This window comes from Eurosta solidaginis, chromosome 3 (genome assembly GCF_040869045.1).
Source record: "Eurosta solidaginis isolate ZX-2024a chromosome 3, ASM4086904v1, whole genome shotgun sequence".
NCBI classification, from domain to species: domain Eukaryota; kingdom Metazoa; phylum Arthropoda; class Insecta; order Diptera; family Tephritidae; genus Eurosta; species Eurosta solidaginis.
Window position 1 is genome coordinate 246622699 of NC_090321.1, and position 275324 is coordinate 246898022.

General features: G+C 38.0%; 1 protein-coding gene and 1 long non-coding RNA gene across 4 annotated transcripts; both read left to right on the forward strand.

Moving 5' to 3' along the window:
• Positions 1 to 2202: 2202 nt before the first annotated feature.
• LOC137245328 (uncharacterized) lies at positions 2203 to 158788 on the forward strand. Of its 3 annotated transcripts, none has more exons than XM_067775824.1 (2): positions 2203 to 7635; positions 158712 to 158788. In XM_067775824.1, exon 1 carries the CDS (start codon positions 4397 to 4399, stop codon positions 5702 to 5704), a length of 1308 nt encoding a protein of 435 aa, XP_067631925.1. In that variant the 5' UTR covers positions 2203 to 4396; the 3' UTR covers positions 5705 to 7635; positions 158712 to 158788. The 3 variants fall into 3 exon arrangements, with proteins under 3 accessions (XP_067631925.1, XP_067631924.1, XP_067631926.1); XM_067775823.1 differs by lacking the exon at positions 158712 to 158788 and adding an exon at positions 13905 to 15276; XM_067775825.1 differs by lacking the exon at positions 158712 to 158788 and adding an exon at positions 13905 to 15276 and having other exon boundaries at positions 2203 to 7542.
• Positions 158789 to 210319: 51531 nt separating this feature from the next.
• On the forward strand, positions 210320 to 211164 carry LOC137247063 (uncharacterized). Its single transcript, XR_010951768.1, has 3 exons — positions 210320 to 210725; positions 210782 to 210926; positions 210985 to 211164. It is a non-coding gene; the product is annotated as an uncharacterized lncRNA (long non-coding RNA).
• Positions 211165 to 275324: the final 64160 nt, after the last annotated feature.

Below are 275324 nucleotides of genomic sequence, written 5' to 3' on the forward strand. Positions count from 1 at the left end.
AGAGTTCTTCATATGTCTGCTTCGCCTTCTCCCATAGCGATTTCAACTCCTCCTTTTGGACTAAAAGGGTGTGTTTTGTATGGTCTGAAGGGGATATATCATAATAGTCATTTTCAAACTCAGTTACTGCCTCTGCTTGGCGTATATAGCGTACAATTTATTGAAATATTAATTAATTAAAGGCCTTTACAGAGAGTATTGAGTGAGAATGAACTGGAATGAAGGACTGTATTCGAGAGAGATTTCTCGGTGAAGTGGCCTCGAAGCTTGCGATAAAGCTAGTAGTTTAAAGGAATGTCCAATTGTGTCGTGGCAACGGCGCGCACCCACGTAATTGTTAAAAGAAAGTGCTAATGCAGATGTGCTAATGAATTGTGTAAGCCAATAAGTAATGGCTAGTGAAAAGTGGTGTTAATAAAGAAAATTGCGAAACACTCGCTATGGACTTTTTGTGAGCCTAACCAAGGACTGTATTAAGACTTTTTTTATTGATTTAGTGAACTTTGTATCACAAAAATTAGATCAGTGAAAACTGATTTGTGCAAGTGAAAAATAAAAATTTTTCGATTTGAAAATTGGACAAGAAATGAGCATACTGGCCACCCAAAACAACAACAACAACAATATGTGTGTATGAAACTAAGTGCACTTTGTGCTATAGCACAAACTAAATTGCAAACGTATTGCCCGTGTAAAATAAGTGCAAGTGATTTGTGTGTGAGATAAAATTTTATGTAATTAAATGTGCGCGTAAATTAAAATTACAGGTTTCTAAATAAATAACCTTAACAAATCGAATTTTTGTGCTGTGATTAAAATGAATTTTTTGATATAAGTCCTGCAAAGGTGAAAGTAGAAAAGTGGCGCAAAGCGGTGTTTGAGATTAAATTAACCTTTATAGCAGTGTTGTGCTACCTTGAGTTGTATCCGGACAATCTTACCGCGGGTGGGGGATTGTTCCAGATAGTCACAAGGCGTGCTGCACAAACTTTAAATAACTACCTGATGCTTTTCTACTTTCGCACGAAATATTAATTTGCCACTTCACACAATCACTTGCACGGTTTTAATCAAAGGGAACATTTTTCTACGCTATATAATTTTATTTTTATTATTTTTTGAAATTTTTATTAAAATTGTAAAGGAAAACCCTACCTAGCACGGAATATTTGTAAACCACGTACCTTTTAACAAGTTGTAAATCCGGAGTAAGGTAAGTGTCCCTAATTTCGTGGTACTAAGGATTTTTCTGATTTTCTACCTTTCTTGCGTTAAAACAAATGAAGGAAAACTAAAAAAGTAGTTTTTTCCCATTTAGATGATCAATTAAGATAAGTTTCCACTTACTTTCAAAGAAATGTACCTAATTTCGTGGCAAAAATTTTCTGATGTACCTAATTCCGTGGTAAATAGTTAAACTCTAATTTTATGGAAAAAATAGTTATAATTGATTTCAAAGGCAAATTCCTAAAGATACACAAATTGATTTACTGAAATTCATATTTACAAATTTAAAATTTAAAAGTATTTTTTTTATTGTTATTTTATTTATGAAAAGAAAGAGTTTCATGACCAAAATAAATAAGTAAAAAAATTAGTTTAATGTACGTACTTTTCAAAAACTTTTTATTTTTATTTTTTTGTTGTTGTTTTCTTTTTGATTTTTTGTTGGTTGTTTTTTTTTTATTTTTTATTTTTTTTGTATTTTTTCATAAAATCTAAGATTTCTTAGAACTTTAGACATTATTGTTACGAAATACGTAACATTAAATGAAAAATGTTTCAAACAAAAATAAACAATAAAAAAAATTTATTCAATTGATGTAACTTGTTACTTTTCTAAAAATTACTTTTATTTATTATTACTAAAAAATTTCTTTTTTATTTTTGTTTTTTATTTTTTTCATTAGTGACACCATTAAGCGCTTCTGTAAAATCTTCTTTTGTGTAACGAGCTTTTGTCATTTTTTCTATAAAATTAAGTTATTAACCCAAAAATCAGCGAATAGAGATCGAATTAAGTTTGAGGCAGTTTTCTTAAATTTAGTTGAAAAAATACGCGCATAAATAACTCCACTCCAAAAATTCGTCCTTTCTTGCTGAAATGTAACTTCGCAGTATACCACGAAATTAGGGGCATTCACAAAATTTGGTGTACATAAATTCGTGGTATCGCTTTAAGCGGTAATTTGAGGTTTATATTCAATGTTTTTTTTTTCTATTATCAATATTCATTCGAAACAATAGCAATGAAGTTGAAATCTTGATACATTTTTTTTTTTAAATTAAATGAAAAATTATTGAATAAACAAAAGTTCTATAATGCCATTATTTCGTTAAAATGTTGTGCTTCGCAGAGCTTTTTGATTAAAATATTCACAAATAGATTAATAAAAGTGTACCAGGAAATTACATCAAAATCTTCCTCGGGGGATTATTTAATAATTAAAATAATAACAATAGAAACGTTTAAGAAATGTTCACTAAATACCAAAAAATTATCATCATAAAAATATTTACCGATACAATTTTTACAGGCTTAACAAAATACACTGGACTCCTTAACACTTTACTTAAGAGGACTCCTTACAAAAGGCTCATTTTCCGAGCTTCCAACTTTATATTGCTTGATATTTAATATTAGGTTTAATATCAAAAATTAGTAAAATATCAATTATTATACCGTAAAAACCAATCTTTATTATGAAATTTTCACTTTAAGAAACACTCCCCCAATTCCTTGTTTGGAAGAAAAAATCGAAATGCCACGAAATAACGTACTACCATGAAATTAGGGACATTTACCTTAATGGAATGTTATTTAAATGTTGTTGTTGGATGTTTCAAAGGTATCACCAAAAAAGTGTATCACTTTCTGCGACCTAAGCATTATATCTAAGTTGCCGTGGTCTTTAACCGATCGCGTCCATTTTTACTAGAAATATTTTCTGCTATAAGGAAAATATGTGTACACAATTTCATTACGATGTGTTAATTTTTCTGAAGAGTTATGGCTCCCGAAACATAGAAAATTGCTGAGTCATAAAAAGGGCGGTGCCACACCCATTTTCAAAAATTTTAGTGTTTTCCAATTTAATGTTATAATTCAATTTAGAAAGTAAAATTCTATTGATACAAAGCTCTTTTTCGCTTTTTAGCTTATTATTTTCGTCTACGACCCTTTCAAAATATTTTTATATAAAAGTGGGCGTGGTCTTTAATCGATCTCGTCCATTTTTTCTAGAAATATTTCCTGCTATAGGGAAAATTCGTGTACCCAATTTTATTACGATCCGTTAATTTTTCTTCGAGTTATGGCTCCCGAAACATAGAAAATTGCTTTGTCATAAAAGGGGCGGTGCCACGCCCATTTTTTTAAATTTAAATTTTTTCCTATTTATTGTTCTAAATCCACTTGGAAAATGAAACATCATTGATATAAAGCTCTTTTTTGTAAAGATATAGCTTATTTATTCGTCCACGACCCTTTTAAAAATCTTATATATAAAAGTGGGCGTGGTCCTTAACCGATTTCGTTAATTTTTCTTCAAAACATTCCTTATAGCAAAGGCAACCTCTCTGCCGAACTTCGTTACTATAGTTTTAACGATTTTTGATGTATGATTAATAATATTTGCAAAATTGATTTTATCACAAGTGGGCGATTCCACGACCATTTTAAAAAATGTTTTCAAATTTTTATCAGGAGTCTTAATACCAGTCCACACGTCAAATTTCAACATTCTAGGTGTATTATTTACTAAATAATCACGTTTTTTGTGTTTTCCAAAATGTTAAATATATAAAAAGTGGGCGAGGTTATCATCCGATTTCGCTCATTTCCGATACAAATTTATTCTGGGTTTAGATAAGCTCGTGTACCAAATCTGGTGAAGATATCTCGATATTTACTCAAGTTATCGTGTTAACGGTCGGACGGTCGGACGGACATGGCTCAATCAATTTTTTTTTTTCGATACTGATGATGTTGATATATCTATATCTATCTCGATTCCTTTATACCTGTACAACCAACCGTTATCCAATCAAGGTTAATATACTTTGTGTGCAAAGCACGCTGAGTATAAAAATACTAATAAACTAATTCTAATCGTAGGTTCTTTTTTTTCTCTTTGCACGTACTTTTTCTATTTTGGATTTATTTGCGGAACTTTATTCATTCAAGTATATTATATTAATAACAATAATAACAATAATAATAAACCCAGCAGCTTACTACCCTCCAGCTCGCGTTCAACCGACACTAGGGGCGCATGGATGATAGGTGGAGGTTTGCAAAACTTTGAGGTCTAAGCCCGCGTAGCTACAGAAAAAGTTCATCAGCTGAGTACTTTAAATAACTGTTAGTTAGTATATTATACTACATTGCTAAATAATGGAAAAGTTTAGTACGCAAAGAATATGCGTAACAGAATCTTGGTTCAAGGTTGGTATGAAAGACTTATTGTATACGTTGTGTGATTACTCATTGATAAGAAATGACCGATCCACTGGTAACAGAGGTGGCGGCATAGCCATCTATTTTAAACCTTACTTGCAATGTAAAGTTATACATGTATCAGGCTGTACAGATCTAGTTGATAGTATTTTTGTAGAATTTTATGATAATGTTCAAAAATGTTTAGTTGTTTGCATCTACAACCCCCATAACAGCAATGACTTTACCATAGTTTTCAATAAAACATCCGAATTGTCAATGCACTATGTACATGTCCTAATCTGTGGTGATTTTACTATAGATATATTATCTGATAGTAATAGATCCAGGAACTTGCTATGTAAATTTAACTCTGTTGGTATTACCATTGCTAACAAATACGCTACACGTTTCGCGCCTCAATGCAGACCAATTATGCTGGATCTCTTTGGTGCAAGTGACACTAGAAATATAATGCATATTGACCAATTTCCTTTAGCTGGAATTTCTGACCATGAGTTAATTTTGTTATCTTACGATGTTGAGTTCAGCAAAACTAAAAATGCTGTGAAACTTATGTATAGGGATTTTAAAAAAATAAATATGAATGGTCTACAGTATGAAAGTTTGGCAATGGACTGGAATTACTGCTATCTTCTTCCGCACATTGATGATAAGTTATCTTATTTCCTAATGCTGGTAAATTATTTATATGAAAAGTATGTTCCTATTTCCACTACCAATGCAATTGACAACAAAAAGCTTTGGTTCAATAATAGAATCTTACAGCTTATCAAAAAACGTAATAATGCTTATAAATATTGGAAGCGTAACCCTTCTACTGAGCGGTGGAGAGAATACAAAAAATTAAGAAACAAATTAACAACTGATTTGCGTCAAGCCAAAATAAATTATCTCAAAACCAAATTTAATGATAACGTTCCTTCAAAAATTCTGTGGAAAAATTTAAAATCGTTAGGAGTTCGTCCGAAGGCTGATAAAGCTTGCGTTATTGATGCAAATTTAATGAACTCGTATTTCATAGGAATAAATAGACGGCATGACCTTGTTTCAAAATTTGTTGTGAATCAGAGCTTAGAATACAACCACTCTAATAAATTAGCATTTGTTTCAGGCACTGAAGATGAGATCGCCAAGTGTGTATACAACATCAAGTCGAATGCTGTGGGTGTGGATGGACTTAGTCTACGCTTTTTATACTCAGTTGAGCAGAGCTCACAGAGTATATTAACTTTGATTGGATAACGGTTGGTTGTACAGGTATAAAGGAATCGAGATAGATATAGACTTCCATATATCAAAATCATCAGGATCGAAAAAAAATTTGATTTAGCCATGTCCGTTCGTCCGTTAACACGATAACTTGAGTAAATTTTGAGGTATCTTGATGAAATTTGGTACGTAGGTTCCTGAGCACTCATCTCAGATCGCTATTTAAAATGAACGATATCGGAACATAACCACGCCCACTTTTTCGGTATCGAAAATTTCGAAAAACCGAAAAAGTACGATAATTCATCACCAAAGACGGATGAAGCGATGAAATTTGGTAGATGAGTTGAACTTATAATGCAGAATAGAAAATGAGTAAAATTTTGGACAATGGGCGTGGCACCGCCCACTTTTAAAAGAAGGTAATTTAAAAGTGTTGGAGACATGAACTCCAATTTGATTGAATTTTAAAAAATTTCCCTAATTATTCAATTATAATAATAATGAACTTAATATGAAAGAAACGAATTTACAATGAATTTAAACTTATATATGCATATCCTTACCTTAGAATAACTCACCTTGTAAAATTTAACTAAAACATTCACTTCTTAAAACCATATATGTACTTACCTTAAATTCCTTAAATCTACTTAAATCATTTTTCTAAAATACTTACCTGTGCTAAGATACACACCCTTTGTTAAAATACCTAGATTTACTTAAATTAACTTACTTAACTCACCTTTTTCAAGCACCCTGAAAAATAAGAATTTACTTACTGTTTTCTGCATTTTTTATACTCTTTGTACATTTTCATATTAACATACATAAATACATACATACTTACCGTTTTCCTGCTGCGCAGGAGACTTAGGAAATTTGCCAAATCAGTTCGTTATCAACTACCGTCCGCTCATGTACATCATTTTTAGTTGACTTCTTTTGACTGAAGTGATTCAAGTTTAATAAAGTAATTTTTTGAAGTTTAAAGTGAAGTGCCGTGATTTTCATTTGGAAGGGAGAGCAGTGGAAACCCCATCCCATTTATACCCCTAGCTAATACATGGTCCATTGCGGCCATCAGTGAATCAGTGACCTATAAGAAAAAATAGAAAAACTTAAAACCTTAAATGCGAAAAAAATTATAAGAGGTTGAATAAAAATAATAAGTGGAAAAAACACCTAAGATAAAAATATTTTAAAATATAAAAATTTATAAAATACTTACTTGCGAAAAAAGACCAAATAGTTCTTACTTACCTTAATACAAGTGTATACTTATGTACCTATACCAGTGCAAAAAACATAAAAAAAATAAAATTCAAAAAACTAAAAGTAAAGTTAAATACTTACCCGGTACGTGCGCGCTAAAACAAACTGCAAATAAATTTAAACAAACAAAAAAGTGCAAATTGTAGAAAAAATTTACATTTACTTACTTAAAAATTACAAAGTGCTGAAAATAAAACAGGTTTAAAGTAAATTAAAATCGGGAAAATTACCCAAAGAACTAAAAATTTTGGAAAGCAAGGTGCTGAAAAGAAAAGAAAATCATACAAAGTGCGGAAAGTCATACAAGTGCTAAGAAATAGAAATAAAACAAATTTATATTGAAAATTAAACAAAAGGAATTACCTAAAAAGAAAAGAAAATTAATATTATAAAAAACGGTACACATACAATAAAAAAAAAGGCACTCATTAAACCATTCAAAAAAAAAAATTTTTTGTGCGACAGCGCCTTTAATTTTGTAGCAATATTTGCTATTTTTTACTATACCACGAGCAGTAGACCTGCACAAGCGGTACCCCACCAAAAGCAAGCAATCACAGCAAATAAGCATACATCCAACCAACAGGTCAAAACAGGTGATAAATAAAGAATAATGCCAAAATCGGTAGTTTGAACCGTTCATTTACCCAACAACACCGCATACTCTGGTTAAATAAAACCCATAAAAGGTACAGTCGAACCTTAACCCAATAGTTCGTACACATGTACATAATATAAATTGCAATCGAAGCACAATTTTCTCATCTCATAGCGGCTTTTATCTTTGGAAAAAATCTGTACTTGTCCCCTCATATATACATATATATATATATATATATATATATATATATACATACTCAAAACCCTCATATATAAATACTGTACTCATACACTCTTGTATACATATAATTGGTTCTCATCATTAGCATACTCTCACCCAAAATTAGTTGCTACCCAAATATAAATAACCCGTTGCATACATTTTTTGCAACATAAAAAAAATCTCCAAAAAACTCAATTTTGCACTTAACCCATTTGCATAAATAAACTCAGCCCATTACTCCAATAAAAAACCCCCCACCCCTATATAATAAAATTGATTTTATTGGACCAAAGAAAACTAAAAAGTTAAACACCCTAATACGCACTTCTTTTAAATTAAGACTTCACTCAATACGCAACTTAGAACTCAACTTAGTAAAATAAGTGCAACTCAAAGCAATTATAGCTCCACCCACTCTCTTTTTTATTTCTCCACGCCATATGTACATACATATTTAAATACATAACCACATACTTGTACTTAGAGGCGCTAAGACAAGTAATTTTCCACCCTCAACACAAAAGCCGCTCATATCCACTTATTTGTGCAAATTCCGCTACTCATAATTGCACAGTGGGACTAGGCATCTCAAAAACTGAGTAAAATTACAGTGGTAAGAAACACTTAAATTCTCAGTAAATTTTAGAATCAAGTTTAAATTGTAATATGGCGGACGAGAAAAAGGAGCAACCCAAAACCCTAAAGCCACAGTCAGGACCCTTTACCCGATCTAAATCCCAGTCGGAAGATGAATACGGAGTTTTGGACAAGAAATTTTTCTTCGAGATAAACAAATTAGAAAAATTCTGCGAAAAATGGTGGAACTTAGCGGAAACGGACCACTCTGAGACCAGTCTCAAGCTGTACTTGGAGGAACTCAACAAGCGAGTCGACGCAGTGGAACCTACATACGAAGCAGCACAGCTAGGCAGAACGGAGGAAAAATTCAGGGCGACATGCGAGGATGCATACAACACATCTCTCGACACAGCGATGAGCACAAAACTCAGGATCAGCGAGCTGATTAGCACCCTCCAAACTAGTCAACTGAGCAACATGCCCATACAGGTAAACTATACCCCCTCTCAACACGAACCCTATCTCAAAGTCCCCGCATGCGACACGGAGGTCTTCCATAGCGGTTATGAAGACTGGCCGTCATTCCGGGACATGTTCACTGCGGTCTACATAAATCACCCAAAATTATCTCAGGCCCAAAAACTCTATCACCTGAGAGCAAAAACACGAGGAAAAGCCGCTCTGATTATTAAAAAATATCAGCTAAATGATCAAAACTTCGAGCTGGCCTGGGGAGCACTCAAATCCCGATACGAGAATCGGAGAATTCTCGTAGATAACCAATTAAAGACCCTATTTAATATGCCCACAGTTTATTCTGAAAATGGTGAAAGAATTCAAGAAATTCAAACCACCATAAATAACTGTATCTCGACCCTAAATGCGAGCGATGTCTCAACTGATAACTGGGACCCCATCGTCGTATTCTTATGCTCATCAAAACTACCTGATGAAACCCTAGCTCTTTGGGAGCAATCACTCGACTCTAGAAAGGAGTTACCACTTTGGTCGGAGATGGACAAATTTCTCACGACTAGGTACGAAGTGGTAGAACGGCTCGGCACATATAGACCCAATAAACCCCGAAACACTAACTCTAGTTTCAACCACAGATCTTCTACGCCTCAAAACCAGTCGAATTTCAGGAATAAGACCCAAACATTCCATGTGGACTCAAAGAGGCAACCCTCATGCAAACTCTGCAATCTGAATCACTCATTAATGAGCTGTATAAAATTCAGAGATCTCTCAACCCAAGAGCGAAGCAAATTCGTAAAAGAAAACAATTATTGCACAAATTGTTTAGCTTGCTCTCACTTGGAAAGAGATTGTGGTAGCAATTTCACATGCGTGTATTGCCAAAAATGACATCAGTCGCTACTCCACTTCCAAGGAAAATCCCACCCAGACAGCAGACCCAGACAGCAGAGGAACAGGACGCACACAACCCCTCAAGGTCTGCCACCTCCAGCTGAAGACCCGAACAGGGCGTCAACCTCAAAAGAGGCCAGCCAAACCCAAGCCACTCAAAACCCTTTTAAGAAAAACTCAACCTCAACTCACTTCGCGAGTAGTAGCGAAACTACTCTTTTACCAACAGCTTTAGTCACGGTGAAAGCAAATGGCGAACACCACAAGATCCGTGCACTAATAGATCAGGGTTCGGAAAAGACATTTGTAGCGTCTCGAATCCAGAAGCTCTTGAAACTACCAACCAAGAAAACCCATTATAAGATCTCGGGAATGGGCGGATCGGTAGTTCAAAACTCAGACCAGATCTGCGAGATAACACTCTGCTCGTCGGATATCAAAACAAAAATAAACACCCAAGCGATATTATTGCCTAAACTGACCCATTTCTTACCCAGCATTAAAGTGTCAAAAATAGATTTGCAAGAAATTGCCACATGGCCACTCGCGGACCCTAACTGTTTTACCCCTTCGAGAATCGACATGGTTATAGGTAGCGATCTCACACCCCAAATAATAATCCAGGGGCTACAAGCCAACGTAAGTGGTTCCTTGTTAGCCCAAAATACAATATTTGGGTGGATACTCAGCGGGCCTATTAAAGAACAAGTGAACGCATTCTCCACCCAAGTTATTGAAAACCCAGACGACACCCTTAGCACATTATTGCAGAAGTTCTGGCAACAGGAAGAAATACCTGACACCCAAGCCCTTTCGGAAGAGGACCAATTTTGCGAGGAACTCTACCGAGAAACCACTCACCGCCAGGAAGATGGCCGATATGTGGTAAAACTTCCATTTAAAAAGGAATTCCCCAGTACCCTTGCCCTTGGACCCTCGAGAATTGCAGCACAGCAGCAATGCATCAGCGTCGAGCGATCCTAGGAGAAAAGACCAGAATTGAGAGAAAAATACTCAGAAGTTTTGGAGGAATACCTCACCATGGGCCACATGGAGGCAACTTCATCACGCGAAGTCATCGAGAACGGAAAGTACTCGTCGTTCTACCTCCCCCACCACGCTGTCTTAAAACCCGACAGCAAAACAACAAAGGTACGCGTTGTTTTCAACGCGTCTAGAACTACCCACTCTGGCAACTCGTTAAACGATGTGTTGCACACAGGCCCCATACTCCAAAACGACTTAATGCTCGTCCTACTCAAATGGAGATTTTTTAAGTACGTATTTAACGGCGACATCGAAAAGATGTACCGCCAAATACTCGTTCATAAAGAAGATCAGAATTTTCAAAGAATTCTCTTCCGAAGATCTCCACAGCTACCGATGGAGGACTTCAAATTAAAGACAGTGACGTTCGGCGTCAACTGTGCCCCATATCTCGCGATACGGACTCTGCACCAACTCGCAGAAGACACAAAGCCCACCCACCCACTCGCCTATGATATATTGCTACACGAAACCTACGTAGACGATATACTTTCGGGCGAACATAGTATACAGTCCGCTCACGACTCTCTACACCAGGTCATCGAAGCGTTGAAATCAGCCGGTTTTCCACTCAAGAAAATAACGGCAAATCACCCAAAATTGTTGGAATCCATCCCAGAATCTGATCTCCTAGATGCAGATTTCCTCAAATTTCACGATGCCAGCTCAACAAAGACCCTCGGCATAAAATGGAATGCTATAAACGACTCTTTCTCATACTCTTACGACCCTATACCCGCAGAGAACTCGAACACAAAGAGGCAAATTTTATCGGTGGTTGCGAAATTGTTTGACCCGGCAGGATGGCTATCGCCAATAATGATACTAGCCAAGACTCTCCTCAAGCAACTCTGGTTAGAAGGAACTGACTGGGATGAACAAGTCAAACCCAGCGCTTTCCACAAATGGAACATATTTCGCGAAAATCTCTCCGCGATAAATGAAATTAAAATACCTCGATGGGTTCAATTTTCACCCAATAAACCCTTTCAGATGCATGGATTCTCAGATGCATCTGAAAAAGCATTCTGCGCTTGTGTGTACCTGCGAGTACAGAATAGCAAGGACACGTTTTCTACTCACCTACTCGTGGCAAAGAGCAAAGTGGCTCCCGTGAAAACCGTGAGCCTCCCTCGTCTAGAACTCTGTGGAGCAGTACTACTCACAAAATTAATAAAACAAATTCGCTACACCTAACTCTGACTCCACATGACCTGTTTCTCTGGTCGGACTCCGCTATCGTACTAGCATGGCTAGAAAAACCCCCACACACCTGGAAGACCTACGTGGCGAATAGAACCTCACAAATTCTGGAAAACGTGAGTAACGCCCCTTGGAAACACGTACCCAGTGGAGATAATCCAGCAGATCTTGGTACCCGTGGATGTACACCCAAGGATCTAGCCGAATGCTCCCTTTGGTGGAAGGGGCCAGAGTGGTTGGCCAAATCCCCAACGTCCTGGCCGAAACCAGTGACACAAACCCCTACTCCACCGGAACAAAAGCGCACCCATGCATTTCATGCTATAGATGTGCCTGATCTACTCGAACGCTTTTCTTCCTACTCAAGAGCTCTACGAGTCGTTGCTTATATGTACCGATTTATACACAGAGCACAAGGTCTTGGTACTTTGAAAACGATCACGCTAACCCAAGAGGAAGTTCATCAAGCGAAAGTTCGTTTGATCCTGTTGACGCAGCATAAATACTTCTCTGCCGAAATTGCAGATCTACAGTCCAACAAACCACTCCACAAAAAGAGTTCATTGTTACCTCTAAATCCTATGCTCGACGAATCAGGCATAATGCGGGTGAATGGTCGGCTCGCAAAAGCCAATCTTAGTTACAACGAGCGTTATCCCATTATAATTCCCGATAACTCTCGGTTTTGCTGTTTACTCTTAGAATTTAGTCACTCTACCTTGTTGAATGCCGAAAAACAACTGATGATCCGCATGATACAACAGGAATACTACATCCCTCGACTCAAACAAAAGGTGAAGAAGTGCATATTCCATTGTAAGATATACACGATCTACAAACAACAGGCTAAATCCCAAATAATGGCCGCACTCCCTCCGGAAAGGTCCACATACTCTCTCCCATTTCACACGACCGGTATCGACTTTGCTGGACCTTTTCTCGTTAAAACATCAATCTTACGGAAGGCCCCTTACTCAAAGGCATACGTTTGTGTATTCGTATGTTTCTCAACAAAAGCAGTCCATCTGGAAGTCTGCTCAGATCTGACGACCGCTGCTTTTAAAGCAGCATTTGCTCGTTTTGTTAGTCGTCGTGGACTCCCACACAAAATAATGTCAGACAATGGCAAAACCTTTATTGGAGCAAGTCGTGCCATTCAAAACGAGCTTTCTTCTTTTCTCAAGGAAGCCGAAACTGACATAGCTCAAAAATATGCTACTCGTGGACTGTCCTGGCAATTCATCCCACCATATACTCCTCACATGGGCGGATTATGGGAAGCGGCAGTTAAAAGCTTTAAAACCCATTTCCTTAAAGTTGCAGGCAGTCAAAAATTCACATTTGAAGAATTTACTACCCTACTCACTCGAATCGAAGCGGTTCTCAACTCTAGACCGCTAGCTCCGATGTCGCAAGATCCAAATGATTTACTCGCTCTAACTCCCGGACATTTCCTCCGTGGTGCTCCACTACTCGCGTTACCCGAACCCAACTCCGAGAACCTCTCGCTCATCAACAAATGGCAAAAACTACAAGTTCTACACCATCAATTTAGCACGCGCTGGAAAAATGAATATCTCAAAGAAATTCATAAGCGTACTAAATGGAAAACTCAGCAGACAAACATCAAAGAAGGTGATCTAGTCGTCGTGAAAGATGACCTTTTCCCCCCGAACGAGTGGCGACTCGGACGTGTCACTCGTCTTCATCCCGGATCGGACGAAAATGTTCGAGTTGTAGATGTCCGCACTCAAAGCGGAATATATACACGACCCATTGCAAAACTTTGCGCACTTCCCCCAGCAGAATAATATCTCTACCCTCACTCTAGCGATCTCACCGTGGCATATAAAATCTAGGATATCCATAAAACCCTATCGTTAGCCCCCTACACACCTCACAAAATATTTCTCTCTCTTTTTATTCTCATTACAGACGCTACGAGAGTTACAGCACTTGTCGGCTCTGTTGCCAAAAGCACTCTTTGCGCTATTGCAACGCCTTCATGGCTATGACCCCTGAAGAACGCTATGAGTCGGTGCGGGCTCATAAATATTGTATCAATTGTTTGGCAACATCCCATGTTACGGGCGCATGCGACTCCCTGGACCGTTGCCGCAAATGCGGCCTTGCACACCACACGCTGCTACATCGGCAGCAAGATAAACCTCCCAAGAAGCAGAAGAACCGACGCAATGTACCGAAACCGAAGGAGAAACCCACTATTCGACGAGTGGTCATTGCAAAGCCGAAAAGGAAGAGGGAAGGACGCAAGGACACTCAGCGGCGCTTGAAAACCCTGTTCTCCACAGCAGTATCCACCTTGGCAGAGATGCAGGAGTTGCTGCTTCCTTCATCGGAGCAGGCCGGCCGCCATGTTGGAGACATGAACTCCAATTTGATTGAATTTTAAAAAATTTCCCTAATTATTCAATTATAATAATAATGAACTTAATATGAAAGAAACGAATTTACAATGAATTTAAACTTATATATGCATATCCTTACCTTAGAATAACTCACCTTGTAAAATTTAACTAAAACATTCACTTCTTAAAACCACATATGTACTTACCTTAAATTCCTTAAATCTACTTAAATCATTTTTCTAAAATACTTACCTGTGCTAAGATACACACCCTTTGTTAAAATACCTAGATTTACTTAAATTAACTTACTTAACTCACCTTTTTCAAGCACCCTGAAAAATAAGAATTTACTTACTGTTTTCTGCATTTTTTATACTCTTTGTACATTTTCATATTAACATACATACATACATACATACTTATCGTTTTCCTGCTGCGCAGGAGACTTAGGAAATTTGCCAAATCAGTTCGTTATCAACTACCGTCCGCTCATGTACATCATTTTTAGTTGACTTCTTTTGACTGAAGTGATTCAAGTTTAATAAAGTAATTTTTTGAAGTTTAAAGTGAAGTGCCGTGATTTTCATTTGGAAGGGAGAGTAGTGGAAACCCCATCCCATTTATACCCCTAGCTAATACAAAAAGTTTTGCAAGCTGTAATTTGGCAGTCGTTGAAGATATCATGATGAAATTTGGCAGGAACGTTACTACTATTACTATATATGTGCTAAATAAAAATTAGCAATATCGGATGAATAACACGCCCACTTTTTAAAAAAAAAATTTTTTTAAAGTCAAATTTTAACAAAAAATGTAATATCTCTGCTGTATATAAGTAAATTAAGGCAACATTCAACTCCATTAATGATATGATGCAACAAAGTACAAAAATAAAAGAAAATTTCAAAATGGGCGTGGCTCCGCCCATTTTCATTTAGTTTGTCTAGAATACTTTTAATGCCATAAGTCGAACAAAAATTTACCAATCCTTCTTAAATTTGGTAGGGGCATAAATTCTATGACGGTAAATGTTTTCTGTGAAAATGGGCGAAATCGGTTATAGCCGCACCCAGTTTTTATACACAGTCGACCGCCTGTCCTTCCGATTGGCCGCTAATACGATAACTTGAGCAAAAATCGATATATCTTTACTAAACTTAGTTCACATACTTATCTCAACTCACTTTATCTTGGTATAAGGAATGACCGAAATCGGACTATGACCACGCCCACTTTTTCGATATCGAAAATTACGAAAAATTAAAAAAATGCCATAATTCTATACCAAATATGAAAAAATGGGTGAAACATGGTAATTGGATTGGTTTGTGGACGCAAAATATAACTTTAGAAAAAAACTTTGTAAAATGGGTGTGATACCTAACATATTAAGTATAAGTAAATGAAAAAGTTCTACAGGGCGAAATAAAAAACCCTTGTAATTTTGGCAGGAATACTGTTAGTGGTATTACATATATAAATAAATTAGCGGTACCCGACAGATGATGTTCTGGGTCACCCTGGTCCAATATCTCGAAAACGCCTTCACATATACAAACAAGATTCATTCCCTTTTAAAACCCTCATTAATACCTTTAATTTGATACCAACATCATACAAACACATTCAATAGTTTCCCTAGGTTCATTTTCCCACATGGTGGTTTTCCCTTATTTTATCGTCAAAGCTCTCAGCTGAGTGTGTAATGTTCTGTTACACCCGAACTTAGCCTTCCTTACTTGTTTAGGTTTATTTCATGTTGCTCTTTCAACTAGGGTGGAATCTGATGGCAAAAGTCTAGGAAAAAGTATCGACTTTCTCTAAAATTTTTTGATAATTACCCATAATAGAAGCGATAAATTCATTCAAGAAAGCTAGTCATTTAATTACCGATCAGGAGTTAAGAATGAAAATGAAGATAATTCAGGAATATGTAAACTTGGTCTTAATTCTTGTTCGGAGAGAATACATACATTTTGAAAAGTTGTCATAGAAGCTTAAAGACTGAGAACACTTGCGGATCTATACCTAAACATCCTACCATTTCAATAACTAATTCATTGCTATCCCGACTTGAGCAGTTAATGCATGAAATCACAGTTACATTTTCACATTTTTTGGCTGACTACGCCCATGCTTTTTTTATTAAAGCATTGTATTTTCATGCTGCCATATTTTAAATAGTTACAAATGAATTATAGTACTTCAGAATGATCGTTTTTTTCGCCATTCATGCGTATAATTTTTTGATATTGGATAAACATTGGAAAGCAACCAACTCTTACAGGCTATTCCATAGTCCTATTTCAGAGGCTTCCATATATAAAAATAATACATCGGAGCTCTTCTGGTATTTAGGTCGAGTATCTGCTCCAAATCTTATATGCTATTATTATATTTTATCTATTCGGAAGAAACCACAAAAGAAAAGCTTTTCTCTTTCTTTTAGCTATTTTTGTCTCACTCAAGGACAAACATTTTTATAACAGCTTCCTGGAACTTAAATGTATACATTTTGCTATTTGCACATGCTCAATTAATTTTTTAATTTTCTTATCTTTTGATAAGTTGGAAAAAATATATCAATAAAATTTCTATATTAAAACTTTCATACTGGTAACTATATTTTGAGAAAGAAGTTATAACTGAAGGAAATTCCAAATGTTACCAATAACCAAATATGCTTTAAAAAATTGTCATATCCACTAACTAGAAATTTTGTGCTCCTGATACATATAAATGGAAATTTGAGTATATTCACTCCTTATATTTTGACCGTGTTTCTGTTGTTGTTGTTGTAGCGATAGGGACACTCTCCGAAGGCCTTGGGGAGTGTTATCGAGTTGATGGTCCTTTGCCGGATGCAGATCCAGTACGTTCCGTTACCAAGCCCGACTATCTCGGGAACGATTTGTTATATCCCCATGCTACCTTTTAGGCTATATCGCCCTCCCACTCCCTAGAACCGTGACGAACTTGTGTTAGTCAGAGCCTCGGCTGTTAAAGTAAGAGGATTCACCACGGGTAAGTGAGGTTGAACATTGAGTTGGATAAGATCTATTTTGCGCTGTCTACGCTTTGAGAGGGTTGCCGCTTGAAACAATTTAGTATTTTAGTCCCTCTCGCGAGAGGCGTACCAGCCGCGGGTATATTCTAAGCGCCCTGTCCCGCTGGGGACAGCTATCACAGCGGTTCTCTAGTGTTCTATTATAATTTTTTCATTTAAGAAAAAATGTATCATAACAATAATAAGATAAAATAATTATCCCCCCCAGCGGGTTAGGGCAAGGTTCGAAAAATTTAACTTATAAATACCAAGAGTTATCGGACTGTTACAACTATTGCATTGTTATCGCAATTTTTAGGTTTTTCATCACTTTTATCAAAATAATTTCGATTTGTCATCAAACAAATATCGAAAAGCTAACAATTTGTTATCGAAGCAATACCGATTTGTTATAGGAGCTATAATAGAAAATATATCAATCTGTTGTTGAAAATTATTGAGCTGTTATCGAAAAGTTATCGAATTGTGCGATAATTTGCGATGACATATGGGCTCGGTGACTGGGTTATGTAGACTGGCCGTGGAAAAACGGTGGTGGTTATTTTATGAGAAAATACAATATCCCCACTTTTTGAACAACTTCGATAGGACGAATACCATTGATACATGCTAATAGGGATAAGTATATGCGGCTACATTGCACAGGAAACTAAACTGGAGAGCATATGTGGAGGAAAGGGGTAGGAAGGCCTCAAAATGCCTTTGTACTGCAGAAGGAGGGCCACCGGATAAAATTGATGACATCCGCCTAGGTACTATGAAATGGCTTTATAAAATTCATCAATCCGTTCTTGCTGTTGGGCGTCTTGGTCTGATAAAGTTTCAAGTTTGGTGTTTATGCTCCCTTTCTCACTATTCTACATATGTATAGGTACTGATATACATTGTTAGTTTTATTTTACAATTTTCTATTGAGTGTGGTCTACACATAGATACAATAATAACAAAACGCTTATTTTATTATCATTTAAAATACCAACAACAAAAAGAAATAAAATGAAAATAAAAAAATGTTAAGCACTTCCTTTATATAAATGGACAAAAATCAGCGAAAAATATGTCCTTATACAAAGACATATTTTTGCTGAATTTTGGTTTTCTATTTTTCCACATTTATGCTTTTATCTCTCATAAATATTTTTGCAATTTCTATGCCAAAGTTTTAAAATCAAAGTTCAGCAAAAATATGTCTTTGTATAAGGGCATATTTTTCGCTGATTTTTGTCCATTTATATAAAGGAAGTGCTTAAATATATTTTAATTTCCTTTTATTTAAGAACCCCACTATATTTTTCCTTCTTTTTATCACAGTTTGCTTATCTCCGCGACTGCGAATATTTCACGATTTTTTAAGACTATTTAAAGATTATTTTCTGGACGATCTCTGTACTTTTTTCAGCATCATATATTGGTATATTGTGCAGACGGGGCCGCGGTTATAGGCTAGTTTTGTGAATATGTTAAATATGAACAGACTTTTAAAAGCCATACCAAATTAACGTTTCATTAACACAAGATCCTGATTATGCCAGCCCATTTAAGTTCGAGTGGTGTTGTTGCTCAGAATTTAGTGCACTGCTCCCAACTATGGTTTTGTGGCAGTACACTCAGAGAAAAAAATCATTCTAAAACGAACGAAACAAGTTCAAAATTAAGAACATTCGTTGACAAAAGTCTGTTAAGTACGTTTTTTCTTAACTTGTGACCGATGGGCTTGTTTTAAGAACAGTTTTTCCAAGCACACCGTTCGTATTTTATGACCACTTTGGTATTGATGTGTGAACCTTCTGTGCTCATTTCAAGCATTACTTGATTTAGGATTTTTCGTTCTCACGCTTCGAGAACGATTTGGGGCCGATTTAACATTTTTCGTTCTCAATTTAAGAACGGTTCGTGCTTGATCTTTGGTGGGAGGGAAAGTATTTTTTAAATATATTTATTTAATTTTTATTAATAATAATATTTTTGTCATAAATAAAGAATATTTACAACAAAAAAATTGTTATTAAAATTCAAAAGTTTAAGAAAAAATGCATAATAAGCATTTTCTCATACATTTCTCTTATTGAGAAATTATTCTTATTTAAAGATGTAATCTGCATATATACTTAAAACATTTCATAACAAGTTTGAGAAATACCTGTGGATATGTGAATGTAACTGAACGAAAAATAAGAGTTAAAAAAATAGAACAAAAAAAAATTGTTTTAAAAAATTCAGAGTTTGGCGGTGATCGAACTCGCGCAACGCGATCGCAAGCGCAACATCATAGCCGCTGGGCCACTACAACTGCTTGATAGCTGGTGCCAAATGGTGTATTTAACATTGTAGTGCACACGAATTGTACCGTTTTTTTTTCTTGGGCTTGATTTAAGAACATCGTTCTCATTAATAGAACATTTGTTCATATTTTAAGACCGGCCGTTCTTTTTTCAAGAAAATGGTGTCAGTTCAAGAACAAGGTTGTAGTTTTAAGAACAGGTCGTTCGTTTTTCAAGAACAAAAAATTAAGAACATGAAAAGCTTGAGTTGAGTCCGGTGGTGCTGGATTTTAGAACGGCGTTTTTCTCTGAGTGTATACAATAGACCATGTTAGCAGTTTGGAAAACAGATACAACTAATTAAGTGTACCCTCTTGTACTTTGTTGTATTTATTCAATAAATAATTTGGTCGTTGTACACGTATGTATAACCGAACAATTACGTGGAAGTTTTGTCAAAGCCGCGTTAATTTCATTCCGCTGTATCAAGCATAAACACCTTGACTTTCTTATATTAGAATAAATTTTTTTTGTTTAACTAATTAAAAATAATACGGAAATGTCAATACAAACGCTTAATAAGCTTTTTGTACCGAAAATTTCCACAAGTTATAATTGATCGAAGTGCCCGTCGTGGTCTTATGGTAGCATGGTTCGCCTACCACACCGAGGGTCCTGTGTTCAACTCCTGGGCAGAGTAACATCAAAAATTAAGAAAAAAGTATTTTCAATTAGAAAGTGAAAACTCGTCTGCCGTGCAGGTCTCGTTCGGAGTCGGCATAAAAACATGTAGGTCTCGCCCCGCCAATTTGTAAGGAAAGTGAAAAGAAGCACGACCCAAATTGGAAGATAAGCTCGGCCTAAAATTTCTTCGGAGGTTATCGCGCCTTGCATATATTTATCTAAGATCTGCGCGAGTGCAAACAAACAAGATTTCTTATTGTATAGCTTTAATTAAGTTTTTTTTTTTTTGTTACTTAGAATTGCTGAAATTTTGTATATTTGCTTACCTTTTTGTCACATGACTCAATTATGTAAGTATAAATAGCGGTCACAAAATTAATCTGGGTGTTTTTATATTTAAAAGTAGTGCAAAAGTTCTAAAACTACAATGAACTCACGCAGTAATTTCGCGATCCTGTGTGTTGTTCTTAGGTGCCTTGTGTCCTATACGAATGGGCAATTTCGCATTATAAATGGCGAAGCTATTAGAATAGAGCAGAGCGCACATTCAGTGGCAATATTTCGTAATTCCGATTGTATTTGCGCTGGCTCCATAGTCACTGTGTACTCGGTGGTTACAGCTGCACATTGCGTATTTGAAATACCAAAAACCGAATTAATCGTTCTAGCTGGTGAACCCGATATAAGTAAATTCAGCGAATTTACTGGGCAACGACGCCATGTGCAGGATATTAAGTATGATCCTGGTTATACTCTAGACTCAACATATATGGATATAGCTGTAGTTAAAGTGAATATGTTTATAAAGAATGCGGAAGTAAAATCTGTAGACCTTTACAATTCCCAGTTAGCACCGGGCATGGAAATGCGATTTAGTGGATGGGGTTCGGTAACTGCAAGAGATACGGGTCCTAATCCTCTTCTCCTATCTACTAAAATGCGTATAATAGAAAAGTGCGATTGCGAAAATTATTATGCAAAGCTACAAAAACCGATGATTGTAGCAAACACAATTATTTGTGCTGTAAGTAGTAGTGGAAGTGCTGACAGTGCTGGAGATTCTGGAGCAGGGGCCGTTTGGAATAACCTGCTTTATGCGGTGGTACAAGGTAGTTGTAGGGTACCCGGGACTCCGACTTTATTTACAGATGTAACAAATACACAAGTTCGAGCATTTTTAAACTTAAATATACAATGGCGAGTGTTATAATAAATTGACTGTTGAGTGGAATATCACCCTTACTCGACGGAACTCTGAATTTCCGAAACATTTCGTGATAGTTCGTTTTCGAAGCAGCAGTTGAGATATGGTGACATTCCACAGTCGCAGTCGAAATGCCGACGTTTTTACTTGTTTCATGTACAAATATGTAAATTGTTATGATTGAGAATAAATAAATAAATGTTTGATTGTATGCAATGAAAATGGTACGCATTTAAATGCCTTAATTTGTGAGACGAAACTTTGGCCACGACTCTAAAGTTCCCTCGTGTATGAGATAAATTATGAGATAAAACGAAAACTGCGGAATAATTACTTTGAGGCCCTGGTAAATTCCGTGTAAAACATGTGATCCAACCAACTCTATGGAAGTGAACGTAGTCGGTTACTGAAATCATAGAGCAATGCCTGGTTGGTTTTCCCCCATACACATAATATATGCATTTTTGCTTTGGCGAATTTATTCACATGTTGGAGATTATATTTTTATACTCAGTTGAGCAGAGCTCACAGAGTATATTAACTTTGATTGGATAACGGTTGGTTGTACAGGTATAAAGGAATCGAGATGGATATAGACTTCCATATATTAAAATCATCAGTATCGAAAAAAAATTCGATTGAGCCATGTCCGTCCGTCCGTCCGTCCGTCTGTCCGTTAACACGATAACTTGAGTAAATTTTGAGGTATCTTGATGAAATTTGGTATGTAGGTTCCTGGGCACTCATCTCAGATCGCTATCTAAAATGAACGATATCGGACAATAACCACGCCCACTTTTTCGATATCGAAAATTTCGAAAAATCGAAAAAGTGCGATAATTCATTACCAAATACGGATTTAGCAATCAAACTTGGTACGTGAGTTGAACTTGTGACGCAGAATAGAAAACTAGTAAAATTTTGGACAATGGGCGTGGCACCGCCCACTTTTAAAAGAAGGTAATTTAGAAGTTTATCAAGCTGTAATTTGGCAGTCGTTGAAGATATCATGATGAAATTTGGCAGGAACGTTACTCTTATTACTATATGTCCGCTTAATAAAAATTTGCAAAATCGGAGAACGATCACGCCCACTTTTTAAAAAAAAATTTTTAAATTCAAATTTTAAAAGAAAAGTTATAAGTAAATTATGTCAACATTCAACTCCAGTAATGATATGTTGCAACAAAATACAAAAATAAAAGAAAATTTCAAAATGGCGTGGCTCCGCCCTTTTTCATTTAATTTGTCTAGGATACTTTTAATGCCATAAGTCGAACAAAAATTTACCAATCCTTGTGAAATTTGGTAGAGGCTTAGATTCTAGGACGATAACTGTTTTCTGTGAAAAAGGGCGAAATCGGTTGAAGCCACCCCCAGTTTTTATACACAGTCTACCGTCTGTCCTTCCGCTCGGCCATTAACACGATAACTTGAGCAAAAATCGATATATCTTTACTAAACTCAGTTCGCGTAGTTATCTGAACTCACTTTGTATTGGTGTAAAAAATGGCCGAAATCCGACTATGACCACGCCCACTTTTTCGATATCGAAAATTACGAAAAGGGGTTGTGTAGCGCAATATATAGTTTCTCCAACCCAATTGTCAACCTCACCTTCGAGCGGCGAATCCCGTTTCAATAACAGACGAGGCTCTGGCGACCCCCAGCTCCTCATGGAACTTGGGGGTGGGGAGGGAGGGATGGACTGAAGGTTTAATGTGGCCATATAAATCGTTCCCGAGATGGTCGGGCCAGCACCTTGATGGTTCTGTGATACCGGAGCGTATCGGATCTGTATCCGACAAAGGACCATCACATCGATAACACTCCCCAAAGCCTTCGGGGAGTAACCTAATCGCTACAACAACACGAAAAATGAAAAAAATGCCATAATTATATACCAACTACGAAAAAAGGGATGAAACATGGTAACTGTATTGGTTTATTGACGCAAAATATAACTTTAGAAAAAAAGTTGGTAAAATGGGTGTGACACCTACCATATTATGTAGAAGAAAATGAAAAAGTTTTGCAGGGCGAAATCAAAAGCCCTTGGAATCTTGGAAGGAATACTGTTCGTGGTATTACATATATAAATAAATTAGCAGTACCCGACAGATGATGTTCTGGATCACCCTGATCCACATTTTGGTCGATATTTCGAAAACGCCTTCACATATACATCTAAGGGCCACTCGCTTTTAAAACCCCCATTAATACCTTTAATTTGATACCCATATCGTACAAACAAATTCTAGAGTCACCCCTAGTCCACCTTTATGGCGATATCTTGAAAAGGCGTCCACCTATAGAACTAAGGTCCACGCGCTTTTAAAATAATCATTAACACCTTTCATTTGATACCCATATTGTACAAACGCATTCTAGAATCACTCCTGGTCCACATTTATGGCGATATCCCGAAAAAGCGTCCACCCATAGAACTAAGGCCCACTCCCTTTTAAAATACTCATTAACACCTTTCATTTGATACCCATATTGTACAAACGCATTCTAGAGTCACCCCTGGTCCACATTTATGGCGATATCCCGAAAAAGCGTCCACCCATAGAACTAAGGCCCACTCCCTTTTAAAATACTCATTAACACCTTTCATTTGATACCCATATTGTACAAACGCATTCTAGAGTCACCCCTCACGTTTATGGCGATATCCCGAAAAGGCATCCACCTATAGAACTAAGGCCCACGCCCTTTTAAAATACTCATTAACACCTTTCATTTGATACCCATATCGTACAAACAAATTCTAGAGTCACCCCTGGTCCACCTTTATGGCGATATCTTGAAAAGGTGTCCACCTATAGAACTAAGGCTCACTCCCTTTTAAAACACTCATTAACACCTTCCATTTGATACCCATATTGTATAAACGCATTCCAGAGTCACCCCTCACGTTTATGGCGATATCCCGAAAAGGCATCCACCTATAGAACTAAGGCCCACTCCCTTTTAAAATACTCATTAACACCTTTCGTTTGATACCCATATCGTACAAACAAATTCTAGAGTCACCCCTGGTCCACCTTTATGGCGATATCTTGAAAAGGCGTCCACCTATAGAACTAAGGTCCACGCCCTTTTAAAATACTCATTAACACCTTTCATTTGATACCCATATTGTACAAACGCATTCTAGAGTCACCCCTGGTCCACATTTATGGCGATATCCCGAAAAAGCGTCCACCCATAGAACTAAGGCCCACTCCCTTTTAAAATACTCATTAACACCTTTCATTCGATACCCATATTGTGCAAACGCATTCTAGAGTCACCCCTGGTCGACGTTTATGGCGATATCCCGAAAAGGCATCCACCTATAGAACTAAGGCCCACTCCCTTTTAAAATACTCATTAACACCTTTCGTTTGATACCCATATCGTACAAACAAATTCTAGAGTCACCCCTCACCTTTATGGCGATATCTCTAAAAGGCGTCCACCTATAGAACTAAGGCCCACGCCCTTTTAAAATACTCATTAACACCTTTCATTTAATACCCATTGTTGAGCTACTAAGCCTTTTTAGCAGCTATACAAAATCAAGTAAAAGACGCGATTCCGATTTGCACTACTTTATTTCAGAAAAGTTATACAACGAATGACTTAAGAACTATTTTGCGTTTATATTTCCTAATTTACGATGATTCCAATTACAAAAAAATGTGTCCCAAAACTGTTTTTATATATTCTTAAACAATTGTTTTTTTTGGAGCTCTAAGTAAATGCATTCCATCCCATATATTGCTTGTGTGGATATACACACATTACGCACATAAATATTTATGCGCCTAATTGGTTTACATTTAACGTGCCTATGTTCATATGTTTCTACAATAGGTTTGTGTGTTACTAATGAGGGAATAGGAAAATATGCAAAAAGGTTATCGCACGTATGTACATAAGTTTAAATTGTAATAGTTAGATTAGGGTGGTTCTAAAATTTTGGACTTCAGTATGTGAATATATTCTATTGATTTTCAATGTCGGCTGCTGCTCCGAACATTCTCCTCCCCGTTGAAAGGTTAGGGCTTTCAACAGAATCATTTACTGGAAGGACGCACAACTTATGCACTGCTCGACGAGTAGTACCAGTAGATGTACGCAGGACTGCCACTCGCACTACCCCATCTTCTCCAGATATTACTTCGATTACGCGTGCTAAGGGCCACCTTAAGGGTGGCGAGTTTTCCTCCTTTAGACAAACGATGTCACCGACTTTAATGTTGGCCTGAGGTGTACGCCATTTGGAGCGTTGTTGAAGAAGAGTTAGATACTCACGAGACCAGCGCTTCCAAAAAACTTGTTGTATGTATGTTGCGCGCTGCCATCGGCCAAGTCGATTATAGTTTAAACTTGTAATGTCTGGTTCAGGAAGAGCTGTCATCGGACCGCCGATTAAAAAATGGCCTGGTGTTAACACATCTAGATCTTCTGGATTTTCTGAAAGAGGTACTAGAGGACGCGAATTAATTATAGCGGATAGTTGACATACCAATGTACGCAATTCATCGAAGTCAAGCATGAATGAGCCAATGGAACGGTAAAAATGCTGTTTTGCTGTTTTTGCGGCCGCTTCCCACAAACCGCCGAAGTGTGGAGAGCGAGGTGGAATGAAGCGCCAATCGAAACCATGCTCAAGAAAAAAATTGTGGACTTCTCTGCTGAAATTATCGCTGAGGACTAAGTTTCGCAGCTCGCGGAGCTCATTCTTGTCACCTACGAAGTTTGTGGCGTTATCCGACCAGATACAGCTTGGGATGCCCCGGGTAGCGATAAATCGTTTTAGTGCATCAATGAATGCACCAGTTGACAGGTCTCTTACCAACTCCATCCAGACAGCCTTTGTGGCGAAACATATAAATACGTTAACATAACATTTTTGAGGTGGCTTTTTGCGTACTTCAGACTTGTAATAAAACGGGCCGCAGTAGTCTACACCAGTAACTATGAAAGGACGTGAAGCCTGAATGCGCTCTTTAGGTAGGTCACCCATTATGTGCTGGACGAGTCGTGGCCTAGACCTGCAGCAAATGATGCATTCCTGAAGAACTCGTGAGACGGTTTTGCGTCCACCTATTGGCCAGAACTGCATACGAATGAAGGCAAGCAAGGCTTGCGGGCCTGCGTGATGATGTTTTCGATGAAAGTATGTGATTATTGCATTTGTAAGTGGATGGTCTTTTGGTAGAATACATGGGTGGCGCGATTCAAAACTGAGCAACGAATTTTTCAATCTACCGCCTACGCGAATCACTCCGAAGTCATCAAGAAATGGTGATAGCGAAATAATATTGCTGGAAGTCGGGACGCATTTATTGGCTTGCAATGCGGTGTACTCGGGCCAAAGTTGCGCTCTTTGCACTATGCGAACGAGCAATTGTGTACCCTTTCGAATATCCGCAGCCGTGAGCTGGGATGACTTTGGCGCTTGTTTAATATTTAGGAATTTGCTGACATATCCGAAAATCCGCTGCATTGTCGTGAACGAAGTGATGTATTTGAAGGAGAGCGTAATGTCAATGCGATTATTTTCGACAAGCAATACCTTTTTCCGAACCTCAGGAAGTTTTGGTTGGGAAGCGCACATGCGTGGCCAGCTCTACTCTGTTTCTTGTAAAAATGGTGGGCCGTGCATCCAAAGTTTTGAAATGAGAAGTTCCTTCGGCGTAGCTCCTTTGGATAAAATATCAGCGGGGTTCATTGCTGAAGGAACATAGTGCCACTGCATGCCTTCTGTCAATTGCTGTATGGTGGAAATTCGGTTCGCCACAAAGACATTGAACTTCGATGGTTCTTCTTGCAGCCACGATAGCACGGTTGAAGAATCTGACCAACAATGAAAAGAACAGTTAAAAATCTTCATTTTTGTAAACTCACCCACAAGCTGTGAGAGCAATGTAGCAGCGCAGAGTTCCAACTTGGGTACGGTAATGGTTTTCAGAGGTGAGACCAGGGCCTTTGAACACAAAAGGTGCACTTGGAAACTGTCATCCTTGATTGATCGAATGTAAGTACAGGCACCGTAGGCTTCAAGGCTTGCATCGCAAAATGCATGAATTTCGGTGATGGCCTCAGGCCGCAAAATATAACGAGGAAATGATAAATGTTGCATTTCTGCAAACCCGTTGCAGAAATCGGACCAGGTAGTATCTAACGATTGTGGTAAACTCTCGTCCCATACAAGCTTGTCTCTCCACATACGTTGAAGAAGAATCTTTGCCCTGGTTAGGGTTGGGCCCATTAGTCCAAGTGGGTCGTAGCACCGAGCTAGAGTAGACAAAGCAGAGCGCTTGGAGTTTTTTCCTAAATCTTGTTGCGGTGTGAAAGAGAATAGTAGGCTGTCCTTAATCGGGTTTCAAATCAAACCCAATGTTTTGGTGATGTTGCTGCCATCATCGAACTTGAGAAAACTTTCTTTGTCTTCATCTGGAATTTCACAAAGAATGTCGGTATTATTCGAACACCACTTACGCAGCTTGAAACTTCCTTGCGCAAGGAGACTGGCTGTCTGTAACTTGATATTGCGGACCTCTTCCACGGAATCACCACCAGATATCATGTCATCTACGTAGAAATCTCGAAGCAAAGTTTTTGCACCAATAGGATAAGTCGAGGATTCGTCAGTTGCGAGTTGATGCATCGCTCTTATTGCCAGAAATGCAGCAGGTTTGGTTCCGTAAGTTACGGTATCCAGCTTATAAATCTGGAATTCTTCAAGCGGAGATTCCCGCCATAATATGCACTGGAGCATGTTATCCGGAGGGGTGACGCGGACACACCGATACATTTTGCAAATGTCACCAGTAAGTGCTATAGAAAATGTGCGAAATCTGATTAAAATGTTAAATAATTTTTCTTGAATGGTTGGACCTGCCATGAGCAAGTCGTTCAATGAGAAACCAGAAGTAGTAGCCGCTGAGCCATCAAAGACCACTCTGAGTTTTGTGGTGCTACTGCTATCTTTGATGACGCAGTGATGCGGTAAGAAATATTTGCATTTGTGAAAACTATCGTTAGAGACTAAAGACATGTGATTAAGGTCAATATATTCCTTAATGAACTTACTATATTCTGTCTTAAGGTCAGGGTTTCGAGCGAATTTCCTTTCAAGACCTTCGAAGCGTTGACGCGATCTCAAATAAGAATTTCCAAGTACCTCCGGATTCTGTTTGAGGGGCAGACGAACCGAGTATTCGCCTGATGGTAAACGCGAATAATTCTGTTGAAAGTGTGCTTCACAAACGATGTCTTCCTGAGTGGCTTTGGATATGGGTTCGAAGTTTGTCTCAACTTCCCAAAATCGTCGCACTAGATCATCAAGTTTTGAGTCAAGGATGGTGTTGTTTGAAGATTTCTGCTTTCCAATAAAGGATGATAGTTTTGGAGCGCGTTGCCCTCCACCAGACAACACCCATCCGAAGAGAGTCTTTTGGAGCAGAGGTAAGCCGGATGCCAAGCGTATCTTCCCCACACAGAGTAAGTCGAAGAATAGGCCTGCTCCGATGAGCAGATCAATGCGTTCTGATAAGTGGAACCCCGGATCAGCTAGTTGAATGTTAGATGGAATTTTCCACTCACTGGTGCTTACGAAGCACCCAGGCTGATTGTCGGTGATGGTGCGCACCACAACTGCTGTGATATTTGTTGAGAACTCTGATATTCGCAACCTTAGTAGGAGCTCCACTGAATAGCCTTCCGTTGAGAAGTTGGCATCCCCGATGCCGGAGGCTGTAACCAAAGATTTTGTCTTCAGCAGTTGAAGTTGGTTTACGAAGCGAGATGTGATAAAATGTAGTTGGGAGCCAGAATCCAAAAGCGCACGGCAGGGCACGAAAGATCCAGCGCGATTTTTTATGAGAACGACGGCAGTAGCAAGAAGCACAGAATCAGACGGAGAAACCGAGGCACGGGGCAAGGCAGATAACGACGCAGTCATAGCATTGGATTGGCGTGTAACTGGCGACGAAGACTCGATTTGACCATCAGTTGACGACACTGTTGAGCGGTTCAGGTGCAAGAGAGTATGGTGTTTGCACTGGTAATTGCGGCAGGTACCGGATTTGCAGTCCCGCAGTTGATGACCGCGCTTCAGACAGTTTATACAAAGAGCGAGCTTTTTAACTTCTTTAAGTCGTAAGTTCGGAGATAAATTTCCGAAGCGTTGGCAGCTGTAAATTGCGTGATCGACCGACTCACAAAACACACAAGAACTTGTTGAGCCCTTTGACGCAACGAAGGATTTCTTTTGGTTTGTACTTACACCTTTGTTCGGTTTCACGACCTGACCAGTCTGTACCTGAGTGGCATGCTCAACATTCTCGAGTGTTCTACAGCGCTTTTCCAAAAATGCAGCCAGTTGTTCCCATGAAGGTAATTCGCTAACAGAAGAGTTCTCCTCCCATTTAGCTTGTGTTGTTTTGTCGAGCTTCTGAAGTATCAAGTGAATGACGATGCAATCTGATATTTGCCCGTTGGTTGCCAGTGACTGCAATGCTCGTAAATGTGCAGTTTCGAAGTTTGATTGCGTTGGAATCTGCCTTGTCCCGCCCGAATATCTCCCTGATGTGTGCCTGAAAGATAAGACGTTTGTTATCGAAACGCTTGTGTAAGAGCTCTAAAGCGATTTTGTAATTGGAATCACTTATCTCTAGTGAGCGCACGGTGTCGAGGGCAGCGCCGCTCAAACACGACCGCAGATGCTGCAATTTGTCGATGTTGGTGAGGTCACTATCTTTGTCGATGATTGAGGTGAACATAGATTTGAAATTTGTCCACTCAGTATAAGCGCCGCTAAATTTTGGTAGTGTTAACAGTGGTAAGCGGGAACTATTGGCATTAACAATGATAGATTGCCCCCCGCTGGAGTTCATTTTAAGCGTGGAACAATGTTGCGGGACACTACGTTTGCCAATCTCCCTCTGTATAGTTGCTCTTATGTTGATTAAGACGGTGTCGAAATTGGCTGGCAAGTCACTGCTGATAGATTCGGAATCCAATTCTTCCAAGCTTGTATGGGCGACTGCGAAACTGGATTTTACGTCGGTTATAGACTCCACAGTTGCAGAAAGGCTGTACTCATCCATGCTGCGAAGCTTCTCGGAATTCAATTCGATGGTTATTTGGCCGAGTCTCTCGAATAGAGCTCTTGTTTTCTTCTTTAAGAAAGCTACACGATCGAGGCTTTCTTCCGGCATGATTAGGCCCTTTGTTGAAATAGCAAAAATATGCGTTGCAGATTGAAAGAGAAATACTGTACGCGATTACAAAAGGCGGGCCCGATATGTAAAAATGGTATGCAACCTTAAACTGCAAAGTTTTATGAACCTTTGTTCAGCTCAAAGAAACGGGAAGAAAGTACTGATAAATTACGTGATGTTATCACGTCGGGGTCACCAAATGTTGAGCTACTAAGCCTTTTTAGCAGCTATACAAAATCAAGTAAAAGACGCGATTCCGATTTGCACTACTTTATTTCAGAAAAGTTATACAACGAATGACTTAAGAACTATTTTGCGTTTATATTTCCTAATTTACGATGATTCCAATTACAAAAAAATGTGTCCCAAAACTGTTTTTATATATTCTTAAACAATTGTTTTTTTTGGAGCTCTAAGTAAATGCATTCCATCCCATATATTGCTTGTGTGGATATACACACATTACGCACATAAATATTTATGCGCCTAATTGGTTTACATTTAACGCACCTATGTTCATATGTTTCTACAATAGGTTTGTGTGTTACTAATGAGGGAATAGGAAAATATGCAAAAAGGATATCGCACGTATGTACATAAGTTTAAATTGTAATAGTTAGATTAGGGTGGTTCTAAAATTTTGGACTTCAGTATGTGAATATATTCTATTGATTTTCAATGTCGGCTGCTGCTCCGAACACCCATATTGTACAAACAAATTCTAGAGTCACCCCTGGTCCACGTTTATGGCGATATCCGGAAAAGGCATCCACCTATAGAACTAAGGCCCACGCCCTATTAAAATACTCATTAACACCTTTCATTTGATACCCATATTGTACAAACGCATTCTAGAGTCACCCCTGGTCCACGTTTATGGCGATATCCCTAAAAGGCATCCACCTATAGAACTAAGGTCCACGCCCTTTTAAAATACTCATTAACACCTTTCATTTGATACCCATATCGTACAAACAAATTCTAGAGTCACCCCTGGTCCACGTTTATGGCGATATCCGGAAAAGGCATCCACCTATAGAACTAAGGCCCACGCCCTATTAAAATACTCATTAACACCTTTCGTTTGATACCCATATTGTACAAACGCATTCTAGAGTCACCCCTAGTCCACGTTTATGGCGATATCCCGAAAAGGCATCCACCTATAGAACTAAGGCCCACGCCCTATTAAAATACTCATTAACACCTTTCATTTGATACCCATATTGTACAAACGCATTCTAGAGTCACCCCTGGTCCACGTTTATGGCGATATCCCTAAAAGGCATCCACCTATAGAACTAAGGTCCACGCCCTTTTAAAATACTCATTAACACCTTTCATTTGATACCCATATCGTACAAACAAATTCTAGAGTCACCCCTGGTCCACGTTTATGGCGATATCCGGAAAAGGCATCCACCTATAGAACTAAGGCCCACGCCCTATTAAAATACTCATTAACACCTTTCATTTGATACCCATATTGTACAAACGCATTCTAGAGTCACCCCTAGTCCACGTTTATGGCGATATCCCGAAAAGGCATCCACCTGTAGAACTAAGGCCCACGCCCTATTAAAATACTCATTAACACCTTTCATTTGATACCCATATTGTACAAACGCATTCTAGAGTCACCCCTGGTCCACGTTTATGGCGATATCCGGAAAAGGCATCCACCTATAGAACTAAGGCCCACGCCCTATTAAAATACTCATTAACACCTTTCATTTGATACCCATATTGTACAAACGCATTCTAGAGTCACCCCTAGTCCACGTTTATGGCGATATCCCGAAAAGGCATCCACCTGTAGAACTAAGCCCCACGCCCTATTAAAATACTCATTAACACCTTTCATTTGATACCCATATTGTACAAACGCATTCTAGAGTCACCCCTGGTCCACGTTTATGGCGATATCCCGAAAAGGCATCCACCTATAGAACTAAGGCCCACTCCCTTTTAAAATACTCATTAACACCTTTCATTTGATACCCATATAGTACAAACAAATTCTAGAGTCACCCCTGGTCCACGTTTATGGCGATATACCGAAAAGGCATCCACCTATAGAACTAAGGCCCACGCCCTTTTAAAATACTCATTAACACATTTCATTTGATACCCATATTGTACATACGCATTCTGGAGTCACCCCTGGTCCACGTTTATGGCGATATCCCGAAAAGGCATCCACCTATAGAACTAAGGCCCACGCCCTTTTAAAATACTCATTAACACCTTTCATTTGATACCCATATAGTACAAACAAATTCTAGAGTCACCCCTGGTCCACGTTTATGACGATATCCAGAAAAGGCATCCACCTATAGAACTAAGGTCCACGCCCTTTTAAAATACTCATTAACACCTTTCATTTGATACCCATATTGTACAAACGCATTCTAGAGTCACCCCTGGTCCACGTTTATGGCGATATCCCGAAAAGGCATCCACCTATAGAACTAAGGCCCACTCCCTTTTAAAATACTCATTAACACCTTTCATTTGATACCCATATAGTACAAACAAATTCTAGAGTCACCCCTGGTCCACGTTTATGGCGATATCCCGAAAAGGCATCCACCTATAGAACTAAGACCCACGCCCTTTTAAAATACTCATTAACACCTTTCATTTGATACCCATATTGTACAAACGCATTCTAGAGTCACCCCTGGTCCACGTTTATGGCGATATCCCGAAAAGGCATCCACCTATAGAACTAAGGCCCACTCCCTTTTAAAATACTCATTAACACCTTTCATTTGATACCCATATAGTACAAACAAATTCTAGATTCACCCCTGGTCCACGTTTATGGCGATATACCGAAAAGGCATCCACCTATAGAACTAAGGCCCACGCCCTTTTAAAATACTCATTAACACATTTCATTTGATACCCATATTGTACATACGCATTCTAGAGTCACCCCTGGTCCACGTTTATGGCGATATCCCGAAAAGGCATCCACCTATAGAACTAAGGCCAACGCCCTTTTAAAGTACTCATTAACACCTTTCATTTGATACCCATATTGTACAAACGCATTCTAGAGTCACCCCTGGTCCACGTTTATGGCGATATCCCGAAAAGGCATCCACCTATAGAACTAAGGCCCACGCCCTTTTAAAATACTCATTAACACCTTTCATTTGATACCCATATAGTACAAACAAATTCTAGAGTCACCCCTGGTCCACGTTTATGGCGATATACCGAAAAGGCATCCACCAATAGAACTAAGGCCCACGCCCTTTTAAAATACTCTTTAACACCTTTCATTTGATACCCATATTGTAAAAACGCATTCTAGAGTCACCCCTGGTCCACGTTTATGGCGATATCCCGAAAAGGCATCCACCTATAAAACTGAGGCCCACGCCCTATTAAAATACTCATTAACACCTTTCATTTGATACCCATATTGTACAAACGCATTCTAGAGTCACCCCTAGTCCACGTTTATGGCGATATACCGAAAAGGCATCCACCAATAGAACTAAGGCCCACGCCCTTTTAAAATACTCATTAACACCTTTCATTTGATACCCATATTGTAAAAACGCATTCTAGAGTCACCCCTGGTCCACGTTTATGGCGATATCCAGAAAAGGCATCCACCTATAGAACTAAGGCCAACGCCCTTTTAAAGTACTCATTAACACCTTTCATTTGATACCCATATTGTACAAACGCATTCTAGAGTCACCCCTGGTCCACGTTTATGGCGATATCCCGAAAAGGCATCCACCTATAGAACTAAGGCCCACTCCCTTTTAAAATACTCATTAACACCTTTCATTTGATACCCATATAGTACAAACAAATTCTAGAGTCACCCCTGGTCCACGTTTATGGCGATATACCGAAAAGGCATCCACCTATAGAACTAAGGCCCACGCCCTTTTAAAATACTCATTAACACATTTCATTTGATACCCATATTGTACATACGCATTCTATAGTCACCCCTGGTCCACGTTTATGGCGATATCCCGAAAAGGCATCCACCTATAGAACTAAGGCCAACGCCCTTTTAAAGTACTCATTAACACCTTTCATTTGATACCCATATTGTACAAACGCATTCTAGAGTCACCCCTAGTCCACGTTTATGGCGATATACCGAAAAGGCATCCACCAATAGAACTAAGGCCCACGCCCTTTTAAAATACTCATTAACACCTTTCATTTGATACCCATATTGTAAAAACGCATTCTAGAGTCACCCCTGGTCCACGTTTATGGCGATATCCAGAAAAGGCATCCACCTATAGAACTAAGGCCAACGCCCTTTTAAAGTACTCATTAACACCTTTCATTTGATACCCATATTGTACAAACGCATTCTAGAGTCACCCCTGGTCCACGTTTATGGCGATATCCCTAAAAGGCATCCACCTATAGAACTAAGGTCCACGCCCTTTTAAAATACTCATTAACACCTTTCATTTGATACCCATATCGTACAAACAAATTCTAGAGTCACCCCTGGTCCACGTTTATGGCGATATCCGGAAAAGGCATCCACCTATAGAACTAAGGCCCACGCCCTTTTAAAATACTCATTAACACCTTTCATTTGATACCCATATCGTACAAACAAATTCTAGAGTCACCCCTGGTCCACGTTTATGGCGATATCCGGAAAAGGCATCCACCTATAGAACTAAGGCCCACGCCCTTTTAAAATACTCATTAACACCTTTCATTTGATACCCATATCGTACAAACAAATTCTAGAGTCACCCCTGGTCCACGTTTATGGCGATATCCGGAAAAGGCATCCACCTATAGAACTAAGGCCCACGCCCTATTAAAATACTCATTAACACCTTTCATTTGATACCCATATTGTACAAACGCATTCTAGAGTCACCCCTAGTCCACGTTTATGGCGATATCCCGAAAAGGCATCCACCTATAGAACTAAGGCCCACGCCCTATTAAAATACTCATTAACACCTTTCATTTGATACCCATATTGTACAAACGCATTCTAGAGTCACCCCTGGTCCACGTTTATGGCGATATCCCTAAAAGGCATCCACCTATAGAACTAAGGTCCACGCCCTTTTAAAATACTCATTAACACCTTTCATTTGATACCCATATCGTACAAACAAATTCTAGAGTCACCCCTGGTCCACGTTTATGGCGATATCCGGAAAAGGCATCCACCTATAGAACTAAGGCCCACGCCCTATTAAAATACTCATTAACACCTTTCATTTGATACCCATATTGTACAAACGCTTTCTAGAGTCACCCCTGGTCCACGTTTATGGCGATATCCCTAAAAGGCATCCACCTATAGAACTAAGGTCCACGCCCTTTTAAAATACTCATTAACACCTTTCATTTGATACCCATATCGTACAAACAAATTCTAGAGTCACCCCTGGTCCACGTTTATGGCGATATCCGGAAAAGGCATCCACCTATAGAACTAAGGCCCACGCCCTTTTAAAATACTCATTAACACCTTTCATTTGATACCCATATCGTACAAACAAATTCTAGAGTCACCCCTGGTCCACGTTTATGGCGATATCCGGAAAAGGCATCCACCTATAGAACTAAGGCCCACGCCCTATTAAAATACTCATTAACACCTTTCATTTGATACCCATATTGTACAAACGCATTCTAGAGTCACCCCTAGTCCACGTTTATGGCGATATCCCGAAAAGGCATCCACCTATAGAACTAAGGCCCACGCCCTATTAAAATACTCATTAACACCTTTCATTTGATACCCATATTGTACAAACGCATTCTAGAGTCACCCCTGGTCCACGTTTATGGCGATATCCCTAAAAGGCATCCACCTATAGAACTAAGGTCCACGCCCTTTTAAAATACTCATTAACACCTTTCATTTGATACCCATATCGTACAAACAAATTCTAGAGTCACCCCTGGTCCACGTTTATGGCGATATCCGGAAAAGGCATCCACCTATAGAACTAAGGCCCACGCCCTATTAAAATACTCATTAACACCTTTCATTTGATACCCATATTGTACAAACGCATTCTAGAGTCACCCCTGGTCCACGTTTATGGCGATATCCCTAAAAGGCATCCACCTATAGAACTAAGGTCCACGCCCTTTTAAAATACTCATTAACACCTTTCATTTGATACCCATATCGTACAAACAAATTCTAGAGTCACCCCTGGTCCACGTTTATGGCGATATCCGGAAAAGGCATCCACCTATAGAACTAAGGCCCACGCCCTATTAAAATACTCATTAACACCTTTCATTTGATACCCATATTGTACAAACGCATTCTAGAGTCACCCCTAGTCCACGTTTATGGCGATATCCCGAAAAGGCATCCACCTATAGAACTAAGGCCCACGCCCTATTAAAATACTCATTAACACCTTTCATTTGATACCCATATTGTACAAACGCATTCTAGAGTCACCCCTGGTCCACGTTTATGGCGATATCCCTAAAAGGCATCCACCTATAGAACTAAGGTCCACGCCCTTTTAAAATACTCATTAACACCTTTCATTTGATACCCATATCGTACAAACAAATTCTAGAGTCACCCCTGGTCCACGTTTATGGCGATATCCGGAAAAGGCATCCACCTATAGAACTAAGGCCCACGCCCTATTAAAATACTCATTAACACCTTTCATTTGATACCCATATTGTACAAACGCATTCTAGAGTCACCCCTAGTCCACGTTTATGGCGATATCCCGAAAAGGCATCCACCTGTAGAACTAAGGCCCACGCCCTATTAAAATACTCATTAACACCTTTCATTTGATACCCATATTGTACAAACGCATTCTAGAGTCACCCCTAGTCCACGTTTATGGCGATATCCCGAAAAGGCATCCACCTGTAGAACTAAGGCCCACGCCCTATTAAAATACTCATTAACACCTTTCATTTGATACCCATATTGTACAAACGCATTCTAGAGTCACCCCTGGTCCACGTTTATGGCGATATCCGGAAAAGGCATCCACCTATAGAACTAAGGCCCACGCCCTATTAAAATACTCATTAACACCTTTCATTTGATACCCATATTGTACAAACGCATTCTAGAGTCACCCCTAGTCCACGTTTATGGCGATATCCCGAAAAGGCATCCACCTGTAGAACTAAGGCCCACGCCCTATTAAAATACTCATTAACACCTTTCATTTGATACCCATATTGTACAAACGCATTCTAGAGTCACCTCTGGTCCACGTTTATGGCGATATCCGGAAAAGGCATCCACCTATAGAACTAAGGCCCACGCCCTATTAAAATACTCATTAACACCTTTCATTTGATACCCATATTGTACAAACGCATTCTAGAGTCACCCCTAGTCCACGTTTATGGCGATATCCCGAAAAGGCATCCACCTATAGAACTAAGGCCCACGCCCTATTAAAATACTCATTAACACCTTTCATTTGATACCCATATCGTACAAACAAATTCTAGAGTCACCCCTGGTCCACGTTTATGGCGATATCCCGAAAAGGCATCCACCTGTAGAACTAAGGCCCACGCCCTATTAAAATACTCATTAACACCTTTCATTTGATACCCATATTGTACAAACGCATTCTAGAGTCACCCCTAGTCCACGTTTATGGCGATATCCCGAAAAGGCATCCACCTATAGAACTAAGGCCCACGCCCTATTAAAATACTCATTAACACCTTTCATTTGATACCCATATTGTACAAACGCATTCTAGAGTCACCCCTGGTCCACGTTTATGGCGATATCCCTAAAAGGCATCCACCTATAGAACTAAGGTCCACGCCCTTTTAAAATACTCATTAACACCTTTCATTTGATACCCATATCGTACAAACAAATTCTAGAGTCACCCCTGGTCCACGTTTATGGCGATATCCGGAAAAGGCATCCACCTATAGAACTAAGGCCCACGCCCTATTAAAATACTCATTAACACCTTTCATTTGATACCCATATTGTACAAACGCATTCTAGAGTCACCCCTAGTCCACGTTTATGGCGATATCCCGAAAAGGCATCCACCTGTAGAACTAAGGCCCACGCCCTATTAAAATACTCATTAACACCTTTCATTTGATACCCATATTGTACAAACGCATTCTAGAGTCACCCCTGGTCCACGTTTATGGCGATATCCCGAAAAGGCATCCACCTATAGAACTAAGGTCCACGCCCTTTTAAAATACTCATTAACACCTTTCATTTGATACCCATATCGTACAAACAAATTCTAGAGTCACCCCTGGTCCACGTTTATGGCGATATCCGGAAAAGGCATCCACCTATAGAACTAAGGCCCACGCCCTATTAAAATACTCATTAACACCTTTCATTAGATACCCATATTGTACAAACGCATTCTAGAGTCACCCCTAGTCCACGTTTATGGCGATATCCCGAAAAGGCATCCACCTATAGAACTAAGGCCCACGCCCTATTAAAATACTCATTAACACCTTTCATTTGATACCCATATTGTACAAACGCATTCTAGAGTCGCCCCTAGTCCACGTTTATGGCGATATCCCGAAAAGGCATCCACCTGTAGAACTAAGGCCCACGCCCTATTAAAATACTCATTAACACCTTTCATTTGATACCCATATTGTACAAACGCATTCTAGAATCACCCCTGGTCCACGTTTATGGCGATATCCGGAAAAGGCATCCACCTATAGAACTAAGGCCCACGCCCTATTAAAATACTCATTAACACCTTTCATTTGATACCCATATTGTACAAACGCATTCTAGAGTCACCCCTGGTCCACGTTTATGGCGATATCCCTAAAAGGCATCCACCTATAGAACTAAGGTCCACGCCCTTTTAAAATACTCATTAACACCTTTCATTTGATACCCATATCGTACAAACAAATTCTAGAGTCACCCCTGGTCCACGTTTATGGCGATATCCGGAAAAGGCATCCACCTATAGAACTAAGGCCCACGCCCTATTAAAATACTCATTAACACCTTTCATTTGATACCCATATTGTACAAACGCATTCTAGAGTCACCCCTAGTCCACGTTTATGGCGATATCCCGAAAAGGCATCCACCTGTAGAACTAAGGCCCACGCCCTATTAAAATACTCATTAACAGCTTTCATTTGATACCCATATTGTACAAACGCATTCTAGAGTCACCCCTGGTCCACGTTTATGGCGATATCCGGAAAAGGCATCCACCTATAGAACTAAGGCCCACGCCCTATTAAAATACTCATTAACACCTTTCATTTGATACCCATATTGTACAAACGCATTCTAGAGTCACCCCTAGTCCACGTTTATGGCGATATCCCGAAAAGGCATCCACCTGTAGAACTAAGGCCCACGCCCTATTAAAATACTCATTAACACCTTTCATTTGATACCCATATTGTACAAACGCATTCTAGAGTCACCCCTAGTCCACGTTTATGGCGATATCCCGAAAAGGCATCCACCTGTAGAACTAAGGCCCACGCCCTATTAAAATACTCATTAACACCTTTCATTTGATACCCATATTGTACAAACGCATTCTAGAGTCACCCCTGGTCCACGTTTATGGCGATATCCGGAAAAGGCATCCACCTATAGAACTAAGGTCCACGCCCTTTTAAAATACTCATTAACACATTTCATTTGATACCCATATTGTACATACGCATTCTAGAGTCACCCCTGGTCCACGTTTATGGCGATATCCCGAAAAGGCATCCACCAATAGAACTAAGGCCCACGCCCTTTTAAAATACTCATTAACACCTTTCATTTGATACCCATATTGTAAAAACGCATTCTAGAGTCACCCCTGGTCCACGTTTATGGCGATATCCCGAAAAGGCATCCACCTATAGAACTAAGGCCCACGCCCTTTTAAAATACTCATTAACACCTTTCATTTGATACCCATATTGTAAAAACGCATTCTAGAGTCACCCCTGGTCCACGTTTATGGCGATATCCCGAAAAGGCATCCACCTATAGAACTAAGGCCCACGACCTTTTAAAATACTCATTAACACCTTCCATTTAATACCCATATTGTTCAAACGCATTCTAGAGTCACCCCTGGTCCACGTTTATGGCGATACCCCGAAAAGGCGTCCACCCATAGAACTAAGGCCCACACCCTTTTAAAATACTCATTAACACCTTTCGTTTGATACTCATATTGTACAAACGCATTCTAGAGTCACCCCTGGTCCACGTTTATGGCGATATCCCGAAAAGGCATCCACCTATAGAACTAAGGCCCACGCCCTTTTAAAATACTAATTAACACATTTCATTTGATACCCATATTGTACATACGCATTCTAGAGTCACCCCTGGTCCACGTTTATGGCGATATCCCGAAAAGGCATCCACCTATAGAACTAAGGCCCACGCCCTTTTAAAATACTCATTAACACCTTTCATTTGATACCCATATAGTACAAACAAATTCTAGAGTCACCCCTGGTCCACGTTTATGGCGATATACCGAAAAGGCATCCACCAATAGAACTAAGGCCCACGCCCTTTTAAAATACTCATTAACACCTTTCATTTGATACCCATATTGTAAAAACGCATTCTAGAGTCACCCCTGGTCCACGTTTATGGCGATATCCCGAAAAGGCGTCCACCCATAGAACTAAGGCCCACACCCTTTTAAAATACTCATTAGCACATTTCATTTGATACCCATATTGTACATACGCATTCTAGAGTCACCCCTGGTCCACGTTTATGGCGATATACCGAAAAGGCATCCACCTATAGAACTAAGGCCCACGCCCTTTTAAAATACTCATTAACACATTTCATTTGATACCCATATTGTACATACGCATTCTAGAGTCACCCCTGGTCCACGTTTATGGCGATATCCCGAAAAGGCATCCACCTATAGAACTAAGGCCCACGCCCTTTTAAAATACTCATTAACACCTTTCATTTGATACCCATATAGTACAAACAAATTCTAGAGTCACCCCTGGTCCACGTTTATGGCGATATACCGAAAAGGCATCCACCAATAGAACTAAGGCCCACGCCCTTTTAAAATACTCATTAACACCTTTCATTTGATACCCATATTGTAAAAACGCATTCTAGAGTCACCCCTGGTCCACGTTTATGGCGATATCCCGAAAAGGCATCCACCTATAGAACTAAGGCCCACGCCCTTTTAAAATACTCATTAACACATTTCATTTGATACCCATATTGTACATACGCATTCTAGAGTCACCCCTGGTCCACGTTTATGGCGATATCCCGAAAAGGCATCCACCTATAGAACTAAGGCCCACGCCCTTTTAAAATACTCATTAACACCTTTCATTTGATACCCATATAGTACAAACAAATTCTAGAGTCACCCCTGGTCCACGTTTATGGCGATATACCGAAAAGGCATCCACCAATAGAACTAAGGCCCACGCCCTTTTAAAATACTCATTAACACATTTCATTTGATACCCATATTGTACAAACGCATTCTAGAGTCACCCCTGGTCCACGTTTATGGCGATATCCCGAAAAGGCATCCACCTATAGAACTAAGGCCCACGCCCTTTTAAAATACTCATTAACACATTTCATTTGATACCCATATTGTACATACGCATTCTAGAGTCACCCCTGGTCCACGTTTATGGCGATATCCCGAAAAGGCATCCACCTATAGAACTAAGGCCCACGCCCTTTTAAAATACTCATTAACACCTTTCATTTGATACCCATATAGTACAAACAAATTCTAGAGTCACCCCTGGTCCACGTTTATGGCGATATACCGAAAAGGCATCCACCAATAGAACTAAGGCCCACGCCCTTTTAAAATACTCATTAACACCTTTCATTTGATACCCATATTGTAAAAACGCATTCTAGAGTCACCCCTGGTCCACGTTTATGGCGATATCCCGAAAAGGCATCCACCTATAGAACTAAGGCCCACGCCCTTTTAAAATACTCATTAACACATTTCATTTGATACCCATATTGTACATACGCATTCTAGAGTCACCCCTGGTCCACGTTTATGGCGATATACCGAAAAGGCATCCACCTATAGAACTAAGGCCCACGCCCTTTTAAAATACTCATTAACACCTTTCATTTGATACCCATATTGTACAAACGCATTCTAGAGTCACCCTTGGTCCACGTTTATGGCGATATCCCGAAAAGGCATCCACCTATAGATCTAAGGCCCACTCCCTTTTAAAATACTCATTAACACCTTTCATTTGATACCCATATAGTACAAATAAATTCTAGAGTCACCCCTGGTCCACGTTTATGGCGATATCCCGAAAAGGCGTCCACCCATAGAACTAAGGCCCACACCCTTTTAAAATACTCATTAACACCTTTCGTTTGATACTCATATTGTACAAACGCATTCTAGAGTCACCCCTGGTCCACGTTTATGGCGATATCCCGAAAAGGCATCCACCTATAGAACTAAGGCCCACGCCCTTTTAAAATACTCATTAACACCTTTCGTTTGATACTCATATTGTACAAACGCATTCTAGAGTCACCCCTGGTCCACGTTTATGGCGATATACCGAAAAGGCATCCACCAATAGAACTAAGGCCCACGCCCTTTTAAAATACTCATTAACACCTTTCATTTGATACCCATATTGTAAAAACGCATTCTAGAGTCACCCCTGGTCCACGTTTATGGCGATATCCCGAAAAGGCATCCACCTATAGAACTAAGGCCCACGCCCTTTTAAAATACTCATTAACACCTTTCGTTTGATACTCATATTGTACAAACGCATTCTAGAGTCACCCCTGGTCCACGTTTATGGCGATATACCGAAAAGGCATCCACCAATAGAACTAAGGCCCACGCCCTTTTAAAATACTCATTAACACCTTTCATTTGATACCCATATTGTAAAAACGCATTCTAGAGTCACCCCTGGTCCACGTTTATGGCGATATCCCGAAAAGGCATCCACCTATAGAACTAAGGCCCACGCCCTTTTAAAATACTCATTAACACATTTCATTTGATACCCATATTGTACAAACGCATTCTAGAGTCACCCCTAGTCCACGTTTATGGCGATATCCCGAAAAGGCATCCACCTATAGAACTAAGGCCCACACCCTTTTAAAATACTCATTAACACCTTTCGTTTGATACTCATATTGTACAAACGCATTCTAGAGTCACCCCTGGTCCACGTTTATGGCGATATACCGAAAAGGCATCCACCAATAGAACTAAGGCCCACGCCCTTTTAAAATACTCATTAACACCTTTCATTTGATACCCATATTGTAAAAACGCATTCTAGAGTCACCCCTGGTCCACGTTTATGGCGATATCCCGAAAAGGCATCCACCTATAGAACTAAGGCCCACGCCCTTTTAAAATACTCATTAACACATTTCATTTGATACCCATATTGTACAAACGCATTCTAGAGTCACCCCTAGTCCACGTTTATGGCGATATCCCGAAAAGGCATCCACCTATAGAACTAAGGCCCACACCCTTTTAAAATACTCATTAACACCTTTCGTTTGATACTCATATTGTACAAACGCATTCTAGAGTCACCCCTGGTCCACGTTTATGGCGATATCCCGAAAAGGCATCCACCTATAGAACTAAGGCCAACGCCCTTTTAAAGTACTCATTAACACCTTTCATTTGATACCCATATTGTACAAACGCATTCTAGAGTCACCCCTAGTCCACGTTTATGGCGATATCCCGAAAAGGCATCCACCTATAGAACTAAGGCCCACACCCTTTTAAAATACTCATTAACACCTTTCGTTTGATACTCATATTGTACAAACGCATTCTAGAGTCACCCCTGGTCCACGTTTATGGCGATATACCGAAAAGGCATCCACCAATAGAACTAAGGCCCACGCCCTTTTAAAATACTCATTAACACCTTTCATTTGATACCCATATTGTAAAAACGCATTCTAGAGTCACCCCTGGTCCACGTTTATGGCGATATCCCGAAAAGGCATCCACCTATAGAACTAAGGCCCACGCCCTTTTAAAATACTCATTAACACATTTCATTTGATACCCATATTGTACATACGCATTCTAGAGTCACCCCTGGTCCACGTTTATGGCGATATACCGAAAAGGCATCCACCTATAGAACTAAGGCCCACGCCCTTTTAAAATACTCATTAACACCTTTCATTTGATACCCATATTGTACAAACGCATTCTAGAGTCACCCTTGGTCCACGTTTATGGCGATATCCCGAAAAGGCATCCACCTATAGATCTAAGGCCCACTCCCTTTTAAAATACTCATTAACACCTTTCATTTGATACCCATATAGTACAAATAAATTCTAGAGTCACCCCTGGTCCACGTTTATGGCGATATCCCGAAAAGGCGTCCACCCATAGAACTAAGGCCCACACCCTTTTAAAATACTCATTAACACCTTTCGTTTGATACTCATATTGTACAAACGCATTCTAGAGTCACCCCTGGTCCACGTTTATGGCGATATACCGAAAAGGCATCCACCAATAGAACTAAGGCCCACGCCCTTTTAAAATACTCATTAACACCTTTCATTTGATACCCATATTGTAAAAACGCATTCTAGAGTCACCCCTGGTCCACGTTTATGGCGATATCCCGAAAAGGCATCCACCTATAGAACTAAGGCCCACGCCCTTTTAAAATACTAATTAACACATTTCATTTGATACCCATATTGTACATACGCATTCTAGAGTCACCCCTGGTCCACGTTTATGGCGATATCCCGAAAAGGCATCCACCTATAGAACTAAGACCCACGCCGTTTTAAAATACTCATTGAACGCGCTCAAAGCAGTGTGCAGTGTGAAAAATGTAAAAAAGTTTATCACCTGCAATGTGTTGTTGGTACCTTAGCTGCCGATTTGGATCATTTTAAAAATTCGGATGAGATGTATATTTGTGGCCATTGTGCTGTTGATGACAATGCTATTGCTGTACAAAAACAACAGCAACAACATGTAAATGATAATTATCTAAATTTTATGTTATCGTCTATTCTTGCCGAAGTGAAAAGTTTGCGAGCACAGCAAGCAAGCGCGGTTGCCGGTATACACTCTCTGCAAGCGGACAAAAACCGGTTATTAGGCGAATTGGAAATTTTACGTTCTGAGCTCAGTAATTTACATAAGCTCTATGATGAAGCGGTGGGTGGCGTACTGCGGGGTAGTGCTGGCAAAAAAAAGAAACGAAACAAAGACAAAGGCACAATCATGGGTAACAATTCTGCCGACGCTAACATTGAAAAGAGTTCTGGCCCCGTTTTTGCTGCTAATGTCCAAAGCAGTTTCAATGTTGCTGTTAGCTCTGCCGAAGTGCCTTGCGCTACTAACACTGCTAATGCCGGCGCTAACATTTCTATGAACACTGCCTCTTCTCATGCTGTTAATAATCAAAATATTGTAGATGATAGCAACACTGCGCGTACTTTAAATGGTAATGACGCTGTATCGAATGACGATAACATTGTTGATGTTGCTGGAAATTTGGGTGACACTAATTTAGATCCGGCTGGTCCTAGGTTGGTTACTGCCGTGCCGCCCCGACGGGCAATTTTCGTATCAAGATTGCATCCATCTCTGACGGAGTCTGATGTCGTTAATTATATCTTAGCTAAGATTAATAGTACAGGTTCTATTAACATTAGTGCACATAAATTTGTTTTTAAGTATGTGAGGGATTTTTCTTCATTTAAAATATCAGTTCCAGATGTATATTTTGATATGGTTCTTGATAAATTTTTTTGGCCTATACATTCGGTGGTACATTTGTACACCACAAAGTCGAAGGTTGAGCCTCGCGCACGTATAGTTTCAAAAAACTTGATTACCAGCCCTGCAAATACGATTCAAAAGTAACTATTCACTATCAGAATGTTCGTGGTTTACGTTCTAAATTAAATGCATTTTACCTTAACAGTTTTACTTTTACTGCGGAAGTGATTGCTTTCACAGAGACTTGGCTAAAACCTGATAATTTAAATTCGGAGTTATTTTCAAATGACTACGTTGTTTTTCGGTGTGATCGTCAATCGAGAGCAGGCGGTGTCCTGATAGCTGTATTGTCCAGTATTTCTACTGAATTGTTGAGCTTTGAGGACGCGCTTGACATTGAATTCATAGCTGTAAAGCTCTTTTTCCCGAATTTTTTCTTATATATTTCTTGTTCCTACATACCGCCTCGGTCAGATATGTACGTTTATGATTGCCATAAAGCAGTTATCCACAGCCTTCATTCTCGTTTGCGTGATAACGATCGCCTAGTGGTTCTTGGGGACTTTAATTTACCATACGTTAGTTGGATTGGCAACGATGATTCAAACTTTTTGACTCCTGTTACTCAGCATGATTTCATTGGTTCGCTTATGGAATTGCCGCTAGTTCAGATTAATAACGTGGTGAACTCTAAAAATAAGTTGTTAGATTTAGTTTTTGGTGATAGTTCAATAGGTACTGGTCTCAGTCGAATCCCTGCCTTATCCCTGCCTGAAGATCCCTTGCACCCTACACTTGAGGTTACACTGGACAATCTACTGCCTACGATTAATTGCATGGAAGTGTTATGTCGTTCTCGTTCGAGATGTTTTAAAAAGGCTAACTTTGATTTGCTTAATCAACTGTTAGCTTCCCACGATTGGTCTGACCTTTATACTTGTACTGATGTTGAGACTGCCACGTCTATTTTTTATAGTTACCTTAGTGACTTTATTAATCGTTGCGTTCCGGTTCATTTTGTTAAGGCTAAGAGTAGTAAACCACCTTGGTTCTCGAGGCAACTTGCTAACCTGAACAATATTAAATCGAGGCTCTATAAGCGCTTTAAAAGATCTGGTTCTTCTGAAGATTTTTCTAAATATTTAGTTGCCCGTTCCAATTTCCAACGCCTGAATCAAAACTGCTACAAGTCGTATTTAACAAGATGCAAAATTGAGTTTTTTAAAAATCCTAAAAAATTTTACGGGTTTGTTAATTCAAAGCGCAGATCTTCGGGATTTCCATCATCTTTGTCTTTGGGTGGCGAGAATGCTAGCCTTGACCATGATATTGCCGATTTATTCGCAGACTTTTTCAAATCGACCTATTCTTCAACCTGTACCCAAACCGGTAGTTATCCGTTCGAGATAGTTAGTTCTAACTGTATTCTCAATCCAGTCATTGATAGTGCCACTGTACTTCAGAGTTTTTTAGCTCTGAAACCGATTTTTTCTCCAGGGCCCGATGGTATTCCTGGCTGTATGCTTAAGTTCTGTGCTGTGAACTTAACAGAACCGATCGTAAAATTGTTCAATTTATCTTTGCAATCAGCGTCATTTCCATCAATTTGGAAACAGTCGTTTATCATACCTCTGCACAAGAAGGGTAGTAGATCTAATATTGAGAATTATAGGGGAATTGCTAAGCTTTCAGCTATTCCTAAAACCTTTGAACAAATAATTACCTGTCAGCTTCAACATTCGTGTATTTCCATATTATCACCCTTTCAGCATGGGTTTGTGAGATGTAGGTCAACCACCACAAACCTACTTGAGTTTACCTCTTTAGTTCGGGATGGTTTTTTGGCTTGCAAGCAAACTGATGTGATTTATACGGATTTTAGTAAAGCTTTTGATTCAGTGAATCACGAACTTCTGATTCTGAAGCTTGATTTACTGGGCTTTCCGAAGAGTCTGACTTCATGGCTCTCAAGCTATCTTTCTAAAAGAACCCAAAAGGTGCTTTATAAAAATATTATTTCAAAATCAATTCATGTTACCTCTGGTGTACCTCAGGGCAGTCATTTAGGCCCATTGCTTTTTACTCTTTTTATAAATGATCTGCCACAGATTTTGAATCATTCACGAGCTCTAATGTATGCCGATGATGTAAAAATTTGCTATACATGCTTGCCTTCGGAGTTAACTCGCTCAAATCTACTTCAGGTTGATTTGGACTCATTTCAACGCTGGTGTACAATTAATGCATTAGTTCTAAACTGTTCCAAATGTAAGTTCATGACATTTCATCGCGTGAAGCCTGTCCTGTCGTCTTATGCACTTTATGGCACTCTTATGGAGCGTATATCTTCGATTAACGATTTAGGGGTTCTGTTTGACTCGAAACTGAGCTTCAACTCACATATTTCTGCTATTACTAATAAAGCAATGGGTACCCTTGGTTTTGTGAAACGCTGGGCTAAGGAGTTCAAGGATCCGTATCTGACCAAAGTCCTCTACACTTCGCTGGTCCGCCCAATACTTGAGTATTGCTCGTGTGTTTGGTGTCCATTATATACTACTCATATAAAGCGTATTGAGTCTGTGCAGAAACAATTTTTAATTTTTGCTCTACGGGCCTTTAACTGGGACTCAAATCTTCATCTTCCGTCTTATAGAAGTAGACTTCTTCTCATTAATTTGCCAACTCTGGAAAATCGAAGAATATTACTCGGGGTAATGTTCCTGCATAAGCTAATTCTAGGTGAGGTTGACTCCTCTGAGCTGCTAAGTCGATTGAGCTTTGCAGTTCCTGCTAGGACGTCCAGACACTACGTGCCCTTCCATTTACCCCTGTGTCGTAGAAATTTTGACAAAAATGATCCTATACGTGTTTGGTGCTCGTACTATAACGACTTGTATAATTGCATTAGTATCGAATGTTCGTTTGTTGCCTTACGCAATGGTATACTTTTCAGTCTCAACTGATATCTTAAAGTTTATTTGTTTAATTTGTAATGATAGTTTAATTTAAGTTCTTGTTCAATGTTAAAATAAATTGTAAATTTTTAATTTATTCCATTTTTAATTCTATACTTGTATATATTTTTACGCTATCTTTTTTTTTATGTTACTTTCCTTTGTATTTTGTTAGTCGACCACTCTTGTTAGTTGACTTTAAATAATTAAATAAATAAATAAATAAATAAAATAAATAAACACCTTTCATTTGATACCCATATTGTACAAACGCATTCTAGAGTCACCCCTGGTCCACGTTTATGGCGATATCCCGAAAAGGCATCCACCTATAGAACTAAGGCCCACTCCCTTTTAAAATACTCATTAACACCTTTCATTTGATACCCATATAGTACAAACAAATTCTAGAGTCACCCCTGGTCCACGTTTATGGCGATATACCGAAAAGGCATCCACCTATAGAACTAAGGCCCACGCCCTTTTAAAATACTCATTAACACATTTCATTTGATACCCATATTGTACATACGCATTCTGGAGTCACCCCTGGTCCACGTTTATGGCGATATCCCGAAAAGGCATCCACCTATAGAACTAAGGCCCACGCCCTTTTAAAATACTCATTAACACCTTTCATTTGATACCCATATAGTACAAACAAATTCTAGAGTCACCCCTGGTCCACGTTTATGACGATATCCAGAAAAGGCATCCACCTATAGAACTAAGGTCCACGCCCTTTTCAAATACTCATTAACACCTTTCATTTGATACCCATATTGTACAAACGCATTCTAGAGTCACCCCTGGTCCACGTTTATGGCGATATCCCGAAAAGGCATCCACCTATAGAACTAAGGCCCACTCCCTTTTAAAATACTCATTAACACCTTTCATTTGATACCCATATAGTACAAACAAATTCTAGAGTCACCCCTGGTCCACGTTTATGGCGATATCCCGAAAAGGCATCCACCTATAGAACTAAGACCCACGCCCTTTTAAAATACTCATTAAAACCTTTCATTTGATACCCATATTGTACAAACGCATTCTAGAGTCACCCCTGGTCCACGTTTATGGCGATATCCCGAAAAGGCATCCACCTATAGAACTAAGGCCCACTCCCTTTTAAAATACTCATTAACACCTTTCATTTGATACCCATATAGTACAAACAAATTCTAGAGTCACCCCTGGTCCACGTTTATGGCGATATACCGAAAAGGCATCCACCTATAGAACTAAGGCCCACGCCCTTTTAAAATACTCATTAACACATTTCATTTGATACCCATATTGTACATACGCATTCTAGAGTCACCCCTGGTCCACGTTTATGGCGATATCCCGAAAAGGCATCCACCTATAGAACTAAGGCCAACGCCCTTTTAAAGTACTCATTAACACCTTTCATTTGATACCCATATTGTACAAACGCATTCTAGAGTCACCCCTGGTCCACGTTTATGGCGATATCCCGAAAAGGCATCCACCTATAGAACTAAGGTCCACGCCCTTTTAAAATACTCATTAACACCTTTCATTTGATACCCATATTGTACAAACGCATTCTAGAGTCACCCCTGGTCCACATTTATGGCGATATCCCGAAAAAGCGTCCACCCATAGAACTAAGGCCCACTCCCTTTTAAAATACTCATTAACACCTTTCATTTGATACCCATATTGTACAAACGCATTCTAGAGTCACCCCTCACGTTTATGGCGATATCCCGAAAAGGCATCCACCTATAGAACTAAGGCCCACGCCCTTTTAAAATACTCATTAACACCTTTCATTTGATACCCATATAGTACAAACAAATTCTAGAGTCACCCCTGGTCCACGTTTATGACGATATCCAGAAAAGGCATCCACCTATAGAACTAAGGCCAACGCCCTTTTAAAGTACTCATTAACACCTTTCATTTGATACCCATATTGTACAAACGCATTCTAGAGTCACCCCTGGTCCACGTTTATGGCCATATCCCGAAAAGGCATCCACCTATAGAACTAAGGTCCACGCCCTTTTAAAATACTCATTAACACCTTTCATTTGATACCCATATAGTACAAACAAATTCTAGAGTCACCCCTGGTCCACGTTTATGGCGATATCCCGAAAAGGCATCCACCTATAGAACTAAGGCCCACGCCCTATTAAAATACTCATTAACACCTTTCATTTGATACCCATATTGTACAAACGCATTCTAGAGTCACCCCTAGTCCACGTTTATGGCGATATCCCGAAAAGGCATCCACCTATAGAACTAAGGTCAACGCCCTTTTAAAATACTCATTAACACCTTTCATTTGATACCCATATCGTACAAACAAATTCTAGAGTCACCCCTGGTCCACGTTTATGGCGATATCCGGAAAAGGCATCCACCTATAGAACTAAGGCCCACGCCCTTTTAAAATACTCATTAACACCTTTCATTTGATACCCATATCGTACAAACAAATTCTAGAGTCACCCCTGGTCCACGTTTATGGCGATATCCGGAAAAGGCATCCACCTATAGAACTAAGGCCCACGCCCTATTAAAATACTCATTAACACCTTTCATTTGATACCCATATTGTACAAACGCATTCTAGAGTCACCCCTAGTCCACGTTTATGGCGATATCCCGAAAAGGCATCCACCTATAGAACTAAGGCCCACGCCCTATTAAAATACTCATTAACACCTTTCATTTGATACCCATATTGTACAAACGCATTCTAGAGTCACCCCTGGTCCACGTTTATGGCGATATCCCGAAAAGGCATCCACCTATAGAACTAAGGTCCACGCCCTTTTAAAATACTCATTAACACCTTTCATTTGATACCCATATCGTACAAACAAATTCTAGAGTCACCCCTGGTCCACGTTTATGGCGATATCCGGAAAAGGCATCCACCTATAGAACTAAGGCCCACGCCCTATTAAAATACTCATTAACACCTTTCATTTGATACCCATATTGTACAAACGCATTCTAGAGTCACCCCTAGTCCACGTTTATGGCGATATCCCGAAAAGGCATCCACCTATAGAACTAAGGCCCACGCCCTATTAAAATACTCATTAACACCTTTCATTTGATACCCATATTGTACAAACGCATTCTAGAGTCACCCCTGGTCCACGTTTATGGCGATATCCCTAAAAGGCATCCACCTATAGAACTAAGGTCCACGCCCTTTTAAAATACTCATTAACACCTTTCATTTGATACCCATATCGTACAAACAAATTCTAGAGTCACCCCTGGTCCACGTTTATGGCGATATCCGGAAAAGGCATCCACCTATAGAACTAAGGCCCACGCCCTATTAAAATACTCATTAACACCTTTCATTTGATACCCATATTGTACAAACGCATTCTAGAGTCACCCCTAGTCCACGTTTATGGCGATATCCCGAAAAGGCATCCACCTGTAGAACTAAGGCCCACGCCCTATTAAAATACTCATTAACACCTTTCATTTGATACCCATATTGTAAAAACGCATTCTAGAGTCACCCCTGGTCCACGTTTATGGCGATATCCGGAAAAGGCATCCACCTATAGAACTAAGGCCCACGCCCTATTAAAATACTCATTAACACCTTTCATTTGATACCCATATTGTACAAACGCATTCTAGAGTCACCCCTGGTCCACGTTTATGGCGATATCCCTAAAAGGCATCCACCTATAGAACTAAGGTCCACGCCCTTTTAAAATACTCATTAACACCTTTCATTTGATACCCATATCGTACAAACAAATTCTAGAGTCACCCCTGGTCCACGTTTATGGCGATATCCGGAAAAGGCATCCACCTATAGAACTAAGGCCCACGCCCTATTAAAATACTCATTAACACCTTTCATTTGATACCCATATTGTACAAACGCATTCTAGAGTCATCCCTAGTCCACGTTTATGGCGATATCCCGAAAAGGCATCCACCTATAGAACTAAGGCCCACGCCCTATTAAAATACTCATTAACACCTTTCATTTGATACCCATATTGTACAAACGCATTCTAGAGTCACCCCTGGTCCACGTTTATGGCGATATCCCTAAAAGGCATCCACCTATAGAACTAAGGTCCACGCCCTTTTAAAATACTCATTAACACCTTTCATTTGATACCCATATCGTACAAACAAATTCTAGAGTCACCCCTGGTCCACGTTTATGGCGATATCCGGAAAAGGCATCCACCTATAGAACTAAGGCCCACGCCCTATTAAAATACTCATTAACACCTTTCATTTGATACCCATATTGTACAAACGCATTCTAGAGTCACCCCTAGTCCACGTTTATGGCGATATCCCGAAAAGGCATCCACCTGTAGAACTAAGGCCCACGCCCTATTAAAATACTCATTAACACCTTTCATTTGATACCCATATTGTACAAACGCATTCTAGAGTCACCCCTGGTCCACGTTTATGGCGATATCCGGAAAAGGCATCCACCTATAGAACTAAGGCCCACGCCCTATTAAAATACTCATTAACACCTTTCATTTGATACCCATATTGTACAAACGCATTCTAGAGTCACCCCTAGTCCACGTTTATGGCGATATCCCGAAAAGGCATCCACCTGTAGAACTAAGGCCCACGCCCTATTAAAATACTCATTAACACCTTTCATTTGATACCCATATTGCACAAACGCATTCTAGAGTCACCCCTAGTCCACGTTTATGGCGATATCCCGAAAAGGCATCCACCTGTAGAACTAAGGCCCACGCCCTATTAAAATACTCATTAACACCTTTCATTTGATACCCATATTGTACAAACGCATTCTAGAGTCACCCCTGGTCCACGTTTATGGCGATATCCCGAAAAGGCATCCACCTATAGAACTAAGGCCCACGCCCTTTTAAAATACTCATTAACACCTTTCATTTGATACCCATATCGTACAAACAAATTCTAGAGTCACCCCTGGTCCACGTTTATGGCGATATCCGGAAAAGGCATCCACCTATAGAACTAAGGCCCACGCCCTATTAAAATACTCATTAACACCTTTCATTTGATACCCATATTGTACAAACGCATTCTAGAGTCACCCCTAGTCCACGTTTATGGCGATATCCCGAAAAGGCATCCACCTATAGAGCTAAGGCCCACGCCCTATTAAAATACTCATTAACACCTTTCATTTGATACCCATATTGTACAAACGCATTCTAGAGTCACCCCTGGTCCACGTTTATGGCGATATCCGGAAAAGGCATCCACCTATAGAACTAAGGCACACGCCCTATTAAAATACTCATTAACACCTTTCATTTGATACCCATATTGTACAAACGCATTCTAGAGTCACCCCTGGTCCACGTTTATGGCGATATCCCGAAAAGGCATCCACCTATAGAACTAAGGTCCACGCCCTTTTAAAATACTCATTAACACCTTTCATTTGATACCCATATAGTACAAACAAATTCTAGAGTCACCCCTGGTCCACGTTTATGGCGATATCCTGAAAAGGCATCCACCTATAGAACTAAGGCCCACGCCCTATTAAAATACTCATTAACAACTTTCTTTTGATACCCATATTGTACAAACGCATTCTAGAGTCACCCCTAGTCCACGTTTATGGCGATATCCAGAAAAGGCAGCCACCTATAGAACTAAGGCCAACGCCCTTTTAAAATACTCATTAACACCTTTCATTTGATACCCATATTGTACAAACGCATTCTAGAGTCACCCCTGGTCCACGTTTATGGCGATATCCGGAAAAGGCATCCACCTATAGAACTAAGGTCCACGCCCTTTTAAAATACTCATTAACACCTTTTATTTGATACCCATATAGTACAAACAAATTCTAGAGTCACCCCTGGTCCACCTCTATGGCGATATCTCGAAAAGGCGTCCACATATAGAACTAAGGCCCACGCCCTCTTAAAATACTCATTAACACCTTTCGTTTGATACCCATATCGTACAAATAAATTCTAGAGTCAGGCCTGGTCCACCTTTATGGCGATATCCCTAAATGGCGTCCATCTATAGAACTATGGCCCACTTCCTCTTAAAATACTCTTTAATACCTTTACCCTAGGTTCTTTTTACAACATGGTGATTTTCCCTTACTTTGTCTATACAGCTCTCAACTGAGTATGTAATGTTCGGTTACACCCGAACTTAGCCTTCCTTACTTGTTCGTATTGAAATTTTTTACTATTTTATGAGGTTATAAAATTTTTTAGGTTATGGCACCAATTACCGATGCAAGTGTACATGTATCTATTGGTAAGTAAAAATATGTTTACGAATTGGGCGTTATGAATATGGCAACTTTTTCATGGCTTTAAAGAGCTGATATTTTACCAAAATAGGATTTACTTGGCAAAAGGTGTCGCTGGATGTCGCACTGATCCAACTGTTTTGAAAAGCAAAGTCACAATTAAAAAAAAAATACTTGGTGCGTGTTTCCTCCGAGGGGATGTGAGGCTTAACTTCGCACTTTGCAATTCGATGTGCAGAACATTTGCACATCTTACACGTAGGTTTGGCTAGGTGCAGTGTTATAATGCCATAGGCAATAAAGCCATATTGCCTTATATCTCAATGAAATGAGAAATTAAACCATATGGCTTTATTGCATACACCCAAGTGCAATATCACCATAATCGTTGAGGGACCAAAGTGGAAATAACGCCATAACAGTGTAATTGTTACGGTTACAAATAGCCAAAAGAAGAAAATGATACAAGTCCCAATATTTAACACATGCACAGTAATTCTGCGTAGAACACCTTTCTGCAGAAGGACATTACCGTGGTAGCCACGGTTATACCACACACCCGGACTTGGCATGGCGTAGCCCAGGGTTATTTTTTATAAGCGCGGCCGAAGGTGGCCTATGCAGAAAGGGAAAGGCAAATACTGGTTGATCCATGCAAACATTTCAAACTTTGTCAACCATGTTACCATCAACTAAAAGAAAGTGCTGAGAAAAAAGGAACACAATCATTGTGCCTAATTTGTCGTGCCATTATCAAGAATGCCACTTTTATATATTGTCACGGATATTAACATCACTAAGTTATACCATCACTAAGGCGATGCCAAGGCCACGATAAGCAGTATTTACGTCAATAATCAAATCATGTATACACATATATAAGGCAGCCGAAATATGTCACACACAGATGCATTTACTTATACGCCTATGTATGCGCGAGAGACTGTAAACTACAAACATTCACATAAATAATTCAATCATTATGTATCTACATAAAGGAATAAATAATTGCGTCTACACATATGCACGTATACGAGCAGCGGAGCGGCAATGCACAAACACATGCATATATCAAGAGAGAGCAATAATTTGTGCACGTAGTTGTGGCTGGCGATTTTGTAGCCGAACTAACTAGTAACTTCTGGAAATCGAAGAGCCTAGAAGTATGCAGCGTAAACTATAAAAGCGGAACAGGCGAGTAAGAAGTAATTCAGTTTGATTTGAGTTGATCAGCAATTACGACTAAGAAGATATCTAGCGAGCAATACCAGTATTATTTTGATTAGTGGAGTTTCATTTGAGCTATCAGTTTGGTTATTAAGCTATTCGTTGCACAGTTTGAGTGTTATTGTGAAGCATTTTAATAAAGGCCATTTTTCCATTATTCAATATTGGAGTTATTTATTCAACAGTTTAGCGATACGAACCTAGCGAAAGGGGCAAATAAGAGGATTTGCAGCAAATTCGTTACAATTGGTGTCAGAAGAGGAATTGTTGAATAAATTCCGGAGGACAACAAGGACATGGCAAAGTTCAGTGAATTGAAGATCCAGCAACTAAAGAAGGAGTTGGAGAGCCGTGGATTGAATACAAGCGGCGTTAAACTTGAACTTCAGGCACGGCTACGAGAGGCAATGGAAGCGGAAGGAATTGATGTGGAAGAGTATGACTTTTATCTTGATGGCGAGGAAGTAACAAAAATTGAAGAGAAAAACGAAACATCGCAGACGGTTACCAGCACAGACTTGAACATGATATTGGCTGCAATATCTGCACAAACATCGACTGTAGCATCAATGTCGTCACAAATGTCATCACAACTGGAAGAGCAAAAAACGTATATGTCATCTCAACTGGAAGAACAGAAAACGTATATGTCATCTCAACTGGAATCGCAGGAGAACCGTATAACATCGAAGATTGAAGCACAAGAGGCACGAATATCCGAAATGTCGGCACAAATATCAGCGCAGATCTCTGCTCAACTGGAAGAGCAAGAAGGACGTATTTCCTCGAAGTTGGAGGCGCAAGATACAAAAATTTTACAGTTTGAAGAAAAAATCGAGGCCGAGGTGGATGCCTTGAGAGGACGTATCGAGCAGTTGCAACTAAATCGCCCAGCAGTTTCAACGAGTAATCCAAAAGTAAAAACACCTTCCTTTGACGGTTCTGTTCCTTTTCAGGTCTTTAAGCTACAGTTTGAGAAGACCGCAGCAGTGCACCAATGGAATGCTGAAGATAAAGTTGCAGCTCTGTTCGTGGCACTGAAAGGGCCTGCCGCGGAAATCTTACAGACTATCCCAGAGTATGAGCGGAACCACTACGAAACATTGATGAGCGCTTTAGAGAGACGTTAGGGAAGCGAGCATAGAAAACAGATATTCCAAATTGAGTTGCAAAACCGCTACCAAAAAGCAAATTAGACATTGCAGGAGTTTGCTTCAGATATTGAAAGATTGGCTCATCTTGCAAATGCCGACGCACCCGTGGAATACACTGAAAGGGTAAAAATCCAGAGTTTCATAAATGGCATACGGGACGTGGAAACGAAGCGAGCTACATACGCAAACCCAAAGCTGACATTTGCTGAAACGATATCACATGCATTGACTCAGGAAACGGCCTCACTATTGAGTAAACCAGCATACAAAGCTCATCGTGTGGAAGTGGACAGACCAGAATGGGTAGACAAAATTTTGGAAGCACTGAAGGGATCACAACAGAAAAATGCCGGAGTTATTAAATGTTTCAAGTGCGGCAACCCAGGTCATATTGCACGGCATTGCAGCACCGGTCCCAATAGCTCCAACAATGTGGGTGGCCGTAAACGCAGAGCTGAAGGAGATGAGCAAATCTCCAAGTCCACTCAATCGTTAAACTAAAGCGAGTCAGCCGCAAGGGGCGACAGCTGGCTCCCTCAATTGAATGCCCCATAATCCCTATCTCACAAATTGGAAGAAGGTCAAACAATCTTACTGTCGGAGGACATGTGGATGGAAAGGAACGTTTACTGACTGTAGATACGGGTGCATCTCATTCCATCATTCGAGCGGATTTAGCTAACAAGAAGATAACACCATTGCATGGAGCAAGATTGCGTACAGCCACTGGAGAAGACACCCAGGTAATTGGAGAAGTAGAATGTGAAGTAGCAATTGGGAACGTCACGGTACTTCACAATTTTATAGTGGCAGGTATTGTTGATGAAATCATAATTGGAGTGGACTTCTTAATCAACCAAAGCATCAAAATCGATATGCAAAGCAAGACGATGCGATATAAGAACATAGATGTGCCACTTAATTTCGGCTACGAGAGAGGCTACAGTAGTAAACGAGTGCTGGTGGAAGAGAGTCAGCAAATACCACCAAAATAAGAAGCAGTCATCTGGGCAAAGGTTGATGGAGATTGTGGGACAAACAAATTGTGGGTTGTCGAAGCAGCAAACAAATCAGCACTAAACATACTTGTAGGAAAAACCCTAGCTATGACAAAACAAGATGGACGTATTCCGGTAAGAGTACTCAATGAGTTCAAGTCACCACTCAAACTGACTAAAGGAGCTATTTTGGGAAGATGCCAAGAGGCTGAAGTAGTTATTAACTGTGAACAGTTCCAGGAACACGTTTCAGCTAGTAATACTGATCTTTCAAATGACATCACGGCATGGATGCAGGGGCTAGAGGAAGCATATCAGAGTAAGGCAAAACAACTGTTCCTAAAGTACGCGAACATATTTGACCAGGATGATTCTAAACCAGGCCGCACCAACGTTGTGAAACATCAAATTGACACTGGAGATGCGAGGCCGATCCGTCAAGCTCCACGTAGTGTTCCACTGGCGAAGCGGGAAGTTGTGAGTCAAATCATTCAAGAAATGAGCGACAGCGGCGTCATCGAACCATCAGCTAGTCCATGGAGCTCACCGGTAGTACTTGTAAAAAAGAAGGATGGAAAAATGAGGTTTTGCGTGGACTACCGGAAGTTGAATGACTTAACGAAAAAGGATAGCTACCCATTGCCAAGAATTGACGACACTCTGGACTCGCTTTCTGGTACGAAATGGTTTTCCACGCTGGACTTGAAAAGCGGCTACTGGCAAGTGGAAGTGAAGGAGGAAGATAAAGAGAAAACAGCCTTCAGTGTCGGTGATGGTCTTTGGCAATTTACAGTGATGCCTTTTGGACTTTGTAATGCACCAGCTACTTTTGAGAGACTCATGGACCAGGTACTGAAAGGACTACATTGGAAAACATGCTTGGTGTACCTGGACGACATCATCGTATTGGGCAAGAACTTTGATGAACATCTTAAGAACTTGGAGGAAGTTTTCCAGAGAATAGCTGGCGCTGGCCTGAAGTTAAGTCCCAAAAAGTGTGCGCTGTTTAAAAAGGAAGTCAATTATTTGGGTCACAAGGTAACGACAGAGGGCATCTGCACTGCGAACGAAAAAATAGAGGCTGTAAAGGATTGGCCAAGACCACAGAACCTACATGAATTGAGAAGTTTTCTTGGGCTGTGCACATATTACCGCCGATTTGTACCAAATTTTTCCAGCGTAGCCCATAGCCTCCATGAGCTTACAAGAAAAAACAAAGCTTTTGAATGGAAGAAGGAGCAAGAAGTGGCTTTCCAAACATTGAAGGAGCGTTTGTGCACTGCCCCAATGTTAGCATATCCGATTCCAGGAGCAACATTTATTCTAGATACAGATGCGAGTGGATATGCTATAGGAGGCGTTTTATCACAACTGGTCGATGGACAGGAGAAGGTAGTTGCATATTACAACCGTTCGATTGGAAAACCAGAGAGGAACTACTGTGTTACGCGGAGAGAGCTGTTGGCATTGGTAGAGTGCATTAAACATTTTCACAAATACCTCTACGGCCAGCGATTCCGTGTCAGGACAGATCACGCAGCGTTGAAATGGCTTCTGCAGTTCCGTAATCCGGAAGGACAATTGGCACGGTGGATCGAGCGACTACAAAGCTACGACTTTTCCATTGAGCATCGAAAAGGTAGTACCCATGGAAATGCTGATGCAATGTCACGAAGACCATGTAGTCTGGAATGCAAGCACTGCTCAAAGGCCGAGGCTAAAGAAGACATTATAGATGTCCGGCTAATTACTATAACGTGTACGGATGAATGGGACAAGGAACAACTAAGAAAGTGTCAGCTAGAAGATACAGATCTGTCACATGTTATGCAAGGGCTCGAACGAAACGAAAGACCAAGTAGAGAGGAGATGTCAGCAGAGAGTCCCATTGCGAAGTCATACTGGGCACAGTGGAAGAGTTTAGAATTGATATCCGGTTGCTTGCATCGAGTATGGGAGAGTGAGGATGGTCAATGCAAGAAGAAACTGATAGTTGTTCCCAGGAAGTGGATTCCTGACGTGCTCAGCGAGCTGCACAATGGGCCAAGTGGAGGTCATCTGGGAATCACGAAGACACTCGAAAAAATTAAGCAGAGATTCTATTGGGTTGGTTGCCGTCACCGAGTGGATTGCCAACTGCGAGGTATGCAACATAGCGAAAGGGCCAAAAACCCGAAGTCATGGCCAGATGAAGCAGTATATTTCAGGTGCACCATTTGAAAGGATCGCCATGGATGTCGCAGGTCCATTTCCTACTAGCAACCGCGGAAACAAATACGTACTGGTGGTTATGGATTATTTCAGTAAATGGCCAGAGGTATACCCAATCCCAAACCAAGAAGCAGAAACAGTAGCAGAAGTGGTAAAAAACGAATGGGTTGCAAGGTATGGTGTACCAATGGAGTTACATTCTGACCAAGGCAGGAATTTTGAATCAGCTGTGTTCCAAGAAATGTGCAAGAAGTTGGGCATTCGAAAAACACGGACAACTGCATTGCATCCTCAGTCCGATGGTATGGTGGAACGCTTCAATAGAACATTGCAGGAGCATTTAAGGAAAGTTGTAGACAAGTACCATAAGGACTGGGATACACACATATCATTATTCTTGATGGCCTACCGATCGGCAGTACATGACACAACGGGCCAAACTCCCGCAAAGGTAATTTTTGGCAATGACCTTCGACTGCCAGCTGATTTGAAGTATGGGATAGATGCCGATGCGGAGAGGAATGTCAAGAAATCCACTGGTGTCTTGGAAGAAGAGCTGAGAGAGATACACGATCTGGTAAGGCAACGAGCAAAGATTATGAGTGACAAGATGAAAGCGAGGTACGATAAAGCAATTAATTCGGAAGGGTTTCAGGAAGGAGATTTGGTGCTGCTATACAACCCACAACGAAAAAAAGGTTTGTCCCCGAAATTGCAGTGTAACTGGGAAGGCCCATACAAAGTTGCAAAACGGATCAACGATGTAGTGTACCGCATACAAACCACTACCAAACACGAACCAAACTGAAAGTGGTTCATTTGGAGAGATTAGCAGCGTTTAGATCGAGAGATTTGTCTGACCGGGACGATCAGACTTAGGTGGAGGGCAGTGTCACGGATATTAACATCACTAAGTTATACCATCACTAAGGCGATGCCAAGGCCACGATAAGCAGTATTTACGTCAATAATCAAATCATTTATACACATATATAAGGCAGCCGAAATATGTCACACACAGATGCATTTACTTATACGCCTATGTATGCGCGAGAGACTGTAAACTACAAACATTCACATAAATAATTCAATCATTATGTATCTACATAAACGAATAAATAATTGCGTCTACACATATGTACGTATACGAGCAGCGGAGCGGCAATGCACATACACATGCATATATCAAGAGAGAGCAATAATTTGTGCACGTAGTTGTGGCTGGCGATTTTGTAGCCGAACTAACTAGTAACTTCTGGAAATCGAAGAGCCTAGAAGTATGCAGCGTAAACTATAAAAGCGGAACAGGCGAGTAAGAAGTAATTCAGTTTGATTTGAGTTGATCAGCAATTACGACTAAGAAGATATCTAGCGAGCAATACCAGTATTATTTTGATTAGTGGAGTTTCATTTGAGCTATCAGTTTTGTTATTAAGCTATTCGTTGCACAGTTTGAGTGTTATTGTGAAGCATTTTAATAAAGGCCATTTTTCCATTATTCAATATTGGAGTTATTTATTCAACAGTTTAGCGATACGAACCTAGCAAAAGGGGCAAATAAGAGGATTTGCAGCAAATTCGTTACAATATTGTTAATTATTAAAACTGAACTAAACTTAAAAATTGCAAATAAAAGAAATCAAATAAATATGAATTATTTCAAAAAAAAATTTAATGTGAAATAACACCATAGTGGCCTTATTTCACTCCTTACAGGAAATAAAACCATATGGCCTTAATTCACACTACATTGAGAGATAAGGCCATAGGGCTTTATTGCCTATGGCTTTATAACACTGCACCATAAATATGAATTATTTCAAAAAAAAATTGTATGTGAAATAACACCATAATGGCTTTATTTCACTCCTTACATGGAAATAAAACCATATGGCCTTATTTCACACTACATTGAGAGATAAGGCCATATGGCTTTATTGCCTATGGCTTTATAACACTGCACCGTTTGGTTACACTTGCCTGATAGGAATATAATTTTTTAGCAGCTGTATATGTTGTCGAACGAAATACTTGTGGCTTTGAGGGTTTGGAAACTGTGTCCCCTCTCAAACCACTCACAGTTTCTAGGGTTGGGAAACGATTGGATAGGAATTTATCCATATCAGCCCATTTTGAAATTTCTGTTTTGTTTTCGATTGTTTGCTCCCAGAGTGCCAACGCGGTTTCTGGCAATTTTCTTGAACAGAGATACGTTATAATTGCATCCCAGTTTGACATGTCTATATGATGACATTGGAGCGCCTAGGTGCAATTATTTTTATCACGCTGCAGTTTCTTGATGGAGCTACCGCATTCACTCCCAACTGCGTTCAAATTAAACAGAATTTTGAATTGGGTATTTACTAGAATACGTTTCTTTTCGTATCGGTCACATAGATTTTTCCATGCTGTTTCCATGAACCGATTGTTCAGATAAGAAACTTTGCGCAATTTCTGTCCCGTTTTAACAGCTAGAAGCTTCAAATTTCACCAAGTGCTTACGTATATAGCATATATTGTTGTCTGAAAAAATTATAGAGGTCGGTGGTATATATATTATATACTTCATATAAACTGTAATTTTTGCCCTTTTTTACGGATAGAAGCTTCAAAATTCATCAAATTTCATCAAATAGTTACGTTTACTTCATATATTTTTGAAATACGTGATTCGTAGTCATAGTTTTTAGATGCAGACCACAAAAAACGTGAAGCGTTGCATCCTCACACAAAGTACCTACCTATTTTTATACCTTTCATGAAAATGAAATGGTATATTAATTTCGTCACGAAACCTAAAATTGTAAGTCCTTAAAGGAAAATAGATAGACCCACCATTAAATATACCGAAATAATCAGGTTTAAGAGCTGAGTTGATTTAGCCATGTCCGTCTGTCCGTCTGTCCTTCTGTCTGTTTGTATGTAAACTAGTCCCTCAATTTTTGAGATATCTTGATAAAATTTGGTGAGCCGATGTATTTGGGTGTCCGATTAGACATTTTTCGGAACCGGCCGGATCGGACCACTATAGCATATATCCTCCATTCAACCGATTTTTCAGAAAAAGAGGATTTTTGTAATATCTTACTCAATTTAACAGATTGAAGCTTCAAACTTCACCATATACTTTCGTATATTGCACATATTGTTGCCTGAAAAAATTGATGAGATCGGTCGTATATATAGTATATATCCCCCACAGCCTATTGTTCAGATAAGAAACTTTTAGTAATTGCTGCCCTATTTTAAGAGCTAGAGGCTTCAAATTGCAACGAATGCTTACGTATATAGCATATATTGTTGTCTGAAAAAATCATAGAGATCGGTTGTATATATAGCATATATCCCATACAACCGATTGTTCAGATAAGAAACTTTTCGCAATTTCTACCCCATTTTAACAGCTATAAGCTTCAAATTTCACCGATTGCTTACGTATATGGTATATATTGTTGTGTCAAAAAATCATAGAGATCGGTGATATATATAATATATATATGATGGTATATATAGTATATATATATAATATTGTAACGTAGCGTTACAATAACGTAACCCCCCTGTATTTCCTTATTCACTTAAACCTGAACCTCCCTGTACTTATTTTTCTATAGCATAGCCACCTGAACCACCCATATAAACAGCGAATTTGCATTTTTGCAATTCAGTCCTCGCAGTTTCTTCCCCAGGTGACCGACCGGCCTACTATCGATTCTGCCGAAGACTGCCGATCCCGCCGATACCGAACCGACCCCGCCCGGAACAAGCCGCCGCTGTCCAGGTAAACCCCATCGCCAGCCTACTTCCCCTCTCACCACGGCCCTGGTACGCGCTTCGTAGCCCCCCGCCGCTGCCGTCGCATCGTCTCCCCTCTGGTGCCATCGCTGCTACGCCGACCGTTAGCCGTCCGCCATACTGCCGCCGTACCCATCCCGCCTTGCTGGTGCCGCCGCTGCCACACTAACCACTGGCCGTTCGCCATCCTATCGCCATTCAGCCGCCGCTGCGACGACGACCGTTGGCCGTTCGCCATCCTACCGCCGTTAAGCCGCTGCATCCGTCACGCCGCTGCTACGACGACCTTTGGCCGTTTGCCATCCTACCGCCGTTAAGCCGCTGCATCCGTCACGCCGCTGCTACGACGACCGTTGGCCGTTTGCCATCCTACCGCCGTTCAGCTGCCGCATCCGTCACGCCGCTGCCACGACGACCGTTGGCCGCTTGCCATCCTACCGCCGTTAAGCCGCTGCTTCTATCCCTCCGCTGCTTCCATATCGCCGTACGAGTCCGTCCGTTACCCGTCCGTTACCCGACCGTTCAACCGCCCTACCGAACCCCCTCTACTCCATCGACCGTTAGCCGCCGCTCCGCCCCCTCGCCATCTTGCGACGGAAAGATGCTGTCCGCCTAATATCGCAAGCCGTGTGTGCGTGTGTTCGCAACACATAAATATTGTGTATTTATTCAGTAGGGGTTTGTGGGACCTTTACTCAACTCTGGATTGACTGAGCGTTACCCCAGCCTTAGACAAAACCCACCTCATAAATGGCGCCCGAGCAGGGACCCTCCTCCGCAGGTGAACGTGGAAAAACAACTACAACCACCACCAACACTGCCGGGGCGGGTTCAACGAACACACCGCTAGAAACAACAAACGCACCGGCCCCGAAGCTACGATGATGAATACCGACTCACTCAATTGGATCTACTTACTGAAAAGGGAGAGGCTGATAGAGGAGTGTAAGAAGCATAGCATTCCCGCGGAAGGCCAAACTGTAGCCGATCTACGCCGCGCACTGAGCACATACGTGCAAGCAAAACGCACGAGGAAATCAAGTGAAGACCTACTGAAGGAGTTGCAGAAGGAGGTAGAAGAGGACGAAGGGAAACCAGTTAAACTACCAACGCCGACACTAAACATCACCCCAACACAACCGACCAAGTCAATAACCGCCATCCAGGTACAAAATTCCCTCTCGTATGCGCATGAGAGAGAACGCGCGCAACCGAAACAAGACACCAATGAGCTAATGAATACCGTCCGCCCCTGGAATCTGCATTTTTCGGGAGAGGAGTCGCTGCACGAATTTCTGGAGAGAATAGAGGAGCTCGCCGAATGTTACCGCATCCCCGTCGACCGGCTCCTCCTAACGCTGCCGGAACTGCTGCGTGGCAAAGCACTCCAATGGTACCGCATCCGTAAGCAACAAATCAACCTCTGGAGCGATTTTCGAAGGGAGGTGAAAATTTTTTTTTCTGCCTAAGCGTCATCTTCAACATTTAGAAGAGGCCATCCAAAAACGCAGGCAGCAAGGCCGAGAAAAAGCCAAGGACTACGTCCTCGCATTGGAAACGCTGATCCGCCAGCATCCGACAATGTGCTAGGAAAGTCACCTTGAGCGAATATACGATGGCCTACGCGTTGAATACCGCCTCTTCGTCAAGAGCAGCGAGTTTAAGATGATCGATGAGCTCCTGGAAATAACGGAGGAATATGAGCTGCTAAAAAGCGAGGAAGCGAAACAGGACAAAGAGGCGATCCACAGCCAGCATCATCTTCAAAAGGAGTACGATAGCAAGGAGTGCTGTTGGCGCTGCAAGGAACGTGGACACCGCCGCTTCCAATGCAGGGGCCGCTGGAGAATGTTCTGCTCCAGGTGTAGACAAGACATCATCCTCTCCAGGGACTGCCTATGCCCTTCGACCAACCAATCCACCGACAACAACACATCCAGAATGCCGTCAAGTTATGTGAGAGGAAGTCGCCAAGCATTATTTGTGCGGCCACAGAAGTCTATTGAACCACCAGCCTGCGATCTCGCTGCCGAAATGCAATTAGATGACCGTTTCTATATACCGATAACCATCGAGGGCTTGAGCGTGCGCGCGCTAGTGGACACCGGCTCCACCCTTTCATACGTCGATGAGTCAATACGAAATCACCTGGAGAGAAGCAACATCAAACCACGTCTTAACAGGCGGAGCGTCCAATTGGCAGACCAGACGTGTGTCTATAGTTCGAATTCCTACACAGCAAGGACTACGTACCAAGGACGAACGACCAACACGATGATGTCCGTCATGCCGAACCTGGCAGAACGGGTGATCTTAGGAATGGACTTTTTACGGGAAAGGGAATCACCTTGACCAGAAGATCAACCGAGTTAGACACACTATGTACAATGACCAGCTGGGAACACGCGAACAATGGCCAAACTTCGGAGCAGGAAACTTTTTCAGCGCACCACCAGAAGCGATTAAGTAAAACCGTTAGTCCAATTACCGCAGCCGAACATTCGACCATCCGTAAACAAAACCGACCGCTGAAGCAACGCTTCTACCCCCGTTACCCGGCTATACAAAAATACAACTTCAATAAAGAGTACCGATAAGGAGCGCCGTACGGGATATGCGATGCACTCTCCCGCCGCCTGTTACAAAACACCAAACCAGACATATTTTACACAATGAAAAGCGACAGATAAGATCTCGGTGAGATTATTGGCAACCATGCAATATCCGCAGTCATGGGAAATAGTAAACATCGACTTCGTGCCACCACTACCACGTTCCAAGCAAATGATCTACAAGTTCTACAAGTGGGTGGAGTTAATCCCAGCGTGCCAAGCAAAAACGGCAAGCATGCTCAAAGTGCTACAAGAAAAGGTCATATACTTACTTGATTGTCCGAAAACCTTCCTCACCGACAATGGGAAGCAGTTCGGCGGAAGGGCGTTAGCACCGTTCCTGAGCGACCACCGCACATGGGATTAGGAGATTCCACAAATGGCACTTGCAATAAACATGGTCAGAAAAGAGGTTACAAAAGCATCTGCAGCAGGCATAAGCTTCGGCGAAATAAAACGACGTCAGAGCGGGTGCACACGGAGGGAGCAGTACCAGTGGCCAGCCAACCGAACAAAAACACAAAGGGGACCAATTTTTTTCGGCCCACATTTTACCGAATACCTGATAGCCATGATGAAATCACAACCCGAGGAAGATGGAAACGAAGAACAAGAATAATATGTATTATAATGAACTGTATGAAATATACTCTGTTAGTTTTAAGAACAATGAAATGTAATTATTCTTACGTTATACAAATTAATTAAAAACATAAACTCTGTTAGATATAAGTGGAATGACTCTGTATCTTTTTGAGAAAAAAATAAAAAAAAATTAATAAAGTGATTCTCCCACATGCACACCGGCATAAGACCTAGGCCATGCCTGGAGATCCATCTTTCCCCACCGCAGCTTTCCGTCAACCGAAGTGGGAGGGGGACTGTAAGCGTTACAATAACGTAACCCCCCTGTATTTTCTTATTCACTTAAACCTGAACCTCCCTGTACTTATTTTTCTATAGCATAGCCACCTGAACCTCCCTGTACTTATTCTTCTATAGCATAGTCAACAACCACGTGTACTTATTCTTCTATAGCATACTCAACAATCACTGCTAGCAAACCAATGAAAATCACAATAATGGTGTTTTGATTTCTCAACCAGTTTGCGGTACCACACATATAAACAGCGAATTTGCATTTTTGCAATTCAGTCCTCGCAGTTTCTTCCCCAGGTGACCGACCGGCCTACTATCGATTCTGCCGAAGACTGCCGATCCCGCCGATACCGTCAACCGACCCCGCCCGGAACGAGCCGCCGCTGTCCAGGTAAACCCCATCGCGAGCCTACTTCCCCTCTCACCCCGGCCCTGGTACGCGCTCCGTAGCCCACCGCCGCTGCCGTCGCATCGTCACCCCTCTGGTGCCGCCGCGGCTTCCATCCTTGCCATCCTACCGCCGTTCAGCTGCTGCATCCGTCACGCTGCTGCCACGACGACCGTTGGCCGCTTGCCATCCTACCGCCGTTAAGCCGCTGCTTCTATCCCGCCGCTGCTTCCGTACCGTCGTACGAGTCCGTCCGTTACCCGACCGTTCAACCGCCCTACCGAACCCCCTCTACTCCAACGACCGTTAGCCGCCGCTCCGTCCCCTCGCCATCTTGCGACGGAAAGCTGTTGTCCGCCTAATATCGCCAGCCGTATGTGCGTGTGTTCGTAACACATAAATATTGTGTATTTATTCAGTAGGGGTTTGTGGGACCTCTACTCGACTCTGGATTGACTGAGCGTTACCCCAGCCTTAGACAAAACCCACCTCATAGTATATATAAATTTTTTTTTGCGATTTCGGCCCCATTTTAACAGTTAGAAGCTTCAAATTTCACAAAATGCTTACGTGTATAGCATATATTGATGTCTGAAAAAATCATTGAGATCGGTGATATATATACATAGTCCCGTTTTAACAGCTAGAAGCTTCAAAATTCACCAAGTGCTTACGTATATAGCATATATTATTGTCTGAAAAAATCACAGAGACCGGTGGTATATATATTATATACCCCATATAAACTGTATTTTTTTGCCCCTTTTTTACGGCTAGAAGCTTCAAAATTCATCAAATTTCATCAAATAGTTACGTTTACGTAATATATTTTTGAAATACGTGATTCGTAGTCATAGTTTTTACACGCAGACCACAAAAACCTGAAACTTTGCATCCTCACACAAAGTACCTACCTATTTTTTATTTTATATTTATCTTAAAAATCGTTTAGATATGTAGATCTGTTCACTAGATATTTCTTATCTTATACATCCGATTATTCGAAGATTACGAACGGGATAAGATTATTGTTCAGACCCATTCATGAAAGGTATGAAGTCTTCGGCATAGCCGAAGACAGTCCCGTCCATACTTGTTTTTTTTTGTTTGTATTTTTTCATTAAATCAAAGTTTTCTTAGAACTTTAAACATTATTGATACGAAATAAGTAACATTAAATGAAAAAGGTTTCAAACAAAAATAAACAATAAAAAAAATTTATTCAATTGATGTAACTTGTTACTTTTCTAAAAATTACTTTTATTTATTATTACTAAAAAATTTATTTTTTATTCTTGTTTTTTATTTTTCATTAGTGACACCATTAAGCGCTTCTGTAAAATCTTCTTTTGTGTAACGAGCTTTTGTCATTTTTTCTATAAAATTAAGTTATTAACCCAAAAATCAGCGAATAGAGATCGAATTAAGTTTGAGGCAGTTTTCTTAAATTTAGTTGAAAAAATACGCGCATAAAGAACTCCACTCCAAAAATTCGTCCCTCCTTGCTGAAATGTAACTGCGCAGTATACCACGAAATTAGGGGCATTCACAAAATTTGGTGTACATAAATTCGTGGTATCGCTTTAAGCGGTAATTTGAAGTTTATATTCAATGTTTTTTTCTATTATCAATATTCATTCGAAACAACAGTAAAGAAGTTGAAATCTTGATACATTTTTTTTTTAATTTGATTGAAAAATTATTGAATAAACAAAAGTTCTATAATGCCATTATTTCGTTAAAATGTTGTGCTTCGCAGAACTTTTTGATTAAAATATTCACGAATAGATTAATAAAAGAGTACCACGAAATTACATCAAAATCTTCCTCTGGGGTTTATTTAATATTTAAAATAACGGACATAGAAACGTTTAAGAAATGTTCACTAAATACCAAAAAATTATCATCATAAAAAAAATTTACCGATACAATTTTTACAGGCTTAACAAAATACACTGGACTCCTTAACACTTTACTTAAGAGGCCTCCTTGCTTAATATTTAATATTAGGTTTAATATTAAAAATTAGTAAAATATTAATTATTATACCGTAAAACCCAATCTTTATTATGAAATTTTCACTTTAAAGAAACACTCCCCAATTCCTTGTTTGGAAGAAAAAATCGAAATGCCACGAAATAACGTACTACCACGAAATTGGGGACACTTACCTTAATGGAATGTTATTTAAATGTTGTTGTTGGATGTTTCAAAGGTATCACCAAAAAAGTGTATCACTTTCTGTGACCTAAACATTATATCTAAGTTGCCGTGGTCTTTAACCGATCGCGTCCATTTTTACTAGAAATATTTTCTGCTATAAGGAAAATATGTGTACACAATTTCATTACGATGTGTTAATTTTTCTAAAGAGTTATGGCTCCCGAAACATAGAAAATTGCTTTGTTATAAAAGGGGCGGTGCCACGCCCATTTTTTTAAATTTGAATTTTTTCCTATTTATTGTTCTAAATCCACTTGGAAAATGAAACACCATTGATATAAAGCTCTTTTTAGCAAAGATATAGCTTATTTATTCGTCCACGACCCCTTTAAAAATCGCATATATAAAAGTTGGCGTGGTTCTTAACCGATTTCGTTAATTTTTCTTCAAAACATTCCTTACAGTAAAGGCAACCTATCTGCCGAACTTCGCTGCTATAGTTGTAACGATTTTTGATGTATAATTAATAATAATTGTAAAATTGATTTTATCACAAGTGGGAGGTACCACGCCCATTTTAAAAAATGTTTTAAAATTTTTATCAGGAGTCTTAATACCAGTCCACACGTCAAATTTCAACATTCTAGGTGTATTATTTACTAAATAATCACGTTTTTTATGTTTTCCAAAATGTTAAATATATAAAAAGTGGGCGAGGTTATCTTCCGATTTCGCTCATTTCCAATAAAAATTTATTCTGGGTCTAGATAAGCTCGTGTACCAAATCTGGTGTAGATATCTCAATATTTACTCAAGTTATCGTGTTAACGGTCGGACGGCCGGGCGGACATGGCTCAATCAATTTTTTTTTTCGACACTGATGATGTTGATATATGGAAGTCTATATCTATCTCGATTCCTTTATACCTGTACAACCAACCGTTATCCAATCAAAGTTAATATACTTTGTGTGCAAAGCACGCTGAGTATAAAAATACTAATAAACTAATTCTAATCGTAGCTTCTTTTTTCTCTTTGCACGTAATTTTTATACTCAGTTGAGCAGAGCTCACAGAGATTATTAACTTTGATTGGATAACGGTTGGTTGTACAGGTATAAAGGAATCGAGATAGATATAGACTTCCATATATCAAAATCATCAGTATCGAAAAAAAATTTGATTGAGCCATGTCTGTCCGTCCGTCCGTCTGTCCATCCGTCCATCCGTACGTCCGTTAACACGATAACTTGAGTAAATTTTGAGGTATCTTGATGAAATTTGATATGTAGATTCCTGGGCACTCATCTCAGATCGCTATTTAAAATGAACGATATCGGACTATAACCACGCCCACTTTTTCGATATCGAAAATTTCGAAAAACCGAAAAAATGCGATAATTCATTGCCAAAGGCGGTTAAAGCGATGAAGCTTGGTAGATGGGTTGACGTTATGACGCAAAATAGAAAATTAGTAAGATTTTGGACAATAGGCGTGGCACCGCCCACTTTTACAAGAAGGTAATTTAAAAGTTTTGCAGCTGTAATTTGGCAGTCGTTGAAGATATCATGATGAAATTTGACAGGAACGTCACTACTATTACTATATATGTGCTAAATAAAAATTAGCAAAATTGGATGAAGAACACGCCCACTTTTTAAAAAAAATTTTTTTTTAAATTCAAATTTTAACAAAAAATTTAATATCTTTACTGTATATAAGTAAATTAAGTCAAAATTCAACTCCAGTAATGATATGATGCAACAAAATACAAAAATAAAAGAAAATTTCAAAATGGGCGTGGCTCCGCCCATTTTCATTTAGTTTGTCTAGAATACTTTTAATGCCATAAGTCGAACAAAAATTTACCAATCCTTCTCAAATTTGGTAGGGGCATAGATTCTATGACGGTAACTGTTCTCTGTGAAAATGGGCAAAATCCGTGGAAGCCACGCCCAGTTTTTATACACAGTCCACCGTCTGTCCTTCCGCTCCGCCCTTAACACGGTAACTTGCGCAAAAAACGACATATCTTAACTAAACTTAGTTCACGTACTTATCTGAAGTCACTTTATCTTGGTATAAAATACGGTCGAAATCCGACTTTGACGCCCACTTTTCCGATATCGAAAATTACGAAAAATAATTCTGTACGAAATATGAAAAAAGAGGTGAAACATGGTAATTGGATTGGTTTATTGACGCAAAATATAACTTTAGAAAAAACTTTGTAAAATGGGTGTGACACCTACCATATTAAGTAGAAGAAAATGAAAAAGTTCTACAAGGCGAAATCAACAGCCCTTGGAATCTTGGCAGGAATACTGTTAGTGGTATTGCATATATAAATAAATTAGCAGTACCCGATAGATGATTTTCTGGATCACCTGGTCCACATTTTGGTCGATATCGCGAGAACGCCTTCACATATACATCTAAGGGCCACTCGCTTTTAAAACCCTCATTAATACCTTTAATTTGATATCCATATCGTACAAACACATTCTAGAGTTACCCCTGGCCCACCCTAATGGCGATATCTCGAAAAGGCGTCCACCTATAGACCTCATGCCCACTCCCTCTTAAAATGCTCAGTAACACCTTTCGTTTGATACCCATATCGTACAAACATTCTAGAGTCACCCTTGGTCCACCTTTATGGCGATATCTCGAAAAGGCGTCCACCTATAGAACTAAGGATTACTCCCTTTTAAAATACTCATTACCATCTTTCATTGGATACCCATATCATACAAACACATTCTAGAGTCACCCCTGGCCCACCCTAATGGCGACATTTCGAAAAGGCGTCCACCTATAGACCTAATGCCCACTCCCTCTTAAAATGCTCAGTAACACTTTTCGTTTGATACCCATATCGTACAAGCATTCTAGAGTCACCCCTGGCCCACCCTAATGGCGATATCTCGAAAAGGCGTCCACCTATAGACCTAATGCCCACTCCCTCTTAAAATGCTCAGTAACACCTTTCATTTGATTACCATATCGTACAAACACATTCTAGAGACACCCCTGGTCCACCTTTATGGCGATATCTCGAAACGGCGTCCACATATAGAACTAAAGCCCATTCCATTTTAAAATACTCATTACCATCTTTCATTGGATACCCATATCATACAAACACATTCTAGAGTCACCCCTGGCCCACCCTAATGGCGACATTTCGAAAAGGCGTCCACCTATAGACCTAATGCCCACTCCCTCTTAAAATGCTCAGTAACACCTTTCATTTGATACCCATATCGTACAAACAAATTCTAGAGTCAGCCCTGGTCCACCTTTATGGCGATATCCCTAAATGGCGTCCATCCATAGAACTATGGCCTACTCTCTCTTAAAATACTCTTTAATACCTTCAATTTGATACACATGTCATACAACCATATTCCAGGGTTACCCTAGGTTCATTTTCCTACATGGTGATTTTCCTTATTTTGTCGCCATAGCTCTCAACTGAGTATGTAATGTTCGGTTACACCCGAACTTAGCCTTCCTTACTTGTTCTATTTTGGATTTATTTGCAGAACTTTAGTCATTCAAGTATATTATATTAATAATAATAATAACAATAATAATAAACCCAGCGGCTAATTACCCTCCAGATCGCGTCCAACCGAAACGAGAGGCGCATTGATGATAGGCGGAGGTTTGCAAAACGTCGAGGTCTAAGCCCGCGTAGCTACAGAAAAAAAATCTTCAGCTGAGAACTTTAAATAACTGTTAGTTAGTATATTATACCACATTGTTAAATAATGGAAAAGTTTAATACGCAAAGAATTATTATTTTTTTATATTCAGCTGAGCAGAGCTCACAGAGTATATTAATTTTGTTCGCACAACCGTAATCCGTAACGGCATAAACTAGTCGAGATAGATATAGACTTCTATATATATTAAAATGATCTGGGCGAAAAAAGAAATTCATTTAGCCATGTCCGTCCGTCCGTCTGTCCGTTATCACGAAAACTTAAGTAAATTTCGAGGTATCTTGATGAAATTTGGTATGTAGGTTCCTGGGCACTCATACCAGATCGCTATTTAAAATGGACGAAATCGGACTATAACCACGCGCACTTTTTCGATATCGAAAATTTCGAAAACCCGAAAAAGTGTTATAATTCATTACAAAAGACGAATAAAGCGACGAAGCTTGGTGGGTGGGTTGATCTTATGACGCAGAATAGAAAATTAGTAAAATTTTGGACAATGGATGTGGCACCGCCTACTTTTAAAGGAAGGTAATTTAAAAGTTTTGCAAGCTGTAATGTGGCAGTAGTTGAAGATAACATGATGAAATTTGGCAGACACGTTACTCATATTACTATAAATAAACAAAAATAAAAATAAGCAAAATCGGATAACGATCACGCCCACTTTTAAAAAAAGAATTTTTTTTAAGTCAAATTTTAACAAAAAATTTAATATTTTACAGTATATAAGTAAATTATGCCAACATTCAACTCCATTAATGATATGGTGCACCAAAATGTAAAAATAAAAGAAAATTTCAAAATGGGCGTGGCTCCGCCCTTTTTCATTTAATTTGTCTAGAATACTTTTAATGCCATATGTCGAATAAAAATGTACCAATCCTTGTGAAATTTGGTAGGGGCATATATCCCATGACGATAACTGTTTTCTGTGAAAATGGACAAAATCGGTTTATGCCACGCCCAGTTTTTATACACAGTCGACCGTCTATCCTTCCTCTCGGTCGTTAACATGATAACTTGAGCAAAAATCGACACATCCGTACTAAACTTTGTTCACGTACTTTTACTTTACCTTGGCATTGAAAATGGGTGAAATCCGACTATGATCGCGCTCACTTTTTCGGTATCGAAACTTTCGAAAAATGCAATAATTTTACACGAATTACGAAAAAGGGATGAAACTTGGTGATTGGATTGGTTTTTTGACGCAAAATATAACTTTAGAAAAAACTTTGTAAAATGGGTGTGACATCTACCATATTAAGTAGAAGAAAATGAAAAAGATTTTCAGGGCGAAATCCAAATCCCTTGGAATCATGACAGGAATACTGTTCGTGGAATTACATATATAAATAAATTAGCGGTACCCGACAGATGATGTTTTGGGTCACCCTTGTCCGATATCTCGAAAACGTCTTCACATATACAACTAAGTTTCATTCCCTTTTAAAACCCACATTCATACCTTTAATTTGATACCGATATCGTACAAACACATTATAGAGTCACCCTTGGTCCACATTTATGGCGATATCTCGAAAAGGCGTCCACCTATGGAACTAGGGATCACTCCCTTTTAAAATTCTTTTTAATACCTTCCATTTGATACCCATGTCATACAAACACATTCCAGAGTTCCCCTAAATTCATTTTCCTACATGGTGATTTTCCCTTATTTTATCGCCTTAGCCTTCCTTACTTGTTTACGTTTCTTTCATGTTGCTCTTTTAACTAGTGTAGAATCTGATTGCCAAAGTCTAGGAAAAAGTATCGACTTTCTCTAAAAATTTTTGATAATTACCCATAATAGAAGCGATAAATTCATTCAAGAAAGCTAGCCATTTAATTACCGACCAGGAGTTAAGAATGAAAATGAAGATAATTCAGGAATATGTAAACTTGGTCTAAATTCTTGTTCGGAGAGAATGCATACATTTTGAAAAGTTGTCATAGAAGCTTAAAGACTGAAAACACTTGCGGATCTATACCTAAACATGCTACGATTTCAATAACTAAATTCTTTGCTATCCCGACTTGAGCAGTTAATGCATGAAATCACAGTTACATTATCACATTTTTTGGCTGACTACGCCCATGCTTTTTTTATTAAAGCATTGTATTTTCATGCTGCCATATTTTAAATAGTTACAAATGAATTATAGTACTTCAGAATGATCGTTTTTTTCACCATTCATGCGTATAATTTTTTGTTATTTGATAAACATTGGAAAGCAACCAACTCTTACAGGCTATTCCATAGTCCTATTTCAGAGGCTTCCATATATAAAAATAATACATCGGATCTCTTCAGGTATTTAGGTCAAGTATCTGCTCCAAATCTTATATGCTATTATTATATTTTATCTATTCGGAAGAAACCACAAAAGAAAAGCTTTTCTTTTTTATCTATCTTTTAGCTATTTTTGTCTCACTCAAGGAGAAACATCCATCGTATATTGGCATGTCGTGCAGACGGCAAAGCGGCTATAGGTTAGTTTTACGAATATGTTAAAGATGAACAGACGTTTAAATCCATACCAAATGACTTACTTACTTACTTACTTGGCGCTTAACCGTCTAAACGGTTATGGCCGTCCAACAAGGCACGCCAGTCGCTCCTTCGCTCCGCGAACCGGCGCCAATTGGTCACACCAAGGGAGTTTAAATCGTTTTCCACCTGGTCCTTCCAACGGAGGGGGGCCCGCCCTCTACCTCTGCTTCCATAGGCAGGTTCCGATAGAAACACTTTCTTGGCCGGATCATCATCTTTCTTTTGCATAACATGGCCTAGCCAGCGCAGCCGCTGCATTTTAATTCGCTCGACTATGTTGATGTCTGCATATAGCTCGTACAGCTCATCATTAAATCTTCGGTACTCGCCATCGCCAACGCATAAAGGTCCATAAATCTTTTGAAGAGCTTTTCTCTCGAACACTCCCAAAGCCGCTTCATCTGCTGTTGTCATGGTCCATGCTTCTGCCCCATATAGCAGGACGGGTACGATAAGTGACTTGTAGAGTATGATTTTCGTTCGCCGAGAGAGGACTTTACTTTTCAATTGCCTACCTAGTCCAAAGTAGCATTTATTGGCAAGATTGATTCTTCGCTGGATTTTAGTGCTGATGTTGTTGCTAGTGTTGATACCAAATTAACGTCTCATTAACACAAGACCCTGATTATGCGAGCCCATTTAAGTTCAAGCATTATTGTTAATTAGAATTTACTGCACTGCTCCCAACTATGGTTTTGTGGCAGTATACAATAGACCATATAAGCAGTTTGGAAAACAGATGCAATTAATTAATTATTTATTTATTTATTTAAGTTTGGTCTTTGAATTTATAGATTCTTACAGAATATATTATGCAAGCTTTTACATTAACTTAATCCTAAGAAAAATTAGATCTTTAACTGTCAATTAAGGCAGCGTAAGGAAAAGTGTAGTCAGCACCTGAGGAGTTAAAAAACGTATTCATATCAGCACAATCCCTAGAAATAGGAGCATTTACACTATAAATAGTTCTAGCAAACCCAATTTTTAAGGGTAAAACTGTCGGAGGTTTCTGCGTAGTACAATAAACTGAATTTTATCAAGAAGTGATGGACAATCAACGGTCCCTGAATTTATGCCAATGACAAATGAGCAAGATAGAATGGAACGTCTATTTTCAACTGTGTTTAGTGCAATTAAAAGGCATCGTGATTCATACTAAGGCATTGGTTCAGAAAAGTTTAAAGATCGAAGAGCAAATCTTAAAAAAACTTTCTGAACACGCTCAAGCCGATTAGAGAGGCCAATTTGGTAGGATCTCGAAATGACAGCCACATACTCCAACCTCGATCTGACAAAGGCACAATATAGTGAATTCATAGAGTAGGGGCTAGTGAATGCGGAACAGTTACGACATATGGACGCAAGCATTGCGTAAGAACGAGATGTGACATAGTTTACAGTTGTAGAGAAATTAAGTTTATTGTCAAAATACACCCCTAGGTCTTTGATTTCTTCAACAGATTGCAATGTATAGCCAGCGATACTATAGCAAGTACGAAGGGTATTAATTGATTTTGAAAAGGTAACATGAAAGCATTTTTTAATAATTAACGATAAACGATTTAAACTACACCAGTTTTCGATATTAATATTAATGTCTGATTGCAGACGTTCAGAGTCGTCAGAACTATTTATAACAGCAAACACTTTTAGATCATCCGCATACAGTAGATATTCCGTAAACGAGAAGCATGAAACAATGTCATTTATAAAAAGTATAAAGAAGAGAGGTCCTAAAATGCTACCTTGTGGTACTCATGAGGATGCAATGAAGGGACGGGATGTGGTATTATAAACGTCTACGACACAACGCCTGTTGCATAATTAAGACTCAATTCACATCAAAAAAGTATATTGAAAACCCATAGCAGCCAGCTTCAGTAAGTGTACCCTATTGTACTTTTTTGTGTTGATTCATTAAAAAATAGGTCATTGTATAACCGAGCAAGCACGTGGACATTTTTTCAAAGCCGCGTTAATTTCATTCCGCTGTATCAAGCATAAACACCTTGAATTTCTTAAATTAGAGCAAATTTGTTTGTTTAACTAATTGAAACTACGGAAATGTCAATATAAACGCTTAATAAGCTTTTTGTATCGAAAACTTCCACAAGCTGTAATGGTTCGAAGCGGCTACCATGGTGTTATGGTTGGCCTACCACACCGAGGATCCTGGGTTCAACTCCCGGGCAGAGCAACATAAAATTAAGAAAAACATTTTTTCAATTAGAAAGTGAAACTCGTCTGCCGTGCAGATGCCGTTCGGAGTCGGCGTAAAAACATGTAGGTCCCGTGCCGCCAATTTGTAGGAAAAATTTAAAGAAGCACGGCCCAAGTTGGAAGATATGCTCGACCTAAAATCTTTTCGGAGGTTATCGCGCCTTGCATATATTTAACTCAAATCTGCGCGAGTGCAAACAAACAAGATTTCTTATTGTACAGCTTTAATTAATTTTTTTTGTTACTAAGGATTCCAGAAATTTTGACTGAAAAATATTTGCTTACCGTTTAGTCACATGACTCAATTATGTAGGTATAAATAGCGGCCACAAACTTAATCTGGGTGTATTTTATAATTAAAAAGTGGTGCAAAAGTTCTAAAACTACAATGAATTCACGCAGTAATTTCGTGAACCTGTGTGCCTTTCTTAGCTGCCTTGTGTCCTATACGAATGGGCAAATTCGCATTATAAATGGCGAAGCTACTAGAATAGAGCAGAGCGCACATTCAGTGGCAATATTTCGTAATTCCGATTGTATTTGCGCTGGCTCCATAGTCACTGTGTACTCGGTGGTTACAGCTGCACATTGCGTATTTGAAATACCAAAAACCGAATTAATCGTTCTAGCTGGTGAACCCGATATAAGTAAATTCAGCGAATTTACTGGGCAACGACGCCATGTGCAGGATATTAAGTATGATCCTGGTTATACTCTAGACTCAACATATATGGATATAGCTGTAGTTAAAGTGAATAGATTTATAAAGAATGCGGAAGTAAAATCTGTAGACCTTTACAATTCCCAGTTAGCACCGGGCATGGAAATGCGATTCAGTGGATGGGGTTCGATAAGTGCAACTGACAAGCCTCCTAATCCACTTCTACTCTCTACTAAAATGCGTATAATAGAAAAGTGTGATTGCGAAAATTTTTATGCGAAGCTACAGACACCGATTATTCTAGCAAACACAATCATTTGTGCTGTAAGTAGTAGTGGAAGTGCTGATAGTTTTGGAGATTCTGGAGCAGGAGCCGTTTGGAATAACCAGCTTTATGCGGTGGTAAAAGGTGGTTGTAGGATACCCGGGACTGCGACTTTATTTACAGATGTAACAAATACACAAGTTCGAGCATTTTTAAACTTAAATATATAATGACGAATGTTATTATAATTTGACTGTTGAGTGGAATATCATTCTTACTCGACGGAACTCCGAATTTCCGAAACATTTCGTGATAGTTCGTTTTCGAAACAGCAGTTGAGATATGGTGACATTCCACAGTCGCAGTCGAAATGCCGACGTTTTTACTTGTTTCATGTACAAATATGTAAATTGTTATGATTGCGAATAAATAAATAAATGTTTGATTGTATGCAATGAAAATGGTACGCTTTTAAATGCCTTAATTTGTGAGACGAAACATTGGCCACCACTTTAAATTTCCTCGTGTATGAGTAGATTATGAAATAAAACGAAAACTGCGGAATATTTACTTTGAGACCCTGGTAAATTCCGTGTAAAACATGTGATCCAACCAACTCTATGTAAGTACGTAGTCGGTTACTGAAGTCATAGAGTAATGCTTTAGTTGATTTTCCCCCATACCCATAATATATAAATTTTTGCTTTGGCGAATTTATTCACATGTTGGAGATTATATTTTTTGTATTGAAATTTTTTACTATTTTATGAAGTTATAAAATTTTTTAGGTTAAGGCACCAATAACCGATGCCAATAACATGTATCTATTGGTAAGTAAAAATATGTTTACGAATTGGGTGTTATGAATATGGCAATTTTTTCAGGGCTTTAAAGAGCTGATATTTTAACAAAATAGGATTTTACTTTGGCAAAAGGTGTCGCTGGATGTCGCACTGATCGAACTGTTTTGAAAAGCAGAGCCACAATTAAAAAAAAAATACTTGGTGCGTGTTTCCTCCGAGGGGATGTAAGGCTTAAGTTCGCACTTTGCAATTCGATGTGCAGAACATTTGCACATCTTACACGTAGGTTTGGCTAGGTGCAGTGTTAAAAAGCCATAGGCAATAAAGCCATATGACCTTATATCTCAATGAAATGAGAAATTAAACCATATGGCTTTATTGCATACACCCAAGTGCAATATCACCATAATCGTTGAGGGACCAAAGTGGAAATAACGCCATAATAATGTAATTGTTACGGTTACAAACTGCCAAAAGAAGAAAATGATACAAGTCCCAATATTTAACACATGCACAGTAATTCTGCTTAGAACACCTTTCTGCAGAAGGACATTACCGTGGCGGTAGCCACGGTTATACCACACACCCGGACTTGGCATGGCGTAGCCCAGGGTTATTTTTAATAAGCGCGGCCGAAGGTGGCCTATGCAGAAAGGGAAAGGCAAATACTGGTTGATCCATGCAAACATTCAAACTTTGTCAACCATGTTACCATCAACTAAAAGAAAGTGCTGAGAAAAAAGAAACATTGCGCCCAATTTGTATATTGTTAATTACACTGGTCGACGGCCAAAATTTACCAGAGACGCCGTTATGAAATTCGTGTGTAAAAACACCCCCTGATTTCGAAAATCGAGTTAATTTTTGATTCTATGGTACCTTTTTTGAGATATTTGCAATTAACCGTTATTCGAAAAAACCAAAAAGATGGCTCCCTTTAATTACGTATATCTCACGAACGGGTTAAGCAATTGCAAATGCGTTTGCAGAATCGGAAAGAGGATAAAATTTACTATAAATGCATCATACGTTGTTTTTTTTCTCAACCATATAGTTTTCGAGATATTAGCTCATCATTTCAGATTTTTGTTTTTTTTTTATGAAAAAAATTAATTTTTGCGAGGGCAGCATTCCAAAACCACAACTTTTTTCCAAATATTTTTTATTTACGTAAAGTTCTGTTTAATTGGAAAACAGATAGGCTATCATCGAAGAAAATCGATGCAAAACTACGTAAGTTATAAGCGATCAAATAAAAATACCCAGGTTGCGCAACTTCAATGTATGTATACATACATATATTAAAGGTATAAAGTGCAAATGATATATTATCCGGATAAACGAATAACACCATAACAAGGATAATACTTTTTCTTTAAATAAATCAAATAGTACTTTTAATACTCGAATTGTTTTATAGTAGGTAGAGTGGTTGCATCGAAAGGAAGAGTGGTTGGGTTCGAAAGCTGCTGTAGGCATGTAGTTATAAACATGTATTTCCGTCACTTATGGGTAAGTGTGCAGGTAGATTTTCAAAATTATAAGACACAGAAAATTTTTAAAGCCTACATCCAAAGCAGGTAGTATTTTCTTTTCCCGGCTTCGTATAAAAAGGAACATTTCTGTCTAGGTAAGATTTGATTTTTTAAATTTTATTCTTGTTCCGAGTATAAATATGAGTTAATGCGCCTTGAAACTTCATAACACCTGCAAAGCTCGCCGGATATAGTTCAGTTCATAAGTCAAATTTCAAAACCGTGATTTAGTAAAAAAATTAAAATGAGTAAAAGGACGCGAGAATTTGAGTGTAATAACGATCCAGATATGTTCTGTTTCAAGTGTGGCCAATATACTATCATAAGGCGACGACGAGTGTTCTCAGATCATATCAAAACTTTATACTCCAAGTATTTTGGCATTGAGCCTAAAAATGCTGAAAAACCATGGACACCGAACACTTTGTGTACATCGTGTCGAGTAGAATTGATTCAGTCGGAATCCGGACAACAAATAAAATTTTATACACCAATGATATGGAGAGAACCTACTTGTCATTCAATAGAGTGTTATATTTGTCAAACAAAAGTACTTGCCGTTGGAAGATCAAGAAGAGTAACCTATGCCAGCGTACCTACAGTGACATTACCAGTACTACATTCAACGGCAGTTGCGGATCCAGTTCCATTGTCAACAGTAACATCTGAGTGCGGGGAACCAAGTTGTACTGAATTTTGCATGGGAAAGGAGAGAAACGTTCTATCACAAGCGCAACTTAATGATTGGATAAGAGATTTGGAACTATCCAAGGAAAAGGCCGAGATCCACACTTCTCGTATGCAACAATTTAAATTTGTATCATCCGATGTTAAGGTGATATATTGTAGAACTCGTCACGAACCATTTTCCAAACACTATACCAAGAAAGACAGTATATGCTACTGCAACGACATTCCTCGTTTATTCACAGAGTTTGGTCAAACTTATGATTCAAAAGAGTGGCGATTGTTCATCGACAGCAATAAACTGAGTTTAAAGGCTGTATTATTGCATATTGGTAACAAAAAGCCTTCTATCCCGATCGCACATGCAGTAAATACAAAGGAAACCTACGAGGAAATGCAAAAACTACTCAAATCTATCAAATATGAAGAGCATGATTGGAAAATATGTTCTGATCTCAAAGTCGTTGCAATGCTATGCGGTCTACAAAGTGGCTACACCAAGCACTGCTGCTTCCTCTGCAAGTGTGATAGCCGAGCTCGTAAGGACCACTACGTCAGAAAGGATTGGCCGGAAAGAGTCGAGCTTACCGTTGGTGTGGATAACATTAAATACACTCCTCTTGTCAAGAAAGAGAAAATCATACTTCCACCCTTACACATCAAGCTCGGTCTCATTAAAAACTTTGTTAAGGCTTTGGACAAAGAAGGCGAAGCATTCGACTATTTGAAAACAATTTTTCCAGATATTTCTCAAGCCACGATAAAGGAAGGTATTTTTGTCGGACCACAAATAAAAAAGTTGATCAACAATAATCAATTCAAAGGACTACTCTCATCAGTTGAGGCAGCAGCGTTGGAATCCTTTGAAAAGGTCGTTGCTTCTTTTCTCGGTAGACACAAAAGCCCTAACTACGAGCAGATAGTGAATGACTTAATCAATAATTATGCGAAAATGGGTAAATAATAAAGGCCTATTAAAATTAATTTCCCAAAATTTTATAACTTGTTTACCTAACTAATATTTTCTTTCCAGGCGTAAATATGCCGTTAAAAATTCACTTTCTGCACTCATATTTGAGCTTTTTTCCGGCAAATCTTGGCGACGAAAGTGACGAACATGGCGAAACGTTTCATCAGCAAATGAAATTAATTGAAAATCGATATCAAGGATTTTGGGACGTCGCAATGATGGGTGATTACTGCTGGTTTCTCATAAGAAAAACCGATCCTAAACTGGATAAGCGTCAAAGTCGAACACATAATTATTTCGACTACATAGTAAAATAAAATTAAGATAAAGATTGTTAGAATATAGTACAAACATAAATAAATTGAAAAAAAAAAAGTTAAAAATATGGGTAATTTCATTCATAAATTGAACTTTTAACTAAATAGAAATAGAGCATAGCTAGATATTTCACTCTTCTTTATACCATACATATATTTTGAGGTATACGTTGAAATTGCGCAACCTGGGTATTTTTATTTCATCGCTTATAACTTACGTAGTTTTGCATCGATTTTCTTTAGTGATAGCTTATCTTTTTTCCAATTAAACAGAGCTTTACGCAAATAAAAAATATTTGGAAAAAAAGTTGTGGTTTTGGAATGCTGCCCTCGCAAAAGTAATTTTTTTCATATTTTTTCATAAAAAAAAAAAACAAAAATCTGAAATGATGAGCTAATATCTCGAAAACTATATGGTTGAGAAAAAAACAATGTATGGTGCATTTATAGCAAATTTTATCGTCTTTCCGATACTGTAAACATATTTGCAATTGCCTGACCCGTTCGTGAGATATACGTAATTAAAGGGAGCCATCTTTTTGGTTTTTTCGAATAACGGTAAATTGCAAATATCTCAAAAACGGTAACATAGAATCAAAAATGAACTCAATTTTCGAAATCAGGGGGTGAGTTTACATACGAATTTCATAACGGCGTTTCTGGTAAAGAAAAAAAGTTGAAATTCGTGGTCCAGTGTTATTAAAACTGAACTAAACTTAAAAATTGCAAATAAAAGAAATCAAATAAATATGAATTATTTAAAAAAAAATTGTATTTGAAATAACACCATAGTGGCTTTATTTCACTCCTTACATGGAAATAAAACCATATGGCCTTAATTCACACTACATTGAGAGATAAGGCCATAGGGCTTTATTGCCTATGGCTTTATAACACTGCACCATAAATATGAATTATTTCAAAAAAAAAATTGTATGTGAAATAACACCATAATGGCTTTATTTCACTCCTTACATGGAAATAAAACCATATGGCCTTAACTCACACTACATTGAGAGATAAGGCCATATGGCTTTATTGCCTATGGCTTTATAACACTGCACCGTTTGGTTACACTTGCCTGATAGGAATATAATTTTTTAGCAGCTGTATCTGTTGTCGAACGAAATACTTGTGGCTTTGAGGGTTTGGAATCTGTGTCCCCTATCAAACCACTCACGGTTTCTAGGGTTTGGAAACGATTGGATAGGAATTTATCCATATCAGCCCATTTTGAAATTTCTGTTTTGTTTTCGATTGTTTGCTCCCAGAGTGCCAGCCCGGTTTCTGGCAATTTTCTTGAACAGAGATACGTTATAATTGCATCCCAGTTTGACATGCCTATATGATGACATTGGAGCGCCGAGATGCAGTTATTTATTTCACGCTGCAGTTTCCTGATGAAGCTACCGCATTCACTTCCAACTGCGTTCAAATTAAACAGAATTTTTAATTGGGCATTTACTGGAATACGTTTATTTTCGTATCGGTCACATAGATTTTTCCATGCTGTTTCGAAGCCGTCTTTTGTTAAAGTACATCGTCCGACTATTTCTTTGGCGCCACCATGAGTATTTTTATTTAAATAATATAATTTTTCTACTGCTTTGAGGTTTTTATTACGTATATATATAGAAGTGAATATGTCTCTAAATGACGGCCAAGAAAGGTAATCTCCTTTGAACACCTCCGTATCACATGCTGGCAGGCGCACCCTACATTCCCTATCTCCTGAGCTTTCTTCTTTCTTTTCAGCTTTCTCAAATTTTTCCGAAAGATTAGCCATTGCTGCCTGGCACTTGAGAAAGCTGAAGTATATAACTTTGTGCTTCTTTTTAATGGCCGACTGCTCTTTTGCCCGAGTTCTGAGGAGCTGAAGAGTTCTTCATATGTCTGCTTCGCCTTCTCCCATAGCGATTTCAACTCCTCCTTTTGGACTAAAAGGGTGTGTTTTGTATGGTCTGAAGGGGACATATCATAATAGTCATTTTAAAACTCAGCCACTGCCTCTGCTTGGCGTATATAGCGTACAATTTATTGAAATATTAATTAATTAAAGGCCTTTGCAGAGAGTATTGAGTGAGAATGAACTGAAATGAAGGACTGTATTCGAGAGAGATTTCTCGGTGAAGTGGCCTCGAAGCTTGCGAGAAAGCTAGTAGTTTAAAAGAATGTCTAATTGCGTCGTGGCAACGTCGCGCACCCACGTAATTGTTAAAAGAAAGTGCTAATGCAGATGTGCTAATGAATTGTGTAAGCCAATAAGTAATGGCTAGTAAAAAGTGGTGATAATGAAGAAAATTGCGAAACACTCGCTATGGACTTTTTGTGAGCCTAACCAAAGACTGTATTAAGACTTTTTTATTGATTTAGTGAACTTTGTATCACAAAAATTAGATCAGTGAAAACTGATTTGTGCAAGTGAAAAATAAAAATTTTTCGATTTGAAAATTGGACAAGAAATGAGCCTATTGGCCACCCAAAACTACAACAGCAATATGTGTGTATGAAACTAAGTGCACTTTGTGCTATAGCACAAACTAAATTGCAAACGTATTGCCCGTGTAAAATAAGTGCAAGTGATTTGCGTGTGAGATAAAATTTTATTTAATTAAATGTGCGCGTAAATTAAAATTAAAGGTTTCTAAATAAATAACCTTAACAAATCGAATTTTTGTGCTGTGATTAAAATGGATTTTTTGATATAAATCCTGCAAAGGAGAAAGTAGAAAAGTGGCGCAAAGCGGTGTTTGAGGTTAAGTTAACCTTTAGAGCAGTGTTGTGCTACCTTGAGTTGTGTCCGGACAATCTTACCGCGGGTGGGGGATTGTTCCAGATAGTCACAAGGCGTGCTGCACAAACTTTAAATAACTGCCTGATGCTTTTCTACTTTCGCACGAAATATTAATTTGCCACTTCACACAATCACTTGCACGGTTTTAATCAAAGGGAACATTTTTCTACGCAATATGATTTTATTTATTTTATTTTTGTTGAAATTTTTATTAAAATTGAAAAGGAAAACCCTACCTAGCACGGAATATTTGTAAACCACGTACCTTTTAACAAATTGTAAATCCGGAGTAAGGTAAGTGTCCCTAATTTCTTGGTACTAAGGATTTTTCTGACTTTCTACCTTTCTTGCGTTAAAACAAATGAAGGAAAACTAAAAAAGTAGTTTTTTTCCCATTTAGATGATCAATTAAGATAACTTTCCACTTACTTTCAAACAAAATTTACAAATGTTTTAATTTATATAAATCAAAATGTGGGAGTACCTCAAATGTACCTAATTTCGTGGCAAAAATTTTCTGATGTACCTAATCCGTGGTAAATAGTTAAACTCTAATTTTATGGAAAAAATAGTTATAATTGATTTCAAAGGCAAATTCCTAAAGATACACAAATTGATTTTCTGAAATTCATATTTACAAATTTAAAATTTAAAAGTATTTTTTTTATTGTTATTTTATTTATGAAAAGAAAGAGTTTCATGACCAAAATAAATAAGTAAAAAAATTAGTTTAATGTACGTACTTTTCAAAAACTTTTTATTTTTATTTTTTTGTTGTTGTTTTCTTTTTGATTTTTTGTTGGTTGTTTTTTTTTTTATTTTTTTTTTTTTTGTATTTTTTCATAAAATCTAAGATTTCTTAGAACTTTAGACATTATTGATACGAAATAAGTAACATTAAATGAAAAAGGTTTCAAACAAAAATAAACAATAAAAACAATTTATTCAATTGATGTAACTTGTTACTTTTCTAAAAATTACTTTTATTTATTATTACTAAAAATTTCTTTTTTATTTTTGTTTTTTATTTTTTTATTTTAGTGACACCATTAAGCGCTTCTGTACAATCTTCTTTTGTGTAACGAGCTTTTGTCATTTTTTCTATAAAATTAAGTTATTAACCCAAAAATCGGCGAATAGAGATCGAATTAAGTTTGAGGCAGTTTTCTTAAATTTATTTGAAAAAATACGCGCATAAAGAACTCCACTCCAAAAATTCGTCCTTTCTTGCTGAAATTTAACTGCGCAGTATACCACGAAATTAGGGGCATTCACAAAATTTGGTGTACATAAATTCGTGGTATCGCTTTAAGCGGTAATTTGAGGTTTATATTCAATGTTTTTTTTTCTATTATCAATATTCATTCGAAACAATAGTAAAGAAGTTGAAATCTTGATACATTTTTTTTTTAATTTAATTGAAAAATTATTGAATAAACAAAAGTCCTATAATGCCATTATTTCGTTAAAATGTTGTGCTTCGCAGAACTTTTTGATTAAAATATTCACGAATAGATTAATAAAAGAGTACCACGAAATTACATCAAAATCTTCCTCTGGGGTTTATTTAATATTTAAAATAACAGACATAGAAACGTTTAAGAAATGTTCACTAAATACCAAAAAATTATCATCATAAAAATATTTAGCGATACAATTTTCACAGGTTTAACAAAATACACTGGACTCCTTAACATTTTACTTAAGAGGCCTCCTTACAAAAGGCTCATTTTCCGAGCTTCCAACTTTATATTGCTTGATATTTAAAATTAGGTTTAATATCAAAAATTAGTAAAATATCAATTATTATACCGTAAAAACCAATCTTTATTATGAAATTTTCACTTTAAGAAACACTCCCCCAATTCCTTGTTTGGAAGAAAAAATCGAAATGCCACGAAATAACGTACTACCACGAAATTGGGGACACTTACCTTAATGGAATGTTATTTAAATGTTGTTGTTGGATGTTTCAAAGGTATCACCAAAAAAGTGTATCACTTTCTGCGACCTAAACATTATATCTAAGTTGCCGTGGTCTTTAACCGATCCCGTCCATTTTTACTAGAAATATTTTCTGCTATAAGGAAAATATGTGTACACAATTTCATTACGATGTGTTAATTTTTCTAAAGAGTTATGGCTCCCGAAACATAGAAAATTGCTTTGTTATAAAAGGGGCGGTGCCACGCCCATTTTTTTAAATTTGAATTTTTTCCTATTTATTGTTCTAAATCCACTTGGAAAATGAAACACCATTGATATAAAGCTCTTTTTAGCAAAGATATAGCTTATTTATTCGTCCACGACCCTTTTAAAAATCTTATATATAAAAGTGGGCGTGGTCCTTAACCGATTTCGTTAATTTTTCTTCAAAACATTCCTTATAGCAAAGGCAACCTCTCTGCCGAACTTCGTTACTATAGTTTTAACGATTTTTGATGTATGATTAATAATATTTGCAAAATTGATTTTATCACAAGTGGGCGATTCCACGCCCATTTTAAAAAATGTTTTCAAATTTTTATCAGGAGTCTTAATACCAGTCCACACGTCAAATTTCAACATTCTAGTTGTATTATTTACTAAATAATCACGTTTTTTGTGTTTTCCAAAATGTTAAATATATAAAAAGTGGGCGAGGTTATCATCCGATTTCGCTCATTTCCAATACAAATTTATTCTGGGTCTAGATAAGCTCGTGTACCAAATCTGGTGAAGATATCTCGATATTTACTCAAGTTATCGTGTTAACGGTCGGACGGACATGGCTCAATCAATTTTTTTCTATTTTGGATTTATTTGCGGAACTTTATTCATTCAAGTATATTATATTAATAACAATAATAATAAACCCAGCGGATTACTACCCTCCAGCTCGCGTTCAACCGACACTAGGGGCGCATGGATGATAGGTGGAGGTTTGCAAAACTTCGAGGTCTAAACCCGCGTAGCTACAGAAAAAAATCATCAGCTGAGTACTTTAAATAACTGTTAGTTAGTATATTATACTACATTGTTAAATAATGGAAAATTTTAGTACGCAAAGAATATGCGTAACAGAATCTTGGTTCAAGGTTGGTATGAAAGACTTATTGTATACGTTGTGTGATTACTCATTGATAAGAAATGACCGATCCACTGGTAACAGAGGTGGCGGCATAGCCATCTATTTTAAACCTTACTTGCAGTGTAAAGTTATACATGCATCAGGCTGTACAGATCTAGTTGATAGTATTTTTGTAGAATTTTATGATAATGTTCAAAAATGTTTAGTTGTTTGCATCTACAACCCCCATAACAGCAATGACTTTACCATAGTTTTCAATAAAATATCCGAATTGTCAATGCACTATGTACATGTCCTAATCTGTGGTGATTTTACTGTAGATATATTATCTGATAGTAATAGATCCAGGAACTTGCTATGTAAATTTAACTCTGTTGGTATTACCATTGCTAACAAATACGCTACACGTTTCGCGCCTCAATGCGCACCAATTATGCTGGATCTCTTTGGTGCAAGTGACACTAGAAATATAATGCATATTGACCGATTTCCTTTAGCTGGAATTTCTGACCATGAGTTAATTTTGTTATCTTACGATGTTGAGTTCAGCAAAACTAAAAATGCTGTGAAACTTATGTATAGGGATTTTAAAAAAATAAATATGAATGGTCTACAGTATGAAAGTTTGGCAATGGACTGGAATTACTGCTATCTTCTTCCGCACATTGATGATAAGTTATCTTATTTCCTAATGCTGGTAAATTATTTATATGAAAAGTATGTTCCTATTTCCACTACCAATGCAATTGACAACAAAAAGCCTTGGTTCAATAATAGAATCTTACAGCTTATCAAAAAACGTAATAATGCTTATAAATATTGGAAGCGTAACCCTTCTACTGAGCGGTGGAGAGAATACAAAAAATTAAGAAACAAATTAACAACTGATTTGCGTCAAGCCAAAATAAATTATCTCAAAACCAAATTTAATGATAACGTTCCTTCAAAAATTCTGTGGAAAAATTTAAAATCGTTAGGAGTTCGTCCGAAGGCTGATAAAGCTTGCGTTATTGATGCAAATTTAATGAACTCGTATTTCATAGGAATAAATAGACGGCATGACCATGTTTCAAAATTTGTTGTGAATCAGAGCTTAGAATACAACCACTCTAATAAATTAGCATTTGTTTCAGGCACTGAAGATGAGATCGCCAAGTGTGTATACAACATCAAGTCGAATGCTGTGGGTGTGGATGGACTTAGTCTACGCTTTTTATACTCAGTTGAGCAGAGCTCACAGAGTATATTAACTTTGATTGGATAACGGTTAGTTGAACAGGTATAAAGGAATCGAGATAGATATAGACTTCCATATATCAAAATCATCAGGATCGAAAAAAAATTTGATTTAGCCATGTCCGTCCGTCCGTCCGTCCGTCCGTTAACACGATAACTTGAGTAAATTTTGAGGTATCTTGATAAAATTTGGTACGTAGGTTCCTGAGCACTCATCTCAGATCGCTATTTAAAATGAACGATATCGGACCATAATCACGCCCACTTTTTCGGTATCGAAAATTTCGAAAAACCGAAAAAGTGCGATAATTCATCACCAAAGACGGATGAAGCGATGAAACTTGGTAGATGAGTTGAACTTATGATGCAGAATAGAAAATGAGTAAAATTTTGGATAATGGGCGTGGCACCGCCCACTTTTAAAAGAAGGTAATTTAAAAGTTTTGCAAGCTGTAATTTGGCATTCGTTGAAATATCATGATGAAATTTGGCAGGAACGTTATTCTTATTACTATATGTATGCCTAATTAAAATTAGCAAAATCGGAGAACGACCACGCCCGCTTTTAAAAAAAATTTTTTTTTAAAGTCAAATTTTGCAAAAAATGTAATATCTTTACAGTATATAAGTAAATTATGTCAACATTCAACTCCAGTAATGATATGGTGTAACAAAATACAAAAATAAAAGAAAATTTCAAAATGGGCGTGGCTCCGCCCTTTTGCATTTAATTCGTCTAGAATACTTTAATGCCATAAGTCGAACAAAAATTGACCAATCCTTTTGAAATTTGGTAGGGCATAGATTCTGTGACGATAACTGTTTTCTGTGAAAATGGGCGAAATCGGTTGTAGCCGCGCCCAGTTTTTACACACAGTCGAGCGCCTGTCCTTCCGATTGGCCGTTAACACGATAACTTGAGCATAAGTCGATATATCTTTACTAAACTTAGTTCACATACTTATCTCAACTCACTTTATCTTGGTATAAGGAATGGCCGAAATCGGACTATGACCACGCCCACTTTTTCGATATCGAAAATTACGAAAAATTAAAAAAATGCCATAATTCTATACCAACTATGAAAAAATGGGTGAAACATGGTAATTGGATTGGTTTATGGACGCAAAATATAACTTTAGAAAAAACTTTATAAAATGGTTGTGACACCTACCATATTAAGTAGAAGAAAATGAAAAAGTTCTGCAGGGCGAAATAAAATACCCTTAAAATCTTGGCAGGTATTACATATATAAATAAATTAGCGGTACCCGACAGATGATGTTCTGGGTCACCCTGGTCCGATATCTCGAAAACTCCTTCACATATACAAATAAGATTCATTCCCTTTTAAAACCCTCATTAATACCTTTAATTTGATACCAACATCATAAAAACACATTCCATAGTTACACTAGGTTCATTTTCCCACATTGTGGTTTTCCCTTATTTTATCGTCAAAGCTCTCAGCTGAGTGTGTAATGTTCGGTTACACCCGAACTTAGCCTTCCTTACTTGTTTACGTTTATTTCATGTTGCTCTTTCAACTAGGGTGGAATCTGATGGCCAAAGTCTAGGAAAAAGTATCGACTTTCTCTAAAATTTTTTGATAATTACCCATAATAGAAGCGATAAATTCATTCAAGAAAGCTAGTCATTTAATTACCGATCAGGAGTTAAGAATGAAAATGAAGATAATTCAGGAATATGTAAACTTGGTCTAAATTCTTGTTCGGAGAGAATGCATACATTTTGAAAAGTTGTCATAGAAGCTTAAAGACTGAAAACACTTGCGGATCTATACCTAAATATGCTACGATTTCAATAACTAAATTCTTTGCTATCCCGACTTGAGCAGTTAACGAATGAAATCACAGTTACATTATCACATTTTTTGGCTGACTAGGCCCATGCTTTTTTTTATTAAAGCATTGTATTTTCATGCTGCCATATTTTAAATAGTTACAAATGAATTATAGTACTTTAGAATGATCATTGTTTTCACGATTCATGCGTATAATTTTTTGATATTGGATAAACATTGGAAAGCAACCAACTCTTACAGGCTATTCCATAGTCCTATTTCAGAGGCTTCCATATATAAAAATAATACATCGGAGCTCTTCTGGTATTTAGGTCGAGTATCTGCTCCAAATCTTATATGCTATTATTATATTTTATCTATTCGGAAGAAACCACAAAAGAAAAGCTTTTCTTTTTTATCTATCTTTTAGCTATTTTTGTCTCACTCAAGGGCAAACATTTTTATAACAGCTTCCTGGAACTTAAATGTATACATTTTGCTATTTGCACATGCTCAATTAATTTTTTAATTTTCTTATCTTTTGATAAGTTGGAAAAAATATATCAATAAAATTTCTATATTAAAACTTTCATACTGGTAACTATATTTTGAGAAAGACGTTATAACTGAAGGAAATTCCAAATGTTACCAATAACAAAATATGCTTTAAAAAATTGTCATATCCACTAACTAGAAATTTTGTGCTCCTGATACATATAAATGGAAATTTGAGCATATTCACTCCTTATATTTTGACCGTGTTTCTGTTGTTTTTGTTGTAGCGTTAGGGACACCCTCCGAAGGCCTTGGGGGGGGGGGGGGGGGGGGGGGGGGGGTGTTATCGAGTTGATGGTCCTTTGCCGGATGCAGATCCAGTACGTTCCGCTACCAAGCCCGACCACCTCGGGAACGATTTGTTATATCCACATGCTACCTTTTAGGCTATATCGCCCTCCCACTCCCTAGAACCGTGACGAACTTGTGTTAGTCAGAACCTCGGCTGTTAAAGTAACAGGATTCACCACGGGTAAGTGAGGTTGAAGATTGAGTTGGATAAGATCTATTTTGCGCTATCAACGCTTTGAGAGGGTTGCCGCTTGAAACAGTTCAGTATTTTAGTCCCTATCACGAGAGGCATACCAGCCGCGGGTATATTCTAAGCGCCCTGTCCCGCTGGGGACATCTATCACAGCGGTTCTCTAGTGTTCTGTTATAATTTTTTCATTTAAGAAAAAATTTATCATAACAATAATAAGATAAAATAATTATTGTTGGGCCTTATCCCCCCAGCGGGTTAGGGTAAGGTTCGAAAAATTTAACTTATAAATACCAAGAGTTATCGGACTGTTATAACTATTGTATTGTTATCGCCATTTTTAGGTTTTTCATCACTTTTATCAAAATAATTTCGATTTGTCATCAAACGAATATCAACAAGCTAACAATTTGTTATCAAGGCAAAACCGATTTGTTATCGAACTATAATTTAAAATATATCAATCTTGTGTTGGACAGTATTGAGCTGTTATCGAAAAGTTATCGAATTGTGCGATAATTTGCACGGTGACTGGGTTTTGTTGACTGGCCGTGGAAAAACGGTGGTGGTTATTTTATGAGAAATACAATATCCCCACTTTTTGAACAACTTCGATAGGAGGAATACCGTTGATACATGCTGATAGGGTTAAGTATATGCGGCTACATTGCACAGGAAACTAAACTGGAGAGCATATGTGGAAGAAAGGGGTAGGAAGGCCTCAAAATGCCTTTGTACTGCAGAAGGAGGGCCACCGGAAAAAATTGATGACATCCGCCTAGGTATTATGAAATGGCTTTATAAAATTCATCAATCCGTTCTTGCTGTTAGGCGTCGTGGTCTGATAAACTTGCAAGTTTTTTGTTTATGCCTCCTTTCTCACTATTCTACATACGTTAAATATAAGTACTGATATATATTGTTAGTTTTACTTTACAATTTTCTATTGAGTGTGGTCTACACATAGATTTTGGTACAATAATAAAAAACGCTTATGTTATTATCATTTAAAGTACCAACAACAAAAAGAAATAAAATGAAAATAAACAAATTTTAAGCACTTCCTTTATACAAAAGGACAAAAATCAAAGAAAATGTGTACTTGTACAAAGAAATATTCTTACTGAATTTTGATCTTCTATTTTTCCACATTTATGCTTTAATCTCTCATAAATATTTTTACAATTTCTATGCCAAAGTTTTAAAATCAAAATTCCGCAAGAATATGTCTTTGTTTAAGGACATATTTTTCGCTGATTTTTGTCCATTTATATAAAGGAAGTGCTTAAATATATTTTAATTTCCTTTTATTTAAGAACCCCACTATATTTTTCCTTCTTTTTATCACCGTGTGCTTATCTCCGCGACTGCGAATACTACACGATTTTTTAATACTATTTAAAGATTATTTTCTGGACGGTCTCGGTACTTTTTTCAGGATCGTATATTGGCATATCGTGCTGACGGGGACGCAGTTATAGACTAGTTTTACGAATAAGTGAAAGATGAACAGACCTTTAAATCCATACCAAATTAACGTCTCATTAACACAAGATCCTGATTATGCCAGCCCATTTAAGTTCGAGCAGTGTTGTTGCTCAGAATTTAGTGCACTGCTCCCAACTATGGTTTCGTGGCAGTATACCATAGCCATATTAGCAGTTTGGAAAACATATACAACTAATAAAGTGTTCCCTATTGTGTTTTTTCGTATTGATTCATTAAAAATGAGGTCATTGTACACGTATGTATAACCGAGCAAGCACGTGGAAGTTTTGTCAAAGCCGCGTTAATTTCATTCCGCTGTATCAAACATAAACACCTGGAATTTCTTATATTAGAACAAATTTGTTTGCTTAACTAATTAAAAATAATACGGAAATGTCAATACAAACGCTTAATAAGCTTCTTGTACCAAAAATTTCCACAAGTTATAATGGATCGAAGTGCCCGTCGTGGTGTTATGGTAGCATGATTCACCTACCACACCGAGGGACCTGTGTTCAACTCCTGGGCAGAGTAACATCAAAAGTTAAGAAAAAAGTTTTTTCAATTAGAATGTGAAAACTTGTGTGCCGTGCAGATGCCGTTCGGACGTGGTCTCGTACCGCCAATTTGTAGGAAAAATGAAAAGAAGCACGACCCAAATTGGAAGATAAGCTCGGCCTAAAATATCTTCGGAGGTTATCGCGCCTTGCATATATACCTAAGATCTACGCGAGTGCAAACAAACAAGATTTCTTATTGTATAGCTTTAATTACATTTTTTTTTTGGTACTTAGAATTCAAGAAATTTTGTATATTTGTTTACCTTTTTGTCACATGACTCAATTATGTAGGTATAAATAGCGGTCACAAAATTAATCTGGGTGTATTTTATATTTAAAAGTAGTGCAAAAGTTCTAAAACTACAATGAACTCACGCAGTAATTTCGCGATCCTGTGTGTTGTTCTTAGGTGCCTTGTGTCCTATACGAATGGGCAATTTCGCATTATAAATGGCGAAGCTACTGGAATAGAGCAGAGCGCACATTCAGTGGCAATATTTCGTAATTCCGATTGTATTTGCGCTGGCTCCATAGTCACTGTGTACTCGGTGGTTACAGCTGCACATTGCGTATTTGAAATACCAAAAACCGAATTAATCGTTCTAGCTGGTGAACCCGATATAAGTAAATTCAGCGAATTTACTGGGCAACGACGCCATGTGCAGGATATTAAGTATGATCCTGGTTATACTCTAGACTCAACATATATGGATATAGCTGTAGTTAAAGTGAATAGATTTATAAAGAATGCGGAAGTAAAATCTGTAGACATTTACAATTCCCATTTAGCACCGGACATGGAAATGCGATTTAGTGGATTTAGATTTTCACATTTTTTAGGTTAAGGCACCAATAATCGATGCCAGTATACATGTATCTATTGGTAAGTAAAAATATGTTTACGAATTAGGCGTTATGAATATGGCAATTTTTTCAGGGCTTTAAAGAGCTGATATTTTACCAAAATAGGATTTACTTGGCAAAAGGTGTCGCTGGATGTCGCACTGGTCGAACTGTTTTGAACAGTGGAGCCACTATCCAAAAAATACTTGTTGCGTGTTTCCTCCGAGGGGATGTAAGGCTTAAGTTCGCTCCCAATTTACGTTGTGTTTCTTTTTAGCTTTTCCAATGAAATTTTTCATATAGATGCGTTTAACACAATCTAATGCATTCCAGTAACATCACCACAATCAACCAAGATGTTGTGTTTATAAATATGAAGGAACTTTAGACTTGGCAATTGAAGCTTATTTCGCCTTGCCCATTCACATACAAAATTTCGCGAAGCACTGTTATAAACATTCTCGCTATACAACAAAAATACTTGATAACATATTTTGTGTCGTATTCATTTGTTATGTTGCAATTTTTAATTGCGAAAAATATTAGAAAAGTTACCAACGAGTAGAAAAATAATTTCACTTGCAAAGTGTGTCAAAGCTGCTGTAGCACTAAGGACACTCCCAGAAGACCTCGGGGAGTGTTATCGATGTTGATGGTCCTTTGCCGGATGCAGATCCGGTACTTTCAGGTACCAAGCCCGACCATCTCGAGAACGATTTTTTATGACTACATGCGTCCTTCTAGGCCGTCCCACCTTCCCACCCCCTAGATCCATGATGAGTTCGGGGTCGCAAGATCCTCGGTTGTTAATAAAACAGGATTCGCCAGAGATAGGTGAGGTTGACAAATGGGTTTGGAAAAGCTATGTATTGCGCTGGCAACCTGAAAGGGTTGCGCTACACAACCCCTTAAATCTATTTGGTATTTTAGTCGGCTCTTACGACGGGCATACCTACCGCAGGTATATTCTAACCCCCTAACCCGCTGGGGTATGTCAAATTCTTGTTCTTATACTTTGCTTGCAACAAAAGTTGCAAGTTGGCTACTTTTTCATGTCAGATAGCGACAGTGTCGCTCAATCTACTGTTCTTCAAAAAAAAAAAACATGCAATCTACTCATAATGTATAAGATTGAATTAAACGCGTCTAATTGAAAAACTGCTTATGAGACCGGGCTATAAATTAGTACAGTTTTTAAACGACTAATTTCTAACTTTCACACCTTCTTTAGTCGGCAATTAAGGTTTTTTAATGAAATTTTTATGTATATGTACGAGAATAAATTTTTATCTCTATTCGATCTGGAAATATCACCCGCACCAAATCAGTACAACAATCTGTGAAAAACATGAGTCGTCTGCACCCGAAAGGCTAGAACCCTATTAGCTCGACATCTTTTTTGCTCAAAACCCTAGAGAAATTAACAGATATGTATATAAAATAAAATATGAACGAGGAATTTTTCTTTTTAGCACAATAACAAGCCAGTCGATATTGCATTTCGTAGGGTGGTCATATATATAGAGAAAGCCGTTCATAACCAGGAATATTGACTAGGTGTTTTTCTGCATATTGCCCAAGCTTTCAAGCCTCAACTCGATTGAAGTTCACCCGGTTTTAAAAAATTTAATCTGCTTCATGTTAAGCTGCAGAATGATCGCATCGCAATGGGATCTGTGCGCGGCAATAAAATCTGTGAACAGAGAAACGCTACGGGATGGAGTTTTATCACCAATTTTGTGTATGCTAATTTTAAACCAATTGCTTAGGCGGTTCGACGGAGAACCAGTCAAACTTAAGGCATATACAGATGACATTTCAATCATCATAAGAGGTAGATACCTAACAACAATCAGCACTCTATGAGCTGTACATACATGCCTGGGCGCCTGGAGTCGGGATAACCGCCAATGCAACAAAAAAACCGATATAGTATTGTTAAGAATATTAGCAAAACTAAGGGGAGCTGCCATCTCTAAGCCGATGCTAAGCAGCCCCTTGCATGTACATCCATAGATCGATCATTATGTATCTACATAAACGAATCAATCATTATGTCTACACATGTGTAGGTACACGCAGCTGAGAGCAACGCACAAGCACATGCAGATATCTTATATGAAATTCTCCTTGAGGTATGCAATTGTGATTGTGGAAGTGTCGCTCACACACACAAGCGCATGGGGTATGAGAGAAGCTATAAAAATTATACATCTGTAGTTGTAGCTGGGAAATTTATAACTAACTAGTAAGTTCTCGAATTAGAAAAGCCTAGAAATATGCAACGAGGAAATCAGACAGTATAAAAAGGCGACAACAGTAGAGGCGAGAATCAGTTTCATTTAAGCTATCAGTCAGTTTGGTTATTAAGCAAGCTAGTTGCAAAGTATAAGTGTTATTGTGAAGTACTTTAATAAAGGCCATTTTTCCATTATTCAATATTGGAGTTATTTATTCAACAGTTTAGTGATTCGAACTTAGCAGAGGGTTGCACATAAGAGGATTTGCACTAAATTCGTTACAGTATTATTACTAGGAAATTTAAGGATGGGTAACTCTGGAAGACAGATATAGAACAAAGTATCTAGCAGATATACTTGATAGTTAGTTGTCGTGGAAACTCCCTGCGGTAGTGAGAGCGAAGTAAGCATCCGTGGCACTGCATGCATGCAAGAGGGTGCTAGAAACAACAAACTTTTTCATTGGGTAGTTACGGCAATCAAATCCATACTTTACTATCTAAATTTAATATTGGGCAAACGGAATGTATGGTCCCGTGTCTGAGCTTTGAAGATCACCTTGGGGCCACAGTTGAGATGGAGGGTTGGTGCCATGGTGAAAGGCAGAACATAGTATACAAGTGTTTACGGATGGTTTCAAATGAATGAAAGGGGTCGGGTCTGCTGTTTGTTGTTTCGATTCAGTATAGTCTATAGCTTGTCAGATCGCTGCATTGTCTTCCAGGTGGAAATTCTAGCGTGAAGTAAGTAGCAAAAATTCTGGAGGAAACGTGCTTAAGCTGCTGTTGTGTCAAATATATATTGATAGTCGGGCGGAGAATACCCCAGAAGTTCCTGGCAGTCAATAAACCACAAACTAAATCATAAACAAACATGAGGGATAGGCTAGACTGTCTAGACACAGGTGGCTTCGTGCTTATGAGGGCGCAACGAGCACTATTCGAAGGTATAGGATCAGAAAAATGAAGGGGTTGAAGAGCAAATCGAACGAATCTCTTCTGTACTCTTTCCAGTCTTTGTTAATGAACAGAATAAATTGGATTCCAAATAATAAAGGCATATTCCAGTTTTGAACGTACCAATGAATTATATAATCTTTTTCTTGTGTATGGATCTGTAAAATCTTTGCCATACGGGCCAGATTCGAATAGGCCTTGGGCAAGATATAGCTGATGTGATTAGCAAAAGTAAAGCCCGAATCGAACATTACACCAAGATCAACAAATTCGCTTACGGTAGAAAGGCTATCATCAAAAAGGGTGTACGTGGACTCAATTGTATAAGGGTTTTCCGAAAGTGTCATATGGAAGGACTTCTTTATATTCAGTCGTAGGTTGTTTTTAATGCTCCAACTAGTTAGATTATTAAGATCATTTTGTAAAAGAATTACGTCAGACACGTTCGCAATGGTTTTGAAAACTTTGAAATCATCTGCATAAAGCAGACACAGTGAGTTTCTGAAACAGGTGCCTATATCATTAATAAAACGAAGAAAGAGAATCGGTTCAAGAATACTTTATTGTGGAACGCCAGAAGTGGCTTCAAAGGAATAAGACTTGACATTCTCTATTTCAACAAACGAAATTCTATTGAAGAGATGTGATCTAACCCAGCACAAAAAATTAGAATGGAAACCCATCAATACGCAATAATTAATATGTTATGAGAAACAGTGATTATACGTACAGTCCCACTGGGAATTCCATAAAAAGAAGAGTAAAAATTGCTTTTGTATTGCTTCTGATCTATCTGCATGAACTCGATATCGTGAGTTTCAGAATTGTGACCCATAAAAAGTTTTACATCATCAGCATACATTTAGATTTTGGAGTATTTTATTATGGTTAAAATATCATTAATAAGTAGCAAGATCAGAATTGGACCAAGACGAGTTACCTTTGGGATGCCAGAGAGAACATCAATGGAATTGGAAATAGTATTTTTTATAAATTTTATAAAAATGAAATACTATATTAAGTTTGACACGAATCTCAAAATTGTAAGTCCTTAAAAGAGAAGACATAGACCCACCAATAAGTACACCGAAATGATCAGGATGAAGAGCTGAGTTGATTTAGCCATGCCCGTCTGTCTGTTTGTATGCAACCTTAGTCCCTCAATTTTTGAGATATCTTGGTAAAATTTGGTGAACTGGTATTTTTGTCGGAACCGGCCCGATCGGACCACTATAGTATATATCCCCCATACAACCCATTTTCCAGAGAAGAGGATTTTCAAATTTCACCAAATGCTAACGTATATAGTATATATTGTTGTCTGAAAAAATTATAGAGATCGGTGGTATAGTATATACCGAATATAAATTGTCATTTCTACCCCATTTTTGTACTCAGCGTGCTTGGCACACATAGTATATTAACTTAGATTGGATAGCGGTTGGTTGTACAGTAGGGCGGGTCGATTTAAAAACCGCTCATTGTCTGTGAAAATCGTATTATAGGGATCAAAATAAGAAACTTTGCCGAAGGAACCGCACCTCTAAAACGAATTCTGATGCCCCCCCCCAATTTGGGTCGAACTTTTGGCTAGGGGAAAATTTTGAAAAATCCCACTTTGACCCATTTAGAGTGCACCAATCGAGTCCAAATGTATGACCGACCCCCACTAACTTTGGAGGCCCGACCCACCGATGCCAGTGGCACACCCCCTGGGGGTTCACCATAAATGTTCGATTGGAGCACTCAAAATGGGTCAAAGTGGGATTTTCCAAAATTTGCCCCTACCCAAAAGTTCGACCCAAATTGCGGGGGGGGGGCATCAGAATTCGTTTTAGAGGTATGGTTCCTTCGGCAAAGTTTCTTATTTTGATCTATAGAATATGATTTTCACAGAGCAATGGGCGATTTTTTTGCCTCCCCACAAATTGACCCGCCCTATTGTACAGGTATGAAGGAATCGAGATAGATATAGACTTCCATATATCAAAATCATCAGTTTCGAAAAAAAATTTATTGAGCTATGTCCGTCCGTCCGCCCGTCTGTCCGTTAACACGATAACTTTAGTAAATATTGAAATATCTCCACCAAATTTGGTAAACGAGCTTGTCTGGACGCAGAATAGATAGGTATTTAAAATGGGTGAAATCGGATGATAACCACACCCACTTTTTATATATATAACATATTGGAAAACACAAAAAACCTGATTATTTAGTAAATAATACACTTAGGATGTTGAAATTTGACGCGTGGACTGTTATTAAGTATCTTGATAAAAAAATTAACAATTTTTTTAAAATGGGCGTGGCACCGCCCACTAGTGATAAAATCTATTTTGCAAATATTATTAATCATAAATCAAAAATCATTAAACCTATCGTAACAAAATTCGGCAGAGAGGTTGCCTTTACTATAAGGAATGTTTTGAAGAAAAATTTACGAAATCGGTTAAAGACCACGCCCACTTTTATATAATAGATTTCTAAAGGGTCAAGGACGAATAAAATAAGCTGTATCTTTGCAAAAAAGAGCTTTATATCAATGGTATTTCATTTCCCAAGTAGATTTTCAAAAATAAATAGGAAAAACTTAAAATTTTAAAAAATAGGCGTGTCATTAAACAATTTTCTATGTTTCGGGAGCCATAACTCGAAGAAAAATTAGTGCAGAATAGAACCATATGTATTATTGCGCAGCTTTGTAACACTATTAAGCACACAAGACAAACAATATCAGCATTTCAAGTGTACAGCTGGGTATGTAATGTTCGGTTTCACGCAAATTTAGATTTCCGTAGAAGTTTATTTTATATTTATCTTAAAAATCGCTTAGGCATGTACATTTGTTCACTATATATTCATATCTTATAAATCCGATTATTTGAATATTACCAATGGGATAAGATTATTGTTCAGTCCTATTCATGAAAGTTATGAAGTTTTCGGCACAGCCGTTGGTTTTCTACGCGCGACCTACTACCGATTTTGCGAAGAGTATGAGGAATGATTCCTTCCAAGCGGCAGGAAAAACTACATGATTTAGGGACAGATTGATTGAATAAATCAGTTAGAGGCTGTTCAGCGCACTTTTTTAAAAAACATCTATGAATTAGGTCAGGACTGTATTTGTAAGAATCCTACAAATATGTTCAATAAATAAAAATTTAATTTCGAGATATTGCTAGTAATAATTGTATTAAGTGAGTTAAATTGAAATGGACATTCATTTGAAAAAGAATTAAATTCAGACGAATATGGATATTTGAAAAGTTGTGCAAAGAACTAAGCAACATCATCGCTAGAGAAATTATAACGGTACTTTAAAGCAGAGGGCAACACTTCAATCATAAGTTTAGAGTTCACGAAATTATAAAAAGCTTTCGGGTTGCAAGTTATTTTCCTTTTAATCTTACAGATATGAGTATTATAACATTTTTTGGTTGAATTGAAAATATTTATGACACAGAATCGAATATTGCAAGTAATCGGGGTGAGAGCGTGAGCTGAAATTTTGCACACATGTATAACTCCGATGACAATGCAATATTACTTTGCGAGAATTCGATAAATTAATCGATAACACAGTTATCGGTAAAGATTTGTGTTTACTTTGGCTAACAGCCTAAGTCCCATACAAACCTGGCGGTACCTAACCGTGGATTCTGAGATTTAGACGTGGTGAATCACAGGTGGTGAATCCCACGCTTGCGAAAATCGGAGACACAACCCTCTGTTGTATTTCTGTGTATAACCAACATAGCTGATTTTTAAGGCTGTTTAACTATGTAATCTTTGCTGTAATTTATTTTCCTTTTGGTAAAATGACCTACTTGAAATAAGCTGGCTGAAAAATATTGGCATAACAGCTTACGTTAAATCAACAAAGGAAAATCTTGGAAAATTTGAGCAGATGCGGCAATTTCGTGCGTTCGTTGAACGAAATATTGACAATCTATTGATCATCGCTGGGAAATTAGCGACATTCCATCAACTAAGCAGCACGCTAGCAATACTACTGTTATTAATTGGCTGCTCAAACACACCCATATTAATTGTGCATTCAATCTAAAATATAAAACTCAAAAATGACTCCGGTTGTTATGTCCGCAGCATTTATTTGATTCAAATACACAACCAATAATAGCGAAAGCCATAATAATTTACACGTTTCAAGACTTACCAAGTCAAAAGAAATATATTGCAAATAAATAAAATATAAAAAATGTTAGTTTCAATACCGTTTCATTTACGGACAACCGCACGCTTCAAGTATATGTTACAGACTCTTTTTTTTTATAGAAAAGCATTTTCATATTTCAACCGATGATTGCATATCTTCTTCTTCTTCGCATTGCCGTTCAGAGGGCGATGCCAGATCGGTTGACACACGGGCCATCAATTCTTTCTCTTATTCAAAAGCTGAACTACCAGCGCTACCGTCATCAGCTCAGTGCCATCATTGCCAGTAGCGCCAATAACACCAAACTCGTGCCGGACACACAAAAGTCGTTTCACTAATAGTGCAAGTGAATTGTACTACGCACTCGCTACTAAGTAGCGTCAAAAATTCGCTTGGAGTCATTACGTCAATGAGCTACCATTGAGCTGGCACCGCATTGGCGCTGGCGCCATGCAATTTACATCACTAAAATTGCGCGAATGCCCAGGCTCATGTCTTTTTAAATCCTGTTAGTGAAAACGAAGCAGGGGCAAAACGTATGGTGTATTCCTGGCGCAGCCGTCCCCTCATTATCAATTTACGTATTCTCAATATGAAGTAACATTTTTCACTATCAATTTATATTTTCTCAATAAGAAGATACGCTTCTCATTATCATATTTTATTTTCTCGTTATAAAGTTGGATTTCCTATTATCGATTTGCGTTTTCTCCATAGCCTTGTTTTTTTTACACGTGTATACGTTTCGCTTGCGCATGAAAAAAACGCCTATCATCGATTAGATAATGCTTAGGAGACCCATCTAGCTACAGCAACAGGGTGTAGCGAAAAGCGGAGACACAACCCTCTGTTGTATTTCTGTGTATAACACAGGCATGCTTAACGAACGAAACGATATAATTTCGTTACGATAATCAACGTTAATAAACGAAACGAAGTCATTTCGTTTCGTTTATTAACGTTGATTATCGTAACGAAATGATATCGTTTCGTTCGTTAAGCATGCCTGGTATAACATATAGCTGAATCAGTTGTGATAAATAGTGGACGCGCATAGAATACACAGAATTAGTGCAGAGGGTGAAACATAGACATATGTTTCAGTTACATCTGAGTATAATGCGTATTGAAATTTAGTAGTACTAATTTTATACGTAGTAATTTCAGAGGTGTATTTAAAGTTTGTCGCTTAGCAGTCCATATAAAGTTTAAGCGTAACTGTATATAGATGAGAAAAAAAACATAGCTAATATAAACTTATATTTCACAATACCAAGTTATACATTCTCATTATAAACTGGAAAAGGTGTAGTGCGTAAACGAACTGTCAAATTTTGTATGAAAAATCATTTACAACATTTCATGGTGTAAACGCGATAAACTCACTTGATTTTGTTTTACAGATTTTTGCGATGGAATTTTAGCTAAGCGAAAGTTGGAATTTTATTTTAAAACAGATTTAACCCATAGAGCAGAGATCTGCAATAAGTAGTTGTAAAGTGAACGCGAGATAGGCAAAGTCACAATAAAATATAATTTTAAATTAGTTAACACTCGAACAGAAGAACTTGACTGTTCAAAGTTGACTTCGAAGAAACCTTGTAATGTTGATGCATTAAAATAAATGGATAGGTTGCTAAACGTTACAAATAAGTAAAGATTACATAACTAATTTAAACAATATTTTACCCTACTAAAAATGAAAAAAATTGATATTTAAATTAAATTTAAGAAAAAAGCTTTTCTAAGAACAAGCTTCTATCACTTGTTAATAAAACGAACTAAAAAGTAAAAAATAAAATTAAAGAAAAAAACTTTTTTAAAAATAAGCTTTTATTATTGGTTAATAAAATTAACTAAAAAGTAAATAAAATTAAAGAAAAAAACTTTAAAAAAAATAAGCTTTTTTATTGGTTAATAAAATTAACTAAAAAGTAAAAAATAAATTGACTGTAAAGAAATATAACACTTTATAAGTTCATTGTAACCTTTAACGATAATTAGGCTTTTTCGTCTGCGACAAAAAAATTATATATTGTACATAATTATATATTTTTAACGTTAAAACTTTACACCTAAATTATTAAATCTTACAGTTTATATCACAGTCCTAGTTGTTCTAATAAATGCGTGTTACATTGTGCTAGCAAGAAAAGGAGGTCCTAAATGTTCTTAAATGTGATAGCAAGAAAAGGAGGTCCTAAAAGTTCTTAATTATACCATCAAAATTTAACACGCTTTTATTAGAACTATTAGGACTGTAAGATTTAATAATTTAGGTGTAAAGTTTTAATGTTAAAAATATATAATTATGTACAATATAGAATTTTTTGTCGCAGACGAAAAAGCCTAATTATCGTTAAAGGTTACAATGAACTTATAAAGTGTTATATTTCTTTAGAGTCAATTTATTGTTTACTTTTTAGTTAATTTTATTAGCCAATAATAAAAGCTTATCTTTAAAAAAGTTTTTTTTTCTTTGATTTTATTTACTTTTTTGTTAATTTTATTAACCAATTATAAAAGCTTATTTTTAAAAAAGTTTTTTAAGCAATTACATAGATTTTATCGCGGTCTTGGCGACTAAATCAAAAAAAACTTAACGGATATTTGTCAAAAAAGGTTCGAAAAGGTTCGAAAAAGGTTCGGTGTTAGCAACAGGCCAAATACATAAAATTGATCTCTATCATAAATTTACAGTTAAAGTTAAAGTTAAAGTGAAAGTTAAAAATAAAGTTAAAGTTAAAGTCAAAGTTAAAGTTAAAGTGAATGTTAAAGTTAAAGTCAAAGTTAAAGTTAAAGTTAAAGTTAAAATTAAAGTTAAAGTTAAAGTCAAAGTTAAAGCTAAAGTGAATGTTAAAGTTAAAGCTAAAGTTTAAGTTAAAGTTAAAAATAAAGTTAAAGTTAAAGTTACAGTTAAAAATAAAGTTAAAGTTAAAGTTAAAGTCAAAGTTAAAGTGAATGTTAAAGTTAAAGTTAAAGTCAAAGTTAAAGTTAAAGTTAAAGTCAAAGTTAAAGTTAAAGTTAAAGTGAATGTTAAAGTTAAAGTTAAAGTTAAAGTTAAAATTAAAGTTAAAGTTAAAGTCAAAGTTAAAGTTAAAGTGAATGTTAAAGTTAAAGCGAAAGTTTAAGTTAAAGTTAAATTTAAAGTTACAGTTAAAATTAAAGTTAAAGTTAAAATTAAGGTTTTTTTTTTTTTTTTTTTTTTTTTTGTGTTTCGTGGAAGGAGGAAATGCTTTATGCACTGACCGGGATATTTAAGCCTCACTGCGAGACTCTCCGAGTGTAGGACTCCCTTCTTCCATGAAGGCCTACCCACTAAAACCTAACCTCCCACGGCCCGCGCAAATCCCCGTACCTGGGACCGCGTTTAGCATTACTTCGGGTACGGGTGCGCGCTACGTGAGCTCTATGGCTACTCTCACGCTAATGGGCTAGGCATCCGTCTTCTCGTTTACTGGTAAGTATATGCCTCACATATGTGCTGACCGTATCCCATCTGTCTCTTCGACAGGTCATGTTATTAATGACACTGCCCGGGGATAGGTCGCCAAGTACCTCTTCTACCCTCCTTCGCTGATGGGAGAAGTGCCTGCATTCGAAGAAGGTGTGGCGTACATCGTCTATTTCCCCACAGTACAGGTAGCTCGGGCTATCAACTTTACCCATTCTGTGTAGGTATTTGCGGAAGTAACCATGTCCCGTTAGAAACTGGGTCAGGTAAAAGTCTACCTCTCCGTGCGGTCGCTTCAACCATGGATTCAGTTCAGGGATTAGTTCCCTAGTCCACTTTCCTACGATGCTGTTGCTCCACTGATCTTGCCAACATCGGATCGATTCTTCACGCGCCTGCATGGCAACAGCAGCTCTACTTGCTGGCGATCCGTTGTCATATATTGTTTTTCTTTCCTCAACGAGAAGATATATCGGTATGGTTCCCGCAACGACCAGGACAGCTTCAGCTGATACCGTGCGGTAAGCCGAAGGTATTCGCAGCGCCCCTCTGCGTTGGACCGAGGTGAGGGCGACTCGGTTCTTCCGGTATTTCATTGCGTACGCCCAGATTTCTGCACCATATAAGAGTATAGAATCCGAGGCTGATGCAAGCAACTGCCTTGTGCATGGCTTTGGGCCACCTGTGTTTGCCATTAATCTACTCAACTGCGTTATTATGCGCGCAGCTCTTTCGCAGGCCCCTCGTATGTGATCCGAGAAGTTGACTTGAATTAAGGTTAAGGTTAAAGTTAAAGTTAAAGTCAAAGTTAAAGTTAAAGTTAAAGTGAATGTTAAAGTTAAAGCGGAAGTTAAAGTTAAAAATAAAGTTAAAGTTAAAGTGAAAGTTAAAGTTAAAGTTAAAGTGAAAGTTAAAGTTAAAGTTAAAGTTTTTTTTTTTTTTTTTTTTTTTTGTGTTTCGTGGAAGGAGGAAATGCTTTATGCACTGACCGGGATATTTAAGCCTCACTGCGAGACTCTCCGAGTGTAGGACTCCCTTCTGCCATGAAGGCCTACCCACTAAAACCTAACCTCCCACGGCCCGCGCAAATCCCCGTACCTGGGACCGCGTTTAGCATTACTTCGGGTACGGGTGCGCGCTACGTGAGCTCTATGGCTACTCTCACGCTAATGGGCTAGGCATCCGTCTTCTCGTTTACTGGTAAGTATATGCCTCACATATGTGCTGACCGTATCCCATCTGTCTCTTCGACTGGTCATGTTATTAATGACACTGCCCGGGGATAGGTCGCCAAGTACCTCTTCTACCCTCCTTCGCTGATGGGAGAAGTGCCTGCATTCGAAGAAGGTGTGGCGTACATCGTCTATTTCCCCACAGTACAGACAGCTCGGGCTATCAACCTTACCCATTCTGTGTAGGTATTTGCGGAAGTAACCATGTCCCGTTAGAAACTGGGTCAGGTAAAAGTCTACCTCTCCGTGCGGTCGCTTCAACCATGGATCAAGTTCAGGGATTAGTTCCCTAGTCCACTTTCCTACGATGCTGTTGCTCCACTGATCTTGCCAACGTCGGATCGATTCTTCTCGCGCCTGCATGGCAACAGCAGCTCTACTTGCTTGCGATCCGTTGTCATATATTGTTTTTCTTTCCTCAACGAGAAGATATATCGGTATGGTTCCCGCAACGACCAGGACAGCTTCAGCTGAGACCGTGCGGTAAGCCGAAGATATTCGCAGCGCCCCTCTGCGTTGGACCGAGGTGAGGGCGACTCGGTTCTTCCGGTATTTCATTGCGTCCGCCCAGATTTCTGCACCATATAAGAGTATAGAATCCGAGGCTGATGCAAGCAACTTCCTTGTGCATGGTTTTGGGCCACCTGTGTTTGCCATTAATCTACTCAACTGCGCTATTATGCGCGCAGCTCTTTCGCAGGTCCCTCGTATGTGATCCGAGAAGTTGAGTTTGCTGTCTAACCTCACTCCCAGATATTTCGCTGAAGCGAGTGTTTCTATTGGCTGGTCCCCAACCATCATGTTCCTGGTAGTGGGAATACGTCTCTTTGTGAGGATGACGATCTCCGTTTTGGCTGTTGCTAACTGGAGACCGTGCTCAGCCATCCACCTATTTACATTACGCATGACCTGGTTTAATTTTAGCTGTGCCAGCTCGCAGCTTGGTGCTGTTATCACAGCTGCCACGTCGTCTGCAAATGCAACGAGGAAGGTGCTTTCTGGCATGTCTAACCGAAGAAGACTGTCGTAAGTTATATTCCAGAGATCGGGACCTAGTACCGAACCCTGGGCTGCTCCACCTGTTATTTTTACCTTTTTTTGACCGTGAGTACTTTCATATATTAGATACCTCTCTCTTAGGTAGTCCCTTAAAATTTCTAACAAATATTGCGGTACTTTGAAAGTGCTTTCTAGTGCCTCAAGCATGTCCTCCCACCTAGCTGAGTTAAAAGCGTTTTTGACGTCCAGCGTGACCAGCAACACTATAGGTCTTGCTCTGTGGCACGCTGTCTCGGCTTTCTTGACTGCGTCTATAACTTCTGCTCTGGCATCCATTGTAGAGTGCCCCCTCCGAAAACCATGCTGTCTGGGCGACAGTCCTCCGGCGTCCTGTAACGCTCTGGTGAGGCGTTGCTTCAGGAGACTCTCCATCAATTTCCCTGCTGTGTCCAACATACATAGGGGACGGTAGGATGATGGAGAGTTGGGATCTCCTTTCCCTTTTGGAATGAGAACCAGTCGTGCTGTCTTCCATATGGTGGGGAAAATTCTTTCTTCGAGACATTTGTTGTACATGTGCAACATAAGTTCTGGGCAGTCGTTTGCAGCTAGTCTAATTGCCTCCGCGGGTATTCCGTCGGGCCCAGATGCTTTCCTAGGTTTCATAGTTCGCACGGCAGTTTTAAGCTCTTCTTCTTGGAATGGTTCCACGTTGCGATCTTCATGGGTAACGTACCCGCCCTCCCTAGGCAGTTGGGTGGGAAACAGGCCATCCACAATGTTCCTTATTTGGTTCTCGTCCATCAGCTGGTTTGGCGGACGGAACTTCTTCATTACTATCTTATATCCCTGCCCCCATGGGTCTCGATCCACTTCCTCGCAAAGCGCTTTCCAGCACTTAAGCTTGCTTTGCTTAATGGCAGCACTAAGAGCTTTCTTCGCTCCTTTGTACGCTTCCGACTTTTCTAGAGCCTCAGGCCTGCCGCGCGCGCGAGTTGCTAGCCTTCGCATCCTGTGGCATATTTTCCGCAGCTCCGCGATTTCGCTATTCCACCAGTATACCTGCTTTTTACCCCTCCACACTCCCCTCCGTGGCATAGAGAGGTTGCAAGCGTGGCGAAGACAGCTCATTGTCTTTTCAACCGTCTCTTCCGTCGGACTGGAGTTGTTGATTATCCGTCGGGCATCCCCCAGTACTGATGCGGAGAACGTGGCAGAGTCGACCTTGGATGCGTCCCATGCTTTTGTTCTGCGTGGCCCGTTCGGAATCTGCCTCTGACCGGGATCGTTTAGGTGGAAAGTGATGTAGTTGTGATCGCTGCCAGTCAGATCCTCTATGACTCTCCATCCAGCAGCGGTCAGCAGCAGGCTTTCTGACACTAGTGTTACATCGGGGATCGAGTATCCAAAGCCTGGCCGTCGGTATGTAGGGGTCGTACCAGTGTTAAGCACGTTCAAACCGAGCCTGGCTGCCATCTCAAGGACTAACCTTCCACGGGTGTTAGTCTGCGGCATTCCCCATTCGACGGCTCTTGCGTTAAAGTCTCCCGCCACAACCAGGTTACTAGTTAAGTCCCTCAGGTCGTCTTCAATAAGTTCAAGCTTCTCCCTGAACGTTTGAATGGGATCATTCGGGGACAAGTAGCAGCTTACTATTGTGGTATTATTCGTAGTTAGGCGGACGTAGCCTTGTCCGGCAACACGGTTCACAATATTGGCGTTTGCATCTGTAATCCAGATTGCGGCGGTGCCGGTGTTGTCTATATGCCAATCATTTCGTTAAAGTTAAAGTTAAAGTTAAAGTCAAAATTAAAGTTAAAGTTAAAGTGAATGTTAAAGTTAAAGCGAAAGTTAAAGTTAAAAATAAAGTTAAAGTTAAAGTGAAAGTTAAAGTTAAAGTTAAACTTAAAGTTAAAGTTAAAGTGAAAGTTAAAGTTAAAGTTAAAAATAAAGTTAAAGTTAAAGTGAATGTTAAAGTTAAAGTTAAAGTGAAAGTTAAAAATAAAGTTAAAGTTGAAGTGAAAATTAAAGTTAAAGTTAAAGTGAAAGTGAAAGTTACAGTTAAATTTAAAGTTAAATTTAAAGTTAAAGTTAAAGTGAAAGTTACGGTTAAAGTTAAAGTTAAAGTGAAAATGAATGTTAAAGTTACCTGCAGAGGATATCAAGTCTCAGACGTATGTTTCCTATTTCAGTTACCATAAACCTATAGTTTCAATTATATGTAAATATTCCTGAATAACCTATGTATGTACATATCTTGTAAGATAAAAATAAAAATTTTTAACCACTATTAACTTCTCATTATTCAATAAAAGTAAAAAATTTGTTATCTTATCGGTCACCACGCTTAAAAAGTGTAACCTGAATTACTATCAAAGACAAAGCTTGAATTAATATCGAAGAAAACAAAATGTTGCATAAATATTATAATTGCATAAGTTGATAATATGCAATAGCTTTACCGCGGCAGTCCCCGAGTGCCACACGTCCTTTTTTTCTTTAATTTTATTACAATTTTAAGAAGTGCATTTTTTTATTTTCTAAGATTTGGAGACACGTGCTTTCGCTTTGGTACGCGTGTTTCCAAAAGAGAAATGGTGATATAAAAGTGATCGTATAAAAGTCAGAAATATTTGTGTCAATATATGCGCCGTATTTTTTCCGATGATACCAAAAAAGGGAGATTGTTCTATTTAGTGTGATGTTAGCCGCTTGACAATTTCACCAAAAACAAGCTACCGGTTTGAAAAGTGTTACGAATTTTTCTAATTTTGATGGATTTCATATTAACGGATACGACTAAATTATTTTCATAGTTATTTTAAATAAAAAAGAAAAAGAAAATGAGTCGTATGCGTTGGAAATATTTTAATACGAAATATAAGCCTAGAAAATAAGGTTTTTAATAAGTTTTTCGAGCTCCCCAAAAATTGCTTTGGTGGAAGAAACATGGTTTGAATTATACAAAGCAATGGAATATAGCCTTCTTCTCTGACAAAACATACAATATTGTCCATTGATTGCCCAAAGTAGGTCCTTATAAACCGACACTGCAATTTCTAAAGAGTTTAGCATGTTTAAACGCAATTTTTATGAAATTGTATGGTGATAAATTGGCTGCAAGTCCACATTTTTTATTTATTGTATAATTCAAGCATAGCGCTTGAGGAGGGAATTGTTAAACCATTATTTAGGGAGAACATTACTCTGTAGCTCTGCAGGTTAGCCACTAGTTATGAGAGTTCTTCTGCCCATTGTACCGGGGTTCACCTTGAGGCAAGCCCCGCCTATACATAGCCTGTGCCCTTTTACCATTGACATGGATGTAGAGTCCCGCATACGTAACAAATTAAACACCTACCACCCACTGCAGACTTTAAAGGTACACTTTTTCTCAACATGCCTTGAGAAATATCCACTGTAGAGGCATGATAATAGGGCTATGCTAGAACAACAGTGTTTTCCGTGTATTTTTCTCTCTAGTGGTCAACCTGCTATAAAGATATGAGTCACTATCCACTATCTATATATATAAAAAGAAGTGTACCATGAAATTTTTAGGGAAGATACAGGAAGGAGAGATGATGGTTAGTTAATTTTGAAATCTCAAATCGGTTTAGCCATTCTTGAGTTATGATTGATGATTTTTTTTTAGAAAAAATTCAAAATTTGAAAAAAATAAAATAAAAAGAAGGGTACATTTTGATTGTCACTCCATAACTCGAGAACGGATAGAAGGATTGCGATGAAATTTTTAGTTTGGTATATAAATTTGCCTATATTAGTATTTACGATCGTTTTTTTTTGGGAAGCAGACCAGAGACGGACTGTGCCTGGGATTAGGACTAGGACTAGGACTGAGACTCGGAGTGGGACTGGGACTAAGACTCGGAAGAGGATTGGAACAAAATACATACCACCCTCTGGGACTGGAAATAAGGGATGAAGAAGAATAAGAAGAACTCGAGAGAAGAGAAAGGAGAGGAGACTGAGAAAGAGATAGAATGAGACGAAGAGTGAGATAGATGAAGCGAAAAAACGGAGGGAGGAATAAATAAAAGGATTAGGAAAAAGTGTAGAGGGGGGAGGGCAGAGTTAGACGGAAAAAGCTTATTAAAATGTATGCAGATAGACCAAATTTAGGGCAGAACAACGTCTGCCGGTTCTGCTAGTATTTCAATAAAATGGGCAATGTTCACTGTAGTCTGAATAAATATGTATGCACATAAATCGTGCTAAAGTATATTATTATTGACTGAGATGACCATTGCGTTGACATCCTGAAGGAAAATTCCATACCGAAAAACCACAATTTCGCCTTAAACAGTAAAAGTGTGGCAACGCTTCTAGAAAAACAACAAACATTATGAAGCTTCAAAAATGCCCAAATACGTCAAAAAATTTGAGTGGAACTACCTTCTTTTTATACCATTGTTTTCCCAAATACTGTAGATAAAGGTTGATTAAGTGTACTGAAACTAACTTTCGCAAAGTCTAATCTAAAACCAGAGACGTATTTCGTAGCAATGCTAATCAGAGAATTTCTATACTATTTCCAGGGAATGTTGGTAAGGGCCTTCAGTTGCAGTAGGAGGCTTACCGCGGCTAAGAGTATATTTCGATGTACAATAAACAAATACCAAATCAAGTACGCTGCTAAACATATTAGGAATTTTATTTAACTATTCAGGGCAAATTTCATTTTTGCGGCTAAAAGGTCTTTGTTGGATAATCTTGAGGACACATATACAATATTCTGCTCAGATACTATGGTCCATGTTATATGCGGGGAGTTAAGTTCATCCAATCAAAAAAATGCAAGTTTATTATCAAAGATCAACCAATTACATGCAAACATAGCCGTTCCAACCAAAAAGGGGTTTGTTATAACAGAGTTACAAGGATCCAAGTGAAGCTGGTATAGGCATGTTAAAAACCCATTTTATCATGATTTGTTGATAAACCCTTTTCCGTACAAGTGCTTCTTTGAACTTATTAGCTATTAGTCCTTTTTCGAAAAACGAAAATTAAGCGCCAAACATCTTGTTATATCTGTTGGAATCATAGTAGAATGAATATGCCATGTTTTTGGGGTATTTGATCAAAAATTCCTCAGAAACGACTGTGATCGTTTTAGAAGTTTACAATATATCAATTGGCGCCAGCAATCAGCAATGATTTCCGTAACTTTGTACGCAACGAATAATGCTGGTCAGACAATGCAGTAAGATGCCTTACATATTGTTTGCTTAGTTACGAACATCGTGACGTTTATATTGATAAAACCATAACACCACCTGCACCAGCAGAACCGGGCTTACTGATGCTAAAAAGAACAAAAATGATAACAACCCCAAAAAGCTCCTTTTTGACATCTTAGGGTTACTTTAAACTAGTGTTATAGGAAAGAGAGGCGGATCTCCCGTGATATAACAAAAACATGTAACTATTTTTTTGAACATTGTGAGAAATGATGGATCTCCCGCAAATATCAATCTATTTCAAAGATGTTTATCTTATAGCCTAAACTCTAAAGTTTTTTATGTATAGGGGGCTTAAATTTTTATACTCAGCTGAGCAGAGCTCACAGGGTATATTAATTTTGTTCGCATGACGGTACCCCGTAACGACATAAACTAAATTAATATAGACTTCTATATATCAAAATGATCTGCGCGAAAAAAGAAATTCAATTAGCCATGTTCGTTCATACGTCTGTCCGTTAACACGATAACTTGAGTAAATTTTGAGGTATCTTAGTGAAATTTCGTATGTAAGTTCCTGGGCACTCCTCTCAGATCGCTATTAAAATCGGACTATAACCACGACCACTTTTTCGATTTTTCTAAATTTTCGATAATTCATTACCAAAGATGGATAAAGCGATGAAACTTGATAGGTGGGTTGACCTTATGACGCAGAATAGACAATTAGTAAAAGTTTGGGCAATGGGCGTGCCACCGCCCACTTTTAAAAGAGAATAATTTTAAAGTTTTTCAAGCTGTAATTTGGCAGCTGAGTATGTAATGTTCGGTTACAGCCGAACTTAGCCTTCCTAACTTGTTAAGTCCTAGCTTTGGATTAATTTATTAAAATACAGAATAATTTTTCATGTCACAACAAAACCACCTAACTGGACTAAAGTTGATAAATTATAACAATGAATTTATAAAAAAAAATTAAATTTTTTCATAAATTTACATTTTTTGTGTGCTTTATTAAAGCATGTAACTTCAAATATTTTTAAAATTACGAAATTTCTGAGTCCATCGCCGATTGGGCAATGAAACTTTTGGTGGAACTTCTAAGGATATTGGAGAATTGGTCTGTGGGTATTTTTAGACCAAAAGTGCAATATGTGCAGTGGTGTGTAGTGTGGGTCCATTTGTATGGACGAGAGTTAACCGATATCGCGCCACCGATTTTTCGATAGGATTTGGGCTCAAGAAAAAAGTTCCACCACGTCGTATACGCAAAAATATAATTTTCGAGCTTGCGAAATTTCATTTTTTTTACTTTTTTCGACTTTGACTTCTAAGGTTTTTTTCATTACCTACTAAATAATTTTCATATATATACCCTGTCCGACCCAAAAATGTCCTCTAAAAACGTTGTCGATAACAGTTTTTTGCAAAAAAAAAATAAACACAAGGTATATATGAAAATTTTACAATTAAATGAAATGAAAAAACCTTACAAATCAAAGTCGAAAAAAGTCAAAAATATGAAATTTCGCAGAATCAAAAATTATTTTTTTGGTTATGCGTAGCGGAACTTTTTCTCCTGAGCACATATCTTATCGAAAAATCGATGGAGCCATATCGATTAATAAATCAACCCAGTCTAATATGCAGCAATAACAAGGATTCTTTAAAAGTTGCATGCTTTTGTCGTTTTAATGTTTTGATACATTTTAATTTACGTTTTTTAATTTTGGTTTGATTTTAAGGTACTTAGAAATGAAATAGAACAAGTAAGGGTGTCTAAGTTCGGGTGTAACCGAAATCAGCGTGAGCTTCAATTGTACATTTCATTTCAGATAACAAGTGGCGTCGCCAGTTTAAAAAAAAATATCTCCCCATTTCCTCTTCAATAAAACTTGATAAGTGAAATATCATTGATTCAAAGCAATTTTTTGCTAAGTTATAGCTTATTATTCTAGTCTACGACCCTTTTAAACTTTTTTTATATCTAAGTTGCCGTGATCTTTAACCGATCCCGTCCATTTTTTCTAGAAATATTTTCTGCTATAATGAAAATTTGTGTACGATCCGTTAATTTTTCTTCGTGTTATGGCTCCTGAAACATAGAAAATTGCTTAGTCATAAAAGGGGCGGTGCCACGAAAATTTTTCAAAATTTGAAGTTTTTCCTATTTATTGTTATAAATCCACTTGGGAAATGAAATATCATTGATATGAAGCTCTTTTTTGCAAAGATATAGCTTATTTTATTCGTCCACCGCCTCTTTAAAAAATCTTTTATATAAAAGTGGGCGTGGTCCTTAACCGATTTCGTAAATTTTTCTTTCAAGCATTCCTTATAGTAAAGGCAACCTCTATGTAAAATAGATTTTATCACAAGTGGGCGGTGCCACGCCCATTCTCAAAAAAATTTTCAAATTTTTATCAAGAGTCTCAATATCAGTCCACATGCCAAATTTCAAAGTTCTAGGTGTTTTATTTACGAAATAATCAGGTTTTTTGTGTTTTCCAAAATGTTATATATATAAAAAGTGGGCGTGGTTATTATCCGATTTAGCATTTTCAATACCAATCTATCCTGAATCCAGATAAGCTCGCGTACCAAATTTGGTGAAGATATCTCAATATTTACTCAAGTTATCATGCTAACGGACAAACGGGCATGGCTCAATCAAATTTTTTTTCGATCCTGATGATTTTGATATATGGAAGTCTATATCTATCTCGATTCCTTTATACCTGTACAGCCAACGGTTATCCAATCAAAGCTAATAGACTCTGTGTGCAAAGCACGCTGTGTATAAAAAAAGCGGGCTGAAGTTCTTAATAGATCCGGTATTCCGAAAATCCATAGCAAGACAAAAGCGCGTAAGTAAGAGTTACGTGTTTCTGTTCTATCACCGCAGAGATACTTAATAATAATAGCAAAAGAAGCAAAAAATTAAAAAAATATCAAAACATAAATCAGTGACACGTCATTTCCCTTAGACGTTGATAAGTAACTGCATTTATGGGTAAAAAAAGTAAGGCGTTTCAGTTTCAAGCAAGAGGATACGAGATCATGAAAACGTCTCAAGTAAACTTGAAAATCTAAAGCGACAGTTGGGCATGGCAGTGGAACAATTTTGAACAAAATATAACTTTTGTTGTTACCGGAAGTTATGATGAAGCAAAGCTTTGAAGCGGTTAAAACTGCAAATGGAAATTGAGGATGAAAGAATAAACAAAAAAAAACAGAGCTTTGCAGTTGAGCTCGTTGTGACTATAAGTGCAAATACAATTACGAATGAAGATAGAATAAATTGGTTTCGTTGTTGGACTCGGAAAGAAGGACTAACAAGGAAAACTGTGTTATAACGGAAAGACGGATGTAGCGCGATTTATAAGAGCAGAAAAGGACGTGTTAGAATAAAAAAAACTTAGCAAACGGAAAATTTAGTAAGAAAACATAGTCAGGCAGATAAATGGAAAGAAAATGAATGAAAAATAGAAGGATTCACTTGAAGAAAGAAACTGGAAGATAAGAAGGTTGGGTAGTCGTAAGAAATGGATATTTTTCAAGATAAAATATTTACGTAAGGCGGTCAAGATAACATAAATGCAGATGGGAGAGGTATGAAAGGAGAAATAAATTACCAGCCCTATATGGATGAAAATAAAGAAATGTGATCGAAAGCAGCCTGCAGGACCTATTAACTAAGTATGTAAGTCGGTAAACATGGCACTGTATAGGGTGGTTATAAGCTTAGAGAAATCCTTGAATTATAAGAAGTATGCTTTAGGTGTCTTCTAATAGATTGTCGGGGATTTAAACAATGTAACTAAATAGGCGATCATGGACGGTTTTAAGTACATCCGGCACAACCAGATGGACCGCCTGCTTGCATAACTGCTGGAAGACGACTTGTTGTTATTGTAGCGATACGGACACCCGCGATGGCTTTTAGGAGTGTTATCGATGTTGATGGTCTTTGCCAACAAGTCCATTAAGATAATAGCCCGATCATCTCGGGAACGATTTGGTATGACCACGTGAAACCTTGTTTTAGCACTACTGCTGTAGATGCTTACGGCATACGCGGTTAACGCTGCAGTTGGAAGTGCTTCCCACAATTAGCTCTTTGCGGGTTCGTGTGCTTCGGGAAAAGATACCTGGGATACATATGTCGGTTTGAACGTCAACGTGGAGAAGACGGATATGGTCTTTTTTACTAGGAGCTATAAGGTCCTGAATTCAACAAAATATCTAGAAATCATTCTAGACCGTAAACTCTTGTGGAAAGTCAATTTGGAGGATAGTGAAGAAGGCATCGACAGAACCAATGCATATAAAAGAAGTAGGTGTGTAAGTGGGATCTCTCACCCACTCTCTCATTGGATATTTACAATGATTGTAAAGCCTCTCCTATACCATGTTATCCTTGTTTGGTTGACGGTCACACTAAAAAGTACCTTCCTCAAAGGCTAAGAGGGGCTATCTAGGCTATCAATGCTTCGCATAACAGGAGCTCTGAAAACAACTTTATGCCGTTCTGCACATTTCACCTGTAGACCTGGTGGCAAAGAACATAGCGGTAACAACTGCAACTATACTCAATCCCTCGGGACAGCTTGCGCGCAAACCATACGGTCATAGTAGTATAGCGTCATCTAATAATGGACGGAAACCTGCAGTCTTCATTAGTTTGGACTAAAGAAACATAGAACATAGAGGCGTTGGTTGTATATTACAATTGAAGAGATGATTGCTGTCATGTGGGAACTTATAAAATGCAATACATATGTGCATTGCGTTTGTCGGGCTTGATTCTACATAAGTAAGAGTCTAACACACTAAAGTATACAGAAGTCGCGCCAAAGTTACGCATGTCTCTTTCTGCCTGTTCTTCTGCACCTCGAGTTTTTGGTATTGGGTTCTGAGAACGCAATTTGCTGGAGATTTATCGGTATAAGACTTTGCAAACTCTTTTTGGTTGAATCTGAGGGGCTTTTTATGCACTTCTGTCTGAAAGGGCTGCATTCTTGTGTGCTACATCTAGCTAGATTTGTGGAAATTTAACACAAATTGCTGGTTAAGCTTTTCGCTTCTCTCCCTTATGAAGAGTACTCCCGCCTCATTGTGTAGATGATATCGTTTTTGTATAATAAATTGGGAAAAATTTAAACAATGTGACATCAGGACGGACAAGACGACAGCTGTTTCGATTATACCCTGTAAATCTTTTCAAAGCCTTTTCTCCCGGGAGTGGGATTTGAACCCGCACTCCTACGATGGTTGAAGTGTTACAAACGTATTCAGCCACGTCATGCCTTAGTTGTTGTAAAGTTTTTCTCAATTTCCTTCATTTGCATATATTATTCTTTTACACACTACATACTTCGTATGTAATTATATGTTAAAGTTATGCTTGTTGGTAAGGCGGTTTTTAAGAAACTTGGTATTGTTGCTATTTTTGTTCTATTTATAGAACTACAACGAATATTATTTTTGTTTCAGCAGTGCTCCGACCAATCAAATAGGTGCGACACGGGAGTCAGAGGAAACTTGCAGTTTCAACAGGATTGGATCACACAGATATGGGTGTCAGGGACGTTGGTTCCACATTGCTATTAAAGAGATGATTGGCATCATGTAGGGAGGTGTTACAGGCGGAACAGACATTGGGTTTATTGAATATACTTCTGGATAAGTATGAGTTGAAACTATTACGGAGTTCACCGGCCATTTGCTGGAGTATAACTTTGCTGAGGACCTGTTTATGGTTCTTTTGTTCATACATGGCTGACATCTTGGGTTTGGAATCTATATTGCGCATGTATGATTTTCTACCGTCATAAAAAGATATTCCTACTCTTTTAAATACAGCTGGGTATAAATAGACAAACTAAGATAGGACTATAACGAAAATGTCGTAACTGGCAGGTAAATAACGACATAAATAATGAAACAGAGTGTGGCAGCAAAAAAAAACTCTTTCAGGAGAATGGCGTACAATAATGCTATAGACAGACTAAGATTGTCAAGTTAAATGTTTGATGTCTACTTCTAGGCGCCAAAGTGACTTCAGTAATGTCTTTGCTATATATAAGGCAATGTACATTGTGCGCTTTGGAAAGGAAAGGATAACATGATGTATATGACAACAAAAATGCGAGGAATTGCTTGCACTTGCAAACACAAAAACAAGAATTAAATACATGAAAACGCTCGAACAACAACGCCATATCAACTTAAAAAAAATAATAATAATAATAGTAAAGCGTAAAGTAAATAAACTTGATTTATGTCATGCTGCAACATGCCACTTTTGCTTGCAACACTTAAAACAATGGAAGTTGCAAAGTGACTGCTTAGAGATGTCGCTAAGTTTAGGTAACAAGACAAACAATCACATATATAAGATATATGTTTGTGCGCTTGTTTTTTTTTATAATCAACTGAGCAGAGCTCACAGAGTATATTAACTTTGTTCGCATAACGGTTATCCATAACGGCATAAACTAATCGAGATAGATATAGATTTCTATATATCAAAATGATCTGGGTGAAAAAAAAATTTCATTTAGCCATGTCCGTCCGTCCGCCTGTAAACACGATAACTTGAATAAATTTTGATGTATCTTTTTGAAATTTGGTATGTAGGTTCCTTGCCGCTCATCTCAGATCGCTATTTAAAATGAACGAAATTGGACTACAACCACGTCCACTTTTTCGATATCGAAAATTTCGAAAAACGGTAAAAGTGCGATAATTAATTACCAAAGACAGATAAAGCGATGAAACTTGGTAGGTGCGTTGAACTTATGACGAAAAATAGAAAATTAGAAAAATTTTGGACAATAGGCGTGGCACCGCCCACTTTTAAAAGAAGGTAATTTAAAAGTTTTGCAAGCTGTAGTTTGGCAGTCGTTGAAGATATCATGATGAAATTTGGTAGGCACGTTACTCCTATTACTATATGTGTGCTAAATAAAAATTTGCGAAATCGGATGACGAACACGCCCACTTTTAAAAAAAATTTTTTTAAGTCAAATTTTAAGAAAAAATTTTATATCTTTACGGTATAAAAGTAAATTATGTCAACATTCGACTCCAGTAATGATATGGTGCAACAAAATACAAAGATAAAAGAAAATTTCAAAATGGGCGTAACTCCGCCCTTTTTCATTTAATTCGTCTAGAATACTTTTAATGCCATAAGTCGAACAAAAATTTACCAATCCCTATGAAATTTGGTAGGGACATAGATTCTATGACGATAACTGTTTTCTGTGAAAATGGGCGAAATCGGTTGAAGCCACGCCCAGTTTTTATACACAGTCGACCGTCTGTCCTTCCGCTCCGCCCTTAACACGGTAACTTGCGCAAAAAACGATATATCTTAACTAAACTTAGTTCACGTACTTATCTGAAGTCACTTTATCTTGGTATAAAATACGGTCGAAATCCGACTTTGACGCCCACTTTTCCGATATCGAAAATTACGAAAAATTAAAAAAGCCATAATTCTGTACGAAATATGAAAAAAGAAATGGAACATGGTAATTGGATTGGTTTATTGACGCAAAATATTACTTTAGAAAAAACTTTGTAAAATGGGTGTGACACCTACCATATTAAGTAGAAGAAAATGAAAAAGTTCTGCAGGGCGAAATCAAAAGCCCTTGGAATCTTGGCAGGAATACTGTTCGTGGTATGATATATATAAATAAATTAGCGGTACCCGACAGATGATGTTCTGGGTCACCCTGGTCCACATTGTGGTCAATATCTCGAAAACGCCTTGACATATACAACTAGGGGCCACTCCCTTTTAAAACCCTCATTAATACCTTTAATTTGATACCCATATCGTACAAACACATTCTAGAGTCACCCCTGGTCCACCCTTTTTGCGATACCTTGAAAAGGCGTCCACCTATAGAACTAATTCCTACTACGTTTTAAACAATCATTAACACCTTTCATTTGATACACATGTCATACAAACACATTCCAGGTTTACCCTAGGTTCATTTTGTTAAATGGTGATTTTCCCTTATTTTGTCTCCAAAGCTCTCAGCTGAGTATGTAATGTTCGGTTACACCCGAACTTAGCCTTCTTTACTTGTTTTTTTTTTTTTTTTTTTTTTTTGAATGAAGGATTTATTATGCTGTTATTTTAGTTGTCATGTCAATGTTAATGCCAACCAATCCTGCAAAAAATCGTGCGATTTATCCTTAAAGAGAGCGATCTGCGATTGATCTCTTTTGTTCACATTGGGGTATAACTGATCCCCTATAATCCTTTTTGGGTAAATTTGGCGTCAGTCAGTTTGAAATTTATGTAGCCAATTTGAAAAAAAAAAAACAGCAACGAAACGAGTAAAATAAAAAGATTAAATGAGATTTTGTTTTTATTATTCTAAAACACCAATATGAAAAATATTAAGAATATTGTATTAGAGTTTAAAAAATTATAAAATCCGTAAAAAATTCCGTACGGGTAGAAAGAGGACTTATCCGACAGTACCCATAGGCGAAAAAAGCGACTTGTGTGACTCTGGCTGTAGAGGTACGAAGAGAATATGTCCGACACTAGCCGATGGGTACAAGAAGAGCCTTTCGGGCACGTCACATAGGGGTATAAAGAGGAAGTGTCGAACATTGCAAAAAGGATCTGTCCGACAGTAACCGTAGGGGTATAAAGAGGATCAGTCCGACACTAACCGTTCAAGCGTGAACAAGTACAATAGGTCTCTCCATTGACCAAGGGCGCCACGCCAACCCATATAAAGAAATCACAACTGGCTATCATAGACTTCATCATAGACTAGTCGGCTTTTTTGCAGGGAACCACACAAGATGCGCAATGAGACAAGCAGCAACAATAGCTTTCCAAACAAAAAAAAAATAAAATAAAAGCACTACAAGAACGAAGTTATGCAAAAGTGATTATAAAAAGTAATGCAAACTTAGCAAAAATTGCAAAAACTCTGCTCTGCACCTCACTTCCACTTAAATCTTATATAGGTTCTTTTGTTCGCGTTTGGTTGCTATTATTGTTGTATGTGTGGTAAAAGCAATTTTAAGACGCTAATCAAAATAGAAAACAAAAACTCGTTACCGCTACAAAACTTGAAGTTGAAGTGTAGCTTATATAAACTAAGTGACTTATATAAGTTTATGTGATCTAAGTAGATGTGAAGTTACGCTTTTGTTAACTTCAAGCACAAATTAAGTTTGTTTTAGTTTCAAAATATGGTGTTTTGATGTTAGTATTAAATTCCATTTTCAAACGAAAAACAAAACAAATAGTGCAGCACTTTATTTCTAAGACTGCTGTAAGGACATAGTAGTGCAGTTTTGTTTTGCTGGTTTAGCTGAAGTTTTCAATAAATCTACAAAAAAGGAAGACATTTAATTTATTCTGAAAAATTCCTAAGCACAAAGCAGACTGCAAATGCAACAAGTAAGAAAGTCTAAGTTCGGATGAAAGCGAACATTACATACCCAGCTGTGGTCTTGAAAAGCTGTTGTTTTTTGCTTCGTGTATTTATCTGAACATATTTTCGTTCAAGAGAAGCAAAAAGGATATAGAGGCTACCGCTAATGAACTTGAGCGGGTAAAAATACAGTTTTACTTCAGATATGAGGATTTCCCTACAAAAAATTTTTATTTTAAAATGAAGATATAACAGAACAATAAATTTATAAACACAAGTTCCATGGTACTAAAAAGCGTTATTGCCCGTTAAGGGTTGTTTTTTTCACCTCTCTATGCAATAATCAAAAACACATCTTTGCAATGGTACTGTGTGTTACATAGGAGGTTAGAATAAAGTGGCTGCCGACGAGTGCCCAATATTTTGAGAGTGGTCTTTAACCGATTTTGATTTTCTTCACTCAGTTTATATAATTTGGTAAGGATAGTGTCTCTGCCAAATTTCAATGCAATATCTTCCAAATTTTCTAATTTTCGTCCGTCCACGTTCATACTCCAAAAAGTTTTTGGAATTTATGTTTTGTGTCATAAAACCACCTACGAAATTTAATTATCATCATTAGCAGTATTCGTTTTTCAATTACCTCATTTTTCGCTTTCGCTCATTTTCAATACCAATCTATCGGGGTCCATATGATCCCGTATACCGAAATTGGCTAAGATATCTCAATATTTCCTTAAGTTATCGTGTTAATGGGGTGACAGTCGGATGAACGGACGATTGAAGGACATGGCTTCATAGAATTTTTTTTCGATACTGATGAATTTGGTATATAGAAGGATATATATATCTCGGTTCTTTTATGCCTATACAACCAGCAGTTATCCAATCAAAGTTATATTGCCCTGTGTACGAGTACAGCTGGGTATAAAAAAGAAGGCGAGTTCCAAGCACGCGTGACGTTCAATGTCTAAATATACAGGTGTACGTCTAAAAAACTTATGTTTCTTAGTTAACTAGAGCTCTCTCAGGAGTTGAAGTTAAACCTCAAGAGAGGTAATTCACTAGAAAAAATAATTTAGGCCATTTCAGACGAGCTTCGTCGGATCCATATCGGTGACAGCCATTATCAACAAATTGTTTATTATCGGCTTATTATCGATGGAAATTTACTATTGTCGGTTAATCGGTTTTTTCGGTCCAGACATCGGCTTCTAATTGACGGGTCATATCTATGTTATTGATTTTATATTTAAGTTTTCAGCGTTAACATAACAATTTATGACTTTTCGATAGCAAATCGATAATTTTTCGATAAAAAATCTATTGATTTTCTATAACAAAGCGATAAATCTAAGATGGGAAATAGATAATCCTGGAATATAAAAATAGATAATTTTTCGATAAAACAACGATAACAAATTTGCTGCCAAGCAGAAGGTAAATCGTAACATTTGCGATAAAAAGTCGATTATATTTTTACACGTAAACGATATTTTTACATGCACACGATATTTTTACATCTAAACGATATTTTTTAAGATATATAATCATTGACTTTGCAATAAATAATCGATAACTTTTTCATAGTAAATCGATAACAATTCGACAACACGGTGATAAAAAATTGGCAACAATTCTACAAAAAAGCGATAAAAAGCAATATCGAAACGTAATGACAACTTATCGATATAAAATTTATAATAGACTTATTTTGTTTTGTTGATTTTCCGACAGGGTGGATAATTGCTGCATATTGGAACGACTTTCCATCATCCCTAGTCAAATTTGATTTTGAGACAAACCGGTTTCGGCATTGTGCCATCATCAGTGTTGATTTTCGTTCTCTTTCTATTCTTTCGAACGAGAATCGACACTGATGATGGCACAACGCCGAAAGCGGTTTGTCTCAAAACCAAATTTGAAAAGGAATGACGGAGAATCTTTCCAATATACATCAAAATGTATAATACTCCGATAACAATCGTCTTTACCTCGTTGCTAACGCACAAACCTCTCTTATCGTTTCGTTTCTCATTCCTTTTCCTCTACTTTCTTTATTGTTGTTGCTGTTCAAATGGTTTAAGGGAGCGCTATCAATGTTGCTGCGTTCTGAATAATGGCTACGTTCTGGTAAAAGGCACCATTAAAGTACTACCCTTAACATCTCGGGATTGAGATGTGGTACTTTCTGGGCCATACCACTATCAACCCCCATACCTAGTTCCATGAGAAACTTGGGGTCGTAGACCCTTGCCTCAAAAAGAAAAATCAAAGATAGAAAAAATTCTGCATTCGTAATTGGAGTACTCATAACAAAGGATATTTTTAGAACAACCATAATAACAAACAGAGTGTTACTGCGCTAGCAGGCAAGATTAAAGGTCTCTTTTGAAAGGCGTTGGGCATTGTGGGTGGAAAATTACTACATACTAAAAAATTGTATGGCAGTTTATATTAGCTACAGTTAATTGGGAAGATTTGTGTTTTAATACCACAAAAACGCGCATCAAAAAACACAAAAGTATTTTAAGGAAGCTTTTGAAGAAATGATGCTCTTTGAACTTAAAAAAAGCGGGCATTCTGGAGAAGGAATTCGATTGAGAGTGTTAGTGAGGGTAAAAGTTGGAGTAATTATAAAAGGAAGAAAGCGAGTGTGAAGGTGAGAGGGTAAGGGGGAGGCAGAGGAAGGAATAATAAATAGAGCAGTCATTGTTCTTAAATAAGATAGGTTTCGGGAAGTGCTCTCAATGTTGACAGACCTTTGCCTCCAAACTACGGCTCCTTTAATGGCGGAACGATTGCTGCGACCATATTTCCCCTTCAAGGTACTCTCGTCCCCACTTTTGTATTAAGCTTTATTTCGCAAAAGCCTATTTTGCTTAGTACTTGTAATTGTGTAATTGTAGTTACAGCTGAGAAGTTTGAGAGCTGCTGGACCAGTAGATTCTGGAAGCGCCTAGAAGATGTATAAAATTGTGCAATTGTAGTTACAGCTGAAAAGTTTGAGAGCTGCTGGACTAGTAGATTCTAGAAGATGCGAAGGTTGAAATCAAAGAGTATAAAAGGCGACAATTGTAGAGGCGCTGGAGTTCAGTTTGATTTGAGTTGTCAAGCAGTTACAACTAAGACGATATCTAGCGCGCAATAGCAGTACAAAACCATGTGTTGTGATTTAGAAATGACTTTTGATGAAAAGTAAATAATTAAATTAAGTAAACTCTACTTTAACGCTTTTTGCAGCGGTAATGAAAATATTTTAAATTACAGTAGCTTGTATTTAAGTTAATATTTTTTTAAGAATCAACCGGGCGCACATTCATAATTTGCTAGTCCTATGCTTATTTTCTCTTAATTGGTTTTAACTGACTTTTTGCTCACTAAATTACCTAAAAAAGCAAGCGTTGCCCCAACAAATTCAATTATTGTTTAATGGAAAAGTAAATTAGATGATATTATGGTAATGATTTTTACGTAATGAGTTTTACGCAAATACATATTTTGCGGTTGGTTCGGTATTGAATTGGATATTCGATTAGGTTCGGTTTAATGGGCTGCACCGTGAGGATCCTACACAGGCTGAATGAGTTCATAGTGTTACCAGAAGTTTTTTTTTTATCAAAATCCAGGACATATGACACTTGCTGCTTAATTAGCCATGCAAGCGCAGGACTAGAGCACAAAAACGTTCGGTTAGTAGTATGAAGACAAATCATTCAAACTTCGATTTTAAGAATTTCCCAATGTTCAAAGGGAACACCTTTTGGAATTATTAAGTGATGACAGAATTTTTTTAATCAAGTTTTTTAATTATAAAAAATTACTTGTAAAGTTCGATGTGTAAACCTTTCGGTTCACGTCTCCCATAGGTCTGTGATTAAATCTCAACAGATGCAAATTTACCAGAAACAAAAAATTTTGTACTTTTTGAGAGGAGTTTCGTCGGCTTTTAATCGAAAACAACCGATACCGACATGACAACGTTTTAATATCATGGAATTACTGGCGTATAGTGACGGCATTGATATCATAGGCCTGAACATCTGCGCGATAAATTACTCTTAACTGGAAAAATGTGGAAAAGATGGGCTGGCTGGTGGATGAGGACAAGAGGACGTACCTGCTGTTATCCAAGAAAGAGTCAGCATACTTGCGCCTTGGCAACCACGCCACTGTTGGCTGCCATAATATCGAAAGATTAAAAGATTTATTTTGTTTGGGAATCAGCATTGATACAAGCAACAACATCAGCTCTGAAATCCAGCAAATTAAAATTTTTCCTATTAAATACTACTTTGGACTATGTAGGCAATTGAAAAATAAAGTCCTCTCTGTGCAAACGAAAATGATGCTCTACTTGTACATGTCCTGCTGTATTGTGTAAAGGCATGGACCATGACAACATCAGCTGTAGCGAGTCGAGGGGCTTAGAATATTGTTACGAATATTAGCAAAACTAAGGAGTGCTGCCAGCTGTAAGCCGATGCTAAGCAGTGACGTAAATGCACATCAATAATTCAATCATCATGTATTTACATAAACGAAACAATAACTGCGTCTACATATATGTACCATGTACGTATACGAGAAGCGGAGAGTCAATGCACAAACACATGCATATATCTGAGATAATCCTATAAGTATGCAATGAGAAAAACTATAAAATTGTGCAATTGTAGTTACAGCTGAGAAGTTTGAGAGCTGCTGGACTAGTAGATTCCGGAAGCGCCTAGAAGATGTATAAAATTGTGCAATTGTAGTTAAAGCTGAAAAGTTTGAGAGCTGCTGGACTAGTAGATTCTAGAAGATGCGAAGGTTGAAATCAAAGAGTATAAAAGGCGACAATTGTAGAGGCGCTGGAGTTCAGTTTGATTTGAGTTGTCAAGCAGTTGCAACTAAGACGATATCTAGCGAGCAATAGCAGTATTATTTTGAAAGTCAGTTTCATTTAAGCTATCAGTTTGGTTATTAAGCTATTCGTTGCATAGTTTGAGTGTTATTGTGAAGTATCTTAATAAAGGCCATTTTTCCATTATTCAATATTGGAGTTATTTATTCAACAGTTTAGTGATACGAACCTAGCAAAAAGGCAAATAAGAGGATTTGCAGCAAATTCGTTACAATATACTTACACTCTGAAAAGAAGTTGATCGATTTCGATATCAAATCGGTAATCTTTTAACAAATCGACTTTATATTTTTTGATAACAAGTTAACATTTTTTGATTGTAAGTCGATAACTTTTTAATAATATATCGATAAAATATGAAAAAAATCGATATATTTTCTATAACGAACCAATAATACGCTTTCATCACTTTTTGATAACTTTTCGATAAATCTTTGGTAACTTTTTTATAATAAATTATTCAACAAAACACTGATAAAACGTTAATAAAAATCGATAACTCATAGATAACCCTTGTTATACTAATTCCACGCACAGCGCCCACACTTACCCTATGCATATATATTGTATTCTACCATATAAGTAGCATAGGTATCATTTCCAAAGACTACGCTTACGACAACACTAATCTTCCGCTCACATTCTGGATTTCCGCATACCGTTATCAAGGATGCTTACTAATACATCAAAAATAATTTTTACTTCATAGTGACCATCATACATTTTCAGAAACATCTTTTAATATTATAGTAAGGGATAGTGCCTGAAATTCGTCATATTCAATGTGAACCGTTACATTATTAAGGTCAGATAAGTAATTATATATGTATATACAAAATTAGCAAATGTAACTGACATCACAGGCATGAAGAGGGTGACTCTTTTCAACAGACTTATCACACCAATGCAAACCTACAACTAATCATTCATCCTTGAATTATTTACTTATATGTATCTTACACAACGGTTATATGTATGTATAACAGACATTGTGCATATATTCCAGATAAGTCTCTATTAAACAAGGGAAAATGATAAGTGATGCGAAAAGGTTGTGTGAACCATAGCAAGGTGTTCATTTGTGACAAAGTCAAAGTAAGCGATGAAAAATACAAGAAGTCACAACAGGGGAATAAAGTCGAAAAACTAAATACAGTAAACTGACAAAAATATATGAACAGTTGGTAGATTTGTAACTCAATGGATGGAAAGGATTCACATATTCCTTAGCCAGCCTCTACATTAAAAAACGAAATTTTAAATTTCTTTGAGCGCTGAACTAAACCGTGAAATAAGCAAAAGTGAAAGTCTTAAGCGATTTGCAAGCACTGATGAATAACAAAACGTTTAAACGCACACGATAAAACAGAGAAAATGGGTTGTTTGAAAAGAGTTGGTAAAAAAAAAAACAGATAGATGATATGAGCAAAAGAAAAATGACAAATTGTAGCGATTCAATAGCAGTACAAATGTTTGTTAGGGTGAATATGAAACAGGAAACATACAACGCAAGAAAAGCGCCTCGGTATGGAAATGAGGCTTAGTGAGAAAACCAAAAAACAAGGGGTGTGAAATGCATTCTTAAAGAAAAAAGTAAACTGAAAGAAAAGTAAAATATTTTTGCAAGAAAGAATAAAAATAGGGAGAACGACATAGTCACACAAGGTGAAGTTATGAAGGGCAAATACTTTATATCGCACACCTAGGTCAATAGGTAGCTAACTCAACAAGCTAAAATTTCGGAGCTATGAGTATACCTGAGCTTTCCAATTCCATTCCTATCGAGCTGCATACTCAATGTACTAAGAACTGTTTAAACTAATCAGCACGATAAAACATTGTTAAAAATAAAGAAGGTCATGAGTACCAATAACTCTTCGCTTAGGAAAATACTGTTTTTAAAATAACTACAGTACACCAGGGCATTGAAGTAAATGCGCAACAGAAGCAACTTTACCAGAAACAAATAGTTTCACTCTTTTTGATTTTCGAGATTTTTCGGCTTTTTATCGGGAACAACCGACAGCGACAAGCTATTTTTATCATTATCAGGTTATTATTGATAGCGTATTATTATCGTCGAGATTTCGATTTTTCATCAGTGTGCTATCGATTTGTTATCAGTTTCTTTATTGGTTTCTTATCGGCTTTTTTTCTGAAGCGCTACAGATGTATCATCGATTTTAGTTTGAACATTTATAGGTATCTGTTTCATAACAAAGCGATGACGTTAGCAAATCGATAGCATATCCATAACACTCTGATTATAATTATATTTATCCATATATAATTTCATTTAATTTAACTTTACCAAATTTAGTTTAATTTAATTCAATTCAATTTAATTTAATTTAAATTAATTTTATTTTATTTTATTTTCCTTTATTTTATTTTGTTTTATTTCATTTTTTTTATTTTATTTTATTTTCCTTTATTTTATTTTGTTTTACTTTATTTTATTTCTTTTTAATTTATTTTTGTTTTAATATATTTTACTTTCTTTTATTATATTTTGTTTTGCGTTATTTGTTTTTATTTTATTATATTTTTTTACTTTCTTTAATTTAGTATATTCTTTTTTTATTAATTTTATATTACTTTGTTTTATTTTAATTTATTTCATTTTGTTTCATTCTTTATTTTTTTATTTCATCTTATTTAATTTTATTTTATTTTATTTTTTTTTTAATTTATTTTATTTTTTTTTTTATTTTTATTTATTTTATTTTACTTTCTTTTATTTTATTTTATTTCATTTTATTTAATTTTTTTCATTTTATTTTATTTTTTATTTTATTTCATTTTATTTTATTTATTTTATTTTATTTTATTTACGTTCTTTTATTTTATTTTATTTGGTTTTATTTTTTAATTTACTTCTATTTTTTTTTTTTTTACTTTATTTTATTATTCAAGTTTTTTATTAGATTTTGTGTTTAGTTCACTTTTTTTTTTTAATTATTTTCCTATTTTCTTTTTGCAATATTTATAAAATAAATAAATGCAAGGCTCCATATACTTGCGAAGAGAACTTAGCCCGATGACAATTTGCGTCGTGCTACTTTTTAATATTTCCTACAAATTAACTGGACGGGACCTATATGTTTTACGTCAACTCTGAAAGGCAGGTGAATTTTAACTGTAAAGGTTTCATGACGGAAATACACTCCAATTGTTTGCCAAGTCCTTGCTTTGTGGCGACCCCATGTCCGGCAGTGGGCGGACTACGCTAATATCACACGACGGGGGTCGAAATTATTTTTTCATATCAAATCCAATCATATATTGTACCAAGATATTCCAGCCAACAAGGCCCAAAAAGAACAAATTTTAACTTAGGTGTGAAAACCTAATCACATGCTTTGTTTTTGTAAACACTTTATGTCTCAGTAATGAACATCGCACGTTTTCTCATATTTTCCATGGCTTTTATTTCCAACATAAAAGCGCTCTATACTTCACTAGTACTTGTTTGCACAAAAATTGTGTATTTGCTAAGAGACTTTAATTTATATGTAGGTGACGTGTCAAATCAACTCTTATCGCACACCATGTTCCTACATTTACGAAAGTACTCACCCTCATTATTTATTACTCCATACAACATACTAATACCAGACACTACTCCTATGCTAACACATTTTCTAGTACTACATTACGTATACGTATATACCAATATTACAAGGAACACAAAGCCATTGAAGATAAGAGGGGTGACATAAGACAAACGGCCATAACGTCAGTTGACGTTATTACCATATGTAATGGCCAAATCGGTAAATTTACAAATGCAACAATATTTACCATCCTGCTTTTCCGAAATGGTCGAAAGTACAAATCTCTTTTTAAAGTGGCCATAAAGTCAATGGCGAAAATTCATAGTCGAAATAAAATGGGTTTTAAATTTAGTTCCAGCTTTTTTGACAGATAGCTCATAGAAAATTATGTCAAAAAGCTGAAACTAAATTTAAAACCTATTTTATTTTGACTGTGATTATGCGCCAATTCGCACCTCCACGAATTAAAATGTTAACAACTGCTGAATAGCAGCCCCGTATTTAAAATTTTCGGATACAGTGCTCCATATCCTATATTTTTTTGGTGAGACGAGGTCCTCGCTGAGATAAGAGTTTATTCTAATTTTAGTAAAAAAGCAAATTTTAAACTGGTTCAGCGCGAGTTTCGGATTAGAAGCTCAGTGCGAGGTCCGGATTAGAAGCTGGACCGATGAGTACTCCTTTGACTTAGGAAGAAAATATTCAAATAAAATTCAAACCAATCCTGCAGAAGTGTTTTGCATATGTGCTGATCTTTAGTTGCTATATATGACTATGTTTTTTTCCGGATGGTTATAAGATCAAACAGAAATGTCTTAAATGGCCCAGAAGATTCAATGTGGTCACATTAAATTATTACAAAAAGCGGGATCTATGTATATTTGGCAAAGAACTATCAACACCGATAAAGCTCCTCAAAACATTTCTGGATTATCTTTATCGCACCAACAAATACAACCAGTTGGTACAACCCACTCTGGACAAAATAAATGTTTACATATTAAAAGTTCTCAATTGGAAACCCTTTAAGGTGTCAACACAAAGTTTGGAAAACTTGCCTCCTGAGAAAAAAGACAAACCAAGTTGAAAGCCATGCCAAATTTTATACTAAAGATTTTTCCTTAGATTTTCAGCTCGGTTTTCCACCTGTCAGCCAAAGATGTGCAGTTTGTGTTACATCTCATTTGATTTGTAATGAAAGATACGTTGCGCCTCCCATTTGGTCCTCATTTAGCTAACGCACCACTCATATTAGTTATGAGATTTCATCATTGTCATCATCCTTTTCATATTTCTTGAGCTTTATTTCATTTCTTTCTTATGTGCCTTTAGTTGTTTCATATTCATCGCAATAACCACAGATTTCTGATTTATATATGCACATATACATGTATGTATAAACTTTCCTTTGTTGTTATTGTGGGTTTTGTCTAGTATTACGTTCCGTGATTTCCTTTCATTCATATCACATTCTCATTTTCAAACCAATGACTTGCGACCGCATTTGTATGTCGATTTATGTGAGCTAAGGATCACTTGAAGAAGACTGCGATGTTAAGCCCTTTACTAAACATCAAAACAAAGTCATCCTGCCATCTCATTTTAGGAATTATAAAAAAAAACCTATTCAAGATTAAGCCTAACTACAGAGCTTTGGAAATATTGGATAAATTAATTTATTTATATCCTGCTAAGCTGCAAAGCTATCGTGGCCACCGTGGTGTGATGGCAGCGTGCTCCGCCTTCAACACCGAAGATCCCGGGTTCACGCCAGGAAAAACAACATCAATATTCTAGAAATTAGTTTTTTAATTCGCAGAAAATTTTTCTAAGGGGGGTTTTGCAAGCACTCCCAGTGTATTTCTGCCATGAATAGCTCTCAGTGAAAACTAATCTGCCTTGCAGAGGCCGTTCGGAATCGGATAAAACAAGTAGGTCCCATCGCGGCAATTTTTAGGAAAAATTAAAAAAAAAGCACGAAGCAAATTGGAGCAGAAGTCGGCCTTAATTCTCTTCGGAAGTTATCGCGCCTTACATGTATTTATTTATAATACCGCTATACTTATTTTGCTTCATGACTTTCTAAAAAGTGGAATTCTAGGGTCCATAAAAAAGAAGAACTTAGGTTACTTGCTTAAACCTTTATAGATTGGTTTCATCTCTGTAACTCTCGCTTATCTAATTCGACAAGTCATTCTTATTGGAATGTAACTATTTATTTGACCGAGATTATACAAGGTCGACGAACTTCAACCACACTTCCAAGGGAGGAAAAGCGTTAGAAAACTGTGCTCTGACTTAAACGCTTAACATTTTTTAGTGAGGATAAAGGTGTTAAAAAATCAGTAGCCACTACCAAAGAAAGGGTTTAGGTAATATTTAGAGTATTTTCTTCACAAAAAATTTTGGTCCACGCTAAGTGTTTTGGGAGTATCCAGTCGGTGGATGGCAGTTTTAAAATTCTTTTATTATGGTATAATACAATGTGTTCCAAAACCATTTCTTTCTACACAGATATATTCTAGTCAATACATAGTAGAACATATTTATATATGTATGAACAAATATAGATAAACATCGCTTGATAAATAGCAAATGTTTCCAAACATCACAATGTGAACGCACTTCAATCAATTTGGTAATCCTCATTTAATTACAAGAACAATCACAAGCACGTACTCTAATGCACCAAAACCCCAAAGCATGCACGCACCAATTACATATACAGAAAATTCCCTGCTGCTATTTAGGACCTAGTGTGTCCACATTGGCAATGAAACTTCTACGCTAACGTCAAAATATGAGTGACAACATCAGCAAAGCGTCAGCAATAAAAATAAGAAAAATGCATAGATATATCGAAAACATAAACCCGACCAACCATCGATCAACCTGAGAATCATAACGCTTTCAACAAAACGAGAACTGTTTTTGTATAGAAAATATAATATTTCTCAAGTTGAAAAAATTTTGTTTTCAACTTATTCTCAAATGAGATTCTCTAACGGAATTCAGCTGCTAGATTGCATATTGAAAAAATATATATACATATATGGCACATAAAACATTGCAATTTTTTATAAGCGTCATGGTTGCGGGTTCGTGGATGAGACCGATAAATTTAAAGGCAGATGAATTTTAACTGTAAAGCTTTTCATCACAACGAAAAAAAAACACTAGGAGTGTTTGCCAAATCACCGCCGAGGGATGAACCTGCTTACAACACCTTTTCGATAAACGAAAGACCATTTCGATAAAATAAGAGCACTTGATTTACGAATTACACAATCACACTTCTTTCCACTCAAAACAACAGTAATGTTTGCCAAATCACCGCCGAGGGGTGAGCCTGCTTAGAAATCATTTTTTTTATAATTAAAAAAACCTTATTCTAACTTTTTGATGTTGCTTTGGCGGGACGCTCTGGTCTTTCTATAGTTAACACCGTAGAACCAACTCGGCACGGTAACAATTGTGTTTCTAGCCTTCTTGATTATTTTATTGTTTCTGATCCCTCCCTCGTTTTGCTGTTCGACCAAATATCTTTCATTTCAGATCACGATCTAATTTTCTGCACGCTAGATATTCACTTTAATGACCCTTATGTATAAAGTTGCTTTATGTACAGAGACTATCGCTCGATTGATTTAAATGCATTGTACCTCGAAATGGAAAATACAGACTGGCATAATTATTGGTACTACCAGGATGTTAATGATAAGCTAGCATTTTTGAATGGCACACTTTTATCAGCTTATGACAAGCACGTTGCAACCCGCTGCAAGAAGTTAAACCCATGTCCATGGTTTAACTCCAGAGTCAAGGAAGCCATGAAGGTTCGTACAAAAGCATATAAAACTTGGAAGAGGTACCGTACTCAACCTAATTGGGACTTATTTCGTGCAGCGAGAAACCAATCCACTCTAATAGTTAGGAAAGAAAAACAACGTTATTTTGAGTGTAAACTTGATCCCTCTCTTCCTTCAGGCTTGCTGTGGCGCAATATTAAAAGTCTTTAAATAAGATGTAAGGATACAAAAGAATGTACGTTAAATGCTGATAGTTTGAATGAGGTGTTTCTATCTAGTGCTTCGAATAATAGCTCCACACCGCAGTTTGTTCCATATCCTTCTAGCAAATACTCTGACGTACCTTTCGAATTCTCAACTGTATCGGAGATCCATGTCGCTAAATGCCTCAATAATATAAAATCTAACGCTGTTGGCGAAGATGGCTTACCTATTAGATTTTTGAAGTTGATTATGCCCTATATCGTTAGCACGCTGACGCACATTATTAATCATTGTATTACGACATCTTGCTTCCCTAATTCGTGGAAAATTGCCTACGTACGTCCCATTGCAAAAAATAGGCGCGCCTGTTCTCCGGGTGACTTTCGTCCAATTAGTGTTCTTCCCGTCTTGTCGAAAGTTTTTGAGTCAATAATGGCTGAACAAATTACGTCTCACATTACAGCAAAAAGTCTACTTTCCCCTTATCAATCTGGGTTTAGGGCGGGTGATGGTTGTTCAACAGTTATGGTTAAGATTATGGATGACTTGCGTATGGCTTATGACAAAGGTGAAATATCCCTCCTTTGTTTACTTGACTTCTCTAAAGCGTTCGACTCTGTTGATCATATATTACTTTGCTCTAAGCTTACGTATTAAAATAAGGATTTGGTAGGGATGCTATTTGTCTAATGAGGAGTTACTTAACGAATAGGTGTCAAAGAGTTAAGATTGGCGAAGTGTCATCAGCGATCAAAACTATAACTTGTGGCGTTCCTCAAGGGTCCATTCTAGGTCCACTACTTTTTAGTGTATTTATAAATGATATATTTTTAGCCTGTCGGCATGTAAGTATGCATCCATATGCTGATGACATTCAGCTGTATCTATCTGGTCGTTTTGATACTATTAATGCAATAGCGGTAAAGCTGAATGAGGATTTACTAGCTATATCACGATGGTCTACACGAAATTGCCTTCAACTTAACTCAAGCAAGTCGTATGTCTTACCAGTTTTCAAAAATAAAATAAATCTTACTTGTATTCCTAATATTAATTTAAACAACAACTCTCTTGAAATAGTTGAAAAAATCACCAATTTGGGCTTCATTATTAACACAAATTTACCTTGTGTAAACCACATAAGTTCAGCTGTAGGCAAAGTGTATGGTACTCTACGTAACCTGAGGCAGTCAGTACCATTTACTCCAATTCATATTCGAAAGACGCTTGCCCGTCTAATTATTTTGCCTACCCTAACCTACTCTGAACTAGTATATAGCAAGCTTGACTCTCAGTCGGCGCATAAAGTTGATATTGCATTTAATGAAATTACGCGTTATGTATATGGAATACGTAGGTTTGACCACATATCTGCATGGAGAACATCGCTACTGGGATGTGACATCGCTGCTTATTTAAAAGCCAGAAACTGTATATTTCTATTTCGTTTAATGTATACGAAGACTCCAAATTATCTTTATGAAAAACTTATCTTTCCACAATCAGAGCGCTGCCTTAACCTCATGTTGCCATATTTTAGCCTTAAGAACTATACTAGAATGTTTTTCATTAATGCTGTTAGAATTTGGAATTCAATACCTGCTGGCATAAAAAGCAAATTGAACGGAAGTAACTTCACGGATGTCCTATATAAATACTCTTTCACAAATTGAACCATTTACATAATGTACTGTGTACTTATTTTTTGTTACGTGTTTTAATGTACTTATTGATTGACTTAATTTAATTTATGGTTAATTTACCGTAAACTATTTTTAACATATTTCTGGATCTGAGTGTTATTTTTTTGTTGTGCAAAAAGAGATGTAAATCTTACTGTACTAATATTTTAGAAATAAAATTGAATTGAATTGAATTGAATCCAGCACATTCGGTGTGGTAGGTGGAGCACGCTACTATCACACCACTGCGGCTAGCAGTTATTGATTACTCAGAATATGTCATTTCAAACGTAATTTTATAAGCATATTTGTACTGAAAACAAATTTTCCTTGTGAGCAACACAACGCACACGAAAGACCAATTCGATAAACTAAGAGCAGTTGATTTACGAATCACACAATCACACTTCTTGCCACTCTAGTAATGGATTTACATTCGTTCCTAGCAAAGCTGTGCGAATTGTCAAACATTTTAAAACTTTGTTCTTAAATGCTTCACAAAGGGATGGGCTAATTTTTGTTTAATGAAATTATCTTTGTAGAGCTAAACGTAGAAAATTTCTGAAATGAAAATTGCAACACAATACGTTCAGTAGAACTCAGGCTAATATTTTTCCAAAAGTTAAAACTTTCATTAACAGTGTGTATATATTTAAAAATAAAGATTTATACCATAGAGAGCGCAGCCAGACTGCTCCAGGATAGTACGAACCCAGACATCAAATGTAACAATCTCTGTCGACAACAAGGCCGCCTTAAAGGCACTAAAATCCAATGTGACAAAGTTTGTATCGCGCGGAGGTGTCGAGTACCTAAACATCTTCCTTTTCTAGGTGCCGGTCATAGCGATATTGAAGGGAATGAATTTGCATAAGAGATGGCCAAGAAAGATTTCGAGGTGAGGCGGACAGCTTCTTTCGACCACCGCGGCGTTAGCGCCAGAGGAAAATCGAGGAATATGAGATTGGGGCAACGGATTTGCTGTGGACCAACCGGAATGCTTCCGGGGTCTCAAATTCCTTGTGGCCATGTCTGGATAGTAAAAGAACCAGCGCACTTCTCAACAAACCTGCAGTGAGAGGCTTTGCAGGTGTCATCATAAATCATTGCGCTATTGCACCAATGCACCGACAGTGGCGCATACCAACAATCTTTTTTTACAAAAGCTGTCACGATGAGGAGGAAGAGGGGTTCATTCATGTCTTTATCTGCCGATGTCCAGGACTGCAAACAAGACGACTTAAATTTCTGGGCGTACGGTTTTTCGACAGTCTGACAGCGGGTGGGAAGGTGGCTCAGGGAAAGCAAGTTGTCATCAGAGAAAGCAAGCTGTCTGTTTGGACGAGAATGCCGCCATCCGGCACTGAGTGGAAATGTAGGAGATTCCCGTATAATTAAACCTTACCTAATCTACAAAAAACGAAGTACCTGCTCGCATCGAGCAAAGAGTCAGCGCATAGGCGCCTTGGCAACCACGCTAACGTTGGTAGCCATAATTTCGAAGAAGCAAAAAACTTTATTTATTTGGGAACCAGCATCAACACTAGGAACAACATCAGCACTGAAATCCAGCGAAGAATCGCTCTTGCCAATAAATGCTACTTTGGACTAGGTAGGCAATTGGAAAGTAAAGTCCTCTCTCGGCGAACGAAAATCATACTCTACAAGTCACATATCGTACCCGTCCTGCTATATGGGGCAGAAGCATGGACCATGACAACATCAGATGAAGCGGCTTTGGGAGTTTTCGAGAGAAAAGTTCTTCGAAAGATTTATGGACCTCTACGCGTTAGCGATGGCGAGTACCGAAGAAGATTTAATGATGAGCTGTACGAGCGATACGCAGACATCAACATAGTCCAGCGAATTAAAATGCAGTGGCTGCGCTGGCTAGGCCATGTTATGCGAATGAAATATGATGCTCCGGCCAAGAAAGTGTTTCTATCGGAACCCGCCTATGGAAGCAGAGGTAGAGGGCGGCCCCCACTCCGTTGGAAGGACCAGGTGGAAAACCATTTAAGCTCCCTCGGTGTGATCAGTTGGCGGAGCGAAGGAGCGACTGGCGCGCCTTTTTGGACGGCCGTAACCGTTTAGACGGTCAAGCGCCAATTAAGTAAGTAAGTAATCTAAAAAAAAAAAGTTCAGTTTCTTTCTAGGTTTTTAGAAAATGGAACTTGAAAACTTTGAAGTTATCAAAGGTGGGGGAACAATTAGGCAGTGATGTTGATGATCATTGGAGAATAATTGATATCCAACAACTTTAGAACCAAAAGTTACTCAATTGGATATTGACTTGACAACTACAAATCTTATAATGTTAAGAGCTACATATATGCTTAGATGTCCTGGTGGAATTTTAAAAACAACCAGATGTAAAATCATTTCGCTTAAAGGTCTTTAGCAAAGAACGTCAACATCTAACGCTGTGAACACACTCACTAGGTATAACCTAGCAAAGAACCTTATGTAGGATATAAATATTGGACACAAAATGAAAAGAAAATCAGATCCATTTCACTGTAAGCCTTTCCTACAAGGCATATACAGAAACCGCTTGTGTGTTTGTATAAAAGGGGCGTTTAACATGTTCTTGCTGCGTAATTGAGCTGTCATTTTTTGAAAATGGCCTCCCACATAAATACATGATGTTACACAAAATTACATTAGGCTTTATTTGCAGTGAAAGTCGGAACTTTGGCCAAGAAGTAATCAAACATAACTTTTAATATTATATTATAAGCCATTTCACGTAATTAATTTGTGATTACGTGAGATAGATGTGCCCATTAAGTATAAAAATGATATAGAAAAGTTTGCTAGAAATAGAAAAACTTTATCGAAAGTGACTCACACTAACTAATTTACAACTATACTTATATGGATTGGATAGGAATTCGATGACTTTTATAGATGGCATCAAGATTGGGCATTTGCAGAACAAGATATGCCCTTTATTTGTAAAGTTGGAAGGCCTCAGTTAGCTGAAAATCCCGAATCTTTCTAAGCTATTGAATAGATTTTATCGCGGGCTTGGCGACTAAATCAAAAAAACCGTAACGGATATTTGTCAAAAAAGATCCGAAAAGGCTCGAAAAGGTTCATAAAGGTTCGGTGTTAGCAACAGGCCAAATACATAAAATTGGATCTCTATCACAATCAGCGGTGGGCAGGTTGCCAAATTGAGAATGTGTTAGTAAACACGAACGCCTAGCGAGCACGAAAGCAAAATCAATTATTTATTTAGTTTGATTTCAATGGTTGAACGGTGAACATGTGTCACACGCACTCTTTGGTACTCTGTTTTAAGCGCGCGTGCGTCACTTACTCACCATACGACCATCGAAATCAAACTAAAAGAGCTGTCGTTGATTTTCACGAAGTAGCCATTGTGCTATCGCTTATCGTATACATATAACGTCGCTTACAAGCCAACCTAATAAAACCGCACTGCGTTTTTTTAGCGCACGCAAACAACCGGCGTTTTTTGCCCTAACCCAAATAAGCATGCGTTGCGACAATGTAAAGCATGTGTGCAAACGTCAAATCTAAATGTCATGCAGAACAAAAATTGGAAATCGAGTTAGGTTTTCACGCAGCAAATTCAATTTGAGTTGCTCTCATACAAGTTGAATGTGCATGAGACATTTTTGACAGAAAATGGCTTGCGTGCGTTTATATTAGGTTGGCTAGTTAGCGGGTGCTAAGCTCACGCCCACCCCGGATCATAAAGTTAAAGTTAAAGTGAATGTTAAAGTTAAAGCGAAAGCTAAAGTTAAAAATAAAGTTAAAGTAAAGGTTAAAGTTAAAGTGAAAGTTAAAGTTAAGGTTAAAGTTAAAGTTAAAGTTAAAGTGAATGTTAAAGTTAAAGCGAAGGTTAAAGTAAAAAATAAAGTTAAAGTAAAAGTTAAAGTTGACGTTAAAGTTAAAGTGAAAGTTAAAGTTAAAGTTAAATTTAAAGTTAAAGTTAAGGTTAAGGTTAAAGTTAAAGTTAAAGTTAAAGTTAACGTTAAAGTTATAGTCAAAGTTAAAGTTAAAGTTAAAGTTAAAGTTAAGGTTAAAGTTAAAGTTAAAGTTAAGGTTAATGTTAAAGAAAGTTAAAGTTAAAGTTAAAGTCAAAGTCAAAGTTAAAGTTAAAGTTAAGGTTAAAGTTAAAGTTAATGTTAAAGTTAAAGTCAAAGTTAAAGTTAAAAATAAAGTTAAAGTTAAAGTGAATGTTAAAGTTAAAGTGAAAGTTAAAGTTAAAGTTAAAAATAAAGTTAAAGTTAAAGTGAAAGTTAAATATTAACTTCTCATTTATTCAATAAAAGTAAAAAATTTGTTTTCTTATCGGTCACCACGCTTAGAAAGGTTAACTTGAATTAATATCAAAGACAAAACTTGAATTAATATCAAAGAAAACAAAATGTTGCATAAATATTATAATTGCATAAGTTGATAATATGCAATTGCTTTACCGTGCCACACGTCCTTTTTTTTTTTAATGAAGAGAATGAACAATGAGTGAGGAAAATTGCAGGGGGCGATATCGATTATATGCCGAAATGCTCAGGTAGCTCTTTTCCTCTAAAATTAGTGCGAAAGTTCAATAAACTTGTATATTCATCCTTACTTATCGCTCTTTGCTAGCTATTTTAGAACAGCGGATTACATCTTCAAATATGCCAGAGCAAAGTTTCACTTATCCACTATCGTCGAATAATCAAGTCGCAGAAAGCTCCATCCTTTTATTGCCTATCCTGACCTGTTCTGTGCGTGTGTATAACTTTTTCTGGGAGCTGGTATGAGGCCTTCCTGTTAGACGTTGCCTAAATTGTTTTAATTTTCTTCAAGAATACGAAACGACTTGTCGTCGCAAAAACTTCTTCAAATCAGCTCTAGCCCTATTCTCAACTATTCGTTTCATTTCAGCAGTTTTTGGCATTCCATCCAATTTCAAATCAAGACTCAAAATATATTGATGCCTGCTTCTGAAACTGCGTCTCTGATTCCCATCCATATATATAAATATATATATATATATATATAAGGAGTGATACGAAAAACTGACTGATAGGCAAACCAAATCGGAAGGAAAACGGATTTCTTTAAACTAGGCGTTTACTTTTTTTTCTGCAGTACTATAATTCCTTTCTTACTTAGTTGACTGGAGCTTAACCGTTACATAGCTATGACTATCCAACAAGGCGCGCCTCTTCTTTTCTTCTTTTTTATGTTAACTGGCGCCACCTTTTCCACCTAGTTCTTTCAACGGAGCAGGGGCCGTCCTCTTGCTCTGCTTTCGTTGGCGGGTTCAGATAATTATATTTTCCTGACCGAAACATCACCTTTCATTCGCATAACAGGTCCTAGCCAGCGTTGCTGCTGTATTTTAATTCGCTGGACTATGTTGATGTCTACATAAATCTCGTGCAGCTTGTCATGAAATCATCTTTGGTACTCGTCTTAACCAACGCGTAAATGTCCGTAAATCTTTGGAAGGAGTTTTCTCTCGAACACCACCAGAGCCCCCGCCCCCTCCCCCTTTCCTATGTTGTCATGGTCCATGCTTCTGCACCATATAAGTAGGATGGGTAAGATAAGTGATTTGTAGACCATGATTTTCGTTTGCGGAGAGAGGAATTTTATTTTAAATTGCATACCTAGTCCAAATTGATAGGGTTGGTGTTAATGCAGTTTCCCAAATAAATGAAGTCTTTTGCTATTTCTAAACTATGGCTGCCAACAGTGGTGTGGTTGCGAAGGAGAAAATGTCCTATCTTTACCACTTCTTTCTGCAGTTTTCAGTAAGTAGAGCTTAAGGGGCAGTAAATCAGGCTCATAATATAATAACGACGACATATTTTACGAGTTGCCTCATATGAAACTTAACTCTGTAGGCAGTATAAGTTTCTTCGACGAACGAAATATTCTTAATTGCAAAAGATGCTTTTCCCAACTCACTGAACCTCGACAATGTCATTCTAGGCGCCATTTTTTAAGGCTTTCTCCTGGAATTAATTAGTAACGAACTTATATAACTTTATCCTGAGCTTCTTCTGCATAATCAAAATTTAAAAATATTTAAAATCAGATGTCAAGTAACCAAGCTACAAACAAAGAACGTTAAATATTTTTCTGAAATCCTTTCAACATATGTTTCGATCGGCCTGTTCTTCGATCCAGTTTTGTCCATATTGGGAATTGCCAAAAGTCAAACAAAACTGCCTGCGTCCAAAATTATATATCTAATCGCACTGTGTCAAACTTGAGACGTAGTCATATTAGTCCACGTTCATTCACATATAAATTTCCTGTTATTTTCATCGTATAATCCAATAAATTCACTTAGGCATTCATATCATATTAAATATTTTAAAAACCCTTTAGTCTCTTTCGTTTCTAAACTGTATTACGTTTGAGCCTGAAAATATGCAATAGCAGATAATTTGTTTATATTTCTCGTTTGGAAGGCTTCTATCAAAGCACAAAGTTGACGCAAATAAAATAATAAGTCACAATCTGATTGCTATCACTGTAAGCTTTAAGCAATCCCCTGTTCAGTACTCAAATACACAGCATTACAACTTGTGATCCGATTGCTCACTCTGTGTAACAATTTTCGGTTTTACGCTTCATTTTATGTTTCTCTTTTTTATATGTTGAACGCTCCTCTTCTATTTATGCGTCTGAAATTTATTGAATACTATAAAAAATACGTAAACTGCAAAAATTGGCTTTAACAAAAAATATGTTTGTTTTCATTTTTGCATACAAATTTCCTTTACCTTTTACACAAATAAGCAAACACGCGTACACACTTAGTTAAGAACGTCGATAGAATACAGATATGCTACAATAAGATTCGATGATAAAACGAAACAAGACAAAAAAGAAATTTATTTAATAAGGCTACATAGTAGCGTTTTGTTGTTGCTGGTATATTTATCTTAAGTGCTTTTTCTTCTTAGGCTTACGCATAAAGAAAATCTTTTCACTTCAATTACGCCCACATATATTCGATTTATTCCCTTTGAAGGTACTTTTTTTGTTTTTTTTTTTGGCAATTTTATATGCAAAAATATACAAATTCAAACTTTTTTGCTTATGCTTTACCTTGAACAGCTTTTCTTTGGTATTTAAATTCATTGTAGTACTCTGCCGCTAAGTCTAGTCATTTTAGTATAGTTGTATCTTGGAATACAACTTTTTTCCTTTCCTTTCCTTTCCTTTCTTTTCCTTTCCTTTCCTTTCCTTTTCTTTTCTTTTCTTTTTTTTCTTTCCTTTACTTTACTTTCCTTTCCTTTTCTTTCCTTCCCTTCCCTTTCCTTTCTTCTAATCTTTTTCTTTCCTTTCCTTTCCTTTCCTTTCCTTTCCTTTCCGTCCCTTTCCTTTCCTTTGGTTTTCTTTCCTTTCCTTTTCTTTCCTTTCATTTCGTTTAGTTTTGTATAATTTCTTTTACTTTCTCTTCTTTGTCATTCCTATCCTTGCTTTCCTTTCCTTTCGTTTTCTTTCCTTTCTCTTCCCTTTCCTTCCTTTCCCTTCCTTCTTTTCATTACCTTTCCTTTCCTTCTTTTCCCTTTCTTTCCCCACATTTCCTTTTCTTTCCATTCTTTGCCTTGGTTTCGGTCATTTCGACTCTCCCACGTAGATTCATTTTACGGCAGGCTACAAATAAGTCATCGATTTGTTATCGTAGTTTGGCAGATATCAAACTGGTAGCACTGCGGTGAAAATCATTAACTTTTCCAAAAGGTATCGATAAGAAATCTACAACCTTTCGAAGGTTAATCGATAGCAAGCCGATTATATGCCAATATCACATTGGCAACACTCCGATATAAACCCTTAACTTTTCGATGATAAATCGTTTTCACAATATATCGACAGCTTTCTAATAAATAACGAATATCTTTGTTTTGTAACTCTGGAGCTATTGCATTTCATTTCATTTCACTTTATTAAGTCGATGATCGAAAAGAATCTTGCAGGCTAGATACAAATGGATTGAAAGATATAAAAACTATATAGTCAAACTTATATATGTAATTAACGTGCAAATAATAAAAAAAGATAACATTGAGTTAAAAAAATATATGTAAAAATAAATTACAGGCACAATTCCAGAGAAGACTTGAACGTACTTCTCGACAAAGAGAAATCAAGAAGGAAACTCCCTGAGAGTCTATTAAATTCGGTAAGTGCGCGGAAAATCGGGTCGAACATGCAATAGTTAGCTCTAACGACACGCAAGCAAAATGGCAAGAAAGTATTAGGTACATTAAAATTAACTTTAGCTAGGAGAGCTTAACAATCCAAAGAGCCAGTGATGAGATCATAAACAAACATTAGTAGATGCACAGCTCTCCGGATTTCAAGAGACTGGCGATTGATAAGTATGCTGCGCGAATAATAGGATGGGGTTGGATCTTCAAAGTTAATAGAAAATAAGCAAAATCTAATGAATTTTCTTTGAACCCTCTCTATTCTGGCAGAGTGGTCACTATATATAGGATTCCAGACAACTGAGGCGTATTCTAATTTTGAGCGAACTAAAGAGGTAAAAAGTGCCTTCCTGGTATAGGGATCCTTAAAGTCTTTTGCATATTTGCGAAGGAAGGCAAGGTTTCTGTAAGCCTTCGGAAGGACATAACAGATATGACTAACAAAGGAGAAAGAGGTATCGAAGACAACGCCTAGATCAATAAATTCTTTGACAGAGGCCAGTGGAACACCTGAAATACCATAGGGCGTGGTATGCAGGGTAGACGACTTAGAAAAAGCCATTTGAAAGCATTTTTTGACATTTAAGTAGAGATTATTAGCATTACACCAAGCAACAAGAATTTTTTTTTTTTTTTTGTTTTTTGTTTTTTTTTTTTGATAAATAAAGTTTCGTTAGTAAATCAATAACTTTTCCATTACAAACCAATAGCAAATTATAGCATTTCAATAACAAATCTAGTAGTGAGTACACTTAAGCCTATAATATCTACTCTCCCCGTACAACATATCAATATCTTATGCTCCGCCTCCATTTACATTATACAAATATTCCCAGCTAGCGTTCCACAAACAAAGACTACGCTTACGGTTGAATTTTACAGCTTACGCTTACCCAAGAACTCCACCCTATTTGCATTATTTAGCACAATATTATTTTCAACAGAATGCAAAAAATAAAGCTATATCTCACTTTCATAAAACATCACCATTTGTTGCGTTTCTTTTTTTTTACGGCGAAAACTAAGCTAGTAAAATCAAAATCGCTAACTTAAATAAAGTACGCGGCACTAACACAATAAAACTTTCAGTGCAAATTTACTATAAACATCCGCACTTACATATAAAAAAAATATAAGGCGCGATAGCCTCCGCAAAAGTTTTAGGCCGAGCTTCTCTTCCAACTTGCTTCGTGCTCCTTTTAATTTTTTCTACGTATTGGTGGCACAGGACCTAATTGTTTTATACCGATTCCGAATGGCATCTGCAAGGCAGATAAGTTTTCACGGAGAGCTTTTCATTTCAGAAATACACTCAAAGTACGTGCCAAACACTGCCGAGGGGCGACCTCGCTTAGAAAAATTTTCTTCGAATCGAAAAACCTTGTTTCTAAAGTTTTAATGTTGCTTTGTCCAGGGCGTGAACCCAGCATCTTCGGTGTGGTATACCATTATACCACGGAGGCCACTTACATATGTTTGTTAGTAAACATATGTGCATAAATATGTTGCTGTGTATATTAGGGTGGGTCAATTTGTATGCAGACATGTTTATGCATATTTAAAAGAAAAAGAAAGAAAATACCACGTATTCATAAAGTTCTAGAAAAGCAATATTTTTAAACTTGTCGATAAGACATGCACAATACGACGGCTGTTCTCGGCTCCATCTTCGGTTTAAACACTTTTAATATGTTGAACTATCTGGACACCGATGTTCTTTTCTGGATTTCCGAAAACACAGTGCAAAGTTTTAGAATTCAGCTGAGATTTTTAAGCGTAAAATTGTACCGTTTATGTTAACCTAACCGTTTCCTTAAGATTCACCGACAAGGCACCAGTGAACTGCATCATATCTATAAAAGTACCCTAAAAACCCGATACTTTATATCAATTTCAATTTATTTAATAATTTGTTCAAGTAAGATTATTGTCTCTTAAAGTACATCAACATTTGGAAATAAAACTAGTACGTATATATGTTAAAACTCGATTACAAAATAATAATAATAATAAATTACTTAACTATACAAGTTTTTTTTTTTTTTTTTTTTTTTTTTTTTTTTTTTTTAATGAGCTATGACAGCAAACAAAAGGAGAAGAAAAATTATATAAATCATACTAGACATGTATTTATGTATTGTATGGATAGATTAACTATATAGATAATTTAATTGTACAATATTGATAAAATGAAGTTGTGGAAACAGTTATATACTTTTTCCTGCTATTGCAAATATTCAAATAATGCCAATTTAACACGTCTACTATTGCGTTCATTTTTAATTTTATTTGGTAATGAGTTCCAAAGTTTTACAGCACTAACAAAGAATGTTCTAGATGATGTGAGATATCTATACCATGGAACAATAAGATTGCAAGTTCTGTCTGATCGAGAGAAACTTAGATTTCTAGAAAGATAATCAGGCTGCCTTCTATGAATTAGTTCATTTAGGAAGACTAAATTGCTGTAATTTAAAAAATTTACAAGGCTGCAATTAAGGATTTTGATGGAGAACTCCGATATATGATCAAATTTGCATTTGGAAAAAATGTATCTAGCACAGTTATATAAAGCAAGTTGCAACTTTCTCTGTGACTCACAATCAATATTGCTGAATACGGTCGCCCCAAATGAAATCAGTGGAATTATAAGAGTTTTCACCAGCTTTAATTTAACATTGATTGGCACAAAGTCCGCAGTGTACCACAACTTTCTTAATACAAAGTATATTTTGCTCAAAATATAGTTTATATGTTCCTTGCACCCAGGATAAGAATTTAATTTAAACCCAAGACTATTAACAACAGGCTCATAACTGATTGACGTGCCTTGAAAGGAAAGTGATGGCAATGTTTCAACCAATTACCAGGAATATGTAAAACATGTGGCCTTTGTCTTGGATGCGTTAAGATTTAGTTTGTTATCATTTGCCCAGGAAGAGATGCTTTCAAGGTCATCATTCATCCTGAAAACTAAGTCCTCTGATAAACCAATCGGGCGAGATAAATATACCTGAGCGTCATCAGCATATAAGTATATCGATACACTCCTGCAGAAATAAGTCATATCATTAATAAACATCGTAAACAAAATCGGACCAAGTATTGATCCCTGTGGCACCCCCGAATCAAGACGCTTCATTTCCGAGCAACTGTTGCCGATCACTACTTTCTGCCACCGATTACGTAGATAATTTTCTAGCAACCTCACAGCACTACATGAGAAACCGAGGTATTTACTTAGTTTTATTAAAAGATTGGAATGATCTACTGCATCGAAAGCTTTGGAAAAATCTAAAAGCGCCACAACAGTTAAATCACCTCGGTCATACGCTGGACGAATGTCTTCAATAATTTTAAGCAAGGTGGTATTGCAACTATGGAATGCTCTTTAACTAGACTGATTTTCACTTAGGAGTCCATTGGCATTAAGGTACTCTGAGATTTGTACAGCCGCTAATTTCTCCCAGATTTTTGACAATACTGGCAATATGCTGATCGGGCGAAAATCTGTCAACAATGTAGCCGACGGTTTCTTAGCAACTGGAATGACTTTCGCTATCTTCCACGAGCTGGGAAAGGTTGATGTTGTTATAGAAAAGTTGATAATATGAGTCAGCGTTGGAGCTATGCTCTGGATTAATAATTTCAAAAACTTTAGACTGATACCATCATTTCCAACTGCATTAGATTTAATAGAACGCATACATCTTAATACATCGTCTTCTGTAACTGCACTAAACTGAAATAAATTTACTTGTTTATAAACCAATGTTTCATTTATTTTAAAGTCCACATTATTCTGGAACTTGTACGACTGCAAGAAGTAATCATTCATATTATCAGAGTTCAAGTCACATCTTGATTTAATTTTTCCCCCAATGCACAGAGTGTTTAGATTTTTCCACAGACTTTTTACTGGCAAACCAGTATCAAGCTTAGCCTGGAAAAATCGTCTCTTTGAATTTCTGACTAATAACGTGGCGTGATTTCTGGCTTGGCGAAACAACTCCCAAACCTTCTCTGTATTATCTTGCTTCCAACAGTTGTACCACTTATTACGCACTTTGATAGCCAACATTATTTCATTAGTAAACCACGGTTGTTTCTTAATTTTTTTTTCACTTCCTTGAGTGGAACATATTTATCAAATAAATATAAATTTTGTGTAATTAGGAAATTAAGCTTTAGATTTATATCAGGAAGGAACCAGACACTATTCCAATGCAAAATACTAGCCTCATACAAAAGCTCAGATAGTTTAACTGATTTAAAATCTCTGTAATGAAAATGTGTTGTGGTTTTACAACTGAGGTCAATGTTATACGATATGAAGAGCATATCTTGATCAGATACACCAGCAAGTGAGAATTGGTCACAATGAACTACCTCGGAGCTATTAGATGTGCATACTAAGTCTAGCAAGCTATGTATACAATTTGGTGAAAACCGTGTGAGAAATTTATTAATGACATCTAAGCCAATGGACTTTAAGTTATTAATTAATTTTAGCTATCGGGAGTCGTTATTAGGAATGTCTATATTTAAGTCCCCGCAGAGTAAAATATGCTCATATTCACATGAAAGTTGGGCCAGTTGCGAGAACAAATCATCCATCTCAAATAATTTGCTAGTGTTGTACGCACATATGATTGAACATTTATTAAAACTACTACCAACTTCCATAATAATGTACTCCACTGGATCATTCAAACTTGATTTAAAAATTATTTTTTGGGGAATTTTCGTTTTGCAATATATGGAAACACCCCCAACTCTGGCTCCAGTTTTCCTGTCATTCCTAGTCAACTTGTAACCATGCAATTCATACAAATTATCTCCAACATCTTCTTTGAACCAGGTCTCTGTCACGCATATGATATCTATTTTTGAGTTGCCCAAGATGAGGTTCATATAATCAACTTTTTGAACGTTAAAACTACGGGCATTGATGTGACAGAGCTGAAGACCTGGATGTCTGTTGCTTACAGTATTAACTAGAAAATTCAAACATCCACTGTCAGTGCTCAAACACACATTAGAGCTAACCATAATCATAAACGCAAGTAGCACAGTGTAATTGGCTTTCAATATTAAGATTATTAAAATCAACACCAAATAAAAAGGATTGGAAAAAGTCATACATATTTATACATACATACATGTGCGGTAGCGAATGAGGGAAAAATAAAGTAAGTATAAAAAGTAGAAATTTATAAATTAAGTTGTAAATTTTTAACAACATTGCGCTCTCTATAGATTTTGCCGCGCTTCTTTTGCTTTCTTTGCTTCGCTGACAAGTGCATCGACATCATTTTTCCTGTTCACCAGTATCGGATCTTTGCTTCGTTGCACTCTCACGTATACCTTTCCTCTTACGCTAAAAGCAGATGTTATCAAACCTTGCCGTCTCAGCAGTGTAGCGTAGGTCATTGTTGTTCTGTTTCTCAACGTTAAACTTTCATGCACATGTATTTTGCCGTAGCCAACTTAGTCAACATCTGAGAGTATTAGAGATCTCTTTTTTGATCTGCAGAAAGCAGCGATAGCTTTAAGCAGCTGAATTCTGTCGTGCGCCGTATTTAGTTTAACTAAGATGGGCTTAGAATTAGGTCGTTGGCTGTTGTTGTTGTTTCTGTTTTTTGCGCGCATACGAAAAAGTTGACGATAGCCGGAAGTTTCAATATTAATAGCACGACACAGCTTTGTAAATATTTCACTGATGTTTTCGTCTTTCTCAATCTCATTGCGCATGTCATTCGCGTTGCGTTTCAATAATTCCAATTCTGTATAGAGATTTTCTACACCTGTCACCCTATCTTCAATTCTTGCTATTCTTTCTTTAGTATTGGCTAACTCACCAGCAATCTCGCTTATTTTCTGCATCACTCTCTCCTCTAAATTCTTCATAGACACGTTCAGTTGTTTTATTATATTTTCTTCGTGTTTTTTTAATTTATCCTCCCACAAGTCAAGAAGTTGTTCAGATACAGTTTCCCCTTGCACCCTTCGCTCTGCCATTCGATTAGCTGGGTACCTACCTAAAAACTGCACCCGCGTTGATAAAACTAATCATGACCTTAACCGTAACAATAACCATAACCATAACCGTTACCGTAATCATAAGCCATAACGGACACCGCAATCGTTAATAGCAGCCACGTTAGCATAAACTGCACCTGTAGCCGTACAGTAACCGTAGCCATAGTCGACTACTTAATCGCTAACTGCCCATGTAACTGTAACAGAAACCCTTACACCAGCCGTCAGCAACAACAATTTTTGTCATAAAAAAAAAACGCTACGGCAACAGTAAACGTTACTCACCCCGTCAGTAACAGCTATCGTTACCATACCCACAAACGTAGCCGTAACCATAACCACATTTTTGGCCGCCAGCCGCAAACCAAAGTAAAGAGACCGCATCCATTGTTGTAATCCTACCCATATATCTTACTGATACCGTTACTGTTACTGTAAGTAGACTTAGCGTTATACTTCTTTATTTAAGACTACATCTTTCTCCACTCTACTTATGGTTCTGAAATGGTTTATGTAAACTGCCTGAGTCCTTTCCTTGGTGGCTACTAGCTCTCATATGATCTCAGTCATGCGCATATTTACGCTTAGCGTGTTGGACTCCTCTTTCCCCAAAGATGTTTAAACCTCGAAATTGTCACACCCTAATGTATTTATGCAAACATGTATACATATATGCATCAAAAATACTATGCAGGCACTTCTATATGCGTAAATGTATTTATTTAGAGAGAAAAAACAAAAATTGGCGAGCATTAAATGCATTTCGCACTTCCACACCTGTGCTGTTGCTCAAACCAATTTTGTTGTTGTTGAAGTAGCCACTTACGAATGCATGAGCAATTGCAAACACATAAATATAAATACGAAAAAAAAAATAAGTACACCAGAACAGGAAAGTCATAAATTTTGTACTTGTTTCCATGTTCCCATGTTCCATGATACACATACATACATACATGGTACATGCAGGCGCACATATGTATGCATGTACGTATATACCATCTGTTTATGTATTATTTAGATACAAAAAAAGGTAAGCAGTTAAAAAAATAGTTTGTAAACACTCATACGCCATGTCGTCCAGAAAAAAGTTGTTTTTGTGGGTGTGTGCGCGTCTGCGTGCGTGTGTATGGACACGGTTAATTTAAGTGTTTGAACGCTTGCTTGTCAACAGCATTTGAATGTTGAAAAAATAAGCCCACATATACGCACAGCTGAACATAAAGCTAAAGAGATTTTTCTGCTTGCCATACATGTGCATATATATGTGTATATATAACATCTCTTGTTTGCATTTTACAAATATTTTCATCGACCACTCAGCTTAGCACTAGCCAGCTTACCTCTAAGCAAACTCTTGCTCGGCTTCAATGTAAACAAATTATTCAAATAGGATTTTTGCGGCTTTACTTCATCTAAAGCTTTAGTTTTGTTTGTCTTCATACATCTGTTCATACATACTACCAATTTGTCGCATTTTTTACCTAAAAATATAGTGGTGAAACACATTCGCATGTGTAATGGCGATTTAGAGCGGCGATATTGGTTGTAAATTTGGATATCAAATTTGTATCACGTAGATTCAAAATATGTTAAAATTAAATATGTTAACTCAAATTAACAAAATGAGTTCCAAAAATGGCCAATAAATTGAGCTATGACCTGATCAAGTTTACAGTAATACCAAATTTGATCATTTTGTGTCAGATTTAGTCAAGTGGAGTGCATGGTGTTAGAGGGCACACTCTCACAACCCTTTCAGGGGGCTCGTGAGCATTTTGATAGTTTAAAAGACGGAATTGAGTGGAAGGAAACGTTGCAAAAGGAAACAAAGAAGGGTAGGAGGGATGAGATACCGAGGGAGCATAAAAGTAAGGTATGATGGAAAACGTAGCGAAATAGAAAGAGAAGGAAATGATACAGGGAAAAGAAGAAGAGCGGAAAAAAGACAGGAAGAAGGGTTGGTAAAAGGGCTGTGGAAAGCAGAAGGATTGGAAGGGGAAAAGAGACTGGGTGGCGAACAGAAAAGAGTGGGAAGAAAGAGAGCAACAGGGAGGTAATGAAAAGGAAAACGATGAAATATTGGAAGAAAAATCGAAAGGAAAGCAGTGAGGTAAAGAAAAAAGAAAGAAGAGAAAAGGAGGGAAAAAGGAGGAACATGTACTTGAGAGAATGAAATCATGTAGTTAGGAGAAAAGGCGTTAAGCAAGATGAAGAAAAATATGAGACGAAGGAAGAACCCGTACGAGTTAAGGGGATAAGAATATTCCCGCGGTTGTCATACCGTCATAAGAGATGAGAAAAATCTACATGCTAGAAAGTTCTGGGGTCAAAACTATGGTTCCTGAGGTATACTTACCCGACAAAAGACTGCCTGCAATGGCACCAATTCAGTAACCATCGGGGAGGGTTTTTGCTGCTACAACAACAACTAAAATAATTAAGAAAGTGTGGGAGGATAAGGAAGAAAATGGAAAACAATTAGAGTAACAACGAAATGAGGGAAGTTTTGTCATACTTCAAAAAGTCTACCATCTCGCCAGTTCTGATGTATTATCATCAAAAACCATCATCAACTGCAGACAGCTGTGTCACTCTTAATAGCTGAAGCCTTAGCCTAGCGATCGTAGAACACTAGAACTGTACGTGTACGATCATTTTCTCTTCTAACCCGCACTTGCTACACCAGATATCGCTGACTAGGCCTAATTTAAAAGCATGAGGCGACAGAAGGCAGTGTCCAGTGGGAGTACCCATCATGAGCTTACAGCCCCTTTGTTGGTCTAATGGCGTAAAACCGTGCTTGGCTCAACGCCTTTAATGCTTGGTCGAGCAACTCTTTCCTTCTTTTATCTATTTTAATCTGATTGGGATACTTGAGAGCACCAAGGCTTTTAAATTCTTTCTCTTCACTGACAGGACGATAAATCTTCCACGGAACCTTTCTTTCTAACACTGCAAGCATTATTTCTTTTTTTTTCTCGAATTGTTTAGTCGGATCGTCTTTGTTCTCTCGCATAACGTAACTTGGTCATCGAAGCCTCTGCGCTTTTATTCGCTACACTCTCTTCATATATGTGTTGAGCTCAAAAAACTCATCATAATACCTGCTTCGAAACTCGCCATCGGCATCAAGGGCAGGACCATAAATCTTCCAGAGAACTTATCGTACGTACACTTCAAGGAGCATCTCATCTTCTCTCGACACCATCCATGATTCCAAGCAAATCAAAAGGACAAGTGTGATGGGCGATTTACATGATGTGTTTTTGATGTTGAAAGATCTTTGCTTACGGCATGGGGGATCCAGAATGTCAGCGTAAGTTTGTTCAACACGCTGTTGCATAATGTGGAAACAATGTACGAAATCGAGTTGATATGAGCGTAGTTAGAGAAGAAGGAAAAGACTTTCTAAGGGTGTGTTATCGACGAGTTATCGATTTGTTTTCGAAAGTTTATTGATTTACTATCAAACTCGGCAGACGTTTTTCTGCCCCAACTTTGGTCTATCGGCATAAATTTTAAGAAGTGTTTACCTCTTACTCTCTTCCTCTCTCTCTCTCTTCCCTTTTTCCTTATCCCTTTATTCCCTCCTCCCTCTGACTTTTCATTATCTCTATGTCTGTTTCTCCCTCTCCGCCTTTTATTTCACTTCTTTTCCGCTCTATCTATACTTATCTCTCTATCTTCGTCTAACTCTATCTCTTTCTCAGTCTGCTTCTCCATCCCTCTCTTTTTCTCTCTAGCTTTTCTCATTCTTGTCCATACCTTATTCCCGGTCCCAGTCCCAATTCATATCATTCCTTTGTCCTTTTCCCGAAAATAAAAACGTATCGTAAATACTATTCTAGTCAAAGAGCTACCTAGAGACTAATTTGAGGACAATGGAACCATGAATAGAATTGTTTCGAATAGATCGGTCCTTGGCTCACTTCCCGGAAAAAATTTATCGTAAATACCAATCTAGGAAAAAATTTTTCACAGGAACACTCTACGGGTTGCTGTGTAGCTATTCTGTAAATTTTAATAACATAGGCGGAGCGACTTCGGTGTTCCTAAGCTGCATATAAACATACACCCTTCATTGTATAAATGGATAGATTATAAAAAAAAATTATCGATTATATACTGAAAAGTGATATGTTATCAAACAGAATCGATTCTTTATCGAAAAGCTATCTATTTGTTATCAGAGTGTTACATACTTCATACCGTTTTACTTTCGAAAAGTTAATGATTCTTAATTGAAAAGGTGTCGATTTGGTATCAAAGAGTTTGCGATTAGCTATCTTCGACGTGTCGTTTTCTTATGAAACATACTGATTAAATTTCAATTAAAGACCAATGATAAATCTGTACCCCGTTGATAACAAGCCGATTACTCGGTTATATCAAGCCTTTAAGAAATCGACAACTTGATCATTATAATTCGATTTGAGTAATAAGACGATAATAAAACAATAACTTGCAAATCGGTGGTTACCGATAACAAGATGTTTGTTACCGATAAGCAGCCAATGACATATGATAAATACTGTCACTGCTATTTTCGTGTTCGCAAATCAAGCCAAGGCAAGGAAGTAAAGGAAAGGAGAGATTAGTGAAGTTATCGACTTACTTTAGAAAACTTTTGGAATATTTATCGAAAATTTATCGATATCGTATCGATAAAAATTGAGCTGTCATTTTCATGTACCCTGATGTATCTACCATTTATACACCAGTCCAACTCATTTGTACCAATAAACGCACACTACACCACCCCTTTCTACCACATATTCATTTTTAACCGGTTATTTAGCTTGACTTGACAGGCAGGTCGCACGGCCGTTATAAAAGAATTTTGTAATTGAAATTTAAGTAACTTCCCGATAAGCTAAAAGCTTGCAACTTGGAATATAGTTCAGAACCCGATAACAATCCAAAAATAAGAAAAAAATCGCCGCTATGTGGCACAAGGATCGAGATATTTACAAAAATCGAATTTTTGGACCGATTTGGCTCATATTTGGAACACATAATACATACAAGAATAGGAAGCGACCTATAAAAACTAGCCGCTGTGTGGCGCAAGGATCGAGATATTCACAAAATTCGTATTTGTGGTCCGATTTGGCTCATATTTGGAACACATAATAGATACAAGTATAGAGAGCGACCTATGAAAAAACAAACCCGCCGCTAGGTGGCGCAAAGATCGAGATATTCAAAAAAATCGTATTTGTGGTCCGATTTGGGCCATATTTGGAACACATAATACATACATGAATAGAAAGCGACCTATGATGTCCAATTTGGCTCATATTTGGAATAAATATTACATACAGTCCGGTAGAAGTGGCATCATATTTTGGAGTTGCAGGAGGGACAAGCATACGTGGCGCAGAGTCGAGTAAAATCTTTGGAAGGATTATGTATTGAGGACATAGATTGCAACAAATTGTCAGGAAAGAGTGCTTGTAATAATGAGTCACTAAATGAACTAAAGAATGGGAAATAATGGGCAATCAACCCGAAATAACCCACGATTACCATATGGTAACGCAAAAGGTTTCGCTATATATCCACGAATTACTTCTAAACTGCATAACAAATCTACAAATGAAAAACGGCATTCTATACAGAACATTCGTGACTTTCCGTGAAACAAAGCTTTAGTCAATTTATGTTCAAACATTGAAGCTATTTGTACGTCAAATTGAAGTGAGAAAGAGAAAAGTTAAAAATTCCCGTTTTTCAGTATGGCACGTCGGTAAGTACGCGATTATAGTAATCATTTATAAGAACATTTGAATAAAAACTATACAAGTCGGTAACTAATGAAATATGTAATTATATTTAAGTTAATTTTTTGCTGGAGTTATTTAATTTCTAGTTTTTTTTACATTTTATTTAAGGCGTTACCATGTGGTAACCGTGGGTCGGCTAGGGTACAGGTTTTTTTCGTATTTTACGATGTTTTCAATACTAAGGTACAGTTTTTACGCGTTTCAATGGATTTTCTGTGCCTTCTTGTAATATAATCTGCAGAACTTTTAAATACTACGACTTTCGGAGGTTTATCATTACAACAAATACTTGATTACATTCAAGAGCTTGATGAAGCACGAGATCATGATCAACTAACCGATATATCAGCCATTATTTATATCGAGCATCCTGTAGATGGAAACATATCTGGCGCAGATGATGCTGATGATGATTATGCTGGAGTCCCAGATAAAGTATGCCCAGCTCAACTGAAAGGCGGCTCTAAAGTAATAGTGGCTAGTGGACGACGTTTACAAAATTTTGATGAAGAAGATAAAATTGGAGGCATGTTTGAAAACATTATTGCATAGTTTATTAAATATGTAATTTAAAATTTTTAAATACTTAACTCTGCAGCTCCGAATGTACAAGATTTACCAGTTCTTATTGTTGAAGATACGTACCATGAAATAAATGATCAAGCAACAACATCTGCTCGTTCAACAACACCAGATAGAAAGCGTTTACGACGAATTCAACCAAAGCCTTCAAATGTCGCACTTCCCCCAGGGAACAAGGAGTGTGGGTGGCAGCTTCGCTGAAAATCCGAAATCAACACACGGCACAGCGTTATTCGAAGGTCAGTGGACGAATAGCATGTATGAAATGCAACGTAGGACTTTGTGTGAAGTATTTTGGAAGTTACCATACCAAACCATGATTTCAACCACCTACATTTTAGTTAAGAAAATGTCTTTCAATTACATTTTTATAAACCTATTCTTTCACTATTTACGGTTTAATAAAAATGTTCAAAGACGCATATTATTTGTGAAATAAAATTAAAAAAACCATGTCCAAAATAATTTTTTCTTTCATCAAAAACCTGTACCCTAGACGACCCAGGATTACTATATGGTAACGCTAGTTTTCCGGATTTTCCGGAAAAGCGTAACACAAAATTAAATAAAGGACATCATTTTCGTGTTCAGGAGGTCAAAACCTATAAGACAGCTTCTATCCAACTAAGTACAAGACAAAAAAAGTTATGGAAACTACCGGGTTAAATAAAGACTAAAAACTTGAAAATAAAATAATTAAAAATAATGTTTAAGTTAAACGGTTTTATTGAAAACAATACTTACAGGAAGTAATAATAATACTAAAAGCTAGAATATAATTAGTTAGGTCCTAGGTACTAGTCATCACACTCCTCATCGATCTAGGGCGTTGATCAGACAATTAAATAAAGGCGTTGTACGCGTCAAATTTCTATTGATAGCCATAATAAGACCAACTGAACCTTAATCAGGTTATGCTACGCCTCACATTTTTAGAAATTTCACGCGCCCAACGCTTTTATTTAATTGTCTGATCAACGCCTTAGATTGATGAGCAGTATGATGACTAGTACCTAGGACCTAACTAATTATATTCTAGCTTTTAGTATTATTATTACTTCCTGTAAGTATTGTTTTCAATAAAACCGTTTAACTTACATATTTTTTTTATTCCATTAACTTGCTCCAGCGCATTAATTTTCCATTTGGTTCGACCTCACTTTGGAATATTTAGAAAAAAATAAAAATAAATAAATAAAAAAATAAACTAGCAGAATTAAGACTCAAAAACTATACAGAGATCAGTTAAACCAAAAAGCCAAGCAGAAATTGTTGAAAAATTACTATTTGAAGTGGAAAAGCGTGTAAAAAGCACATAGCAGAAATCAAGGGGACACAAAACTGACAACAAGTAACAACAAAAAAAAAGTGACTATGAGAAAAAAAAGAGAAGTCACCTCTACAGCGAGAAGAAAAAGTTGTGATGTTATAAAAAAAACGAGACAAACCCCACCAAACCATGAGCAACACCAAAATCATTTATTTTTCATTTATTTTGTTAGTGCAGTTCGTTGCAAACATTTTTGTGGCAGCCAACAGCTGTTGCAATACAGTGAAATAATAGTTTACTGTGTTTTTATAAGTATTGTGTATGAGTTGCATGGCTGTGCATTTGTGTGTGTGAATATGGGTGCAGATTTTTTACGGCGATTTGTGCATTGTTGCACGCCGCAGCCCGTTGCCAGTTAGTTTTGCAACATACTAACTCATAAAAATAAAGCTGGCTTGTTACGCTTCTCAGTTCAAGCATCTGCCATTTCACTCGTTTTCTGATAACTAGAGCGACCTGTGTTGCCGGTCCATAAATTACTGCCGCCATATTATTTTTCATTTTAAAATTTTGTGACTTCATTTTCGCTATCTCTATTATTTTTTTTTTTTTGTGTTCCTTTACATTTTTTTTACTGTCACACCGTTGATTTTCCGGGTTACTGCACTCAAAAGTGTTGGCTCACAAGTGCTCGGTTTTTAGTGTTGTGGGTAAATGTGTGTGATTTTGTGTTGACTACGTGAGTTTGTATTTCAAAGGAAGCTATGTTCGGGTTACTCACCTCAAAAAGGCGGGCAATTTACTGCTTGATTGGTTATATATGCTTGTACAACTGTATTTATTATCGTTTGTGTGTGTGGTATGTATGAGCTAAAAATTTAAAACTTGAAAATAGACACAAAGCAAAAAAAATTATTTATGTATGTTTGTTTAATAGTGTGTTCAGTTTATACTTATATTTAAGAATTCATGAGCTTAACATCGGCTTATAATAATTGAATTTCAATTATTATGTTTTCTAAGAGAAACTGAAAACAAAGGAACATTTACTGGCATATTGCGATGGAACCATTTCGAAAACCGCCAACGTAATCATCATCAGGCAATTTTGTAATGTTATCAAGGGTTTCACCGGGATTCGAACCGTGAATCACATGGTGAAACTGCAGTTGTCTTTAACCACTAGGCCATCCTGCTGGTATTTGTTTTCATGCTTAATTCATTCAAATTTTTCTTATTTCTACACTAACAACACAATTGAAACATTTTGTCTCTATATTAATTTTTGTGCCATGTAGATTTGTTTTTGTAAAGTTCTTCTTCGTTGCGAATGAGAAAAAAAAAGAAAAAAACAAATTGTTGTTTTCAAATATACATATGTATGTATCCCTGGTGCCTTTCGAAAGTGGTTTAATTATTTTCATCAGATAAAATGTAGCATATTGCCATAGTTGGCGTCGAAGTTCTGTTATCACGCTTGTGACGACAGAGTCACATCTCCCTCTTGCAGATCCTTCTAATTCTGCTCGACTTCGTTAGGAATGATCCTTCGTGAAATGAAGAACGGGAAAGGCGAGTGCGAGCACCGCAGGAGGTTTAATGGTAAGCTGTACGAGTATTACCCAGAAATCAACATATTTACACACAGGGGCTAAGCTGGCTATACCATGTTATGCGAACCAGATAAGAAAAAAATTTATTTTTCGGAACATGTCTACAAATGCAGAGGAAGGGGTCGGGCGCAATTCCGCTGGAAGGAACAGCTTGAATACGACTTAATTCCCTTGGTGTTATCAATTGGCCCCTGTTAGCACAGCAAAGAAGAGACCAACTTGTCTTGATGGACGGCCATAAAAGTATAAACGGTTATAACAAATTGAGTAAAAAGTGCACTATATATTCTGACAAATGTTATCGAAAAACATCATCAATATGTTATTCCATATGCCGCCAATAACGGTGACAATAGATATATTCACAGGTAACCTTTATCGAAATCCTAGAGGGTGAGGTGCTTAGAACACATCCGCGGCAAGTATGCCTGTCGTAAGGGGCGACTTCTATACCTAAATGATTTAACGGGCTATCCAGCGCAATCTTTGCAATTAACAACCCGACCTACCTGTGGAGACTCCTGTTTCCTTATCAGCCGAGGCTCTCGCGATCCCAAGTTGCTCATGAAGTTAGAGAGTCGGAGGCAGGATTGCCTACATAGTCTAATGTGATCATATTAAATCGTTCCTCATATGGTTGGGATTACGCCTTAATGGTGATTGTTACCTGAACTTACCGGATTTAAATCCCCAAAGGAAATCTTCACGAAATGAACCCAAAATGACACCGGAACTACCCCTAAACAAACGCCAAGATTATTACAAAATAAATAAATAAATGAATGCAAGGCGCGATAACCACCGAAGTGATTCTGGGCCGATCTTCTTTTCTAATTTGTGTCGTGCTTCTTTTAGTTTTTCCCACAAATTGACCTACATGTCTTTTATGTCGACTCCGATTCATCTGCTTTACAGATACCGTTTTCACTGAGAAACTTCTAATGGCAGAAATACACCCGGTGCCGAGGAGCAACACCATTTAGAAAGCATTTTTCTCACTGAAAAGAACGTTCTTTTAAATTTTCCATTCTGTTTTGAGAGGTGGTTGAGCCCATGAATTCCCGAAATTCCGGAAAGATCCTGAACGGTTAGTCAAAATATTCACAAAATGTACCCGAAGTGGTTCCCAAACGACCCGAAGTCATCCAGAATGAACCTCAAACATTTCCGAAATGAACCCAGAAGGTCCGTGAAATACTTCCGAAAATCAACCTAAAATAGCCCCGAAAATACCAAGAAAAGACCACGAATGGGTCTTCAAAATTGTTTCAAATGATCTCGGAAAAATATTCAAGTGACCTTCAAATTATCCCGAAATATCGCCCAATATGATTCCGAAATAACCCCAATATATAGTTCTGAAGACCATCCCTATGTCCCTTTATGGCCTTTGAAGTCACCACGAAATCCCCCCGAAACTATCACTTAAGCCATTCCGAAATCGCCTTCGGCGATCGCGGAATGATTCCGGAACAGCCAACCTCGAATGGTCTCTAAAACCAGCTGGTATGGTCCCGGAATTGTCGCGAATAATCCCTACACCCATCCCTAAATACAACGAAATAATCCCTAAAAACTTACGGAAGTAATCCGATATGATTACGAAATGACCATGAACTCCCAACGAAGCACAAAGCAATAACATTTTTTTTATGCTCTCGCACTTATATTTAACTTGTAACTTGTTTATGCTATAGCTCTGTTCTTACCTCTATTCATGTCTAGAGCAGTAGCGGAGCAGAAGCAGAGCATCTTTTTCGTAGCTACTGCTGCTTTGGAATAGCAAATTCATGTGAGTCTTCTCCAGCGAGTTTGTATGAAAACTCAAACAACTGCACGAGTTGGAAGAAGTCTCGATCTCCTCGGCTACATATCGCGCCTTACATTTTTTTATTTATTTTTTTATGAGCAAAAAAAACTTGAAATCTATTACAACAAGTTTTATTGTACTCCCATTTCTTTACAATTTCGTTTAGGAATCATACACCTAAATATTTTTTATTTCTTGTATTCCGGCCTTTTAGTGAATATATTCAAGGTAAGTTTGAGCTCTAGGCCAATATATACATATGTTTATTAAAATATAGCAAATGTGTTTAAACAATGTATATATATTTGTCGAATGGTTTGTCTTGCCAATATTTCGACTTCAATCTGAAGTCATCTTCAGGAACTTATGACTGCACCAACATATGTATATATTGGCCTAGAGCTCAAACATACCTTGAATATTTTTTATTTCGATAAATATAAAAGATGCTTAAATCTTACGAGCCAAATAAACGAGAATAATTGAAAAAAATTCAAAAGCAGCAGCACAGCCAGCGGCAGAGAAATGTGAATTCTATGCAGTAAACAATATAAACTCAGAATAACTAAACTGATCTGATGCTAAGTGGATGCTTTCGTGTGGGTGTGTATGAATCAATGAAGGATCCCAGCTGTAGCTAACAACGCTCCAATGACAATAAGCGTGTATCATCTGACTTGAATTTTCTCTGTGTAAATGTTTTCAAAATCATTTGAAAATGTGATAGCACTAAAGAATGAATAATAAACAAAAGATGCGACGACAGCGTTCGACTTAAATAAATAAACGCAAAAGCATACAAACGAAAAGGAAAAAGCTCGGAGAAGGAATTGAAGTATAATGTGATAAAGTTATAGGATAAGAAAAATTGTGTTTGTATTTAGCACGAATGCATGTGTGATGCATGTGGGTGTGATTGGTTAGAGAGTCATCAGCTATGAACACATCTAGCAAATAGCAAGAAATGAGTAAAAACACATATCTAAAAAGAACTTCTTGAAAGCTTTGAAAACATGTTTGTATTAGACTGGTTCGGTATCCATATGAAGTAAAAAAAGGTGCAAAACACCGCGCCTAGGTACATTGGAAGTTTATGTCGTAGGGACTGAAAAAGAATTCATTTTATCCTTGCAAATGCTGAAGAAATTATTATACTCGAATCGAGATAAATATAGATTTCCATATATCTAAACGCTCAGTATGAAAAAAGGAATTGATTTAGGCATGTTCGTCCGTCCGTTCAGTCGTCTGTCCATCTTAAGTAAATACTGAGATATCTTATTGAAATTTGCTATATAGGTTCCTTGCTATTCTTCGCTATTTAAAATGAGCTAAAACGAATGTTAAGCACACCCATTTTTTACATATATGTAATACTTTCGAAAACACAAAAAACCTGATTATTGCAATTTTCTATGTTTCGGGAGCCGTAACTCGAAGAAAAATTAACGGATAGACTATTTAGAGCCTCAAAACAAAAAAATAAATCCCTCGCAACAAAATTCGATACACATGTTAGGCTTATAACAAGAAATATTTCTAGTAAAAATGGTATAGATCCAATTTCAACAATCTAGATGTATTATTTACTAAGAACAATAAACTCTAAAAATCATATTAAGGCTGGGTGCGAGTTCGCCTAAATTTTAGGTACCAAACTAATATTCCACTTAACTTTCCAGCACTGCAATAATTTAGGAAAAAGCTGTCAAAACTGTGCGAGTTGATTTGAAAACCTAAATTGTTTATTTCTGCTAAGAAAATAATACCAACCCGGGAAATTTCATAATTTTGACGCGTTTTCATGCTTAAAAAGAACAGAGATCAATTGGAGTCCGCGGTAAATACCTATCCCAAGATAGCAGTACAAGAAAATGCAGTGGCTCCGTTTTGTAAGGCTTTATTTCCGGACATAGCGGAGCGCATGCACAATGACCTTTTCCACAATCAATATTGTGATATTGGTACTCCTCCAATAACTTCTTTAGGCCAGTTACTCCACTTCGTTGCCAAATATGTTCAGATTGTGGTCCATATTTGAGAAGGGTCCAATTCTTGTGTCGCCAACATCAGCTTGAATAAATTTGATATCACCATCACGTACAATCGATCGGGCCTTAATCGCAGCAGGGATCTTCGCTCTATGGTTTATGATTTACTTAAATTGAATTAACAAGTGCCATTTACATATATAATGTTGAAAAATCTATATTTTTGTTTTTGAAATTTGATATTTGAATTTAGGTTGATAAGTATGTTCATAAAAATGCTTAATTTTTATTTTGCACTGCCTTACCGACAGTTTCCAGTGATTTAGGTTTTTTCCATATTTAGGTAGAAATTTAAGTCAACGCCTTAGAATACAACTGCATACATTGATTCTATTCTAAAAAGAAATGATAAATAACTAAGTTTTAACAGAAGAAAGTTTCGGCTGTATTTGCACGAAAAGATAAACAATTTTTTCGAGAATTATTCACCAACAAATTCAAATTCGGGGAAGGTCTTTTTTATCTTTTTTCAACCAGTCTATGTTAAAATCAGCGCTTACACCATGGATATACGGGAATCTCTAAGTCTTCTCATTTTAATGAAATATGCAGCATTGATATTTGTTTAAAATCGATAATGCTCATATTTTTCTCTCTATTGGCTCTGTATGGCTCACAAGGACATAGCTTTGGCTACGGTTAGCTCACAAAAGCAAAATAAGTAATAGTGGCCTCACCAAGGCAAACGTTATGAAACTTGATCGACTCTGATTTAATTTACTGCTGATTTCTTTGTAAATGGTCTTAATTAAAACTCTTGTAAAAATATCACGTTTTATTATTATTTTTAACTTTGGTTGGCAATGCTGTCAATTTAGTTTCATGATTTCTGAGCACCCTACTTTTAAGTGGCCCTACTTATAAGTTTTATTATATTTAGCTAAATAAGAAATACTGCAGTCTATTTTGATGTAGTTAAAGCTACGGGGCCGGTTACTCACGCAGAAAATTAGTTACTTGCCTCTTGTAGGAGTCCTGTCTCGACAGTTCGCTCTTTGTCTGAATTATTATAAGGTTTCCTCTAATTATTTGAACATCCCATGGATAGTTGTTTTATAAACTGTTACTGTTAACTGATACTGGCGTGCTTAGTTAATAAGTCAGAATATGTATATATCATACATAGATATTTGTTGAACCGCTATTTGCAAATATTTAATACTCTCTTTATTTTCTTCCCTTTTCAGGTAAGCAGTTTATAATAATGAATAAGCTATACTCATTTTAAACCCGAAATGTAAGTACAATGTGCCTTACTCAAAATACTATTTTAAATCAAAATTAAATAATTTTATTACTAGTTTGGAATGTAAGAGCAAATTAATCAAAAACGTACGCAAGTCCGCACATACAACGCGAAGACTTAAAGTCGAAGAACAAGGCGCTCTTAATGGCAACACGAGCTTTGCATTTCTTATGCGCTTAATGAACGCTAAGTCTTCGCACGCTGAGTGCAGGTGAAAGTCATTATTTCAGTTGAAACGCCACATCGAACGAGCTCCCCTCAATAATGTAGAAGTGCTCGTTCCATGCCAGTTTAGTTTGCTGAAGATTTATCAGTAAGATTCGCAGCACGATTGAGCTGCTTGCGACTCAAAAATCTCCACCAAGGAGGTATCTTCTTACATCCACTGATTTCAGCATATTATGGTATGTATTGTCGCAAGCTCAGCAAACAATATATCCTCTTCTTCCTTGTTTATTTGGGGAATAAATGCTAAATATATGTCATGGGTCCACATACGCGAAGTACTTCCAATCTCGTGTAGCTATGTTAGTGTTTTGATGCTGCAACGGGCTCAGCGCATGCTCCAGCCTCGCACGCATAGTATACATACGTCGGCTTTTATTGTCATGGCGCTCAGTGCTGTATTGAGGTTATACGGCGTGTCGACTCAAATCTAGCGTTATTGGTGCATTTCGTAAATTTATCGCGATTGGACTATTTCGCTAAATCGAAGGATAACAGGGGTTGGTTTTGTTAACTTCTCATCAGTTTGTTCATGATACCAATGAACTCCCTCTTTCTACAGACCTCCCAACTTTCAAGGGACATCTGCCGATTGCGGCAAGGCTTGCATCTTAACTCTACTTTGCCTCATAAAAGCAAGCACTCAAGCGCTAAACAATTCCTAAGCTACTTGCTGTGATAAAGGGGCTCCCTTTCACGCCGTTTGAACTCAGTTCATTGTGCGACCTGACAGGTCGCTGCTTTATCGACCTCATTGACTGCGCGGTTTTCTCGCTAACCCTCTATAATAATAGCTAAAACCGCTTTCTTCAAACCGTTTGCGACTCTATTGTTCCTGATGTTGTGAGGTCATACTGCGACATGTCAACAAATGTAAGGTCACATCAGCACGCTTTATCGTGTTAAGGCGGCCGGTATCGGATAGGCTATATACAAATACAGCCGAAAATATCAACTAACTGAGAATGATCAAGTACACGGTCCACATAACACCCTAGCTTAGAGAGTTAACAGTTCTAGAGCACCGCTATCCCGCTGTCCTCCTATAAAGCGGAGTGGCTGCTGTATAGACTTGGCTGAGACCTCCCAACATTGACAATGTGCCTGCTGTAGTGAGAAAATGCAGGGAGGAGCAAATATGAAAGAAAGAGGCAAAAAAATTTAAAAAAAATTTATAATGAGGAGATATGGGGGAGAGAGGAGTGATATTGGGTACAATTGAAAAAAAAAAAATATTTAATGCTCTGTTAGCAAAGCAAAAAATATGCCCCTTTAAGTACAGCAGTTTATCTCTTCACAATTTCATACTTTATTTTTTAACTCATTTATAACAGTATTCTGCCACCCAGTATATTCTGGTTAACTCTATTGATAAGCATAGCAATTAAAATTGCCAGCATGCAATTTCGTAAAATTTCGCATATGCCTTACACAAAATGTTCTATGGTACGTGACAAGTGCCATAAGCTTGAAATGCACCAAAGCAGAAACAGAGAGAGTGCAGGGCTTAAAAATCGAAAAACAAACAATCAACAAAATGTGCCAAATCAAACAATTGAAAGAAGATTTTTGAGCCAGTGCATGCAACCTAAGTCTGTTAGTATGTGTGTGTATGCATGTCAAATATTCTTGCCTCAAACAGTCAGCTGTGGTTATCCCCGCCAACCTTCCCTATAGTGACACCCCTCGTGTGAGTGACAATCACTGCAAAAGAACAGAATCTAGTCTTTGGCTTGTTACTGCAACTGCTGCTACATGCCTTCTCAATTTATGCATGCAACTTGCAACAACGGTCAATTTGGTTGTTGTAATGGTTTTCTGCTTTTTCGCCACTAGCAAATTGCATCACAGCTGCTGTATTTGTGGCTTAAATAAAAATTGTATAATTCTGTTTACGTTAAACATCAAAAGATTCCAAAACCAAATAACTTGTGGTATGTGAATATAGTAGTATCTATCAACCCCTGTAGTACAAACTCATGTAAACTGACACACCCTTTAAAAAGCTATCAGAGCAGTTATAGTTTCAAACAGCTAGCGATTGAAAGTACGTTGGTTTCTTGTTTCCATTTGATACACAAATATTTTCTCCACCTCAGCACACACAAAACTCAATTGCTTAATACTTTTATACAAGTACATAGATCGATGTTTGCACGCATTTCTGTATATGTGAGTGTGTGTTATAGATAGTGAGACCTTTGTGCTGCGTGGCCAGTTTATTATAGGCCTGCATATTTGGTAAACCTTTTGGTTATTGCATTTGCTAGTATTGTTAATTTTGTACAAGCATGAAGCTCAATTGAAAGCTACTCGGTGCATACCCATCCAATGGTAGGGTGATGCACGGTGTGCAATTTTAAATTATCTTATTTTGAAAACTATAATAGACAAGTAGAGTTTTCATTGTGAGTCAAATATCTTATCGGATATCTTAAATACAGACTTCAATAACGCTCAACTAACTTAACAGATTTTGCTGTTCAGTTGTTGTTGTTGCTCTAGCGCTAGAAACAATCCCGAATGTTTTGGAGAGTGTTATTGATGTTGATGACCCCTTACCGGATATAGATCCTCTACATTTCGGTAAAAAGCATCTTTAGTGTACTAGCTCCACCATACCGCGTCGCCTGCTAAAATTATGTGTGATAGATTCATATTTGTTATCGGATTTCTTTCGCGAAGATAAGGTTGACAATTGGATTGAAGAAGCTGTGAATCGCAGCTATCAACCCCTTGAATGCCTAGCCATCCAGTAAAGTGTAATTGTAAATTAGTATTCTAGTAGCATCAAGCGATCGCGTATCGGATACCAGTTAAACCTGGGTGCGACACATTTTGATTTGAAGCAAAACGGGTGAACCGATTTGGCTGAAAATTCGTGGAGAGGTAGCTTAGAACCAGGAAACGGACATAGGATACCTTTTTCCCGTTACGGCTAAGGTCTTGAGATCAAAACGTGGACCTGGGTAATCCTGGGATGTGTTTGTATAATATGGCTACCAGATGGAAGCTGTTAATTATTACTTTTATACGGGGTATTTTTCGTACCCCTGGTTGACCAGGGTCTTGAGATATAAGCCAAAACGTGGACCCGGGTACCCCTAGAATGCATTTATACAATATGGATAACAAATGACAGCTGTTGATGAGTGCTTTAATACAGGGTTTTCATACCTATTTGTGACTAGGGTCTCGAGATATAGGCCCAAAACGTGGATCAGGGTAACACTAGAATGCGTTTTTACATTATGGGTATCAAATTGAAGCTGTTGATGTGTGCTTTAGTGCATAGTACTTTTTATACCGCTGGGTGACTAGGGTCTTGAGATTAGGCCAAAACGTGGACCCGGATACCCGAAGAATGTGCGTGTAATATGGATATCAAATGAAAGCTGTTGCTGAGAGCTTTAAACTAATTTTCATTGTGATATTCGATTTAGTCACATCAACCTAGAAAAGCTGATAAATATGCATGCGAAGCCCAAACAAAGACATGAATTTATAATATCCACATACCTGCTTACATACGTCCTATTCGATTTGCCTGAAATTTGGTATATAAATTTGCCTATATTAGTATTTACGATCCGTTTTTTCGGGGAGTAGACCAGTGACGGACGGGGACTGGGATTAAGACTAGGACTGGGACTGAGACTTGGGACGGGGACTGGGATTAAGACTAGGACTGGGACTGAGACTTGGGACTGGGACTCGGAATGGGACTGGATCAAAATACAAACCACCCTCTGGGACTGACAATAAGGGACGAATAAGAATGAGAAGACCTTGAGAGAAGAGAAAAGAGGGAAGGTGAAGGAAACTGAGAAAGAGATAGAGTGACACGAAGATAGAGATAGATGAAGCGAAAAAACAGAGGGAAGAGTGAATAAAAGGATTAAGAAAAACTGAAGAGAAGAGAGGGCAGAGTTAGATGGAACAAGTAAGGAAGGTTAAGTTCGGGTCTAACCGAACATTACATACTCAGTTGAGAGCTATGGAGACAACATAAGGGAAAATAACCATGTAGGAAAATGAAAAATGAATCAAATGAAAGGCACTAAAGAGTATTTTATGAGGGAGCGGGCCATAGTTTTATAGGTGGACGCATTTAGGGATATCGCCATAAAGGTGGATCAGGGTTGACTCTAGAATTTGTTTGCACGATATGGGTATCAAACGAAAGGTGTTAATGAGTATTTTAAAAGGGAGTAATCCTTAGTTCCATAGGTGGACGCCGTTTCGAGATATCGCCACAAAGGTGGACCAGGGGTGACCCAGAATTTGTTTGTACAATATGGATATCAAAAGAAAAGTGTTAATGAGTATTTTTAAAAGGGAGTGGGCCTTCGTTCTATAGGTGCACGCCTTTCGAGATATCGCCATAAAGGTGGACCAGGGGTGACTCTGGAATGTGTTTGTACGATATTGGTATCAAATTAAATGTATTAATGAGAGTTTTAAAAGGGAGTGGTGGTAGTTGTATATGTGAAGGCGTTTTCCAGATATCGACCAAAATGTGGACCAGGGTGACCCAGAGCATCATCTGTTGGATACCGCTAATTTATTTATATATGTAATACCTGCCAAGATTTCAAGGGTTTTTTATTTCGCCCTGCAGAACTTTTTCATTTTCTTCTACTTAATATGGTAGGTGTCACAACCATTTTACAAAGTTTTTTCTAAAGTTATATTTCGCGTCACTAAACCAATCCAATTACCATGTTTCATCCCTCTTTTCGTATTTGGTATAGAATTATGACATTTTTTTCATTTTTCGTAATTTTCGATATCGAAAAAGTGGCCGTGGTCATAGTCGGATTTCGTTCATTTTTTATACCAAGATAAAGTGAGTTCAGATAAGTACGCGAACTAAGTTCAGTAAAGATATGTCGATTTTTGCTCAAGTTATCGTGTTAAGGGACGAGGGGAAGGACAGACAGTCGACTGTGTATAAAAACTGGGCGTGGCTTCAACCGATTTCGCCCATTTTCACAGAAAACAGTTAATGTCATAAAACTTCAAACACAAAACAAAATTTCAAAAGGATTGGGAAATTTTTTTTTGACTTATGGCATTAAAAGTATCCTAGACAAATTAAATGAAAAAGGGCGGAGCCACGCCTATTTTAAAATTTTCTTTTATTTTTGTATTTTGTTGCACCATATCATTACTGGAGTTGAATGTTGACATAATTTATTTATATACTGTAAAGATATTGAATTTTTTGTTAAAATTTTACTTAAAATTTTATTTTTTTTTTAAGTGGGCGTGGTCCTTCTCCGATTTTGCTAATTTTTATTAAGCGTACATACAGTAATAGAGTAACGCTCCTGCCAAATTTCATCATGATATCTTCAACGACTGCCAAATTACAGCTTGCAAAATTTTAAATTACCTTCTTTTAAAAGTGGGCGGTGCCACGCCCGTTGTCCAAAATTTTACTAATTTTCTATTCTGCGACATAAGTTCAAGTCACCTACCAAGTTATCGCTTTGTCTGTCTTTGGTAATGAATTATCGCACTTTTTCGGTTATTCGAAATTTTCGATATCAAAAAAGTGGGCGTGGTTATAGTCCGATATCATTCATTTTAAATAGCGATCTCAGATGAGTGCTCAGGAATCTACATACCAAATTTCATCAAGATACCTCAAAATTTACTCAAGTTATCGTGTTAACGGACGGACGGACGGACAAACGTGGCTCAATCAAAATTTTTCGATCCTAATGATTTTGATATATGGAAGTCTATATCTATCTCAATTCCTTTATACCTGTACAACCAACCGTTATCCAATCAAACTTAATATACTCTGTGAGCTCTGCTCAACTGAGTATAAAAAGCTAATTAAAATGTATGCAGATAGACCAAATTTAGGGCAGAACAATGTCTGCCGGGTCTGTTAGTTCTATTATAAAGCGAATGCAGCAGATCGTCTTCGATACTTGGAGTCACCTATTTGAAGAGATACCTAAATCCTTCGTAAAACTTTAGCCTAAAATGCTCCCAGAACCTCTCCACCTATTTTGTGCGCTTAAGGCTTCTGCGACATATAGTAAGATAATCAGTTATCGTAATGGACTTTTAAAGCTTAATTTTCGTTTGCCCAGCGGTGGCTTTACTTTTGAAACGCTTACACTATTACCGGTTATCGGTTTTTTATCGACAATTTGTTATATGTGCATTATCGATTTGCTATCAAAGTTTTATACATTTTTTAATTGATTTTTTTGGTTATGAATGAGTTATGGGTTGACGAGTTATCGATATGTTGTCGAGAATTTATCAATTTCTAATCGGTGTGTTATCAAAAAGTATAGCAAAATTAAAATTTATTATCGGTAATTTATCAGTCTCTTATTTATAAGTTTCTTATCAAGTTAGTTTGTTATCAAAAATTATCGAAAATGTATCTTTTTTCCATGCATAAGTTATCTATTTTTAATCAAGAAGTTATCAATCTTGTATAGAAGAGTTATACATTTATGACAGCGACGATAATAATTTTATATCCATAATAAGCCGATACTAAAACAACAACCTGGCGTTTTCGGTTGTTACCGATAATTAGCCGATGAATCTCATTTCAAAAGTCCAGAAATTATTTGATTCTGGTAAAGTTATTTCTGCTGTTGTTTAACTTCAACCGCTGGTCGAGCTTTAGTTCAATTAAAAATATTATACCTCGAACTTCACGAATACTTGGTTTTCATGCCTTATGAACTTTTCGGTGATTATTCCTATGGGCTAGTAGCAGAAACTCAGATTTTCTGATCCTATTTTTGTCTTGATCAAAAGTCGTCCCATGTTCTTCTTCACTTATCTATTTATAGTTCGCATATAAAGTGTTGTTATGGGCTATATAAACATGCACCCACTGTTCATGACCCCGTCGGCTTGACTTGTTATCTCAGGGAGCATAAGTAAGAAAGAGCTCTAGGTTTTTTTTATGTTTTTGATTGCATGTTTTTATAGCGCAGGGGTAAGTCTTTGCTGCAGCGAGATATTCATCCGAGTCAATGTTGGAACCTTGAATTTTTTGTAATGGTGATTGATATGTCTCTTATATTTCGAGCAGCAGAATAGTGGTTCAGTCAGAATATCTTAAGTTAAGTTTCCACGCAGGACTTTAATTGTCAGACTTTTGTGACCCAAAAGTGTCTCTTTGCTCACACTGGTTTTAAATTTGCCAAAAGCGACTTTTTTATCTTGTACGTAGTGTTCAACGTTGGTATGTGTCCTCAAGACGTTCGTAAAACTTAGATCTTTCCGCATCAATATTTTTCTCTGTTGGCTTAGGTATAAGGTACTGAAAAATTTTACTTTTATCTTGATCATGTTGAGAAATTCTGGTGTATGTTTCGGCGTAGTCTCACAATACTGTCGTCGAATCTGCAATGGTCAAATTAAAAAAAATCGGATCTTCGTGGATAATTGTTATGTTAAAGATTTGCGTAGCTAGATGTGCAATCCAAGAATATACTACTCACTTGCAGCCACAGCTCTCGGTCATCGGATCCAACCCATGAAGTCCCCCGAATAATAAAAAAAAATTACGTATACGCCCCGGTAACCGTATATTCAGGTGCTGCGGATATGTTTGCGTGTAAACTTTTGGTTTTTAATAAAACAACGTGCTTATTAATATTTTTAAGTAAATTTTTGGATAGTAAATATATTTCGAATTGCAATTAGCTCAAATATAAACACTGTGCAGCTACAGGCTTTTTGCTTCTTTCTTTCCAAATTTTTACAGTTTAATAAACTAAAATTCACTATCGATAACTAGAACTTTTGAACAAAGGTCAATATTCAAGTTTATTCATGGTTTGTTGTTGTTTTTTTACAAAAGATACAAAGCATGTTGCAATCAGGCTTTTCCATGTGGCATGCAAAATCAAATGCCACCAACCTGCAACAAATAGGCTTAGTTGCAAAAAAAAATTTTAATACACCTTAAATGTGGGTTGAACTTGCGGTTGAATGGTGCAAAGGATTGTGGCGGCGAAAAAGCATTGAGGGCTTGCACAAAGTGTGAATTGTTTTGTGGTGAATGTTTTGAATGAACTTGGTTTTTGCAAATCAATGGAAAATTAACTGAAAATTTACGAAAATGTGTGGCTAAGCGCATGTATGTACATATATGTATATGAAAGGGAGGATAATTTATTAAACCAAGCTATAATGGGTGAACGGCTCGAACTGGCATGATATTGAATGGAAACATTGATTTTGTACTCTGTCTTAATGTCAGTGAAATTGAAGAATCCATAATAATATCGAAACCGAAAGACACAAATGCTCTAAATGTTGTACGAAAAAGCAAAACTATTTTCGAAACCAAATATAGAGTTTGCAAAATAATTATTGTATTCATACTACTTATTACACTGGGTCGATTTATTAACCAATATCGCGCCTTCAATTTTTCGATAGGATTTGTGCTCAGGAAAAATAAATTCCATTACGCATAGCCAAAAAAATAGCTTTGGAGCCTGTGAAAAAAAAAGGCGAAAGGGTACATTTTTCGACCAAAACTCTCCCCAAAACCCAAAAATTATTTTTTTCTTCCAAAAAACTGTTGTAAAAACGTTGGCGATACCAGTTTTTTGAAAAAAAAAATATCTTTTGGGTTTTCGGGAGTGTTTTGGTCGAAAAATTTATGCTTTCGCCATTTTTTTCGCAGGTTCGAAAATTATTTTTTTGGGTATGCGTAAATCCTATCGAAAAATCGATGGCGCGATATCGGTTAACTTTCGTCCATACAAATCGACCCAGGTTACTTCTTATACTTATAATTTTCTTAAGGAGTAAAGTCAAAGAAGATATCAGCGGTACCTTTGTTCAAATCTTACTTGCATATTTAATTTGGGGAGTGTTCTGGTCGAAAAATTGACCATTTCGCCATTTTTTTTTCGCAGGCTCGAAAATTTTTTTTTGGGTATGCGCAAATCCTATCGAAAAATAAATGGCGCGATATCCGTTAACTTTCATCCATACAAATCGACTCAGCTTACTACTTATAATTTTCTTAAGGAGTAAGCTCAAAGAAGATATCAGCGGCAGCTTTGTTGAAATCTTACTTGCTTACTTAATTTCCGCTCAACAGTTTAAACGGTTATGGCTGTAAAAAAAGCGCCAGTGGCTTCTATGCTGAGTTAACTGGCGCCAATTGGTCACGCCAAGGGAAAATAAATCGTTTTCCATCTGGTCGTTCCAGCAGAGTGGGGGTGGCCCTCTTCCTCTGCTTCCATAGGCGGGTTCCTGGACTATGTTAATGTCTGCATATAGCTCGTACAGCTCATAAAATCTTCTGCGGTACTCGCCGTAGCCAACGCTTAAAAGTCGGTAAATCTTTCAAAGAACTTTTCTCCTGAACACTACAAGAGTCGCTTCATCTGATATTGTCATGGTCCTGCACCATATAGTAGTACGGGCAGGATAAGTGATTTGTAGAGCATGGTTTTCGTTAGAAGAGAGAGGAATTTACTTTTCGATTATCTACCTAGTCCAAAGTAGCATCTTTTGGCCAGAGTGATACTTCTCTGGATTTCAGTCACTCTTCTTTTTGCGCTCGCTTTCAACATAGCACTGTAGGCAGTGTCATTTATTTCTTTGCAACACGGCATTCTTCATTATACCAGTTGTTTTTCCGTGGACGCCGGTAAACAATTTTTTCTCCGATGGTGGTACGAAGTGCTTTAAAGATATAGTCCTACTGCTTTTTTATTCCGCCGTGTTAACTTGTGCTCTCAGAAAGCAGGAGTGAGAGCGGAGTTGCGAAATCATTGGTAGTTTATTGCGCTTGCAGCTTTCGACATCGACCTTTCTTTTTGTTTTTTTGTTCCTTCGTTTAAGCTGAGGGGGCGCATATTTTGGCTGCGATGAGATAATGGCTGGATTCGATATTAGGTCCTCGGATCGTGCCCACATCTAAAATACTGGTAGCATACCGGCCGTCTATCACAACGTGGTCGATCTTATTGCGTGTATTTCGATCTGGGGACAGCCATTTAGCTCGATGTATGTAAATTTTGTAAAGCGGGAGTTATAAAACAATAGCGGAAATGCAATCAAAAGCAACCAAACCATATTCATCAAAAATACTGAAAAATAATTTGAAAGGTACCTATACCGAAAATTTCTGTCCAAATAACATTGTAAACAAAAATGGTAAAGAAAGCAAAGTACATAAGTACAGCAGCGAACACGAAAATAGCAGCAGAATTTTTTTTTTTTTTCAAATTTCTTAAATTAAAATTCTTCGTTTATTTATTTTCGATAATGAAAGAAAAACACGTCTATTAATCGTTTTACTGATTTATGCAAACTAATCTCAAAAATTATCTATATTGGAACGATTTTCCGTCATCCCTTGTCAAATTTCGACGTTGTGCCATCATCAGTGTCGATTTTCATTCTCGAACGATGATGGCACAACGCCGAAACCGGTTTGTCTCGAAACCAAATTAGACAAGGGATGACAGAAAATCGTTCCAATATACAACATTTAACTAGTTGTCGGAAAATCAACAAAACAAAATAAGTCAATTTCAAAAATGTTTTCGAAAAAGTTCGAAAATTCGAGAAAACTTAACGACAATTTCGAATTTTTTTTTTAGAGTTGTCAAAAGTTTTTCAAGTATGCAGCTTTGTAGCACAACGAATTTTATACTAACAAAATGCAAGTTATATATAAGTCTTTCGAAATTCGCATTAATTTTTGAAGAATTGTGTTATATAAATTTTTCTGATTAAAGTTTTCGACAATCCTAAAAAAAAAAGCTTCCATAAATTTCGAAACTGATGCTATTCGAACTAACCTCAAAAACATTTTCGAAAATATTCACATACTCGATAATATTTCACGAAAATTTCGAACATTTTACCTAAAGTTTTCTGAATTTTTTGGAATACGCAATTTTGTAGCCCAATCAATTTTAGTCTAACAAAGTGCAAGCAATTAGTCTCCTCAAAATTTGCATTTATTTTTGAAAATTTTTTTCCAGGGGTGTTTCAGTGCGTCCTATGGAAAAAAAATTGTCAAAAATCAATATGATTTTTTCAAGACGTACATATAACTTGCACTTTGTTGCACATAAATTGATTAAGCTACAAAACTGCGTACTTGAAAATATTCAAACAAATTCTAAAGAAAAATTCAAAATTTTTTAAAAATTGTCTGCTATTCTCGAATTTTTACGAAAATGTTTTTGCGATTGGTTTGCATATTTTTTGGTCAAGTTGTCAAATACTAAAAACAGTATAATTTATATGAACTTCTTTTTTCGTGTTCGCCACTGTATCTAAGGTAAAAGAAAATTGTCACTCGAACATATGTTGGTACGTGTCATTTTAAAATTTTTCTGCATTTAATTGCAAATGCAAAAAAACAAAACTGATTTCGAAGTTAGCTACCTGCTTCCTGTTGTCGCACTTCTATTGGAAAGCAATATCTGGTTGCATAAAATCCTAAAGTTCCTCCATTTTCAGCATTAGGTTAAGCCCAACAAGTACGAATTAGAGTAACAATGTATGTACATTAGACTGGGTCGATTTATTAACCTATATCGCGCCATCGATTTTTCGATAGGATTTGGGCTCAGGAAAAAAAAGTTCCACTACTCATACCCAAAAAAAAATAGATTTCGAGCCTGCAAAAAAATGGCGAAATGGTCGACCAAAACACTCCCCAAAACCAAAAAAATAGTTTTTAATTTTTCCCAAAAACATTGGCGATAACAGTTTTTTGAAAAAAAAAAAACAATTTTTTTGGGTTTTGGGGAGTGTATTTGTCGAAAAATTGCATTTTTTTTTGCAGGCTCGAAAATTATTTTTTTGGGTATGCGTAGTGGAACTTTTTTTTTCTGAGCCCAAATCCTATCGAAAAAATCGATGGCGCGATATAGGTTAACTTTCGTCCATACAAATCGACCCAGGTTAATGTACATAAAGTATTTTTCTGGCATGAAATGCATACAAAAGCAGGACATGGGTTTAATGATCAAAGAGGAAAAAGGATGAGTGCATGTGCATAACAAGTAAAGCAGCATATTGCAGTAAATTCTCTAGAACTCATATGGATTCAACTGCAGGAAAATTGCTTAATATGAGCATGCAAATATTTTCCTTGCATACAAAGAAACCTGTGTGCTTGTGTAGGAGGATGTTTTGAAGTCATTATTCTATCTGCTTTCGATAATAGTGTAACTAGAAAAAATTGTGTTATCGAAACTTGAAACTATCTCCTACGTTGAGATCAGAAAATTGCGCAATCAACATATATGTAATACTCCTATATTGCTACAAAAGGCTGGGTACATTCCCAAACATCAGAGTGCCGATATATTGCTGTTTAAACGTTTTTGTTTTTTTATTCAATAATCGAATGTACCTAAATTTGAATTTTTTCTTGTCACACTTATGCTGCTGCAATCACAAAAATTTTATAGGCTGTCTTGTTTTGATTCCGAATTCAAAACACATTGCGAGCATTTTCTATTAGCAATATAGAAGTATTACATATATGGCAATCAAAAATAACAAATTTAAATATGAATAAAAGTTTGTTTTTGGAGAGTGATAATTTTTTCATATTTCGTTGAGAAACAAATTGGGCTTTTCTCTTTCTAAGCTTTTCTTGGTAAAAAGACGTTGTTCTCTATCCTTTTCGTAACGATATGCGGAAACTTGTTTAGGTAACATACCACGAGTTTGTTCTACATGTTTGTCATTGTTGTTACCGGTAATAAAAATATTGCTAACAAGCTGGAATAGATGCTAGAGTGTTTATGTGTGAGTTAAAGCAATTGTGGCAAACCTCTACATATGCATTAAACGCACGCATAGAGTTGCAATAAAATAGTTGAAGCATAAAGTTTTTACAAACAGATGTTCTCTCTACACTCGTCATGGCTCTTACTCGGTGCCCTTTTTCAATTCGATTGAAATCAGCAGTTAGTTTGTTAGGGCCTATAAATATCACCCACTCAAAATTTTACTCAAATGCAATCAAACAAGATTAGCCTATAATTAATCCGGGATGCGTAGCAAAGAAACGTATGAGTTTAGCTAGTTTTGATATCCATATAGGGAGTGAAATTATAACTTTTGTTTTAGAACATCCTTTGGGGACGGGCACTGTCGAACATGCTCTCTACCTAGGCTCTCTTTCTATCTCTACGGGTAGTGTTGAACAGATCCTCAGGGGTTTACAAAATTAAAAGTGAGTGCCCTACACATACACAATAAGAGCATAATTGTGCTATGGAATGCACACCTCTGATTAAGATGGTAATCTATAAACATGAATATGGTTGTTGTGCACCTGTAAAGTTTCTTGTCTACGGTGTTGAGCGATTTTTTAGAAAGAGCAATAAGCGGCATAGAGAACTAGGCCTTCATAAAAACTCTTAAATAATTGAAACCTCTGACAACTACATATATGGTGTTGGGGTCGATTGAATGGGCTGATCAATAAATCACATATACTTAATGTATCTATGGTGTTAACAAAAATACTCTTAGCAAATACTAGAAGTTTGCTTGGACCCAGCTTTATTGCTGCCTTGAATTCTGACAACTCTGCTTTTGTTGTTGCTTTTGTAGCAGTGCGGACAAATTTGGAGTCTTAACCTCGCGAGCACAGCACACGAATATAGCACAAGCACAACTATTTTTACGTGCAGCCTGCACTTCCTATATCTGCTGTTACTGACGACGCCTCAAATATATGCATGTGATGTCAGAAGGCAGTATCCAGTTAGTATGCCCATCTCGAGCCCTAATTATTCTCTTTTTAGAACTATGAGAACTTTGTGTATAGGACTTGCACATGACCTTAGAAATCTTACAGCCCGCGCTTCTTTCCGCGCTTTTATTAAATGCTGGATTATATGCATCTCATGTCTCTTTTTGATTTCTCCGAAGTAAATTGAGCTGTTTAACGTATAATCATCTAGTGATGCACTCTCCTTCGCCAGCTCGTTATCATTTTCGTTACATTATATCCACTGATGACGGGGAAATTCTATAAAGAAGCACGCTGCGGACTGACCGAATTCTCCGTAAAGCTCATTTTAACTCCAGGTAGCTTCTAGATGAAGTGCTGTATGAAATTATTACCTAACCTAACTATCAATATAAATGTATTGTAACGAACGTTAGCAGCACTAAGCGATGATATCGTCTCTAAGCGATGATAAGCAGTGACGTGAATTCACATCAATAATTCAATCATTATGTATCTACATAAACGAATAAATAATTGCGTCTACACATATGTACGTATACGAGCATCGGAGCGGCAATGCACAAACACATGCATATATCTTATCTGAGTTGTCACAAGAGAGGGCAATAATTTGTGCACGTAGTTGTGGCTGGCGATTTTGTAGCCGATACTAACTAGTAACTTATGGAAATAGAAGAGCCTAGATATATGCAGCGTAAACTATAAAAGTGGCGCAATCGAGTAAGAAGTAATTCAGTTTAAGTTGAGCTATAAATCAGTTTGATTAAGCACGCGATCTGGCGGCCAATAGTAGAGTTTCATTTGAGTTATCAATCAGTTTGGTTATTAAGCCAGCGAGTAGCAAAGTATACGTGTGATTGTGAAGTACTTTAATAAAGGCCATTTTTCCATTCTTCAATATTGGAGTTATTTATTCAACAGTTTAGTTATTCGAACTTAGCAAAAGGGCAAATAAGAGGATTTGCAGCAAATTCGTTACAATTGGTGTCAGAAGAGGAATTGTTGAATAAATTCCAGAGGACAACATGGACATGGCAAAGTTCAGTGAATGAAGATCCAGCAACTAAAGAAGGAGTTGGAGAGCCGTGGATTGAATACAAGCGGCGTTAAACTGGAACTCCAGTCTGCTCAAACATCGACAGTGGCTTCTCAACTGGAATCGCAAAGCAGATATAACATCTCAACTGGCATCTCAACTAGAAGAACAGAAAACGTATATGTCATCTCAACTAGAAGAACAGAAGACGTATATGGTATCCCAGATGGAATCACAAGAAACGCGTATGTCAGAAATGTCGACACAGATTACATCGAAGATGGAAGCACAAGAGGCACGGATATCCGAAATGTCGGCTCAAATTTCAGCACAGATATCATCGCAGATCTCTGCTCAACTGGAAGAGCAAGAAGGACGTATTTCCTCGAAGTTGGAGGCGCAAGATACAAAAATTTTACAGTTTGAAGAAAAAATCAAGGCCGAGGTGGATGCTTTGAGAGGACGTATCGAGCAGTTGCAACTAAATCGCCCAGCAGTTTCAACTAGTAATCCAAAGGTAAAAACACCATCCTTTGACGGTTCTGTTCCTTTACAGGTCTTTAAACTACAGTTTAAGAAGACCGCAGCAGTGAACCAATGGAATGCTGAAGATAAAGTTGCAGCTCTGTTCGTGGCACTGAAAGGGCCTGCCGCGGAAATCTTACAGACCATCCCAGAGTACGAGCGGAACCACTACGAAACATTGATGAGCGCTTTAGAGAGACGTTACGGAAGCGAGCATAGGAAACAGATATTCCAAATTGAGTTGCAAAACCGCTACCAAAAAGCAAATGAGACATTGCAGGAGTTTGCTTCAGATATTGAAAAATTGGCTCATCTTGCAAATGCGGACGCACCCGTGGAATACACTGAAAGGTTAAAAATCCAGAGCTTCATAATTGGCATACGATATGTGGAAACGAAGCGGGCTACATATGCGAATCCAAAGCTAACGTTTGCTGAAACGGTATCGCATGCACTGACTCAGGAAACAGCCTCACTTTTGAGTAAGTCATCGTACAAAGCTCATCGCGTGGAAGTGGAAAAGCCAGACTGGGTAGACGCAATTTTGGAAGTATTGAAGGGTACGAAGCAGAAGAATAATTATGCAGTCAAATGCTTTAAGTGTGGAAAGCCAGGGCATATTGCGCGTTGTTGCAACACCAACTCTAACAGTTCCAACAACGTGGGTGGCCGTAAACGCAAAGATGGCGGAAATGAGCAAGAGCGTGTCGGATGTAAAGGACGAAAACTTGCCCCGGCTATTGAATGTCCTGTGATATCTGTGTCGCAAATTGGAAGGAAATCAAGCAGTCTTACCGTCAGAGGGAATGTGGATGGCAAGGAGCGTGTACTGACTTTAGATACGGGCGCATCTCATTCCTTGATCCGATCTGATTTGATTAACAGGAAAGTAAAGCGGTTACCTGGAGCAAGGTTGCGTACGGTCACTGGCCAGTATAATCAAGTCCAGGGAGAAGTAATATGTGAAGTCTTAATTGGGAAGGTCATGGTTTTACACAAATTCGTTGTGGCGGAGATTGTCGATGAAGTTATATTGGGAGTGGATTTCTTGGTTGACCATGACATCAAGATCGATATGCAGAGAAGGGCGATGCATTATGAGAACCAAGATGTGCCACTTAACTTCAGTTTGGAAAAAGGGTTCAGCAGTAAGCGAGTGCTGCTGGAGGAGATTCGACAGAGACCACGAAAGTCAAGGAAAGTAGATCGAGCAAAGGTTGATGGATTGAATGGGCCAAATAAAGCGAAATCAAAAGTACCTGCGAGAAAAACACTGGCATTGACAAACCCTAATGGACGCACTAAAACGACTGAAAAAATCTTCCAGAAAGAATGCAAGGGTGGTTTCAAGCCAGCGCGCACTACTGTTGGGAAACGTCGGAACGATACTGAGTATGTGAAGCCAATTCGTCAAGAACAAGCTCTACAAAGTAGTTCTTCATTGGCCAAGCAACAGAATGCGAGAGAACGATCCAGAATAATGAGTAGTAAGATGGAACACAGGTTCGGCAGGGAAAATAATTCGGAAGGTTTCCGGGAGGAAGATTTGGTACTACTATACAACCCTCATCGGCGGAAAGGTGTTCTATCCAAATATCGGAGCAGTTGGGAAGGCCCGTACAGAGTTGTGAAGACGATCAGTGATGTCATCTACCGCATACAAGCAAATGGGAAATCACGAAATAGAAGAGTGGTACATTTGGCGATGCTAGCAGCGTTTAGATTGAGAGATTTGTCTGATCGGGACGATCAGACTTAGGTGGAGGGCAGTGTAACGAATGTTAGCAGCACTAAGCAATGCTATCGTCTCTAAGCGATGATATGCAGTGACGTGAATTCACATCAATAATTCAATCATTATGTATCTACATAAACGAATAAATAATTGCGTCTACACATATGTACGTATACGAGCATCGGAGCGGCAATGCACAAACACATGCATATATCTTATCTGAGTTGTCACAAGAGAGGGCAATAATTTGTGCACGTAGTTGTGGCTGGCGATTTTGTAGCCGAAACTAACTAGTAACTTATGGAAATAGAAGAGCCTAGATATATGCAGCGTAAACTATAAAAGTGGCGCAAGCGAGTAAGAAGTAATTCAGTTTGAGTTGAGCTATCAATCAGTTTGATTTAGCACGCGATCTGGCGGCCAATAGTAGAGTTTCATTTGAGTTATCAATCAGTTTGGTTATTAAGCCAGCGAGTAGCAAAGTATACGTGTGATTGTGAAGTACTTTAATAAAGGCCATTTTTCCATTCTTCAATATTGGAGTTATTTATTCAACAGTTTAGTTATTCGAACTTAGCAAAAGGGCAAATAAGAGGATTTGCAGCAAATTCGTTACAGTATTTTGGCAAGACTGTAGCTTAAGCATGCTTCCTTCAGAATAATTGCTACTTTCATCACGGCAACAATTTCCGCCCGTAAGATACAACATGGCTGAATCGATATAGTATTTAAAAGACCGCACTGAGACTACATAATTGCTGGTTTCGGGCCATTGTTGAAAACCTCAGTAAAGATAAACACATATGGTATACTCTTGGTATTCCAAGGCTTTCTCTATGTTCATGACTACCCTAAGCAGCGCAGTATCGACCGGGTTGGGTGAGCATTATAAATGTATTTGGTTCCTAAATAAAAATAGAAAAAAAAAATTTAACAATAACTTGTTGTAAGTTTTTAGCAGGCGTTTCATAGTGCAAAAATACGTTTTTAAAGCTATTTTTTAGGACAAGGCAACATGTGTATCGATTGTAACTTGTAAACCACTTCAAACCTTTTTCTCCTGGGAGTGTGGTTTGAACCCATAATCCTGCGATGATCAAATTGTTGACAAACACTCTCGAACGACGCCACATAATGCTGAAACGCTACTTTATCCCAAATGCCTACTTTTCCTCTTTGTGTAAAGGTTTTTGCATTGTTCAATTTTTAGAAACAACAACCAACCAAGAATATAACATTTGTTGGACTTCGTATAAAATCACATCTTAAATTCAAACAAGTAAGAACGGGACTGTCTTCGGCTGTGCCGAAGACTTCATACCTTTCATGAATGGGGCTGAACAATAATCTTATCCCGTTCGTAATCTCCGAATAATCGGATGTATAAGATAAGAAATATATAGTGAACAGATCTGCATACCTTAACGATTTTTAAGATAAATATAAAATAAAAAACAGGTAGGTACTTTGTTTGAGGATACAAAGTTTCTGGTTTTTTGTGGTCTGCGTGTAAAAACTATGACTGCGAATCACGTATTTCAACAATATATGACGTAAACGTAACTATTTGATGAAATTTGATGAATTTTGAAGCTTCTAGCCGTAAAAAGGGGGCAAAAATTGAGTTTATATGGGGTATATAATATATATACCACCGATCTCTATGATTTTTTCAGACAACAATATATGCTATACACGTAAGCATTTGGTGAAAGTTGAAGCTTCTAGCTGTTGAAATGGGGAAGAACTTGCGCAAAGTTTCTTATCTGAACAATCGGTTGTATGGGATATATACTATATATACCACCGGTATCTATGATTTTCTCAGACAACAATATATGCTATACACGTAAGCATTTAGTGAAATTTGAACATATCTAAACGATTTTTAAGATAAATATAAAATAAAAAATAGGTAGGTAATCTGTGTGAGGATGCAAATCTTCACGTTTTTTGTGGTCTGCATGTAAAAACAATGGCTACGAATCACGTACTTCAAAAATATATGACGTAAACGTAACTATTTGATGAAATTTGATGAATTTTGAAGCTTCTAGCCGTAAAAAAGGGGCAAAAATGAGAGTTTATATGAAGTATATAATATATATACCACCGATCTCTATGATTTTTTCAGACAACAATATATGCTATATACGTAAGCATTTTGTGAAATTTGAAGCTTCTAGCTGTTAAAACGGGGCAGAAATTGCGCAAAGTTTCTTATCTGAACAATCGGTTGTATGAGATATATACTATATATACAACCGATCTCTATGATTTTTTCAGACAACAATATATGCTATATAGTTAAGCATTTGGTGAAATTTAAAGCTTCTAGCTGTTAAAATGGGGTAGAAATTGCGAAAAGTTTCTTATCTGAACAATCGGTTGTATGAGATATATACTATATATACCACCGATCTCTATCATTTTTTCAGACAACAATATATGCTATATACGTAAGCAATCGGTGAAATTTGAAGCTTATAGCTGTTAAAATGGGGTAGAAATTGCGAAAAGTTTCTTATCTGAACAATCGGTTGTATGAGATATATACTATATATACAACCGATCTCTATGATTTTTTCAGACAACAATATATGCTATATAGTTAAGCATTTGGTGAAATTTGAAGCTTCTAGCTGTTAAAATGGGGTAGAAATTGCGAAAAGTTTCTTATCTGAACAATCGGTTGTATGAGATATATACTATATATACCACCGATCTCTATCATTTTTTCAGACAACAATATATGCTATATACGTAAGCAACCGGTGAAATTTGAAGCTTATAGCTGTTAAAATGGGGTAGAAATTGCGAAAAGTTTCTTATCTGAACAATCGGTTGTATGAGATATATACTATATATACAACCGATCTCTATGATTTTTTCAGACAACAATATATGCTATATACGCAAGCAATCAGTGAAATTTGAAGCTTATAGCTGTTAAAATGGGGTAGAAATTGCGAAAAGTTTCTTATCTGAACAATCGGTTGTATGAGATATATACTATATATACAACCGATCTCTATGATTTTTTCAGACAACAATATATGCTATATACGTAAGTATTCGGTGAAATTTGAAGCTTCTAGCTGTTAAAATGCGGCTACAATTTGCGAAAATATATATATATATATACTATATATATATACTATATATACCACCGATCTTTATGATTTTTTAAGACAACAATATATGCTATATACCTAAGCATTCGTTGAAATTTGAAGCCTCTAGCTCTTAAAATGGGGCAGTAATTACGAAAAGTTCCTTATCTGAACAATCGGTTGTGGGGGATATATACTATATATACGACCGATCTCATCAATTTTTTCAGGCAACAATATGTGCAATATACGAAAGTATATGGTGAAGTTTGAAGCTTCAATCAGTTAAATTGGGTAAGATATTACAAAAATCCTCTTTTTCTGAAAAATCGGTTGTATGGAGGATATATGCTATAGTGGTCCGATCCGGTCGGTTCCGACAAATGTCTAATCGGACACCCAAATACACCCGCTCACCAAATTTTATCAAGATATCTCAAAAATTGAGGGACTAGTTTGCATACAAACAGACAGACGGACAGACGGACATGGCTAAATCAACTCAGCTCTTCAACCTGATTATTTCGGTATACTTAATGGTGGGTCTATCTATTTTCCTTTAAGGACTTACAATTTTCGGTTTCGTGACGAAATTAATATACCATTTCATTTTCATGAAAGTTATAAAAATAGGTAGGTAATCTGTGTGAGGATGCAAAGCTTCACGTTTTTTGTGGTCTGCATGTAAAAACTATGACTACGAATCACGTATTTCAAAAATATATGACGTAAACGTAACTATTTGATGAAATTTGATGAATTTTGAAGCTTCTAGCCGTAAAAAAGGGGCAAAAATGACAGTTTATATGAAGTATATAATATATAAACCACCGATCTCTATGATTTTTTCAGACAACAATATATGCTATATACGTAAGCATATGGTGAAATTTGAAGCGTCTAGCTGTTAAAAAGGGGCAGAAATTGCGCAAAGTTTCTTAACTGAACAATAGGTTGTATGAGATATATACTATATATACCATCGATCTCAATGATTTTTTCCGACAACAATATATGCTATATAGTTAAGCATTTGGTGAAATTTGAAGCTTCTAGCTGTTAAAATGGGGTAGAAATTGCGAAAAATTTCTTATCTGAACAATCGGTTGTATGAGATATATACTATATATACCATCGATCTCAATGATTTTTTCAGACAACAATATATGCTATATAGTTAAGCATTTGGTGAAAGTTGAAGCTTCTAGCTGTTAAAATGGGGAAGAAATTGCGCAAAGTTTCTTATCTGAACAATCGGTTGTATGGGATATATACTATATATACCACCGGTATCTATGATTTTCTCAGACAACAATATATGCTATACACGTAAGCATTTAGTGAAATTTGAACATATCTAAACGATTTTTAAGATAAATATAAAATAAAAAATAGGTAGGTAATCTGTGTGAGGATGCAAATCTTCACGTTTTTTGTGGTCTGCATGTAAAAACAATGACTGCGAATCACGTATTTCAAAAATATATGACGTAAACGTAACTATTTGATGAAATTTGATGAATTTTGAAGCTTCTAGCCGTAAAAAAGGGCAAAAATGAGAGTTTATATGAAGTATATAATATATATACCACCGATCTCTATGATTTTTTCAGACAACAATATATGCTATATACGTAAGCAATCGATGAAATTTGAAGCTTATAGCTGTTAAAATGGGGTAGAAACTGCGAAAAGTTTCTTATCTGAACAATCGGTTGTATGAGATATATACTATATATACAACTGATCTCTATGATTTTTTCAGACAACAATATATGCTATATAGTTAAGCATTTGGTGAAATTTGAAGCTTCTAGCTGTTAAAATGGGGTAGAAATTGCGAAAAATTTCTTATCTGAACAATCGGTTGTATGAGATATATACTATATATACCACCGATCTCTATGATTTTTTCAGACAACAATATATGCTATATACGTAAGCAATCGGTGAAATTTGAAACTTATAGCTGTTAAAATGGGGTAGAAACTGCGAAAAGTTTCTTATCTGAACAATCGGTTGTATGAGATATATACTATATATACAACTGATCTCTATGATTTTTTCAGACAACAATATATGCTATATAGTTAAGCATTTGGTGAAATTTGAAGCTTCTAGCTGTTAAAATGGGGTAGAAATTGCGGAAAATTTCTTATCTGAACAATCGGTTGTATGAGATATATACTATATATACCACCGATCTCTATGATTTTTTCAGACAACAATATATGCTATATACGTAAGCAATCGGTGAAATTTGAAGCTTATAGCTGTTAAAATGGGGTAGAAACTGCGAAAAGTTTCTTATCTGAACAATCGGTTGTATGAGATATATACTATATATACAACTGATCTCTATGATTTTTTCAGACAACAATATATGCTATATAGTTAAGCATTTGGTGAAATTTGAAGCTTCTAGCTGTTAAAATGGGGTAGAAATTGCGAAAAATTTCTTATCTGAACAATCGGTTGTATGAGATATATACTATATATACCACCGATCTCTATGATTTTTTCAGACAACAATATATGCTATATACGTAAGCAATCGGTGAAATTTGAAGCTTATAGCTGTTAAAATGGGGTAGAAACTGCGAAAAGTTTCTTATCTGAACAATCGGTTGTATGAGATATATACTATATATACAACTGATCTCTATGATTTTTTCAGACAACAATATATGCTATATACGTAAGCAATCGGTGAAATTTGAAGCTTATAGCTGTTAAAATGGGGTAGAAATTGCGAAAAGTTTCTTATCTGAACAATCGGTTGTATGAGATATATACTATATATACAACCGATCTCTATGATTTTTTCAGACAACAATATATGCTATATACGTAAGTACTCGGTGAAATTTGAAGCTTCTAGCTATTAAAATGGGGCTAAAATTTGCGAAAATATATATATATATATATACTATACATATATACTATATATACCACCATATATATACTATATATACCACCGATCTTTATGATTTTTTCACACAACAATATATGCTATATACCTAAGCATTCGTTGAAATTTGAAGCCTCTAGCTCTTAAAATGGGGCAGTAATTACGAAAAGTTCCTTATCTGAACAATCGGTTGTGGGGGATATATACTATATATACGACCGATCTCATCAATTTTTTCAGGCAACAATATGTGCAATATACGAAAGTATATGGTGAAGTTTGAAGCTTCAATCTGTTAAATTGGGTAAGATATTACAAAAATCCTCTTTTTCTGAAAAGTCGGTTGTATGGAGGATATATGCTATAGACGATCCGGTCGGTTCCGACAAATGTCTAATCGGACACCCAAATACACCCGCTCACCAAATTTTATCAAGATATCTCAAAAATTGAGGGACTAGTTTGCATACAAACAGACAGACGGACAGACGGACATGGCTAAATCAACTCAGCTCTTCAACCTGATTATTTCGGTATACTTAATGGTGGGTCTATCTATTTTCCTTTAAGGACTTACAATTTTCGGTTTCGTGACGAAATTAATATACCATTTCATTTTCATGAAAGTTATAAAAATAGGTAGGTAATCTGTGTGAGGATGCAAAGCTTCACGTTTTTTGTGGTCTGCATGTAAAAACTATGACTACGAATCACGTATTTCAAAAATATATGACGTAAACGTAACTATTTGATGAAATTTGATGAATTTTGAAGCTTCTAGCCGTAAAAAAGTGGCAAAAATGAGAGTTTATGTGAAGTATATAATATATATACCACCGATCTCTATGATTTTTTCAGACAACAATATATGCTATATACGTAAGCAATCGGTGAAATTTGAAACTTATAGCTGTTAAAATGGGGTAGAAATTGCGAAAAGTTTCTTATCTGAACAATCGGTTGTATGAGATATATACTATATATACAACTGATCTCTATGATTTTTTCAGAGAACAATATATGCTATATAGTTAAGCATTTGGTGAAATTTGAAGCTTCTAGCTGTTAAAATGGGGTAGAAATTGCGAAAAGTTTCTTATCTGAACAATCGGTTGTATGAGATATATACTATATATACCACCGATCTCTATGATTTTTTCAGACAACAATATATGCTATATACGTAAGCAATCGGTGAAATTTGAAGCTTATAGCTGTTAAAATGGGGTAGAAATTGCGAAAAGTTTCTTATCTGAACAATCGGTTGTATGAGATATATACTATAAATACCACCGATCTCTATGATTTTTTCAGACAGCAATATATGCTATATACGTAAGCAATCGGTGAAATTTGAAGCTTATAGCTGTTAAAATGGGGTAGAAATTGCGAAAAGTTTCTTATCTGAACAATCGGTTGTATGAGATATATACTATATATACAACCGATCTCTATGATTTTTTCAGACAACAATATATGCTATATACGTAAGTATTCGGTGAAATTTGAAGCTTCTAGCTGTTAAAATGGGGCTAAAATTTGCGAAAATATATATATATATATACTATATATATACTATATATACCACCATATATATACTATATATACCACCGATCTTTATGATTTTTTCAGACAACAATATATGCTATATACCTAAGCATTCGTTGAAATTTGAAGCCTCTAGCTCTTAAAATGGGACAGTAATTACGAAAAGTTCCTTATCTGAACAATCGGTTGTGGGGGATATATACTATATATACGACCGATCTCATCAATTTTTTCAGGCAACAATATGTGCAATATACGAAAGTATATGGTGAAGTTTGAAGCTTCAATCTGTTAAATTGGGTAAGATATTACAAAAATCCTCTTTTTCTGAAAAATCGGTCGTATGGAGGATATATGCTATAGTGGTCCGATCCGGTCGGTTCCGACAAATGTCTAATCGGACACCCAAATACACCCGCTCACCAAATTTTATCAAGATATCTCAAAAATTGAGGGACTAGTTTGCATACAAACAGACAGACGGACAGACGGACATGGCTAAATCAACTCAGCTCTTCAACCTGATTATTTCGGTATACTTAATGGTGGGTCTATCTATTTTCCTTTAAGGACTTACAATTTTCGGTTTCGTAACGAAATTAATATACCATTTCATTTTCATGAAAGGTATAAAAATGAAACTCTGCAAACATATAAATATATGCGCGTAAGTTATTTCCATTTTAAAAGCAAAAATACGAGTTCATTAATTCTACGTACTTCACCATTGTGTGGATTATTTATTTTCTAAATGAAAAATGATAAGTGCTTAATTGCAAATTCTCAGTTGAATTGAGCGACAGCAGCCATACGCCCTGGAGCCTACAATTACATTGGACGTATGAGTGATGACATCGGAAAAATATCCTTTGTTTCTCAGATATACAGCGGCGCCCACGAAAATAGCCGTGCCAAGTTTTGTTTACCATAATAGACTTCGCCCAGTGTTTGAAATTAAACCACTAAAAACGGCACTATACATTTTGTAGGGTTTGTTTATACATTCAATTTTATAATATTATACTTTATCATGGTGGAATAACCAGGTGAAGTAAGCCGTCAATTGTCTCGCTCTAAATTCTTCTTTGTTCTGTAGTTCGGCTGTCTGAACATTTTTCACCAATGTTGTCCCCAAAAAAGTGTTGCTTTTTGCATTTTTCAGGAGTAAAATATGCCACTTTTAGTACTTTTTTCACATAAACTATGAGGTGAATATCGATGGACCTTTACTGGATTTAATTACAAAAATTCATCAGTTAGGGTATCTTTGGTGTTCTCTTCCATAAGTAAGGCCGTGGTAAACTAATACTTCCATTTTTGTGATATTATCATTATATACATATGTTTAATTTGTTCCCAAAAAAATGACTTTGTTAAAACAAACTATTTGTATTCACGTCATATTCAACCAAGGATTTTCCCCTGTACAGTACTAGTGAAGACTTTCGAAGAATTTTTTTCTCATTCCTACAAAAACCCCAAAATTGTCGTATTATACCTTATTTTGAAAAAACTTCGGCTTAACGGTATTCTAAATATACAAAAAATTGTAACTCACTGTTGCTGTTTGGCCCTAAAAATCAGAACACTAAGGTGAGAGGAATGTTACACTTAAAGATTGTAATTTAGAATATATGAAATATATGAATCCAGCTCGCTTCGGATCATCGTTCTAGGCCGAATGCCACTGGGCTAGTCTATCCCCTGACATATTTTGGTAAATAATAAATTGGTAACAATAGTAATACATCATGAATTCAACTGTCAATTATGTTTGGGGATCTTCTGAATAAGTTTGTTATTATACATTAGAAGAGCATATTTTTTAATCCCGACTCTCAATGAGAAATCAGTAAAGCAGATGAACATGCCAATGAATTTTAAGGGACGGAAACACATTTAAGGCTATCACGATCACTTTTAAGTGTGACTGTAAAACTTTTCATCGAACCCGAAACCCATTTAAGTTTCGCCAAAGGCAGAAAAATACAACTAAATAACTGACGTACAAATGTAGTATGTACTTTATATCATAACACATGTTTCTTTTTGGTCCGGTTTTTCAATGAAAGTTTCAACTGCAGTTGAAATTGAGGTCAGTTAAAGTAGCCAAATTGAATTTTTTATTTTTATTCGATCCTAAAAGTAATGTTAACTCGCACTGGTCCTTTGCATTCAATTTTGCATTGGAGTTAGGTGGCACTGATATGCTGAAAACAGCAATTTCTGTAATGACTTTCGTAGCAAGGTATTTATTTTTCTACTCCTATTTCTTCAAAGCGGGTAAAAATTTTACCCTTTACTGACCGTCGAAAATACATCACTACCGTTTCAGATAGTGTACATCTTCCGTCTTTTTTTATTTACTTCACCTGGTGATTCCACCATGTACTTTATTACTTTTAAAAATGTATTGATGATGTTTTATTTTCAATTTTGAATTTTGTTATTTCAAAAATTTTCATTTAATTAAAAAAATGTCTTTAATGTTAAAACCAACATTTGAGTTAAAAAAAAAATAATAAAATAATTTTCTATACTAACCATAATTTTGGATCTACAAGTGCCACCCAACGCTGCCAATTATCGGTGCTATTTGTGCTGCAGCTCTACGACGTTGTGGTCTGTTGGTGTGTAGAAACGCAGAGTGAGGAAAGTGGAGCAAATAAACAAAAACACTTATCATAGCGTAGATATATAACCGATCAGGGTAAACAATTTACATCAAAATTATTCTTAGAGTTAACTAAATTACGTGGTATCAACAAATAATAACTTCTGCATATCACCCTCAAAGTAATGGTATGGTTAAAAGGTTTCACAGGCAATGAAAGACAGTTATTAAGAGTAGGAACAGCATTGATAATTGGTGTGATGAATTACCAATAATACTTCTGGGTTTAAGATCTGTTTACAAAGAAGATTTTTCAGCTACTACAGCAGAAATCGTGTTTGGTCAAAACTTACGTTTACCAGGTGAACTTGTTGTTCCATCAATTAAAAATGTTTCCTCTTCAGAGTTTTTAAGTAATTCACGAGAATATTTCAGAAACATTAAGTAAAATTTAATTCATTAATTTATTAATTGTATAATAATTTACGTTCTAAAGGACCTTCAAACGTGTAAATTTGCATTTGTTAATGTAGTTAACAAACATGGTTTGCAACAACCAACAAATAATTTTCTACACTAACCATACCTTTGGATCTACAACTGCCTTATTGTTATTTTTTTTATTTTGTTTTGAGGAATCTTAACATGCATGGGAAGTGTAAAAAGGATTGTCAAGTCGACCCGAATATCCTAAATGATTATTTTATTAGGTCAAGTGAGTGCCGAAACAGTCATATACATCTGAACATTTTTCGTCGTTTTGCGCCAGTGAATAAATTTGAATTTAAAGCAATATCAGGATTAGAGGTTTGTAAAAAAATTATGGATATTAGAGCTTACGATTTCTCGCGACTGTAGCCATTCATTGGCTGTTTAATATAGGGCTTACGATTTCTTCTGTAGCACAATCGAAAATGTCCACAAAACCACAAATAAAAAACACCGAAAGGTATATAATAGTGCCAATGCAGCGACTGAATTGAAAGTGGAGAAGCTCACGAGTATTACGAGTATTTAGAGATTCGAGAATCTCGCGAGAAGCCGTGTTCTCGATGTCTCGTTAAAAATAAAATAATGCGAACAAAATTATATGTATAAGAAATATTTATGTTTTGTTTGTTTTAATGATGTGTTCAATTTATACTTATTATTAAGAATTCATCAGCTTAACACCGGCTTATAATAATTGAATATTCAATTATTATGTTTTTCTAAGAGAAACTGAAAAGAAAGAAAGAAACATTTACTGGCATATTGCGATAGTACCATTTAGAAAACCGCCACGAGTTCATCATCAGGCAATTTCGTAATGTTATGAAAGGTTTCTCCGAGATTCGAACCGGGAATCACACGATGTATAATAAATATGTTTTGAGTTAAGTGTCATTGGAAAGCAATATAATAAACCAAAGTTCACAAGTAAAAAAAAAACAAGTACATAAATACTGTCCATACAGCGATTAAGTTTATGTTGAGAAGCTCGCGAGATTTACGAGTGCTTCGAGACACGAGAATCTCCAGAGAAGTCGAGTTCCCGATCTCTCGGGTCTCGAAAATAACGCTTGTATTCGAGAAGAAATCGTAAGCTCTAACGGATATCAAATATGCTAATGGGGAGAATGTGATCTCCTTGAAGTTTATCAAACTCGTTCTGCCACCCATTTTAGGAACTCTCACGCACATTATTAATCACTGCTTCACAACTTCTCGTCTTTTAAGATATCTGTCATTTTATTATTATATTCGTCAATATCCATAGCAACCGTTTTATTTCTTTGTCCATCGGACTTCATCAGAACGAATCGTCAACTTTAATTCAAAACATACAAAGTCGATGACAATAAATACAGCGAAGGGGCTGTATACAAAGGATGATGCGGACTTCCGACGAAATTTACCACAACGATATAGAAAGAGAAATAATAGAAAATCTGACTGCTAAGACAAAGACAAAATAAAACAAGTAAGGAAGGTTAAGTTCGGGTGTAACCGAACATTACATACTCAGCTGAGAGCTTTGGAGACAAAATAAGGGAAAATCAAAATGCAAGAGGATGAACCTAGGGTACTCTGGAATGTGTTTGTTTGACATGGGTATCAAATGGAAGGTATTAAAAAGTATTTTGAAAGGGAGTGGCCATATCTCTATAGGTGGACACCAGTTCGGGATATCGCCATAAAGCTGGACCAGGGGTGATTCTAGAACTTGTTTGTACGATATGGGTATCAAATTAAACCTGTTAATGAGTATTTTAAAAATAAGTGGGCCTTAGTTCTTTAGGTGGACGCCTTTTCGAGATATCGCCATAAAGGTGAGCCAGGGGTGACTCTAGAATTTGTTTGTACGATATGGGTATCAAATGGAAGGTATTAATGAGTATTTTAAAAGGAAGTGGGCCTTAGTTCTTTAGGTGGACGCCTTTTCGAGATATCGCCATAAAGGTGAGCCAGGGGTGACTCTATAATGTGTTTGTACGATATGAAGATATGGGTATCAAATGAAAGGTGTTAATGAGTAGTTTAAAAGGGAGTAGGCCTTAGTAAGCCCTTTCGAAATATTGCCATAAAGGTGGACCGGGGTGACTCTAGAATTTGTTTGTACGATATGGGTACCATATGAAAGGTGTTAATGAGTGTCTTAAAAGGGAGTGGGCCTTACTTCTATAGCTGGACGCCTTTTCGAGATATCGCCATAAAGATGGACCAGGGGTGACTCTATAATGTGTTTGTACGATATGAAGATATGGGTATCAAATGAAAGGTGTTAATGAGTATTTTAAAAGGGAGTGGCCCTAAGTTGAATATGTGAAGGCGTTTTCGAGATATCGAACAAAATGTGGACCAGGGTGACCCAGAACATCATCTGTCGGGTACCGCTAATTTATTTATGTATGTAATACCACGAACAGTATCCCTGCAAAGATTCCAAGGGCTTTTGATTTCGCCTTTAACATTTTCTTTAACTTTAGCATTTTCTTCTACATAATATGGAGATGTCACACACATTTTACAAAGTTTTTTTTTTTAATTTATATTTTGCGTCAATGAACCAATCCAATTACCATGTTTCATCCTTTTTTTCATATTTGGTATAGAATTATGGCATATTTGGTATAGTAAGTGGGCGTGGTCATAGTCGGATTTCGGCCATTTTTTATACCAAGGTAAAGTGAGTTGAGATAAGTACGTGAACTAAGTTTAGTAAAGACATATCGATTTTTGCTCTATTTATCGTGTTAACGACCGAGCGGAAGGACAGACGGTCGACTGTTAATAAAAACTGGATGTGGCTTCAACCGATTTCGCCCATTTTGACAGAAACATTTATTGTCATAAAATCTATGCCCCTACCAAATTTCACAAGGATTGCTAAATTTTTGTTCGACTTATGGTATTAAAATTATTCTAGACAAATTAAATGAAAAAGGGCGGAGCCACGCCCATTATGAAATTTTCTTTTAGTTTTGTATTTTGTCGCACGATATCATTACTGGAGTTGAATGTTGACATAATTTACTTATATACTGTAAAGATATTAAATTTTTTGTTAAAATTCGATTTAAATTTTTTTTTTTTTTTTGAATGTTGACATAATTTACTTTTATACTGTAAAGATATAAAAATTTTTCTTAAAATTTGACTTAAAAATTTTTTTTTTAAAGTGGGCGTGTTCGTCATCCGATTATGCAAATTTTTTTTTTTTTTAGCATATATATAGTAATAGTAGTAACGTTCCTGCAAAATTTAATTGTGAGGTCTTCAACAATTGCAAAATTACAGCTTGCAAAACTTTTCAATTACCTTCTTTTAAAAGTGCGCGGTGCCACGCCCATTGTCCACAATTTTACTAATTTTCTATTCTGCGTCATAAGGTCAACGCACCTATCAAGTTTCATCGCTTTATCCGTCTTTGGTAATGAATTATCGCACTTTTCGATTTTTCGAAATTTTCGATATCGAAAAAGTGGGCGTAGTTATAGTCCGATTTTGTTTGTTTTCAACAGCGATCTGAGATAAGTGCCCAGGAACCTACATACCAAATTTCATCGGGATACCTCAAAATTTGCTCAAGGTATCGTGTTTACGGGCGGACGGACGGACAGACGATCATGGCTAAATAAATTTCTTTTTTCGCCAAGATAATTTTTATATATAGAAGTCTATATCTCACTCGATTAGTTTATGCCGTTACGGATTACCGTTATGCGAACAAAATTAATATTCTCTGTGAGCTCTGATCAACTGAGTATAATAGCACACAAACCTACAAACACTCTGGAATACAATTCCCGCAGCAGAAAGAAGTAACGTAATGTATAGCATTCCGCGTAATGGTAGTAACGACGAATCATGTAATCGCATTTATGTAGGAACAACCAAATCCAAACTGAAAACTAGAATTGCAACACAAGTCGGATTATAAACAGTGTATTTATTTTACGAATCGAAAAACTGCACTCATGGCCCACTCTGCATATAGTGGCCACTCACCGAACTTTAGCGCAGTCGAAATTCTTGTACAGGAACAAAAACATACGAATAGATTTATTCTTGAAGTATTAAACATTATAAACACACCAACTAACATCAGACTAAACTACAAAACGGACAAAGTAAATTGCGCTCACTTGTACAAACATTTACTAACAAACAGACAGTACAAAACTCCACGTCACACGGTGCAGAGGTGCAAATAAAAGGATGTTTAAGAATATTTATTATTAATTGTTAATGAATTGATTTTTGATTAAATGACTAATTTTTGTCAACAGTCGCCCTGAAACGGTTACCATTGAGTAACCGAAATATATTTGTGAACAAGGAAAATACTTACGTGTTTTTATTAAAATTTGAACTAGAGCCGGCAAAAAACTAATTTATGGAATTCATCTACGCATAGAAAATAATTAAGTATAATCTATGACCAGTACTTACATTACTTAGGAGACGAATTTAATTTTCCGTTGTATAAATATTTTCTACACGTTCGACCCAAGAATTGTCCGGCTAGTTCGCTAGATTTAACAATTTCATCACTTATTCGAACAAAATTTGTGTACACTGTATTATGGTTCTTTTTTTTGAAAAGGGTTACAGCAGTGATTTGGCCTCGATATTTTCAATGCAAACAAAATAAATTTTAATAACTCTATTTTTTTTTGATTATTACCTTTATATTAAGTCCCTTTCAGGTTTGTTCCCTCATTTCTATACGAATTTTTGACCCATGGAAAAGTCTTTTTCGGTAACTTCGCGTTGAGCTAGACACTTGATACTTACAACATAGTTCAGATCTGGGAGGCATTACAATGCAAGTGAAAAAAAATCCGCTAGGTGGCACATGGAGCGAGAAATACGGAAATTTAATTTTACAATGGAAATTTTGCGTGGAAACAAAATGCCGCCAGGTGGCAGATGAATCGAAATAAACGAAAATCCCTGAAAAAACGTACGGAATCTTGCGATCGATTTTTAAGTAACTTCCAGGTGACTAGAGACTTGAAACTTAGGCCGTGAGTCAGAACCCGGTGACAATGCATTATTAGATTAAAAAAACTTCGCTAGGTGGTGCATGGATTGAGATATTATGAAAATTAAGTTTGATTTGGGAATCTTTCAATCCATTTTTAACTAACATCCCGGTGATCTTGAGACTCGAAACTTGGCACACAGTTCGAGGTTTCGTGACAATACAATCTGCAGAAAACAAAATTCCGCTAAGTGGCGCCGTGAGTGAGCTAACTACAAATCCTAGAAAAACGAGGTGAATTTTGCAATCGATTTTTTAGTAACTTTCCGGTGAGCTGGAGATATGAAACTTAAGCCGTAAGTCAGAACCCGGTGACAACGCAATATTTTATCAAAAAAATTCCGCTGGGTGGCGCATGGATCGAGATATTAGGAAAATTAATTTTAATTAAGGAATCTTTCAATCAATTTTTAACTAACTTCCCGGTTACCTAGAGACTTTTAACTTAGCGCATATTTCGAGACCCGATGACAATACAATTTACAGGAAACAAAATTCCGCAAGGTGGCGCGCTAAGTTAGATAACTAAAAATCCTTCAAAAACGAGGGGAATTTTGCAATCGATTTTTAAGTGACTTTCCGGTGAGCTGGAGATATGAATCTTGAACCGTAAGTCAGAATTCGGTGACAATGCAATATTTTATCAAAAAAATTTCGCTAGGCGGCGCATGGATCAAGATATTAGGAAAATTAATTTTAATTTGGGAATCTTTCAATCCAGTTTTAACTAACTTTCCGGTTTCCTTGAGACTTGTAACTTAGTACATAGTTCGAGACCCAGTGACAATACAATTCACAGAAAACAAAATTCCGCTAGGTGGCGCCCTAAGTGAGATAACTACAAATCCTTGAAAAACGAGAGGAATCTTGCAGTCGAGTTTTGAGTAACTTCCCGGTGAGATGGAGATATGAAACTTGAGCCGTAAGTCAGAACCCGGTGACAATGCAATATTTTATCAAACAAATTTCGCTAGGTGGCCAATGGATCGAGATATTAGGAAAATTTGTTTTAATTTGGAAATTTTCAATCCATTTTTAACTAACTTCCCGGTTACCTAGAGGCTTGTAACATAGCACTTAGTTCGAGACCCGGTGACAATACAATCTGTAGAAAACAATGTTCCGCTAGGTGGCGTTCTAATTGAGATAACTACAAATCTCTGAAAAACGAGGGGAATATTGCGATCGATTTTTGAGTAACTTGGCGGTGAGCTAGAGACTTGAAACTTGGGCCGTGGGTCAGAACCCGGTGACAATGCAACATTTGATAAAAAAAATTCGCTATGTGGCACGCGGATCGAGATAGTAAGAACACAGAATTTAATTTGGGAATCTTTCAAACCATTTTTAACTAACTTTCCGGTTACCCAGAGACTCGACACTGGGCACTTAGAGGCCTGGTGACTATACAACTTATAGAAAACAAAGTTCCGCTAAGTGGCGCGCTAGCCGAAATAACTGCAAATCTTTTAAAACCGGGGGGAACCTTGCGATCGATTTTCGAGTAACTTCCCGATGAGCTAGAGACATGAAACTTGGGCCGCAAGTCAGAACCCGGTGACAATGCAATATTTGTCAAAAAAATCCACTAGGTGGCGCATGGATCGAGATACTGAGAAAACTAGTTTTAAATTGGGAATCTTGCAATCGACTTTTAACTAACTTCCTGGATATCTAGAGACCTGAAAGAAGTATAGTTTAAAACTCTGTGACAGTGCAATGTTTGATCAAAAAATTTGAGCTACGTAATGCACAAGTTGAACTATTTAGAAGATTAAACCATACATATCTTCATGGCTAGCCTCCTGAGTATTGCAGGCGTTGTAGAATTCCACCTCGTTGAAGGCCCAACTCAATGCACGTTCTTGGCGTACGTTTTAGGCGTAAGCGACTTTAATCACGATTTTCAGCTGTGGAAATTAAGTAGCTGACAAACGAGGTGGAATTCTCTTGTTATGATGCGAGGTGAAATTCTGTTGTTTTCGCCAGTATTCTCAGCGAAAATTCCACTAATTCTCTTAAATCTTGCTACTTTTAACAAATAAATAAAATAAGAATTTTCACTTAGGAATTACTTAAATTTCTAATCAAGGATGCAATTGCCTTTTTGTAGGCAGTACTAAAAAATTGAAAATAAAAAGATGATAGTCAAATTTTAAGGACTAACTTTATATAAATGGACCAAAAAATGGAAGGAAATTTTTCCTTTAATACAGACATAGTCTTATTGAATTTTGACTAAAAACTTTAACAATAGCTCTTGTAAAAGAATTTTGGGATTAAAAACTATAAATGTGGAGCGCGTGTTTAAATTTTAAATAATCAATTAGTTAATCCGAAGTACATGGTTTGCCTTAAATTGAAATTTTGTCATCCACCTTTATAGTTTTAAATACCAAAATTCTTTTACAAGAGCTATTGTTAAAGTTTTTTTGTCAAACTTCAACAAGATTATGTCTGTATTAAAGGAAAAATTTCCTTCTATTTTTTGGTCCATTTATATAAAGATAGTCCTTAAAATTTTTTTATCATCTTTTTATTTACTTATTGAAAACAAAATTTTTTGTACTAAAGGTTTCTTAAAACAAAGCAATGTTTTCAACTATGTCGGATCTGAAGCAGAAGTGGTTTTTACATAAGCAGTTCTTTAAAATTTCCGTCTGCAGGGAGCAGAAATCGTTTAAATATTCAATTGTTTATGGAAAATTTATTGCAAACCAACAACAAAGGCAATTTTTGTAAAAAAAAAATTACTTTACTCGGTACGGGAATATCTTTTGAATCTATATTTAAAAAATTGTCCCGTTCAGACGCTTACTATAATAAACAATTAATTTCCCAAAACAATCCGAAATTTTTTAATTGCTAATTAAAAAAAGAAAACTATGCCGAATTTTGCAACAAACTTGACACAGTGTTCTTCTCGACCACAAAACTCGGTGCTGACCAAATATCATCGCAAAATATTGACTGTGGTGAAAACGGGGCTCAGTTGAAAAAGCCCTCCCAGTTTATAGATAAAATTTATGTTTATATGCATATGTCGGGACAGGACTACAAACGCCATTATGATCTACGCCAGCCGCCGTTCCGTGGCCCGAATCACCATCTTTGGCAATATTCTCCATAGTGTGCAAGAATTATTTTATTATATATTTTTTTTCTGTTAAAATTAAAGCGCAGCGAACCATTGTGCGTCTATACAATTTAAAGCTTTTCACATTAAAGCTATGGTCACACTGAGCTGCACTACATTGCGCTGCAAAATATTCTTGGCATGTGTTCTTATGAAGCAATTCACACAAAGCGGAAGCAAAAGCAAAAGTGAAGCGTAGTGTAGTGCAACCCAGTGTGTTCTTATCTTAATGAAAAATCATAAGCGCTCCTCTATTAAAGTGCGTGCACACTAAGCAACACATTTTTGCCGCATTTGTCAACTTTGTCGTGTCGTTTCGTCTGACTGTCGCCATGTGTGCATGGTTCCATAAGAATACATGCAAAGAATATGTTGTTGATACGTGTCGCGTCGCTTAGTGTGCATGCACTTTTAGAGAATTTTTTTTTTATACAAGTTTTATTCACATACTTGTCTCTTTCTTGCCTTTTCGGCACTTATAGCTTACATCGTGGCGCACAGTAGCTCACTCGGTAAAGCATAATGCTTTTACCTCGCTCTTACATTAAAAGAAAGAATGTGATAGCAGTTTACTTCGATCACATAAGAATTTATTCAACAAGTATTTTATGTGCACAGTACATCCTGTAACAAAAAACGCATATACTTTTACAGGGTCATTGATAATTTCGAATGAAATTTATAATAAAATTGTGCGTTTTACCGATACATATACATATATGAACTCATACGACACATGGTAAATTGTTATGTTCAGGACAATATTGTGTAAAATTGTAGTACACATATGTATTTATTGTTGTTATTTGTTATGCTTATAATTTATTTAATAATTTGGGGAAATTTAAAGAACGTGACATCAGGGCAGACAAGGCCACAGCTGCTTCGATTATACCTTGTAAATTTCTTCAAAGCCTTTTCTCCCGGGAGTGGGATTTGAACCCGATCTCCATACATCTTTAGAGAAAAAAAAGTAACCCATTATAAGTAATTGGAAAAAAAACTTCGCCTAAATGTTCTAAAAGATATATGGTATACAATTATTATCATTTTTATTATTTTTATACCATAATTTATTTTTATGCTGGGAACAATAGCTCTAATCACGGAATGGCCTCATGGTGCGAACACGCAAGTTTGTTTATTATCAGTTATTAAATTAGGCTAAATCTTGTTTTTTAGGCTTTTTAGAAGGAATTTCGCTTAATACACAAAGTCAAGAAAGGAAATTCCAAAATATTTCTCCTATCAAGAGATATCAGAAAAAGAAAGCAAAAAAGGTCACCGAATGACCTTAACGTAACAGAAGGGTTACAATGAAACCCAGTTCTGCGCACCTATTTTCACAAAAACAGGTATAATCTAAATTTTAAACCGAATTTGCTTTATTCACATATGTAGTAAACAAAAGTTGCAGATTTAGGCTTAAACTTTTGCCCGTATATTTAAATCAGCTTCATTAAATACAAATGAGTTAAGGTAGTTATTTTTCTTATTTATCACGCGAGTAGTAAATCACAAATCGTATGAAAGTTTTTTTATAACACACTAGTTAGACTTAATTGAAATAGTTGAATCATTATTTTATTGCATATTTTAAGATATTCAAAATCATTTTAAAGTTAAATTTAATAATTTTAGGTTGATTGGAGATTTTTACAATTATTGTTTCCACACTCTCCCCAGTTTTATAAGATAAATTTTTCTCGCACCAAAGTTAACTTTGTCATGGTACTTCAGTATTATATTCGCTCTAACTCAATATAAATTCAATATGTTTTGACCTGAGCGTTTATGAAATAAATGTAAAACACAGCGTTTAGCGGAGATAAAGTGATATAAGACACAGCACTCCATTTTTAAAAACACCCTCCAATTACTTTTCCATCCAAGATCTTAGTAAGTGTAGAACCACTTTACTTTTTGCATTTACATATATTGTCGAAAATTTGAAGGACGTACAAATCGAACGAAATGTTCCCACTGCACAAAGTTTTCCGTTCACAACGCCGGGTGCTCCAGCAACTCCAGTTTCGGTTTCATTTTCGTTACCTCCAGCACAAACCCTAAAATGTGTTGGTTTAGTCATCTCATACTTGCATTCTTTTAGTGGTACTATAGATACGACAGTTGTTTTGAGTTCACCCTTAGTAAAGATTGGGTCACCCCATGAAGTAACACGCATTTTTGTGCCTTTTGAAAGTTTAGTATTGCAAAGTGGTATTGCCTTTACTTCGGAATCCTCTAAAAAACATGAATTTACTTTAATACCAGCTATATTGATAAAGATAGATTTTCCGAATATTGAATAATCTGGATAAAATATATTCTGCGCTTTGCGACTTTGTCCCGCTTCATATATACTGATTACACCAGCTTTAATGGTGATGTTTTTTACGTTTCTATTTTCTACGCAAGATAAGGCTGTAATCACTAATTGCATCGTTACTAACGAACCAACGCAATAATAGTGTCCGTCATGAATTATTGCTACCATATGAAGGCGATCCAAATCTTGAAGTTGACACTTTGTATAGATCAAAATACCGCTAAGCAACATACACAGCAGCGCGAACCGATTTAATAAATTCATTGTACTTTTTGACTACTTACGTCGATTATTAAGTATAAAGTGAAGCAAGAAAAGTTTTGTGAGCGCTATTTATATAAAATATTAAAGCTTGATGAAATTTTCGTGTGCAAGTTCACGGTTAGAAATCTGAGCGTAAATTTTTAACCATTCATCGGTTTAAGCACTCTTTGAAAAATTTGTCTACTAAATTGAAAACCTATCAATTTACTACTGGATTATTCCATAGTGACGGGTGGGACATTTTAACTTCTTTATCTTCGAAGATTAAGCAATTTCTTCTAAACTAGTAATATGGAAAGCATTAAGATTCTAATGAAAGAATTCAGTAGTGTGTTTAATCCGAAGCTAAGAACGTAAAATACCAAATGATGTAACATATGTAGAAAATTGGCATTTTCAAAAAAAGATGGGTGGGACAAAAAAAAGCACCCCTTCTCAAGGTAATCCAAATTTCAAACAAATTATAAATATTTTATACATGTGTTTTTTGCCTGCTCTAGGTAAAATTTTTGAATAAAAGCATGTAAGTATTTTTCTTGTTTACCAATATATTTCGGTTACTCAACGTAAACTGTCTTCAGGGCGACTGTTGACAAAATTAGACAATATATACAAAAACCAATTAATTAACAAATAATAATAACATACGTATATTCACACGTCTGCACCGTGTGACGTGGAGTTCTCTACTGTCTGTTTGCTGTTTGTTAGTAAATGTTTGTACAAGTGAGCGCAATTTATTTTGTTCGTTTCGTAGTTTCGTCTGACGTTAGTTGGCGTTTTTAAAATGTGTTATACTTCAAGAGTAAATCTCTTCGCATGTTGTTGTAAATATGCATGTAAAAAATATTGACTATAGATACGTTTTTTTATAATAACAGTGTTATTTTTTTTTTTTTTCATTTAAAAATGCGGGTGTATTACACATATAAAATGGGCTTGGGTAAAGGAAATTCAGAAATCCTAGAAAATAAATTACAAATATACTGTTACGAATATTAGCAACACTAAGGGGTACTGCCATCTCTAAGCCGATGCTAAGCAGTGATTGTCTGCACATCCATAAATCAATCATTATGTATCTACATAAGCGAATCAATCATTATGTCTACACATATGTACGTACACGGAGCGGAGAAGAGATGCACGAACACATGCAGATATCTTATCTGAGATGCTCCCAAAAGTCTGCAATTGTAATTGTAGAAGTGTCGCTTACAAATCCACGTGCATATGAGAAGCTATACACGTGCATCTGTAGTTATAATTATATGGCAGTACCTAAGTAAATTCTGGAAGCGCCTAGAAGATGCAACGAAGAAATCACAGAGTATAAAACACCATCAATAGAGGCGCGAGAGCCAGTTTTGATTAAGCACGATATCTGTCGAGCAATAGTAGAGTTATTTATTGTGAAGTACTTTAATAAATACCATTTTGCATTACTGAATAGTGGTCTTATCTATTCAACAGTTTAGTGATTCGAACTTAGCAGAAGGTTGCAAATAAGAGGATTTGCAGTAAAATCGTTACAATACTTTGTTGTTGAGTAAGAGTTTTCAACCCAAACAATAATGACAACGCAGACTCACACTTTTACTAATCCACAATGGTTTCGATCCAAAGGTGAGGGCATAAGCTAGGCAGTTAACGCTTACTGCTCTGAGGTAGTGCTGCTTTTGAACATTTGGAATTTGCTTATCTATTAATATACTAATTTCTAATTTCGGGACGGCTGATACACAATTAAACTTCGTAATAATAATTAAATGCACTTACTTTAACAATGTTTTATAAAACAAATAAATTTATTCATGTATAGTTCATACTGTCGAAAAAACAAAAAAAAAAAAAGCTTACTTATAGTTATGTTATAAATAATTATAATCTGTTTTTTGGGCCGAGTGGGACATACAATAAGTATGTTTTTGTACGCAGAGTACTCCTCACCAAAAAAATTTACTTTTCGCAACTCAGTGCTAGTTGAAAGTCTATAAACTGTACATTCTTTCTGCAAAAATATTTTTTTTAAATGCCTCTTCCATTGCAAAAGAAAATCCTTGTCAATCTGATTAAAAAATACTTCAGTAAGTTACAGTCACATGAGGTTACATTTGTAAGAATAAAAATAAAAATAAAGAAAAAGAAAAAATATATATGTTTTTAACAATTTCTAGAGGATTATATTATCTTTATACCACTGTTGCAGATTTGTACACAATAAAGCATAATATAAATTCTTAAACAGTTAAACAAACAGCTTTTGTTCTACCAAAATAAACAAATTCATTGTTATTAAATCTATTCCAAAGAAATGAATGTAGTGCGTATTTGGTAACATATTTTACTATTTTTTTTTTCTTTTTTCTTTTCAAAGCACAACTTAATTGTAGTTTATTGTTTGTTTCCCCCGCTAGGGTAGGCACCTTGATGTTGGTGTGAGGGCTTAGTCGAACTCTATAGCGCCCGGCTATGATACTGAGGGGTTTACGGCTGGCATCTACGTAGTATCGCCCCATAAGGGGGCGGCGGGATGTCGATGACCAAGAACTGCCAACCACTAATCTATTGTGCTATACGGACCCCACTACTTTTCTAAATTTCACTTCCATTATTAATAACAAAAACAATTATATAATACAGTTATAATATTGATATAATAGTGAACAGGGGAAGTACTGCTTATAAAAGTTTTGCTATAAATCAAATGTTAGTAAGCTCTTGATTTCACGGTGGGAAATGTGTGTCGAAGGGCTCCTCAAGAGACTTCTAACTATTACGTGACCATTTCCCGTTCTCTTTCTTTATTAGTCCCTGAACAATGCTTCCCCTTTCCAGGACTTTCCTCAACCGTGCTGTTTCGCTGGACCACGTCATGTCCGCACATAAATTTTTGCATAAGGCTACATGCCTATTACGGTATCCGACGAATGCCATACGATTCGCACTCCCCTCACTTGTTGAAATTGATAACATTCTCATAAACGTCGGACGACTGCTTTACCCACTCACCTAGCGGATTGTGTCAAAAGCTGTTTGACATTTCTTTGAATAAATCAAAATTGTTTATTGCGATTAAATTGTGCGTGAAAAATATAAAATATAAAATAAAAAAGTATGGATTCAATTGCTTTTTATTTTGACACAAATGAAGAAGAAAACAACACCGCATGCGTTAGAAGATCTGTGAGGGATAGGGCACCGGACATTTTCGAGCTGGCAGACATAGAGTAAGTAGGTAAAGTAAGAAAATTTTAATACACATGCGAGTGTACATTTTTTATTTAAAAGTTTGTTAAACAATGTCGAGTCAATAAAAACGCTTATAGACATCTTTTAAGCATAATTTGCAGTAATATTCCTCCCGTGATTAAATCCACAGCAATAAGTCGCCAACAAAAGCTTTCGTTATGTCTGCGAATATTAGCCGAAGGAAGCTATCAGAATGCAGTTGGTAAAGACTACATGCTAGGAATGGCTCAACCAACAGTGTCGAAGGTGTTTTCAGAGGTTCTTCAAATTATGGAAAGGGAATTGTGCGAAAAGTGGATTAATTTGAAAATGAATGACGAGGAGCAAATGGAATCCCGAAGTTACTTCTTCAATAAATCCAAAATTCCTGGAATTGTTATGTGCATTGATGGTACGCACGTAAGGATAGCAAAACCTTCAGGAGCGAACTCCCATTTATTTTATAACCGAAAAGGTTTTTATAGTCTTAACGTACTGGTTGTAAGTGTGCTAAATATTTATTGTATTATTTTTAATCAATGTGTGTAATTTTTCAGATATGTGATTATAAACAGCGTATACGGTACATTAACGCGAAATACCCTGGGTCAACACACGACTCATTCGTTTGGTCTAACAGTGACGTATCACAATTCTTCCAAGCTCAATACGAAAGCGGAAATAGATGTCTACGTCTATTAGGTAGAAGAAACTTTACATTAATTTACTGTTCAACGATAATTTTATATCAAATTCATAGGTGACGCAGGATACGGTCTTGCACCCTGGCTTATAACTCCTTTTCGCAACCCTGCACCTAATACTCCTCAAAGCCGCTTCAACAAATGGCATAGTTCTGGGCGAAACATTATAGAGAGAACTATTGGTGTTTGGAAAAACTGGTGCAGATGTCTTCTGTCTGCACGGCAACTTCACTACTCTCCTGAAAAGGCTGTGCAAATAATCAATGTGGCTGCAGCACTTCACAATTTACGCATGCACTACAATATCCATGATGAGTATCTCGATAACGTAAATAATTAGGAGGACGGAGAAACTCGTTTTCAAGAAATTGAGCAACCGGAAAGGTATTATAGTGAAGCAGTTGAATTACGAAATCAAATGCTTCAAGCTTTTTTGTAAACAATTTTATTTTATTATAAATAAAAATATTGCCTTCATGTAAAATATTTACTATACTTAAACTATAGTACATTGCAAATTTTATAAATTGTGCCCGTTTTTTGTTTATTTTCATTAATTAAAAAAATTAATTTCATTATAAATAAAAATACTGCCTTCATGGCCACGCCAAACATTTCATACTATATACGTACTTCTTTTTTAATATTATTTTTTTATAAATTTTATTGCACTTAATATTTAAATCATTTCATTTTCTTTATAACGAATTTTTTTTTATCATTTTTTTAATTTTTTTTTTTTTGCAAGAGAGGTTGGGATGGAGATTGGAGGGAAGGGGGTGGTGGATGCATGCTAGGATGTGGAAGGGAAGGTTTTAGTAGCGTACTATTCACTCTTTCAAGCTCCAGTTGCAAGAGTTGCCCCTTTACTAGAGTCTTGTCCCGCAATAACTTTTCAGTTGCCAAGTTATGCCTTTTAGTTTCTGCAACTAAGTCCGTTAATACCGAGCAAATTTGTTCAGTGTTCCTGTTCAGGCTGCTTATACTTTTTTCGATGTTTTTGATGCTTTTTGTCAAATCTTCCATTTTTCTTTTTTGTGACCTCATTGCAGATGAAACGTTATCGTGAAACTTTTTCTGCAAATCAATTTGCGTTTTTAACAACGTCATCTGGCTTCTTCTTCGTGGTGTTCTCTGCTGTGTCTGCGAAGAGGAAGCTGCAGGAGTGTTTTGGTTGCCGTTTTCTTCGCTGCCAGCAATGCCAGTTTCTGCATTGTTCACCGCGACACTTAGGAATGTTTCGCTAGCACCGCTTTCAATATGGCGGGGCAGGTTCTGTTGTGTGCCAAAGTGTCTGCCAGAAACTCCTGCTATGGCGTCACCAAGACATACCAGCTGCGCAACTTCCTCTTCCAAGGCAGTCAAATTTATGGTGGTGTTTGGTCCACCACCTGTTGCTAGCATTTAGGTGCGGTTGTAGGACATTTGCTTCTTAATGGAAGATTTGAAATCTGACCATACCTGAATGACATGAGTTTAACAAAATTTTTTATATGTAAAAAATTTTCTTACTTTTTTGCACTCAGCAATGGACTTTGTTGGAGGTCCCAACGCATTTAAGTCGGTGCCTAGGGATGTCCAAAACACTGAAAGTACGTCTGGCGGCTGCTTGAATATGTTTTTGGCGATCTCCTCGTTGAGCTTCATCCGCTCAACCATTAAAGAAAATTGTTCGCGATTTGTGGTGCGACTTCTGTTTGAAAATATCACTATTACATAAATTTTACCAAAAATAATAAAAAATAACTAACCTTTTATTGAATTCCATTCTATTTTAACTTTATTGCGCGTTATGTAAAATTTTTCTTTTCAATCCGCAACAGTTTTTTAGCGAATGACACTTAGAGCAAATGACAGCTATTGCGTTTTGCGTTTCTATTGCGGTTATCGGAATGCAGCGAATCACCGGACTGCTTTATATACAAAATTTTGTTCGCGAGCTGCATTGCCGATCGGTTATGAGAATACCAGATCTTCTCAATTCGATTCGCATTCCCTGCGGATGGCATTCGTCGGATACCGTAAAAGGGGTGTATATTCGCCCTTTAATTTCACTGCGAAGTTCTCAGTAGTGAAATAAGGCAGCACATATGAATGCAGCTGTTTCCTTAACATGATTGCAGGTCGCAACCTTCCTTGCGTTTCCGCGAAGTAAACGCCAAATCCACAAGCGTTTAGCCGACAAACCTTTCCTCCTGTCGAGAGCCATGCCTCCTGGATCGGCGCCACGTCAAATGAACCAACCTTAGGAGTTAGGAAAAGTTTGCGTTATACCACTTTACTATGTTGGAGGTTCCTCTGTGCGGCTCGCAGCACCATTTGTCTGTTCGCTCTCCTTTAATTCCTTCGTAATGACATCCGCGTCCGCCGCTTCCCCCTTTGATCTCGTCTTTTTGAGGCCTTTTTCGAATTCACCACGACCGATCGTGTTAGGAGTTTTATTCGCGAGACTGCCTTTCTTGAGTCGCATATAAATTTTGCCTTTACCCCGGGAAATTTTGCAAAAGCTGCGTGTACAATATATCCTCCGCCTGCTTATTTGCTTGGACAATTCAGAACTGACCCTCCTCTTTGAGCCGAGATGCAGTAAGTATCTCTAATCCTGTGTCGGCATATTCGGTATGAACCGTCCATTCGTGCCTTGCCTTTGGAGGTTTGAAAGCAGTATCGAGATTTATCGCAGCAAACCTCTTAAACTGCGCTCGCTCCCCAGTTCTGCTGGGTCTACAACTGCTCCACTCCACTCTATTTAACCATTTGCATTCGTATGCTCTTCCAGCAAAATTTCACTGACTCTCCGCAACTCTTGCTCCTTTTGTCGTCCTTGGCTTGCTACTCAGTCCTCCCCTTATCATCGTCCTTAGTAAAATTAGATACTGAGATGTTCATCTTGGTTGTACGACCACTTGCTGCACTAGGCGGGCTCAGCGGTCCAGCGGGGAAGGAATTTTCTGCCACAGCAGCGACCCTTACTGTCGTAAGCCAACAACACTTCCCGAGGTGACCCGTTATCGGGAAGGCTCCATGAAACTAAGCCCTCGCACCAACGACAAGTTGCCTACCCTAGTGAGAGAAAGAAACAATAAGGTAAAATTAAAATTTTCTTTGAAAAGGAAAACAATAGTAAAATACATATTTTACCAAATACGCATTATATTAGTTTCTTTGGAATAAACATAATAACATTGAATTTTTTATTTTGGTAGAGCAATAGTTGTTTGTTTAACTGATTAGCAATTTATATTATGTTTGATTGTGTACATATCTGCAACAGTGGTATAGAAGATAGTATAATCTTCTAGAAATTGTTTAAAAAAATATATTTTTTCTTTTTCTTTATTTTTATTCTTACAAATGTAACCTCATGCGACTGTCACTTACTGAAGTATTTTTTTATCAAATTGACAAGAATTTTCTTTCGCAATGCAAGAGGCATTTAAAAAAAAATAGTTCTGCAGAAAGAATGTACAGTTTATTGGCTTTCAATTAGCACTGAGTTGCGAGATATAAATCTTTGTGGAGAGACGTACTCTGCATACAAAGAAATATTTATTGTATGTCCCACTCGGCCCAAAAAAGAGTTTATAATTATTTATAACATAAAGATAAGTAAGCTTTTTTTTGGCTTTTTGACAGTATGAACTATACATGAATACATTTATTTGTTTTATAAAACAATGTTAAAGTAAGTGCATTTTATTATTATTACGAAGTTTATTTGTATACCAGCCGTTGCAAAATTAGAAGTTAGTATATTAATAGATAAGACAATTCCAAATGTTCAAAAGCAGCACTACCTCAGAGCATTAAGCATTAACTGCCTAGCTTATGGCCTCACCTTTGGATCGAAACCATTGTGGATTAGTAAAAGTGTGTTTACTTATTTCTGACGGGCGCTCGGTTAAGTTATAACGGAAAAATCTGGGTTGCCATTGTTGTTTCGTTTGAAGAGTCAATTAGGATTCTGTGCAGGTACGTTAAAGATTGAAACAGGGTTTATGTAGCCACAAAAGTGTTGTTGTGTTCCATAAAATTTAAATTTTATGTGGTGGGGAAATTTTTCAGCTCAGACTTAGTGATTTCCATTAAAAATTAAATTTTTTATAAATTTAGTTTATTACATGAGGTTACTCATCTAAGTCTAGAAAGCATAGAAGACGTAACTTTTTTCATATTATTGTGAAAAGCTTTTTAAACGCAACAAGAAAGTATATGGGTCATTTATTTTCTAGGATTTCTGAATTTTCTACCCCCAAGTCCATTATATACGTGGAATACTAGAGAGTGTTAACAGCATTATGAAATGAAAAAAAAAAAAAGTAAAGGTTCGTGTGTGCCCGAACATTATATACTCAGCGTGAGCTTCAACTGTACATTTCATTTCAGTTAAATTACTTTTCTACATAACACGTGGCACCGCCCGTTTAAAAGAAAAATGTTTCCCCATTTCCCCTTAAGGTGAAACTTGATAAGTGAAATAACATTGATTCAAAACTATTTTTTGCAAAGTTATAGCTTATTATTCTAGTCTATGACCCTTTTAAACTTGTTTTATATCTAAGTTTCCGTGGTCTTTAACCGATCCCGTCCATGTTTTCTAGAAATATTTCCTGCTATAATGAAAATTTATGTACCCAATTTTGTTACGATATGTAAATTTTTCTTCGAGTTATGGCTCCCGAAACATAGAAAATTGCTTAGTAATAAAAGGAGCGGTGCCACGCCCATTTTTTTAAATTTGAAATTTTTCCTATTTATTGTTATAAATTCACTTGGGAAGTGAAATAACATTGATATTTTTGGAAAGATATAGCTTGGTTTATTCGTCCACGACCCTTTTAAAAATATTTTATATAAAAGGGGGCGTGCGTGGTCCGATTTCGTTAGTTTTTCTTCAAAGCATTCCTTATGGTAAAGGCAACTTCTCTGCCGAATTTTATTACGATAGGTTTAACGATTTTTGATTTATGACTAATATTTGTAGAATTGATTTTATCACAAGTGTGCGGTGCCACGCCCATTATAAACAATTTTTCCAAATTTTTTTCAAGAGTCTCAATATCAGTCCACGCGTCAAATTTCAACATTCTAGGTGTATTATTCACTAAATAATCAGGTTTTTTGTGTTTTCCAAAATGTTATATATATAAAAAGTGGGTGTGGTTATCATCCGATTTCGCTCATTTTCAATACCAATTTATTCTGAGTCCAGATAAGCTCGTGTACCAAATTTGGTGAAGATATCTCAAAATTTACTCAAGTTATCGTGTTAACAGACATACGGACGGACATGGCTAAATCAAATTTTTTTTTCGATACTGATGATTTTGATATATGGAAGTATATATCTATCTCGATTCCTTTATACCTGTATAACCAACCGTTATCCAATCAAAGTTAATATACACTGTATGTAAAAGACGCTGAGTATAAAAACAATGTTATCGCAAAAAAACGTATTTTACAGTCAAATTTATTTAAATGCATATTTTTGTCTCCTCTTTCGGTTAATTTCCACGAAGAATGTTCTGTTCACAGTTCGATTTGCCTAAAAGTATATAGCTCTTACCTACATGAGTATTCACGACACGTTTTTTCCCAGAAAATGGACCAGAGACCGACTGGAACTAGGAGGAGAACTAGGGCTGGGGCTGGGGCGCAAAGAAGGAGAAAGCAGAATAAGGAGTGAATAAAAGGACAAGAAAAGTGGGAGCAAGGGTTAGAGGTAAAAGATTCTTAAAACATATGCAAGTAGACCGAAGTTAGGGCAGAACAACGTCTGCCGGGTCTGCTAGTTTGGTATAAACTTCTTTCTGCCAAACCATTTTTTTACATCCCTAATTAATTGCGAAAGAAATTCCTTGTCAATTTGGTTAAAAAATACTTCGTTAAGAGATAGTCACACGAGGTTAGATTTTATGAATAAAAATAAAGAAAAAACATCTTTTAAACGATTTCTAGAGTATTATTTTATCTTCTATACCACTGTACACAATCAAGCATAATGCAAACTCTTAAACAGTTAAATAAACATATTTTGCTCTACCAAAATAAAAAATGCGAAGTTATTATGTCGATTCCAGCGAAACAAATATAGCGCGTATTTGGTAGAATATTTTACTATTATTTTTCTTTTCAAACAAATATTTAGTTGTACTTAAGTGTTTGTTTCCCTCACTTGGGTAGGCACCTTGTCGTTGGTGTGAGGACGTAGTCGAATTCCATAGCTCCCGACTATGAGGCTGAGCGGTCTAGGGCTAGCATCTACGTTGCTTTGCCACATAAGAGGACAGTGGGATGCCGGTGACCAAGAATAGCCACCCCCTAATCCATTGTGCTATATGGACGATTTGCATCCAGGGCATATATTCGGCTGTATTCCAATGGAGCTTTCCCGATACCGGGTCACCTCGGGAAGTATTGTTGGCTTACTACGGTGGCGGACAATTATTTCCCCGTTTTTGAAACTGGACTGGTGGTCGTGCGACCAAAGTGAACCTCTCCATATCTAATTTTAATAAGGACGATGATAAGGGAAGGACTGAGTCGCAAGCCAAGGACGATTAAAACGCATTAAGCGGTGCATGGAACTTTGGGAGCGAGAATAGCGGAGAGTCAATGAGGTTTTGTTTGAACAGCATACGAATGCAAATGTTAAGTGGAGAGGAGAAGGGTACGGAGCAGTCCAAATGCCATGCACGAACGAGCGATTCATGCCGAATATACCGACACAGGATTAGAAATACTTACTGTATCTCGGCTCAAGGAGGAGGTTCAGTTCAGCATCTTCCAAATATACAAGCAGGCGGATAATATATTGTACACGCAGCTTAGAAAAATGTCCTGAGTATAGGAAATTTTATATGCGACTCAAGGAAGAAGTCCCGGGAATAAAAATGCTAACATGATAAAACATGGTAAATTCGAAAAAGACCTCAAAAACTTAAGAGCAAAGGGGGAGGCGGTGGACGCAGAAATTTAAGAAACGTGACATCAAGACGGAAAAGGCGACATCTGTTTCGAATATACTTTGTAAATCTCTTCAAAGCCTATTATCCCGTTGTGGGATTTGAACCCGCACTCCTACGATGATTGAAGTGTAACAAACGTATTCAGCACCGTCATGCCTTAGTTGTTGTAAAAATTTTCACAAATTATTAAATAAATTAAATTAAAATATTTTTTCAAAAAAATGTTTTGATACATTTAAAAGCCATTAGGGCAATCCCCGCATAATTCATACATATTTGCATATCTTTATATACAATTAAGTTTATCTGTACATATGTATGTACGTACTGCTTATGTGTCAATTTACTTATGTAACAGTTCGCGAAAATTTAGAAATGCATTTTTAGTTGTTTATTGGACTTTTTGAAACTCTCTACTCGTCGTTGCATTTTATTCACCCCGATTCTGCATTTCGGCTTGGATTGGAATTTTCTCGATTTGGCAAATTTGATATTCTGTCTTCTAATCTCTATCGATCCAAGTTCGAATCGCTCGATTTTGTGTATTCTGCATTTCCATCGTAGCTCCGTTTTTCTAAGTTGCAAATGTGTTGGCGGAAAAATAGTTTCTTTTTATTTTTTTATTAATTTATAACAGAATTTTAATAAAAAAGTAAGTAAAACTTATTAAGAAACGTAGAAGGCTTGATGATGATTGTTTTTTATATGTTTTCAGGTCAAAAACAACATGTCGATGTCGAAGTCCTTGGACGTATTTGCCCCGCAAAAGTATCTGACACATATTTGAAAGCATCCTTATTAAGTCGAAAGTTTTTTGAACCTAAATAAGAAACTAAGTCATTAAACTTTACCACTTTTAAGTTCAATTTCTTACAATTCGGCACTCATCTCAAATGGATTACACAAATCTCGCAATATTTGCCTTTCCATTCTCGCCTGGCCATTTTCGTATGCATTGCTTTCCAACTCCACAAATAATGCCACGGCTATTGATTCCATTATAATAGGCAGCTATAATTTGTGTCTGTTCGTTGGGTCCAGTTATATGCCAAAGCAAGCTGCCGGAGTAGAGGAAGGTGAAGCGAAAACGTAAACAATCCTTGCGGAAAGAATAAATAAATCTTCATAAAGTATTTTAGGCCAGTGCAATGAAATTAGCATCCATAAAATTCAGAAAATGTCAACTATATTCGTGCAGGAATCCGTTTTAACAAAACTTGGTGGCCACGGCAGGGAATTGGAACGAACGACAAAAACACACTTACAATTATGAAAGCACTTCACTCAAAAAAATATAATACTGCGGCAATATATTCTATGGCTTTTTTGTACAAAATGGTGTGGATAATAAAATATAAACGTTTTTCAGGGTTTTTACAAATTTTTTTAAATTTATTTTGTTCCAATGTTCACACATTCCGTACAAACAGCTGATTTCGAAAAATCATTTGCTCTTCCCCTTCTCGTTACAATTCCGTCGTAATGCAGAATACCCAACTTCGATTAGAGCGGAGCGTAGAACGGGAACGTAATCGAAATGCAGAATAGGGGTGATTATCTTTTTCGGCTGCCGTTGAGTGGTGGTGGCGTGCTCTGACTACCGCATCGATTGTTGCAGGTTCAGTCCGGGGCAAAATAACACTCAAATTTTTTCGTCGTTGTAAGAAAAATTTAAATAAAGCACGACAAAATTTGAAAGAGAACCTTAATCTCATCTCCAAGTATTATTATTTTTTCTTAATTTTTTTTTCATCTCTTCCATTTTCCTTTCTTTTCCTTTTCCTTTTCCTTTCTTTTCCTTGGCTTCCTTTATCTTTTTATTATTATATTCCTTTTCCATTTGTTCTTCATTCTTCTCCTTACTGAATGAGTAGATATATTCTTATAAAGCCATCTTGGGTAAGACGGGTTTACCGTCATTGAGGTATGGAATATATGAAACAACGATTCAACTCTTCCCAAAACTTATATATTCTCCTAACTTTGGGATTTACAAGACCTTGATTACACAAAAGAAATTTGCAGCTCAAGTCCACACCTCGACGCTGCGTCAGGTACTGCCAGCACAAAAATTTCATTATACCATTGTAGTTAAAGGGAAGGATAATACAGCACTCACCTGCAGTCCAGTGGTTTTGCCAATAGTGATGTTGGTGTTGATGATGTTGCTGATGAGGATTAGGGCGATGTTGGCGGCAACTGACTCCTCCCAGACCTCTCGTTGCGTTATGTGTGAAATAATACTGACGTCCAACGGCCAATCTCCACAGGTTGCTTCCGCACAATACGTCGGAAGGTATGCCAAAGCGAACAATTGTATATCTTTCCAATTAGGAATATTACCACGGAGTTTGTTAAAAATTCTCAAACACATCAAAAATTTACAGGAAATTGTAGGTATTTGTTGCAGGATTATGCTGCACTTTACTCTGCTTTGCTGAACGAGTTGGTTTTTCCTGAAACCTTAACGTTTTCACCACCTTTTGCCTTATTCTGCACACGAAATGCAGTATTAATCCACTCAATAAAATACGATCTTTTTACATTAATCAAATATTTATCTTTAATTCGGATAATTTCAATATTAAGTTGAATTCACACATTTATATCGGCAATGTTTCACTTATTTGTATCCATCTGAATATAAATCAATTTGATTTCATATTAAGATTTAAGCAAAGCTATAAACTTCAAAAATCCACTGCAAACACAGACTATAAAAGGACAGCTAAGTCAAGATGGATTTCACATTGGTTGGAATTTAGACATAGGGTATTGTAAAGTTTTGTATTATTTATTTGAATAGCTTCTTTGTAGAGCTCAAAAGAGAAAAAAAATCACCAGCAACTTTTTAAGATTTGGATATATAATGAACAAATATGTATGTTGCCAAAACGGTGGTGGTTTTTTGACAGATTGGCGATCATGCCATATCGCCATCCTGCATTTGCGGCGAATTAAATTTGGTGGATTTTCGCGGTGGAGGCTGCCACACGTCCATTAGGATTCCCACTAGGGAATTCAAGGGTAGATACAATGCATTGATTCTAGGGATATTTCAATATAAATTACAATTCAATAGATCGAATACAATACAAACTATGGGTTGTAAATAAATTTAGAGATATACGTATGTACAAGGAGGAGAGGGGACGGGTGGCAGCCTACGCCGCGTAAACATCCTGGCCCGCCTAGGCGTACTAAGCGCCTAAAGTGTGTTGCAGCTCGGTCAGAGCTCGAACTGCTTCCTTGATTAGGATTTTGCCCACTTTGGTTTTGTACGTGGCGGTGCGTAAACCGGTAGCGGTGCACCGGATGGTGCGGTCTGACACGGTCGGTGGGCGCTGGTTACGCCGGGAACGGGGTGTGGGCGATGCTGCTGCCGGTTGTTGTTGGTGAGTGCTGCGTTTTGTTGGTTCGCGGCGGCGCGATTGACGATGATGGCGCCCCGGCTGCGGGGGTTGGCGACTCCCGGTTTCGCGGTGGAGTAGTGTGTGGTGATGGAGCCCACATACGTGACAGCGCTCGCGGGACGTACACACGCTCGTGTGATGGGACAATGCCAGGCAGTTGGTGCAGTATTTGTGCGCCCTGGCAATCATGGCGCGTTGTTGGGGTTCCATGGCCGCAAACAGGGGGCAAGTCGAGAGCGCGTGGTGCCGCATACACAAACGGCATCGTCGATAGTCGGCGACGGCATCGGCATTTCGTGGTGGGATCTTTGGCCTTGTCACTTGCGATGCCAAGGAACGGCGCGGTTTGGGAACCGGGGGGCGTTGGCGATCCATCTGAGGAAGATAGGATAAATACGTGTTAGTCACTCATGATGTTGGGAGGAGAGTGTGGGTAGGGGTGATGATTATTGGTGTGAATCTTGCGATAGCACCGGGGGTTGGACTGTATAACGTTCTGGGGATGCTGCCGAGCCGTGAGGGCCTGATTCAGGTTCAGAGGTCGGTAGAAAACACAATTTGGAGATTGGCCTGGTGAGTACGCCATTCTGGGTGCGTATGTCGACTACTCGAATATGGCCGTCCCGTCCGATATGGGTGTCTTCCACGCGTCCTAGGCGCCATTCGGTAGGGGGTAGGTTGTCTTCCTTAATGATGACTAGATCGCCGATTTTAGGGGGAGGTTGAGCGGTTTGCCATCGATAACGCTTATGTAACTCCATGAGATAGTCATTCTTCCAGCGTTTGCTGAATTGATGATGTAAAACTTTCAACCGGTCCCAACGGTTGATCATAGAGAGGTGTTCATAGTTCGGTTCGGGGATGGCGAGGAGGGGTGCGCCTCGGAGAAAGTGGCCAGGTATGAGGGCGGTGAGATCCGCTGGGCCCTGGGAAAGCGGGGAGATAGGGCGAGAATTGAGAACGGCCTCGATACGAATTAATAGGGTTGAGAATTCTTCAAAGGTGAAGCTGTGTGTTCCGGCAACCTTTTTAAAATGGGTTTTAAAGCTTTTGACGGCAGATTCCCATAATCCGCCCATGTGGGGTGCGCCGGGGGGTATAAATTTCCAATCGATGCCTTGTGGCGCATACTTTTGGACAATATCTGTCGAGACTTCGTTAAGGAAGGCGACGAACTCTACTTCGGTAGCTCGCTTAGCACCAATGAATGTTGTGCCGTTGTCGCTCATCATTTGCTTCGGGTACCCTCGACGCCCTACAAACCGGGCGAAGGCAGCGAGAAAAGCCTTACTAGTGAGATCCGAGCACAATTCCAGGTGGATCGCCTTGGTAGTGAAGCAAACGAAAACGGCCACATAACCTTTTACGAGGGTTGGAGAGCTTTGATGTGAAACGGGCCGGCGAAGTCTACGCCAGTAGTAGTGAAGGGGGCGCGAAAGTGCATCGTTGGGGGGGTAAAGCTGCCATTATTTGGGATTGCGTTTGTCGCTTATGAATGGTGCAGACTTTACATTGGAATATACATTTTTTCAGCTGAGGTTTGAGTCGGGGGGTATAGAATTCCTGCCTCATAGCTTGTTGCAGGAGGCGGAGGTCCGCATGGAGGAAGCTCTCTTGTAGAAACCTTATATAAAGGGTAGTAAATCTAGCCTTTTCGGGGAGAATGATGGGATGACACTCATTGTAGGTCATGTCGGCGTTTACTAATCTTCCGTTGGCCCGGAGAATCCCGTTTGTGTCCAGGAAGGGGTCAAGTGCCAGTAGGGGGCTTCGCTTTCCGATTGGTTTTGAATTTTCGAGGGAGGCTCTTTCGGAAGCGAAGATTTTCGACTGAGTCAAGCTCACCAGACGGACTTTCGCGCGCATGACGTCGGCGTAAGAGAGGGCGGGATCGTTAGGGGTACGACTGCCTCCTACGGCATTTCTAAGCCGAGTTACAAATTTTAACACGTACGCTGTTAAGCGTAGGGCGCGGGGATAGGAGGAGAACCGTTCCAAGAAGTCTTCTGACTCTTCCGCTGCATGCAGTGATTCGACTCGGGGAAGTTCGGGGGGTACAATATTTCTGGCCGTTGGTGTTGGCCAGTCCTCGGGGGGTCGGGAAAGCCACTCTGGACCATTCCACCATAGCGACGAGTTAGAGAGATCGTCGGGGCTGCATCCTCTGGTTCCAAGATCCGCGGGGTTGTCTTTGCTTCGCACATGTCGCCAAGGGACATTTCCAACGAGGTCTATGATCTGCGCTGTTCGGTTAGAGACGTAAGTTTTCCACGAGTGGGGTGGCTTTTCCAGCCAGGCTAGCACGATTTCCGAGTCGGACCACATGATTAATTTTTTTTGACTTAGGCCGAGATGGGGTTGGACTACTGCGACTAATTTTGCTAATAAGAGCGCTCCGCATAGCTCCAGGCGTGGCAGACTAATAGTTTTGAGGAGAGCCACTTTGCCTTTGGACACTATAAGGTGAGAGTGGACCTGAGTACCGACGGTACTTCTTAGGTACAGGGTTGCGCAATAAGCCTTTTCTGAGGCGTCGCAGAATCCGTGGAGCTCAACGTATTGATCGGGCGTAAAATTCATCCATCGGGGTATCTGGAGGGCTGAGATAGAGGGAAGGTTTTGAGAGAACTGCGCCCATTTGGCTAGACGGATGGGTTTAACCTTCTCGTCCCATTCGGTCCCATCTAACCACAATTCTTGCATGAGCATCTTCGCTTGGATCATTATGGGCGTCAGCCACCCTGCGGGATCGAAAAGTTTCGCAATAGAGGAGAGGATTTGCCGCTTCGTGGCTGCAGTGGATGCCGGATTTGAGTCGACCGTATACGAGAATATATCCGTTAGGGCGTTCCACTGGATGCCCAGGGTCTTGGCGGTGCTAGTCTTTTCGAACTCGAGGAAGTTTGTTTCCAGCAGATCAGTTTTCGGTATTTTTTGGAGGATGTTGGGATGGTTTGCCGTGATCTTTTTTAGGGGAAAGCCGGCTGAATTGAGAGCGTCTATAGTCTCTGTTAGGGATTGCTCGGCTGATTGAAGATCATGACTGCCAGATAAAATATCGTCAACATACGTCTCGGATTTTAGTATTGGGGCTGCGCGTGGATGGGAATCGGCTATGTCTTTCGCCAGCTCGTGTAGAGTGCGAATAGCCAGGAAAGGCGCGCAGTTAACCCCGAAGGTGACCGTTTTTAACTTGTAGTCCTTTATTGGACTGTGTTCGGGGGTTCGGAATATTATCCGTTGGTAGTCTCGGTCATCGGGGTGCAAGAGAATTTGGCGGTACATTTTCTCGACATCGCCATTAAACACATATTTATATGTTCGCCATTTCAGCAACATAAGTCGGAGATCGGGTTGAAGGGTTGGTCCGGTACATAAAACATCGTTGAGGGAGTGACCGGAACCCGACTTTTTGGAGGCGTTGAACACAACTCTGACTTTTGTTGTCTTTTTGTCTGGCCTTACGACTGCATGGTGAGGGAGATAGAATGAGCAGTATTTACCCAGGGATTCTATTTCATTGGGACTGCATTTTTCCATGTGGCCTAGGGACAGATATTCTTCGAGTACCTGGTCGTACTGCTGCTTGAGATCGCCCTTTTTTGAGAGGGAACGTTCCATGCCGTGGAACTGTCGTAGGGCTGCAGTACGGGACTGACCTAGGTCGACATCGTTCGGGAATGTTGGTTTAAAGGGGAGCCGAACCATATATCGACCGTCATCCATGCGAGTGGTTGTGCTTTGATAAAAGTCTTCTGGGGTTTCCACTCGCACTCTGGGTATTTCTTCGATTTCCCAGAATTGCCTTAGCTGTTCATTCAGCTGGACATTCGTCACTTCCCACGCTTGAGAGGAGTGTGATCCGACCTTTTCGGGGGTTTGGCCACTTATTATCCAGCCAAATATCGTGTTTTGTGCTAGCAGTGTGGGCGAGATCTTTTCTATGCCATTTAGCATTATTTGTGGGATAAGATCACTGCCTAATACCAGATCAATTTGGGAGGGGTTCTGAGTGTTCTGGTCTGCTAGCTTGAGATGGGACCATTTACGCATTTGGTCGTTATTTAGCGTGAGTGTTGGGAGTTGCCTAGTGAGCCGAGGTAGCACGATTGCCTGGGCCTTTATTTTTACCTTGTGGTCATTTGAGACTAGGGTCAGTGAGCATAGCTTGTTGGAGGTTTGTACTACTCCGCCTCCCATTCCCGATATTTCAAATAGGGAGTGGGTATATGGGAGGCCTAGCTCGATTTGAGCTTTCGACGAGATGAAGCTACGCTCTGACCCTTGATCCACTAAGGCTCTGAGCCTGAAGCAGTCCCCTCGGTGTTCTATGGACACTATCGCTGTGGGGAGAATGATCTTGCTATCATTTTCCGCATACAAAGATTGAATGCGGGCAGCGTTTGAGGTGGTGGGAAGTTCCTCGTTGGGATCTGGGTTGGTAACGTCCTGAGTAGTTGCTACTTGGGCTGCCGTTCTTCGAGGGCCATTGGTTTGGTGTGATATTCCGGTATCGTGGAGGGTGGAGTTGTGGCGACCTTGGCAGTATAGACACGTTCCTGTGCTTGTGCAATCTTTTACGAGGTGGGTTTTTGACAGGCAGTTTTCGCAGAGATTGCTTTCTCTCCGAATTTTTTCCGTTCGGGGATTGCCAGCTTTTTATAATGCAAGCAGCTTTGTAGCTTGTGGGAGTTCTGCTTGCACTTTCTGCAGGCGTATACTTTTTGATGCTCGGCCACATGAGCATTTGTGCGAGTTTGAGAGTAGTTGTTGTTCTGCGGGGGGTTGCGGCTTTGGTTAGGGGTTTGAGCCTGCCTGAACTGGGGATTGTTTTGACTTGAGGGAGGCTTTGAGAAATTAGTGGAGGGTGGGTTATATCGGGATTTGGCTGGTCGCCATTGATCCACCCTTTCCACTATCTCGTAGCGAGTAGTCAAAAACTGATCCATTTGGGACCAGTTCGGTAGGTCTCTTCTGGAGCTTAAAGATTGCTCCCAAAGCGCAACTGTATTTTCCGGCAGTTTTGAGGTTACCAGATATATTAATATGGGGTCCCAACTGTCTGTCGAGACTTGTTGGGTTGCTAATATCTGGAGACAGTTATTAACGGAGGATTGCAATCGCTGGATGTCTTCGCTGTTTTCAGTCGGAATGGGCTTGAGGTTCATGAGGGCTTTTATTTGGTTGTCGACCAGGACTCTTTTATTTTCATAACGGGATTTAAGAGCTTCCCAAGCCAGAGCAAAGTTGTCATCACTCAGTGGAAATTGCTTTACTATCTGGCCGGCTTTCCCTTGGGTTTTGTACCTGAGGTGGTACAGTTTTTGGGCGCTCGAGAGTTTGGGGTGGTTGATATAGACCGCCGTGAACATGTCACGGAAGGACGGCCATTGATCATAACTCCCGTAAAAGACTTCGGTGTCACAGGCGGGTACTTTGAGGTGCATCCCGGAATTTTCTTGGGGAGTGGTAGTTGTAGCGGGGACGGTATTGCTTGGTAACCTTAGCTGGAGCTGATCGCCTATTCTTGTCTTTGTGTCTTCATATGCTATAAGGCAGTCGCGGTATTTATTGAAGGCTGAGGCCTTAAAGTCGACGGGAAGATCGTTGTCATCAGATTCCACGACAGCGTCATATGCGCTCTGTAGCCTTTCCCAGAACACATCAATATTTTTGTCTTTTATCTTTAGGGATGCCTCGGTGTTATCTTGGATCTCGGTTGTGCCGAACCGAGCGCAGTAATCCGAAAAGAGATCCGTTTCGGATATAAATTTATTTTCGACCACGGTAGCCATTCTGAAGAGGGACTTGCTTAGTTTTACTTTAGCTATTTTGGGAATTTTTTGGGACTGCCTGGTGTTTATTTATGATGGAATACCAAAGGCAGAAGCTTTCCTATCGGTCAAGAGTGGGTAGGTTAAAACCAGTTAGATTAATTGGGGGTAGTCTGAGTTGGGATGACCTGCAGAATTTGCTGCTGGGTATTTCAGACTATGTGAAAGTGGCCGAATTTTTTGCTGGGTATCGTCAACAATGTAACTGTGGAGATATGTATTTAATTTATACCGCAAGGGACTCAAGTATTAAAGGGCAATGAGCTAACTTTGTGCAAGTGTGTGTGGGATTTGCCTCGAAATTTTTTAATGCACCGCTTTTACGTACAGGTGTATATGGGGGTGATACTGTATATATATATATATATAAATGTATTTTTGGCGGGAAATTATAATTCTGGCGGGAGAAATTTGGATTTGGCGGGAGCCACCAAAATTTATTCGGGGTATATACGTAATGTATGTACGTGTTTTTTATATTGTTGAGAGGCTGGTTTCGTCAATGGCGACGAAGGGCCATTAGTTAAAGGGAAGGATAATACAGCACTCACCTGCAGTCCAGTGGTTTTGCCAATAGTGATGTTGGTGTTGATGATGTTGCTGATGAGGATTAGGGCGATGTTGGCGGCAACTGACTCCTCCCAGACCTCTCGTTGCGTTATGTGTGAAATAATACTGACGTCCAACGGCCAATCTCCACAGGTTGCTTCCGCACAATACGTCGGAAAGTATGCCAAAGCGAACAATTGTATATCTTTCCAATTAGGAATATTACCACGGAGTTTGTTAAAAATTCTCAAACACATCAAAAATTTACAGGAAATTGTAGGTATTTGTTGCAGGATTATGCTGCACTTTACTCTGCTTTGCTGAACGAGTTGGTTTTTCCTGAAACCTTAACGTTTTCACCACCTTTTGCCTTATTCTGCACACGAAATGCAGTATTAATCCACTCAATAAAATACGATCTTTTTACATTAATCAAATATTTATCTTTAATTCGGATAATTTCAATATTAAGTTGAATTCACACATTTATATCGGCAATGTTTCACTTATTTGTATCCATCTGAATATAAATCAATTTGATTTCATATTAAGATTTAAGCAAAGCTATAAACTTCAAAAATCCACTGCAAACACAGACTATAAAAGGACAGCTAAGTCAAGATGGATTTCACATTGGTTGAAATTTAGACATAGGGTATTGTAAAGTTTTGTGAGAAAAAAAATCACCAGCAACTTTTTAAGATTTGGATATATAATGAACAAATATGTATGTTGCCAAAACGGTGGTGGTTTTTTGACAGATTGGCGATCATGCCATATCGCCATCCTGCATTTGCGGCGAATTAAATTTGGTGGATTTTCGCGGTGGAGGCTGCCACACGTCCATTAGGATTCCCACTAGGGAATTCAAGGGTAGATACAATGCATTGATTCTAGGGATATTTCAATATAAATTACAATTCAATAGATCGAATACAATACAAACTATGGGTTGTAAATAAATTTAGAGATATACGTATGTACAAGGAGGAGAGGGGACGGGTGGCAGCCTACGCCGCGTAAACATCCTGGCCCGCCTAGGCGTACTAAGCGCCTAAAGTGTGTTGCAGCTCGGTCAGAGCTCGAACTGCTTCCTTGATTAGGATTTTGCCCACTTTGGTTTTGTACGTGGCGGTGCGTAAACCGGTAGCGGTGCACCGGATGGTGCGGTCTGACACGGTCGGGGGGCGCTGGTTACGCCGGGAACGGGATGTGGGCGATGCTGCTGCCGGTTGTTGTTGGTGAGTGCTGCGTTTTGTTGGTTCGCGGCGGCGCGATTGACGATGATGGCGCCCCGGCTGCGGGGGTTGGCGACTCCCGGTTTCGCGGTGGATTAGTGTGTGGTGATGGAGCCCACATACGTGACAGCGCTCGCGGGACGTACACACGCTCGTGTGATGGGACAATGCCAGGCAGTTGGTGCAGTATTTGTGCGCCCTGGCAATCATGGCGCGTTGTTGGGGTTCCATGGCCGTAAACAGGGGGCAAGTCGAGAGCGCGTGGTGCCGCATACACAAACGGCATCGTCGATAGTCGGCGACGGCATCGGCATTTCGTGGTGGGATCGTTGGCCTTGTCACTTGCGATGCCAACGAACGGCGCGGTGTGGGAACCGGGGGGCGTTGGCGATCCATCTGAGGAAGATAGGATAAATACGTGTTAGTCACTCATGATGTTGGGAGGAGAGTGTGGGTAGGGGTGATGATTATTGGTGTGAATCTTGCGATAGCACCGGGGGTTGGACTGTATAACGTTCTGGGGATGCTGCCGAGCCGTGAGGGCCTGATTCAGGTTCAGAGGTCGGTAGAAAACACAATTTGGTGATTGGCCTGGTGAGTACGCCATTCTGGGTGCGTATGTCGACTACTCGAATATGGCCGTCCCGTCCGATATGGGTGTCTTCCACGCGTCCTAGGCGCCATTCGGTAGGGGGTAGGTTGTCTTCCTTAATGACGACTAGATCGCCGATTTTAGGGGGAGGTTGAGCGGTTTGCCATCGATAACGCTTATGTAACTCCATGAGATAGTCATTCTTCCAGCGTTTGCTGAATTGATGATGTAAAACTTTCAACCGGTCCCAACGGTTGATCATAGAGAGGTGTTCATAGTTCGGTTCGGGGATGGCGAGGAGGGGTGCGCCTCGGAGAAAGTGGCCAGGTGTGAGGGCGGTGAGATCCGCTGGGTCCTGGGAAAGCGGGGAGATAGGGCGAGAATTGAGAACGGCCTCGATACGAATTAATAAGGTTGAGAATTCTTCAAAGGTGAAGCTGTGTGTTCCGGCAACCTTTTTAAAATGGGTTTTAAAGCTTTTGACGGCAGATTCCCATAATCCGCCCATGTGGGGTGCGCCGGGGGGTATAAATTTCCAATCGATGCCTTGTGGCGCATACTTTTGGACAATATCTGTCGAGACTTCGTTGAGGAAGGCGACGAACTCTACTTCGGTAGCTCGCTTAGCACCAATGAATGTTGTGCCGTTGTCGCTCATCATTTGCTTCGGGTACCCTCGACGCCCTACAAACCGGGCGAAGGCAGCGAGAAAAGCCTTACTAGTGAGATCCGAGCACAATTCCAGGTGGATCGCCTTGGTAGTGAAGCAAACGAAAACGGCCACATAACCTTTTACGAGGGTTGGAGATCGGAGCTTTGATGTGAAACGGGCCGGCGAAGTCTACGCCAGTAGTAGCGAAGGGGGGCGCGAAAGTGCATCGTTGGGGGGGTAAAGCTGCCATTATTTGGGATTGCGTTTGTCGCTTATGAATGGTGCAGACTTTACATTGGAATATACATTTTTTCAGCTGAGGTTTGAGTCGGGGGGTATAGAATTCCTGCCTCATAGCTTGTTGCAGGAGGCGGAGGTCCGCATGGAGGAAGCTCTCTTGTAGAAACCTTATATAAAAGGTAGTAAATCTAGCCTTTTCGGGGAGAATGATGGGATGACACTCATTGTAGGTCATGTCGGCGTTTACTAATCTTCCGTTGGCCCGGAGAATCCCGTTTGTGTCCAGGAAGGGGTCAAGTGCCAGTAGGGGGCTTCGCTTTCCGATTGGTTTTGAATTTTCGAGGGAGGCTCTTTCGGAAGCGAAGAATTTCGACTGAGTCAAGCTCAGCAGACGGATTTTCGCGCGCATGACGTCGGCGTAAGAGAGGGCGGGATCGTTAGGGGTACGACTGCCTCCTACGGCATTTCTAAGCCGAGTTACACATTTTAACACGTACGCTGTTACGCGTAGGGCGCGGGGATAGGAGGAGAACCGTTCCAAGAAGTCTTCTGACTCTTCCGCTGCATGCAGTGATTCGACTCGGCGAAGTTCGGGGGGTACAATATTTCTGGCCGTTGGTGTTGGCCAGTCCTCGGGGGGTCGGGAAAGCCACTCTGGACCATTCCACCATAGCGGCGAGTTAGAGAGATCGTCGGGGCTGCATCCTCTGGTTCCAAGATCCGCGGGGTTGTCTTTGCTTCGCACATGTCGCCAAGGGACATTTCCAACGAGGTCTATGATCTGCGCTGTTCGGTTAGAGACGTAAGTTTTCCACGAGTGGGGTGGCTTTTCCAGCCAGGCTAGCACGATTTCCGAGTCGGACCACATGATTAATTTTTTTTGACTTAGGCCGAGATGGGGTTGGACTACTGCGACTAATTTTGCTAATAAGAGCGCTCCGCATAGCTCCAGGCGTGGCAGACTAATAGTTTTGAGAGGAGCCACTTTGCATTTGGACACTATAAGGTGAGAGTGGACCTGAGTACCGACGGTACTTCTTAGGTACAGGGTTGCGCAATAAGCCTTTTCTGAGGCGTCGCAGAATCCGTGGAGCTCAACGTATTGATCGGGCGTAAAATTCATCCATCGGGGTATCTGGATGGCTGAGATAGAGGGAAGGTTTTGAGAGAACTGCGCCCATTTGGCTAGACGGATGGGTTTAACCTTCTCGTCCCATTCGGTCCCATCTAACCACAATTCTTGCATGAGCATCTTCGCTTGGATCATTATGGGCGTCAGCCACCCTGCGGGATCGAAAAGTTTCGCAATAGAGGAGAGGATTTGCCGCTTCGTGGCTGCAGTGGATGCCGGATTTGAGTTGACGGTATACGAGAATGTATCCGTTAGGGCGTTCCACTGGATGCCCAGGGTCTTGGCGGTGCTAGTCTTTTCGAACTCGAGGAAGTTTGTTTCCAGCAGATCAGTTTTCGGTATTTTTTGGAGTATGTTGGGATGGTTTGCCGTGATCTTTTTTAGGGGAAAGCCGGCTGAATTGAGAGCGTCTATAGTCTCTGTTAGGGATTGCTCGGCTGATTGAAGATCATGACTGCCAGATAAAATATCGTCAACATACGTCTCGGATTTTAGTATTGGGGCTGCGCGTGGATGGGAATCGGCTATGTCTTTCGCCAGCTCGTGTAGAGTGCGAATAGCCAGGAAAGGCGCGCAGTTAACCCCGAAGGTGACCGTTTTTAACTTGTAGTCCTTTATTGGACTGTGTTCGGGGGTTCGGAATATTATCCGTTGGTAGTCTCGGTCATCGGGGTGCAAGAGAATTTGGCGGTACATTTTCTCGACATCGCCATTAAACACATATTTATATGTTCGCCATTTCAGCAACATAAGTCGGAGATCGGGTTGGAGGGTTGGTCCGGTACATAAAACATCGTTGAGGGAGTGACCGGAACCCGACTTTTTGGAGGCGTTGAACACAACTCTGACTTTTGTTGTCTTTTTGTCTGGCCTTACGACTGCATGGTGAAGGAGATAGAATGAGCAGTATTTACCCAGGGATTCTATTTCATTGGGACTGCATTCTTCCATGTGGCCTAGGGACAGATATTCTTCGAGTACCTGGTCGTACTGCTGCTTGAGATCGCCCTTTTTTGAGAGGGAACGTTCCATGCCGTGGAACTGTCGTAGGGCTGCAGTACGGGACTGACCTAGGTCGACATCGTTCGGGAATGTTGGTTTAAAGGGGAGCCGAACCATATATCGACCGTCGTAGCACGATTGCCTGGGCCTTTATTTTTACCTTGTGGTCATTTGAGACTAGGGTCAGTGAGCATAGCTTGTTGGAGGTTTGTACTACTCCGCCTCCCATTCCCGATATTTCAAATAGGGAGTGGGTATATGGGAGGCCTAGCTTGATTTGAGCTTTCGACGAGATGAAGCTACGCTCTGACCCTTGATCCACTAAGGCTCTGAGCCTGAAGCAGTCCCCTCGGTGTTCTATGGACACTATCGCTATCATTTTTCGCATACAAAGATTGAATGCGGGCAGCGTTTGAGGTGGTGGGAAGTTCCTCGTTGGGATCTGGGTTGGTAACGTCCTGAGTAGTTGGTACTTGGGCTGCCGTTCTTCGAGGGCCATTGGTTTGGTGTGATATTCCGGTATCGTGGAGGGTGGAGTTGTGGCGACCTTGGCAGTATAGACACGTTCCTGTGCTTGTGCAATCTTTTACGAGGTGGGTTTATGACAGGCAGTTTTCGCAGAGATTGCTTTCTCTCCGAATTTTTTCCGTTCGGGGATTGCCAGCTTTTTATAATGCAAGCAGCTTTGTAGCTTGTGGGAGTTCTGCTTGCACTTTCTGCAGGCGTATACTTTTTGATGCTCGGCCACATGAGCATTTGTGCGAGTTTGAGAGTAGTTGTTGTTCTGCGGGGGGTTGCGGCTTTAGTTAGGGGTTTGAGCCTGCCTGAACTGGGGATTGTTTTGACTTGAGGGAGGCTTTGAGAAATTAGTGGAGGGTGGGTTATATCGGGATTTGGCTGGTCGCCATTGATCCACCCTTTCCACTATCTCGTAGCGAGTAGTCAAAAACTGATCCATTTGGGACCAGTTCGGTAGGTCTCTTCTGGAGCTTAAAGATTACTCCCAAAGCGCAACTGTATTTTCCGGCAGTTTTGAGGTTACCAGATATATTAATATGGGGTCCCAACTGTCTGTCGAGACTTGTTGGGTTGCTAATATCTGGAGACAGTTATTAACGGAGGATTGCAATCGCTGGATGTCTTCGCTGTTTTCAGTCGGAATGGGCTTGAGGTTCATGAGGGCTTTTATTTGGTTGTCGACCAGGACTCTTTTATTTTCATAACGGGATTTAAGAGTTTCCCAAGCCAGAGCAAAGTTGTCATCACTCAGTGGAAATTGCTTTACTATCTGGCCGGCGTTCCCTTGGGTTTTGTACCTGAGGTGGTACAGTTTTTGGGCGCGCGAGAGTTTGGGGTGGTTGATATAGACCGCCGTGAACATGTCACGGAAGGACGGCCATTGATCATAACTCCCGTAAAAGACTTCGGTGTCACAGGCGGGTATTTTGAGGTGCATCGCGGAATTTTCTTGGGGAGTGGTAGTTGTAGCGGGGACGGTATTGCTTGGTAACCTTAGCTAGAGCTGATCGCCTATTCTTGCCTTTGTGTCTTCATACGCTATAAGGCAGTCGCGGTATTTATTGAAGGCTGAGGCCTTAAAGTCGACGGGAAGATCGTTGTCATCAGATTCCACGACAGCGTCATATGCGCTCTGTAGCCTTTCCCAGAACACATCAATATTTTTGTCTTTTATCTTTAGGGATGCCTCGGTGTTATCTTGGATCTCGGTTGTGCCGAACCGAGCGCAGTAATCCGAAAAGAGATTCGTTTCGGATATAAATTTATTTTCGACCACGGTAGCCATTCTGAAGAGGGACTTGCTTAGTTTTACTTTAGCTATTTTGGGAATTTTTTGGGACTGCCTGGTGTTTATTTATGATGGAATACCAAAGGCAGAAGCTTTCCTATCGGTCAAGAGTGGGTAGGTTAGGACCAGTTAGATTAATTGGGAGTAGTCTGAGACCAGTTGGGATGACCTGCAGAATTTGCTGCTGGGTATTTCAGACTATGTGAAAGTGGCCGAATTTTTTGCTGGGTATCGTCAACAATGTAACTGTGCAGATATGTATTTAATTTATACCGCAAGGGACTCAAGTATTAAAGGGCAATGAGCTAACTTTGTGCAAGTGTGTGTGGGATTTGCCTCGAAATTTTTTAATGCACCGCTTTTACGTACAGGTGTATATGGGGGTGATACTGTATATATATATATATATAAATGTATTTTTGGCGGGAAATTATAATTCTGGCGGGAGAAATTTGGATTTGGCGGGAGCCACCAAAATTTATTCGGGGGATATACGTAATGTATGTACGTGTTTTTTATATTGTTGAGAGGCTGGTTTCGTCAATGGCGACGAAGGGCCATTAGTTAAAGGGAAGGATAATACAGCACTCATCTGCAGTCCAGTGGTTTTGCCAATAGTGATGTTGGTGTTGATGATGTTGCTGATGAGGATTAGGGCGATGTTGGCGGCAACTGACTCCTCCCAGACCTCTCGTTGCGTTATGTGTGAAATAATACTGACGTCCAACGGCCAATCTCCACAGGTTGCTTCCGCACAATACGTCGGAAAGTATGCCAAAGCGAACAATTGTATATCTTTCCAATTAGGAATATTACCACGGAGTTTGTTAAAAATTCTCAAACACATTTACAGGAAATTGTAGGTATTTGTTGCAGGATTATGCTGCACTTTACTCTGCTTTGCTGAACGAGTTGGTTTTTCCTGAAACCTTAACGTTTTCACCACCTTTTGCCTTATTCTGCACACGAAATGCAGTATTAATCCACTCAATAAAATACGATCTTTTTACATTAATCAAATATTTATCTTTAATTCGGATAATTTCAATATTAAGTTGAATTCACACATTTATATCGGCAATGTTTCACTTATTTGTATCCATCTGAATATAAATCAATTTGATTTCATATTAAGATTTTAGCAAAGCTATAAACTTCAAAAATCCACTGCAAACACAGACTATAAAAGGACAGCTAAGTCAAGATGGATTTCACATTGGTTGGAATTTAGACATAGGGTATTGTAAAGTTTTATATTATTTATTTGAATAGCTTCTTTGTAGAGCTCAAAAGAGAAAAAAATCACCAGCAACTTTTTAAGATTTGGATATATAATGAACAAATATGTATGTTGCCAAAACGGTGGTGGTTTTTTGACCGATTGGCGATCATGCCATATCGCCATCCTGCATTTGCGGCGAATTAAATTTGGTGGATTTTAGCGGTGGAGGCTGCCACACGTCCATTAGGATTCCCACTAGGGAATTCAAGGGTAGATACAATGCATTGATTCTAGGGATATTTCAATATAAATTACAATTCAATAGATCGAATACAATACAAACTATGGGTTGTAAATAAATTTAGAGATATACGTATGTACAAGGAGGAGAGGGGACGGGTGGCAGCCTACGCCGCGTAAACACATTGAATTTCAGTATAATCAATACGCAACCAGAGTGGAGGATAAGCGAGTCCGCTATAGACACATCTATTCATACTTTGAAAAAATCCAACACCAGTAACACAGAATTTTGAAAACTTTTTTTGAACTAGTCAATAATTCCAAACAAAGAAATTTTACACCTATTTCGGGAAGGTACAAAGGCTGACATGCCTGGGAATGTCAGGCGCCATGAGCAGCGCACCTCAGGAAGCGCTAAATGTAATCTTTCACTTGACGCCTCTACAACTCTTCGTGCAGATTTTAGCCGCTAGGAGAGCTCTACGACTAAAAGAATCCAACATGTGGAAAAGAGCTAAGCACGGACACGCGACGGTTCTGGACGATATGACGAAGGGGCAATTAAACGGAATTATAACCGACCTAACATCCAAAACAGAACACATCACAGGGAGGAATGGGAAGTAGGCCTAGATAACGGCAAGGGCATCACGACGGATCGAAAATGGAAAGGGGAACTGGAGCTGGAATGTACTTAACACCTCTACAGTTAAGCCAATCATTCCTACTTCCTGGCGCATGCAGTGTATTCCAAACCGAGATCTATGCCATAGACAGAGCGGCAAAGCTACTCCAAGATAGTGCGGTATCCAACACCGACGTAACAATCTTTGTTGACAGCCAAGCCGCCTTAAGGGCATTAGAGTCCGACATGATAAAATCGTCCATCGTATGGAGGTATATAGCCTCTCTGCTTCCATAAGTCATCTCAACGTCTCCCTTTGCTGGGTCCCTGGGCACAGCGGAATTGAAGGGAATGAACTCGCGTATGATATAGCTAGGAAAGATTCCGACTTAGACATAAGTGAGGTGGACAGCTTCATCCGACCGCGGCTGAGTTATCTCCTAGAGAGAATCGACGAATATAAGAACAGGGCAACGGCCAATGGGAAAGGCACCAGCTTCCTTCTCAAACTGAACAAATCTGCGGTGAGGGTACTTACGGGTGTCTTCCAGCAAAATTTCACTGACTCTCCGCAACTCTTGCTCCTTTTGTCGTCTTTGGCTTGCTACTCAGTCCTCCCCTTATCATCGTCCTTATTAAAATTAGATATTGAGATGTTCATCTTAGTGGTACGACCACCTGCTGCACAAGGCGTGCTCAGCGGTCCAGCGGGGAAGGAATTGTCTGCCACATCAGCGTCCCTTACTGTCGTAAGCCAACAACACTTCCCGAGGTGACCCGTTATCGGGAAGGCTCCATGGAACTAAGCCCTCGCACCAACGACAAGTTGCCTACCCTAGTGAGAGAAACAAACAATAAGGTACAATTAAATTTTTCTTTGAAAAGGAAAACAATAGTAAAATACATATTTTACCAAATACGCATTATATTCCTTTCCTTGGAATAGACATAATAACATGGATTTTTTTATTTTGTTAGATCAAAAGCTGTCTGTTTAACTGACTAAATATTTATATTATACTTGTTTGTGTACAAATCTGCAACAGTGGTATAGAAGATAATATAATCCTCTAGAAATTGTTTAAAAAAAATATTTTTTTCTTTTTTCTTTATTTTTATTATATCTTACTGAAGTATCTTTTAATCAGATTGACAAGGATTTTCAGGAGGCATTTAAAAAAAATATTTTTGCATAAAGAATGTACAGTTTATAGACTTTCAATTAGCACTGAGTTGCAAATTTTTGTGGAGAAACGTACTCTTCCTACACAGAAATATTTATTGGATGTCCAACGCGGCTCAACAAACAGTTTTTACTTATTTATAACATAAAGATAAGTAAGCATTCGTTTTTTGGCTTTTTGACAGTTGAATTATACATGAATACATTTATTTGTTTTATAAAACAATGTTAAAGTAAGTGCATTTTATTATTATTACGAAGTTTATTTGTATACCAGCCGTTGCAAAATTAGAAGTTAGTATATATAGATAAGACAATTCCAAATGTTCAAAAGCAGCACTACCTCAGAGCATTAAGCATTAACTGCCTAGCTTATGCCCTCACCTTTGGATCGAAACCATTGTGGATTAGTAAAAGTGTGTTTACTTATTTCTGAGGGGCGCTCGGTTAAGTTTGCATAACGGAAAAATCTGGGTTGCCATTATTGTTTGGGTTGAAAACATTCTGTGCAGGCGTGTTAAAGATTGAAACAGGGTTATGTAGTCGAAAGTTGTGTTCCACTACAATTATATTGTATGTCTTGGGGAAATTTTTCAGTTCAGTTTTAGTGATTTTCATTAAAAATTTAATTTTTTATAATTTTAGGCTATTACATGAGGTTACTCCTCTAAGTTTAAAAGGCATAGAAAACATGGAGTTTTTCAAATTATTGTGAAAAGCTTTTTAAACGCAACAAGAAAGTGTAATTTATTTTCCAGGATTTCTGAATTTTCTACACCTAATTCCATTATATACGTGGAATACCAGAATGTGTTAACAGCATTATGAAATGAAAAAAAAAAAAAAAACAACAAATATAGGTGTCTAAGTTCGGGTGTAACTGAACATTATATAATCAGCGTGAGCTTCAATTGTACATTTCATTTCAGATAAATTACTTTTCTACATAACACGTGGCACCGCCCGTTTAAAAGAAAAATTTCACCCCATTTCCTCTTACAGTAAAACTTGATAAGTGAAATATCATTGATTCAGAAATATTTTTTGCTAAGTTATAGCTTATTATTATAGTTTACGACCCTTTTAAACTTGTTTTGTATCTAAGTTGCCGTGGTCTTTAACCGATCTCGTCCATTTTTTTTAGAAATATTTTCTGCTATAAGGAAAATATGTGTACACAATTTAATTACGATATGTAAATTTTTCTTCGAGTTATGGCTCCCGAAACATAGAAAATTGATTAGTCATAAAAGGAGCGGTGCCACGCCCTTTTTTTTAATTTGAATTTTTTCCTACTTATTATAATAAAAAGCTCCTTGCAAAGATATAGCTTATTTTATTCGTCCACGACCCTTTTAAAAATATTTTATATAAAAGGGGGCGTGCGTGGTCCGATTTCGTTAATTTTTCTTCAAAGCATTCTTTATGGTAAAGGCAACTTCTCTGCCGAATTTTATTACGAAAAGTTTAACGATTTTTAATTTATGATTAATAATATTTGTAGAATTGATTTTATCACAAGTGTGCGGTGCCACGCCCATTATAAACAATTTTTCCAAATTTTTATCAAGAGTCTCAATATCAGTCCACTCCATTCAAATTTCAACATTCTAGGTGTATTATTCACTAAATAATCAGTTTTTTTGTGTTTTTCAAAATGTTATATATATAAAAAGTGAGCATGGTTATCATCCGATTTCGCTCATTTTCAACACCCATTTATTCTGAGTCCAGATAAGCTCGTGTACCAAATTTGGTGAAGATATCTCAATATTTACTCAAGTTATCGTGTTAACGGACAGACGGACGGACGGACAGACATGGTTCAATCAAATTTTTTTTTCGATACTGATGATTTTGATATATGGAAGTCTATATCTATCTCGATTCCTTTATACCTGTACATCCAACCGTTATCCAATCAAAGTTACGCTGAGTATAAAAACAATGTTATCGCAAAAAAGCGTGTATCACAGTCAAACTTATTTTACATGCATAGTTTTGCCTGTTCTTTTAGTTAATTTCCGCGAAGAATGTTCTATTCACGGTTCGATTTGCCTGAAATTTCGTATACAGCCCTTTACCTATATGAGTATTCACGACACGTTTTTTCCCAGAAAATGGACCAAATACCGACTGGAACTAGGAGGGGAACTGTGGCTGGGGCTGGCGCGCAAAGAAGGAGAAAGGCAGAAGAAGGAGTGAAGAAAAAGTGGGAGCGAGAGTTAGAGGTAAAAGATTCTTAAAACATAAGCAAATAGACCAAAGTTAGGTCAGAACAACGTCTGACAGGTCTGCTAGTTTGGTATAAACTTATTTTTGCCAAACCATTTTTTTACTTAATTTCGAAAGAAATTCCTTGTCAATTTGGTTTATTTTTATTCATAAAAATCTAACCTTAAGAGATAGTCACATGAGGTTAGATTTTTATGAATAAAAATAAAGAAAAAAAATTTTTTTAAACGATTTCTAGAGGATTATTTTATCTTCTATACCACTGTTACAAATTTGTACACAATTAAGCATAATGCAAACTCTTAAACAGTTAACCAAACATATTTTGCTCTACCAAAATAAAAATTCAAAGTTATTATGTCGATTCCAGCGAAACAAATATAGCGCGTATTTGGTAGAATATTTTACTATTATTTTTCTTTTCAAACAAATATTTAGTTGTACTTAATTGTTTGTTGCCCTCACTAGGGTAGGCACCTTGCCGTTGGTGTGAGGACGTAGTCGAATTCCGTAGCTCCCGAATATGAGGCTGAGCGGTCTAGGGCTAGCATCTACGTTGTTTTGCCCCATAAGAGGACAGTGGGATGCCGGTGACCAAGAATAGTCACCCGCTAATCAATTGTGCTATACGGACGATTTGCATCCAGGGCATAATTCGGCTATATTCCAACGGAGCTTTCCCGATACCGGGTCACCTCGAGAAGTATTGTTGGCTTACCACAGTGGCGGACAATTATTTCCCCGTTTTTGAAACTGAACTGGTGGTCGTGCGACCAAAGCGAACCTCTCCATATTTAATTTTAATAAGGACGATGATAAGGAGAGGACTGAGTCGCAAGCCAAGGACGACTAAAACGCATTAAACGGTGCTTCGGACTTATGGAACGAGAATAGCGGAGAGTGAATGAGTTTGAACAGCATACGAATGCAAATGTTTAAGTAGAGTGGAGAAGGGTACGGAGCAGTTGTCGACCCAGCAGAACTGGGGAGTGAGCGCATTTCAAATGGTTTGCTTTGAGAAAACCTTGATACTGCTATCAACCCTGCAAATGCCATACACAAACGAGCGATTCATGCCAAATATACCGACACAGGATTAGAAATACTTACTGTATCTCGGCTCAAGGAGGAGGTTCAGTTCAGCATCTTCCAAATATACAAGCAGGCGGAGAATATATTGTACACGCCGCTTGGAAAAATGTCCTTAGTACAGGAAAAATTTATATGCGACTCAAGAAAAGAAGTCCCGGGAATAAAAATGCTAACATGATAAAACATGGTGAATTCGAAAAAGACCTCAAAAACTTAAGAGCAAAGGGGGAGGCGGCGGACGCAGAAATTTTAAAAACGTGACATCAAGACGGAGAAGACGATAGCTGTTTCGAATATACTTTGTAAATCTCTTCAAAGCCTATTATCCCGGGGTGGGATTTGAACCCGCACTCCTACGATGATTGAAGTGTAACAAACGTATTCAGCACCGTCATGCCTTAGTTGTTGTAAAATTTTTCCCAAATTATTAAATAAATTAAATTTAAATATTTTTTCAAAAAAATGTTTCGATACATTTAAAAGCAATTAGGGCAATCCCCGCATAATTCATACATATTTGCATATCTTTACATACAATTAAGTTTATCTGTACATATGTATGTGCGTACTGCTTATGTATCAATTTACTTATGTAACAGTTCGCAAAAATTTATAAATGCATTTTTAGTTGTTTATTGGACATTTTGAAACTCTCTACTCGTCGTTGCTTTTTATTCACGCCTATTCTGCATTTCGGCTTGGATTGGAATTTTTTCGATTTGGCAAATTTGGTATTCTGTGTTCCAATCTCTTTCGATCCAACTTCGAATCTTTCGATTTTGTGTATTCTGCATTTCCATCGTAGTTCCGTTTTTCTAAGTTGCAAATGTGTTGGCGGAAAAATAGTTTCTTTTTATTTTTTTATTAATTTGTAACAGATTTTTAATAAAAAAGTAAGTAAAACTTGTTAAGAAACGTAGAAGGCTTGATGATGATTGTTCTTTATGTGTTTTCAGGTCAAAAACAACCAGCCTTATCGTGAGTTTTATTTTCACCCGAAAATATTCACAATTTTTTTCACCCTATCGCAGAGGATGCCGAAACAATTTTTCATGTTCGAATAAGATTTCACCTTATCGGCAACTCTTTGTTCACTTATATTTTACAGGCGAACGAGAGGAAAACAAAATGTAAGCGATTTTTTGTTTTGAAATTTGATACTCTTATAATTATATGCACTTTTATTATTAGAAATAAATCAATAAATAATGCACAATCGGAAGCTGAGTGGAAAAAATTGAAATTCCTGTATTGCTGTAAATTTTATTTTTTATGACAACGTATCAGTCGGCCAAGTTATCCATTGTGGACAAAGAAACGGTTCCAAAATGTTGAGCACCTCACTGAAGCAAGATTGGCTAAGACCCACTTCATGGTCCTTTCCAACGCCTTTCCGTATGCGAAAAAACAAAGACAAGTACTCAACTTTACAATTGGTGGAACCCCACATTTTTGCTTCAATGGTGGCAAGAAGTTGATAAGAATATCTAGCAAATATTAGAATGCCGGATAGTTTAGCCTGTAATATTGGCGAAAGCTAATTGAAAAAAAATTAACTTGTTATTGAAAAATGCAGAAAATAGCTTACAGTGAATCATTTAGCTCCAAGGGTTGGAACTGTCCCTTAATTGCCTCCGAATCGCTTTCACATTTATATTCTCGGCCTCAATCAATACCAACCTAAGTGCAAAACTAAACATTATTTTATTAATTTTTTATTTACATTTTTGTTGTATTTTAAGGAAATATATGCTTGTTTACTGCCAATTCGCAATAGAGCATCAGCTGTTTCGAAGTGAACTTTTGTTCGCCCGAAATTGCCGATAGGCGGAAAAAGTTCATCCGAACAAAAGAAGTGAAGGCGAACACTTTCTCGCGTGAACTTCGCGATAAGGGTGAACATGTCGATGTCGAAGTCCTTGGAAGTATTTGCCCCTCAAAAGTATCTAACACATACTTGAAAGCATCCTTATTAAGTCGCAAGTTTTTTTGAACCTAAATAAGAAAATATGTCATTAAACTTTACCACTTTTAAGTTCAATTTCTTACAATTCGTCACTCATCTCAAATGGATTACACAAATCTCGCAATATTTGCCTTTCCATTCTCGCCTGGCCATTTTCGTATGCATTGCTTTCCAACTCCACAAATAATGCCACGGCTATTGATTCCATTATAATAGGCAGCTATAATTTGTGTCTATTCGTTGGGTCCAGTTATATGCCAAAGCAAGCTGCCGGAGTAGAGGAAGGTGAAGCGAAAACGTAAACAATCCTTGCGGAAAGAATAAATAAATCTTCATAAAGTATTTTAGGCCAGTGCAATGAAATTAGCATCCATAAAATTCAGAAAATGTCAACTATATTCGTGTAGGAATCCGTTTTAACAAAACTTGGTGGCCACGGCAGGGAATTGGCCAAAAGAACGACAAAAACACACTTGCAATTGTGAAAGCACTTCACTCAAAAAAATATAATACTGCGGCAATATATTCTATGGCTTTTTTGTACAAAATGGTGTGGATAATAAAATATAAACGTTTTTCAGTGTTTTTTACAAATTTTTTTAAATTTATTTTGTTCCAATGTTCACACATTCCGTACAAACAGCTGATTTCGAAAAATCATTTGCTGTTCCCCTTCTCGTTACAATTCCGTCGTAATGCAGAATACCCAACTTCGATTAGAGCGGAGCGTAGAACGGGAACGTAATCGAAATGCAGAATAGGGGTGATTATCTTTTTCGGCTGCCGTTGAGTGGTGGTGGCGTGCTCTGACTACCGCATCGATTTTTGCAGGTTCAGTCCGGGGCAAAATAACACTCAAATTTTTTCGTCGTTGTAAGAAAAATTTAAATAAAGCACGACAAAACTTGAAAGAGAACCTTAATCTCATCTCCAAGTATTATTATTTTTTCTTAATTTTTTGTTCATCTCTTCCATTTTCCTTTCTTTTCCTTTTCCTTTTCCTTTCTTTTCCTTGGCTTCCTTTATCTTTTTATTATTATATTCCTTTTCCATTTGTTCTTCATTCTTCTCCTTACTGAATGAGTAGATATATTCTTATAAAGCCATTTTGGGTAAGACGGGTTTACCGTCATTGAGGTATGGAATATATGAAACAACGATTCAACTCTTCCCAAAACTTATATATTCTCCTAACTTTGGGATTTACAAGACCTTGATTACACAAAAGAAATTTGCAGCTCAAGTCCACACCTCGACGCTGCGTCAGGTACTGCCAGCACAAAAATTTCATTATACCATTGTAGTTAAAGGGAAGGATAATACAGCACTCACCTGCAGTCCAGTGGTTTTGCCAATAGTGATGTTGGTGTTGATGATGTTGCTGATGAGGATTAGGGCGATGTTGGCGGCAACTGACTCCTCCCAGACCTCTCGTTGCGTTATGTGTGAAATAATACTGACGTCCAACGGCCAATCTCCACAGGTTGCTTCCGCACAATACGTCGGAAAGTATGCCAAAGCGAACAATTGTATATCTTTCCAATTAGGAATATTACCACGGAGTTTGTTAAAAATTCTCAAACACATCAAAAATTTACATGAAATTGTAGGTATTTGTTGCAGGATTATGCTGCACTTTACTCTGCTTTGCTGAACGAGTTGGTTTTTCCTGAAACCTTAACGTTTTTACCACCTTTTGCCTTATTCTGCACACGAAATGCAGTATTAATCCACTCAATAAAATACGATCTTTTTACATTAATCAAATATTTATCTTTAATTCGGATAATTTCAATATTAAGTTGAATTCACACATTTATATCGGCAATGTTTCACTTATTTGCATCCATCTGAATATAAATCAATTTGATTTCATATTAAGATTTAAGCAAAGCTATAAACTTCAAAAATCCACTGCAAACACAGACTATAAAAGGACAGCTAAGTCAAGATGGATTTCACATTGGTTGGAATTTAGACATAGGGTATTGTAAAGTTTTGTATTATTTATTTGAATAGCTTCTTTGTAGAGCTCAAAAGAGAAAAAAAATCACCAGCAACTTTTTAAGATTTGGATATATAATGAACAAATATGTATGTTGCCAAAACGGTGGTGGTTTTTTGACAGATTGGCGATCATGCCATATCGCCATCCTGCATTTGCGGCGAATTAAATTTGGTGGATTTTCGCGGTGGAGGCTGCCACACGTCCATTAGGATTCCCACTACAGAATTCAAGGGTAGATACAATGCATTGATTCTAGGGATATTTCAATATAAATTACAATTCAATAGATCGAATACAATACAAACTATGGGTTGTAAATAAATTTAGAGATATACGTATGTACAAGGAGGAGAGGGGACGGGTGGCAGCCTACGCCGCGTAAACATCCTGGCCCGCCTAGGCGTACTAAGCGCCTAAAGTGTGTTGCAGCTCGGTCAGAGCTCGAACTGCTTCCTTGATTAGGATTTTGCCCACTTTGGTTTTGTACGTGGCGGTGCGTAAACCGGTAGCGGTGCACCGGATGGTGCGGTCTGCCACGGTCGGTGGGCGCTGGTTACGCCGGGAACGGGGTGTGGGCGATGCTGCTGCCGGTTGTTGTTGGTGAGTGCTGCGTTTTGTTGGTTCGCGGCGGCGCGATTGACGATGATGGCGCCCCGGCTGCGGGGGTTGGCGACTCCCGGTTTCGCGGTGGAGTAGTGTGTGGTGATGGAGCCCACATACGTGACAGCGCTCTCGGGACGTACACACGCTCGTGTGATGGGACAATGCCAGGCAGTTGGTGCAGTATTTGTGCGCCCTGGCAATCATGGCGCGTTGTTGGGGTTCCATGGCCGTAAACAGGGGGCAAGTCGAGAGCGCGTAGTGCCGCATACACAAACGGCATCGTCGATAGTCGGCGACGGCATCGGCATTTCGTGGTGGGATCGTTGGCCTTGTCACTTGCGATGCCAACGAACGGCGCGGTGTGGGAACCGGGGGGCGTTGGCGATCCATCTGAGGAAGATAGGATAAATACGTGTTAGTCACTCATGATGTTGGGAGGAGAGTGTGGGTAGGGGTGATGATTATTGGTGTGAATCTTGCGATAGCACCGGGGGTTGGACTGTATAACGTTCTGGGGATGCTGCCGAGCCGTGAGGGCCTGATTCAGGTTCAGAGGTCGGTAGAAAACACAATTTGGTGATTGGCCTGGTGAGTACGCCATTCAGGGTGCGTATGTCGACTACTCGAATATGGCCGTCCCGTCCGATATGGGTGTCTTCCACGCGTCCTAGGCGCCATTCGGTAGGGGGTAGGTTGTCTTCCTTAATGACGACTAGATCGCCGATTTTAGGGGGAGGTTGAGCGGTTTGCCATCGATAACGCTTATGTAACTCCATGAGATAGTCATTCTTCCAGCGTTTGCTGAATTGATGATGTAAAACTTTCAACCGGTCCCAACGGTTGATCATAGAGAGGTGTTCATAGTTCGGTTCGGGGATGGCGAGGAGGGGTGCGCCTCGGAGAAAGTGGCCAGGTGTGAGGACGGTGAGATCCGCTGGGTCCTGGGAAAGCGGGGAGATAGGGCGAGAATTGAGAACGGCCTCGATACGAATTAATAGGGTTGAGAATTCTTCAAAGGTGAAGCTGTGTGTTCCGGCAACTTTTTAAAATGGGTTTTAAAGCTTTTGACGGCAGATTCCCATAATCCGCCCATGTGGGGTGCGCCGGGGGGTATAAATTTCCAATCGATGCCTTGTGGCGCATACTTTTGGACAATATCTGTCGAGACTTCGTTGAGGAAGGCGACGAACTCTACTTCGGTAGCTCGCTTAGCACCAATGAATGTTGTGCCGTTGTCGCTCATCATTTGCTTCGGGTACCCTCGACGCCCTACAAACCGGGCGAAGGCAGCGAGAAAAGCCTTACTAGTGAGATCCGAGCACAATTCCAGGTGGATCGCCTTGGTAGTGAAGCAAACGAAAACGGCCACATAACCTTTTACGAGGGTTGGAGATCGGAGCATCGAAGCTTTGATGTGAAACGGGCCGGCGAAGTCTACGCCAGTAGTAGCGAAGGGGGGCGCGAAAGTGCATCGTTGGGGGGGTAAAGCTGCCATTATTTGGGATTGCGTTTGTCGCTTATGAATGGTGCAGACTTTACATTGGAATATACATTTTTTCAGCTGAGGTTTGAGTCGGGGGGTATAGAATTCCTGCCTCATAGCTTGTTCAGGAGGCGGAGTTCCGCATGGAGGAAGCTCTCGTGTAGAAACCTTATATAAAGGGTAGTAAATCTAGCCTTTTCGGGGAGAATGATGGGATGACACTCATTGTAGGTCATGTCGGCGTTTACTAATCTTCCGTTGGCCCGGAGAATCCCGTTTGTGTCCAGGAAGGGGTCAAGTGCCAGTAGGGGGCTTCGCTTTCCGATTGGTTTTGAATTTTCGAGGGAGGCTCTTTCGGAAGCGAAGAATTTCGACTGAGTCAAGCTCAGCAGACGGATTTTCGCGCGCATGACGTCGGCGTAAGAGAGGGCGGGATCGTTAGGGGTACGACTGCCTCCTACGGCATTTCTAAGCCGAGTTACAAATTTTAACACGTACGCTGTTACGCGTAGGGCGCGGGGATAGGAGGAGAACCGTTCCAAGAAGTCTTCTGACTCTTCCGCTGCATGCAGTGATTCGACTCGGCGAAGTTCGGGGGGTACAATATTTCTGGCCGTTGGTGTTGGCCAGTCCTCGGGGGGTCGGGAAAGCCACTCTGGACCATTCCACCATAGCGACGAGTTAGAGAGATCGTCGGGGCTGCATCCTCTGGTTCCAAGATCCGCGGGGTTGTCTTTGCTTCGCACATGTCGCCAAGGAACATTTCCAACGAGGTCTATGATCTGCGCTGTTCGGTTAGAGACGTAAGTTTTCCACGAGTGGGGTGGCTTTTCCAGCCAGGCTAGCACGATTTCCGAGTCGGACCACATGATTAATTTTTTTTGACTTAGGCCGAGATGGGGTTGGACTACTGCGACTAATTTTGCTAATAAGAGCGCTCCGCATAGCTCCAGGCGTGGCAGACTAATAGTTTTGAGAGGACCCACTTTGCATTTGGACACTATAAGGTGAGAGTGGACCTGAGTACCGACGGTACTTCTTAGGTACAGGGTTGCGCAATAAGCCTTTTCTGAGGCGTCGCAGAATCCGTGGAGCTCAACGTATTGATCGGGCGTAAAATTCATCCATCGGGGTATCTGGATGGCTGAGATAGAGGGAAGGTTTTGAGAGAACTGCGCCCATTTGGCTAGACGGATGGGTTTAACCTTCTCGTCCCATTCGGTCCCATCTAACCACAATTCTTGCATGAGCATCTTCGCTTGGATCATTATGGGCGTCAGCCACCCTGCGGGATCGAAAAGTTTCGCAATAGAGGAGAAGATTTGCCGCTTCGTGGCTGCAGTGGATGCCGGATTTGAGTCGACGGTATACGAGAATGTATCCGTTAGGGCGTTCCACTGGATGCCCAGGGTCTTGGCGGTGCTAGTCTTTTCGAACTCGAGGAAGTTTGTTTCCAGCAGATCAGTTTTCGGTATTTTTTGAAGGATGTTGGGATGGTTTGCCGTGATCTTTTTTAGGGGAAAGCCGGCTGAATTGAGAGCGTCTATAGTCTCTGTTAGGGATTGCTCGGCTGATTGAAGATCATGACTGCCAGATAAAATATCGTCAACATACGTCTCGGATTTTAGTATTGGGGCTGCGCGTGGATGGGAATCGGCTATGTCTTTCGCCAGCTCGTGTAGAGTGCGAATAGCCAGGAAAGGCGCGCAGTTAACCCCGAAGATGACCGTTTTTAACTTGTAGTCCTTTATTGGACTGTGTTCGTAGGTTCGGAATATTATCCGTTGGTAGTCTCGGTCATCGGGGTGCAAGAGAATTTGGCGGTACATTTTCTCGACATCGCCATTAAACACATATTTATATGTTCGCCATTTCAGCAACATAAGTCGGAGATCGGGTTGGAGGGTTGGTCCGGTACATAAAACATCGTTGAGGGAGTGACCGGAACCCGACTTTTTGGAGGCGTTGAACACAACTCTGACTTTTGTTGTCTTTTTGTCTGGCCTTACGACGGCATGGTGAAGGAGATAGAATGAGCAGTATTTACCCAGGGATTCTATTTCATTGGGACTGCATTCTTCCATTTGGCCTAGGGACAGATATTCTTCGAGTACCTGGTCGTACTGCTGCTTGAAATCGCCCTTTTTTGAGAGGGAACGTTCCATGCCGTGGAACTGTCGTAGGGCTGCAGTACGGGACTGACCTAGGTCGACATCGTTCGGGAATGTTGGTTTAAAGGGGAGCCGAACCATATATCGACCGTCATCCATGCGAGTGGTTGTGCTTTGATAAAAGTCTTCGCACATTTTATCTTCTGGGGTTTCCGCTCGCACTCTGGGTATTTCTTCGATTTCCCAGAATTGCCTTAGCTGTTCATTCAGCTGGACATTCGTCACTTCCCACGCTTGAGAGGAGTGTGATCCGACCTTTTCGGGGGTTTGGCCACTTATTATCCAGCCGAATATCGTGTTTTGTGCTAGCAGTGTGGGCGAGATCTTTTCTATGCCATTTAGCATTATTTGTGGGATAAGATCACTGCCTAATACCAGATCAATTTGGGAGGGGTTCTGAGTGTTCTGGTCTGCTAGCTTGAGATGGGACCATTTACGCATTTGGTCGTTATTTAGCGTGAGTGTTGGGAGTTGCCTCGTGAGCCGAGGTAGCACGATTGCCTGGGCCTTTATTTTTACCTTGTGGTCATTTGAGACTAGGGTCAGTGAGCATAGCTTGTTGGAGGTTTGTACTACTCCGCCTCCCATTCCCGATATTTCAAATAGGGAGTGGGTATATGGGAGGCCTAGCTTGATTTGAGCTTTCGACGAGATGAAGCTACGCTCTGACCCTTGATCCACTAAGGCTCTGAGCCTGAAGCAGTCCCCTCGGTGTTATGGACACTATCGCTGTGGGGAGAATGATCTTGCTATCATTTTCCGCATACAAAGATTGAATGCGGGCAGCGTTTGAGGTGGTGGGAAGTTCCTCGTTGGGATCTGGGTTGGTAACGTCCTGAGTAGTTGCTACTTGGGCTGCCGTTCTTCGAGGGCCATTGGTTTGGTGTGATATTCCGGTATCGTGGAGGGTGGAGTTGTGGCGACCTTGGCAGTATAGACACGTTCCTGTGCTTGTGCAATCTTTTACGAGGTGGGTTTATGACAGGCAGTTTTCGCAGAGATTGCTTTCTCTCACGAATTTTTTCCGTTCGGGGATTGCCAGCTTTTTATAATGCTAGCAGCTTTGTAGCTTGTGGGAGTTCTGCTTGCACTTTCTGCAGGCGTATACTTTTTGATGCTCGGCCACATGAGCATTTGTGCGAGTTTGAGAGTAGTTGTTGTTCTGCGGGGGGTTGCGGCTTTGGTTAGGGGTTTGAGCCTGCCTGAACTGGGGATTGTTTTGACTTGAGGGAGGCTTTGAGAAATTAGTGGAGGGTGGGTTATATCGGGATTTGGCTGGTCGCCATTGATCCACCCTTTCCACTATCTCGTAGCGAGTAGTCAAAAACTGATCCATTTGGGACCAGTTCGGTAGGTCTCTTCTGGAGCTTAAAGATTGCTCCCAAAGCGCAACTGTATTTTCCGGCAGTTTTGAGGTTACCAGATATATTAATATGGGGTCCCAACTGTCTGTCGAGACTTGTTGGGTTGCTAATATCTGGAGACAGTTATTAACGGAGGATTGCAATCGCTGGATGTCTTCGCTGTTTTCAGTCGGAATGGGCTTGAGGTTCATGAGGGCTTTTATTTGGTTGTCGACCAGGACTCTTTTATTTTCATAACGGGATTTAAGAGCTTCCCAAGCCAGAGCAAAGTTGTCATCACTCAGTGGAAATTGCTTTACTATCTGGCCGGCTTTCCCTTGGGTTTTGTACCTGAGGTGGTACAGTTTTTGGGCGCTCGAGAGTTTGGGGTGGTTGATATAGACCGCCGTGAACATGTCACGGAAGGACGGCCATTGATCATAACTCCCGTAAAAGACTTCGGTGTCACAGGCGGTTACTTTGAGGTGCATCCCGGAATTTTCTTGGGGAGTGGTAGTTGTAGCGGGGACGGTATTGCTTGGTAACCTTAGCTAGAGCTGATCGCCTATTCTTGCCTTTGTGTCTTCATATGCTATAAGGCAGTCGCGGTATTTATTGAAGGCTGAGGCCTTAAAGTCGACGGGAAGATCGTTGTCATCAGATTCCACGACAGCGTCATATGCGCTCTGTAGCCTTTCCCAGAACACATCAATATTTTTGTCTTTTATCTTTAGGGATGCCTCGGTGTTATCTTGGATCTCGGTTGTGCCGAACCGAGCGCAGTAATCCGAAAAGAGATTCGTTTCGGATATAAATTTATTTTCGACCACGGTAGCCATTCTGAAGAGGGACTTGCTTAGTTTTACTTTAGCTATTTTGGGAATTTTTTGGGACTGCCTGGTGTTTATTTATGATGGAATACCAAAGGCAGAAGCTTTCCTATCGGTCAAGAGTGGGTAGGTTAGGACCAGTTAGATTAATTGGGAGTAGTCTGAGACCAGTTGGGATGACCTGCAGAATTTGCTGCTGGGTATTTCAGACTATGTGAAAGTGGCCGAATTTTTTGCTGGGTATCGTCAACAATGTAACTGTGGAGATATGTATTTAATTTATACCGCAAGGGACTCAAGTATTAAAGGGCAATGAGCTAACTTTGTGCAAGTGTGTGTGGGATTTGCCTCGAAATTTTTTAATGCACCGCTTTTACGTACAGGTGTATATGGGGGTGATACTGTATATTTATATATATATAAATGTATTTTTGGCGGGAAATTATAATTCTGGCGGGAGAAATTTGGATTTGGCGGGAGCCACCAAAATTTATTCGGGGGATATAGGTAATGTATGTACGTGTTTTTTATATTGTTGAGAGGCTGGTTTCGTTAATGGCGACGAAGGGCCATTAGTTAAAGGGAAGGATAATACAGCACTCACCTGCAGTCCAGTGGTTTTGCCAATAGTGATGTTGGTGTTGATGATGTTGCTGATGAGGATTAGGGCGATGTTGGCGGCAACTGACTCCTCCCAGACCTCTCGTTGCGTTATGTGTTAAATAATACTGACGTCCAACGGCCAATCTCCACAGGTTGCTTCCGCACAATACGTCGGAAAGTATGCCAAAGCGAACAATTGTATATCTTTCCAATTAGGAATATTACCACGGAGTTTGTTAAAAATTCTCAAACACATTTACAGGAAATTGTAGGTATTTGTTGCAGGATTATGCTGCACTTTACTCTGCTTTGCTGAACGAGTTGGTTTTTCCTGAAACCTTAACGTTTTCACCACCTTTTGCCTTATTCTGCACACGAAATGCAGTATTAATCCACTCAATAAAATACGATCTTTTTACATTAATCAAATATTTATCTTTAATTCGGATAATTTCAATATTAAGTTGAATTCACACATTTATATCGGCAATGTTTCACTTATTTGTATCCATCTGAATATAAATCAATTTGATTTCATATTAAGATTTAAGCAAAGCTATAAACTTCAAAAATCCACTGCAAACACAGACTATAAAAGGGCAGCTAAGTCAAGATGGATTTCACATTGGTTGGAATTTAGACATAGGGTATTGTAAAGTTTTGTATTATTTATTTGAATAGCTTCTTTGTAGAGCTCAAAAGAGAAAAAAAATCACCAGCAACTTTTTAAGATTTGGATATATAATGAACAAATATGTATGTTGCCAAAACGGTGGTGGTTTTTTGACAGATTGGCTATCATGCCATATCGCCATCCTGCATTTGCGGCGAATTAAATTTGGTGGATTTTCGCGGTGGAGGCTGCCACACGTCCATTAGGATTCCCACTATGGAATTCAAGGGTAGATACAATGCATTGATTCTAGGGATATTTCAATATAAATTACAATTCAATAGATCGAATACAATACAAACTATGGGTTGTAAATAAATTTAGAGATATACGTATGTACAAGGAGGAGAGGGGACGGGTGGCAGCCTACGCCGCGTAAACACATTGAATTTCAGTATAATCAATACGCAACCAGAGTGGAGGATAAGCGAGTCCGCTATAGACACATCTATTCATACTTTGAAAAAATCCAACACCAGTAACACAGAATTTTGAAAACTTTTTTTGAACTAGTCAATAATTACAAACAAAGAAATTTTACACCTATTTCGGGAAGGTACAAAGGCTGACATGCCTGGGAATGTCAGGCGCCATGAGCAGCGCACGTCAGGAAGCGCTAAATGTAATCTTTCACTTGACGCCTCTACAACTCTTCGTGCAGATTTTAGCCGCTAGGAGAGCTCTACGACTAAAAGAATCCAACATGTGGAAAAGAGCTAAGCACGGACACGCGACGGTTCCGGACGATATGACGAAGGGGCAATTAAACGGAATTATAACCGACCTAACATCCAAAACAGAACACATCACAGGGAGGAATGGGAAGTAGGCCTAGATAACGGCAAGGGCATCACGACGGATCGAAAATGGAAAGGGGAACTGGAGCTGGAATGTACTTAACACCTCTACAGTTAAGCCAATCATTCCTACTTCCTGGCGCATGCAGTGTATTCCAAACCGAGATCTATGCCATAGACAGAGCGGCAAAGCTGCTCCAAGATAGTGCGGTATCCAACACCGACGTAACAATCTTTGTTGACAGCCAAGCCGCCTTAAGGGCATTAGAGTCCGACATGATAAAATCGTCCATCGTATGGAGGTATATAGCCTCTCTGCTTCCATAAGTCATCTCAACGTCTCCCTTTGCTGGGTCCTTGGGCACAGCGGAATTGAAGGGAATGAACTCGCGTATGATATAGCTAGGAAAGATTCCGACTTAGACATAAGTGAGGTGGACAGCTTCATCCGACCGCGGCTGAGTTATCTCCTAGAGAGAATCGACGAATATAAGAACAGGGCAACGGCCAATGGGAAAGGCACCAGCTTCCTTCTCAAACTGAACAAATCTGCGGTGAGGGTACTTACGGGTGTCTTCCAGCAAAATTTCACTGACTCTCCGCAACTCTTGCTCCTTTTGTCGTCTTTGGCTTGCTACTCAGTCCTCCCCTTATCATCGTCCTTATTAAAATTAGATATTGAGATGTTCATCTTAGTGGTACGACCACCTGCTGCACAAGGCGTGCTCAGCGGTCCAGCGGGGAAGGAATTGTCTGCCACATCAGCGTCCCTTACTGTCGTAAGCCAACAACACTTCCCGAGGTGACCCGTTATCGGGAAGGCTCCATGGAACTAAGCCCTCGCACCAACGACAAGTTGCCTACCCTAGTGAGAGAAACAAACAATAAGGTACAATTAAATTTTTCTTTGAAAAGGAAAACAATAGTAAAATACATATTTTACCAAATACGCATTATATTCCTTTCCTTGGAATAGACATAATAACATGGATTTTTTTATTTTGTTAGATCAAAAGCTGTCTGTTTAACTGACTAAATATTTATATTATACTTGTTTGTGTACAAATCTGCAACAGTGGTATAGAAGATAATATAATCCTCTAGAAATTGTTTAAAAAAAATATTTTTTTCTTTTTTCTTTATTTTTATTATATCTTACTGAAGTATCTTTTAATCAGATTGACAAGGATTTTCAGGAGGCATTTAAAAAAAATATTTTTGCATAAAGAATGTACAGTTTATAGACTTTCAATTAGCACTGAGTTGCAAATTTTTGTGGAGAAACGTACTCTTCCTACACAGAAATATTTATTGGATGTCCAACGCGGCTCAACAAACAGTTTTTACTTATTTATAACATAAAGATAAGTAAGCATTCGTTTTTTGGCTTTTTGACAGTTGAATTATACATGAATACATTTATTTGTTTTATAAAACAATGTTAAAGTAAGTGCATTTTATTATTATTACGAAGTTTATTTGTATACCAGCCGTTGCAAAATTAGAAGTTAGTATATATAGATAAGACAATTCCAAATGTTCAAAAGCAGCACTACCTCAGAGCATTAAGCATTAACTGCCTAGCTTATGCCCTCACCTTTGGATCGAAACCATTGTGGATTAGTAAAAGTGTGTTTACTTATTTCTGAGGGGCGCTCGGTTAAGTTTGCATAACGGAAAAATCTGGGTTGCCATTATTGTTTGGGTTGAAAACATTCTGTGCAGGCGTGTTAAAGATTGAAACAGGGTTATGTAGTCGAAAGTTGTGTTCCACTACAATTATATTGTATGTCTTGGGGAAATTTTTCAGTTCAGTTTTAGTGATTTTCATTAAAAATTTAATTTTTTATAATTTTAGGCTATTACATGAGGTTACTCCTCTAAGTTTAAAAGGCATAGAAAACATGGAGTTTTTCAAATTATTGTGAAAAGCTTTTTAAACGCAACAAGAAAGTGTAATTTATTTTCCAGGATTTCTGAATTTTCTACACCTAATTCCATTATATACGTGGAATACCAGAATGTGTTAACAGCATTATGAAATGAAAAAAAAAAAAAAAAACAACAAATATAGGTGTCTAAGTTCGGGTGTAACTGAACATTATATAATCAGCGTGAGCTTCAATTGTACATTTCATTTCAGATAAATTACTTTTCTACATAACACGTGGCACCGCCCGTTTAAAAGAAAAATTTCACCCCATTTCCTCTTACAGTAAAACTTGATAAGTGAAATATCATTGATTCAGAAATATTTTTTGCTAAGTTATAGCTTATTATTATAGTTTACGACCCTTTTAAACTTGTTTTGTATCTAAGTTGCCGTGGTCTTTAACCGATCTCGTCCATTTTTTTTAGAAATATTTTCTGCTATAAGGAAAATATGTGTACACAATTTAATTACGATATGTAAATTTTTCTTCGAGTTATGGCTCCCGAAACATAGAAAATTGATTAGTCATAAAAGGAGCGGTGCCACGCCCTTTTTTTTAATTTGAATTTTTTCCTACTTATTATAATAAAAAGCTCCTTGCAAAGATATAGCTTATTTTATTCGTCCACGACCCTTTTAAAAATATTTTATATAAAAGGGGGCGTGCGTGGTCCGATTTCGTTAATTTTTCTTCAAAGCATTCTTTATGGTAAAGGCAACTTCTCTGCCGAATTTTATTACGAAAAGTTTAACGATTTTTAATTTATGATTAATAATATTTGTAGAATTGATTTTATCACAAGTGTGCGGTGCCACGCCCATTATAAACAATTTTTCCAAATTTTTATCAAGAGTCTCAATATCAGTCCACTCCATTCAAATTTCAACATTCTAGGTGTATTATTCACTAAATAATCAGTTTTTTTGTGTTTTTCAAAATGTTATATATATAAAAAGTGAGCATGGTTATCATCCGATTTCGCTCATTTTCAACACCCATTTATTCTGAGTCCAGATAAGCTCGTGTACAAAATTTGGTGAAGATATCTCAATATTTACTCAAGTTATCGTGTTAACGGACAGACGGACGGACGGACAGACATGGTTCAATCAAATTTTTTTTTCGATACTGATGATTTTGATATATGGAAGTCTATATCTATCTCGATTCCTTTATACCTGTACATCCAACCGTTATCCAATCAAAGTTACGCTGAGTATAAAAACAATGTTATCGCAAAAAAGCGTGTATCACAGTCAAACTTATTTTACATGCATAGTTTTGCCTGTTCTTTTAGTTAATTTCCGCGAAGAATGTTCTATTCACGGTTCGATTTGCCTGAAATTTCGTATACAGCCCTTTACCTATATGAGTATTCACGACACGTTTTTTCCCAGAAAATGGACCAAATACCGACTGGAACTAGGAGGGGAACTGTGGCTGGGGCTGGCGCGCAAAGAAGGAGAAAGGCAGAAGAAGGAGTGAAGAAAAAGTGGGAGCGAGAGTTAGAGGTAAAAGATTCTTAAAACATAAGCAAATAGACCAAAGTTAGGTCAGAACAACGTCTGACAGGTCTGCTAGTTTGGTATAAACTTATTTTTGCCAAACCATTTTTTTACTTAATTTCGAAAGAAATTCCTTGTCAATTTGGTTTATTTTTATTCATAAAAATCTAACCTTAAGAGATAGTCACATGAGGTTAGATTTTTATGAATAAAAATAAAGAAAAAAAATTTTTTTAAACGATTTCTAGAGGATTATTTTATCTTCTATACCACTGTTACAAATTTGTACACAATTAAGCATAATGCAAACTCTTAAACAGTTAACCAAACATATTTTGCTCTACCAAAATAAAAATTCAAAGTTATTATGTCGATTCCAGCGAAACAAATATAGCGCGTATTTGGTAGAATATTTTACTATTATTTTTCTTTTCAAACAAATATTTAGTTGTACTTAATTGTTTGTTGCCCTCACTAGGGTAGGCACCTTGCCGTTGGTGTGAGGACGTAGTCGAATTCCGTAGCTCCCGAATATGAGGCTGAGCGGTCTAGGGCTAGCATCTACGTTGTTTTGCCCCATAAGAGGACAGTGGGATGCCGGTGACCAAGAATAGTCACCCGCTAATCAATTGTGCTATACGGACGATTTGCATCCAGGGCATAATTCGGCTATATTCCAACGGAGCTTTCCCGATACCGGGTCACCTCGAGAAGTATTGTTGGCTTACCACAGTGGCGGACAATTATTTCCCCGTTTTTGAAACTGAACTGGTGGTCGTGCGACCAAAGCGAACCTCTCCATATTTAATTTTAATAAGGACGATGATAAGGAGAGGACTGAGTCGCAAGCCAAGGACGACTAAAACGCATTAAACGGTGCTTCGGACTTATGGAACGAGAATAGCGGAGAGTGAATGAGTTTGAACAGCATACGAATGCAAATGTTTAAGTAGAGTGGAGAAGGGTACGGAGCAGTTGTCGACCCAGCAGAACTGGGGAGTGAGCGCATTTCAAATGGTTTGCTTTGAGAAAACCTTGATACTGCTATCAACCCTGCAAATGCCATACACAAACGAGCGATTCATGCCAAATATACCGACACAGGATTAGAAATACTTACTGTATCTCGGCTCAAGGAGGAGGTTCAGTTCAGCATCTTCCAAATATACAAGCAGGCGGAGAATATATTGTACACGCCGCTTGGAAAAATGTCCTTAGTACAGGAAAAATTTATATGCGACTCAAGAAAAGAAGTCCCGGGAATAAAAATGCTAACATGATAAAACATGGTGAATTCGAAAAAGACCTCAAAAACTTAAGAGCAAAGGGGGAGGCGGCGGACGCAGAAATTTTAAAAACGTGACATCAAGACGGAGAAGACGATAGCTGTTTCGAATATACTTTGTAAATCTCTTCAAAGCCTATTATCCCGGGGTGGGATTTGAACCCGCACTCCTACGATGATTGAAGTGTAACAAACGTATTCAGCACCGTCATGCCTTAGTTGTTGTAAAATTTTTCCCAAATTATTAAATAAATTAAATTTAAATATTTTTTCAAAAAAATGTTTCGATACATTTAAAAGCAATTAGGGCAATCCCCGCATAATTCATACATATTTGCATATCTTTACATACAATTAAGTTTATCTGTACATATGTATGTGCGTACTGCTTATGTATCAATTTACTTATGTAACAGTTCGCAAAAATTTATAAATGCATTTTTAGTTGTTTATTGGACATTTTGAAACTCTCTACTCGTCGTTGCTTTTTATTCACGCCTATTCTGCATTTCGGCTTGGATTGGAATTTTTTCGATTTGGCAAATTTGGTATTCTGTGTTCCAATCTCTTTCGATCCAACTTCGAATCTTTCGATTTTGTGTATTCTGCATTTCCATCGTAGTTCCGTTTTTCTAAGTTGCAAATGTGTTGGCGGAAAAATAGTTTCTTTTTATTTTTTTATTAATTTGTAACAGATTTTTAATAAAAAAGTAAGTAAAACTTGTTAAGAAACGTAGAAGGCTTGATGATGATTGTTCTTTATGTGTTTTCAGGTCAAAAACAACCAGCCTTATCGTGAGTTTTATTTTCACCCGAAAATATTCACAATTTTTTTCACCCTATCGCAGAGGATGCCGAAACAATTTTTCATGTTCGAATAAGATTTCACCTTATCGGCAACTCTTTGTTCACTTATATTTTACAGGCGAACGAGAGGAAAACAAAATGTAAGCGATTTTTTGTTTTGAAATTTGATACTCTTATAATTATATGCACTTTTATTATTAGAAATAAATCAATAAATAATGCACAATCGGAAGCTGAGTGGAAAAAATTGAAATTCCTGTATTGCTGTAAATTTTATTTTTTATGACAACGTATCAGTCGGCCAAGTTATCCATTGTGGACAAAGAAACGGTTCCAAAATGTTGAGCACCTCACTGAAGCAAGATTGGCTAAGACCCACTTCATGGTCCTTTCCAACGCCTTTCCGTATGCGAAAAAACAAAGACAAGTACTCAACTTTACAATTGGTGGAACCCCACATTTTTGCTTCAATGGTGGCAAGAAGTTGATAAGAATATCTAGCAAATATTAGAATGCCGGATAGTTTAGCCTATAATATTGGCGAAAGCTAATTGAAAAAAAATTAACTTGTTATTGAAAAATGCAGAAAATAGCTTACAGTGAATCATTTAGCTCCAAGGGTTGGAACTGTCCCTTAATTGCCTCCGAATCGCTTTCACATTTATATTCTCGGCCTCAATCAATACCAACCTAAGTGCAAAACTAAACATTATTTTATTAATTTTTTATTTACATTTTTGTTGTATTTTAAGGAAATATATGCTTGTTTACTGCCAATTCGCAATAGAGCATCAGCTGTTTCGAAGTGAACTTTTGTTCGCCCGAAATTGCCGATAGGCGGAAAAAGTTCATCCGAACAAAAGAAGTGAAGGCGAACACTTTCTCGCGTGAACTTCGCGATAAGGGTGAACATGTCGATGTCGAAGTCCTTGGAAGTATTTGCCCCTCAAAAGTATCTAACACATACTTGAAAGCATCCTTATTAAGTCGCAAGTTTTTTTGAACCTAAATAAGAAAATATGTCATTAAACTTTACCACTTTTAAGTTCAATTTCTTACAATTCGTCACTCATCTCAAATGGATTACACAAATCTCGCAATATTTGCCTTTCCATTCTCGCCTGGCCATTTTCGTATGCATTGCTTTCCAACTCCACAAATAATGCCACGGCTATTGATTCCATTATAATAGGCAGCTATAATTTGTGTCTATTCGTTGGGTCCAGTTATATGCCAAAGCAAGCTGCCGGAGTAGAGGAAGGTGAAGCGAAAACGTAAACAATCCTTGCGGAAAGAATAAATAAATCTTCATAAAGTATTTTAGGCCAGTGCAATGAAATTAGCATCCATAAAATTCAGAAAATGTCAACTATATTCGTGTAGGAATCCGTTTTAACAAAACTTGGTGGCCACGGCAGGGAATTGGCCAAAAGAACGACAAAAACACACTTGCAATTGTGAAAGCACTTCACTCAAAAAAATATAATACTGCGGCAATATATTCTATGGCTTTTTTGTACAAAATGGTGTGGATAATAAAATATAAACGTTTTTCAGTGTTTTTTACAAATTTTTTTAAATTTATTTTGTTCCAATGTTCACACATTCCGTACAAACAGCTGATTTCGAAAAATCATTTGCTGTTCCCCTTCTCGTTACAATTCCGTCGTAATGCAGAATACCCAACTTCGATTAGAGCGGAGCGTAGAACGGGAACGTAATCGAAATGCAGAATAGGGGTGATTATCTTTTTCGGCTGCCGTTGAGTGGTGGTGGCGTGCTCTGACTACCGCATCGATTGTTGGTTGCAGGTTCAGTCCGGGGCAAAATAACACTCAATTTTTTTCGTCGTTGTAAGAAAAATTTAAATGAAGCACGACAAAATTTGAAAGAGAACCTTAAGCTCATCTCCAAGTATTATTATTTTTTCAAATTTTTTTTTTTCATGTCTTCTATTTTCCTTTCTTTTCCTTTTCCTTTTCCTTTCTTTTACTTGGCTTCCTTTATCTTTTTATTATTATATTCCTTTTCCATTTGTTCTTTATTCTTCTCCTTACTGAATGAGTAGATATATTCTTATAAAGCCATCTTGGGTGAGACGGGTTTACCGTCATTGAGGTATGGAATATATGAAACAATGATTCAACTCATCCCAAAACTTATATATTCTCCTAACTTTGGGATTTACAAGACCTTGATTACCGCCTCTAAACACAAAAGAAATTTGCAGCTCAAGTCCACACCTCGACACTGCGTCAGGTACTGCCAGCACAAAAATTTTATTATACCATTGAATTTCAGTATAATCAATACGCAACCAGAGTGGAGGATAAGCGAGTCCGCTATAGACACATCTATTCATACTTTGAAAAAAATCCAACACCAGTAACACAGAATTTCGAAAACTTTTTTTGAACTAGTCAATAATTACAAACAAAGAAATTTTACACCTATTCCGGGAAGGTACAAAAGCTGGCATGCCTGGGAATGTCAGGCGCCATGATCTTTCATTTGACGCCTCTACAACTCTTCGTGCAGGGATTAGCCGCTAGGAGAGCTTTACGACTAAAAGAATCCAACATGTGGAAAACAGCTAAGCACGGACACGCGACGGTTCTGGACGGTATGACGAAGGGGTAATTAAACGGAATAATAACCGACCTAACATCCAAAACAAAACACATCACAGGGAGGAATGGGGAGTAGGCCTAGGCAACGGCAAGGGCATCACGACGGATCGAAAATGGAAAGGGGAACTGGAGCTGGGATGTACTCAACACCTCTACAGTTAAGCCAATCATTCCGACTTCCTGGCGCATGCAGTGTATTCCAAGTCGAGATCTATGCCATAGACGGAGCGGCAAAGCTGCTCCAAGATAGTGCGGTATCCAACACCGACGTAACAATCTTTGTTGACATGATAAAATCTGACATCGTATAGCCTCTCTGCTTCCATAAGTCATCTCAACGTCTCCCTTTGCTGGGTCCCTTGGCACAGCGGCATTGAAGGGAATGAACTCGCGTATGATATAGCTAGGAAAGATTCCGACTTAGACATAAGTGAGGTGGACAGCTTCATCCGACCGCGGCTGAGTTATCTCCTAGAGAGAATCGACGAACATAAGAACAGGGCAACGGCTAATGGGAAAGGCACCAGCTTCCTTCTCAAACTGAACAAATCTGCGGTGAGGGTACTTACGGGTGTCTTCACAGGTCATTGTGCCATCGCACCATTGCTCCGACGGTGGCGAATACCAACAACCTCCCTCTGTAGAAGCTATCAGGATGAGGAGAAAGCGGAGTCGATCTACCACTTTTTCTGCCGATGTCCGGCGCTTCAAAAGAAGAAGGCTCAAATTTATGGGCTCACGATTCTTCGACAGCCTGGCAGAGGTTGGGAAGGTGGACGTTGTTGTTGTTGTAGCAGTGCTTCACATTACCCAAAACTTGCGGAAGAGGAACGCAAACTCCCCAGGAAACGCGAGTCACTCTAGCTAGCTCAACTTCGTCCTGGATACTGTAACAGGTTAAACTCTTACCCATCCATAGTCAACCCCGACATACAAAATGTATGCCCCGCTTGCAATATGCCCCCACATGACACCAACCATCTCTTTAATTGTAATGTGGAACAAACGCCTCCCTCAAACACCCCTTTCATTATGGTCCACCCCTTTCATTATGGTCCACCCCTGTTGAAACAGCAAGTTTCCTTGGGCTCCCGTTAGAGGATATTGATGACAAATTGTTATCGGTGTACCTATTAGGTGGTCCGAAGCACTGCTACAACAACAACAACAACAAGGTGGACGTCTCGCTTCTTCTTGGGTTCATCAGGGAAAGGAAGTGGTTCGTTGAGGACCACTAGGGGATAATGGGGCTAAACGAATTTGCCGCAACCCTGTACTTACTGAGGGCACGCGCAATGGACAAAAATTCATCCAAGTGAAAGTGTGGGTAACACGCACGCACGCTCTCTTAACCTAACCTAACCTACACCTATTTATACAGACGGTTCCAAAACAACAAACACTCCCTTCGCAGCTACCTCTTCGAATGGAAGTATTATAACACGAGGTGTTCTTTCACCCCACTCGTCCGTATCAATCAAAAAGGAAAATTCGTTATTTGCTCTGATGGCCTCTCGTGCTTGAACGCAGTTAAAAACATACGGAACAGCACAGCTATCATTCGAAGAATTCGGGACTTTTGTATCAAATAATGGCGAAAAATTGCCTTGATCTGGGTTCCTGGCCATTTAGGGATTCCTGGCAATGCGCAAACTGATAATGCAGCGAAGAATCAGCGCAAAACTTTAAACACCAACCCCATGATCAAAACGATCTCAAGAAAATGTTACGGCAGCACACTTCCGAAAAAAGTCTTACAAAATAGAAAAATTTTGAACACAGTTACGATAACCTCAGCCCCGATCGCAATAAAGTTATCTACCCCAGCAACATCACATTTGACTGATATTCTAGCTCAGTGATAGTGATATGGTCGACATTAAAAAAAAAATTGTTTTTAAATTTTGAGACTGGGCGTAACCCGTCACTTTTTTTGTTACTCTTTGCAAAATTTTATGCCATAAGTCGAACAATAATTTCCCAATCCGAAAAAAATTTGACAAAGAAATTTTTTTCATAACTACAACTGTTTCCTCTGAAAATGAGCGAACTCGCCTGGAGGCCACTGCGACTTTTTTATAATAGTTCTGAAAATGTGTCTGTATAATCGAAAAATTATTTTAATAAGATTTTTCACAAAATTCACTTACATAAATAGATTTGTTGTTAGTGGGCTGCCCAATTTGGAGTACACACCTTATGTTATGTCTAGAGCACGATTGCTCCCAAGTTTAAAAAGAAATTGTTTTTAGGAATGGTAGAGCGTGCTATTTTGACATTTGAGTATATTCGCGCCAAAAATTAAGCAAATCCATTGAAAATAACGCTCACTTTCACATATCTGCAAAACAAAATGAGGTATTGAAAGTAAAGTACCCTATATTTATGCTTGCCCACGCCAATGCTTTTATTTTGACACTTTTATTGTATAAATAAGGTCCAAGTTTAAGTCAATACACCCAAAACTAAGTAAATTTTTGAAAAAAGTAATACTCCCATATTGATACCCTCATCAATACCTTTTGATTGATACACATATCGCCATTTTAGTTGACAAAGGCCCTAACCAGCATATTTTGCCAAACTGCTTTTTTCACAGATTTTTGTAGTGATTTAATGAGGGTGATATTTCCAGATCGAATACAGTTAAAAGTCTATTCTCGTACATATACATAAAAGATTTTATTAAAAACCCTTAATTGGCGACTAAAGAAGATATGAGAGTTAGAAATAAGTCGTTTAAAAACTGTACTAATTTAAAGCACCGTCACATAAGCAGTTTTTCATATAGACGCATTTAATATCATGCATTATGAGTAGATTGCACGTATTTTTATGGAGAACAGTAGATTGAGCGACACTGGCGCCGTCTCACATGCCAGAGTAGCCACCTTGCAACTTTTGTTGCAAGCAAAGCATAAGCAGAAGAATTTGGCATACCCCAGCGGACTAGGTGGTTAAAATATAGCCGCGGTGGGTATGCCTGAGGTAGGAGGCGAGTAAATACCAGATTCAAAGGGCTGTGTAGCGCAACCCTTCAGGTTGCCATCACAATATATAGCTTCTCCAAACCCAATTGTCAACCTCACCTATCCGTGGCGAATCCTATTTTATTAGCAGCCGAAGCTGTGGCGATTTCGAACCCCTCAAGAATCTAGGGGGTGGGAGTACGGGATGGCCCAGAAGGTCGCATGTGGTCATAGCAAATCGTTCCCGAGATGGTCGGCCTTGGTACCGGAATGTACTGGATCTGCATCAGGCAAAGGACCATCAACATCGATAACACTCCCCAAGGCCTTCTGGGAGCGTCCTTATCGCTACAAGAACAACAAGAATTTGACATTTGCTTTGGCTAAGGGTGGTGGCACACTTTGCAAGTGAAATTATTTTTCCCACTCGTTGGTAACTTTTCTAACATTTTTCGCAATTAAAAACTGCAATGTAACAAATGAATACGACACAAAATAAGTTTTCAAGTATTTTTGTTGCATAGGGAGAATGTTTGTTTATAACAGTGCTTCGCGAAGTTTTGTATATGAATGGGCAAGGCGAAATAAACTTCCATTGCCAAGTCTGAAGTTCCTTCATATTTATAAACACAACATCAAATAAATTGGAAGTGAATTTGAGCCTTGCATCCCCTCGGAGGAAACGCGCAACAAGTATTTTTTGTTTTAATAGTGGCGCCGCTTTTCAATACAGTTCGATCAGTGCGACATCCAACCACACCTTTTGCCAAAGTAAAATCCTATTTTGTTAAAATATCAGCTCTTTAAAGTCCTGCAAAACTCGCCATATTCATAACGCCCAATTCCTAAACATATTTTTACTTACCAATAGATATATATATACTGGCATCGTTTATTGGTGCCTTAACCTAAAAAATGTGATAACTTCATAAAATAGAAAATGTAAAAATTTCAATACCAACGCAAAAATTTATAAATTATGGGTATGGAGGCAAACTAACTAAGGCATTGCTCTATGAATTCAGTAACCGATTACGTTGAATTCCATGCAGTTGGTTGGATCACACGTTTTACACGAAATTTTGCAGGGCCTCAAAAATAATTATTCGGCAATGTTCGTTTTATCTTATAATTCATACACGAGGGAAGTTTAGAGTAGTGGTCAAATTTTCGTCTCACAAATTAAGGCATTTAAATGTGTACCATTTTCATTGCATACAATCAAACATTTATTTATTTATTCGCAATCACAATTTACATATTTGTACATGAAACAAGTAAAAACAGCGGCATTTCGACTGTGACTGTGGAATGTCACCATATCTCAAGTGCTATTTCGAAAACGAACTATCACGAAATGTTTCGGAAATTCGGAGTTCCGTCGAGTAAGGGTGATATTACACTTAACAGTCAATTTATAATAACACTCTTCATTCTATATGTTTGTCTAAAAATGCTCGAACTTGTCTATTTGTTATATCTGTAAATAAAATCGGAGTTCCGGGTAACTTACAACCACCATGTACCAACGCATAAAGCAGGTTATTCCAAACGGCCCCTGCTCCAGAATCTCCTAAACCTTCAGCACTTCCAGTACCACTTACAGCACAAGTTATTGTGTTTGCTAGAGTTAGCGGTTCTTCTAGCTCGTCATAATATTTTTGGCAATCACACTTTCGTATTATACGCACTTGAGTATATAGGAGAAGAGGATGAGGACGAATATCAAATGCAGTTGAACCCCATCCACTAAATCGCATTTCCAAGCCCGGTTCTAACGGGGAACAGCGAAGGTTTATAGAGTTTACTGCCACAGTCTCTACAAATGTATCCACTTTAACTACAGCTATATCCATATGTGTTGAGTCTGGCCTATAACGACGATCATATCTAATACCCCGCACATCGCTTCGCTGCAAACTTAATTCGCCTAATTCACGTAAATCGGTTATACCAGCTATAACGACGAATTCGGTTTTTGGTTTGTCAAATACGCAGTGTGCAACTGTAACCACCGATTTCATAGTGACTAAGCAACCAACGCACTGATACACGGAATTACGAAATATTGATACTGTATGTGGACTCTGCTCTATTCTAATAAATGCGCCATGTATAACGCGAACCTGCGCATTCGTATAGGACACAAGACACCTAAGAACGACACACAGGATCACGAAATTACTGAGTGAATTCATTGTAGTTTTAGAACTTTTGCACGACTTTTTAAGTATAAAATACAGCGAGATTAATTTTGTGGCCGCTATTTATACCTACATTATTGAGTCATGTGACTAAAAAGTAAGCAAATACTTTTCAGTCATAATTTCAGGAATTCTTAGTAACAAAAAAAAAATTATATGAGTTAACCAGGGATTGCCCGTATCGCTTTAAATGTATGAAAACTTTTATTTCAAGCGATTTTTAATTTTATAATTTATTTAATAATTTGGGAAAAATTTAAACAACGTGAGATCAGGATGGAGAAGGCGACAGCTGTTTCGATTATACCTTGTAAATCTCTTCAAAGCCTTTTCTCCCGGGAGTGGGAGTCGAACCCGCACTCCTACGATAGTTGAAATCGTTATAAACGCATTCAGCTACGTCATGCCTTAGTTGTTGTAAAGTTTTTCCCAATTGCCTTCTTTTCGCATATATTATCTTTCACACATTACATAATTCGTATATAGTTATGTGTTGAAGTTATGCCTGTTTGTAAGGCGGTTTTCAGAGAAACTTGGTATTTGTTGTTGTTTTTGTTCTATTTATAGAACTACAACGAATTAACCAAATTTTGTCTACTTATATGAGTTAACCGGGGATTGCCCGTATCGCTTTAAATGTATGAAAACATTTATTTCAAGTAATTTTTAATTTTATAATTTATTTAATAATTTGGGAAAAATTTAAACAACGTGACATCAGGACAGATAACGCGACAGCTGTTTCGATTATACCTTGTAAATCTCTTCAAAGCCTTTTCTCCCGGGTGTGGGAGTCGAACCTCGAACTTCAACACATTACTACATACGAATTATGTAATGTGTGGAAGATAATATATGCGAAAAGAAGGCAATTGGGAAAAACTTGACAACAACTAAGGCATGACGTAGCTGAATGCGTTTATAACCATTTCAACTATCGTAGGAGTGGGGTTTCGACTCCCACTCCCGGGAGAAAAGGCTTTGAAGAGATTTACAAGGTATAATCGAAACAGCTGTCGCCTTGTCCGTCCTGATGTCACGTTGTTTAAATTTTTCCCAAATTATTAAATAAATTTAAAAAAAAACAAGTAAGGAAGGTTAAGTTCGGGTGTAACCGAACATTACATACTCAGGTGAGAGCTATGGTGACAACATAAGGGAAAATAACCATGTAGGAAAATGAACCGAGGGAAACCCTGGAATGTGTTTGTATGACATGTGTATCAAATGAAAGTCATTAAAGAGTATTTTATGAGGGAGTGCGCCATAGTTCTATAGGTGGACGCCATTTAGGGATATAGCCATAAAGGTGGATCAGGGTTGACTCTAGAATGCGTTTGTACGATATGGGTATCAAATGAAAGGTATTAATGAGTATTTTAAAATGGCGTGGACCTAAGTTCTATAGATGGACGCCTTTTCGAGATATCGCCGTAAAGATGGACCAGGGGCGACTCTAGAATGCGTTTGCACAATATGGGCATCAAACGAAAGGTGTTAATGAGTATTTTAAAAGGGAGTGGGCCGTAGTTCTATAGGTGGACGCCGTTTCGAGATATCGTCATAAAGGTGGACCAGGGCTGACTCTAGAATGCGTTTGTATGATATGGGTATCAAATGAAAGGTGTTAATGAGTGTTTTAAAAGGGAGTAATCCTTAGTTCCATAGGTGGACGCCGTTTCGAGATATCGCCATAAAGGTGGACCAGGGGTGACCCTAGAATTTGTTTGTACAATATGGGTATCAAAGGAAAGGTGTTAATGAGTATTTTAAAAGGGAGTGGGCGTTAGTTCTATAGGTGGATGCCGTTTCGAAATATCGCCATAAAAGTGGACCAGGGGTGACTCTAGAATGTGTTTGTACGATATGGATATCAAACTAAAGGTATTAATGAGGATTTTAAAAGGGAGTGGTGGTTGTTGTATAGGTGGTCGCCTTTTCGAAATATCGCCATAAAGGTGGACCAGGGGTGACTCTAGAATGCGTTTGTACGATATGGATATCAAATTAAAGGTATTAATGAGTATTTTAAAAGGCAGTAATCCTTAGTTCCATAGGTGGACGCCGTTTCGAGATATCGCCATAAAGGTGGACCAGGGGTGGCCCTAGAATTTGTTTGTACAATATGGGTATCAAAAGAAAGGTGTTAATGAGTATTTTAAAAGGGTGTGGGGCTTAGTTCTATAGGTGGACACCTTTTCGGAATATCGCCACAAAGGTGGACCAGGGGTGACTCTAGAATGTGTTTGTACGATATGGGTATCAAATTAAAGGTATTAATGAGGGTTTTTAAAGGGAGTGGTGGTTGTTGTATAGGTGGTCGCATTTTCGAGATATCGCCATAAAGGTGGACCAGGGGTGACCCTAGAATTTGTTTGTACAATATGGGCATCAAAAGAAAGGTAATAATGAGTATTTTAAAAGGGAGTATTCCTTAGTTCCATAGGTGGACGCCGTTTCGAGATATCGCCATAAAGGTGGAGCAGGGGTGACCCTAGAATTTGTTTGTACAATATGGGTATCAAAAGAAAGGTGTTAATGAGTATTTTAAAAGGGTGTAGGGCATAGTTCTATAGGTGGACGCCTTTTCGAGATATCGCCATAAAGGTGGACCAGGGGTGACTCTAGAATGAGTTTGTACGATATGGGTATCAAATAAAGGTATAAATGAGAGTTTTAAAAGGGAGTGGTGGTAGTTGTATATGTGAAGGCGTTTTCCAGATATCGACCAAAATGTGGACTAGGGTGACCCAGAACATTATCGGTTGGATACCGCTAATTTATTTATATATGTAATACCTGGCAAGATTTTAAGGGTGTTTTATTTCGCCCTGCAGAACTTTTTCATTTTCTTCTACTTAATATGGTAGGTGTCACAACCATTTTATAAAGTTTTTTCTAAAGTTATATTTCGCGTCAATAAAACAATCCAATTACCTTACCATGTTTCATCCCTTTTTTCGTATTTGGTATAGAATTATGGCATTTTTTTCATTTTTCGCAATTTTCGATATCGAAAAAGTGGGCGTGGTCATAGTCCGATATCGTTCATTTTTCATACCAAGGTAAAGTGGGTCCAGATAAGTACGTTAACTGAGTTTAGTAAAGATATATCGATTTTTGCTCAAGTTATCGTGTTAACGGCCATGCGGAAGGACAGACGGACGACTGTGTATAAAAACTGGGCGTGGCATCAACCGATTTCGCCCATTTTCACAGAAAACAGTTAAAGCCATAAAATCTATGCCCCTACCAAATTTCAAAAGGATTGGTTAATTTTTGTTCGATTTATGGCATTAAAAGAATCCTAGGCAAATTAAATGAAAAAGGGCGGAGCCACGCCCATTTTTAAATTTTCTTTTATTTTTGTATTTTGTTGCACCATATCATTACTGGAGTTGAATCTTGACATAATTTACTTATATACTGTAAAGATATTAAATTTTTTGTTAAAATTTTACTTTAAAAAAATTTTTTTTTTAAAAGTGGGCGTGGTCCTTCTCCGATTTTGCTAATTTTTATTAAGCGTACATACAGTAATAAGGGTAACGTTCCTGCCAAATTACATCATGATATCTTCAACGACTGCCAAATTACAGCTTGCAAAAGTTTTAAATTACCTTCTTTAAAAAGTGGGCGGTGCCACGCCCATTGTCCAAAATTTTACTAATTTTATATTTTGCGTCATAAGTTCAACTCATCTGCCAAGTTTCGTCGCTTTATCTGTCTTTTGTAATGAATTATCGCACTTTTTCGATTTTTCGAAATTTTCGATATCGAAAAAGTGGGCGTGGTTATAGTCCGATATCGTTCATTTTAAATAGCGATCTGAGATGAGTGCTCAGGAACCTACATACCAAATTTCATCAAGATACCTCAAAATTTACTCAAGTTATCGTGTTAACGGACGGACGGACGGACGGACGGACGGACGGACATGGCTCAATCAAATTTTTTTTTGATCCTGATTATTTTGATATATGGAAGTCTATATCTATCTCGATTCCTTTATATATGTACAACCAACCGTTATCCAATCAAACTTAATATACTCTGTGAGCTCTGCTCAACTGAGTATAATTAATTAAAGCTATAGAATAAGAAATCTTGTTTGTTTGCACTCGGTACATTTTAAATAAATAAATGCAAAGCACGATAACCTCCGAAGAGATTTTAAGCCGAGCATATCTTCCAATTTGGGTCGTGCTTCTTTTAAATTTTCTTACAAATTGGCGGGACGAGACCTACATGTTTTTACGCCGACTCCGAACAGCAGACGATTTTTTACTTTCTAATTGAAAAAAATTGTTTCTTAATTTTTTGTTGTTACTCTGCCCGGGAGTTGAACCCAGGAGCCTCGGTGTGGTAGGGAGATCATGCCAGCATAACACCACGCCGGGCGCTTCGATCCATTATAGCTTGTGGAAGTTTTCGATACAAAAAGCTTATTAAGCGTTTGTATTGACATTTCCGTATTTTTAATTAGTTAAACAAACAAATTTGTTCTAATATAAGAAAGTCAAGGTGTTTATGCTTGATACAGTGGAATGATATTAATGCGGCTTTGACAAAACTTCCACGTAATTGTTAGGTTATGCATACGTGTACAATGACTTAATTTTTAATGAAAAAATACAAAAAAGTACAATAAGGTACACTTAATTAGTTGTATATGTTTCCAAACTGCTAATATGGTATATTGTGCCACAAAACCATAATTGGGAGCAGAGCACAAAAGCAACAACACTGCTCGAACTTAAATGGGCTGACATAATCAGGATCTTGTGTTAATGAGACGTTAATTTGGTATGGATTTAAACGTCTGTTCATCTTTCACTTATTCATAAAACTGGCCTATAACTGCGTCCCCGTCAGCACGATATGCCAATATACGATCCTGAAAAAAGTACAGAGACCGTCCAAAACAAAATATTTAAATAGCCTTAAAAAAGCGCGAAATATTCGCAGTTGCGGAGATAGGCAAACGGTGATAAAAAGAAGAAAGATTAAAGCGGAGTTCCTAAATAAAAGGAAAATAAAAAAAATATTTAAGCACTTCCTTTATATAAATAAACAATAATCAGCGATAAATATGTCCTTATATAAAGACATATTCTTGCTGAAATTTGATTTTAAATTGTGACATAGAAATTGTAAAAATATTTATGAGAGATAAAAGCATAATGGTGGAAAAATTGAAAATCAAAGATCAGCAAGAATATGTCTTTGCACATGATGAAATGAATATTCAGGTGTTCTCATCCCGTTGACGTTTTCCCTTATTCTGACAAGTTCGGCATGCATAATTTAGAGGGTTATCTGTCATACAGAATTGCCTTTGAGTTCTACTACGTTCGTAATAGATTTTACTATACTTTTAGAAATATTATAACTATATAAGCCGTTACTAGAATTGTTCAGCCAAAAATATTAACATAACTTTTTATTCCTTAACAGAATATAAAGAAAATTTTGCAGAAAACTAATTTATTTGAAAAATTTGTACGAAAAATTAGGCAATCCAGATTTATTACTTTTGAAATACACGTAAATACTGGCATTTGGAGCTGCCGAAAAAGTGAGGTTATGTTGTTGGCATCACCTTTATTATTACATCGTGGTCTTTGCATAAACAAATGACCCAAGATCTGGCATTTCAGAATTGCTGTATTTGTAATCGAATTTGAAAAAAAAAGTTTGATGACGTAGCGCTTTTGAAGTTTTTCGATTTATTACATTTCTCTCATATTTCGCTACCAGTGTTCGGAGTATTTAAAACTGTTACCTGAGTAAACGACTACGCCGGAGAAAAAATTCAATTTTCGGAGTATATTTTTTCTTCCTTTTTGAAAGCGGGCGAACAACTAACATCAAATTGATTTGGTGGTCTGAGAGCCCCTTCGATTGTGTTTTGCCATGAAATGTTTCTCAGCAAAAAAGTGATCTGCTTTATCAGATGCACATGGTGTCGGCCCAAAACGTGTAGGATGACTAATTAATGCTCCCATAAGTACACCACATTGTAGAAGAAAGTGGGCTCTATCTCCCCGGATATTTATCTCGAGAAAATATTATTATTATTATTTTCGATTTACCATACATATTTCATGCTCTTTTAATGATAGAAGGTTTCAAGACCGGGGCAGATTCCTGTAGAAACGATAATGGCGACCTGGTAGCTGATGTACAGAATGTGGGGGAAGACGATACCGAAACCCCCCTTTGCCGATGATGAAAAACACGCTCCGGCATCCATATCACGGCTAAAAAATCACAAGGTTCCAAGTAATGAGGGGATACCCTCCGGGCTGTTCAAACAGTGCTGTCATCGTGGCATTTGTAGCCACGTCACTGTTAACGGATATAAATTCGAGACTGTGAAAAATTTCGTCTATTTGGGAAGCAGCATTAAAAGCAAAAACAATCTCGGTCTAATAATCGAACCGATAATAACTCTTACCAACAAGTGCTTAGCAATTTAAAAGTAAAGTTTTCTATCGATGAACAAAATTCTCACTCTACAAATCTCTCATCATACCTGTCCTGATGTATGGCTCGAAATCATGGAAGGTATCGAGAGAAGATAATATGGTTCTTGGAGTATTCAAAAGAAAAGTTCTCCGGAATATTTATAGTCCTATCAGTGATGACGACGGCGAGTATCGAAGGAGGTATAATGATAAGCTATATGAGCTTTTCGCAGATATGACGATAGTGCAGCGAATAAAAACAGAAAGCTTCGCTAGCTAGGTCATGTTATGCGGATGAACGAATACGCTCCGGCAGTTTGTAAACAGAGGAAAGAGAAGACCTTCACTGAGTGTGGAGGGACAGTTGGAGGAAGTTTTGACCTCGCTTGGTGCTCCTAATTGGCGACTGTTTTCGCAAAACAGGGTTAGCTGAACTCACTCATTCAACGTACTTCATTTTTATGTAAAACTGCAATAAGTGATGTATGTTGAATTTTGGTGGGATTTACAGATCGGGTCTGGACACATATTTTGCTTACATTTTACTCCTTCTATTCTCATTCCGTAGGAAAAAGTACAAAAACTGTGAGTAAAATGTGAACAAACATGTCTTAAGACACGAGCAATGAATTCGCGTCATTTCATCTAATGGTCACTTGTAAACAATCAGCTTTTCATAGATATGCTATGAAAGTTCCACCAAAAGATATAAGATGGTAATACTATTTACTAGTCCCCAAGCGGGTTAGGGGATCAATAAACCCGCGGTAGGTATGCCTGTCGTAAGAGGCGACTAAAATACCAGATTCAAGGGGCTGTGTAGCGCAACCCTTCAGGTTGCCAGCGCAATATATAGCTTCTCCAAACCCAATTTTCAACCTCACCTATCCGCGGCGAATCCTGTTTCACTAACAGACGAGGCTCTGGCGACACCAAGCTCCTCATGGAGCGCCTTAATGGTGCTGTGGAACCGCAGCGAACCGGATCTGTATCCGGCAAAGGACCATCACATCGATAATACTCCCCAAAGCCTTCGGGGAGCAACCTTATCGCTACAACAACAACAAAAACTATTTACTAGTAGAAGGTAAGAGCGGAACAAAATACTCCGCTTGGAATAAAGTCTGAACGTCACGCCGATAAAATGTATTTCCCAGCCAACTATGATATTTGTGCTCGCTCATTTTTTAATGCGGGATCTGTTTATTGGTTCATGATGTCTTTGTATAAGTACACATTTTTACTGATTTTTGTCCTTTTATATAAAGGAAGTGCTTAACATTTTTTTATTTTCATTTTATTTCTTTTTGTTGTTGGTATTTTACATGATATAAACATAACTATGTGTAGTCTATTCAATATAAAATTGTAAAATAAAATTAACAATTATATCAGTACTTATATGGAACATATGTAGAATAGTGGGAAAGGGGGCATAAACACAAAACTTGCAAGTTTATCAGACCACGACGCCAAACAGCAAGAACGGATTGACGCATTTTATAAAGCCTTTTCATAATACCTCAGCGGAGGTCATCAGTTTTTTCCAGTGGCCCTCCTTCTGTAGTACAAAGGCAATTGAGGCCTTCCTAGCGCTTTCCTCCACATATGCTCTCCAGTTTAGTTTCATCTACAATATAGCCGCATATACTTAACGCTATCAGCATGTATCAACTGTATTGCTCCAAGCGAAGGTGTTCAAAAAGCGGGTATATTGTATTTTATCGCAAAAATAACCACCACCGTTTTTCCAGGGATGATTGCCAGTCTACATAACCCAGTCACCGAGCCCAGATATCTTCGCAAAATTCGATAACTTTTCGATAACAGTTCAATACCTTTCAACAACAAATTGATATATTTTCCATTATAGTTCGATAACAAATCGGTATTGCTTCGATAAGAAAATGTTAGCTTTTCGATATTTTTAAGCTATTGCATAGATTTTATCGCGGGCTTGGTGACTAAATCAAAAAAAAAACCGTAACGGATATTTGTCAAAAAAGATACGAAGAGGCTCGAAAAGGTTCGTAAAGGTTCGGTGTTAGCAACAGGCCAAATACATAAAATTGGATCTCTATCATA

Coding starts and splice junctions, on each gene's coding strand:
- LOC137245328 (XM_067775824.1), top strand. CDS start 4,397: ATGGAAAAGTTTAGTACGCAAAGAATATGCGTAACAGAATCTTGGTTC.